The sequence below is a fragment of the Vulpes lagopus genome, chromosome 5 (assembly GCF_018345385.1).
Source record: "Vulpes lagopus strain Blue_001 chromosome 5, ASM1834538v1, whole genome shotgun sequence".
NCBI lineage: Eukaryota > Metazoa > Chordata > Mammalia > Carnivora > Canidae > Vulpes > Vulpes lagopus.
The window spans coordinates 47,504,158-47,779,076 of NC_054828.1; the positions used below are offsets into that span (position 1 = coordinate 47,504,158).

General features: G+C 37.6%; 3 protein-coding genes and 1 long non-coding RNA gene across 13 annotated transcripts; 1 reads left to right on the plus strand and 3 right to left on the minus strand.

Moving 5' to 3' along the window:
• Positions 1 to 8,243: 8,243 nt before the first annotated feature.
• Positions 8,244 to 75,574, minus strand: LOC121491200. Its single transcript, XR_005987895.1, has 3 exons — positions 74,935 to 75,574; positions 49,500 to 49,602; positions 8,244 to 8,342 (listed from the first exon to the last, which is right to left on the minus strand). It is a non-coding gene; the product is annotated as an uncharacterized LOC121491200 (long non-coding RNA).
• Positions 75,521 to 143,091, plus strand: UGP2 (UDP-glucose pyrophosphorylase 2). 4 transcript variants are annotated; one of them, XM_041755771.1, is made up of 10 exons: positions 75,521 to 75,539; positions 93,368 to 93,495; positions 94,308 to 94,415; positions 132,122 to 132,307; positions 133,521 to 133,654; positions 135,310 to 135,607; positions 136,632 to 136,829; positions 137,300 to 137,542; positions 140,362 to 140,466; positions 142,038 to 143,091. In XM_041755771.1, the coding sequence occupies exons 2-10, from the start codon at positions 93,382 to 93,384 to the stop codon at positions 142,143 to 142,145; spliced, it is 1,494 nt and encodes a 497-aa protein (XP_041611705.1). In that variant the 5' UTR covers positions 75,521 to 75,539; positions 93,368 to 93,381; the 3' UTR covers positions 142,146 to 143,091. The 4 variants fall into 4 exon arrangements, with proteins under 4 accessions (XP_041611705.1, XP_041611703.1, XP_041611702.1 ...); XM_041755769.1 differs by lacking the exon at positions 75,521 to 75,539 and adding an exon at positions 75,905 to 76,140; XM_041755768.1 differs by lacking the exon at positions 75,521 to 75,539 and adding an exon at positions 76,823 to 77,158.
• Positions 75,639 to 76,736, minus strand: LOC121491765 (translation initiation factor IF-2-like). Its single transcript, XM_041756944.1, has one exon. The coding sequence runs from the start codon at positions 76,734 to 76,736 to the stop codon at positions 75,639 to 75,641; it is 1,098 nt and encodes a 365-aa protein (XP_041612878.1).
• Positions 143,092 to 143,101: 10 nt separating the features above from the next.
• VPS54 (VPS54 subunit of GARP complex) lies at positions 143,102 to 220,021 on the minus strand. 7 transcript variants are annotated; one of them, XM_041755766.1, is made up of 24 exons: positions 219,885 to 220,021; positions 200,640 to 200,732; positions 199,196 to 199,351; positions 197,084 to 197,289; positions 192,434 to 192,512; positions 191,429 to 191,463; positions 189,323 to 189,454; positions 186,079 to 186,464; positions 178,657 to 178,783; positions 177,539 to 177,646; positions 175,340 to 175,395; positions 173,845 to 173,941; positions 170,196 to 170,536; positions 166,944 to 167,073; positions 166,128 to 166,309; positions 165,401 to 165,513; positions 161,228 to 161,291; positions 159,940 to 160,045; positions 158,971 to 159,058; positions 158,097 to 158,218; positions 157,917 to 157,997; positions 150,620 to 150,727; positions 148,468 to 148,562; positions 143,102 to 144,505 (listed from the first exon to the last, which is right to left on the minus strand). In XM_041755766.1, exons 3-24 carry the CDS (start codon positions 199,329 to 199,331, stop codon positions 144,400 to 144,402), a joined length of 2,898 nt encoding a protein of 965 aa, XP_041611700.1. In that variant the 5' UTR covers positions 199,332 to 199,351; positions 200,640 to 200,732; positions 219,885 to 220,021; the 3' UTR covers positions 143,102 to 144,399. The 7 variants fall into 7 exon arrangements, 6 of the variants coding, with proteins under 6 accessions (XP_041611700.1, XP_041611696.1, XP_041611698.1 ...); XM_041755762.1 differs by having other exon boundaries at positions 197,084 to 197,325; XM_041755764.1 differs by having other exon boundaries at positions 197,084 to 197,325; positions 200,640 to 200,676; positions 219,885 to 220,015.
• Between the last annotated feature and the right edge of the window lie 54,898 nt (positions 220,022 to 274,919).

A 274,919-nucleotide genomic window follows, 5' to 3' on the forward strand; every position in this document is an offset into this window, starting at 1 on the left:
AACAACTTAGAACTAATTCTGCCCATATTTCCACAGAGGATTATATATATATATGGGTTTTCTATGCACTGATTTAGGTCACAGACAAGATAATAATATGTATATATACATATATATATATCTTTTTTAAAGTAAGCTTGCTTGACTATACTGGTTAGAATGATAAAGGAGACTGTGTAAAAATGCTATATCTCTGAATTTTTGTATGCTGTCTTGTTACTATAACAATTTAAGGAGGATATAGCCCCCACTTTAGGGTCTGTCATCCTTTAATAATGGAGAATTACACAAATCAGATAGCAAAATGTTTGTCACTGATTACCATTACTTTGTGACATCTTGGTTTATGATAAAAATAATACAAATACACATTATATGTCTTCTAGAGAATTTAACAATTGTGTCCCTAACCATATATATCCAAGAACATTTTCTAGTGTACTTACTACTCTGCTGTGCTCACCCCAAAGTCTCTCACAGGGGGCCTATACACCATTTAGTTGCAACAGTATGGGTATAAAATATAACTGGTTATATGTGCAGTAGGAGTTGGGGGTGATATAGTGTGGACTGTTTTGTGCCTAGTTCAGCCCACAGAGGAAAAGTTTAGTTTGTCCTAACACATACATATATACATATATATACACATAGAGACAGAGTGGGGAGCGGGGGGAGAAAGAGACTAATGCCCTGTGGCCCACTCAATGCTGAGTTACCCCACCCACGCACCCATCCAGTCACTAGCCACTAGACTAATGCACTGCTGCTCTCTGGTCAGGGATGAGGAGTCCTTCTTCCCACCCACAGTGGACAAGAGACTCCCAGATACACTAGATTCCTGGGATGGGGGCAGACCAGAGGCTCCCCATCCAACACACTGGCACTTTCAGTCCAGGATGGGGATGGCACTGTCAATTTCCATATGACCCCAACCTTCCTATACCTGCACCCAGGTCCCCACAGGGCCTTGCAGCAGCAACTACTCGGTGGGGGCAGTGAAGGGGAGTCTGGATGGGGCTCTGGAAATCAGAGAATAGGATGGTCAGTAGTGGAGAACACGTTTGAGAATGTGGTGGGACGTAGGACTATGCATGAACCGAGGCTCCAGACCCCAGGCACATGCTGCACTGCCCCATCAGACTTCATTTACAAAATGCAAACTTGAATATGAAAGTATTAAGAACTTCAAGATAATGACCACAGAACATTAAACCATAAGCATGGAGCCCCTGTGAAGCTGCAACCATGAGGGTGGTCCTACTTGAGAACTTAACATGCTAGACAGATTTGAAGCTGATATCTATCTACTCTGATGTATCAACTGATAGAACTCTGTTCCAGGAGGGCTTGATTATGACTCAACTCAGAGGATTTAGACATGAAAAAGATTTATTTTTCTCCAATCTTTGCTTTCTACAGAGCTCTGTGGAATCTCCCCATCTTGCCTTCTAGAACTTCTAGGACTTTCAGATTTCATGACTATTCATTTTGGTTATTAAAATTGTCTTTTTAAAGACTTCAACCTCATTCTCAATTGAAATTTCATTTTCCCCTCTTTTCAGGGCAGAACTGACCTGGGGCCCTGATTATCAGAGAGTCTGGTTCTGAAATGTCTCTCCCTTCCCACTTCCAAAGCTAGACTTTGCAGCGTTGGGCAGGACAGGCAAGTGACCAGAAACAAACATCTCTTTCTCTCTTGGTAGATTATTGCTTCTTTCTGAATAACACTGTAGTTCTGAAGATATTTGTCAGTCACCCAAATTCTGCCTTCCTTGTGGGGTACATGTGTGAGTCCTCCTGAGGCAAAACTTGCCCACTGCAGGAATGCCTGACAGAGATAGCATGCCTCTTGCACAGACAGCCACTGCCTAGCCCCTCAGTGGTACATTACTGGGCTTCCTAGTGGGCTTTCTTATTCCTCTTCTGCCCACTGGACTTGGAGTTGGGGGTGCAGCACTTCCCCTTCTAACCAAAAGAGGATGAACTACAAGCTTGCTATTTTCATTGTAGTATCTAACTAATATATCCAAAGGGCAGGTTGGGCAGGTGAGGTAATGATCAGGGATAAATCAGTTGGTTTGGCTTTGTTTCAGGAGTCTTGGAAAAAGTGTGTTGTTGCTAGCTGTCTTATAATGTATGATATTAACCCATCTTGTTTTAGGCTGGGCCATCATTGCTAATTATTCCTGAGCAATAATACTAACCTTTTAAAAAATATGTGCATCTAACAAATAGGGTTATTAGAAGTCTTAGCCTGGTTCTTCAGGACCATTGCAAGACTGCCACTTCTTTGTGGCCAAAGTTCAGTACAGAATTAAGATACTGGAAGTTGCCTTGAGTAGGGGCATCATGGACCAAATCAAGGTAATCAGCCTCAAACCAGGCCACTAAATCCAAGTGTCTGGGAAGAGAGTAAAGGCTGGTGTAGAAATCAGAATCTTTGGAGAGAACACAGGAGTGGTAATTGAGGGGAGCAAGGAAGTTGTAGAGGAGAATGGATGAGTTTTCCACAATGTTTTCTGTGGTCCTTGGCCCACTACTGTGGGCAGAATAAATGAATTAACAGCAGGCAATTTGAAGATTGATATTAAAATGATATTTGCACACTGAGGAGGGTAAGAAAGAATGCATTCATTACCCTTTTTAGATTAAAGCCAATATATTGGGCATTTCTGGTTTAACTCAAAGCTGGTCTGCATAAGAACTACATAAAACAGTGAAAATAGCATACAACTGTGGAAAACTTAATCCATGTATCAAAAAGTACTTGTTGGGTTTCTTCAATGCGCCAGACCTATTATATATGGGGGATATAGTGGTGACTTTGACAAACAGGCTCGTGATACCTTGAAGTTCACCTTCATCTTCTGATCTAGATTTCTAATTTTTTTTTAAAGATTTTATTTCTTTGAGAAAGAGAGAGACAGAGAGAGCAAGAGCTGGGAGAGTGGCAGGCAGAGGGAGAGGGAGAAACAGATTCCCCACTGAGCAGGCTCCAGATGCAGGGCTTGATCCCATGACCCTGAGATTATGACCTGAGCTAAAGGCAGATGCTTAACTGACAGAGCCACCCAGGTGCCCCTAGATTTCTGTATTTGAAACACGGTCATCTATATAACTAATGTGATTATTAGATCACAAATTTTTGAGTAGGGAGTATACCTTATTCATCTTGGTATTCCTAGGACCTAGTAACCTGACACATAAAGGTACTCAAAAAATATTTGTTGACTGAATAAATGAATTCATTTGCAGTGAGAATAGCAAAGCTTGTGAATTCAACTAAAATATACTGATTTTAATTTATTTTTTTTCTGATTTTAATTTAATATGACTAAAACTTCATGAAACCAAAATCTACCTCATATATTCTAAAATGCAACAACAAGAAAGTACTTTAACTAATGAAGTTACATAATAAAATATCCTTATAAAGGACATATTCAGAAATTAGTCAGAAGTTATTTTTGTTGTCCTCCATTATGGTTATTCCTCTGTGCCAACAATTTGCTGCTAGAAGTTGTTTTCTAAAATGGAATCTTTAAGTAGTAGGTTAAATCCAGCTGGCTTCAAATGATACGGGTTTGGGGGAAGGAGGGCAGATGGCCACATCTCTGAGGAATTTTATGACTCCAATGATGACCGACTGAAATTCCTAGAGTCTTGTGAGAGAAATTCTATGCTCCCTGAGAATTACTGTTATTTTTTCAATTGAAGTAAAATTCACATAACATAAAATTAACCATTTTAAAGTATACAATCCAATGACATTTATATACTCACAATGCTGTGCAACCATCACCTGTATCCAGTTCCAAAACACCCCATCATTCCAAAAGGAAATCCCATACCCATTAGGCAGTGAATCTGAGAATTATTTAATCTTTGGCTCCATGTAATAAGTATTAATCCTATCTACTCTGTAATGGAGAGTAGATAACATGACATGTTAATATGACAATTATTTTCCTTTAAAAAGTATAAAAATAGTAATTTGATAATAGGGTTTCCTTGCCAGGCAGGGATGGTATGTGATACCAAGAGTAATGCCCTCCTGACCTCTGATTTGGAGCATGTGGTATGGTCTGCCCTCCAGAGGGGCCAGCAATTATATCTCCACACAGACCTCATGGCCTCTGAGAAAGCTGACCCTAGAAGACCAAAATGTCAACTGAAACTTGAAGAATATTTAAGGTTTTCAGATTTTAGTGATTTTGAATTATCAATAACCAGGCAATCAGGAAATGTGGTAAGTGGTTGAAAAAGTCCAAGTGTGGATTCAAAGTTTTTAAAAGGGCTGGAAGCTGAAAAAAAAAAAAAAAGCCACAAACACTACACTGACAGCCTCCAGGAACTGCCTCTTCACAACCCTGACTCTACTGATGGAGAATGGGTGCTGGGAAGGGACACATGTATTTAGGGGAAAGAGTCTAGAGGAAGAGCTTTGGACCAGAAACAAAGTTTGAGTCACTAAAAGGGCATGGTTTTTCTGATTCCAGTCTTATATGTGTAATTCAGATTCCTCTTCTAGCACAGATTCTCTTGGGGCTCATCTTGGGGTGGGGTCGGGTGTGGGACATGGTGAGTAAGAAGTTGAAAATGGCAGAGCTGCTTAGTTGAAAAGGAGGAGTCCTGGATTAGACTAGGGCAGCTCATTCATTCAACAAATATGTGTGGGAAGAACTAAGTGTTGGGCATTTGTTAGACAAGGAGAGCATAACAGTAACCAAGATAGATATATAGATGTAGTCCCTGTCCTCAAGAAGTTTATAGTCTAGAGCTAGATATTTAAAGTAGGACTACAGAAATATTGATTATTATAAAGGCTAAAAAGGAATAGTTCAGTAGGCAATGGCAGTACTTAATGGGGCAATCTAACCTAGTCTAGATGGGCGGAGAAGTCTTCCCTGAGGAAACAACATTTTAGCTGAAACCTAGAGTTGGGAAAGATGTGTAAACATGTTTTGTTTTGTTTTGTTTTATTTGATGTAGGAGGAGCTTCAGTGGGTGCAAGTACAGGGGCTGGAGAAAGAAGCAGCAGGACACAGCTTCTGAAGGAGCTGGCTACTTCCCCACACTTGCCTAGTGGGTGTCCTGTTAGCAAGCACAGTCAGCCCCAGATGGGACAGAGTCTCCCCCAGTTGTAAAGCTAAGGGATGTGAACTGAGCCAGGGCCTTGAGGGGCTTGGTGAAAGGATTAAGCAGGTTTCCTGTTTCTCCTCCTGCTAAATGCATTAGACCATTGATTTGGCCACATCACATGACTCAGGTTCCCATGTAACACTGTCCCAAAGATGTAAATTCAAGCTCCTTAGGAAATCCCAGGATTATTCTAGAAGCTAGATCAAGTCTCCTACTGGGAGCCAAAAACTAAGGCATGTGATGCTGGCAGGACCAGTGTACTACCTGGTTAACACTTTCAGCTCAATTCAGGAGCACATGTGTTTATAGATTTGCATTTTAAAAACACACAAACACACACACAACCCTCACAACAGTAATTCCTCAGTGGTAGGAAGGATGTGGTCATGTTTGTGCTTTCCCTAAAAGAAAAGCTTCACTAGGAATGAGCAACCTGAAGAGTCATGAATCCCTCAGTAAAATCAGGGCCAGGTCTCCTAACAGACATTTGGGTAGAATTACTATGGGTGGGGAGGGCACCTCCAGCCATTCTCTGCTCCAGGATGCCAGAAAGTTGTCCTTGCTTAGGGCAGTAAGTTCCTGGCAGCTGGTACAGTACATCCTATGTGGTAGGGAATCAGTAAATATCTTTGTAATATATGAGTGGAGGCTGAGCACAGGGCAGGCACTTATACCAGAGTAGACCGCAGCCAACCCAAAAGATTAGCATCTTCTATTCACAGAGACATGAAAACCAGCAGTAAAAGCTGTGATTCTCATCCCTGCACATCATGGGGATTAAAAAAAAAAGACCACAGACAGTTTTATTTCAGATTTGTTTTTAAAACTGCATTTATAAAGAAATTAGGCTGGAAGTAAATATGCCCAAATATTAACTTTTAGACATTAAGATTTTATTTTACTCTTTGCACTTCACTTCTGTATTCCAAGGTAGGAATGTTACTAAAAAAAAAAAAAAAGAAAGAAAAAAGCTTTACTGAGGTATAATTGGTATACAATAAACTGCATACGTTTAAGGTGTCAATATGATAAAGTTTTAACATACGAATACACCTGTGAAATCATCATCACCACAATCAAGATAATGAACATATGAATCACCCCTGAAAGTTTTCTTCTGTCCCTTTGTCCTACCCCTACCCCATCTCCAGGCAAGCACTGATCTGATAGCTATTACTATAGATTAGCTGTTGTTCTCTAGGATTTTATATAAATGGAATTATTAAATATATATTCTCTCTGGCTTTTTTCATTCGATTTAATTATTTCAAAATTCATTCATGCTGTGTGTATCAGCAGTTCATTTCTTTTTACTGGTGGGTAATATTGCAATGATATATATATATATATATATATATATATATATATATCCATTCACCTATTGATGGACATTTGGGTTGTTTCCGATTTTTAGTTATTACAAACAATGCTACCATGAACATTTATGTTCAAGTCTTTGTGGGGATGTATATTTTCATTTATCTTGGGTTAATACCTAGGACATGAGAGTATAAATACCCAGGTAGGTATATGGCTTAACGTTTTAAGAAGCTGCCTGTTTTCCAAAATGGCTGTAACATTTTACATTCTCATTAGCAATACATGAGAGTTCCAGTTGTTCCATATCCTCTCCAACATTTGGTATGGTTAGTCTTTTGTATTTTAAATATTCTAGTGGGTGTACAGGTACATCACTATGATTTTAATTAGCATTTCCTTTATGATTAACAATGCTGAGCGTGTTTCCATGTGCTCATTTGCCTACTGAATATCTTCTTTGGTAAAAATGTATTTTCATATCTTTCATCCATATTTTTATTTGTGTGTTTGTGCGTATAAATGTGTGTTCTTATTATTGAGTTTCAAGAGTTCTTTATTAATCTGGTTACAAGTCCTAATCTGATATGTGATTTGCAAATATTTTCCTTCAGTCTCTGGCTTGCTTTATCATTCTCTTCATAGTGTCTTTCAGAGAGCAAAAGTTCTTAATTTTGAGGAAGTCCTATTTACCAATTTTTCTTAGTGGATAATCCTTTTGGTGTAGCATCTAAGAATCCTTGCCTGCCCCATAGACACCATGATTTTTTTCTTACAGAAGTTTTATAGTTTTAAGTTTTATATTTAGGTCTATGATCCACTTTTTAAAGATTTTTTCATTTATTTGAGAAAGAGAGAGTGAGAGTGTGTTGTGGGGAGGGATAGAGGGAAAGAGAGAGAGAGAATCCTCAAGCAGACTCCTCACTGAGTACAGAGCCTGATGTGGGCTTGATCCCAGGACCCTGAGATCGTGGCCTGAGTCAAAATCAAGGGTCAGACACTCAAATGACTGCCACCCAGGTGGCCCATCTATGATCCTTTTTGAGTTAATTTGTTTAATATGATGAGAGACACAAAGTTCTTTGTTTTGTATATAAATGTCACATTGTTCCAGCACCATTTGTTGGAAACAAAAACCACCACATTTTCTTCAATAAAGTACCTTGTACTTTTGTTGAAAAATCAATGAACCATATATATGTATAGATTTATTCCTGGATTCTCTATTCTATTCCTTTGAATTACTTTATTATCTTGACACCAGTATCTTTAAATCTTGAAGTCATGTAGCATACTCTTTCAACTTTGTGGTGTTTTTTCATAATTGCTTTGGCTGTTCTTGATTCTTTGCAATTCCACATGAATTCTGGAATTGACTTGTCAATTTCTACAGCTTGCTGAGATTTTCATGGAGGTTGCATTGAATTTATAGATCAATTTGGCAAGAGACATCTTAAAAATATCAAGTCTTCAATCACTTGGGTGTTTTTAAAAAATACTTATGCCTGGCTACTCCTGACCAACTTAATTAGAATCTTTGGGGATGGGAGATGGGTATTGCTTCTTTCTAAGAAATTCCCTGGGTGATTTTATGTGTGGCCAGGGTGCTGAACACTAAGACCTGACACATCTCTTAGTGGAATTATGCCTGCTTAGTACTCCAAACAGAATGAGCCATGTTGTATAACACAAGGAATGACTGAGGGAACCAGTGACACTCAAAGAAAACCTTTGGGGCGCCTGGTTGGCTCAGTCAGAAGAGCAGATAATTCTTGATCCTGAGGTTGGGACTTCCTGGGAGAGGCGGTCATTGTAGTCCTGTAGACCAAATAACTTCTTGGTGGGATTCATGCATTCAACATCCATCAGGCATCTATTATGTACTAATAGAAAAGTTGTGGAAGATTTTCAGCATCAGCAGAATTCTTGAAAAAAATGGCTTAGCTAACTCTGAGTTTCTGATTCTACAAAACTTTAATTTCAATGAAATTTTCATGAAATGGCAGCATTACATGGTTGGGCCACAGATATAGACTTTGTTATAATTCATATTCAGAGTTGGGAAAAAAATGAAATAAATTGTGTAGATCGGTAACTAGTTCTGTGTGAGGGATATGAACACATAGGAGCATATAGCATTATGTGGAGGGACAGTAGAAATGGTTATAACAGGAGCAATCTCACTGGGACAAGGAAGCTTAGAACCATGAAACTTCCATAGAATGAGTCTACTGTGCTGATCACATGAGCAGCACAATGATATTGTATATAAAGTTTATATGGAGGTAAAGTAGCAGTAAAGTGTTTGACAGGTTTAAAAATAAATGCAATTAGTTTTTTTAAGGGCACATGGAATGTTAACCATGACTGACCATATTCTGAGCCATAGTCTAAAAAATTTTCAAATGATTAAAACCATCTAGAGCATAGTCTCTGATTATAATGGAATTAAGGTAGAGATCAATAATAAAAAGATAACTAGAAAGTTGCTAAGTAGAAATTAAGTAGTACTTTTCTAAATAACCAATGGGCCTAAGAAGTAACCACATACACACACACACAAAAAGGGAACTATTTTGAACTGAAATGAATATTTAAAAAAAATTTTTTTAAAGATTTTATTTATTTATTCATTAGAGACACACACACACAAACAGAGAGAGAGAGAGAGGCAGAGAACAGGCAGAGGGAGAAGCAGGCTCTGTGCAGGAAGCCTGATGTGGGACTTGATCACGCCCTGGATCAGGTCTCCAGGATCACGCCCTGAGCTGAAGGCAGCGCTAAACAGCTGAGCCACCCGGGCTGCCCGAATATTTTGTTTTGTATTATGGAAATGCAGTTTATTGAAACTGAGATTCTACTTTCATGGTACTCAGAGAAAAGAAGGCTAAAAATCATTTTACCAAGTGAGCAAATACCAACTTAAACCCAAAGGAAATGTTAGAGTGAATCATTTTGAAATTATTTGTATCCAACTACTTTTTACCGATAAAAATAGCAATTTCATTTTGGTCAGCCTAATAGAATGAAGGAAATAATAAAAAGCAAAACTTAACAAGTTACAATAAAATAGAAACAAAGTTACAATGGTGAGAATCAAAACCAAAGTTAGTTCCTTATAAGACTAGTACAGAAATTCTTAAAATATAGTCTGGGGATACTTAGATGCCCCTGAGTTCAAGGGGTCCATGAGGTCAAAATTCTTTTTTTTTTTTAAGATTTTATTTATTTATTCATGAGAGACGAGAGAGAGAGGCAGTAACACAGGTAGAGGGAGAATCAGACTCTATGCAGGGAGCCCGACGTGAGACTGGATCCTGCGTCTCCAGGATCATGCCCTGGGCCGAGGTTGGCGCTAAACCACTGTGCCACTGGGGCTGCCCAATTATTTCAATAATAATAGTAATAATGTGCTATTTTCCTTTTTTATCCTCATTCTCTCACAGGTATGAAGTTTTCCAGTGGCAACATGACAACATATTACAACAGATTGAAAGCAAAAGTAGATAAGAGAATCCAGTTGTTTTTTATTACGTATGATATTTATAGAGGATCTGAAATGTAAAACATCATTCTTATCATTCAATTTTTTGTTTTGAAAAATATTGCAATTTTCATTAAAATAGAGATATTTTTATAAAACTGTGTTATTTTGTTAAAATGTAATAACTTCTATCTTTTTATTTATATTTTTAAAGATTTTTTTATTTATTCATGATAGTCACACACAGAGAGAGAGGCAGAGACATAGGCAGAGGGAGAAGCAGGCTCCATGCAGGGAGCCCGATGTGGGATTCGATCCTGGGTCTCCAGGATCGCGCCCTGGGCCAAAGGCAGGCGCCAAACCACTGCACCACCCAGGGATCCCCAAAATGTATTAACTTTTAAAAAAATATTTTTAAATGTTCATAATTTAAATTTCTTATAGGTAATGTTGGTACATATAGCCAATATAAACAAAAGTTCTGTAAGATCCTGAATGATCTTTTTAAGATTTTATTTATTTATTTATTTATTTGAGAGAGAGAGTGTGTGTGCATGCACCTGTATGCATGTGCACAAGTGAGGGCAGAGACAGATGGGGAGGGAGAAGGAAAGAATCCCAAGCAGACTCCACATTGAGTACACAGCCTGTTTCAGGGCTTGATCTCCTAACCCAGAGATCATGACCTGAGCTGAAACCAAGAGTCAGACAGTTAACCGACTGAGCCACCCAGGTGCCCTATGGTCCTCAACAATTTTTAAAAGTGTAAAGGATCCTGCAAATCACCGAACTAAAAATTGATTTATCACTGGGGTGTTGATCAAGGGAAAAATAAAAAATAAGGCACAAATTCTAATATCAGAAATAAAAAGGAGATATAGACATTAAGAAGTAGTAAGATATTATAAAAATCTTTATGCAAATTCATTTGAGATTTTAATGAATTGACAAATTCCTAGAAAAATCAACTAAAACTAACAAAAGGAAGTAAAAATATAAAAAATTCCATATCAACTTAAACATTTAACCTCTAATTTAAAACTCTTATCACAGGCAGCTCTGGTGGCTCAGCGGTTTAGCACCGCCTTCAGCCCAGGGCCTGATCCTGGAGACCCAGGATCAAGTCCCACATGAGGCTCCCTGCATGGAGTCGGCTCCTCCCTCTGCCTGTGTCTCTGCCTCTCTCTCTCTCTCTCTGTCTCTCATGAATAAATAAATAAAATCTTTAAAAAGAAATAAAATAAAACTCTTCTCTGATATACTCAAAACCTCTAGATCCAGATGACTTTGCCAGTGAATTTTACCAAATAACTAAAGAAGAAATAATACCAATCTTAATGAACTCTTCGAGAGAATAGATTAAAAGGGGAAATGTGCCAACTTACTTAATGAGACCAACATAACCTGGTACCAAAACCTCAAAGGGACAATACAAGAAAGAAACATCACAGGCGAATCTCTTTCATGACAGATGCAAAAGTCCTCAATCAAATATTAGCAGATTTAATCTGGTCATAGATAATAGGGTAATATATCACAAAAAGCTAAGTTTATTCCAGGGGTACAATGTTGGCCTAATATTTGAAAATCAATCAATATAATTCATAACAGAATTAAGATAGAATTAAGGATATCACTTAAATGCTCAATTTGATGATACAGAAAAAGCATCGCCATTAAAAAAATCCAACAATTATTCATGATACAAAAATAAAGCCTCTTAACAAATTAGGTATATAAAGGAACTTCATTAATCTGACAAAAAATAGTTACAAAGTACCTATAGAAAACATCACACTTAATTTGAGATCTTGAAAGCTTTTCAAGAGGCAAAGATGCCCACCATCACCAATGTTATTCACTATTTTCCCAAAAAGCTTCACCAGTACAATGTCAAGAAAAATATATGATAGGTATAAGTATTGGGATGAGAGAAAAATGATAAAACTATCATTATTCACGGGCAATAACAACTGTATACACAGAGATCCAACAGAATTTTCAAAGAAAACATTAGCATTGTATTTGTATAATTTCACTCTTGTATATATATCCAATAAAAAGTGTAAATATGTGTAAAAGATACAAATGTTTATAGCAGTATTATTTACAAGTCAGAAACTGGAAACAACCCAAAATGCCCATCAACAGTACAATGGAAAAATAAGTTGAGATATATTAATACAATGGATACTATCCAGCAACAGAGAAACAGACCAATGATAGATGCCAACAACATGGCCAATCTCAAAAGCATTGTGTTGAATGAAAGAAGTTAGACATAAGAAGTGTGTATTGTATGATAATGTCTATATGACACTCAGAAACAGGTGAAACTAATTTATTGTGTTAGAAGTCAGAAGAATAATTATAATTCAGAAATCAGAAAATGTGACTATGGTATGGGGGGGGATTTCTGAGGCGTAAGTAGTGCTTTACTTTATTTCTTGATCCAAGTGGAAATGACTTAGATATGTTCATTGCATAAAAATTCATCAAGCTGAATACCTATGAATGTTGTACTTTTTTGAATATATATTATATTATGTATATGTATTATGTTTCAGCAAAATAATTAATAAAGATGTTTGTACAAGACATTGAAGAAGAGATATTTTTTTTTCCTGTTAATGCAAATGAATGAGTGTGAATAAGAAAGCTTTGAAAAATTCCAAGGCCAACACAAAAATATTTTTGAGATAAATCAAACTGTACCAAATGAGGAATCATAATAAATTATATAATTTAGCTCAATGTTATTATGGAAGAAAAAATACTTATTTTGTTTTGGCATTGGAAATTTAGATAAAAGTATGAGCATATTTAGAAGATAATAGTATAGAGAATTATAAATGTAATGAGTCACTATATATTCTAGGAACTATATAAAACATCACCGTAGAAGCCTGGGAAAAGTTGAACCTCAAATTAAGAAGACCTCCCACTCTAATAAAAGTATTCTATGGCTAAATATAAAATAAACTAGACATAATTTTAGACGAGATCAGTGAAGTCCAGGAGATGGTAGGTCAGAAGTTACGTAGAGCAAAAAATGTTATAAAAATAACTTTCAAGGGCCACAAAATTGAATAGAAAACATTTTTTTATGACATAAAATCGTTCAGAATCAATCTGAGAATCAATGGAATCAGGCCATCATCATGGAGCAAGTGTAAAATGAAGGAGTAGCTACAGAAAGCATTTTTTTCTTTCATCTTTATTAAGAATATTTTAGAAAATGTCTTACTTCTGAACTCCACTATTCTCAGTATTTCAAACTCTTCTCTCCCCCCACCTATCAAATCTCCTGAGGAAATCAGACTATTCCCATGATTTCTTTTCCCAAAATTTCAACCACCACCTACCTGTTTGATATCTTCCAATCTTTATCTCCAGCCACCCCTATTCTGAGTTCCAGATCTTTAACATTCTACTGCCTCAGATAATTCACACACAGCCCCCAAATGTCAAAAGCCAAGTTTATTACCTTTTCAAGCACATCTGATCTTCCTTTGTTCTAAATTGCAGTTAGTGGTACTATTCTCCTAGTTGGTCAGTCTGGAATAATCTTAGTCATCTTCACCTCCTTCTTCTCCCTTAACCCCCACCACAAACCATCCCTCCATCTGTTGCTTCTACCTCCGAAATAACTCCTGGATCCCCACCTCTCAGCTTCTCCTACAACTGTCTCAAAGCAGGTCCCTTTTTATTATTTCCATAGATTATTCCAATAATTTCCTATCTCCCTAGGTTCTCTATTACAAAGTCCATTTTCCACACTGCTACTGATATCATCTTATATTTATATATATACAATATATATATTTATAAAAAATATATATTTATATATATATACAATCTATCTAAATCTATCTAAAATACAAATCACATTAGCCCCATGCTTTAAAACCTCCAATGGTTTCTAGGCCCTGTTTATAAATCTCTTAATCTGACAGATGTAGATGGCTCTGTTAGGTAACAGCCTTTGCAAAGATATGCTAACCCCCACTCAACTATCTCCCTTAACGTACAGATACATACCTATGAGCAAGCAACATAGAGAATTAGGGAGCACAATCTTGGGGTCATCTTCTAAGCCCTGAAGCAATATTTATCAAAAACTTTTCTAAGAGAAACCATGAATTAGTGCCTGAAAGAAATAAAGGTCATTAATCCTTCCTTATGGTTCAGATAGTCTAAAGCATACTCTTGCACGGATTAAGATCATCAGAGAGCTAGATACCTATTCTTTGTTGAAATTGTCCCCTGAAAGTTAAGCTTCCCTGAATAGCACCTAATTGTAATGTGATCAGCCCATACCGAACTACTATGACAAATTGCCTCTTGAAACTTGCTGTTCTTGTCCAGGAAACTGTTTCTCCCTCTTTATAAGGTCCCATGGGAGAAATTCATGTCTATTCTTTGTACTAATATGCCTCTTAAACAATTGGTTTGTTTGATCTTAAACACACTGAATTGCTGGAAAAGTTAGAGGCATTGTATAGATCATTATAGCATGCATTTTCACTATCAATAGTGGCTCGAGTTTATGTCCCATCTTACTTTTATTTCTTCTACCTACTTTCAAGGTATATTATCTTGGATCATGGTAAACAATCTTAAAGTCTTTCTGCAACAAGAGGGAAATAGAAGGAAATAACTAAACAAATACATAAGCATTTAAATAAATACATACATTCATACATCTCACTACCTCTCTTGTTTTATGCAGTATTGTCATAGCTGCACACCAAAACTATCTTTGAAGTTTTATAAATACTTCATGCCTAAAGCTCCTTTCCAGACTTACTGAATGAGGATCTTGAGGGAAGAGGCCTAGGAATCAATATTAAAACATAAACACAGAACTATATAGGTTGCTCAATAAAAGAAATAACTGATCAATTGGACTTCATCAAATTAAGAACTTTTGCAAAGATACTGATAAGAGAATGAAAATATAGGTCACAGACAGAAAATATTTGCAGATCACACATCAGACAAGAGACTAGTATTAAGAATACATAAAGAACTCTCAGAACTTAAGAATATAAGTAACCCAACACAAATGTAATGTGAACATAAGATTTGAATAACCATTTCACCAAAGAGGATATACAGGTAGTAAATAAGCACATAAAAAGATATTCAACACCATAAGTCATTAGGGAAATGCTATTACAACTACAATGCAAGTTAAAACTTCTAATATTCTATTAGAATATTTAAGATTTAAAAATTGATCATACCAAGTATTAGTGAGGGTATGGAACAACTAGAACTCTCATACACTACTGGTGGGAATGTAAATGTTATAGACATTTTGGAAAACAGTTTGGCAATTTAATTTAAAAAAATTAAACCTCCATCTACTGTATTGAAAGCATATATCCATATAAAGAGTTATAGTTGAATGTACATAGCATTTTATTTGTAAAATCTCAAACTGGAAATAACCCAAATGTCAATCAACAGGTGAATGAATGAACAAATTATGTTACATCCATATTGGAATATCACTCTGCAATAAAAGAAATACACAACTGATACATACAACATAAGTGATTCTGAATATAATCATGCTGAATGAAAGAAGCCAGACAAAAAAGAATGTGTATATAAATTATTCCATTTATATAAAACTTTAATGAACACAAACTAATCTATAGTAATAGAAAACAGGTCAGGGGAAGACTAGAAATGAGGGAATAAAAAAGAGGGAAAGGGAAGAATTGCTGAGGAAACTTCTGGGGTGATAGAGATGGTCATTTTCTTGACTGTGATGATGATTTCATGGATGTACACATTTGTCAGAATTTATCAAATTATACATCCTAAGTATGTGCAATTATATGCAATTATACCTCAATAAAACTATTTTTTAAAAACATACAGTAAATATAGTACATATATAGATACTATAAACTATTCATATAGACAGATACTATATATATAGATAGATATTGAATCTATCTTTTGAGGGGTAGAGAGATTATTAAGATAGCTAACAGTAAAATTCATAAGCAGGTTCAGGACTGAGTGACAAAATACATTTACATAAATCACCAGGCTCAGGCAGGCATCCTCCCAAGTATTTGAAAGACCTATAGAAACTGTGAAAATACTAGATCTGTTTTCCAAAGTGTGTAACCCATTGTATAAATGTCTACTTTATGGTAGGATGAATTGTTATTGCATCCAACCATAAAACATTTATACTTTTGAAAACAAACAAACTTATGTTTTGGAGGAAAACTTAGGGAATAATAGGTGTCAGAATAGATGTTTATTTACATTCCCACAATGAAAGATAGGATTTAAGTGTGCTTAGGTAATTATATTCTTTAAATAGGGAATGAGGCAAAATAAAATTTCTGAGAAATAAGGCATATGTTTGTCCTGGCATATTCTGATTTTGCAGGAGCCTCAGAGACAGTATGCTGCTGTTGCGGTAGACCTCTCACCTGAGGATAAACCATAATCAATCTTGTAAGTGTGTATTTCCTTGGGGCTTGATGTTGATTAAGTACCTTGTGAGGAATTAATGGTAAATGCTTTCCATTCTTGAGTGCAAAAATGGGAGGCAACCTCACCAAAGTCTTTCAAATCACTTTCTCAGATAGACAGAAAACACTGCTGGAAAAAAAAAAAATGTTTTTAGCTTCAACTTCTAATCCATGTGTGAGTATGGGCCTTTAAAGCTTAATCCAGTTTCATGATAAACAAAATCTGTATGTCTGAATTATCCTTTCGTTAACTTTTTCCAAAATACTCCAAGAACTAGTTCTTAGAATCAAGATATTGTCCTACCTAGTCTTTGACATAGTTTCTTAAATTCACCATTTTCTTAGTCGAGTTCTAGGTTTATAAAGATAAATAACACAGAGTAGCTGCCCTTGAGTTGTTCACAATCTTTCCCTCAACTACCTACAACAGCTGTGTTCTAGACGCCAAGCAGTCTAGGAGTTTTGTATTCTTATTTCCAGCTCTGTGCCCATGCACTCAGCTTTTCAGCTATGCAGAGCTGTTTGCTTCTGTCTTGCAGAAGCCTCAAATGTGTCAAAGAGTGACTGGCAGTCAATGACCTTTCCGATAGGAGGCCTGGCCCAACACACTTCTGTTTAGTAAATGAATGCTGCATCTCTTATTTTACCCAGAGAGACACGTCCAAATGCCATAAAAAAGCTAGTGGAAAGGGTTCTCTGGTGGGTCATGGGAAACTATGGATGCCAGAGTACAATCTGGAAAGAAGAGATAGAAGGATTATTCTGTCCTTTAACAGAAGGGTACCCTGCTGGTGAGCCAGGCTGAACATTATTATCCTCAATTATAAAGAAGATATTTTCCTGTTACACGTTTTTCCTTCCAAGCACAGAACTCCCAAGGATATACTTGGCCTAATCAGAAGTAGGGGCTGAAGTATAACAAATCAAAGGCAGCTTCAGGAGGAGAATCACAGTGGTTGAATCAGCCCACAGAGTCTAATTCAAGACACCTGCTGTTTCGTTTACCAATAACAGCCTTCTCAGGACAACACATCTTTCTTTGTTTCCTAGCACTGATGGATAATGTATGCACAGCTTGTAAAACAACATTTATTATGCTAACTAACTTCAGGCGGAATGCAAGTGATAAAGAAAATAAATAGCAAGGTAGGTGTAATGGAGCCTTTTTAGGCTCTAAAAAAAAAAAAAGAGCCAAATAAAACACAACAAAAACCAAACAACATGTGGGACCTGAAATCCAGGCCGAGTTGTCATCTTACATTCCTCTCTTCACAAAGAAAATCATTTCAAAAAGAGATAGGCGCGCTACACACAGTTGGAGTTGAGCCACCATTGGAAAACTGGAGAATCAGGTCTGTTACAGAATTAGTTTGAGAAAAGTGGATTGTTTGCTGTGAGCCATTCTGTTTAATCAGTGCTATTTCCCTCTGTATTATTATTTCAGAGCTACATCCCTGAGGAGCATCACACTACCCCTCTGTTTCTTTCCTGTAGCATTTCCATATTTAATCCTAATCTAAATGCCAAGACTTTAACTGGCCCTGAAGTGCCATGCAGATATTTGCTGAGCGTAGGCATTCCATGATCAGCACATATTCAGCACCACACACGTCTGTCCGTGCAGCAGACATCACATATATCATATATGTGTACCCAGAAATGTTGGGACGGGATAGATGTGGGGTGACGGGAGAAGAAAGAGAAGGAAGGGATAGGGAATTACACTGAAGTGCCTGTAATATGCCAGGCACTCTACAAGATACTTTGTATACATTAGCCAAAGCTTAAAGCTTGCCTATCTCCTCTCCCTTCTTACCCAACCCAAGATTTTCCATTCAGTAAAGGATATGTTCCTACTGATGGCATCATGCCCCAGGTATAAACATGCCAATTTATCCCAGGCACACCCAAGGGGTGAAAGGTAGGGAGAAGGTAAGCCCAAGGTCCAAGGAAAGGGGACATTTAACTCTGCCTGGTAGCAGTAAAAACTTATTCTTTTATGTAATTCTTATTCTTTATGTCATTCACTGTTGAGAGGTAGTCCAGTGGCAGTTTGTCATTTCACTCATTCCTTTAGCAATATTGAGTGCTTGCTCTAGACACTGTAGAGTCTAGGAAAACAGACATAGTCTCTGTCTTCAAGAAACATAGCCTTCTTGGGAGGCAGACAGACATGTCAACAACAGAAACAAAATGATCTGTGGGGTGAGTGTAGTAGTAGGACCAGTTACAAGATAGAAGAGGGGAATAGAGGTGGGAGCAATCCCTCTGCTTGTGGGAACTAGGTAAGCTTCCTGGAGGCAGTGACATGTCCCTTGTGTGAGTCATTAGTTCATTATGACTGGAACCATAGTGGCAGTGAGTGAAATTGCCACTTGCCCACATCCTGTTGAGGTTACTTCGGGTAGGCCCCAGGATTCTGACCTCTGTACCCTGGCTATAGCTCTCTGGAACAAGTGCTCTCTGGCCACCACAGGAGAAGAAAAAACTCTTTCTCTACCTTCTCATGTTCGTTGGCTGTGGGTCTGCAATTTAAAGTAACAACAGACAGATTAATGGGAAGAAAAAGGAGTTTATTTATGTGTGCAATGCTCCTACAGATAGGAAAACACTGTGATGAGTAACTGAAGGGGGAGGATAAAATTTGGGGCTTATATACCATCTCAATATGTGAAGACGATGGGGAGAGAGACAGGTAGGGGAAAGCAAATGACCCTTTTTGAAAGATACATGAGTTCTCATGAGAAAATAAAACAAGAGATAAAGAGCTTGTGATAATGTTTGTCATTATAGGCATGAGTGGTCTTCCTAGCTTCTATAGGGCCATAAAACTTCATTGCAGAAAAGATGTGAGATAGGTTTTATTCACATTCTTTCTGCTGAGGCTGGATCCACCCTGAAGAAGAATTTGTAGCAAGCTTTCTTTCCCAGAAATTGCTGTTTGTAGTCAGATAAGGGAAATTCTGAGGCTTTTTTTCTACACCTGTTGAATCTCATATGTCCTCAGCTTAAAATAGTCTTTATACAAAAGTAGCCTATTTGAGGGCAGCATGCTTTGGTCCCCTTTACCACCTACCCCAAAGCAATAAATCCACAGGCATGAAGTCTGTGTGTGTGTGTGTGTGTGTTTGTGTGTGTGTGTGTGTTTGTACATGTAAAAAGAATCACTGGGAAATGCAGAGAGAATTGGATGGTTAGCCTGGAAAGCTCTTCCTTCACCTCTTCCTCATGTAAATTCATCCTTCAAACTACAGCCAAGTGTCGTTTCCCTTACACAAAGTCTGGCCTGACTTCCCTGACTAGGCCAAATCCTAGCACCAAATCCCCAGCACCATTTTACATTTGCAGTGCTGCTTTTATTTGCACAGCTTCTGTTTATTGGATTAGCACCTAACTCCCTTCTTCTCTGTCTCCACGGGGGACATGACTATCTATGTCTTTTTCCTCAGCATTGTACACCCAGCATCTGACACTGAACTGGAGACAAAATGTATGGTCAATAAATATTTGTTGAGTGAATGAACAGAAGTGAGGAAGAATTAAAGCAGAGTGGGTCGTCACCTAAGTACCCAGGGATCAGCAAGAAGGTCCCAGAAAGCACCTCTGAGGCAGCTAAAAGGGGCACTCAAAAGAAGACATAGAAATCCCAACGACAAACTTTGGCCCAAGACTTGTCTTAGATTGGCTGGCAGAGGGAATTTCTTTTGAAAATAATGAAATGTGCCTGCATTTGATAACAGAATCTGGGCATAAGAAAATATGGGTTCAAAAAAGTTCTGATCCTTTCTATAATAAGAGTCGTATAGATTAAAAAACGTAAGTGACAAATAGATGAAAGATGACTCTTCAAAGATGATTTTTTTTTAAATTCTGAACTTCTGAAAGAAAAAGAAAAAGAACAACTCCATTAAAAAAAAAAAAAATGAAGCTTCTAGAGGGAAGCCCTGGCAAAGATCTTGCTGCGATAAGAAAAGACAGTGAAGTAACGATTAACTCAAAATTTAGGCCCAATTACCCAAAACAAATGTTAGCAAACTGAAACATTTTAAGATTGCTGCATTCTTACATACTGAAAATCATAGACCATATATGCAACTGTATTATAGTACTTACATTCAAATCTCAGTGTTGAAATTGTACAAGGAACCAATGTTGTATTCAGACACAGACTTTAAAATAGGCAAAATTCCATGAATCTTGATGTTTGGAGTGGATTTCTTAGTCTCTGAGAGCCTCAGTTTCTTCATATACACTATGAACATAATTATGCTGCCTCTCAAACTTGTAAAGATTAAATGAGACAATGTATATAAAGAATCTGGCTGTGCTTAGGTTATTAGGGTTCAATAAGTGGTAATTATTGTTAAATTAATAAAACTATCTCTTTCAAACATTTAAGAATATTTCTTAGGGACGCCTGCGTGGCTCAGCAGTTGAGCATCCTGCTTTGGCTCAGGGCATGATCCTGGAGTCCTGGGATCGAGTCCCACATCGGGCTTCCTGCATGAAGCCTGCTTCTGCCTCTGTCTCTGCCTCTCTCTCTTTCTCTGTGTGTCTCTCATTAATAAATAAATAAAATCCTTAAAAATAAAAAAGAAAAGAATATTTATTTAAAAAAATCTATTTGCCACCAGATTTGCTCTTCAACTTCATTGAATTGGTTTTTTTCTCATTTGTGAAAAGAATATTTAAATATATTCTCATTCTTCTAGTCAACACTAGTGAAAATGTGTTCCTTAGGCACAGAAGAGAAAATATTTCCTTTTTCCTTTCCAGTTTCTTTTTCATATTGGAGGAATTGTTTCTTCCTTCCTCCCTTCTCCCCCCTCTGCTTCTTTTGTGCACACCTAAGCTGACTACTTAGCATGAGTTCACACTCCTTGCTTCTCCCTCTCTCTGGTGTAGGGAGCTGAGCTCATTCATTATTGAAGAAGAGTGGAATGTCATTTTTTAGTAGGTATTTTGAAAGGATACTAAATTGGCACTTATAAATTAAGAATCTATAAATATTACATTATATACATTTATTATTCCATTTTAATATTTATAAAGTTCTTAATGCATCTTTCCTGCAAATAATTTACTTTCCTAGAGTGCTATGTTTTAGGAAAGGTTTATCATATTCCTCTATTGTCCTTTTTTTTGCTTAAAATTAGGCATCTGGCAAATGCATATACTCTTCCACCTAACTGAAGCAAAAGCAAAGGAACTACTAGAATTTTAGACTCATTTCCTGTCCCTAATTTGAACCGTACAGGTTTTGATTTAGGCCATCTGGAGAAACTTGAATTGTTTATACTAAGTTTCTGTATGATTGTGTAGCAAGACAAAAACTTTTTAAAAAAAGAATACATCAAGATATGGTACCAATATACACATTTTTTTTGAAAAGGAGAATGCATGGGCATGTGCAGGGGGGGTGGGGGGGTTCGAGGGTGGGTGGTGAGGTATAGAGGGAGAGAGAGGATTTTAAGCCAGATGCCAGGCTCTGTATCATGACCCTGAGATCATGACTTGAGCTGAAATCAAGAGTTGGACACTTAACTAACTGAGCCACCCAGGCACCTCTGGAATATCTTTAACCAACATATACATTTTTATTAGTAAAAACAGAGTACACATCAGTAACACAGCCTCATGTTTTGAAAACAAGATTAATTATATTGACCTATGGGGTACCTGGGTTAAAGTCTGCCTTTGGCTCAGGTCATGATCCCAGAATCCTGGGCCTGAGCCCCATGTTGGGCTCTTTGCTCAGTGGAGAGCCTGCTTCACCCTCTCCTTCTCCCTCTGCCTGCCATTCTGCCTACTTGTGCTCATTCTCTCTCTCTTATCAAATAAATAAATAAAATCTTTTAAAAAATAATAATTATATTGACCTAGCTTTAGATAAGAGGTATGTGTTTGCCACAAATTCCTTAGTCTACATTTTTATGTTCCCATTTCATTTTGTTTCTCTAGGCAATAGTCAATTAGGAAAAAAGTAAATATTTGAATAAAAAAATTCAGTCCCATTATGGGATGTCTTTAGGAGGATGTCTCCATGCAGTTTTGAAGAAAGGACCTAAATAAGCATCTTAATGCAAACCTTCAGGAATCCTGGATAAATTTTAATGTCAAGGATTTGTTTATGATACTGCTGGTGCCCAATGTGTATGTCAATTACACCTCCTTAGATCCCCACTTACATCCTCATCTCCGTGAAAATGCTGAACTTTAGCCTGTCAGCCTCTCACTTTGTTTTTCAATATGGTAAGCAAGTCACTGACTAGTCATTTAAATAACCACAACTAAGACATGAGATTGTGTTTCATCAAGTAATACAGACTTGACATAAAGCCTTATCAGAGGAAAATAGTTCTCAAAAAAATTCAAATTGCATGCACTGCTGTAATGACACAATATGAAAAAGAATGATTCATACTCTTAAGAGAGTAAAATTGTACAAACGTGAGCACCACAAGCACAGGGAATTTTATCTTTTGGGACCTGATATATTTCAAATGCCTAGAACAGTTTCTGGAATATAATAAGTGCTCAGTAAATATGTATCGAGTGAATGAACAGTCAAGACAATATAAGTGAGGAAAGGGCATAATTTCTAGTAGATCTCTGATCCATGATTGTCCTAACCTTCTCCTATGAGTACATCTGCCTTGAATTTTTTTTTAAATTACACCAACTAGAATTTCCTGGGATCCTAAGAAAAATAAACATGGAACAGGTAAGTTTAAACTGGGGAAAAATTATGGTGCCCATGACCTTACAGAAAATGGTGCTGGGAACTGAAAAAAAAAAAAAGAATTTAGAAGGATAGAGTACTCAAGATGGGACCTAAAGGGCAAAGATGTCTTCAGGTAAGAAAAAGCAGGCATCTTAAGGCAAACATTACCAACTAGGTAATTTTGACCAGGGTAACCTGGATTCACACACCAGAAGAAAAGTGTGTTTAAGTAAGTAGATTACAAAAACAGACTGAGGAGTTCCTCTACCTACACCTATTGTTAAAACTATTGGACAAAAAAAAAAAAAAAAAAAAAAAAAAAAAAAAAAAAAAGATGAAAGATGCATTCATTGGAGAGTTTGGAGGCTTATTTAAAAATAATACCACATCTATTAATTAAGGGCACTGAAATTTTGAAAAATCAAATACGTGACTTATTTTCATTGGCTCTTCTAGATTAGACTACTTAAAAAGAAGTATTAAAACAAACATACATCAGAACAGCACTACCTAAAACTGGAGGTGAACTTGAGGTCTGACCATAATCCAACCTCTATAAATTAAAATGATAGCACATATAAATCATTGCTAACCCAAGATACTAAGGTAAAATGATTGGTAAAATTGGTTGCCAATATCATATCTCTTTCTCTTTTAACCTTAGATAGAACTCATGATATGTAGCAGTCTGTGGGTGTATGCTGCAACATTTTATAACCAGAATAATTACACAGTCCTTCAAAATACATGTGAAAACAAGTAGTATAATTTTCCAGTCCATGATGTTCCAGAAAGTCAAGTTTCATAAAAAACAAAAATAAGCGATATGTCACTGATGGGTATGATTTGCAGGTCATTACCCAGGGCTCTTTCCAGTAAGGAGTTTGATCAACAGATGTAATGGGAAACAGGAGAATTCTTCTTAGTAAATTGTCCAACTTCATATTTTTATACTTGAGAGAAACATATGTTTCAATACTTAGCAGACTGAGAAGTAGTGGGAGGCCTGTGAAAATTGTTTGCAGCCACAACGTGGAATACATCTTTAGGGCTTCTCTTACAATTCTTTTAAAGACTTCCTTTCTTCCTAATGCTAAATACAGATACAATCCTATTTTATTCACTTATACCATTATCTCTTAAAATCAGTATATTATCTAATGGGCATTTTTACTTTTACAAACAAAACTAAACTACCTCAGCTCAGTTGTTCAATTGTGCAACTGATTTTCCTAAAAAATTACTTTTTTTTGTTATTACTTTTTCTTACACCATTCTGCAAATGGATTTCAAAATGATGACTTAGATGCACACAAATGCTACCTACCTTGGCTACTCTCACGTTTTCAAATCTCCTTTCTTTTAATCCAGTCATACTGCCTTCTGCTTATGACACTGCAGACTTCAGTGTCACACACATATGTCTGAGGAGTGTGCCTATGATTCTGACCACTCAGACCTTAAACATAGATTCTCATGCAATAACCACAACAACAAATAGGGAAATAAAGACAAATGCAAAACAACAACAGTAACAACCAGCACAACACAACCAAAGCAAATAGCATGGGGCAGCGGTAGAGGAGGAGAGGGGATGTGGTGGGAAACGGAGGCCAATATGGGTGTATGACCCAGGATTTTAGCAGTTAGCCTTGGAATACTATGTCCCATTCTAGGGTTGATACAAGAACAAATCACAGAATATGGAAACCTAATTCCTTGTTTATATTACCTCTTACATCTTCTTTCCCCAGAAAAAGGTGGGCCCAGGCCAGGGGCAGAGACTAGGTCTGTTTTACAATTTTTTCTCTATTGGTAGATACAGATGTAGTGAAATGCCGGTACACCTGCACCCCAATGTTTATAGCAGCAATGTCCATAACAGACAAACTGTGGAAGGAGCCACAACGTCCTTTGACAGATGAATGGATAAAGAAGATGTGGTCTATATATACAATGGAATATTACTCAGCCATTAGAAAGGACAAATATCCACCATTTGCTTCGACATGGATGGAACTGGAGGGTATTATGCTGAATGAAGTAATCAATCGGAGAAGAACAACCCTCATATGGTTTCACTCATACAAGGAATATAAGAAATAGTGAAAGGGATTATAAGGGAAAGGAGGGGAAATGAGTCGGAAAAATTAGAGAGGGAGACAAACCACGAGAGACTCCTAACTCTGGGAAATGAATAAAGGGTAGTGGAAGGGGAGGTGGGTGGGGGTATGGGGTAACTGGGTGACAGGCACTGAGGAGGGCACTTGGTGGGATGAGCACTGGGTGTTATACTATATGTCGGCAAATCAAACTTCAATAAAAACAAAAACAAAAAACAAAAAAAAAAGAAGTAAATCCTGTGACACTAATGAAGTTTAAGCTGGGGAACTTTTGTTTTGTATGAGCCTAGAGGGTCCTAGCAATATGTTCACATGTCAAATGATACTGTAATATTTGCAAAAGTAATATATTCTAACTGCAATCACCATTGAAGTAAAAGTATCCCCATTAGAGCTTCTTACACTTTCCTGCATGGTGTAGTGTTGGAGTAACTGCAAGTAAATTTAACTAAGGGAAAGTTGAGTTGGAGATACATCTGGTTTGGGTTTGGCGGGAATGTTCATGTGATTTGTATAGTTAAGTTTTTGCTAGCTATCTCAATGTAGGAATGGCTCCCAGGAATACCCCTAAATTATCCATGACTTCAAGTGTTCAAGACCCTAAGGCAAAGTAGCCAGAGGTTGTATCATGATGTAAACAGGTCCTATAGTGGGCAGTAGAGAAGTATATAAATAGTGGAGGAGAAGCTAAATTTGAAATGTATGGAACCAGAAGTTAGCCTGGGGGAAATTCTAGTCATTAGTTGTGCATAATTACAAGTGGAAGGTTTAATTCTCATCAATATTTAACAAAATAGAAGTTCTCTTCTGTACAGGATGAACTTGACAATATCACTTATATAATTAAAAACACACTATACACTTTCTCCCATTTTAATGAAAATTGGGTAAAAAGAATTATCATCATGCCTGTGTTCATGAGGAACAAACCTATAGCAGTATTACAAATGGTAAGTGCAGATGAGTATGTAGTGTTCATGTATCTCAAAGTATTATCACATGAACACACTGATAAAAATTTAAGTTGCTTGCTGATTTAATATAAAATACTGAACCAATAAAGATAATATAAAACTTAAGATACCACCACATTGAGGACACCAATAACAATTCAGAGCATTAAGATCACCCTCTGTATGAGAGGATTTGAAATTCCTCAAGTCTGACTGCTTACATAACTTGATAGGAAACTTAACAGGGGTTTTCCCAAATTCTAAAAATTCACATGACATTACTAACAGTTTCAAATTTTATTTTTGATCAACCATGCTAGAGGTCTTTCCATTATTTCTATAGGAAAAATTTTACAAAACTATTGTTTTATGAAGAAACTACTGAAAAGTATATAAATGTAAAAATAGGGGAGAAGGATTACAGAGGTTTGTCACAAAAGTTAATAAAGATACTATATTATTTTTTTAGATATTTGTAATTTTAGTGGTATTTATCAGCTTTTAGAAGCTTAAATTTGTTATGATTTCTTTTCTCTAATTTCATACCTTTTTTTAAAAAAGATTTTATTTATTTATTCATGACAGATACAGAGAGAGAGAGAGAGAGAGAGAGAGAGAGGCAAGACACAGGCAGAGGGAGAAGCAGGCTCCATGCAGGGAGCCTGACGTGGGACTCGATCCCAGGTCTCCAGGATCACACCCTGGGCCAAAGGCAACACTAAACCGCTGGGCCACTGGGGCTACCCAATTTCATACCTTTAAAAAAAAATTTATTTATTTATTCTAGAAGAGGGAGAGGGGCAGAGGGAGAGTGAAAGAGAGAATCCTAAGCAGATTCCCTTTGAGCGCAGAGCCCAATGTGGGGCTTGATCCCATTATCTGGAGATCATGACCTGAGCTGAAACCAAGAGTTGGACACTCAACTGACTGAGCCACCCAGGCCCTTCATACCTTTTTTGATATGTAATCTAGTATTCTTTTTCTTAAAGAGGGCTCTCAGATTATATAAACTCAAGTCACACGAAAGATAGATCTGCTTCTTTCCAGTGCCTGGCTCAGAATTGGCACATTAGATGTTTTTTGAAAGAATATATGGGAATTATTGTCAACATAAAGGTGGTGACATGATACCTTGTGAAGGGAGGGCCAGCCAATACTCAGGCTCTTTAACCAGCCTTCAAAGCTAGACCAGTTTGAGAACGGTGGTGGTACCACACCTGCCAGTAGAGATCCTGAACCCAGCTAGTGAGAAGCCAAGATGGCAGAGGCAGAGAAAATTAGCCTGGAGCCTGTCATATTGTTTCACAGCCAAAAAACAATAGTTTTCCTTAAGCTTTCATTATTGATGGGCGCTGAAATTAATTAAAATAAATTCTTCCTATTCCCAAATAATATGCAAATTAAGCTTCATGTGTTTGGAAATGTATTCCTTTGAATTATGTTTCCCGTCTGAGGAAAATGGTTCCTCTTTCTTCCCTTTAAATGGAATAATGCAAATCATATGTGAGTGGGATTACAACAGGCCCCAAGATATCAATGTTTGGAAATGACTAAAATCTTTTCACACAGTCTCAAGTTAAAATACTTCACTTGAATAAAATGCATGTTGTAATCTGATATTGCTATTCACGTTCCTATTTGACAATATTCCCATTCCAAAACAGTGTTTAACCTCAAATTTTCTTGAGTGCTTCATTTCCATCAACTGCCAGAAGTCTAGGAAGCTCTATTAACCAAAGACAAAGTGAAATCTAGACACATGGTTAAGCTAACTGCTTCCCAATGGGGCTGCTTCTGAGGTACCAGCAACCTAGAACTAAACCTACCCAGAAGACCAAATGGGATTTGATGGGAGAGGTGTGGATTAGGCAGTTGTCTCTCAGGGTGCTGAGAGAAAGTGGCTCTGAGTTCTGATACTCAGATTATGAAAAAGGTGGAAGTATCCCAGAGGAAAGCAGTTTGGAAGTCCAAGAAGGCAGCATCAGGGAGTCCTGTCAGTAGCTAACAGAACTTCAGCCACCTGGCTGGTGTTCAGGGACAGATTCTAGTCCCTGGTGATAGTAGAAACTGGTAACAAAACAGGACTCTGGTTATTGAAGATATTAAGTCAGATAACAGCCACAGGGAAACAAGGCAGGAACTCAGTTAACCAAACTGATGCACAAGTGGGTCTTGGAGGGGAAGGTGGGGACTTATAATCAGAACTTGGGAAAGTAATCAGAGCTGGGCTAGCAAGAAAGATACCCTGATGCTGAATCCCATAGCATTAGGCTACAGCCCTATAAATCTCCTGTGCTCGAGGTCTGGATTGGACAGCAAGGTGAGTGAGCTCATAGTGAGGACCAAGCAGCCTTTGCAGAGGGAAGAAGAGGACTGCAAAGACTGGGGACCAGGTAACACCAGAATGATGAAAAGTAAAGGAAGGCCCTAACTCTGTACAGGGCTTTTGAAATAAGTCATCAAAAAAGAACATATATATAAAATCTAACAAGAGGATAACTTGAATCTTTTAGGCTACTTCTAATAAAAAGAAGGCCTCTTAGTAAGGGGAAGTATTTTTTACTAGGAGTAAGAAATAGAGCTTTGTTTTAAAGTACAGATTCTTTAGCTTTCCTTTACACATACTAAGGCATGAAATAAATTGTTAATACAGATTGTAATTAAGAACATTTTCTTTTTTTAAAATTCGGGAAGCATTAAGTTAGGACCAGAAAAAGCAACATTCTCTTCCTAAACTCTGATTTAGCAATTATTTGATGTACATTCCTCACTTATTAAGCTGCTTGGCATATTTTATCTCTTGACTCACTGCCTGATGTGTTGTGCCAATCGTAGATGTCACTGGGATTCATCATGTACCATCACATATCATGGCTCAATTCCTGCCTTAGTATTCCAGTCCCTTGCTGGGTTAGCCTTATACCAAGCCCCAGTCCATTCAGCTGGGCAGCTGATCCATGGATCTTGACTCTGAAAGACTGAATCCTATTCCCTATACCTTTATCTTCTGACTGGGATTCTTCTCTGAAGATATGAATGACCCTAAGTCATGGAAATGGTGCCTGCTTCTCTTGGAGTATTACTTACTGAACATCTGCCTGAATAACACGACATTGGCACCTTCCCACCTCAGGTGTTAAAGAGGAGCTCCATAATGTGTTGTGTGGAATAAAAACAAAGAAACATACAAACAAACAAAACACAAAGATTTGGAACCTGACAGCACAGGGTTGATCTCAGCCTGTTACTTAATTGTAGATAAGTCACTGAGCTTCTCTAAGCCTATTTCCTCATCTGTAAAATGAGTGATTCCTACCCACAAAACAACTGTGAAAATTAAATGAGATAAATATGTAAAACATCTACTATAGTGCCTGCATATAAAAGCTGCTTCAAAGAGGATAGCTATTGTGATTACTAGGAAATATAAGAAAAATAAAATAAAATCAACTCATCCAACAAATGTTTATTAAGTGATTAGTTGCCAAGTTTTTTTTTTTTTTAAAAGCAGGCTCCACACTCAATGTGGAGCCCAATGCAGGGCTTGTCATTAAGACCTGAGCTGAGATCAAGAATCAGATGCTTAACTGACTGAGCCACCCTAGTGCCCCAGTAGCCAAGTATTTTACTGAGCTCTGGAATGAGGTATCAAGGGGAAGATGACATGGCCTTCTAGGTTCTAGGTATTTGCATCACCAGCATCTTCGCCATAGACATATTTGCCACAAGTATTTCACTACAAACATGTTAGCTGTATCTGTCATTGACTGTAGGCAAATTTGCTTAAAAGATAAAAAAGTAATTGATTGACAGTTCAGTTTGACTGTTGTTGGTTTCATCAACTGCTTGACAATATGATTTCAGAGCTCCATTGAACAGTACTCCCATTTTTATGGGGTTAAATCTTAACCCTCATAAAGTTCTATACTGTATCAAAGTTTTGAACTCACATTTTCTATGGAACTTTGGAACTCTGTCAATGGACAGGAACTTCTGTCAATGGACAGGTGACAATATATCAGGAACAAACAATAGCATAGAAGGTTTTCAAAATTCAAGACAATGCTGAGTTACAAATATGCATCCTAGTATTTGAAAACTGTCTTAATGAAGGAAAAAAACTTAGCAAAAAAAAAAAGTGCAATGTTGCACAAGGAAACAAGGAGCCCATATATATATATATAATATATATAATATATATAATGAATAAAAAACATTATATATATACATATATATGTACATTATATATATATATATATATATATATATATATATAAAATGAATAAAAGAACTTGAAGACAATACTTAGGTGCAATCTACAAAACAAATTCAGTCATTTTTGCAGTATTGCCATGAATCTACAGTACACATTTTGAATGTATTTAAATATTTTACATTTTGCAATTAGGTCTTTTTAATTTTGTTATTCATTTTTAAAGTTTCATCATGGTCTTTTTTAAACAAATGTCCGTTATTTTTTTGTGATTTTATCTTTTATGGCAAAAGTGCCTTAGAGTTAGTTAGTTGTGCAACAAAAATGTAGCAAAATGCCTGAGGCAAAAATGCTTGCGGCAAAAATGCAGCAAAAATATCAAACACGGGTCCCTCTAGTGGGGACAGAGGATAAGTAAATAGAAATTATCAACACAATGTGTTGTGGATAGTACAATGACAGGTGTCAGCTCAGCATGTTATGGATATTCATAGGAAGGGCATCTAAACTGGAAGAGGTGATCATAAAAGAGCACCCTAAAGAAAAGAGTAGATTAAAAGAAAGGGGGATAAAAGGTGCTCCTGGCAGAAGCTTGAAAGAGTATGGTGGATTTGGGAAACTGTAAGTAGACCATGAATACGGCTGGAATACAGATAGGGAGTAGGGAAGAGTCAGAGAGGGAAATGGAAGGGTAAGTGGGGTTCTCTCCTGATTGCCTTTGTGGCTAGCATAAGGAGTTTGGGATCAAACCTTAGGGCTGGGACAGGTTTTAAGCAGAGGAACAACACGAGCATATTTAGTTTTAGAAAAAGTACTCCAAAGATTTGAATAGCACTGAAAACAAGGGTAGAACCACCATTGGAAAAGCCTATGTACCACTCAAGAAGGAAGTTCCTCTCTTCTTATTTTTGTAATGTAAATGTCATGACAAAATGATTCCAAAGGTCTTCAGGCAATGAAAAAAATTAAATAAAATGCCTTTTACTGTGAGCATCCTGAGTTTTTTTTTTAAAAAGAATTATACATTTTCAAAGATGATTAAAATGAAATTCTAAGATCCCTACACATCTATGTTCTATGTTCTTAACACTCTGTGCCCCTGGTGGTCACAGGTCTAACTGAAATGACTTTTGGGTGAGAGGGAGGGAGAAAGAGAATATTAAGCAGGCTCCACACACAGTGTGGAGCCCAACATTCAGATCGATCTCACAACCCTGAGATCATGACCTGAGCTGAAATCAAGAGTCAGACTTTTAACCAACTTGAACCACCCAGGTGCCCCTGAAAATGACTTTATAAAAGGAAATTCTATTTAATGTAAAATGCTTAGTCTCCAAGGATTAGTGTAGAACTATATTTGCGCCAAACTCTATGAGTGTTATTGACAATTTGAAATTCTTGTAAAAATACTTTGTACTTTCATAGTATATGAGTGTGTGGCATTTCCATTTCTAGGATGCTGGCAGGAAATTTAATTTTTGAAAAATGATTGTGAAAGAACTCAAGGACACAGAAGTAAGATTAAAGGCATCTGCTGAATCATACATACATTAGAAATATCTGTCAAAAATGTCAGATATTGGCTGTTGAAACTTCTTTTTCTCAAAGGGCCAAACTGGCCAGATCATATCAAAAAGGCACACTCTAACAAAAGCCCAGCTCTGAATTGCCCTGTTTTATGTTTGTACTTTGCCATTTATCTTTTATCCCTCAATATTGGTTTCCATTTGTGCAATGGACACTGAGGTTATCTCTTCAACATCCTATCTCCTGACATTGTGCATCAGCTATATGGTTTAAGGAACTGACCTGGGCAACTGAGGCAAGCCCTGATAAATCTGACTCAGTCAAGAAAATCTGATCTTTCTTGCCTATAATTAGTCTAGGAACCAATGCTTAAACCAGTCAGCATATGGCACTCTTTTACAAACAGGCTGGCTTAGGAATAGGCACATGACTGTGTATCTAGGCCAATGAGATATGCCAAGAAGATTGCTTGGAGGCTTCTGGGAAATGTTTTCTCACTCTTAAGTGAGATTCATTAGAAAAAAATGGCATTTTTGTTTTTTAAACTAAGAAGCATATAGGTCCAATTGTTGCTACCATCCTGTGACCACAGGAGATCATGTTAGTCTAGACCTAATATATTATCCTGAGTCCTTGATAACATTGTTGAACTAAGTTTCAACCAAACCTGAAACTAAGTTTAACTCTGAATTTCAAATTGTGTGAACCAATAAAGTTCCTTACAGTTTAAGCCATCACTTTGAGGTGGGTTTCTATTACTTGTACCTAAAAGCATTCTAAGTGATGTAATTTCCTACCGCTTTTGCCTATCACCTTTGCTTCTAATCTCATGTACCAACTGGCTATCTTTCTTAGCTTTAAACATGAGCACTCTTTTATCTAGTCATTTAGAATGAATATTTTGGTTGTCTAGCTAATGTCTTCCTTCTCCCAGCTTCTTCCACTAGATATTATCATGCAGGATAAATTGTATGAACCTAGTGCATCCATGACAGGAGCTAGCCTGAGGACAAAGTCAATATGCTGAAAAAGATGAAACAGAAATATGGGGGGAAAAATAAGACCTTGATAATGTCATTTAACTGCTGGAGTACATTATTTTCAGCCTTCTTATCATCTGACTAACAAATATTCTCATGTTTAAGATAATATGAGTTAAGGCATTCTGGTGTTTGAATTTGAAAACAACTGGGATGATAAAGAATTTGCTACCATAATGTGGGATGCTTTAAATAACAAACCCTAAGTTATGGAATTGGATGAGTGGAAGTGGTGGACCAGGGGACAATGATAATCCCACTATTTCAGACCGAGATAATGGTCACTCTTATTCTGTGGTAGAACAACATTTCATTGAAGTATCACTCTGTATCAGAGACTTAGACTTCGAGACTTTAGTATTAGGGGAAATGGCAGGAAGAATGAGAATATTAGTATGTGTTGGCTACTTATTATGGCTTTCACTAAAAACCTATAACAGAGAGGGAAGCTTAGGCTGAAAGCAGTAGTAAGAGATGAGCTTAGTTGTCAAAAAGTTTCTCCTAACGATGTTCTGTTAAATAATCTACATTGGACAAAGATAGCTAATTTTCTGTCAGATATTGGATTACAGATGGGACTTGTCTGCCTAAGTTCATTGTTTTCAATTTCACTCGGGTGCAGAGGTCATCAAAATGTGGACATGGGGAATAGACAGATCTCCGAGAGATGTCTGTGGCTAGAAGATTCTTCTCAGACCCAAACACTACATTTAGATGAGCCCTTTGACTATATTTACTGGTTTGTGGAAATGGCCAAAAGGAAAGAAATCAGGACTCACTACGATTTTAAAAGAATTGACTGCCAAATAAATTCTAAGCTTGGCCAATCCACAGCAATGAACACTTCTGTGATAGTTCAGTCCCTAAGGCATTCACCAGTCTCCCAAACTCACGCGAACAGGAAATGCTAAACCCTCCAATATCTGTCTCAAATGTGGCCACAAAAGACAATGAACAAGAAAGACGCTCCCAAAGGACAGAACCAAGGGCCATGGAGGGCAATGGATTTTCCTAGAAAACAAGAATCAGAGGCTACCAGATTCTGACTATCAGGATGGGCAGGCTCTCCTTTCTAATAGGATCTGATATGGGCTATGGACCAATGTCCACTGAGTGTTTTCCATTCTCTCCTTTCCAAATGACAGTTTTGAGTGTAGTCATTCTGTTCCTTGTCCATTATTGTACATTGAAAATGGAGTGGAAAACGTATGTTAAAGCCATGAATCCCTGGCTCCCAAGGAGCCATCCAGACCTGGCAGAGAGCTCTTGGCCTTGGAGCTGGATATGGTTACTGAGTGAGACTCTGGGTTATCTCCCACTGGGGAGATAACAAATGTGTCTCGTGTATGTATGGACATTTTTAAGACAGTATGAGTGGGAAGAGGGAGGTACAAAACTTGACTTATATATGATACTGTTATTGTTTATGGCACATCCATTTCCCCTTCTTATTATTGAAAGAACTTACCCTCTTCTATGTGTTCATGTGCATCAGAAGAGACTGGTCTCATGCCCACTCCCAAGACTGGTCTAGGCCAATCATGATTCCCCTATTCCTCTTGCTGGTAACTCTTTTAGACATGGGTGTGCTGAGAAATGAAACGAGAAGTTTGCCAAAAGACTTCTGGTAAAGATTTCTCTACTTTTTAAAAGAAACATAAGAAAGTCACAATCTCTGTCTGTGTGCTGTACCTTATCAGTCAGGTTATGATACATGGACCTGCTGCAGTCATCTGACGACCATGAGGAAAGCTTCATACTAAGTACAAAACTGACATACTTAGGAGAGAAATACAATGGAAAGAAACAGGATCCTCCAGACACTGAATTGAGTAGTCTCATAGCTTCTTCACCTCAGGATTTCTTGTTCTTTGTAATAATAAATATCTTTGTTGTTTAAGTCTATTTAAATTTAGAATGTCTTTGACTTGCTATTCAAAGCATCCTCACTGATATAACACCTCTGTTTCACCCTTTGAGTGCTGTTTTCACCTGATTATATTTCATAATGCAAACTTCCCTAGAGGCAGCTCATTGAAGGCAGAGGTTGGACACTAACCTAGACACTATATTCACATATACTTTTTGGAGCACAAATAATTCAGTCATGAATTATCCAGTCATGCCACACAAATATTAATTCAGACCTTAGTCTTTCAGTATCTATTATGGACTGAATTGTGTCCCCCTACCCAAATTCATGTGTTGAAGTTCTAACCCTTAGTATCTCAGAATATGATCTTATTTAGAAATAAGGTCTTCATAGAGGTAATCAAGTTAAAATGAAGCCATTGGGGTGGATCCTACTCTAATATGAAAAGTGTACTTATAAAAAAGAGGAAATTTGGACACAGATATGAATAGAAGGTAAATACTGTGAAGAGATATGGAGAAGATAGTCATCTATAAGCCAAAGAGAAAGACCTGGAGCATATCACTCCCTCACAGTCTACAAAAGGAACCAACTCTGTCAACACTTTAGTCCCAGACTTCTAGCCTCCAGAACCGTGGGACATTTCTATTATTTAAGCCATTTAGTTTATGGTACTTTATTAGAGCAGCCTTAAGCAAACTAATACAGCCAGTGTCTGTGCCATTCCATCTAGGATATAATGTATGTAAGTATTGTATGTAACTTTTGAATTACTAAATTGTATACCTGATACTAATATCACACTGTATGTTGACTAAGTGGGATTTAATAAAAACTTTAAATTATAGATATAGACATAGATATGTAGATATAGATACTTACTTAGTATCTTACTTATAGATATGTAAGATATAGTACTTACTCCCTATTCTCAACAAGCTCAATGAAGCAACTGACTGGGTAGTCACATTTAAACTAATTAAGAGAGAAGTTATTCTCAAACGCTTTCGAAGAAACTGTTTTTTTCATGAGAGACACGGAAAGACAGACAGAGGCAGAGGGAGATGCAGGCTCCCTGCGAAGAGCCTGATGGGCGACTTGATTCCAGGACTCCAGGATCACGCCCTGAGCTGAAGGCAGATGCTCAACCACTGAGCCACCCAGGCATCCCTAAAAGAAATTATTTGTAATTCAACAAGTCATATGCCAATTGCAGATCATTCTTTGTGTGCATTAAAGTAGATTTCTGTTATAAATGTTCATGGTAAGTAAATGTTATGCTCATGAGAGGAATATAACTTTATTTATTTATTTATGATAGTCACACAGAGAGAGAGAGAGAGAGAGGCAGAGACACAGGCAGAGGGAGAAGCAGGCTCCATGCACTGGAAGCCCGACGTGGGATTCGATCCCGGGTCTCCAGGATCGCGCCCTGGGCCAAAGGCAGGCGCCAAACCGCTGCGCCACCCAGGGATCCCTCATGAGAGGAATAAAGTATTACATTAATCTTAAAATATTAGACAATTAATTTGGATCAGCTTCTATAATTAATTTTAATTGGTAAGTTTTTATCTAAAAGATTTGCAATGAACAAATTTTTAACAGTTGCTGCAGACCATCAATAAAGTTCCCAGGATGTGGAGATTATCAAGGAAGAAGGATAGTTTAAAAATATTAAAAGTATGGCCTTTGTCCTCTTTTAGATAATCTAACAGCCATACTAAGAACAATGAAAAGATAATTATGCTTACAAAGTGAGGTGTAGGAAAAAGAAAATGTAGGTGATGAAAGGAAGATAGCACTAGGAAGCGGATAGCCGTGGAAGGCTTTCTCTGTAGAAAGTGACAACTTTTGTGCTGGGTTTTAAAGTAGAGCATCCATTGCTGGTCACTGTTCTATTTCTCTTCTCTCTTCAGAGCCAAGATTTAGATCTACATTCATTTTGCCAAGGAAACACCAGACTCTTCTTGCTACCAAGACTTAACAGCCAGTCCCCTCTCCCTGCCAACATGCCTTGGGCCAAACCGTGGTGAGCCATAAAATTCTTATAGTCCAATTAATTTCAGATGCCTTTTCTTTTTTTTTTTTCAGATGCCTTTTCAAAAAAAAAAAAAAAGTACAACTATTACCTAAGAAATAAGTGGTCATGGCACAAAAAGATTTAAAATTTTATTTGAAGTCTATTTATCTTGAGCTCTTCTAAATTTGTCTTAATATTATAATTTACCACCTATTTACAGGAAGCCATAGAATAATTCCTCAACAGTTGAGTTTTTTTAAGAAACAGAATTAAAAGTAAATAACATATTTGACTTTAGATGAATATGCCATTTTTGAGCTACTCATGTGAAATTTCATGTAAAAGTAAGCTTATTTGTAAAAGAGAGAGAGAGACAAAGAGAAATAAATATTTAAAATGCCATTTTAATGTTCAAATGTTTCCTTTATCCCAGAAGAAATCTCTGGTTAGGAGAATGAAGTAAAAACAAGTATCTTTATTTTGGTTTTGATTAGATTGCATCTGTCATAATTATTTATTGAATTGAAATCTAAGGTATTTTTCTTCTAAGTATAGTAGTAATACTATATTTAATATCCCTAGAATGTTACATTTCTCAGTTGAAATGACACTAACCTTAGAATGATCCACTTTGAATTTTGGTAGGTCATCAGTGTTCCCAGATCCATCTCTGATCTGAAATGTTTTAGAAGTGAGCAAATGTGTGTTTCTTACCTTTGCTTAATTAATATATCTACTAAGAATGTTTCTCATGTTAGAGTCTGCCAATACAAATAATAATTTTCTTCTTCTGGACTTTTTTCCTATTTCGTAAATCAATGGCATTTCTGAAGAGAGAGTTTGGTAAAAGTGAACAAAGTGGCCAGGAAATCTAGCCTATGAGTATATTAATTAAGAAAGCTCACCAATATCTTATTGTTGTTGAATTCAAGAACAGAAGCTGAATATAAAGGCAGGTAAACCACAGAGGGTTGGTGGTATCTTAGAAACAGACTCTTAGATTTGGAAGTGATCTCAAACATTATCAAGTTACAAATGAGATAACTGAGGCTCACTGAGACTTAGTGACTTATTCGAACCATAGAAAATTTACCCAAACTCTAACTAACTGAAACACTAGGTTGCATACTTGCACCTGTTCAGGAAGTGAAGCCTTTTCACATGGTCATGACACAAAAAACTCAAGGTTTTCTCTTTGTAGTTAGATCTTTTATAGCATTTCTAGAGACCCTGACATTTCGAAGGCCCACATCTTGAAATCTATGTATGGACTTGAACATAGGCACTTCAAAAATGGGTCAAAAAGAGGCCATGCCTGCCAATTAGCATTTGTTTTTCAAAATAATGATGTTTACCATTAATTATCAATGGAAATTTATCAGTAAGCTCCTAAATGGAACTATGGCTCATGAGATTCTGACATTTTCACCCTGACATTTATTCCTTGGAAGAGACACCAACTGGGTAGCAAAAATTCCTGTGAGTGTGACTTATCAATTTCAAACACACAAGGAAAGAAGAGTTTCTTATTTAATACTGAAAAAAATAATAAATTTGGTCATCAGATTTATTGCCTGCAATAAATTTGCACATTTATTACAAGCAATAAACATATGGAATATATGCTAAAAATAGAATGATATTTCTTTTTGGCAGAATTTGTATAGTGTAAACCAGAAAAGTATCATCTTTTCATACTATATTGTTGAGTAATATAGAACTAACATACTAAAAGTTGAAAAATTTGGCTCTTTGCTTAAGTAACTTTGAGTAGTGAGTTATATAACTTGCCAGCACTTACCATCTGCTGTAGCCCCTACCTCTTTATTTATTATGGGTGTTTGAGATGATTTTTCTGGATACTTTTTAATAGCTCTTAATATAGAAATTACTATTCAAACATTACGCTTATTTTATTATGTTTCATTATGTTTATAAAGCAGATAATATCTTAGTCAGTTTAGACTGCTGTCAAAAATGCCATAGACTGGGCTTATAAACAACAGAAATTTATTTCTCACGGTTTTGGAGGCTGAGAATTTCCAGATCAAGGCACTAGCAGATTCAGTGTCTGGTGAGATGCTGCTTCCTGATTCATAGACAGTCATCTTTTCTCTGTGTTTGCATAAAGTGCAAGTAGGGAGGGACCTCTCTACTCTCTCTTTTATGAGGGCACTAATTCCATTTATGAGAGTTCTATCTTCATGGTCTAATCCTCTCTTAAAGGCCCTACCTCCAAATATCATCACACTGGGGATTAGGTTTCAATACATGAATTTTGGCAGGACACAAACATTCAGTCTGTAGCAGACAATAAGAAAATAAGAGTAAGTTATTCCTAGCAATTCACTTTTTAATATTACTGAGGAGGTTATCACTCAGGCTTGAGCTCTCCCTTGATCTCATTCACCACATACTCAATTCAGTGTCAAGTATAGGCAAGGCACTTGCAGACATCCTTTGGGAATTTAAATTATTGAACACAAATACACATCATGTCAGTCATTAGTTTTAGGCGTGTACTTTAACATCACTGACAACTAAATGCCATGCTTTTATACTTAATTTCACATTGTTCTTTCAATCTTTTACCATCACACATTACCAGAAAATGACACATGATGAAGTGAAAAAATTGGCACTGAATTGAAATTTAATTGAAATAGCTGCCTTCAGGGGGAGTTTTCATTCACAACAGGTTTATCCTAGATGATACTGTACTTGGTATTTGATTGTGACTGACTATAAAATTTTATCTGGCTCAGTTCTCCCTTTCATACTCAGAGTAAGCTCATACCATATTTTCCCAAGCACATTAAGGAGAAGCATCTTTCTCAGTTCCTATTCCAGGCCTTTGGAGGCATAGAAATATTCTGGAGAACAAGCCAGATGCTCTCATCCCAACTCCATGTATGTGCCCTTACCCTTCTAAACGCAAGGTAGCCAGATCCCAAATTGCAAAATAATGTTAGTGAGCAGAGCTAGAGCGACTTAGCAGAATTCTTCAGAGCCATGGTGGAACAGCTCTCAGCCCCTAACCTCTTCTTCTTCAGGCCTATTTCTTTGTCATATATGATAAGAGCATATGCAGAGTATATGCCATCATGTCTCTGGTTAGAAACAGGAGCAAAAGGAAAGCTAGCCATGTCATATCAAACTGATCCAGTTTTATTCTCCCTTATAGAAGCAAAGGTATCAGGACTAACAATTCCAGTCAAGAATTAAATATATTTTTGACAAAATTGCTTTCTGCTGGGAACCTATATATTCAGTGAGTACCCCACCAAACCCCATTTAGGATCATTGAATTTCAGAACTGGGAAGCATCTTAATGACTCCAATTGGAGTTAGGAAGTTAAAGATCAAAATATCACCTTTATTATTGAGAAGCCTGCTGGGGGAATGAGGGTTAGAGTTTAAAGCCAGATGAACTTGCTAATATTTCCTGACATACCCCACTGCACCTCTGCCCCCAAACCAAACTCTGAACAGAACTTGATACTGGCTCAGTCCTGTCCAGGGCTGAAAGTTTATGTGTTTTTTTAAAATGGATTACTCAATTATAATCTGTGGATTCATGGCTGTCAGCTACTAATCAGGTGGATTTGAGGCCAGAGTGCTATTCTGGGGAAATCCTTCTGAAATAAAGGTAGAGGGAAACACATCATTTCCCTCAGCATTATGATGGGCAGAGCCATAGGAATTTTGGTGAATAGAATCCTCCATTTCATTTCAAAATAATTTGAGAACAGTCTAGTAAGAGTGTACTGTAATTATTAATACAGAATCTGGTCTACTCTTAATAATATATAAAAGAGTTTTACTAACCTCTTCCAAACATACTAGCAAAAAAAATTAATAAAATATAAAGTACTGGGAAGGCTGGGTGGCTCAGCAGTTGAGGTCTGCCTTTGGCTCAGGGTGTGATCCCAGAGTCCAGGAATCAAATTCCACATCGGGGTCCCCACATGGGGCGTGCTTCTCCCTCTGCCTATGTCTCTGCCTCTCTCTCTGTCTCTCATGAAAAAATAAATAAACTCTTAAAAAAATAAAATAAAATTTAAACCACTGTAGGGATTTTTCCTCTTAAAGTTTTATCACAAAAAATTTATCTTAATGTCATATTGTGAATAAATTTAACAACAAACTTATTTTGAAGGAAATAATGCTGGATATAGAACTCTTCTATATGAAAGAAATTTAAGCTTAAAACTAAGATGAGTTTTGCTTGCAGTTTAATTCTAAATGATAAGACTTTTAAAATAAAAACTTAAATCTCAGAAAATGACATTACACTGGATTGGTGAAGTTCACAAATATATAAAAGCCATCTCTCTGAAAGCAATCAAACCAACAAAGGCAGTCAGTAATAGGTTCATATATTAGGTGTCTAATTATTTATTGAATTATTACAAAGAGTGATTATACAAAACCTGAGGAATTGGCTTTTTATCTCTGAACATTAAGACCTTTAACTCATTCAGGGCTCATCATTTTAATAAAATATATGAGGTCACAATCTGTGAACTTACATGTTATGGTCTTTAGTAGAAATGCTATTTATAACAGGAATTTACTGAAATGAAGCTGGCAGGATATTGAAAAAATCATTTGAGTTGCTCAAATTATTAAAAATAGAGTATTTTACCTACAATTTTTAAAAATTTAATTCCATCATAAGAAATATTTTTCTTTAAATGAAATTTTTCGTCTACCATATACTTTAGACTTTGATGAGACTCCACTCTACAACATTTGACTAATAAATCTAGTAAATAGAATAGGTGTTTTTAAAAAATGATATGTAAAATAGCACCAAAAGACCAGGAGATACTGCAAATACAAAATTACTTTTATAATTTATTGAGCATCTTAATTTGAGCTTCTCTACTACCTTGATGTGTTCTCTTCTATTCTCTTCCGGATAATCTTATCCACTTTCATGTTTTCAAATACCATCTTATATGTTAAGATGGTACATGGGTACTATGACTACAATAGAAAGTGAGATAGGGAAAGCTTCAGAGAGGAAATAATGATGGAGTAGATGTCTAGGGGAAGAAATGACAGAAGAGAAACAAGTAGGCTGACACTGCAGGGAGAAAGAACAGTGTGAGTCAAGTTCCTGAGTGTGAATCAGCTTGCCAAATAGTTAGTTCCCTTAAACACTGGCCCTAGCTCACAGTAAGTAGGAAATGGCCAGAAACCAGGGGAGAGCCAGATCAGGGAGGGTCTGATTTGTCTACTTGGGAATCCAAATGTATTCCATAGTTCTTATTCCTATGTGCAGCAATAAAGAGACATGAAAGGCCTTTTTAAGCAAAGGAAAAACAGGATCAGATTTGGATTTAACAGGGAAGAAAGAAGTTTCTATTTTAATCCCTCCTGCCTTCTAAATAATATGAATTAAATTTGTTCTGTCGAGCCCCTGAAGAGATTTGGTTGTACACATTTGTAAGTGGAAAGCTAGAGAACTAGGTGAACTGCTAGAGGGAGAACAAATTCCTTAAAACAACTTTAAGGAAATAGAACAAAAGTGAGAGAAGCCAGGAAAATATCCAAAGGCAGTGTCTCCATAGGTTCTGTAAAGTACTAACTCACAAATACTATGAGTGGTTGGCTTTCTGTCTGTTTGTTTTGGTAGAAACTCGGCTTCACTTTCAAGATCATTCCCAGAGATAATACTCACTAAACAGATCTTGAGGAGAGGAAACCATGAGAATGTTTTGACAAACAGACTATAAGGTAACTCCCCATGATCTTTGCTTCTTGGTGTTCACATCTCTGGTGTTTACAACCCTTGAGTATGGGCAGAACCTGTAACTTGCTTATAATGAATGGAATATAGCAAAGGTGGTGGGCTGTCATTCCCATGACCACATTGGTCTATCTTGTTTAATAAACTCTCTCCAGGGACTTTCCTTGCTGGTTTAATGAAGTCAGCAGACATGTTGGGAAAGTTCACATGGTGAGGGACCTCTAGGAGCTGAGGGCAACCTCCAGTCAATAGCCAGAAAAAAAGTGGGGTTCTGAGTCATACAACTGCAAACAAATGAATTTTACCAACAACTTGAGTAAGCTTGGAAGCAGAGTCTGTCCCATTCAAGCCTCCTGTTGACACTTTATAGTCTTGTGAGACCCTAAGCAGAGGACCCAGCTAACCTGTGCCAGGCTTCTGACTGTGAAATTATAAATGCATATGTTAAGTCCATAAAATTTGTGCTGATTTGTTAAACAACAATAGAAAACTAATACAAATATCACAATTCCCCAACCTGTCTCCCATTTCACCAAATTTATAGATATATAATAGTCTGAGCTCTGAGTTATAAAAATTTTAGGGAAATCCACTTTCTAAAGCTGCAAAAAGGATGGATTAAAGGAGTAGGAGAACACAGGCAAGATGTAAGGGTAATAGCCCAAGTGAGAAATGGTGAGAGCCAGAGCCAAATTATGAAAAATAGGAGAAGAAATGTAATGAGTCCATCTAGAACATGATAAATTCAAGATGTCTATAGAACTTCCAAGTGATGATATCTAGTTGCTTTGGTACTAACTTTGAGAGATACTAGTTTTTATCTAGCAAAACACATTTTCCTGGACATAACCCTTCAAAAGTTGACAATAACCTGCCTTTTCAGCCCTCACCATGTATTCTACACTTTATGGAGCAACTAGATGCTCCCCAAACAGGACACACATATTCACATTTCTTTATCTTTGTTCATGTTATTCCCTTTGAGTGAAATGTACTTCCCAATTATGTTTATTTATGAAAATCCAACTCACCTTTCAAAATCCAATGAAAATGTCAATAAGCTTTGTTTGAATGGATGCTTTCTCAAAGGCAGGGCTCTTTGTTTTGTTTGCAGTTATATCTTAAACTATACTATAGTTTACTATATTATACTATAGAATAGTATCTGGCACCTAGTAGGCACACAATAAATATTTCTTGAGTAAATGGATGAATATCTTAGAATTAGCCGTTCTTAATTGTCTCCCCATCACAGAGCAAGTATTAGTATATTCCACATGCTTAACAAATGTTTACTGATAAGTAGTACAACTAAAAACCTCTTCTAATGTTTCTGAGAAAATAAAGAAAAGAAAATGTAAACTGCAATCACGGGGATCCCTGGATGGCTCAGTGGTTTAGCGCCTGCCTTTGGCCGGAGCGACCTGGGATCAAGTCCTACATCAGGCTCCCTGCACGAAGCCTGCTTCTTCCTCTGCCTGTGTCTCTGCCTCTCTCTCTCTGTGTCTCTCATGGATAAATAAATAAAATCTTTAAAAAATAAATAAACTGCGATCACTTGTCAATTCATTCAACAAATGGTCAACAAATGGTTACTGCACACATAATATATACAAGAGACTATATCAGCAATATAGTATTACTCTAAAGTCATTCTCAACCCCTTCTCCCTTGCCTCCTTCTAATTACAGAAGTGGAAGTAGATGCTGGTTCTCCCAGGGTCTTTTACAGCTAAAGATAGTCATGTGACACTGTTATGGTCATTAAAATGCAAGGGGAAAAATAATTGAATAAGTGATTGAGAAAGAGGCATCTTTCTCGGCAAAAAAAAAGAGTCCAGTCGAAAGTTCTGTTCGTGGGGTGCCTGGTTGGCTCAGTCAGTTAAGCTGCTGACTCTTGGCTTAGGTTCAAGTCATCATCTCAGGGTTCTGGGCTTAAGCCCCTTGAAGAGCTTTGCACTTAGCAGAGTCTGTTTGGGGATTCTCTCTCCCTCTTTCTCTGCCCCTCGCCCTGCTCACACATTCTCTCCCTATATATAAAATAAATAGATCTTTAACAATAAAAAGGAAGCTCTGTGCAGTAGCGTGGGGTGCCTGGTTGGCTCAGTCAGTTAAGCTGCTGACTCTTGGCTTAGGTTCAAGTCATCATCTCAGGGTTCTGGGCTTGAGCCCCTTGAAGAGCTTTGCACTCAGCAGAGTCTGTTTGGGGATTCTCTCTCCCTCTTTCTCTGCCCCTCGCCCTGCTCACACATTCTCTCCCTATATATAAAATAAATAGATCTTTAACAATAAAAAGGAAGCTCTGTGCAGTAGCGTGTCCTGCTTTCTGCCTTTGAAAATGGTTATGGTGCTTAGAGGTATTGCATCCAACTTGTGGACTACAAAGAAAAGGCAAAGAAAAGGCAAAGAAAACACAGAGATACTAACCTAAGCGCTTATATTAAACTGCTAAACCAATGCCAGCAAGCACCTAATTCTGGATTTCCTCTTATGTTAGGCAAATAAACCCTCTTGCTTAAGATCTATTAGTCTGTTATTCTGTTGCTTATAGCTCAAAATATTCCCAAATTAATAGAGAAGGTTAAAAAATCTGGATAATAATAATATAATCTGGCAAATAATGCTACACGTGAAAAGTTTAAAATGCCTAGTTGATTTTGAAATTGTAGTGTTGAAAGTAACACTTATGTATCTTTTAAAAATATACAACATAAGTGACACCATCTAGCATTTGGCTATGTTGTCATAGTCCTTACTGTCTCTCAGGATGTAAACCTTATCCTGTGGATAGTTGTGTCAAAAATGAAGAAATTACAATTTCAATAGAGTAGTTTGTCAACTCTGAATTCAGAGGTAGGCCTATTAAAATTAAAAGGATAGGATCTAGTTTAAAAATGGAAAATTAGTACTAGTGAAATTTTCAAATTTATCCACCCAAAAGTTTCCAAAAATTATATTCCAAAATAATGAGACTGTCTCTGCCCTTTTCAGAAAAGTTAAGCAAGACTTTTGATTTATAGACATTGCAAAACACAGGTGGTAATAAAAGAGCACATTGCATAATTGTATTCCTATAAAAACTCCAAGCCATTTTGTAGGATCATTTTTACACTGCTTTTCTAATAAGTACAATGAGAACTCTGTTTTTCTCTGTTACACTTGCCAAGTGTCCTCAGAGCCTGAGCAGTGTTTTAAATTGCTTTTATAAATGAATAGTGTAGCCAATCACCAGTTCCTAGAATTGCTGAATAAATGAAGCAAATATTCAATAAAAAACTACCAGTGTAATGAATAATAATCCTGGAGACTTTTCAATAGATTAAAAAATGAATCATTTATTAAAACTATTTCTAAGAAATTTCATTAACAGGAAGTGTTCTGCATTAGCAGAATTACTCTACTATGAAGAGTAGTTATCAACATCTTCCTTCTTACTTTTTATTCACAGGCACTATTTACTCAGGAAACACTTACAAGGTTAAGGAAGCATTGAGCTGGGTCTGGAGTTGCATGATACACAGATGAAGGAGACAGAGTCCCTCCCCTCCAAAACAGCTTTTGCTGTAGAGTAGCGGCAGCCACATAGGCTAAAATCCTCTCAACCATGTCCCAGTAGTTCTGTTAAGGTTGGGCCTATTAGAATCTAAGGGTGGAAGAGTAGCTTAAATGGATGACTTTGTTCACTTACTTAGGAGCTGCTTTTAATCCCATACTAATAGAAGTGTCCCTGTTAACCATGCCCATAATGAGACGAATATACCAAGTTTAGCGTGGGTGACAGCTGTAAGCACCTATGCAAATTATCATGACCAAACAAAAGAACCGACACAATTGCATAAAGCTGTCTTTGGTTTTGTTTTTTACTCAAATAACATATTGCTGTTGTTTTAAGAGATCAAGTCAATGTTTCCTGATGTGAAACTTGTTTGTTACTTGATAGTGTCTTGAGAAACAAAAATGAGGATACTCATTAGAATTCTGTATCTTATCTCTTGGCAGTATTGGATTTTCATTCATACAACATTTTATTTTTTTATTTTTTTAAAAGATTTTATTTATTTATTCATGAGAGACAGACAGAGAGAGAGAGAGAGAGAGGCAGAGACACAGGCAAAGGGAGAAGCAGGCTCCATGCAGGGACCCCGAAGTGGGACTCAATCCCAGGACTCCAGGATCACGCCCTGGGCGGAAGGCAGGTGCCAAACCACTGAGCCACCCAGGGATCCCCCATACAACATTTTAAAGTCAGTTGTAAGCAGGTTGAACAATTCTTACAGAAATTCCTGCCAGAATTAATGTTATTATGGGTGATTATCACTAAAAAAGAAAACTAATCACATCTTATAGTAAGATAATTAGAACCAGAATTCAAAAACTGAAGCTGAAAACACCCACAAAAAGCCTTATACAAAAATATTCATAGCAGCTTTTTTTGGTAATAGCCAAAAACAAAAACAAAAATAAAACAAAACAAAACAAAACAAAAACAACAACAAAAAAAAAACAAAAAACCCAGCCCAAAACAAAACAAAAAACAAACAAAAAGAAAAGAAAGAAAAAGAATTCAAATGTCCATTATTAGCTCACTGGGTAAATAAAACTGTGATACATGGTGGTGGGTTCAATAGTGGCTCCCAAAAAGATATGTCCACTTGGAACCTGGGAATGTGACTTTATTTGGGAAAAAAGGATCTTTGCAGATAAAATTCAGGCTCTTAAGATGGGATCATCCTTGATTAATGTGGATACTAAATCCAATGACACTGTCCATCTAAAAAGACATAAAAGAAGAAAGACATAGAGATACAGAGGGAAAGGCCATATGAAGACAGAGGCAAAGGTAAGGTGTAGCCATATGCTGAGGGCCACAAGGAACCCCCAGAAGCTGGAGGAATCCAAGAAGGATTAGCCCCTAGAGTCTTCAGAGGGAGGATGGCCCTACCAACACCTTGATTTTAGACTTATGACCTCCAGAGCTGTGAGAGAATAAATCTTTGTGGTTCTAAGCTATGAAGTTTGTGGTAATTTCTTAGGACAGTTCCAAGAACCTAATAAGTATAATCATACAATGGAATACTGCTCAGCTATAAAGAAGAATTAACTACCAATCCCCTCAGCAACATGGATGACTCTTACAAAGTAGTTGGGTGAAAGATGCCATATAGTCAGACAGAAAGACACAGTATATTCATTTTCATGAAGTTCAAGAATAGGCAAACTTAATCTATGGGAATAAAAACCAGAGGAATAGTAGACTTCTTGGGGTCAGGGTGGGAGCTGACTCAAAGAGGCATGAAGGCACTTTCTGGGTGAAGGGAAATGTTCTACATCTTGATTGGGATAGTGATTACATAGGTGAATAAAACTCATCAAAAAGTACCCTTATGAGCTGCTACATTTTATTCAACATAAATTAGATCTTAATAAAAAAAATACTGAGAAAAAAACACACAACAAACAGCAATGAGGACTGAAATTATGCACCGAGTCAGGGGTTGGCAAACTATAGCCTATGGGCCAAACCTGACCTACTGCCAATAAAATTTTATTGGAGCACAGCCAGGCCCAATCATTGACATATTATCTAGGGCTGCTTTCATCCTACAAAGTCAGAGTTGAGTAGTGGTGACAGAGACCGTATGGCCTGCAAAGCTGAACATATTTACTGTCTAGCCCTTTAGAGCAAGTTTGCCAACCCCTGCACTAAAATTCTAGTCTATAACTATGCCTGTAACTATGGAGGCCCTTTCTTGTTTAACATTCTTGTATAACTCTCTTTATACTCAATGGCATAAATTAGCAGTGTTTGCTAAGTAAGATGCTTGAAATGTCTTCACCCTAGGCACCTAGGTGAGACTGTGAGCTCAATCTTAGGATTCTTGGTACATCAGTTCATTTTTCTTTCACTTGCTGTTTTTCAGCACAATAGTTCAGTACTACCCTCTCTAAAGTCATGGCATATTACCCGTATATGTGTTAACTTAATGGCCTCACCTGTGAGGCATGCTAAGAACTGAAGGAGTCCAGAAATGTCACTCCAAAATATGCCACTCTGGCATATTGATATTTTTAATTAAAGGCACTTGAAAAACAGCAAATATGAGAAAAACCTTCTTTTTCTTGAAAGTGGGAGATGAAATTCGTATATGAAAGATGCCCTCCCTATACCACAAAGAACATAATATTATCAAGGACAAGAAGTTAAGACCAAGAGAATGCTATACACACATTGTGAAAATAATTCTTCTCTTCTGTTAGCCTCCACATATAGTCTTTTTCCCATAATTGCCTCTCTTTATTCAACCTAATATAAAAGTGAGTAGGTTTTGCCACTTGTTTGGATTTTCTCTCCTTATGAAGGCTCCCATATCATGTAAAACTTGTATTAAATAAATCTGTATGCTTTTCTCCGGCTGATCTGTCTTATGTCAATTTAATTCTCAGGCCCAGTCAAAAAGAACCCTAAAATGGTGAAGGTAGAAGTTTGCCTCACTTAAAGAACTTGACAGTTTATTACAGAGAAATGAAAGACAAAATTGGCAATGGATGGGGCCAGGGCTGAGAGGACTTAGCCAGCAGATGTAGTGATCCCAAGCAGCTATGGCTCAGTGCTTGAGAAAGGCCTAGCTAACTTGTTTGGATTCTTGCAAACATAATCATCAAAAGGGTCTAATCCAAAGGTCTAGGGACTCTAGGGTAAAATTTTATGAGCTTAGAAAGTAAAAACTATCAGCCAGATAGGGCTTTTCATTGCATTTAGAATAAAAACCTAAATCCTTAAAATGGTCTCCAAGGCCCTGAGTAATATGTCATTGCCTACCTCTCAGCCTTTATTCTTCCTTCCTTCTACAACTTCTTTTAACAGTAGGAACATGATCAATGTTGACTTTCAGAAGATTTCTCTGGCAGCAGTAGAGGAGAGCCTGAAAATGAAGAGAACAGTTAGGAACTACAAGGATGGCTTAAGCAATAAAGAATCATTTCATGAATGTCTGAATTAGGAGAGTGACAGTGGGAATGAAGAAATGATGGATTCTGGCATAAATAAAACATTTTATTATTCACTCAATGAAACTCTATATAGCAATGAAAAAAAACCTCCTTTAAATTAGGTGTTAGAGTTCAAAAAAACCTCCTTCAAATTAGAGTTCATTATATGCATTCTAATTTCTGGTATGTTACCAATGGATAGGAGTTCCTCAGAACCTTCATAGGTCAGGTGGCTGGAGTTTCCCGTAGGTAGAAAATATTAAGCTGTCTGCTCTCCTAGCTCCATGGTTCTCTTGAGCATATATCCTAATCTCCTAGAGAGCTTATTAAAACACATCTTCCTGAGTTCCACCCCTAGAGTTTCTGATTTATAGGCCTCTAGTGAAAATTTGCATTTCTAATGAGTTCTAACAAGTTCCTAGGTGATGGCATTGCTATAGGTCTAAGAACAACATTTTGAGAACCACTTTCTAGCCCAAATCAGACAAACTGGCAAAGTGAGACCCCACTGAAATGGTTGGAGAGAGCTTCTTTGTGTCTGGCTATCCAAGCACAGGAGAGAAGCACTCTTTTCTAAGGTACTTAGAAGAAGAGTGGACTCCATCTACCCATGCAGGCCCCTTTTTCTCAAAGGGATTTGGCTTTCCCAAGTTATAGGCCACATAGTATCTTCTCCTAAAGGTGGCCCCAGAAACACAGATAATCAACAAGGGCCTCTGATGGCTGCTTTTAATTACTGAGTTGCTCCAGTAGGAATTAGGGGGAAAAAAGAAGGAAAGGGGTTGGGGGGGTCAGGAACATGTGTTTGAGCCATTTTCTTTCCAGAAACTCCTGTGAGAATTTAAAGAGATAAAAAAGCAATAGTGCCTGAGACAGTAACAGCACTCAATAGATGTTAGTTAGCTGTTATTGTTGTGACTTCAACTTTTTTGAGGTAGGTGTTTGCAAAGATGGCTTTGTCATAACAGAGCATGTGGGAAAAGCCAGTTTATCGGAGAGGTGATTAGCTTAGTTAGGCACATTTTAATATCTGCATTTTCATATTTAGAAATTTTAATGACATGGCTCTAAGGTGAAAATTGAGGAATTTTATAAAACAGACCTAACAGTTATATAAAAAATAGAGAAGACAGCAGAAAGACTCTGGAGCTTCCTTAGGGAAATGGAGTTGTGACCCCATTTGAGGCCTCACTAGCTAGAGGGTATACCCTAATGTTAGCAGCTGGCTGGCTCATGGAGACGAGTTTTTGAGGGCAGGCAGCAAACACATGTTAAGCTTGTGATGTGATTTGGCAGAAAGTCTTGACAAACTTCTCTCAGTCTTTAAACACATGGTTCCAAAGTTTCTAAACAAAGTGCAGTGTGAACTTTGACTTTGTGTCCTCTGGTGTGGGGAGGGAGGGGCAGATTTTGCAATGCCTTATTAAATATGTCAGGGTTTTGCCTGCTGCAAAAAAACATGTACTCTCTTCAGGCAAGTTACTTTTTGGTACATGCCTATACTTTAATATTTGTATCTCAACCATCCATTCCAAAGTATTTCTATGCTTCATATAGTTTCAAATTACCCTGAGACATTTACATGAGTTCTATGAATTATACACACCTTAAAGTAAAAAAAAAAAAAAAAGAAATCGCAAAACCCATATAAATTTAACTAAATTTATTACAAATTATAGGAATATATTTATTTGAAAAACTTCAGGGACTATTTTGTCGTTTGTTTTTTTAAGGTCAAATTATGAACCTGTAACTTTAGAAAATCTACATAGTTAATGTTCTTAACAGTGAAAATGCAATTGTTAGACCCATTCCATATGATTCAGTTAAATGCAATTCAACATTCATTTGCTGTGTGACTGGTAGGTTCAGGGGACATTTAGGAGAATAAATAATGAAGTCCTTTTCCTTAAGGAGTTCATAGTCTTTTAGTCATGTGTTTCTTCGTTTCTTTGTCACTCTTTCCCACTAATTATGATTGTCTTGTCCCTAGAGGAAGAAGTGACTGCCAGGCAGTCTGAACATGTTGTCACTGAGGAAGTGAACTTTGGTTGGCTTTTGAAAGATATTAAGAATTGTGGTGGGGAGGTGAGGAGAGGAGGGCAGGACATTCTAAACAGAAGTAACAAAACAAGTGCAAAAAACACTGACTTAAAAAATAATTTGTTGAGATTGACAAGCAGCTCTATAGGGCTATAGCACCTGTGTTCATTTCAAGAGGGGTGCAAATGAGGGTAAAAAAGTTAGGTGGGGCCAGATGGTAAAAGGTTCTTTTTTGTGCTCTAAGGAGTTTTGATTTTATGTAGGTGGCTGGAAGCCATGGAAGCTTTGTAAGCAGCAAAGCTAACAAGATTCGATTTGTGTTTTGGCAACAACTTTAGGGGCAACATTATAGACAGTGGACCATAGTGAAGTACCTCAACAAAGTCATGTTAGGATTTGGTTACAAAAGCCCTCAGGAGGCAGAACTCTGTTTATTGTGTTACCAAGTGTTTAATTTGGCAGGAGCCTTAAATTGTTTTTATTAGTTTTAAAAACATTTATTTATTTTTAGAGATAGAGAGGGAGCATGTGAGCTGGGGGTAGGGGTAGGCAGAAGGAGAGAGAGTCTTAAGCAGACTCCTCATTGAGCCTGGAGCCCAATGCAGGGCCCGATCTCATCATCCTGAGATCATGACCTGAACTGAAATCAAGAGTTGGACTTGTGCCCAAGCCACATATCTGGCTCCATGCTCAGCATGGAGTCTGCTTTAGACTGTCTCTCGCTCTCCCTTAGCCCCTCCTCTACTCTGTGCTCTCTCATGTTCTCTCTCTCGAATAAATAAATAAATCTTTAAATTCCAGTTAGTTAATATACAACATAATATTGGTTTCAGATGTAGAATTTAGTGATTCATCACTTACATACAACACTCAATGCTCATCACAAGTGCCCTCCTTAATGTCCGTCTCCCATTTAACCCATCCCTCTGCCCACCTCCCCTCCAGCAACCCTCAGTCTGTTCTTCATAGTTAAGAGTCTGGTTTCTGGTTTGCATCTCTTTTTTTTCCCTCTACATACATCTGTTTCATTTCTTGAATTCCACATATGGTGAAATCATTCAATATTTGTCTTTCTCTAACTGACTTACTTCGCTTAGCGTAATACACTCTAGTTTCACATTGTTGCAAATGGCAAGATTTCATTCTTTTTGGTGGGTGAGTAATATTCCATTGTGTGTAAGTATGTATGTGTATATATATATACACACACACACATATACACACATACATATATATACACATATTCCTACACACACACACACATACATACACACACACACATCTTCTTTATTCATTCTTCAGTCAATGGGCCTTTGGGCTCTTTCCATAACTTGGCTATTATTGATAATGCTGCTATAAACATCAAGGTGCATATATCCCTTAGAATCAGTATTTTTGTATACTTTAGGTAAATACCTAGCAGTGCAATTGCTGGTTTGTAGCGTGGTTCTATTTTTAACTTTCTGAGGTGCCTCCATACCATTTTCTAGAGTTGTTATACCAGTTTACATCCCCACCAACAGTGTAAGAGTGTTCCCCTTTCTTCACATCCTCACCAACACTTGTTTCCTGTGTTGTTAATTTTAGCCATTCTGATTGGTGTGATATTTCATTGTAGTTTTGATTTGTATTTCCCTAATGGTGAGAGATGTCAACTATCTTTCCATGTGTCTGTTAGACATCTGTATGTCTTCATTGGAAAAATGTCTCTTCATATCTTCTGTCCATTTTTTAACAGGGTTATTTGTTTTTTGGGGTTTTGAGTTTTATAAGTTCTTTATATATTTTGGATACTAACCCTTTATCAGATATGTCATTTGCAAATATTTTCTTGCCTTTTAGTTTTGTTGATTGTTTCCTTCACTGTGTGGAAGCTTTTCATCTTGATGAAATCTCAGTGGTTTATTTTTGTTTTTATTTCCCTTGCCTCAGGAGACATATCTAGCAAGAAGTTTCTGTGGCTGATATCAAAGAAGTTACTGTCTGTGTTCTCTAAGATTTTGATGGTTTTCCTATTCCATGTTTAGGTCTTTCATCGATTTTGAATTTATTTTCGTGTATGGTGTAAGAAAGTAGTCTGGGGCGCTTTGGTGGGTCAGTTAGTTAAATGTCTGACTCTTGATTTTGGCTGAGGTCATGATCACAGGGTCATGAGATTGAGCCCCACGTCAGGCTCTGTGCTCAGCAGGGAGTGTTTGTGAGATTTCTCGCTCCCTCCCTCTCTCCCTCTGCCCCTCCCCATGCTACTGCACTGCCTCTCCCTACTACATATATTTTTTTCATAGTCCAATTTCATTCTTTTGCATGTTGTTGTCTACTTTTTCCCAACACCATTTTTTTCATTGAATATTCTTTCCTGCTTTGTTGAAGGTTAGTTGACCAATAGTTGTGGGTTTATTTCTAGATTTTCTATTCTGTTCCATTGATCTATGTGTCTGTTTTTGTGTGAATACCATACTATCTTGATCACTAGAGCTTTGCAATAGAACTTGAAGTCTGGAATTATGGTGTCTCTAGCTTTGCTTTCCTTTTTCAAGATTGTTTTGGCTATTTGGGGTCTTTTGTGGTTACATACAAATTTTAAGATTGTTTGTTCTAGCTTTGTGAAAAATGCTGTTGTTATTTTGATAGGGACTGCATTAAATGTGTAGACTGCTTTGGGTAGTATGGACATTTTAACAATATTTGTTCTTCTAATCCTATGAGCATGGAACATGTTTCAATTTCTTGTGCCATATTCAAATTCTTTCATCAGTGTTTTATAGTTTTCAGAGTACATGTCTTTTACCTCTTTGTTTCCTAGGTACTTTATGGGTTTTGATACAATTGTACATGGGATCAATTCCTTGGAGAAATCAAATATTAATTGAAAGTAGCTCTTATTTCATATAGGTTCTCAAAATGAGTCATAGAAGAAAGTACTCAGTCAGATCAGCTTTTATTATATTAATTTACCTCATGGAGGGGGCACCAGAGTGGCTCAGTGGTTGAGCATCTGCCTTTGGCTCAGGGTATGGTCCCGGGGGTCCCAGGATCTAGTCCTGCATCGGGCTCCCCACAGGGAGTCTGCCTCTCCCTCTGCCTATGTCTCTGCCCCTCTTTCTGTTTCTCATGAATAAATAAATAAATAAAATCTTAAAAAAATAACGTGCCTTATGGAATGTATAAAAAAAAACCACCAAGAAACCCTACTAAATTTAATTAAATCTTTTAAAAGATAGCATAAAATATACTCATCAGAAATTCTGATACCAATTTTTTTTGTCTTAAACATGGAAGCAAATTACAAACAAACCTCACTTAAAATGAATTGGTTTTATTTTCCCCTATTTTTTTTTAGGTAAAATTGGTATTTGCTTCAGGTATACATTATAATTTGATTTCTATACACCATACAAATGATATTTGATCATCACCATAAGTCCAATTACCAGGCATCACCATACAATAGAGCTCTTTCAGCCATTTCACCTACCCCCCAAACATCCTTCCCCTTTTATAACTACCTGCATCTGTGAATTTGTCTTTTAAGTGGAGACTATGCTCAAAGTGGGGATTGAACTTATAACCTTGAGATCAAGAGTCATATGCTCTACCAACTGAACCAGCCAGGGACCTATTTTGTTTTTCATGTGCTGCATATAAGTGAAATGATATAGTACTTGTCTTTCTTTGTCTGACTTATTTCATTTAGCATAAAACTGTTAGGATCCATCTATGTTGTTGCAAATGGCAAGATTTCCTTCTCTTTTATGGCTAAGTAGCATTCTGTTGTATGTGTGTGTGTGTGTGTATATATATATATGTAAATATGTATGTATGTGTACATATATGTACATATGTGTATTGCCATCTTTTTTATTCATTCATCCATCAATGGACACTTAAGTTGTTTCTGTACATTGGTTATTGTAAATAATGCTGCAATGAACATATGGTGCACGCAACTTTTAGAATTAGTGTTTTTGTATTTTTTTTTTTAATAAATACCAGAAGTGGAATAGCTGAACTATATGGTAGTTCTTTTTTTTTTTTATGGTAGTTCTATTTTCAATATTTTGAGGAATCTCCATACTATTTTTCTGGAATAACTGCACCAATCTACATTCCCACCAACCGTGTACAAAGGTTCTCTTCTTCACATCTTCTCTAACACTTATTTCTTATCTTTTTGATAATAGCCATTCTGACAGTTATGAAGTAATAACTTATCCTGGTTTTGATTTGCATTTCCCTGATAATTAGTGATGTTAAGTATCTTTTCATGTGCTTCTTGGTCATTTGTACATCTTCTTTGGAAAAATCTCTATTCAGATCCTCTGCCTATTTTTTACTCAGGTTGTTTGTTTTATGTTTTTGTGAGTTCTTTATATATGTGGATATTAACCCCTTACTGGTTATATGATTTGTAAATATTTTCTTCCAATAAGTGTCTTGCCTTTTTGTTTTGTTGATGGTTTCCTTTGTTGTGCAGATACTTTTTAGTTTCATGTAGTCCTATTATTTGTTTGCTTGTTTCCCTTGCCTTTGGAGTTGGATCCAATTAAAAAAAAAAATTGTTAAGATAGTATTAAGGAGCTTACTGCCTATATTTGCTTCTAGAAATTATATGGCTTCAGGTTGTACATTCAAGTCTTTAATCTCTCTTTAGTTAATTTTTGTGTATGGTGTAAGATAGTAATCTAGTTTCAGTCTTTTGCATATGACTATCCAATTTTCCCAAAACCACTTATTGAAGAGATTGTCCTTTCCCCATTGTATAGTCTTGGCTTCAATTTCTCCCTTTAGATCTATTAATATTTGTTTATATTGGTGCTCCTTTGTTGGGTGCATAAATATTTACAAATGCTATATCCTCTTGTTAGATTAATCCCTTTATCACTATGTAATGCCCTTCCTTGTCTTTTATTACAGTCTTTGTTTTAAAGTCTATTTTATCACTATAGTGATAAAGTCTATTTTATCACTATAGTGATAAAGTCTATTTTATCACTATTATATCACAATAGCAACTTTCTTTTTGCTTTTATTTGCATAGAATCTCTTTTTTCCATCCCTTCACTTTCAGTCTGGGATGTCCTTAGATTTGAAATGAGCCTCTTCTAAACAACTTATAGATGGGTCTTGTTCTGTTGTTGTTTTGTTTATTTATGATAGTCACACAGAGAGAGAGAAAGAGGCAGAGACATAGGCAGAGGGAGAAGCAGGCTCCATGCACCGCGATCCCGACGTGGGATTCGATCCCGGGTCTCCAGGATCGTGCCCCGGGCCAAAGGCTGGCGCCAAACAGCTGCGCCACCCAGGGATCCCTGTTGTTGTTGTTGTTGTTTTTTTACCCATTAAGGCACTCTATGTCTTTTGATTGGAGAAATTAGTCCATTTACATTTCAAATAATTATTGTCAGGCATGTACTGACTGCTATTTTGTTGACTGTTTTCTGGATGTTTTTGTTATTCCTCTCTGTTCTTTCTTTTCTCTTATTCTTGTCCCTTGGAGTTAATTGATTTTCTTTAGTGTTAAGTTTCAATTCCTCTCTCATTGTCTTTTATGTGTGCACTATAGATTTTTGCTTTGTAGTTACCCTTAGGGTCACATAACAGTCTCCCTATAAAATAGTCTTTTTTTTTTTTAAGATTTTATTTATTTATTCATGAGAGATACAGAGAGAGAGGGAGAGACATAGGCAGAGGGAGAAGCAGGCTCCATGCAGGGAACCTGATGTGGGACTTGATCCTGGGTCTCCAGGATCACACCCTCGGCTGAAGGCAGCGCTAAACCACTGAGACACCCGGGCTGCCCAAAATAGTCTATCTTAATATAGTAGCCTCTCTGTATAATAGTTTCTACATTTTTACTCCCCCACCAGATGTGTTTATTTTGTTTTTTATGTCATATTTACATCTTTTTTTGCAACCCTTAACTATTACAGTTAATTTTGCTACTTTTGTCTTTTAACTTCCATATTAGCATTATTAGTGGTTAATCCACTACCTTTATTATATACATTTGCTTGTGCCAGCAAGATTTGTACTTTTATGTATTTTCTTGCTATTTGTTAGTGCCTTTTGTTTTTTCATCTTAAAGAAGGTCCTTTAGTATTTCCTATAAGGCCAGTTTAGTGGAGATGAACAACTGTTGTTTTGTTTGCCTGAGAAACTCTTTATCTCTCTTTCAATTCTGAATGATAACCTTGCCAGGAAAAGTATTCCTGGTTGGAAAATTTTTCCTTTCAACCCATGAGTATATCATGCTAACTCCTTCTAGCCTGCAAAGTTGCTGCTGAAAAGTCATACCCCATAGTCTTATGGGGTTTCCCTTGTATATTACAAGTTGTTTTTCTCTTGATACTTTTAATATTCTAACTTTTGGCATTTTAATTATAATGTGTCTTGGTATAGATCTGTTTGTGTTCATCTTATTTTGAAACTCTGTGCTTCCTAGAGCTGGATGTCTGTTTTCTTCCTCAGGTTAAGGAGGTTTTCAGTCATTATTTTTTCAAATAAGCTTTCTATTCCCGCCCCCCCCCCTTCCTGCTAAACCCCTGTAATGCAAATGTTATTCTGCTTGATGTTGTCCCACAAGTCCCTCAAGCTATCTTCACTTTAAAAAATTATTTTCTCTTCTAATCAGCTGCTTTGATTAGGTGATTTCCACTGCCCTGTCTTTAAGGTCACTGATCTGTTTTTCTACTTTGTCTAGTCTGCTTTGAGTTCCTTTAGTGTATTTTTTAGTTTAGCTATTGTATTCTTCAGCTCTGTAACGACTATACTTTGTTTTCTATCTCTTTGATGACATTCTATGTTCATCCATTCTTCTCCCAAGTTCAGTGAGCATCTTTATTAATATTACTTTGAACTCATTATCAGGTAGATTACTTATCTCTGTTTCATTAAGGTCTTTTGTCATGTTCTCTTGTTTGGGACATATTCTTCTGTCTTCTCATTTTGCTTCACTCTGTGATTGTTCTCTGTATTAGATGAAACAGCTACTGTCTTGAAAGAGTGGCCTTACTTTGGAGGTGAACTTTATCACTCAACCTTGCCCTAGCTTTTGGTTGATCTTTGTAACTGTCTAAATAGCTTAATTTGCTCTTGATAGGTTCCAGTTGCTAAGGGTGTGCCAATACCTATCAGTGCTCCAAAGGGAGAGGTCTCAGAAAGTTCCTAGTTTCAGGCTAACTGTAAGCCAGATCTCTAGGCAACAGTTTTTAAGGTATATAAGCATGTATAGTCTTGTGGTTCCACAATTGTAAAACTTGCTGAGTTCCAGACCAGATCTAAAGGAGTCCCCTGGGTTGCAAAAGATATGGCTTTCAATGTGTAGAAAAGATCCTTTATGGAAGGTATTAGCAAATTGGCAAAGCCAAAGGACAGCAATAATATGGTGTCTCTCTGCCCATGCTTCCTGGGTGAATTTCTGTAGCTTCTGGATGTGTGACAAACCTGAAGACCACTCCTCAGGCTGAAGCTCTTTGGAACAAAAAAATAGGCCTTTGTCACATGAAGACTGGAGACGTATTTCAGTCTTTTCATGCAGTGCCCTGGGAATAGTAGCCTGCCAAGGACTATCTCTAATTTTTCAGATCTGTGGAGTCCAAAACTGTGATCTCCTCTCCCCCAGGGCCAGGCACTGTAGGGGCATCTCTTTATGTGTCTGCCCACTGTAGCAGGGCAGGCCATGGCTGTAGCACATGGGAATGAGGTGCTTGAACTGCCAGGCCAGGATATGGCATAATAGGCCATGGCTGTGGCTGTGGCGGCAGGAGCTTCCATTAGACCTTGCAAGCTAGAGAAAAAGTGTGAAAATGGCACAGTACTGGCACCAACAAAGTAGAAGAAGGCAAAAATGGCACCCATGAATACTTCAGTCTCTGGAGAAAGTCCCAACAGGTTCTGCCTCTCTAGCAGATGCTTTAAGATTAACAAATGAGTCTCTTTTGCATACAGTCTAGGAATCTTTCAAACTGTTGCTTTTGTATGGGTCCCAGGGTGAGTGGGGCTATGGGCAAACCCTTTAAGAGCAGATTTTCCATTTCTGATAGCCCTCTGGTTCTCCTGGAAGTGAGCCCTATTGGTTTTCAAGACCAGATGCTTTAGGGACCTTCTTTCTGGTACAGTTCCTAAGGGTTGGGAATGTTGGGCACAAATCCCTCGCTCCTCAGGGACAAGCTCTGTATTAAGAGATCCCTCCCAACTATGGGTCTCTGCACCTAGATTGGAGAGTTTCTTGCAAGACTGCTTCTCTGCCTCTCTTACTTATCTTGGTGTGTCCTTTTTATCCTTTTTGTGGAGGTGCTTTTCACCTTGCTTCCAGGTCCTTATCACAGGGAATTGTTCCACACAGAGCCAAAGATTTATTCATTGTCTTTATGGGAGGAGGTGAGTTCAGGATCCTTCTATGCTGCCATCTTGAATCTCCTTCTATTTTCCCGCACACTTTTATTTTGTAAAGTTTCAAATCTATTTTACTGTATGCAAACTACACCTCAATTTTTAAAATTTCATTAAAGAAAAGTATTAAAAAGTTTCACTCTCAGAAAAACTTTTCCAAACTATATAAAAGTCTGGCATAATGAAACTAGAAACTCTCCCTTTCCAGAACCAATTAAAAGTAAGTTATAGACTACTTAGACATGTCACTTATCCCCCTAAACACATCAGCAAAACTTAAGAGGTATTTTGATAACCAAATTTTGTTATACTCAATCGACTCTTTCAAAAGCCACCATGGATCAAAGAAACATATACATGTGAAATGTAGAATGGGTAAGTTGAAATGAAATCTTCATTATATGTGATCAAAAATGAAGGTGAAAGAGCACAGCAAATTAGTGGGGGAGAAAAAAGAATTATCCAATAAAATAAAATCTTAAAATTAAAAATTAAATCTTAATTTTACATGACATAACAAAAAGAGTCTAAACAGACTAATTAAGAACTATAGGTTAAAAAAAATCTTATTATTAAAAGAGAAAATAGGGGCATCCAGGTGGTTCAGTTGGTTAAGCATCTGACTCTTGACTTTAGCTCAGGTCATGACCTTAGGGTCATGAAATAGAGCCCCATATCAAACTCTGCAGTCAGCATGGAGCCTCCTTGAGATTCTCTCTCTCTCTCTCCCTCTGCCCCTCCACCTCCTTCTCTCTAAAATAAATAAATAAATCTAAAAAAACAAAAAAGAGAAAATAATCATTTATGTAATTATTTGCTTTTATATTTACAGTTTGCTTGATCTTGAATAAAACAAAGACTTGGCATAGTTTTTCTATGATTACCTTACTCCATTGTACATGTTATCATCCTTAATATTTTAGCTGCATCTTATTTTTGTATTCTCTCCTTTATCAAGGTGTAGATTAATTTTTTCTTTTTTCTTGCCACTGTGTCTCCTGAACTTCCCATGAATGTTACCAACTCAAAATTTTTACATGTCCTAGAATTGCAGCTTGGAAAGCAATTCCTTCAGATATATTTTTGGCTTCCTTCCTCAACTGGCCCAAGTCTTTGATCAAATTATTTCCTGGTGTCAGCTTCAAATTTTCTATCTCCTGCCCTCCTTTATTTTTTTTCATATAATTTATTACTACACATTTTATTAAATATTTATTTGTTCATCATCTTCCTCCTTTCCCCAAGAATATATATTAGGAAGGGCAGAAACTCAGTTTTATTCACTGATATGTCCCTAGTAGCTAGAACAGTACCTAGAACAGTAGGTACTTAAGTATTTGTTGATTTAATGAATTAGTGGCCTCTCCTACATGTCTTCTTCTTTCCTTTTTTATGCAGATGAGTTCTTTTCTGTGTATCTATGCAGATGGGCCAAATATGGCTGCCCCCAGAATGACACTCTTATTCTCCCAAGTGACCAACAAAAAAAATTATCAGTATTTCTGAGTTCCAACTCCAAATTCCTAGGAGAGAAAAATCTCACTGGTACAGGTTGGGTCAGTAGTCTTTCTTTGGTCCAGTTAGGTATATACAGTTAGGTGACAGGTCAAAATGTGCACAAGGCCACAGAGGTCTTACCTCAGTGGAATAGAAGCTTTTAGAAAAGGGAGGGTCTGGGTAAGCAAGTACTCAAATATAGTCTTATATTTGCTGTAAGGGCAAACCGAGGAAAATTGAAAGCCACCATAGAAATGCAAGCAATTATAGTGTTCATTGTCAGATAAAACACTATTATATAGAATCAATAAAGTAATATGTTAATTTAAAATCATCTTTAGCATTGGCTTATAGTGTAACAATATTTTAGCATTTCGATTTTTCTTGCTTTATCTTTTTACTTAATTCATTGCCTAGACTTCTAATACCTTAAATTCTTGCCCCTGCCCCAGCCTTCCCTCCCTTGAGCCTTAAGTAATCTTCAAAACTTATTGTTAACTTTTCCTTTCTTAAGTAATGGAAGATTGCCTATCTTTTTGTTTCTCAAAATATTGCCTAATATTTGCTTTCATTAGGAAATAAACCACTTTATGTTACAGAAGCTTATGAGTTTGTATTTTTTATGTATTAAAAAAGAAAAAAATCCTCCAAAAGATACATATTTTAAATTATTATGGTAAAAGTAATACATGTATGAGTTTAAAAAAATTCAAACAGATGAGTAGAAAAAGGAAAGATAAAAATGTAGCCCAACGATTGTCCACAGCCTAGTTCTGCTTCCTAGAGCACTTTGTTGACCAGGACACAAGTAGGAAATACATTTTACACACACACACACACACAAAGTTGAGAAAAGTTTCATCAATTTTATTACACTTACTAGTGCAATGCAACTTAATATTTCCTTTTTTCTTATTTTTTTAATGTAGATTGTAACCCACTAAATTCATTCCCACAATTTGAAAAAAAAAAAGTACCCTAAAGGTAGCTATATCAAACTGTTTAGTATTTCTGATAGTTATCTCCATAATTGAAAACAATATGTACATACTGCCACTTTTTTTGGGTCAACTCCTGACATTTTTTTAATTGACTCCACACTGAAAATGAACAATGAGAATTTAGGTCAATTATATTGCTCTTCATTTTTCTTCCCTTGGTCTTATCTTTGAAACTTTTATTATATTACATTAAGTTCTACTTGTTACTTTTTTATTTTAAAGAACACACTCAAACCTTTAATTTATGATCCACTCTTCTGAAAGTGTCCCTTGACTACTCTATTATGTAAGATTAATATATTTTGCATTCTTTCACTTCCCTCCACTTAACCAACTTCCATTAGCTTCTATCACTTTTTACATTGTCATTATTTATATTTACTGTTATAATAATCAAGTCTTCCATATTTTATCTTTAAATTTAATTTGAAAAATGAAGGGTTTCTTTTTCAGCATTACAATTTTTAAAATCCTATTCACTGCCGAATCAAGTAGTATGAATAAACTCATGAAAAGGGAATCATAAACCATGCTACTAAATGTTCTAGGTGTAATGTCAAATGGATTCTCTTTGTTATACGTCCACTGATTACTCATAATAATGTCACATTTTAGTTTGTTTCATCTTTGGGCCATGGCTTACACAATATTTTGCCTTTACTAAAAATTCCAGTTGTCTTTCTTTGGTGTTGATGGAGAAGCATATGTCACCCTATCATTATGATTACTAATGTTTTTATCATGCTATTTCATAAATTAATATACTTTTTTTCTTAAAGATACTCTTCTAGATCCTTCTTTCTACTATTTCTGATCCTTCTTTCTACTACTTTGTGTTCTACTATTATCGATTATGTTGAAGCCCTAAATATTTGTGGTTCCTAAAATATCCTACTACTAAGTTTCCACATTTCTGTCTTGAGTTCTCTTTTCATTTTGCTGGAACATTTCCTTAGGCATTTTTTCCCCCTGAAAAGGCACAGGAGGCCAAAAAAAAAAAAAAAAAAAGAAGATATTCCTAATTTGTCCTCATCCTTGAATATTTTGTTCATAGAATTGTAGGTTCAGAGATATTTTCTCTCAGAACTTTGAAAGTATTGCTTTATTGTCTTCTAAAAATCAATGTTGCTGAGAAGATAAATGGCAAACTTCAATCTACTTCAAATTCCCCATCATTCTACCGCTCTTGTAATGGTAACTGGCAATCTACTCAGCTGACTCTTTTCTGTCCTTAGTTTAACCGAACCCTATTACTCACTTTTCTGAAACTCACTTCTCTGGGTTTTATACCACACACCTATCCTAGTTTTCTTGAATAATTGGCTCCGCTTGCTCATTCTTCTTCACATGTTTTTTCCTTTCTCTATATAACCTCTAAATGCCAGAGTTCTTTTACCCTCTGTCTATTCCCTATGTATTTTCCCTACATAATCTTATCCATTCTTAGGGCTTTAAAAACTATTTGCTGACAATTCCTAAATTTATATCAGTAGGCTAGAATTCCTTTCTAAGCTCCAGATTCACATCTTTAAATATCTACTTAACATCTCTCTTGTGTGTCTCCTAGGCATTTCAAACTTAACATGACCAAAATGGTTCTCTAAATCTGGATCTCCCTCAGCCTTTACCAACTCAATAAATGGCCCTGTGATAAACTGTCCTCTACACTCTTCCCTTTTGTTCACTCCTCATGACTCCTTCCTCCTCAACAAATCCATCACCAATTCCTGTTCTTTCCACCTTCAGACTATATCTCTATACGCTTTTTAAAAAGTAAATTAGATCATGTCAATTCTCTGTCTTAAATGACTGGAATTGCTTTTCATAGCATTTAGGGTAAGTCCAAAGCCTTTACAGCCAGCTCTACGTGACTGGTTTCTTCCTATTTCTCCAAAATTATTTCTTGTCTCTTGCTATGTTCTACTCACTTATTTCCTCACTCCATCTTCCTGTCATCTCTTAGAATACACAACGCTCCTTCTATCTCAGAGCCTCTGTACTTGCTGTGCTATCTAGCATACATTCTCTATAGGTCTTTATATGGCTGAATTTTTCATCTTTCAGATTTTAGCTTAAATGCTCAGGGCTTCCATGTTAACCTACACAAAAAGGTAACCTTCTGGAGGGTTAATGGTGTCAATTGGAATTTAGCCTCCATTGGTAGAAGTCTAAATGCTACCTTTCAGAAAGGCTTTCCTTGACCACATTACCATATTAACGTTCCCTGTTATTCTGGATCACAGCATTCTATTTCATTCATAGCTTTTCATTCAATCTGTAATTATTTAATAATTATTAATAAGTATTATTTTATTTATTGGTTTATAGCCTGCCAGCCCCACTTAGTAAACTTTTCTGTTAGGTTCACTATTATAAACCTGCAGCCTACTAGTTCCTGGTTCATGGTAGTGTTCAATGAATATTTTTTGAACGAATAAATGAATGAAACTATGCTCTGAAACTTCATAAAAGAATGTGAAAAATAAAATGGTTTCAGTTTAGTTTTTCCTGACCTGGGCACATTTCATCTGAAAAGTCATTTCTCTTCACGTTTTCTTTTACCATTTATTTATTATTTCTACCCCTTGAATTTTTCTGTTCTATTTCATGGAACTTCTCTGATATATCATAGGACTCGAGTGGGACTTATCCCTTTGCCCTAGAGTTGATGATATGTCAAACTGAGTACCAAGAGGTGTTAAGTATCTCATTTTAAAGAGAAAGCCTCAATAATTAGAGCTTTGCTACTCCCAACCAGTACCCAAATCCCTCTTCCCCATTTATCCTGTGTCTATGACTAGATGATTGAGGAAGGATAGAGAAAAAAGAAATTGTCAGCATTTTTGTGGGCAAGAGTGCAGCATCTTTTCCAAGGGGAGCAGGGGAGTCTATTTCCTTCCTCCTAAACTAAGTGAGGTATGATGACTGAAAATCACTTCTCACAAGAAGGGAAGATCAATGTCAACCTCAAATGTTGGCTACCTTTGAAGGAGAGGGAAGAGTGAAAATACAGACATACTTCCCTCTCCACTGCAGGTTCCTGGAGTCACAAGTAAAAGCTGAGCTAGAGAGAATGGGGAGATAAGATTTAAGTGGGATATTAAATTGAAATTTCAAACTGAACTATGGGTGTCTTGAAAGCCAAAAGTAATCAGTGTTGTCAAGAGGCAGGAAAGGGCAATTTGACAGGTCATGACTGAAGAAAGTGTTTGATATACCATATCATAATTTCTCTCTCATATTTTCTATTGTTTTGTCTCTTTGTTCCAGGAATTCCTTGAACTTTACCTTTCATCCCTTCTATCAAATGGTTTAATTTTAGCAATTACATTTTTAATTCCCAAGCATTATCTCTTGTACTCTGATTATTGCTTTTCTATAGCTTGTTCTTATTTTATGTTTATAGTGTCCTTAATTCTCTGAACTAGTCTTCATGTCCTTCATATTTAAACTTTCTGTTTTATCATTGTCCTTCTCTTTGGTGCAATTGATTTTCCTCAAATATCTAATAATTCTTGATTTTCCGTATTCATGAATGAGGGACTAGGTTGATGAACATTGGTGCTGGAATGTGGGTTTTCTTTGTTGTTAGGTAGATATATACTTTAAACATGACTTTTATTTTTATTACACAAGTACTTGTTCATTGCAGAATAGTGTATAAAAATAATTTTAAAAAGAAAGGTTACCCATGATCTTACCACCCAGAGGTAACCATTAACATCCTGGTGTATTTTTATCCAGTCTTAGATAACAAGCAAGCAAGCAAACTTTTTTTAAACAAAGGTTCGTAAAAACATATATTTTTTAGCTTGTTTTCCCCCACTTAGGATATAAGGAATATATTTCCATGATAATATATATATTACCAAATGTATTTATAATTTATTCACTGGTTAGTGACATTTGAGTTGTATCTTCATTTTTACTATTAAAACAATGCAAGAAATATCCTTGGAAACTTGGAAGTATCCAATATATCTTTAAAGCAGTATTTTTTAAATTATGTTAAAAATGTATTTTAAAATCAAAACCTATCTTTTTCCACTTAAAGACTTTCAAGATCTCTGAAAAGCAGATCTCTTAAGTTTAATGGTACTGATTTTTCTCTTTCTTTTTTTGAAGAAATGGAAAGAGAGATAAGGGGGAGGAGGAGGGAGATAGAGAAAATCTTAAGCAGCTCCACACCCAGTGCAGAGCCTGACATGGTGCTTGACCTCATAATTCTGAGATCATGACCTGAGCCAAAATCAAAAGTTGGACAACTTAACCTACTGAGCCATGCAGGTGCCCTATAGGGATACTGATTTAATCAGAAAGTGATCAGAAGAAATTTCTTCCTCAGAAAGGTTTGGGGAATAGAGTTTCAAAGTGAGAAATGAGTGGGCTGAAAAATACAGTCCCAATGTGCAAAGATTAAGAGCAGTTCTGGGGGTAAACAAAGAATAAATGAATATGGTTTGATTCTTCTTTGACGCCACATTAATGAGTTATCAGTCATCTATGCTGTGTAATAATAAATAGTATTGGATTTGACTCAGTTGGGCGACTGATTCTTCTATGGTCTTCTCTGAATCACTTGTGGCTGGTTTGACTCATTAGGCAGTCTGACTACAGCTGGAGAGCCTAAGATGGGCTCCAACATGTCTGGCAGTTAGTCCTGGTTGGTCTAGGGAGTCTCAACTAGAAAAGCTCTACTTTAGGTGGCTTGCCATTTTCCAGTCGGCTAGAAATGGCTTTGTCATATGGTAGTCTCAGGGCAACACACCAATGGGGAGATTAGAAGTTGAAAAGCTTCTTGGGGCTAAGGTTAAATGTCACACGCTATCACTTCTGCTTCATTCTATTGGTCAAAGTAAGTCACTAGGCCAACTGAGACTCAAGATGTGTTGGGAAGAAAAGTCTGCACCTCTTAATGGGAGAAGTGACAAAATCACCTTGCAAAGGAGTGGGACACAGGGATGGAAGGAACTGTGGCCATCTTTGTTAACACTATCACAACAGAATTTGTTTTGAAATGCTCTCTTTAGTGTTCTAAAGGTAAATTTATAAGTTGACCATTTGCCATCCAAAATATTGATACCTAAAGAAATGAGGAACAACCAATATATACCTATATAGCACTCTACAGCTTTTAAATTATTTCATAAATATCTCATTTGAAGTTCATTCAACAAATTTCTTTTGAGTGCCAACCACTGTGATATGCTCTGGGGATATAAGATAGATAAAGTTCCTTGCATCTACGTAGGGAAAATATAAATATGTAATAACAGGAATAATAACTTGACATTATGTCACGGCAATACAGGAAATCATTAATTGAAATCATCATCATCACTCATACTCTGTGCCAACAGTCAGTGAGATGATATTTATGATAACTCTGTAAGAGGCAAGACAGGTTATTAGGTGTTATTCTCATTTCGGTGAGGAAACTAAGTCTTACAGGGTTAATCAAGTAATTTATCCAAGTTTTTTGGGTTCTAAGTGGCAGAACTGAAAAAAAAAAAAAAACAACAGGCTATTTTCCAGTCTTTTTTTTTTTTTTTTCCAGTATACTCTTCTGCCTCCTTAAGAAACCAATATGAGTTCCTGAAACGGAAAAAATACCAATAAATTAAAACAAACACCTTTTATTTTGTATGGATTCTTCACAAAGGACCTCAGTGTTTACAGCTTTAGGGATTGATCGTGTAATGTGTAACACACCTAATCTAGTGCACCTACCTAAACAACAGGCAATTCTGTTTACTTCCTAAATCTCTTTGGATCCTAGACTGTTATCATTTGGTTGCACTAGGTTGAGAAAAAGCCATTTTAAAAATAATACCTGAAGGGGTGCTTTCAAATGACTAAAGACAACAGAAGATTAGACGAGAATGACTAAACCGAATTACCACTGCATAATGAACTATACCATATCCAGTGCACTAAGCAGTGAACTTAATCAGGAATATATACATCTCGGCCTCAAATTCTTTTTGGAATAAGAAAGGATGTAAGTGATTGATAAATATATGGACATATGTAATAAATACCAACACACACACACACACACAAAGATTTCAGTAATTACCAGTGTGATTTTAGCATTGTTTTATTCCTTCTCATTAGGAAACTGGTAAAACCCTCAAGCTAACATGGCTTAAACAAAGTTTTGGTATATTTGGATCCTTATTTTTCTTTAATTATCCTGGTACTCCATCTGTGGCTTTATCTGGTCTCCATCTCCTGCTTATCTGTGTTATGTATCAAACAGTTTAAAGTCTCTGAATCTATCTGTGATGCTCCAAATCCAGATAGTAGTGTTCAATAAGTTTATTTCTATTATTCCAATAATCTCAGTTTTTGTTACCATATAGATCCGTGCAAAGCCAAGACTTCAGTATGTTTGCAAACCTCTAATGTTTTCTTTGTTAAACACTGGTTGAAAGTCACTGATAATTGAGAACGGTCTGTCTCTCCCAGCACTGTTCTGTGCTCCAAATTCTCATTTTCTTGGTGTGCTGCACAGCAGTGGTGGGAGGGGTAATATAAACCAGAATTTTCTAATTCAATGCTTTGAATGGCTTATAGCTGTGAAGCATGATGTTGAGCCTTTAAGGCCTGGCACAGGCAGTTGGAACCCCCCAGGGCTGGTTGCCTCCAGCTGCTAGCAGCCTTTATCAGAGGGTGGTCCAAGAAGAACAGAGTCTCTACAGGTGGAGTGGATGATGAAAAACATTCAGTAGTTCCACAGGCCACTCATCCAAGGTGAATAGCAGTATGCTCAGCAGTTGGCTGCTGAAGCAGATGTCCAGATGGCAGAGTACCTCCTTGGCTGTGTTTAGCACAGCACAGCAAGCATGTAGCTCCTGGATGGTGCAACTTTGGTGGCTCTGAAACTCTGACTTCACAGACATCAGATACTGCTGATTGTTTGCAGCTGATATGCTCTTTCAGCGGCATCCAAACTAGTTTTGGTCTTACTGATCCAACAATGTGTGTGTGTTACAAATCAAAGCTTCATCATTATTTGAAAATAATTTGCTAGGAAAAAGTGCAGCTGAACCAAAAATCCACTTGCCTTATCACATCAAATTTCATTATTGTGTTTATCAGTAAAAAGAACTGTTAGACTCCTTGAATATAATTTCAACCACTATACTTTTTTTTATGGTTTCTAAAGAAATGGTTAAAAAATTTTGCTTAACTCTATGCATCAACATTTCTCATGAATAGTGACTGTGTTAGTTTCCTCTGGTTGCTAAAACAAATGACCACAAACTGAGTGGTTTATAACAATATATGTTTATTCTCTTACAGTTCTGGAAGCCTGAAGTCTGAAATGGGTTGTTTCTCTGGAATCAAGGTGTCAGCAGGGGCACATTACATCTACAGACTCTAGAGGAAAATCATTTGCTCGTCTTTTTCATCTTCTGTAGGCTGTTTCCATTGCTTTGCTCATGGCCTTGAATCATGTTGCCTTTTCTCCCCCTGCCTCCATTATCACATCACCTTTTTTCTTGTCTGTTTTCAAATCTCCTTCTACCTATGCTTTATTATTTTTTATATAACCTCTACTTCCAACGTGGGGCTTCCTCATGACCCCAAGATCAAGAGTCACAAGCTCTACTAACTGAGTCAGCCAGGGGCCCCTTTCTGCCTCATTTTATAAAGACACTAGTGAATACATTTAGGGCCTAACCAAGTAATCAAAGGATAATCTCTCCATCTGAAAATCCTGAAAGTCCCTGTTACCATAGTCACAGGTACAAGGGGTTAAGAACTGGTTATCTTTGAGGACCACTCTTCAGTCTACCATAGTGACTATCAAGAGATTTGAAGAGAATATAATTTGAAAGCCTTGATCAAAAACTATGTGTAGCTTTTTCAAGCATAAAGCCTGACTCAAAAGTTATGTTCACTTTTGAGTTCACAGGTAAGTTCAAATTTCTCATTCAAAAATTTGAAAACATTTTATCTCAGAGTTTTATACAAGTTCAGTAGCTAATAATTCCCCTATTACTTTGCTTTGCACTTACTTTTATTTTCATACTTTTATTATTTAAAAAGCAATTAACCTATCACCAAGTCCAATATGATGCCCACAAACTCCCTCTAGGTTATCTCAGGATGTCATACAAATATTATCATTTTCTCTCTGTGCTGTGGATGAGGAAGAGGTTAGGAAATAATAGCTCTGCAAAGTTTAGGAAGCTAATACAAAGGAGAAAACAAAGCGAAGGTTTTAAATAAGTGAAGTCTATAACTCTTATAAAAGAAGTCAAACATATACTGCCTAAAATCCAGGAACCAAAAAAATGGCAATATAAGCATTTAGAAATAGGTGTATATAACTGTCAGAAGAAAAATGGTTGCCTCTGGCGTGCACAGACGGAGTGAAGAGAGGTAGGGCAACAGAGTACTGCTATTCATTATGGACATTCTGGCACTGGTTAGATAAATATATTTTTAAAGAGGCACATCCTTACTGGAATGCTTTTTTAAAAGTTCAACTAAAAATGGTACCAGCACTTAACATTAATTTTTTCTGTGGTCTTTTCTCTAAATGACATTCCTCCTTCTTTCCACTCTAGAGAGGGGAAAACATTGTTACTTTTAATTCCCTAATCCTATTTCCCATTTAATGACGTATAGTCACCCAATTATTTAGGTCTCATCCAAAGAACAGTCCTGAGGATTTTCTCTTTAATACTACGAGTGGTGGGTGTGAAATGCTTAAAATAAATTCCCCAAGACTAAGTTAGGGAACAGAAGTTCTTTATCCTTTCCTTTCCAGTGGTGGCACTGGCAGGAAATTTAATAAGCTAGACCAGGGACAGAGATGTTTGGAAAACCATCAAAAGACATTCGATGGAAGGCACAACAGGGAATCTTTAATATGGTTGAAAGAGGATGAAAAAATAGGATTAAACGGAATACTTTTCTATTTCACCGCTCTTCTGTATGAGGATTTCAAAGTCAATAAGTAGCCTCATCATCTATACATATATCACTACAGCAAAGCAGAATGTTTATTTTGTCTTATGATTTAGAAGCAATATATTATTACTTAGCGAGTCTTTTTATATTTCTGAATTATGATTACATGATGATCTATGTTTATTAAAAATCCTGAGAGAATATAGGGTTTTTTTTTAATGGTTATCTACTCATTAAAGAAATGACTCCTTTGCATCTATCATAAAGGGGGTGCTGGAGATGCAGTTTGGCACATGAGAGAGATACAACCATTTCATGGGCATCACCATTTCTCACCGACACTCTCCTCTGGGCAACATGCAGAACAGGAGAAGCAGGAGACAACACAGTAAGGACGTGCCCTCTATGCAACTCTCAAAGGAGAATCTAGAGGGGAATTATTGATAAATGTGAACAAGATAATACATGTTGTAGTTAAACCACATTCTTCTGAGCCTGATGACTTTCAAAACTACTTAGAAGATTTATCAACTCTTATCAACTTAGATAATTATCTGTAATGGAAGACAGCCTTATTTTTTAAAGCATCTTAAGTTATTTGAAATAACTGCTACTGTTATGATATAAAAGTTAAATAATCTGCAAATGTAATTTAAAAATCATAGTATGAATAAATGGAAGGATATGTCATAATTTAAATTCACAACTTGTTTCAACAAACTTCCTGATTCATTAACAACAGCATGTTGGCAACAGGAAAGAATGAAATCTTTCTCTTCCTCAAGTAATTGGAAACACCATTCATTTTTTTAGTCTACTCATTCATTAGCAGTTTGTCTCATCGATATTATTTGATACCTTCTTCCAGTTAACCCTGTTTGGTTACCTTTTGACTCAAAATGAAATGCCCTATTGTTAGATCTAGTCGGTACGTGGTAATTTCTGACTAACAGTGGCCCCTTTTCCCTTCTTCATGTGGGTGGCCTAGGATTTAGATAGGTACAGATAGAAGCCAATATTGAATCTGGGCAACAGTCTAGTATATAATTGCTGCCTGGTTTCTTGGCTAAACACTCGGGGCAGTACAGAGAAATTTTTATGTCTCTGACATGTTCTCCCAAACTGCCTTGCTTTATTTTCTTGTGTGTAGGGTATGGAAGTAGGATAGACAAGAAAAAAATAATAGACCACACACATGGCTGGTCTGTACAGTTATTTCATACTTTAGCAATTTCAAAACCACCTCTTATTGGATAATGCTCATGTTGGGAGTTAGCAAAACTTACTGTAAAGCCATCAGGACATTGCATTTACTGCTATTATACTTTGGCCCAAGTTCACATTCTAGGTAGAAATAACTATAACTTAGAAATTCTTTACCTCTAAATAGAAGTTAAATTTTAGAATCTTATGGTGGCACTAAACTGGCTATTCAGTATACACTCATTGACTGAATGCTTGGTATGGACCAGATACTGTGCCGAGCATTAAATCTAAAAAGGCATCTCATTTCAACTTACTCCTGCACACACAGTCCTTCCCAGGCCCCCATCTTTATCCTCCTTTAGAATACCCCCAAGTTTCTGCAAAGGTTTAACCTGCAAATCTATCTATCCATATTACAGATTTCTAATGACAGATGTATCAACATCATGCACTTTGAAGGTAAACTCCACAGTAGTATGTCCTTTAAAAAAGGATTAAATACACATCCCAGAGAAAGTGATTTTTTTTCAGGCATTAAGATGTATAAGTATACAGAGAAGTAGGAAATTGCCTTTTAAGCAGACTTGCAAGTGCTCCATTGCCATGACCTTTCTCCCCTATCCTCACCTGATCTGTCAAGTGAGGTCGTTTCTAGTGGCTCTGAGGGAGTGGGAGGCTCTTTTACAGAACGTTTGGAGGTTCAAAACTTAAGTTTAAATCACTGTATAAAGAAATTCCATTTTACAGGGCACTATTTGAAAGTAATACTTGGGAAAAGAGCTTCTAGGGTGCTACTTCTCCAAGAACCAGTCTATGGGCAATTATGGACATAACCGTTGAAGACAGGCAGTTACTTTACCATTTGGAGATTTTTTGAGGCAGCAAATGTACAATATCCCTTGGCACTATATCTCAATATCTAATCATTCATAAATCAAGATATCATTCCTAGGTATTACCAAATCTTCTTGCTGTAATGAAAACGCACTTTCTCTCCTTAACCTTCTGTAAAGTTGGAAAATAACTGATCCTCCCACTGACAAAAAAATAAAAACCTTATATAAATGAAAGACTCTTCGTTGCCCTTTATCTTTTGCAGGCTAAGCAAACCTACAGGCCCAAATGTTTTGGTGGCATCTTATTTTGGTGTTACCACTGATTGATAAATCCTAATTGGTGCCTATAATTTCTCTACCTCACACAACAGAGGCGGAGATTCTGATTAAGATTGTGTCTCCGGGATCCCTGGGTGGCGCAGCGGTTTAGCACCTGCCTTTGGCCCAGGGCGTGATCCTGGAGACCTGGGATCGAATCCCACGTCGGGCTCCTGGTGCATGGAGCCTGCTTCTCCCTCTGCCTATGTCTCTGCCTCTCTCTCTCTGTGACTATCATAAATAAATAAAAGATTTTTAAAAAGATTGTGTCTCTAAGTGCTCTTATTAAGATGTAGGTACCTGGGTTTTATTTTTTATTATTTTTAAAAAATATTTTTTAAGATTGTATTTATTTATTCATGAGACACACACACACACACACACACACACACACACACACACAGAGAGAGAGAGAGAGAGAGAGAGAGAGGCAGAGACACAGGCAGAGGGAGAAGCAGGCTCCATGCGGGGAGCCCAACGTGGGACACTCCCTGGGCTGAAGGCGGCGCTAAACCGCTGAGCCACCTGGGCTGCCCTTATTTTTTAAGATTTTATTTATTCATGAGGGAGAGACAGAGAGACAGAGAGAGAGACACACACACACACACAGGCAAAGGGAGAAGCAGGGTCCCTGCGGGGGGAGCCTGATGCGGGACTCGATCCCACAACCGGGGATCATGACCTGAGCCGAAGGCTCCGACCAAAGCCTTCCAAATGGAGGGGGAGGGGAGGTGTTTGGGAGAAAGTGGGGGCTTGGGATGTCAGATGTTCCACCACTGCAACCCAGGTGCCCCGATATCGGGTTTTTTTTGGATATTTCCTTGGTTTTATTTGGGGAAATTGGTTTTCTAGCCGAGAGGTCAACCCTTTTGTATTTCACATAAGAAACCTATCAGCAAGATACCTTGTGTTGCTCTGTAGCATGACCCATCACCGGCCTCGTCTGTGTCACTTCTCAAAGGACACTTCCATATGAATATGTGGCACTAAAGAACATGAAGGTTTTGTTTAGGGATGAATCATCATTAGAAGATTCACACTTTACCTTGGTTGATTAGTGTGGTCCAAAGCCTCAAACTCCTAGATTTACTTGGTTTATCGGAGGCCCCTAAGGGAGCGCTGACAATTGATCTGTCCTGACGCAGGCTGACGGGGTCGTGGGGTCTGAGACACACCCTCTGAGTCCTACAGGTGTGGGCCACACCAGGTGTGCCTTAGCGGGCGCTGGGCGGGGCCCCTCTGGCCGCCACACCACCGCCACACGTTCTCTCAACATCTTCCTTCCTTGTGGACTTCGAGAATATCAGAGGTGAGCATCTCTGGGGTCACGGCCATTTCCACTTGAGTCAGGAAAGGAAATCTGCCTATGGCAGCAGAAGTCCCGGCGGGAGTAGGTAGTGTGTGTGTGGGGGGGCGGGGGGCTCCGGTGGCGGAGCCTCCATCCGGCACTTTTCCGAGTCCCTAAGTCCCTCCTTCTGTCAGCGGGCCCCACACATCCCCCTGCTTACTCCTTCACGCACCTGCACCCTCCTCAGGACACAGGGAGCGAGGACGGCAGGAATCTACAGTGAAGGGCCTGGGCTCGCTCAGGTGGCTGCCCCGGGGCGTTCCGGCTCCAGCCGCCGTTTAGATACCGATCTTCAATCCCAGGTAAACCGGGACATTTCTGAAGGACTGTTTAAAAAAAAAAATTTGTTTTTTTTTTTTAAAGCCCACTCGTGCTGAAGTATCTGCAGGAGGCGGGGGATTCTACCCGGTGAGACACCCCCTGCCCCGCCGCCGCACGTGCGGCCCCCTCAGACGCCTCCCGGGGTCCGGCTCAGCGCGCCCACCTCCGCGGGGCTCCCTCGCGGACGCCCCGCCCCCTGCCACCTCCGCGCGTCTCATTGGCCAGGCCTTGCGTCCACCTCGGCTCCTGATTGGCGGTTGCTCCTGCCTGTAGGAGCCGCGGGGACATTTCCGCATTGAAGCGGGGGGGGGCCCTCCCTCCGCTCCCAAATGGAGGGGGAGGGGAGGTGTTTGGGAGAAAGTGGGGGCTTGGGGTGTCAGAAGTCCGCAGCCAGGTGGGCGCAAGGGGGCCGGCGGCTGGGCGGCGACCGCTGGCGAGGAGTTCAAGTTGTGCGTGTGTGTGTGTGAGGGGAGGGGGGAGAGAAAAGGGTGCCTCAGAGGTGACATTCTCTCAGCCTGCGAGCCTTCCTCCCGGGGCGCCATAAACGCCCCCCAGTTTCTCAGCTGCTGAAAGAAGCTGAAGGTGGGTCTCGCGGCGGCGGTGTGGAGAGGGGCGGGGAAGGGCTTCCCACGACCCCTCGGGCGGGTGTGTTTCCCTCCCGGAGCTGCGTTAAGCTCCGCTCCGCGACCGGCTCTGTGGCCCGGGAGGCCGAATTTGGGGTGCGGGGCCCTCCCGCGCTCCTGCCCCCCCTCCCCTCGCGGGCGGCCCCCGCGCGTTTGCAGCGGGGAGGGGGGAGGGGGCCTTCCCCCCTCCCCCTCTCCCGGAGGACGCGCCGGGGCCGGTGTCGCCGCTCTCCGCTGCAAGGGGGCGACCTGGAGGCCCCGGGCCGCCGGCGGGCGCGCGGGATCTCGCCGCCTCCGGGTCCCGGGGCGTCCGCGGGCTGCTAACAAATGGTGGCGTCGCCCCCTCTTCGCGGCCTCCCCCCGCCTCCCCGGACCCTGCTCGGGCGCCCGCAGCTGTCGCCCGGGGTTTCCCGGGGACCTGGCCGGAGGCTGGACGGCCGCGAGGGGGAGGGGACGGGGGGTGCGGCCGGGCGGGCGTTTGCCGCCGTCCTGCCCAGGAGGGCGTGGGGACGGGGGGGGGCGGCGAAATCGCCGTCGTAGATCCTCCTCTTTCATTGATGAAATTTAAGTTCGTGTGGTGATTTTTTTTTTTTTTTTAAACCTTTTCCGGGAGTCTCCAGCTGGCCCTGGTGTGTGTCAGGAGCGCGGTGTAGACAGGAGTTCCAGGCAGGCTCAGTCACACGAAGTTCCTGTCTTTTCTGAAGTGGAGGAGGTTTTCCTGGTGTTTGTTTGGTTTGGGCTTTTCTTTTTCTTTTCTTTTTTTTTTTTTTTTTTTGAGGTAATTTTAATCGCTTTGAATAAATAACTCTCCCTTAAGTGACTGGCCGTAGGAAGGGGAGAAAGAGCACGGCGGTGAGTTAAAGCCGGGGAGGAAGAGAGACCTGCCCCATAGCGTGGCTCCTCTAGAAATTAACACACATATACATACTTCATCAGAGTCTTTTACTAGATCCCTAAAATGTCGAGATATGTGCAAGGTAAGACACCCTTCTTTTTTTTTTTTTGTCTCCCGGGTTGCTTCCGTCGGGGGGTGGTGGTGGTGGTGGTGGTGGTGGTTTGGAAGTGGAAATGGTCCTTTGAGATCCTGTCAGCGAAACCCTTTTCCTCAAATTGACATTTGAGCTGCTGTGAGCTGCTCGGGTTGGCATTTCGGGTACGGAGAGTTCATCCCCCCTGGGCCCTACCCGGATTCAATTCTGCGTCCCCGAAATCAGGTTAGTGGCACTCGGGCTCGCTAGGATAGTGGCGGTACATGACGATAAAACAGGCTTTTTTGGCTGCTGATCGACCGGTCTTCTCTTTTTCCTGGTGGAAGTCAAGGTAACCGACCGGGAAGGGGAGCTGGGAGGGTTGCGGGGAAGGTTAGGTGGGTTTTGCCAGGACTGTTGGGGGAGCTTTAGTGTTCTCTGCTTCTCCTCCCGCCTGTATGTGAGTGTGGACGTGGTTGGAGTCTCAGATTCAGTTCTTGCGAAACCCGGAGTCGCTTGGAGGAGCTGGAGGTCATTTTCAGTAAGAGAAACGACTTTGCTGCATTGCTGCTTATTTCCCCTTTTTGAAAATCTGGGGAGATTCTTCAGGTTGCTTTGAATCTTGAAAATTGCCCTCTAGATTTTACACGTGTAATTAAAAAGGTTCGCGAATGCCTCTGAACGGAGTTAAGCATTCACACTGCTTCTCTCTCTCTCTCTCTCTCTCTGTGTGTGTGTGTGTGTGTCTGTGTGTGTAGATTGTAAACAGTGGGATTGGTGCTGCCTTAAACCTGCCACTCACTAGTTTTTAGCATAGGATTTGCCTAGTGCTATTGCAAGTAATAAACCCTTTTCTTTCAGACCCCAGACTGTTAAAAGCTTCAGCTATCTTGCCCAACACACAGCTAAGAGCTAGTGAAAGTTCACAACCACTTAATGTGACTCTCAACAGATGTATTTTTAAAAAAATTGTCAGTTATGGCCATTTTTAACCCTAGAAATAAAAATGCCCTAGGAAGTTTTATATCCCTTTTTTCTTTTTTTTTTAAATCTATTTATTCATAAGAGAGAGAGAGGCAGAGACACAGGCAGAGGGAGAAGCAGGCTCCATGCAGGGAGCCCGACGTGGGACTCGATCCTGGGACTCCAGGATCACACCCCAGCCAAAGGCAGGCGCTAAACCACTGAACCACCCAAGCATCCCTTTATATCCCTTTCTTAACCCTTCTTTGAGTTTTGTATAATAAAGAGTATTTTCACTGCCTGTCTTATTATGGAAACAGATGGGACAACTTACGCCTGCATTTAGCACTGAGCTCAGAAATGTCACTTGTCATTAGACTTTCAAATTCATGTTATAAGTTATATGCGGTGAGAGAGGCTTTTTATATTCCGATTGAACAACTGTCTTAAGAATGGAAAAGTAGAGGTAACTGTTAATTTGCCGGTTTTGTAACAGCAACAGCAAAATTACCAGAAAGCTGTTTTTGTTGTTGTTGTTGTTTTTTTTTTTTTTTGCAAGAATATGCTAGGGAAAAGTGGGCAAGTCACTTTTTAAAAGTTAAGGCGATTACACTTGAGGTATTCCTTACAGTTACGTGTTAGAATAGCTTGCAGAGGTGGTGTGTGTTGACTGATTTCACAGCCTTTGCTGTTAATGACTCTCTTCAGGAGATTCAAAGTAAGTAAGTGGCAATAGCTAAGAATTGCTATGTGTATTTCTTTCCCTTGCCATCTGCTTTTTAAGAAAATAAGCTTTTTATCTTGGAAAACTTTTAGATTTATAGAAAAGTTCCACATTTGTCAAAACTAAGAAATTATAGGTACAGAACTATTAACTAAACTTCAGAGTTCTTCAGGCCACTGTTCCATGATTCAATCCAATACTGCATTTAGTTGCCATCCACTTTTGCTTTATTTTTTTTTCCACTTTTGCTTTAAATGGTAGTTTTCCTTTTAAGTTATTTTGCACAAAAGGGCAATACCATCGCCTCCAAATTTAACATGATTGTGTTCCTGTTTATCGTTTAAATTTTGTATCGCAGGTGTAAACCCTCTATACATTTAATTAACGCCTGCTATTACAAATGATAAACCTAATTGGCTAATGATTCAGGTGTCTCTACTGATCACTTTTCAAGTGTAAGGTTTGGGATTTTTGTCTTGGAATTTTTTTGTACCAGATCAAATTGTTTAATCTTTGCTCTATCACTTATCGATATTTCCACTCAGTGACAGTTAGCTCGTGCCATAGGAGAAAGTTTGAACCAATATTAGGCCTCTGTTTTCACATGTTGTCTCATGTAAGCTTCACAAGAGCCCGTAAGAAGTAGATTTTTATCATGACCTTACAGCTGAGGAAATTTAAGTATCTTGTCCAAAGGTCACAGCTAAGTAAGCATTGAAAGTCAGATATAAATGTGTCGAAAACCCTTGTCGTTTCTAATACTTTTTGTTGCTTCTTACATTAAAAACTTACCCAAATGGCTTGTTTCTCCAACTGGACTGTCCATTCCCTGTGGACAAAGATAATAATATATCCCTGGGGAAATACAATGTCTTGAACTGGTGGAGGTTCCAGAAGAATTTGTCATGGATGCCAAATGAGAAACTCAGCATTTTCCATGTATTTAGTAGGTTAGCCTACATTTTTATTTTAAGTTGTAGTTTTTTTTTTTTATAACACCACTTAGATTATATAAATGTTATGAAAGATAGAAGGGTTTGGATTTAGGTTTGAATCCTGCCGACAGGTGATCTTAGATACATAACTTTTCTGAACCTCAGTTTCTACTTACATAAATATTGGGTATTAATACGTTGCTATGGGGTTATTGGGAAGCTGAAATGAGATGAATTAAATGAATGTCCTAGTCCCAGATGGCCAGTGAATTTTGCTTTTCCTTCTTAAAATGATATTAGTCATACGGATAACGTTGCCACCATAAGTATAACCACATGTCATCAACAGAAGTAAATAGAAACGAGGCAGGTATGACAGTTCTTTATTTTCCTATTCTAAGTTTGGTGTTTAGACTTCCAGCACTTGGGAGTTGATACGTTAAAAAAAAAGTGCAGGGGTTGGAGGGGGGAAGCTTGCAAGGTGATATGAATACAAAATCGGTGACAGTGTTTGTTTCCGTCCAGTTCAGCAAAACAATTTTTGAATGCTTACAATGTGCAGTACACTGTATTGAGATTTCATGGGTATCCCTTACAGTAGGCACTTGAAATTCAGAACATCTAGGTATTATACCTGTGTGTTATATGCGCATGTTTTTGAATTCCTGAACAAGACTTGGGGTTGCTATTCTTGGCTTGAATCTTCCCCAAGAACTAGGCAATGTACTTTGTAGGAAAACTGGGCATCTCTGTTCTCAAACCCTGGGACCAATAAGTCATTAAATAGAAATGTTCGGTTAATAAAAATGCTTAGTGTTGATAGGCAAGAACACTCTCAGTATATATTCCTTGGCCAAAAGAAGGTTCAACATTCTTTGGGCATCTGCCAAGTCTGTGTTCCTCAGGCACTTAAATATCTTTATTACAGGAAGACTCTTCTTTCCTGGATCTAGGACATAATTCCCTAGGTGTCATTCTGCCCTTAGGTCACCTTCTGCCTGCACTTGTGAAATTACTTCCTATTTGCTAGTATTCTCCACTCCAGGGGTTGTCGCAGGGCCCTCAATTATTCTAAATAAATGTGAATATTAGCTGAGTGAGAAGGAATTCCCTGTTACAGTTGGAGGTGCTAGGGGTCTTCAGCTGATGTGAGTTTTTTGCCAGGTTTGTCAGTCGGGGTTTTGCTTTTAAAAAGTTTTAAGAGCTATGGGATAATATATTTCCACATGATTTGAAGTTTATAAATGGTGCAGGAACTATTGTCATCTAGCCAGCTAAGACCATGTTATATACTTTTACCATATATTAGAGAAGTTTTTAAAAAAATTGTTCTTGATAAGCCGTTATCTATCTAAATTATATAAAAATGTCCACTAATATTCTTAAATTGAGGTACTTTCTTATATTTCAGCGGAAGCCATTTGAGTATCTCTGTGTCACTTAAAAAATATTTGAGGCCCATCGACTTTCCCATTTGTTGGAATTCTCTTTTTTTGGCTTTTTTTGGGGGATTCCTGCTTGGTGGATGGCAGCTATCCAGAGGAGGATTAGCTGAGCTAATTTTAACTGGAGGGGTCTCAGATGAATATAGGAATGAGATGCATTCTGGGGCCTGGCTGTGGAGGTTGGGCCTTGGCCTGCTTCTTCCCAAATCCTCAAACTAAATTTAGCTTATTGCTGATTATTGAGATGACTAGGATGCTTTTAGCCCAGGGGGATTGTGACAGATTTTAGACAGTAGTAGAGGGGGCAAAGTAATGACTGAGGCACACTCTTCGTTTTTTAAAGAGATGGCTTAGAATTCATTATGTTGCTAGAGGGAGGGGGACTTAGTTAAATTAGAATCACAGTTATAAATAGAAAATTAAAAGAAACTCAAGATAGTTGAGTTGATGAAAACTTTGTTTTCCATCATGAACTTTGTAATCTCTATGGTTAAATTGCCTTTGTTCTTTATTACTGGGTCTTCTAGTAAGATGGATGATTTTCATTTGTGAAAGCCTCCTGAAAAAAGAAATTGATAAGGAACATTGGAGAAATAAGAAATCTTAACTGTTACATTTCTTGGAAGTGCCATTTTAATATTCTGAAGATAAATTGAAAAATAACTTTACGAGGAAATTAAAATGTTAATTTTGGACAATAGGTGTTTTCTTGTGATGTTGCTTCACAGAGACTTTTCCCTGTATATGTGTGTTATTTTTTTCTTCATAGAAAATTATAATTTTAAAATAATGAGGTACTTAATTTGTGTGAGGAACATTAGTTGGCCTAATGATGAAAATGCCCTAGGTAAGAGAATAATATACTGTGGTTTTCTATTTCCACCAAATTGTATTTGGTACTTTTATGTGTAAATGCGGGTATTAGGAATTCTCAGAAAGTCAGATATATACATTATTGAAAAGTTAATATAAACAAATATTTGAAAATGAAACTAGCTCTGGATTATCTGTAAAAAAATGAACAATTAAGAGTGGACTGTACTAACTTTCCATAATGTGATTTCTCTTGATAACCAGAATTTATGCCAGTGGAGAAAATCCCAGGATTATTAATAGAATAAATTAGGGGGAGATCCTTTGAGGGTTTGCAATTTAGTGAATGAGAAAGTATGATTCACTTACCACCATTCTGATTGCTTGGAATCTCTTGAGAAGCTTGACTTTTCTAAAGATTGGTGTCCTTTTGACACAGCCTATGTCATCTTTTCTAAACTATCATATTTTGAACTTGGTGTAATAGTGTTTGCATTGTGGACATCTTTGTCTTGGGTGATTTAATGGGTTGTTCGACATTTAATTGAAACCATATCTCTTAGGCCTCTAAAATTCTTCTACCAGGCATGCATCTTTCTATTAATAGCTTATTAAATTCTTTGAAAGTTGGCTTGCTAAGCCATTAAAAGAAAATTAAACTTTATGTGTTTGATTGGGTTTAAGTGTGAGAAAGGGGATAATACTCTATTTGAAAGCTATTTCCCAGTTATTGGTGATGCAGACATCTCCTTTAGTTTGTTGCAAAGTAATTGTTGAGGGCTCAATTTCTGCCTCTGCCAATAGTCCCATTGTTTATTTTTTTTCAGCCATTGCCAAATGAAATCGATTGTGCCCCCAAACCATTTTGACAATTAAGGATTGTTTTTGAGAACCATGGAGAAATTGGCTATGTTGTTGTAGTTAACTTCCACAAACAACAAAATGTTTTGTTTTCCAAAACATTTCTAGATATTTGTTATTTTTTCCTATGCAAATCAAGAGAATTCTGTTTCTCTGTGATTTTACTTGTATCTTTGAAAAAAATTTTCATTGTATTCATGTACATGAAATAGTCCTATTATGTTTAGTCTACTTTTTATTTATTTATTATTTTTTTTTTTTAGTCTACTTTTTAAATATTAGTCACCAAAGTGTAAAAAATACCGTTCTAGGGGATATTCCCTTTAATAGTAACTTCATTGCTCTTTGATCACAAAGGCTTGCAGACAAGGTGTTTGTAGTTTGCTTTCCTCTGGTTGCTGCCCTGGCAAAGGCTGATGTGATGTTTCATTTATGTTTAAACCCTGCTTAGAATTTTAAAACTTTCAAAGAGTTCAGGAAAATGGAATAACACAATTCTATGCACTCTTTTAGGTTCACTTATGCCAGTGATAAAATGCTTAGCCTTGGTAATGAAATATTTAGAGAGTGCAGAAAAACTTTCTTCGATTTTTCATTGCCCAGAAAACAAACAGTATAGAGGGAAAAGGTGGAGAGCATAAAATGATGCTTACTCCAGGGGCACCTGGGTGACTCAGTGGTTGAGCGTCTGCTCAGTTCGTGATCCTGGGATCAAGTCCTGCATCAGGCTCCAGCAGGGAACCTGCTTCTCCGTCTGCCTATGTCTCTGCCTCTTTCTTAGCCTCTCATGAATAAATAAATAAAATCTTTTTTAAAAAAAGGATGCTTATTTTGGTATTTAGTTTTAGTCTCACCTAATAACCTCACATTATAGACATAGTTGGATTTTGCATCTTGTCATTCAGGCATACTCCTGGAGGTGACAAACCATGTAAAAGTACTGGAACCAAGAAAGGGGAGACCTTCCTCAGAAAGGAGAAGCAGGGCACCAGGATTTGGATTCCAGCTTGGCACTGCTACTGTGTCCTTAGGCACGTCAGCGTCTCTGGGGCCCTGTTTCATCTCAAAGATAAGAGAATAGGACTCACTGACCTTAAAGCTTTTCCAAGCTTAGAAGTTTTATCTAAATGTACATATATCAAATTACAGGGAAGCCTGCCAAATAATTTTTTGTGCTTGATGATGAGTTTATGTTGTATCTCTTTTCCTTCCTCTTTCAACAAATGAGTGTTCTAGGCCCCTTGGCATACCTTCTTGTATCTGTTATTAATGCTAGGTAATATTAACCAGTTGACACATCTCTTCTGAAAATTCTGTTTTCTAGAAGTGATATTTTCTTTTTTTTTCTTAAGACTTTAAGAGCTGCTCTATTGTATGAGAGCAAAGTTAATATTATTACTGATAAATCTGATTTATGTGTAAATTCTAACAGTTAAAACCAATTTTTAAAGTAAGCAATGCATGATCAGCAAAAATCTTGATTAGCAAGTAGCTCTGCATATTCAGTGCTGGAATAGTTCTCAGAAAACTGGTATCTTTTACCTTTATCAGAAAACATTTATTACGCATTCAAATGTATGTACACTGAATCATTTGAAAATCTATGTAAATATAGGGGTGCCTAGGTGGCTCAGTGGCTGACTCTTGGTTTCGGCTCAGGTCATGATCTCAGGGTCATGAGATCCAAGCCCTGCTTCCAGATCCACTCTCAGTAGGGAGTCTGCTTGTGATTATCTCTCCTCCTGCAACTCCCTTTCCTTCTGCCTGCCCCATTCATAATTTCTCTCTTTAAAAACAAATAAATAAATCTTTAAAAAAAAACTATGTAAATGTAAATAATCCTACTATAGTTTTAGTCTAAACTCAATATTAACTTTAATACTAAAAGATTATATAAAATCAACTATTGATTTTTCTTATGATTGAATGACATGGACTATATTCTTCCTAAATTAAGCTAAATCTAAATATATATTTTATATATATTTTATTTAATTTCTAAAGTTAGTGAAAACATTATGTTGGTGCTTATATAAGATAATAAAAATTGGAAAGAAATTTAGAGGTCATTTTCTCTAGATTGGCTATCAGTTTGGAATTTCTTTGGCAACATGCTGATAATCGACTGATAAATCAATGTCTTAATCCTTGGGGCCTTCAACTGCTCAAGACACAGTCCATATTTTGCTTAGCCCTACTTCTCCATGACTTAAATCCTGGCTATTATCAGGCCCCACCTCCATTAGACTAGATTCGACCTTCTTAATGTATTTCTATCACATATCAGTATCTTAATAGCCTCTTACTAATTATTTAATAAACATTACTTGAATATTTACTATGTTTCAAGCTCTGTATTGGGAATATAGTCCAAACTAGACATGATCTATTCCAACAGAAATTATAACTTGTTGGAAAAGATAGACATTGAAGAAACAATAAAAAGCATGATATTATAAAGGAGAATTAGAAGAATTTACCATGTGAGCATGTAGTGGGCAACCATACTTAGTTTTGAAAGATTTTTAGAGGAGACTACATTTGAACTGAGTTCTGACAAATGATATATATTAGTGGCTCCTTAAGCCACAATATGAAAATATAAGTCTTGATCTCTTATTTACACATTATCAGGTGCCTGCACTATGTCAGGTGCTGAGGTAGGTGTTGGAAAAACATTTTTCAAGGCTAACATCCTCAAAGTGTCGCAGACAGACATCTAAGCAAAGAAGTAAACTTTAGGGGGTGTTTGATATAGTAAAAAGGCAGGAGTGATTAAAACCTTCACATTAAAGGAATTGTAATAGAAAGGAAGGCCTCTTTGCATATTCAGAAGCTACCACCTAGAACACACAACATCACCCCCAAAATAGCAGAAGCGACTCAAGTTGCAGAGTTTGAGCTTTTGGGGGCTGAGGTATTTCCTGGAGGCTAGGATGATTCTCATGATTTGGGAATTCATGCTGGGCCACTGATTTCTAATTTTTTCCTTCTCATTTCTTCCTACCCTGCTCTAAATATGTTAAATGACACTTGAGATGTATGTTTTGGGACAATCTTATAATAATTAGAATGCTTTTAATTTCATGGAACAGAAATGTACAAATACTGTTGGCTTGAAAAATGAGAAGATTCACATGAATCTTGAAGTAGGATGTTCCAGAGTTGGCTCATTGAGTATAAAGACTACATCAGTCTTTTCTTCCTTCTCTTCTGCTTTCTTAAGCCTATCGTGCTCATTCTTAAGTTAGCTTACCATAAGGTCACTAAATGGCAGAAGAAACTGCAGGTGAGGGGTAGGCACATATGTCTGGGGGTGGAGCAGGTACTATTTCTTTCCATGAGGAGCACCTTTCTCCTAAGGCCTTTGGCAGACTATACCCTTGTGGCTCACTGGCCAGAATCCTATTATTTCATGCTTAATCCAATCTCTGGGAAGGCTTTAGACCAGTCTGGGCCAGGCTCCATCTCTGAAGCACATGGCCTTAGGGCAGACAGTAGGTGACAATAACACTGTGTAGGGGGAGGAAGGATGTGCATGGCTGTTACAAATGGATTTAGTGGAATATAATTTAGATCAGAGCTACTCAAAGCAATACAGGTAGCATGCACTTAGTAGAAATGCATATTCTCCCCACCCCAGACCCACCCCCAGAGTCAGAATCCTGGGAGCCTGCCCAGGAATCTATGTTTTAACAAGCCCTCTAGGTGATTGGTATGCACATTCAAGTTTTAGAAGCACTACTGAAATATCACAAATGAACTAAGAAATTGCAACCTTTAGGCAATCTGCTATGGTGCTTTCGTTAACTTTGGCTATTCAAAAAGTTATTTCAACTTGGCTTTTTAAGACAGATCTAAGGAATTCATATTTATTTTTCATCAAATACAAATCGCATCAATAAAGAAAAGAAATGATATGATAGGGGTTGCAGCCTTAGGGAGACCAATCAGTTCTGCTTGGTACCATCAGATTAGAGTGACACATGGGCAGCAGACTGGTTAGAAAGCTGTCCTTATGACCAGGAGAGTGAAAATGAGAGGGAAATTAAGGTAGCAGCGGTAGGAATGAGAAGCAATGAATGGAATTGTGGCAATTAAAGTATATAGTATTGGATTAGATGTTAGGGGGGAAAGAGCAGAGAGCCAACTGTGCTGAGGTGTTTGCAGGTCACCTGCCACTGACCAAGAGAATGTTCATATCATGGAGAGCAGGACAGTGAATTTAGATGACTTGGACATGTTGAGTTTGAGGTACCCAGCCTGAGGATCTAGGTGGAAAAAAGTCTAGACTGTAGGGAATGTGAGACTGGAGCTCAGGAAAAGAGATCAGGATGTGAGGCCCATATTTGAGAATTATCAGTAATGAGATCGGTAAGGGAATAATTAAGGGGAAAAGTAGTCTGAGGACAGAATTGTAGGAAACTCAGGGAGTGGAAGAAAGAGCCAGTTATTCGATATTGAGGCCGGTCACAGAGGTAGCAAAAGGTATGGAGTAATATTGGATAATAGAATTCAAAGAAGAAAAGCTTTTCTAGGAGGAGTATTCACAAATAAGTTTAAGGACCACAATGAGAGCCAAAAAGAGGATGGTTAGCTTTAAGTGGTCATAAATCTACTCTATATATGTCCTCAACTTTATCCATGGTTATTTCCAGTTATCAATACATTTTAAGGGTTTTAAACTTACTGTTTAAGTTAAGTCCACCCTTATCTGCCATTTCACTTACCTGCAGTCAGCTGAGGTCTAGATGCAGATGATCCTCCTCCTGACGTATCGTCCCAAGGTCAATACAGGTATACCCCAGAGATATTTCAGGTTTGGTTCTGGACCACAGCAGTAAAACAAATATTGGAATAAAGGGAGAATCAAATGAGGGGTTTTGTTGTTATTTCCCAGTACATTTAAAAGTTATGTTTAGGGGTACCTGGCTGGCCCAGTGGTTGAGTGTCTGCCTTCGGCTCAGGGTGTGATCATGGGGTCCTGGGATCGAGTCCCATATCAGGCTTCTTGTAGGGATCCTGCTCCTCCCTCTGCCTGTGTCTCTGCCCCTCTCTCTGTCTCTCATGAATAAATAAATAAAAATATTTTAAAAAGTTATGTTTATCCTATGCTGTAGTCTATTAAGTGTGCAATAGTATTGCTAAAAAAAGTGTACATATCTTAATTAAAAATATTTTGCAGCTAAACAATGCTAATCATCACCTACACTTTCAGTGCGTCCTAATCACTGGTCACAGATCCCCATAACATAGATAAAAATAGTGAAAAAATTTGAAATATTGTGAAATTACCAAAATGTCATCCAGAGACACAAAAGTGAGCAAATGCCGTTGGAAAAATGGTGCTGATAGACTTGCTCAATTCAGGGTTACCACAGACCTTCAGTTAAAAAAAGCTATCTTCAAAGTGCAATAAAACAAGGTATACCTGCGGTAGCCTAATGCTATACCACAATGCCTACCTATATCATTCATTTCATCTCATCATGTAAGCATTTTATCTTCTCACATCACAAGCCAGACTACAGTACAATATTTTGAGACCACATTCATGTAACTTCTATTCTCGTACATTACAATTATCCTATTGTTAATCTCTTAGCATGCCTAATTTATAAATTAAACGTTATCATAACTCTGTATGTACAGGGAAACACATGCTATATATAGGGGTCTGGTACTACCTGTGATTTCAGGCCACCCAGTGGGAGTCTTGGAATACATCCCCTGCAAATGAGTTGAGAACTCTACCATATTTACATCACAAATCATTTCCTGGTTGAAGATTAAGCGAGCTCTCCAGTTCTGACTTTGGGTTCCTCTCTTGTGGGTTTCCAAGGAAGGTTGGGACTGATAGATCTAATGAGTGGTAGTGGATGGGGAGGTGACCTGAGGAGAGCTTCTAACCTCTCTGTTGCTCATGTATTCCTTCTGTAGTCTTTCCCTGGCCTGTGCTTTGTCCTTTAGAATGTGAAGTTGTTTTGTTTGTGCCGATGTCAGGGAAGGGTATTATATATGTATAAGAGATATATAATCTATACCTCTTAGTTGATGAAATGAAACACCTGAATTAAAACAACCACTTGTTAGATTGAGTGTCTCCTACTTGATTCTGTTGCTTTTGTTGTTTTCTTTTTCTTCTTCTCCTCCTCCTCCTCCTCCTTCTTCTTCTTCTCCTCCTTCTCCTTCTCTCCTTCTCCTTCTCTCCTTCTCCTTCTCTCCTTCTCCTTCTCCTCCTTCTCCTTCTCCTCCTTCTCCTTCTCCTTCTCTCCTTCTCCTTCTCTCCTTCTCTCCTTCTCCTTCTCTCCTTCTCCTTCTCTCCTTCTCCTTCTCCTCCTTCTCCTTCTCCTTCTCTCCTTCTCCTTCTTCTTCCCTCCTCCTCCTCCTCTCTCCTCTCTCCTTCTTTCTCCTTCTCCTTCTTTCTCCTTCTCCTTCTTCTTCTTTTTTTGGCTCCCAGTTAGATAGGGGAAAGTCCATGATGTTGAAATTTTAGTTCTTGTGAGCAAGGAAGAATTAGGAAATAAAGATGGCAGGAAAAAAAAAAAAACTTCTTAAAAAAAAAAAGTTACTGCTTGTTCTATCCCAAATTGACTATTAAGTCAACCAGGACAATTCTAGTGACCCCATGTGGAGGGGAGTTTCCTATCTGTTCCATTGGGTGTAAGAAGACATTCTGATAGAAATACTTTTGGAGTGTTATTTTTGATTTTGTGCCAAGGATTAAAGAGAGTCAGACTAGGAGGAAAAAATGAGCAGGGTATTTCCACCCCACTGTCGTGGGATGGGACTCAGAATAAATTGGCTCTGCTTCTGAGCTCCAGCATTAGCTGGTTCTATGACCTTGGATAACTCATTTAACTATTTCAGCCTCAGTTTCTTCATCTGTAAAATGTTGAGGGTAGATAAAATGCTCCTTTTCATCTCTAAAAATATTTTGAGTTAAGACCAAGGTATTGATTTTTTTAATTTCATAGCTGTTTTTTTTTTTCATTTTCCTTTTTATTTTTTTTTTTGAGAGTGAGCGAGTGTGCACACAAGCAGGTGTTGGGGGAGGCAGGCAGAATGAGAGGTAGAGAGAGAATCTTAGGCAGGCTCCATGCCCCCACACAGAGCCCAATGCAGGGCTTGATCTCACAAGCCTGAGATCATGACCTGAACTGAAACCAAGAGTTGGTTGCTTAACTGACTGAGCTACCCAGGCACCCCAGTAATGAAATGTTTGATTCCTAATCCACTCTTTGTCAAAGTTGAGCAGTTCCCTATTGCTAGGAAGTGAGAAGGGATAAAACATTTTGGGAGGTTAGGAATCTTGTATTATTCAGGAGATTCTTTAATTGACCTTCCATTAGAAACACAACTGTCATTGCCAGAAATGTAACCTGAGAATCTTAAGTCCAACAAAACTTTTAAAATCCGTACTTCTTTTCCTACCAGAAATTCCAGACCTTTCTTAGAAAACTCAGGAATGGATAAGGAGGTCACTGCTAAGGGAAATGATTTTTAGCTCTGTGCCTCCCAGTCTGTGTCAGGTGTTTAGGATAGACTTTCTTCTTGATTAAGCATAAGTCCTTATTCTTGCATATTCTTTAATCCTTAAAAGCCCTTCTTTATTGTTTAGTCCCTAAGAAAACAAAACTTCAGAGTAGCACTGCCCAGAGGAAAGGGAAGGAAAAAGCAGTGGAATAGGGTGGAAGAGGTGATAGGCTCTTTATTTTTTTCTGTGTGTGTGTGTGATAGGCTCTTTATAACGTTCTTTGTTGTATTAGCTGTTTGTATTTGTAGTGGCTAGAAGGAATACAAATTGTTCTTTGTTTGCATTTGGTGCTATATCAGAGAAATGGGAGGAATAAAGGTTAGGGATATTTGTTACAACTTGAGTTTGAATCTGTGTCTGGGTTTTTTTGTTTTTTGTTTTTGTTTTTTGTTTTATTCCAAGGGTTGAACTCCCTGCAGCTGGCATAATATCACATGTAGTGTTAAATGTGTCTTTCAGCCAGCCTTCTTAGGTTGGCTCTGTAGGGAGGATTGTGACATGGTTTCTATGTGTTTTGACCTTAAATCATGTAGATTGATAGGCAGTTGTTCTGCAGAGGGACTCTTTAAGCTTGATGGGGTGTTTGTTCAATTATTATTTTTTTTTAACGTTTTCATGTAGACAAATCTCAAGAAGCCACTATAGTTATTTTTAAACCTTGCAGTTACATTTGTTGTTACCTCATTTTGGCATTTGTCCAGAATATAAGTTAAATTTCCATTGCTAATTTTTAGGAATGTGACTGAGAATGCTGGCTTTCAGGATCTAACTTCAGCAACAAAGCAGCAAGTCTGTAGATGTCTATGATCCCAACAAAAACTTTAAAAAAAAAAATCATTATAAAGTTCTTCATCTATTTTAATCCATGTGTGACACAGAATCAAAGAATTCATGTGTTCCTTGATTTAGAGGTTTTATATTTAGTGGATTTTTCTTCCAAATTATTTCTTAAATATTAATATGGGCGTTGGCTTAAAGATTGGGGGAGAGATATCCCAGGTATACCTGGGGCAGGAGGTTTGGGGTAGGGGGATTTTAAACTGTGACATATTTTAGGATACAATTAAGTCAGCCAAGGGATGAACTTGTATAGTTAATGTCATGTTGACTCTAGTTTAAAATGTTCTGCAGGAGTTTTTAGTTACCTATCATAGTTATGCAAACATGCTCATCCATTGTCATGAATTTTTACATAGGATAATCAAGTTGCCTCTTACTAGTGGAAACATACATTTAGGTTATTTATGGAACACACAGGTGTGTTTCTTAGCTCAAAGAAGTTATTTATGGACCACTGTTTGGGTCACTTAAAATTTTTACTGGAGTCTATAAACTTAGTTGTGTTGTGGTTTATGCCTATAAAAAGAGCACCATTAAAAAATGGCTATTTTAGGATTAGATTATGTGCTCTCACCAAATTTTTTCTTTTTTTTTTCCTCTTGGGTTTAAACATGACAGAAAACAGATTTAAAAAGGTTTTTGAAGAGCTTGAAGGTTAAATAGCTTATTTGTTAACACTTTTAGGTATTTGGGAGAAGGAGAAGCTGTCTACATTAAATAAATTGCTTTAAGAGTTACATAATTTAATTTCTGCTCTCAAAAGTATCCTAAAAACATAATAATGTTGGCTTTAATTCTGTTTAAATGTTTTCTTCTGTCCAGATAACAAAATAATTTATGGTGAGGATGCCTGGTGGCTCAGTTGATTAATAAGCATGGGACTCGATTTTGGCCCAGGTCATGATCTCAAGGTCCTGGGATTGAGCCCCAGGTTGGGCAGCATGCTCAGTTTAGAATCTTCTTGAGATTCTCCCTTCTTCTTCCCCTCCTCTTTTCCTCTCCCCTTAGTCTTGCCTCTGAAATACATAAATCTTTAAAAAAAATATTTATGGTGTGTAGGAGGTAGTATTTTTAGTTTTATTGAAATATTCTACTAAATCAACATTTGTAGGACTGATTAGTTGTCAAAAACATGTTTGAACATAAACTTCAAAACTACGTTTATAAAATGACTTAGTTACTGAAGAAAAAGGGTAAGGTGAACAATATAGTCTGATTATCCCTTATTTAGATAGGTAATTACTATCTAGATGGCTAAAGCATGTAAAAGAACCTGTGTTGGCATTTTTCTCCCAAGGTAGGTAGACCTGGGATGTTTTCTTTTTCTCTACTTTTCTGTTTTTGTTTTCATCTCTCAGGCATTTCTGTCACCATTAGTGAGTCACCTTTATTGAGATCCATCTGTCACAGAGATGTCCAGCTATGCCAAAAGCCCTGATAGTCTTGTCTGACACAGATAAACACTGAAAAGTCTTGGCTGAAATTGAGGACAAGAAGCAGGGAAGCAGCCCCTGCATCTTTTTAAGTGAAAATTTTGACCATAGAGGTGCCTGGGAGTTGCCAGTTTTTCTTTAGTAAGGGATGTGAAACTGGAGTGGCTTCCCTTCTAAAATGGAAAGAATTCCTTAATTTTTTCATGTGGCCTGGAGGGGAAGGGATTTTTTGCTTCTGTGAAGTTGCTAAACCCCTTCGGTTCTCTTATCGGGCAGCAGTTCCATAAGGGAAATTTCCGTAAAATATACCCTTATTCCAGTTCTGATTTTTCTCCAGCTTTGATGGCTAAGAGGGAAACATTAGTAGAGATAGAACTATACACACAAATGAAGATTAATCCTTTTAGTCCCACCTGCCCCTTCTTCCCAAAAGTCTTTATTAGTGTTTTAGATATACTAGTAGGAATGCATATAGGTGTACCAAATTTGAGGCCATATGATTATATAGTCCTAATTAGTTGACACTACCGAAATCCTTCAAGTGGATGATAGCACCATAGGATTGAGCCCTTCTCATTTGCTGGCACACTAGAAATAAATCATTTATAGCTTACCAGCTGTTTGAATGGCTGTCTGATTTTTCTGTTGGTGGTTTTATGTTTTTAAGATCTTAGCAAAGCCATGTCTCAAGATGGTGCTTCTCAGTTTCAAGAAGTCATTCGACAAGAGCTAGAATTATCTGTGAAGAAGGAACTAGAAAAAATACTTACCACAGCACCATCACATGAGTTTGAGGTAAGGATTTTACAATGTTTTTTGCTTCCATCCACCTGCATACTGAGTTGCTATTGCTGCTGTTGATCATCCAGCCTGAAATACAAAATATAAGAGCAATAAAAACATTAGGATTACTTAACACTTAAGGATTTTCAACATTTGCCCATTGTTAAGCCATTGTCCTTTCTTTTTTTAATTCTAGGAAGTTTCTAAAGTATAAAAGAATCAGAACAAAATTTTATTTGTCCTGTGTTCTAATATCATTGGGTAGAAAAACTTAGAATTGTGAGAAGTTTATCAACCATATATCCTGCTGCATGCGTTTTTCCAGAGAGCCAATTCTAATAGAACCATGCTACTTTGTCAGCTATAATAGCAGTTTCCCAGCATAGACAGGTATTTTTACTTTTTATATTTATAAACCAATAGATCATCCTTTTCATTTTCAAATTTTAGTTTGTACTTAATGTTTTGAGTTTAGTTGTGTTTTATTCCTTTTTCCTTAGGTAAAGATTAATTTTCACTTAAAAGAGGTAGAGAAAGATAATGACAAATAAATATAGAGAACCTATTGAAATTCTCATGGACCAAATAGTGTTCAGGTTACATGATATTGGTGGGAGATTTGGAAGATTATTTGCTTGCATTCCTTTAAGTGTGGTTCTTAGCTTCTCTTCCTCTTTTAAGTGGGGGGGTATAAAAAGTCTCTGCTGTACTTCATGTTCTCATAGTATAAGAATTTCATTGAAAGGTGTTTTAAATGTATAATATGTATATTTATTAAATAGTAGGCATTTTGCTAGTTGTAACAAGAACTTCTATTTTCATAGCACACTAAAAAAGACCTTGATGGATTTCGGAAGCTATTTCATAGATTTTTGCAAGAAAAGGGGCCTTCTGTGGATTGGGGAAAAATACAGAGACCTCCAGAAGATTCGGTAAGTTTTAGATAAATTGTAGGAAAATTTAAGGTAATTCAAGGCCTGGGTTTAAATTTGGGGGTGAGGTACTGTGGAGATATTATAAGAACCATCATTTTAGACATAGACAGGAATTGCTTTGCATTCTCTTCCCTCATGCCAAAACTACAGAGATAGCCTACTGCTTTCCTTCCTGTTTGTTAGTCCTATCTTTTCAGTCCTGCAGGGGATTTATGAAAGTTTAATCTCCCTGTAACACTACCTCATAACTTAACATCACTGAATATGAGGCAATTCTTTTGCAAAGTACCAAACACACAGTAAGAGCTTCATTTATGTTCCTTCTCTCTCCCAAACCATCTGATTTCTCACAGCCTATAGTGTCTTGTACAGATGCTATGTCATCTACTTAAAGCTCTCCTCATGCTTTCAACCCATCTTTATAGCCCTGTTTCCCCTGCCTGCATTTCACAGGTTGTATTTTCCTGCTTCTAGACTTTTGTATGTCATTTCCTTGGAATACTTTGGTCTGTTTACCTATCAAAATCCTGCTCATTCCAAATGCCTCCATCTCTGTCTTCAACCCCTGGCATAGATCTGCTTTGAAGAAGTGTAATGCAGTAGTATTATAGGCACAAATCCTAGTTTTACTACTTATGAGCTTTATGTAAAATGAGAATAATACCAAGTGACTTAGGTATTTTACAGGGTTGCCATGAGGCTTTATTAAGAAACATATGTGGAAACATGTTAAACCATGAAGCATTTTTCAGGTACTAGTGGTAGTACATGTGGCACTTAGCTGGCTTGAGTAGTAGTTGATTGTATGTGTGTATTTTCTTCATGCTAGACCTTGAAGTCAGGGGACCATGCGTCCTGAGCAAATGTTTGTTGAGTAGATGATCTAAATGCATTTATTGTCTAGAGAAAAGTTTTGTAAAGTATTGACTTTTCTTTCTCGTTTGACGTCTGCTGCTTTGTAGCACTTTTCATTGCAGGTAGAAGAGACTTGGTAGAGTGGAGCAATTGTGTGCAGATAGTTTATATCTTAAATGTCTATAATCTTTTTTTAGAATTTATTTTATTTATATATTTGAGAGGGAGAAAGAGCAGGAAAGAGAGAGCAGGAGCAGAGGGAGATGCAGACTCCCTGCCAAGCTGGGAGCCTGATATGGGGCTGGATCCTGGGACTCAGTGACCATGACTTGAGCCAAAGGCAGACACTTAACTGAGCCACTCGGGCACCCCTTAAATGTCTACAATCTTAGGTAATCCAATACTGGCTTTAAAACAATGCTGTTGAAAGCAGAGGTTTGGTAAAGTACTGCCTGAAGGCTGCTCCACTGACCGTTTGTAAAGTTTTATTGGAACATAACCATGCATTCATTTATATACCATTTATTGTGGCTTAAGCTAATGGAGACTCTCGTATTTTTTTCCTGGGAAAATCTTACAGTTCCTGGTTAGGAGTGCTTTTATTTCCAGTATGTGGAAAATGCTTTTCAGTTCTTAAACTTGTTAAAAATTCTGAATTATATGCTCAGTGTAATAAATAAATAAATAAATAAATAAATAAATCCCACCTAACAAAGGAGTCTCTCATTTTTGATATTGAAATTAAAAATCTACTTGCATATATTGCTTGCCAATTACTCTGTGTGTGTGTGTGTGTGTGTGTGTGTGTGTGTATGCGTGTCTGTGTTTAAGGTCTTCTGTTTTGGACTTTGATTCCTTGGCTTTAGTGAATGAATTATGATTTATTTTTCTGGTTTTAGTGTAGAATTAATAATATTTTCTCCTGAAAAACAAAAAAGAATAGAAGTCTTTAGGATAGTTAGTTTTTAAAAAAGGGGCTATTTGTAAATTCAGTCAGATTTTTAAAAATGTCTGGGAATAGGCCTAAAGTTATAAGAAAAATTTAGGCAAGTGTATTTCTCTCCTTTTAAGTAACTATGATTTTTGCCTAGAAATGTATTCCTAACTGAAATAACTTAATTTTTCTAATTAATGATAGACCTGGGTGTAAAGGTGTAATTCTTGCTTGCATACTTGGACTTTGTTTTTTTCCTATATAAATTTAACCATTTGATGATAGAGCCTACCTTGAAAGAAAGAACACAGATTTGTTACTTTCAGTTTAAGGTTCAAGATTCTGCTTTGCCAGTGAGAAATCTACCTATCTGTTTTTATTTTGTTTTTATTTTACTTATTTATTTGAGAGAGAGAAGAAAGAGCAGTGGCAGAGGCAGAGGTTTCTTTATTTTGAGAGAGGACTGTGATGTAAAGAAGGGTTTCTTGAAATAGGCATTGCAGGGTACAGAAAGAAGGGAGGGAGGGAGGGACCAGAACCACCTAGGGATTTTTCCAGTTCAGTACTACCATCCCCAACAAGGTTCTCACAGACACTTTCGAGAGGCTGTGTGCCTGTAGTGATAATTACTGAGAGTAATGCAGAGTTGATAAGGAAAAAGAATTAAGTAAATAGAATTCTGGCTTAATTTGATTTGTGAAGTCTTCTCTCTGTTTATAAAAGTATAAGTCTTCATTAAAAATTTTGAAACCTAGGTTTTAAGCATCTTTAAAAAAATACTTATAATCCCATATGCCCTTAATGTTGAAGGTTTCAGAGTACAGAGGCAAAAGATAAATTTGCTCTTTTATGTCTTGAGCTTCTTGAGGCCACAGATGTTACTCTGTATGTTAACAACTTTTGCAAATAGTTCTGAGATTATAGATCATGAGACAATGTTGTTCACCTTGCTTCCCTACATTTTTCTAGCTCCCTTTTTCCTTATCCCCTTCCCTGCAGATTTTCTCTTTTGTCATAGAGATTATACACAAATCAGTTTTCCTCTCAAAACACAACTTTCCTTAGTACACACAGGTTTTTGATTTTTAAATGCAGGCGATACTTTAGCCTTCTAACCAAAAAAGTATTGTGGGAGAATAATTATTTAGAGTAATATTTCTCACGTCAGCCTTGCATCAAAGCTGTGTTCATAAACATTGTCATTATAGGGTATCTCTGTTTTTTTTTTTTAAATTTTTATTTATTTATGATAGTCACACAGAGAGAGAGAGGCAGAGACACAGGCAGAGGGAGAAGCAGGCTCCATGCACCAGGAGCCCGATGTGGGATTCGATCCCGGGTCTCCAGGATCGCGCCCTGGGCCAAAGGCAGGCGCCAAACCGCTGCGCCACCCAGGGATCCCGGGTATCTCTGTTTTTGTATAGGAGTTGGCCAACTACCAGTTGGCCATCTTGTTTTATGAAGTTTTATTGGAACACAGCCTATAGCTACTGTCATGTGACAGTGTGGAGTCGAAGAGTGAGAATTGAGGCCATGTGGTCTATACAACCTAACAGAATTCTGTCCTGGGCCTTCATGGAAAATTTTTGCTGACCCCGTTTTAATATACTTATTTATTGAAGTTCTTCAGTAGTTTTCTTTATTTCTTTGGCCTCCAGGAAACTGACATGAAGTCCCCTTTTCAGTTCAGATGATTAATTTTAAGATAAAAATATTTTTAAAAATCTTATTAGACTGAAGGATATTCTTATAAGTAGGCATTGAAATTTTATGTTGTCATTTTACTTTAAATTTTTCTTATTTTTTCTTTTAAAAAAATTTAAATGCAATTAACATATAGTGTATTATTAGTTTCAGAGGTAGAGTTCAGTGACTCCTCAGTCTCCCAAGTGCTCATTACATCATGCACATTTTACTCACTCTTGCCTACTATGTTAAATACTTCATTTTAGTTCTGGTCAGTAAGCATGTACATGTATTTTTTTTTTAAATCAAAACAACTTTTTGTTGAAGTGTAGTTGACACATAATGTTACATTACTTTCAGGTGTACAATATAGTGATTCTTGACATTTTTATACATTTTGCAATGCTCACCTGCAAGTGTAGCTACATTCTGTCTCCATGCAGAACTACTATAATACCATTGCCTGTATTCAATGTGGTGTACCTTTATTTCTGTAACTTACTCATTGTATAACTGGAAGCCTGTATCTCCCGCTCTGCTCCCCTTTGGCAACCATGAGTTTGTTCTGCACATACACGTTCTTCTGAAATGCCTATTGAGTACAGGGGCACCTCACTGGCTCAGTTAGTAGAGCATCTGACTCTTGATCCCAGGGTCATGAGTTTGATCCCCACACTAGGCATGAAGCCTAATTTAAAAAAAATAAGGAGTCCATATTTTATTGAATTATGGCTAAGAAAAAAGAACCCAATTTATGGAGTTATGGTATAGATAATGCTCTGCCTTTGTTTTCTGAATATTAACTATATAAATGTTATAATCAAAGTATATCTTGACATTCAGCTATATAAATAAGAGAAAGTCTTATAAAAATGTATTAAGGTGTTTTGGATTAGAGCAAGGAAGGACCAATTGGCATATACAGTTTCATTTGACCATTTTATTGTTTTCTAGAGAGTCTGTGAATATCTCATTCCTGACCAAGCTTAATGTTTGAGTTTATATGTTGGATGTAGAAGCATGGGAACTAGATAAAGAAACAAGAAGTTTTTTTTTAATTTAGATAGGAAGACAAGGTCCCTGGTTGACTTGATTGTCATTGTTCTTGTTTTAAAGTCCCCAAAAGGGCGGGGATTTATTTGTGAATGGGGAAGAGTTATATGGGCTCAGCTCTTTTTTTTTCTTTTTAATGCAGAGAATTGGCATATAGAATATCATATAATGTGACTTTAGCTTCAACAGATTTTTTTGTTGTGCTCCATAAAATAGAGATCTTTTCTTAGTCTATCAGTAAAAACATTAAAATGTGTATGTTTAAATGATAAGGCATCCAGGAAAGTTAGTATATGTGTGCAGAGTAAAAATACATAATGGTTTTTTTTTGGAAGATGAATCATATTGTGCAGCTAATGTTTGCACATCTTTTTTGAAAGACTTACTGGAGATAGTTTGGCTAAAGATTTGACATGATATGACACAAGACGGTTTGCTTTGAGTATCCTATGTCAAGTGAAAGTTTTCCAACTGTAGTCAGCAAGTGATATAGCCATTAGAGACTTGTTTTATGTGTTTACAAAGAAAAATAAGATCTTGAATGTCAAAGTACTCCACAAAAAGGAAATAGTGATATTTAAGGAAATGGTCCTAAGAATATGGCTGGATACCAAAGAATCTATCTTTTCCTTGATAAAAAAAAAAGTTTTAAACTGGTAATATATAGAACTATTAATCTAAACAAACATTTTTATACTAATTTAGCAAGTACTGCTAAAGCACTAATTCCCTACCTTTTGATTCTAGGATGAAATCAACAGTATTTAACTCCCCCCACCCCCACCCCCACCCGGGGCTACCTTCCTTCACATACCTTCATATAATAGGGGCTCTTTATTTCTGGAAGGAAACGTGACTAAGAAGGCTAATCTTGGGCCTCTAACTCTTAATTTCATTTTGGTTACTTATTTATTTCATTACAGAACTAGTAATGATAAATATGTGGCCATTTTATTTTTTATTTTTTTATTTAAAAAAAAATTTTTTTTTTTAAATTTTTATTTATGATAGTCACAGAGAGAGAGAGAGAGAGAGGCAGAGACACAGGCAGAGGGAGAAGCAGGCTCCATGCACCGGGAGCCCGACGTGGGATTCGATCCCGGGTCTCCAGGATCATGCCCTGGGCCAAAGGCAGGCGCCAAACCGCTGCGCCACCCAGGGATTCCCTGTGGCCATTTTAAAATCGATTCCATGATTGGCATTGAGAGACTCCAGGTAATTGTGTTGGACCAGGGTCTTTAACCACTGCCCTTGTGTCCAGAGCAGAGGACATTCCAGTCCCACAGTATTGAGTTTCTTGGGAAAATCATAACATAAGTATAGATGGTAGTACTGCCCTGGGAACATGCCATTACCCCCTGTTCAACCCGTACCTACAGAGATTCTTTTTGGACCTTGGTTCGTGTTTTTTAAGGCCTAATGCAGATAATTTTATTTATTACCGTCTCCAAGATTATCTTTTATGTAGACATTTTATATAATCAGATGAGAAGAATATATCTGTGAGGTTCTCCTATTTTAAACTTTCAACTCTGGTACAACTGTAAGGGAATTTACATTTATTTACTATATGATAGCCCTGAACCTACAAGACTAGTTCTGGGAGAGTTTTTATATTAAACAAGATGGATGGACCAAGCCTACCTACAATCCTTTCTGCCCTGTAATTCCTTGGGGATATTTTACAGTTCAAACCCATGTTGACCTTTGAACAACATTAGTTTAAACTCTATGGGTCCAGTTATGCATGAGGTTTTTTTTTTTGTTTGTTTGTTTGTTTTTTTACAATACTGTAAATATATTTTCTTTTCCCTATGATTTTTTTTCTCTAGCTTATTTTCTTATAAGAATAAAATATATAATACATATACAAAATAAGTGTTAATCTACTGCTTATATTATTGGTAAGGCTTCCAGTTAAGAGTTAGGTTATTAGTGGGTAAGTTTTGGGGGAGTTAAAAGTTAATACACAGATTTTTGACTGCATGGGGTGTTGGTACTCCAACCTCTCATATTGTTTAAAGGTTAACTGCAATTCATTTTCCTTATTTTAAATGAGATGTGGATAGCAGACTCTGCTTGTCCCACTGTGTAGTCAAGATGAAACTGGAATGTTTACCAGGCATCTCACCCTGGGAAGTCTTTGCAAGGATTGTAGACCCTTCATAGATATTTTGAAATTATAGGTAAAACTGCATAAATACATATTTTTTTTAGGATAGATTTCCTGGCTTCCCTCAGATTCTCAGAGGTTCATGACTTATAAAGGTTAAGAATTTCTCTCTCTCTCCCCCGCCCCATCTTTATTTTTATTTATTTATTTTTTAAGATTTTATTTATTCATGAGAGACTGAGAGAGAGGCAGAGACATAGGCAGAGGGAAAAGCAGGCTTCACACAGGGAGCCTGACGTGGGACTCGATCCCCGGGGTCTCCAGGATCAGGCCCTGGATTGAAGGCGGCACTAAACTACTGAACCACACGGGCTGTCCGCTCTCTCTTTAATGCAGAACTATCTTGAATCTCATTGAAGAAACTCTTAGTGGCCTCTGCCAGTCACTAGCTGAGGCTACAAAAATAAGTCTTCTTTTCTCTTCAGCAGTTTGGCCTCGAGTTTGTGGAGGAAACGGCTAACTACAGAATAGTGTGATAAAGCAATCCATTGGATGCTGTGGAAGCATCTAACTTGCTTGAAGGCTCAGGAAAGACATCCTGGTGTTAAGGTGGTCTCCTGGGTAACCTCAGGGTAGGACTTCTCTGAGGATGGGAGGAAAATTAGGAAAAAAAAGCTTTGAGAAAAATAGGAGTGTCATAATAATAGGCTTATAGCATGTAGCTAGTCTTCTGGTTGTGGAGCATATGGGGGCTATGTCTGATGTCTGCTTCTCCAAGTCTAGAGCCAGATGCCAAGTCTCTGTATCTGCCTCTTTAATTGTGGCTCCTGTTTATTGGCTGAGGTTCTCAGCCACTGGATTCTGCTGGAGAGATGTCAGAAACTTCAATTTCCATTTAAGAGAGACATTAATAGTGAAAGATTGAAACACAATTTAAAAAAGATGCTTCACTATATACCTCAAACAATTTGCTTATATATTTCAGCATTGTAAAACATAAACCCCCAAATAGTTTAAAATTAGATGCTTATTCTTGTTTTTGTGTTTTATTGCAATTTTGATAAACCTTATAAGATTAATCAGCATTTTAGCTGGGGTTTTTTTTTTTTTTGAATAGCTTTTCTTTTTGAGGGTTTATTGAGGTGTGATTTACAGATAATAAACTGTACTCTTTTTAGTGGTGTGAGTTTTGGCAAATGCATACAGTCATGTAACTACCATCAAAATAAAAAATTAGAACTTTTCCATCATTCCCAACAGTTCCTTTTTGCCACTTTAAAATATACTATTTCTTAAACCCTTGCAGGATTCCAGTCCACTCTACCTTTTTTCTTGAAAGCACAACTGAGCAAATATATATCTTTCTAAATTATTGCCTTTTCTTTCATTCATACTTCTCACAAGGAAGCAGTCAGCCTAGTTCCACCTTCAGTGGGTTTTTCTCTTAGCCTTTATCCACTACTCATACCTGTACCTTAATCTTCTATAGAGATTTCTTTTTATAGCCTCTGGCCTTTCCCCTTTCCTCACCTTCATTCTTTCAGAGCTGCTCCAACAATGTGAATCACATATTTAAACTAACAGCGTACTCAACACTGCTTTTATCATTGGCTATTTAGTATCACAGAGTTTAAAGCTAGTATAGGGCATACACAGGATGATGATAAGAGGCTTCAGTTTTATTTTTTAGAAAATTTGGAGTTATCATGGTTACTTTGAAGCATTTTTGTCCACAGACTGTAACAGGAGGATTGGGTTTTAAGAAATGTACAAGTTGGATTTTAGTGAAGAGCAATCCTAGTCACATAAGCAGGTTGGGATGGATTTTGAACCTCTTATTATCTCTTCTATTTGGATGTGGGCCAAATGCCCTACAAGGTTAACTACTACTTTCATGACTTCAACTGATTTCTATAAAAGGGTTATGAATATAGACCTGTTTGTAGCATTTGAATTTTTCTTTTACTATCTGCATATATCACTTTTTCCCCCAAGTTTTTATTTAGATTCCAGTTTGTTAACCTACAGGATAATATTAGTTTCAGGCGTAGAATTTAGTGGTTCACTTACATACAATGCCCAGTGCTGATCATAACAAGTGCTATCCTTAATATCTATCACCCACTTAACCCATCCCCCTCCACATTCCTACTTCCCCTCCAGCAACCTGCAGTTTGTTCTTTTTAGTTAATAATATGTTTTCTGGTCTGCCTCTCTCTTGTACCTCCCCACCCTCATGTTCATCTGTTTTGTTTATTAAATTCCACATATGAGTGAAATCACGTGGTTGTGTTTCTCTTACTGACTTATTACACTTAGCATAATACTCCCTAGCTCCATCCACGTTGTTACAAATGGCAAGATTTCATTCTTCTTGTTGGCTGAGTAGTATTCTCTGTGTGTGTGTGTGTGTGTGTGTGTGTGTGTGTGTGTGTGTATATCCTGTGTTAATTTTAGCCATCCTGACTGGTGTGAGTTTTAATTTGTATTTCCCTATTGGTGAGTGATGGTGACCATATTTCTTTGTGTCTGTTAGCCATCTGTATGTCCTTGGAAAAATGTCTATTCATATCTTCCTATTTTTTAACTGGGTTGTTTTTTGGGTGTTGAGTTCTGTAAGTTCTTTATATATTTTGGGTACTAACCTTTATCAGATGTCATTTGCAAATATCTTCTCCCATTTAAAGGTTACCTTTTAGTTTTGTTGTTTCCTTCCCTGTACAGAAGCTTTTTATCTTGATAAATAACCAGTAATTTATTTTTGCTTTTGTTTCCCTTGCCTTGGGAGACCTATCTAGCCAGAAGTTGCTACGGCTCATGTCAGAGGTTATGTACTCGTCTAGAATTTTGATGCTTTCCTATCTCATATTAGGTCTTTCATCATTTTAAATTTATTTTTGTGTATGGTATAAGAAAGTAGTCCAACTTCATTCTTTTGCATGTTGTCCAATCTTCTCAACGCTATTTGTTGAAGAGATGGTCTTTTTTTCCATTGGATATTATTTCCTGCTTTGTCCAAGATTAGTTGATCATATAATTGTGGGTTCATTTCTGGGTTTTCTGTTCTGTTCTGTTGATCTATATGTCTTCTTTTGCCAGTACCATACTATCTTGATGATTACAACTTTGTAATATAGCTTGAAGTCTGGAATTGTGACACTGCCAGCTTTGCTTTTGTTTTTTCAAGATTGCTTTGGCTATTTGGGGTCTTTTCTGGTTTCATACAAATTTTAGGAGTATTTGTTCTAGCTCTGTGAAAAATGCTGTTGATATTTTGATAGGGATTGCATTAAACGTGTAGATTGCTTTGGGTAGTATGGACATTGAACAATATTTGTTCTTCCTTTTGCATGGTAAATGTTTTTTCCTCCCTTCACTTTAAATCTGCAACTGTCTTTAGGTCTAAAATGAATCTCTTGTAGGCAACATATAGATGGATCTTGTTTTTTTATCCATTCTGACATGTTTTTTTGTCTTTTGATTGGAGCGTTTACTCCATTTGTACCCAGAGTAAATTTTGATATATATTTGTTGATATTTTATTACTTGTTCTGTCATTGTTTCTGGAGATTTTTTTTCTGTTCCTTTCTAGTCTTAGTCACTTTTGGTCTTTCCTTCCCACTCAGAGTCCCCTTTAACGTTTCTTGCAGTGCTGGTTTAGTGGTCACAAACTTTTAGTTTTTGTTTGTCTAGGAAACTCTTTATCTCTCCTATTCTGAACAAACACCCTTACAAGATAGAGTATTCTTGGCTGCAGATTTTTCCCATTCAGCACATTGAATATATCTCTTCTGGCTTGCCATGTTTCTGTGGAGAGTTCTGCTGCTAATCTCATGTGTCTTCCCTTGTAAGTTATGGACTTCCTTTGTCTTACTGCTTTTAGGATTTTTTTCTTTATCAATATATTTTACAAATTTAACTACAATATGTCTTGGTGTTAGCCTGCTTTTTGTTAATTTTGATGGGGGTTCTCTATGCCTCCTGGATTTAGGTATTTGTTTCTTTCCCCAGGTTAGGTAAGTTTTCAGCTATAATTTCCTCAAATAAACCTTCTCTCTCTTCTTCTTCTGGGACTCTATGATACAGACGTTACTACATTTGATGGAATCACTGAGTTCCCTAAGTCTGCTCTCATGATCTATCATTCTTTCCTTTATTCAGCTATATTTTTCCATAATTCTATCTACTATATCACTTACTCATTCCTCTGCTTCTTCCATCCTTGTGGTCATTATATCCAGTCAGTCTCAAATCTCAGATACTGCTTTTTTCATTTTTGCCTGATATTTTTTAGCTCTTTTAAAAATTTTTTTAAAAAGGTTTTATTTATTTATTCATGAGAGACAGAGAGGCAGAGATAGAGGCAGAGGGAGAAGTGGGGGAGCCTCATATGGAACTTGATCTCAGGACCCTGGGATCAGGCCCTGAACCAACCACTGAGCCACCCAGGCATCCCATGTTTTTTGTATCTCTTTTATCTCTATGGTAGGGGTTTCCCTGATAACCTCCATGCTTTTCTTAAGCCCAAAGAGTATCTTTATGATTTTCTCTTTATGGCTGTGACCTTTTCTTGTTCTTACTTTTGGGGTAAATTCCTCCATCGTGGCATTTTGTCTAGGTCTCTGTCATCTTCTGTGTTAGATATCTTGTTATGTTTCCTGCTTCTGTGAGTAATAGCTTTATGAAGAAGAGGTCATATAGTTTCCAGGGCCTGGTGCTTCACAAAGTCTCTGTATGTGCTGTGTGTACTCTGCTGTTGTAGTTTGGTTGCTCTGTCCCTTGGGTCAGTCATCTGCAGAGGCTCTTCTTGCCTGAAGTGGACAGTGTTTGGACCTTGGCCAGAATGTGGCAAGTTTTTACTATGTGTGCTTTAAACTGCTTGTTAAATGAGACCTGGTACTATTTCCACTAGAACCGAAGTTTTGCAGAACTGTAGGGAGTAGAAGTGGTGCGTGTGGGGGTTTGTGCTGGTTTTCTGAGGGAAGGGGCCCACTGCACTGGTCCTTAGGCACACCTGTCTGAAAAAAGCAGTACCAGCAGAGCACAGGGGCCTGGGACCTACTGTAAGCAGGTTAGGCATCCAGTGTTGGTGCTGTGCTGTTTACTGGAATTGGTTTATGCTGAGGGGCAGGAGAAGAAAATGGAGAGGGAGAGGGAAGTCTGTGTTTGTTGCTCTTAGGGAAACCCTCCCAGAAGAGCGAATAATTAAATAATTATTATCCCCTCTTGCATAACAGGTGTTTTTCAGATTGCTGTTTTTTTTTTACTGTGTATGTCTCTGGGTTGCTTGTCTGCCTAGAGCAATGCAATATACTTTGAGTTCTATTGCAGCCAAGCCTGTGGACTTCTAAAACTTCACTCTTTAGGGTTCTGGTGTGGTGGGGACCTGCACTGGTCTCTTGGGTGAGGGTCTTGCTGCGCTGGGACCAATGCACTTTTGACCTAGAAGGGTAATTATACCAGAGTGCGGGGGGCGTGGGATTTGTGGCAACGCAGGCTAGACAGCCATTGTTTGGCTTAGCCACCCTCAGCAGTTGTCTCTGTGCCTATGCTGAGGGTCAAAGGAGTGAAATGGTATCTGTGGGCTCTTTTATTTTTTTGTGATAGTCACCGAGAGAGAGAGAGACAGAGACGCAGAGACACAGGCAGAGGGAGAAGCAGGCTCCATGCACCGGGAGCCAGACGCAGGATTCAGTCCCAGGTCTCCAGGATCGCGCCCTGGGCCAAAGGCAGGTGCTAAACTGCTGCACCACCCAGGGATCCCCATCTGTGGGCTCTTTTGTCCCCAGAGAGGCAATGGCACCTCTCACAGATGCACTCCAAGAAGAGGGAGCAATCTTTCCACCAAATGTCCTAAGTGATCCTCAGATTATGCAGTCTGCCCCCAGGTTGCTTGCCTGCCTTCTCTCCAGGAGTAGGGCAGTGCCCTTAGGTTGCTATTCCAGCCAAGCCCATGAACCTCCAGAACTCCACTCTCTGAGCCCCACTGGTTGCAAAACTGAAGAAAATGAGAAAGTCAGCTCCTTTTGTTTTTCCCAACCACTGGCTTAGGGGGAAATGTTTCCTTGTGCATTCCCCTGTGCACTCCTACTCCTCTCTTGCTTTCTCTGACCAGGGCTCCCTCCCCTCTGCAGCACCAGCACTAGAGATCTGATTGTTCCCTAGACTACATCTCTGCACTTCCTACCTTCCTTGATGTGGCCTTCTCTCTCTCTATTTGTGCAGCTTGTTCTACAGTTCTCAGGTTGATTTTCTTGGGTACCCAGAATGATTTGATAGTTACCTAGCTGTGTTTGAGTGACTAGGAGAGCCTAGGGTCCTCCATCCTTCTTAGCTCCCCCTGTCTGTATATATTAGTTTTGCCCTTTGCAGTTAAAAAATACCCCAAAGTCTTAGAACTTCCTAGAATTGTTATAAGAAATTGTAGATTACAGTCAGTTGTAGTTGGCACCTTCTCTTCATAGTTAACTCCTACTTTGTGGAATCACTTGCTATCTGTAACTATCATTTTTTGTTTGATTCTTGTTACTGTCATCTGAGTTTTCTGCTAATTATTTTATTGTCATCTCTTTACTGGGTTTAAAGTACACAGTTGTAATGAGAGTATTACCATTTTACATCTTTTCAGAATTGTGGAAGTTGCTACAGTTTTTAATGGGAGGTCAGTAGGTATGGGACTTTGAGAGGCAGATATCAGAACTTAAAAATAATGCTATAAGTAGATACACATATGAGAATTGAATAAGTGAGAAGTGATTTATATTATGTGTTTTTAAATAACGTTTTAGGGCAGCCCCAGTGGCCCAGTGGTTTAGTGCTACCTTCAGCCCAGGGTGTGATCCTGGAGACCTGGGATCGAGTCTCATGTCAGTCTCCCTGCATGGAGCCTGCTTCTCATCTGCTTATGTCTCTGCCCCCCCCTCCCCCCGTGTCTCTCATGAATAAATAGATAAAATATTTTAAAAAATAACTTTTTAATTTTAGAATAGTTTGATTTATAGAAAAGTTGCAAAGAAACACTGTTTTTAACTAGAAACATTATAAAGCTATCCAAGCTGGGTTTTGTTGCCTATATCCTATTTTTAAACTTCCTGCTGAGTCAAAAGAAGTACAAAATAATTGCTGCAAGTGCTGATGGAGTTTTTGTTCCAAGTTGAAAACGGAAAATAAATAAAAGATAGCTGAGAAGAAACATGGAAATGCCAGAAGTGAACCTATGACTAGACTAAATATGGAGAATGGTGGTGGAAGTATACCATTAAGCAAAGATTTATGTTTATAGATAGGTGTGTTTAAGACAAGTGTCTTCATTTCACATAGTCCTAAAGCCTTCAGTAGACTGGAAAGTTTTCTGTTTTTTTAAAAGAGCATGAAACAAATACCAAGCCAAAAGTTTTTGTTTTTTAATGAATCAAAGCTTTAAGTACTTTTCATTTTTAAAAAATTCATAAAAATCTATATATGCAAAGCTCTGTATAGCTCAAATTTATCATCAAATTTATCATCAGTGTTGGGGTGATTTTATGTTGCATGTTGTGCTGAATCCTATATATTTGTGATCTCATTTAATATTCACAAAAGACCTGGAAGACAGGCCACTATTGTGCTCGTTTTCCGAAAAAGGAAACAGAAGTTCAGACTTAGTAATTTGCCTAAGAGGAAGAACCCTGATGTGAACCAGGTAGTCCAACAACCTGGTTCATTGGTATCTGTTAGTAACAGTAATGGAGTTCTTCAGGAAATATAGAATCTCTAGAGCACAGAATGTCTTTATCTTTAGAATATAGAATGTGGTGTTCTTTATGTGCTTATCAGCAATATAATAGCAATATTAAAATAATAACAATAGAAATACAGCAGTAATGGCAAACATTTATTCATTAATGTGCCAAGCATTGTTCTCAGTTCTTTGCATGATCCTCACAACTCTGGGAGCTTACAGTGTTAACTTTGTTTCACAGTGGAAAACTCTGAGAGTAAGAGGGATTGAGTTGTCCACACAACTTTGCTTAGCTAATAAACGAGTGGCAGAACCAGAATTTAGGTCCAGATCTGTCTGAGCTCAGACCCTTAACCACCACGGTGTTACAGAATAATCATCAGTTGCCATCAGTCAAAGTTATGAAGGTCTTTAAAGCATGGCTTTCCCATCATTTTTCCATACCTTGAGAAGAACTGTTGAGTAGGCTCCACTACTTCCCTTAGAGCTAAAATACCTTCACTTCTCTTTGAGGTTCTTCCGGCAACACATTTAACAAATACTTACTGAAGAGCTACTGTGTAGTGGGCATTGGTCCAGGGGCTGGGATACAAGTAAACAAGATAAACAAGGGCCTAATACTCATTGCATGTCATTCTAGTGGGAGAGAGAAAACAAAATGCATACATAAATGAGGTAATTTAAAGATTAACTTCCTATTGCTGCTTCCCTGGCCCAGGCTTACTCTTAGCAGTCACATCTCCCTGGCTGAAGTCTTTGTCTGGCTTACCTATAGGCACTACATGAAGCTATTAAAGTCTCCTTTATTCATATCTTTTATTATGCAAATTTATCAAATGTGCTATTTTAACAATGAGAAATGAAAAAATAATCACTTCTTTTAAAGAGCACAGTGCTGCCCTTCTTCTCCTGTACAGTGATATACATTAGGAAGTTAAGAGGATAAATAGAAATAGGTTGTTTAGCTGGGAGGGAGGCACTTCTGCTTCAGGTTCTGCCCAGCTGGCTTGAGGACTAACTACACAAGCCTTCAGTAGCAAATTAGTTTAGAATTTTTGGTTTAGTAGGGAAGATGTTTACACAAAGATATGTTTATGGTACAATGGGATAATAGCTGAGGGTAATTCTGAAGGCACTTCACTAACCAGCTTCCACCTAACCAACTAGAGAAATTAACTGATGTTCTCCATTTTCTTTGAATACTTGGGTGTACTCTGTATTGTAAGTTCTTTTCTCACTAGTGAAATAGCTTGTTCACTAAAAGTTAATTTATTTATTCCCGAACCTGTTCATACTAGTTGTAATTATTGTAATGGCATAATGTAATTAAATTTTTTGTAAACTAATGGAATGGGTTTAAGATAGTTATTAATGAAAATTGAGTTGAATGCTTTGGGGAGAAGCAATTGTTAAATTAGGTGTGGGCAAGACAAGTATGAAAGATTAAGAAAATTGCATAAATCTAGGATGATCTTCTGTATGCAGATTGTTTTACAAATGACTATGTCTTTGGTCCACTTAAAGAACTGAAACTGGAAATCAACACATGGTATACTTTTGGTGTGCTTTACATAAGATATACCTCTAGTCAACATATCTATACCGTATCTAAGGAAAAGACCTTTGTGAATGAATGAACAAAAAGTTGATATAGTTTATATATTTAAAACATTTTCATGATTCTATATTTGGACTTATTTATTAAATTAAAATTTTAAACCTCTCCAAAATGTTTTAAATAAATGGGTTTCTGGTATTTGTACCAAGTGTAGAAGGAAAAGGAGCAGCTGGGAAGTTGGGAAGTTCGGGGTGAAGAGGTGATGTTAGAACTGAGGCTTGGGGATCCCTGGGTGGCGCAGCGGTTTGGCGCCTGCCTTTGGCCCAGGGCGCGATCCTGGAGACCCGGGATCGAGTCCCACATCGGGCTCCCGGCGCATGGAGCCTGCTTCTCCCTCTGCCTGTGTCTCTGCCTCTCTCTCTTTCTCTCTGTATGACTATCATAAATAAATAAAATTAAAAAAAAAAAAAAAAAAAAAAAAAAAGAACTGAGGCTTGAGGGACACCTGGGTGGCTCAGCAGTTGAATGTCTGCCTTTGGCTTAGGGCGTGATCCTGGAGTCTTGGGATTGAGTCCCACATCAGGCTCCCTGCATGGAGCCTGCTTCTCCCTCTGCCTGTGTCTCTTTCTCTCTCTCTCTCTCTCTCTCTCTCTCGCATGAATAAATAAATAAAATCTTAAAAAAAAAAAAAAAAAAAGGAACTGAGGCTTGAGGTATAAGTGTTTGCCCAAAAAGTCAGGTGGATATTTCAGGTTTAAGAGAATAAAATGTGCAAAGGCCCAAAGAGACAAAAGAGTGGAAGGTGCTCTAAGAACTACAGTTTCTTTAGTACTGCTGGCAAATAAGAATGGAAATGAGTGAGAGATGAAAGTAGACAAGGTAGATTTACCTTGTATACAGATTATGTCAGCAGTTCATTGTCAGGAGGGATCAATTTGGCTGAACGAAGAAGATGATACAGAAGATGGGAGATAACAGGAGATGGGAGGTCCTTAGCCTAATAGCAGGCAGTTGGAATCAGTTTTTAGGAGGCAAGTGAGAGTGAGTTTTTAGGTGGCTGTTCTTTAAGTTCTTGTATCCTAAATTCCTATATTACATAGTGAATTCAGACTACTTAAAGTTCTCGGTCATCATTACAGAAATGGCTCTCTTTAATTTTGTTTTTGTTTTTAGCTACTTTTTATTAGGGCTAACTGACCTTCTCTCAGTTTAGTTTCTATACGTTGATATGTATTGAGCAAACTTGTATAGTTTAAAATATCTCATGATCTTGGGCTAGAATATTCTCAATCATATGCTTAGTCAGTAGGTATTTGAGCAGTTACCTTATGCTCCGTATCAATCACTAATATATTCCATTACAAAACCAACTACACAAGTGTACTGAATTTATTCTCTTTCAGTGTATTAATACTTTTTTCTCCCCAGTTCAGCAGTAATGTCAGTGAAGTCAAGAATACAGGCTCATGAGCTTTAAATGCCAGATTCATTATTTGTAGCCACATAACATTGGACAGATTATTTAACTGCATTTAAGCCTTAATTTCCTTCCTCATATGAAGTAGACATAATAAAAGTATGATTTTAGTAAGGATTATTGAGAATGTATGCAAACCATTTACTATATGCCAGGCCCTCTGATTCCATAAATGTTTATTATTGCTGTATATTCAACAAATATTTATTAAGTAATTTGTTGGTGTCAGGTGCTATCTTGGATACAGTACAAACAACAGAACTGTATTAAGATGATGGACAGAATCCTTTTTAAAAATTCTGTAGCTTTCTTCTTTAACCTTTAGGATTTCAGGAGGTCTGTACTCTGTCAAGCCAGTGAGAATAAACAGCGTAATGTCCTCCATAATGAAGATGATTAGCTGCACCATTCTGTTAGATGAGTTTTATTGAAGATCCACATAGTGAAAGCCCTAGGGTGTATGTGGAATTGTATTTAACCAGAAACTCCATCCATGACTTTTTATCTACTAAACTCAAGATACATGTGAGGGGTTGGCCTCATCTCAGAGGACTATCATAGCTATTAAAAGAATCAGGTGCCCATTCTCGTACTATGTGGAACTGTAGGTACCTAAAGGGGTGTGTGTTAACTGTGGGGTATAAAGTTTAATGAGCTGGGGAAACTTTACAGAATGTTGCTGGCATTGGATTCTCAAAGCTTAGGTGACAAAGTAGGATGGGTGGCTGATAACCATTTAGGATTTGTTTTTTGATCATATATCATGAAGCAAGGCTTTTTCAAACACTTTGGAAATCAGATGTTTTTTCTTTGTTTTTTGATGGTGGGAAATAATGACTCAAACTCATCACTTTGAAGGAAATATATTAGTAGGAAGAGTTGACAGGAACCTGAGGTTGGGAAGTTTGTACAGTTGTTTCAGTTTGTGTTCTTTTTGGAGATTCTCTTATATTTGTACATATAGGTTGATGGTAATTTTCTCTAGTATAAAAATCCTGGGGGAATTAAGATGCCAGAGGAATAGGGAACCCTAATTTCATCTGGTCCCTGGAATTCAGCTAGATATCAAATCATTCCGAACTCCCGTGAAATCAACCAGAGATCTGAGAAAAGAATTCCTGCAATTCTACGAATAGAAAAGCAACCATTTTTGCAAGGTAGGAGGTGCAGAGACATGAATCTGAGATGATATATGGGAAGATAAACCACAGGGGGCGGGAGTCTTTTTAAGCCAGGTACTGGAAAGTGTTAGAAGTAGTGGAGCACAAAATCAGTGTTTAGAAGTCTGCCTGAAAGATGCTCAGGAAGCAGGGCGGAATCCCAGGTGGGACAGTGTGGTCTCCGGATCCCTGGAGTCACAGAAAGAACAGGGATGCCTGAGTGTGACAGACTTTACCAACCATTGGAGCAGGGAAACTGGCTGAAAACAGTAAATTCTGTTCAGTGTTGCCATAAGCCTTAAGCCACTGCACGGCCACGTGACGGCTCTCTGAGCAGAGGCCCAGCAAGTGACTGAACCGCAAGGAGACCCCAGGAGGAGCTTTGTGGGTGAGTACCTTAGGAGTCTAAAGTTTAAAGACTTGAAATGGGTTCAAGTGCCTCAGATAAAAATGCCCAGTCACAGGCTGGGTGAACACAGAGCTCAGAAGGAAACCAGGGAGACAAGAGCAATTGACTCCTTTTTTGTGAGAGTGCACTGAAGAGTGGGGACACATGTTTTCAGCTCAGGGAGTAGAGATCAGGGCACTGCCATTTTCATCCTCCAAATTGGTGCTGAAAGCCTTCAGGGAACAAAAGACACACACAGCTATCCAGAGCCCCTTACACTGAACCATAGTGTAAGGGGGCAAAGGCCGTGTAATTCCACGCAGGCTTAGACACCTGAGAATCAGCACAACAGGCCTCTCCCCCAGGAGACCAGCAGGAAAATCTGGCAAATACCAAGTTTACCAATCATAAAGAACTGCAAACTCCAGTTTTGGGGGGAAAACAGTATATAGCATTTGTAGTTTTTTCTTCTTTAATCTTTCAGTTTAAAATATTTTTTCCTTTCCAGCTGTTTTATCAATTATTTTCGTAAGTCTTTTAATTTTCATTTTTACATTTATGTTTTTATATATATATTTTTTAAAATTTTGGCTTCCTTTCATTGTATTCAACTTTGTGTGTATGTGTGTGTGTGTGTATATATATATTTAATTTATATGTATATAAATAAATTTTTCTTGCTTTCCTATTTTGGGATCTAGTTTCTTCTAACAAACAGACCAAAATATACCAAGATCTAGTTTATTGTTCTGTTCACCTTCTGTTTGATTTTATTTTCTCTCTCTTTTTTTTTTTTTTTTTTTTTTTTTTGGTGGGAGAGGGAGTTTCTGTTCTCTTCTGATTTGTTTAGTGTATATTTTTCTGGTGGTGTTGCTATTTTTGTATTTTCTCTCTTCTTCATCTAGTCTTTTCTTGACATAATGACAAGACAGAAGAACTCACCCTAAAAGAACAAGCGGCAGTACTTCCAGGGATTTAATCAATATGGATATAAGTAAGATGTCAGAACTAGAATTCAAAACAGGGATTATAAAGATACTATCTGGGCTTTAAAAAAGCATAGAAGACAGTAGATAATCGCTTACTGGAGAAATAAAATCTAATCAGGTTGAAATAAAAAAGGCAATTACTGAGATGCAATAAAAAATGGAGGCTCTTACTGCTAGGATAAATGAGGCAGAAGAGAGTAGAAGACAAAATGATGGAGATTAAAGCTGAGAAAAAGAAAGAAATACTCCTGGATCATGACAGGAGGAGTCACTTAAATCAATTAATAACAAAATTAAAGAAACACAATAATGATACAATAATAGTAGGGGACTTTAACACCACACTCACACAATGGACAGATTATCTAAGCAGAAGATCAACAAGGAAACAAGGGCTTTGAATGACATACTGGACCAGATGGACCAAAATGTATTCAAAGCATTTCATCCTAAAGCAACAGAATACACATTGTCCTTGAATACACATGTAACATTCTTCAGAATAGATCATATAGAGGGTCACAAATCGGATCTCAACTGGTACCAAAAGATTGAGATTATTCCCTCTATATTTCAGACCATAATGCTTTAAAACTTGAACCTCAGTCACAAGAGAAAATTTAGAAGGAACACAAATACATGGAGGTTAAAAAGCATCCTCTTAAAAAATGAAGTCAATGAGGAAATTAACAATGAAAAAAATTCATGGAAACAAAGGAAAATGAGAACACAACTCTTCAAAACCTTTGTGATGCAGCAAAGGTGGTCCTAAGAGGGAAGTATATAGCAATACAAGCCTTTGTCAAGAAACAAGAAAAGTCTCAAATACATGACTTAACCCTTCACCTACAGGAGCTGGAGAAAGAACAGTAAATAAAGCCTAAACCTAGCAGAAGAGGATTAATAAAGATCAGAGCAGAAGTCAATGAAATAGAAACAAGCACAGTAGAACAGATCAATGAACCTGGGAGCTGGTTCTTTGAAAGAATTTATAAGATGGATAAACCCCTAGCCAGTCTTATGAAAAATAAAAGAGAAAGGACTCAAACAAAATCATAAATGAAATCAGAGAGATCACAGTCAACACTGAAGAAATACAATTATAAGAACATATTATGAGCAACTATATGCCAACAAATTAGGCAATCTGGAAGAAATGGATACATTCCTAGAAACATATAAACTAACAAAACTGAAATAGGAAGAAATGGGAAATTGAACAGACCCATAACCAACAAAGAAATTGAATCAGTCATCAAAAATCTCCCAACAAACAAGAGTCCAGGACCAGATGGCCTTCCAGGGGAATTCTACCAAACATTTAAAGAATTAATACCGCGGGATCCCTGGGTGGCTCAGTGGTTTGGTGCCTGCCTTTGGCCCAGGGCACGATCCTGGGGTCCCAGGAACAAGTCCCACGTTGGGCTCCCGGCGTGGAACCTGCTTCTCCCTCCTCCTGTGTCTCTGCCTCTCTCTCTCTCTCTCTCTCTCTCTCTCTCTCTCTCTCTCCCTCCCATAAATAAATAAACAAAATCTTAAAAAAAAAGAATTAATACCTATTCTTCTGAGGCTGTTTTAGAAAATAGAAATGGAAGGAAAACTTCTAAACTCTGTGAGGTCAGCATTACCTTGATCCAAAACCAGACAAAGACTTCACAAAAAAGAATTACAGACCAATATCCCTGATGAACATGGATGCAAAAATTTTCACCAAGATACTAGCCAATAAGATCCAGTAGTACATTAAGGGGATTGTTCACCATCCCCAAGTGGGATTTATCCTTGGGCTGCAAGGGTGGTTCAACATCTGCAAATCTACCAGTGTGATACAACACATTAATAAAAGGGTAAAAACCATATGATCCTCTCAATAAATGCAGAAAATGCATTTGACAAAATACAACATCCTTTCTTGATTAAAAGTCTCCATAGTGTAGGGGTAGAGGGAACATATCTCAATATCATAAAAGCCATGTACAAAAAGCCCACAGCAAATATCATTATCAACTTTCAAAAGCTTTCAGCTTTCCTGCTAAGGTCAGGAACAGAACAGGGATGTCCACTCTCACCACTGTTGTTTAACATAGTACTAGAAGTCCTAGCCTAGCAATCAGACAACGAAAAGAAATAAAAGGCATCTGAATTGGCAACGAAGTCAAATTCTGACTCTTCATATATGATGTGATGTGGAAAACCCAAAAGATTCCTCCCAAAAATTGCTAGAACACATATAGGAATTCAGCAAAGTGAGAGGATATAAAATCAATGCACAGAAAAAAGTTGCATTTCTAGACATTAACAATTAGAAGAAAGAGAAAATCCATTTATGTTTGCACCCAAAACCATAAGATACTTAAATAAACCTAACCAAAGAAAGGATCTGAAAACTATAGAACAATTATAAAAGAAATTGAGAGAAGATACAGAGAAATGGAAAAACGTCCCATGCCTGTTTGGAGGATTGGAAGAATATTGTTAAAATGTCTGTGCTACCCAGAGCAATGTATACATTCAGCACAATCCTTATCAAATATCATCAATATTTTTCACAGAGTTGGAAAAAATAATTCTGACATTTCTATGGAACCAGAAAATACCCAAAATAGCCAAAGGTAAGTTGATATCACATTATGGTGGTGGCGGCATCACAATTCCAACAACAAATGTTGGTGAGAAAGTGAAGAAAGGGGAGCCCTCTTACACTGCTGGTGACAATGCAAGCTGGTGCAGCCACTCTGGAAAACTGTGGAGGTTCCTCAAAAAGTTAAAATTAAAAATAGAGCTTACCCTATGACCCATCAATTGTCACTAGTAGGTATCTACCCAAAGGATACAAACACAGTGATCCAAAGGGGCACCTGCACCCCCGTGTTGATAGCAGCCATGTCCATAATAACCAAACTATGGAAAGAGCCCAGATGTCCATCTACAGATGAATTAATAAAGATGTGGTGTGTAAAAAAAAAAAAAAGAAAAAGATGTGGTGTGTACAAACACACACACAGGAATATTACTCAGCCATCAAAAAATGAAATCTTACCGTTTACAATGACATGGATGGAACTAGAGGCCTTAAGCTAAATAAGTCAATCAAAGAAAGACATATGACTTCACTCATATGTGGAATTTGAGAAACAGGAGCATAGGGGGAAGGAAGGGAACAATAAAATAAGATGAAATCAGAGAGGGAGACAAACCATAAGAGACTCTTCACCTGCTAGAGGGGAGGTGGGTGGGATGATGGGCTAAAGGGGTGATGGGCATTAAGGAAGGCTCATGATGTGATGAGCACTGGGCATTGTTATATGTACTGATGAATCAGTAAACTCTACCTCTGAAACTAATAATACACGATATGTTAATGAATTGAACTTAAATTTAAAAATCCTGTGATGAATATATTTATACATAAATCTTTGCATCTCTGATTTATTTTGAAGAATAATGAGAATTGGCATTTTTTCAGAGGATATGAACTTTCTAAGGTTTCTTGTTAGATATTTCAAATTGCTTTTCAGAAGAGTATACAAGTTTACCCCCTTCTATTAATTTATTGGCTCAACGGCATTTTTTTGAGTGCCAGTTAAATAGTAGAGGACCATATCAACAAAGCCCTACCCTCATCTCATTTCTAGATTACAATCTAGTGGTGGAGTGGACAATACAGGATGTATAAGGTCATTTCCAATAGTGATGTGTGACATGAAGAAAAATAAAGATGAGACAGGATACAGAGAATAAGCAGTAGAGATGCTATTTTAGATAGGGTAGGTGGAGATGGGAAAGGCCTCTCTGAATATTGAGTAAAGATCTAGACCTATTTTATTGCCAGTTTCACTGCAGTTATTAAAACATTGAAATATTATTGCTGTAAAGAATATTTGCTGGTGAAGATGAAAAATATCTTTAAAGTTTTATTTTTTTTTTGATTATTAGGTTGGATTTTTCCATTGGCTATTTGTATTATTGCTTAAAATATTTAATAAGAACTATCCTTTTCCTTATAGTAATTCCTATGATTCTTATCTTTATATAACAAAAAGGCATGGTATTTAAGTTTGGGCAACATGAGACTTAGGGTGAAAATAAGTGACTTTTATGATTGTCGCTCCTGGTAATAGTTCTTGCTGAGATTTTTACTAGGGCTAACATTAGTCCCTGAGGTAGCAGATTGTGTTGAAGGATACTGAGCATAAGTTACAGGCTTGATGCTGATGAGAGTAACTGTTTAGAGAACAATGCTGGTGCCAAGATTCCTGACTTGGTCTTTGAAAGGATGTGTTTGCTTATCCCCTCTTAAAATTTTTGCCTTTGGACATGAGGATTCAGCTTATTCCCTCTACAATTGGAAAAATTGTCCTCATTTTTTCCTGTCCACAGTTTTATTTACTTTAGAATAATTAAAAATAATTTTGAAAAACCCCAAAGATGTGGGAACTAATGACATTATTAATAGCTAGCTTAATTTGATAGTTTTCCTTGTGTTTTTATAATTTATAAGCAGAAGAAGACAAAATAATTTTCTTAGGAAATGTACTTTTCCAGGCTGTTTATTATGTGATTGTTTTATTTGCTTACTTATCACAGAGGGATTGTTTTATAATTACTAATATGGCCTATAAACATTATTTATGCAAAGTCTTAGATTTTCTTTATCAAAATTATATATGATGTATGCTGATCCAGTACTTCTTCCTTGAATTAAAATAATGGGTGTTTGTAATCTGGTTTCTGTTTAGTGGTTAAACCACTTTTGATTTAAACTTAGCATTAAAAAGAAAAAAATTCCAAGAACAGATTTCACTTATTAATGTTAATCTCTATTTGTTCCATTCATTTACTCACTTACTCACAGATATGTGAGTTCCACCAAGAAGCCTGACAGGTGAAGGTGACAAATACGGTGCAGGGGGGCATCACCCGGTATTTTCTTTCCTTGTGGAGTTTACAGTCGTGGAACACTTAGGGAGTGTGAGGAGACAATATGGAGACAGTGTAATAATTGCTATTAACAGAAGCAGGTAGTACTTGAAGTTAGGAGTTGTGTCCGATCCACTCCTGGGGGTATGAGGGCCATAAAAGGCTTCTAAAGGAAGTGATATTTTTGCTCTGTGGTCCTTAGACACCTTGGTGGGGTATATATGTGTGCCCACACACATAACACTCACAAAAAGCACTTAAAAGTTTCGTAATGCTTTTAGTTATGAAATACACATAAAATGTACCATTTATCTTGATTATTTTTTTAATCTTTTTTTATTTTGATCATTTCTAAGTGTATGCATTAGTGGTAGTAAATATATTCATATGGTTGTGCAACCAATCTCCACAACTTTTTCATCCTGAAAAATTGAAATTCTGTACCCATTAAACAGTACCACCCGTTCTCCTCCCCCCCGCCCAACTTGTGCCAACCACCATTTTGTTTTCTGTCTCTATAAATTTAACTACTCTAACCACTTTATATAAGTGGTAAGAGATATTTTTAATCTTAGGTTTTCTTTCTGTTCTTTTGAAAATTGCCTGAGTTCTGCTACCAATGACATGTCCTTGCTTTTGCTTTGCTGGACAAATAGGAGATAAAAAACCTGGGTGATTGTTATACGATAGTGTTCTTGCCAGTGGAAGCACAGAGCCAGTGTAGCGTAAAGGAGATCCTACCTCTACGGCCAACCTGAGAAGGTGTTGGGTAGTATGGAACCATTTTAGGAGAAGCAAAGTTTTAAAAGGCAGAAATATTATCAAAACTTGTATTTTTCTCACCTCAGAAGATTGTTTTAAACTGGGGTTTGGCAGGCCCTTTCTGTAAAAGACTCAATAGTAAATATTTTAGACTTTGTTGGCATGCATTCTCTGTCATGGTTACTCAGCTCAGCAACAGTAGCACGAAAGCAGCCATAGAAATGTAAACTAATGAGAGTGGCTGTGTTCCAATAACAATTTATGAGACAGGTGGCAGACTCGATTGTCCCAAAGACTATAGTTTCTTTTTTTTAAGATTTTATTTATTCATGAGAGAAAGAGAGGTAGAGACACAGACAGAGAGAGAAGCAGGCTCCATGCAGGGAGCCTGATGTGGGACTCGATCCTGGGTCTCCAGGATCAGGCCCTGGGCTGAAGGCAGCACTAAACCGTTGAGCCACCCGGGGCTGCCCCCAAAGACTATAGTTTTTGAACCCTGTTGTAAAGACTCGGGCTTAAACATAACTGGAGAGAGAGACTTTGGGTAAAGCCCGTACCTGGGAGATCATTAAGCTGATTTGTGAGTTGGAGCAGAAAGAGAAATTCAGTACCATATTTTATCAAATTTGTGCCATTGGGTATAAGGTGCACCTTTTGGGTACCGCTAAGAAAGAAAAATAGGGCAACCAATTGGTTTTAAGATCCCATTGAGTATATGCTACATCCTCATCTCAGAAATGTTAATACATGGAGTGGGAGTAGAAAGAGTGTCTGAGTCAATGGTGCATTGATAATTCTAGCCAGCGTTGATGCTCTTACTGTGGGCTATACATTTTGCTTGGCACTTCACATGCATTATCTCATTTATCCTCATAAAAAATCAATGAAGTAGATGAAAAAGGCTTAGAGCAGCTAAATTACTGGCCATAATAAACAGTCGAGTCTAAGATTCAGACCCAAGCAGCCTGGCATTAAAGCCTGTGCTCTCAGCCACTGTGTACTGTACTGCCTCATTCAGTTCTGCAGTAGTCTTTATCAGATGGTACCATTCATGCTGGAATTGTTATAGTTCATTATAATGATTTGAATCAGGTCATGGAGGAAACAGCAGGTCCATCATGTCCTTGCAATTTCAGACATTTCTCAGTTCAGCAAACAACTGGTTTTCATCCATTATGTGTCCTGCTGGTGCCCTGAGAGAACTAGTATGAATTCTTTCTGAAAATGTTTTTAAAATGATAAAATTCTCAAGAAGCCAAGCAAAATTTGTGTCGGAAGAGAAGTCTTGGTGCACAGATAGCATCTGTGATGCCAACCAGCACTTCTAGCGTACTGCTGCCGAGGAGAGTGAGCACCACATACCACTGTAACTCTTCTGCCTCTGTGAGCTTTGTATTGAAGATGCTGTGATCCTGCATGAGTGATGCAGGCTTCACCAAAGAGGACCTTATTGACTTTTGAAGACAAAGGAAATATCATGAGCCACCGAGTTCTCAGATTCTTGGAGAATTTAGGTGTTTCTATTACAAGCCTACATTCAGCTGACAGAGCACGCTGTGAGAAGTTGCCTTGTAGAGAGCTGAGGTTTTCAGTACTTGTGATCATAAAAAAGAAATGTCAGAATAGAATGGCAATTAAAGATGGATCCATGTAATCTTCTCATACCTTATCACAGTGTCAGCTTCTTATTCAAGCCAAACAGAAGCCTTCTCGTTGAAATTCAGTTTGGAGAGAGTTAAAGTTTATTTTTGCTTTATTTGTGTTAAACTTTCATCGTGAAATACAGCATCTATAAGGATTATTTTTATACTGGGCAAATGAAATTCCACAGGAGTGAGGTAAATTATATACAAAAAGTTTTGTTTTTTAGTGGGCGGGAGGGGGTGGTATTTGCACTTGTCTAAGAATCCATGCCTGATAGCTCATAAGGCCTGAGAATTGCTGGTCTGAACTGAAATGTGGAGGATAAAGGAAAGGCGACTGGTGAAGTGAAGTTGCATGAGGGGGGACAATGCAGAGGCCTACAAACAAGAGATACGGCATGTTAACTCACTGCTCCATGTTCCTGGAGCACAGCGTGTCAGGGAGAACAGGAGAGGGAAAAGTGCAAGGCACAGAGGTCCACATCATCAAGCATCTCACAAACCATGTCTTCCAGTTAGAATTAGATTCAGCTACATTTAATAGTGAAACTCAGAATAAGAAATCTAGAGAGAGGCAATTCAGAGCTAGTATGGCAGCATGGTGCTCATCAGGAACCTGGGCTTCCCAGTCTTGCCACTCTTGCCATCTTTAGCATATCTCCTCATGGTCCCAGATGGCTGCTTGAATGAACTCTAGTCAGCATGTCTCCCTTCCAAACAGGAGGAAGGAGGAAGAAGGGCACGGCCCCCTGCACTTTCATAGAAACTTCCTGGAAATCTTTCACTTCCACTTAATCACAACTTTGGCACAAATAGTTGCAAGGAAGATTGGGAAATGCGATCTTTTATTGGGGATGGTGGTGTGCCCAGCTGAAAATCAGGCTTCTAAAGTGGAAGGGGAAAAGTGATGTTGGAGTAGGCAGCTAATAATCTCTGCCATGCCATGTCATATTTTGTGAATGCTGTAATTAGGAGAGAAGTATGTTCAAATGTTCTTTTCTAAAAGATTGCCACCTGCAAGGTGAAGGAGGATTGGAGATCATAGAGCCCACCACTGCAATGACACAGGTGAGAGGTGAGTGGCATGCTGCCTGGAAGCAGGGACAGTTTCAAGAGGCTCACAGGTCTTGGTCGCTGATCGGATGTGAACAGTCTGGTTTAGCAGCTGAGTTTGTCTTGGTGCCAGAGAGACAGCAGTGAATGAATGAAGCCATGGGATTGGAGCAGATTGCCTGGGGAAAGGAGATCCACCTAGAATGGGTTTGAAAAAGGCAGAAAGAGGAGGAAAATAGAATGTAGTGTTTTAGGAGTCAAGAAGAGAGCATTTCAAGGTAGAAGGGGTGGGCAGTTACATCAGATGCCACTTAGTGCACAAAAGAATTGATGTCACTGATCGGATTTCACAATTAAGAGGATGTGGATGACCTTGTTAAGAGCAGTTCACTGAACCATGGAGAAGACCAGATTGCAGTGGGTGAGTGACAGGTAAGGAAACAGAGGTGAGTGCAGCACCTTTTCCAGGAAGTCCTGCCTCTAAGAAGAGGGAGAAGAAAGGGATGTGGGTGTAGAAAAGTGTGAGCGAGTAAATGCACTGCTGTTTTCTTTCTTGGTTTTTAGATGGCAGGTGTTGAATATGTTTATGTTAATGGAAAGGAATAGAGAGGGAGAAGCTGCCAGAGACCGGCTGATGGTCAACATAGATTCTTGAGATGGGCCCTGGCAGAGAGCTTGCCTTAGGGTGGAGGACAGCCTCCTGTAATCAGAAGCGAGGAGGGAAGAAGCAAAGATGGGGGTGCAGGTTCTGAGCATCTGGTGGCAGGAAGTTGAGGTTGTTCCCATCTATGCTGGGTTTTATTCGCCCTATGATATAGGGTTTGAACTCCTCTTGGTGGCTGAGAGGCTGTTGGTGAGTTTGCTGGTGGACCATGTGATAATGTACACGATGTGTCCGTTTTTCCTTAGTGAAAAAAAAAACCCTGTGGTTTAGCTATGTCATTAATGTGTGGGAGCTTTCAGATGACCTGGATCTTAGTCATTATCTTTAGAAATGTGAAACGAAGAGACAATATGTGAAAGTGCCTTAGCACTGAACTTGGCACACAGACACCATGCAGGAAGGGTTTGTGAATAAGCTTATGTTCTTAGACTATTTCCTGTACATATGGAGCATCATTCCAAACTTGCTTTACTATTTACATGGTTCATTTTCTTTCAGGCAAATGTACTTTTGTTGAAAAAAAAAAAAGATCTTTCAGAGTGCAATAATCATACCCTTGTGAACCATAACAGGGCAGGTACTGTTAGCTTGTTTTGGATATTTGGCACTGCCTCCAGGAATAGCACAAATATGCTACCAAGAACTGGATTATACTATTGGTAATGGGAACAGTGTGTCCATGACTGTGTGATGAATTCAGCTTTTCTTCTAACTGGAAACTAAGTTGTGAACAGACTTGGCAAGCATCAGATCATGGTAGACTGTTTTTAAAAGATCTTTAAAAAATATTTCAGTTTCTGCAGAAAACTAGATTGACATCCTATAGGGAAGAATTTCGTTTAAGTCACGCTCTTCAGTACATTGCCAACTACTTTCTTTTGTTCACTGCCCAGAGGAGATTAGGTATTTGACCAATTCTTTTCTCCCAGGAGGAGGGAGCATGAGTGGCCCAGCCTTCTGTGTGTGTCTTGCAGGGAGCCTTATGGGGTTTGCTCCACCTCACCTGTGGTGGTTGCCCTACTGTGTATTTAGTTGCAGTAGAGGTCTTCTTGCAACTCTAAACTCTCTTCATGTTTGGGAGAAAGAGAAATGAGAGGAGCAGGATTGAGAGCATAAAAATCGCTCTCTTGATTGATTAAAGTGCTCAAGTCAGAGTAACATCGAGGCCGTGTCTGGCAGTGCGTGGTACTCTCTGTTGTCTCCAAACACCATCCATCTTTGCATGAGTAGATGTCTTTGTGCATTCTCCTGGGGCAGCCGAGAAGAGGAAAGTGAGGGGCTGGTCTAAAAATGTCTCTGTGACTTAGGTGTATCCGATGTAACTTCAGCTGTTGCCAAGCAACTTTCTAACACAGATCCCCTTGGTTTGTGGAACTAAACAGAGCTCTGTGGGATTGCTTGCTGAGGTCCCTGGTGAGGGTGTGGACAGCACCACCAACAGAAAGAACTTGTGTTGGCATAAAGGTGATTTATGTGATGGAGAGCTCTGCTTACTGCCTAATTTAACCTGTAATAAACTTTAGATAGTGTCCTGGCTTCTTGGAATCTAATGGTTGTACCTTTGCACATGTGTGTGTGTTTGTTTCTGTGAGGGTGGGGTGGATATAAATCACGAAACATAAGTGAAAGAAGTCCAATGAAGGTTTCCAGCAGTAACACTTAAGCTAACCATTCTGGACATCTCTTCCCTCGTCACAACTGTTACTTCAGACCTTGTGACTCTTCTTCCCTTTCCCTTCATAGTTCTGCTCCATCCTCTTAACAGTCAAGTTCCTCCGTGAAGCCTGTTTTTAATTAGCTGCTTTAAAGATGAGATAGAGCAAGATGAGGGGTGTTACTGAAAGCACCTCACGAAGAACCATGGTTCCTTGACATTTATAGAGGTACCGTGACTCCTTGCCCACTCATCGTGGGGTGGAGGGTTCTAAATGTGGCATTTCACAGAGAATTCTGGCCACTTAACTGGATGGTAAACAAGTCTTTCTGCTTGTGAGTTGCCTGGGCTTGTGCCCAAAAGTCTTTATTAACTCGATTTTGGAACTCGATGTAATGTAGGAATCAGCTCATTTTATTTCATACCAAATCTTTGAAAAGTAATTCAGAATTACATTTAAAATTTAAACTCAAGTTCTTAAGATACCAAGCTTGGGGAGATTTGAATTAAAAGTATAGTTGATACATCTTTGTCTGAAAATAAAATGGCTTAGTATTAAAATCACTGTGAGGCCTGACACTTCTATCACTATCCTAGAGAGGTTTTGGGATACAAGAAAAAATGTATTCAGCCTCAAAATATTCAGTCATTAAAGAATTATCTTCTTAAAGTATTCTAATAAAATGCATGTTTTTAAGTTTTTTGTGAACAAAATGAACTTTTTCTGTAAATACTTTTCATGAACTTCATATTCTTTATGGTGTGTGGATGAAAGACGATTTATCTTGAATATATATGATTTTCGAGGTTTTTTTTCTCCTGGTGAAACTTTAGGCATAAGATGACATTTGGTTTTTACTTCATCTTCACAGAAAGTGGAAAATTCCTGTTAGTGTTTTTTCTTAAAGACTCATGATCGAAAGGGAAATAAATAGCTAAAAATTAAACATGGGTCCTAAAACTCACTGTAATGCTACGCCTATTAGTATACCATGCATTTCTTTAAAGGTTAGAATTAAGTTATAATTCAGTTTACATTATTCACTTGATATTGCTGTGTAAATCTGTATAAACGTGTTGATTCAAAAAGGAAATTCTCTTCTTCCTAAAGATATCCTACATATTTAATTTTTATATTTACTGTCAGTTACCCAATTTAAATTTAACTGAATATTTGTAGACATTGTTGTACACAAAACAAACAGCTTATAAAATGTAGCATTTTTTACTCTTATAGTAATCATTTATATTAGACTGGAACAACATTCACATTACATGAAATTTGAGGTTAACCCCAAGTTACATCTAGAATGTTTACCTCAAGTTGAAACGGATTATCCAAATATTGACATTAATCCTAATGGCATGCCTTGTTTGAATTGCTGATGTTGCTAAGATGATAAGATATGGGAAGGGTTGGCATTCAGCCTTTGAGAGGGTTAAGCTAAAGCTGAATACAGATTATTCGGTCAAATTCTGAGACTGAAGTTGAACATCATTGTATCTTAGTAAAAAGCTCTCAACTATGCGTTGTTGTATAAATGGGATGTTGATTACTGAAGACCAGGAAAACTAGGGTTTAGCTTATCTTTTTATGTGTTTAGTCGAATGTCTTGTGATGTCAGTGTTAATAAAGTGGAAAAAAGATTACATTGAACAAAAAAATCCTGGCAGAGTTATATTAAAGTGAAAAACGTAATTCTCATTCCTTGGTTGATTTTTTTTTTTTATAGACCATCCAGAACTGCACATGCCGCAAGCCAATGTGTGTTGATTTACAGTAATATTAAACAAAATGAAAAGTTTAGCTCCTTAGTTTGCATTAGCCACATTTCGAGTACTTAGCAGCCACATGTGGCCAGCACAAATAAGACATTTCCATAATTGCAGAAAGTTCTGTTGGACAGCACTAGGTCTAGTGAGTGACTGAAAAAAATGCCATCCTCTTGATGTTTTGACTACATAATAATGAAGGAATCTTTTTATATTTCCGTAGGTTTTCCCTTGAAATGATAAGGCTAAGATAGGCTGCTTATCCCTTAGAGAAACTAGGAAATTTAGAACACAGGTGTTGAATTATGTCTGAAACCCAAGTCCTGCTGTTCTGCATTGTTTTCACATGTATCTGAAGAGCAGCATTTTCTTAAATTTATACTTTTAGACCTGTGGTTTTGCTTGTAGTAGTCTTTTCATCCTTTAGCTTTTTTAATTCAAAGTTAGGATGTACTGTTTGATAAATTTAAGTAAAAAGAATCCGTTTTCTGATTACTGAACTGAGACTTCAGAACTTGTATCCTATTCCACTTTTAATATCTGCAGATGGAACACATAACTTTTATAAGACTCAATTTGTCATAGATCTGTCAACCTGTATTCCAGTCCTTCATACCAGGTCCCCTCTTCCCAGATATGTTGCATACACACAAATAAACTTTAAATATGGACCTTTTCTTGGAAAAGCTGCATTAATTTGGAATATTCTCAAACATGTAAGTTGCATTTTAAAAGGCATACTGAAAAAAAAAAGGCATACTGAATGATTCTTAAGGCCATTATGCAAAGTGAAATAAGTCATTCACAAACAGGCACTGTATAATTCCACTTGTATGAGGTACCTAGAGAGTAGTCAGACTCAGAGGCAGAAGATTAGAAGCATGGTTGCTGGGAGCTGGGTGGAGGGGGGAATGGGGACATGTTTTTTAAAGAATATAGTTCTAGTGTTGCAAAATGAAAATAATTCTGGAGATTGGCTGCCCAACAACATGAATACACATAATACTTGAACTGTAGACTTAAAAATGGTTAGGATGCCAAATTTTATGCTACTACAATTAAAAAAAAAATAGTGTCTGTCACAAAGCCAGTTCTCCCAACTTGGTGGTTTTGAGAATGTCTTGTCTATTCTTTGGCCTTTGCATTTTTCATACACACTTTAAGTTGACTTGTCAGCTTCCACATAGAAAACTGTTAAGATTTTGATTAGGATTGCATTGATCAGTTTGGGAAGAAATAACATCTTTACATTAGTAAGCCATCTAGTTTATAAACATGATAAATACATCCCTAAATTTATTTGTCTTTCAATTTTTCTCAAAAACATTTTATAAAGTATTCAGTGTAGAATGCTTGCATATCTTTTTTTAGATTTGTTCCTAGAAATTTGTTATTTTTGACAGTGTAGTAAAAGGTAACTTTTTAAACAGTTGTTTCTAATTCTTTATATTTGTAGAAATGGCTCATCTTTTTAAACCATCTTTAAACGTTTCTAAGCATACAATTCATTCGTGTTAAGTACATTCACAGAACTCTTTGGTCTTACACAATGAAAACTGTTCCCATTAAACAATTCACCATGCCTCCCTGCCCCAATCCTTGGTAATTACCCTTCTACTCTCTATCCGTAGGGTCTGACTGTTCTAGGTACCAATTATAAGTTGAATCATACAAGTATTTGCATTTTTTTTAAGACTGATTTATTTTGGGATCCCTGGGTGGCGCAACGATTTGGCGCCTGCCTTTGGCCCAGGGCGCGATCCTGGAGACCTGGGATTGAATCCCACATCGGGCTCCCGGTGCATGGAGCCTGCTTCTCCCTCTGCCTGTGTCTCTGCCTCTCTCTCTTTCTCTCTCTGTGACTATCAAAAATAAATAAATAAATTAATTAAATAAAATAAAAAGACTTATTTTACTGTAACAATATTCTCAAGGTTCGTTCATGTTGTAGTATGTCAGAATTTCTTCCCCTTTTTAAGGCTGAATAATTTTCTATTGTATGTATATGCCACATTTTGTTTTATCCATTCATCTGTTGATGGATGTTTGAGTTACTTCACTTTTTGGCTATTTTGAATAAATGCTGCTATGAAGGCGAGTAAACAAATATCTCTTTGAGAACTTGCTTTCAGTTCTTTGAGGTATGTATCCAGAGGTGAACTTGGTAGATCTTGTGGTATTCTATTTAAAACTTTTCTAGGAATCGCCATACTTTATTATTTTTACTTTTATTTTTTATTTTTTAAATATTTTATTTATGTATAAATATTAATAATATGTATAATATATATGTATACATATGTATATGTATATATGTATAATATAGATGTATAATATATAATATAATATAAATATGTATAAATATTAAATATTTTGTTTATGTATATATTATGTATATCAGCCACCCAAGGGTCCCCTATACTTTCTTTAATTGCACATCATTTTACATTCCCACCAGCAGAGCCTAGGGATTCTAAAAGTAGTTGTTAGGTTTTTAAAATAGGTTTTAAAAAATAAAAAAATTTATTTAAAAAAATAAAATAGGTTGTTAGGTTTTAAAATATTGACCATGTATCTTCAGTGTTGCTATGCTCACATTATTCTAATAATGTGTAGGGTCTTTGGACTTTCCATATATAAAACCATCTGTGAATAATGACAGTTTTGTTTCTTTTAATGGTATCTAAATTGAATACTAGATGGCAGTGAGAAGTGAATGTATTATAGCTTCATGCACTAATGTGAATTATTCTTAGGTAAAACATTGAATTAAAGAAGCCAAAGTTTAGAGACAAAATTAAGTAAAATATTATCATTATGGGTACATACATAGGGGGTAAAACTAGACAGTAAGAGTCAAGGTGGTGGTTACCACTAGGGGTGGAAGAGGAATGTAGCCAGGGATCGACTCAAGGAGGTTTCTAAGTTACAGCAGTATTCTTTTATTTAGGTTATTCTTTCAACTGTATATATTTTATAAACTTATATGTGTGATGTTTCATAATGAAAATCTTTAAGGTGAAATTGGAAAATGTAGGCCTGTCTCACCATATGTAGAAGAAAAATTCTGTATTGTTTTTTTAAAAGTATATTAAAGGAAGCATTAAATACGTAAAAATATTTCTAAATTAATAATTTTACCTACAATGAATGCATGAACCTCAGGAGTTTCAGTTAAATTGATTTCCACACCTTGAGCCATCTGTAAATATCAGATTCTTTTTTGGAAGTCAAAAGTAACTGCTAAATAGAAATTCTTGGCTTTTAAAAGATAATTGGAAAATAATTGGCTTGGTTCCATTTGCTAACACTTTTGAGTAAATGTAATGTGCCCGAGAAATTCTCCCAATCTAATAATAGGCTGTTTGAAGCCATTATATCACAGTGGCATTCCTTTTAGTGACTGGTTGATTTCAACAGCTCTGCTGATGAAAGGATTATAAGCTGCCATGTTATATTAGGGTGACAAGCTCCAGCTCTTTTATCTCCTCTTACTTTTCTAGTAGTATAACATTTAAATTGGGACTTTTTCTCCCAAACAATATTACCAGTTTCTTTGACATGCTGAAGAAACGATGTTCATGGCAATGGAGTCAAAACATCCTTCAAGGAATGCCAGCTGGGCCACGGGCACTTTGTATGCTGGGTATCCAAGTTGTTGTCATCCATGAATTGTCCTCACCTGGACCAAGTGCTGCCAGGGAAGCAACTAGTATAATCTTTGTTCTTTCCTGCCCCCCCCCCTTTTTTCCCTTGGTGGTTAGCATCCCAGTATTTACGCAGCAGGCAGTGATGGCCATGGTGCCCACAAGTCTGTCACCAGCCCTTTCAAGCTTGAAGGACTCCTGTAGACTGCTTAGTGGCACTTACCAGGAAGATTGGCAATCCTACCATATTAGGAAATAATTCAGAGTGAGTGATAACTAGGGGTGGTAGTCAGTGGAGAGTCTTAGAGAAGGGTGTTTCTTATTTCTCAGCATTTACACAAAGCAGAAAGTGCATTCATTTGCAGTTAGCAATTAACAGAGTGTCTTGCAGGGTAGAGGAAATGAGTCCCAGACTAGTTTGTGTGGAAAGAACTGCTTAGAGCAAAAACTGTGTGGGCAGCAGTAGACCTACATACGACACGTATGTGTGTTTGACCAATTATAAAGGGATTTTTGCCTCCACAACCTAATCGTTGGATTGTGAGCCCATCAACTCCTTTCCTAATTACAGACTTCATCCACCACCCATCCACACAGCCCCTACAGGTAGAAAAAAAAAAAAAAACCTCATAGTGAGTATTGACTATATGGATGTATTTCTTCAATCCCCTCAGTTGCTGTCTGTCGTACATTGTGATGAAGGGTACATTTGATGATGTCTTGCATTAAAGAAGGATAATGCAAAAAAGAGTCCCATAGAAGGTTAGAGAATATACTGTGATCTTTTCAAAAGCTTTCATTCTTGCTATAAGATCTTTAGACTTGCTTGTGCTTCTGCTCTGAACAAAAGAATTTGGGCTACCACTATGTGGCTGTTCCTGTTCTAGGAGGAAGAAGTTGCAGAGTAATGCTCTGTGCTCCCAGAAATAGACAAGGGTGCAGGGAAGAGGGGGTTCTCTCCAACCCAGGTCTTGCCTTTCCTACCCCAGCAGGGTATTTAGTAGAGTATTGAGAACACAATTTTCCAGTATGATCTTCCATTCAGTGATGCCTGACAGATTCATAAGGAATTATATCCTTGTTACATACCTAGAAGTATGACCACAACCCCATGCTTCCTTCTTCCCCTGAAGGGCAGACTTACTGGTGAATGGAAGAGAAAGCAAAGAACATTTTGATTTTGGGTTTTGCCTCCTTTGGGAGAAGGAATAACTTATGATCATATATGTACTTCACCAGAACTGAAGTAGATCCGTACTACACCAGAAATATTTACAGATTTGATGAGTTTTGTAATACCCCATTTACTATATTGGTGCAACTTGGGAATTCTAAGTTTTTAAAGGTAGTCCAAGTAACTTAGATGTTATCACCAGCCAGACGAGTGTTTGTAGACTGTAATTTTTCCCTTCTGGACTCCATTGTAATGGAAGTGAACCAGTAAACTACTTTGTGCTAGAGAAGTTGCCAGTAAGTAAGTACTTGATTTTGTATCGGAAGGACTTGTGACACTAAAGGAAATGCAGTTAAAACTTCCCGTGGAGAAAAGCAAAGCTCTTTAAGGACACACGAAAATAATTGAGATTGATTGGATTTTAATTCTCTCATAAAGCTATTTGAATTGTGTAACTTTTTTTTTTTTTTTTAATTTCAGATTCAACCCTATGAAAAGATAAAGGCCAGGGGCTTACCTGATAATATATCTTCTGTGCTGAACAAGCTGGTGGTGGTGAAACTCAACGGTGGTTTGGGAACCAGCATGGGCTGCAAAGGCCCCAAAAGTCTGATCGGTGTGAGGAATGAGAATACCTTTTTGGATCTGACCGTTCAGCAAATTGAAGTGAGTGACATTCAGCCTTTTCCATGAACCACTAAAATCAGTTTTAGGTCATTAGAAATATTACCGTATAAAATAACAGATGTGGATTTGAGCTAGTCAAGAAGCTTGCTATCCTTAGTTTCCTTATTAGTATATAAAAAGGTTTGGTGTTCCCAAGGGCAGATCTTTAAGGTGAGTACAATAAAAGCTTTTGGTCTTTAAATAGCATTTGTGGTTGTTGAAATCTCTGGATCTTTTTGGATTCTCCTTTGATCTCCCTCTCCTCTCCTGCCTTTCTTTCTAGTGGCGCAGCCTTCATCATAGCTGGGGTGATCTGGCTTTATTAACCCCTTCTGGGAGGGGGGCGGAGAATTTCCGTATCTGGTTGGCGGCCACAGATGCTAAGAACCGTCCTTGGTTGCTCTCTTAGGGATAGTCATTAGTTGTGGACCACAAGTTCGCCAGGGCCAGTCTTGTTCATCTCTTTATTTCTAGTGTCCAGTACGGTGCTGGCTAACCACACCAGTAACACTAGCAGCGGCAGCAGCAGCGACTGACATTTATCTAGCATGTACTGCACACTGAGTATTATTCTGAGCTTTTTTCATGAACTGAGTCCTTTGTTCCTTTCAACAACTCTGTAAGATAAGTACTCTTTTACTGTCATCCCCATTTTACAGGCGAGGAAATCAAGGCACAGAGAGAGGTTGATTTACTTGCCCAAGATTCCCTGTGTAAACACAGGATTGTCTGACTTCTGAGAACCTGTTTTCTTCACAGTTCTTGGCATTAATCCTGAGACTAGGAAACCAGGTCTTTGTAACATCTGTACTTTCATCCCCACTGTGCTCTGGGCACAGGGTAAATGCTTAGCCTCTGCCTGTCCAGGAAGGCCACAAGGCCCTGGCGGGCGCTCCAGAGACAGACTGTGTGTGGAGGCCGGGGGGCTGGTGGGTAGGGGGGTTCTTGGCTCTGCTGTTGACCTGCCGCTGCTCTGGGCCTTAGTTTAGCCATCCGTATATGCAGACAATAGTTTCTGTCTCATAGGGTTGTGATTTAATGACTAAGTACATGGTAAACTGCTTAGCAAAGTGTCTGGCTTATGCTAAATATTTATATTTGGCTACATGTAGGTGATGGTTTTGGATACTTTGTGATGAACTATTACCAGTTTTATAATTTTAAGTGAAAGAAAAGTAGGTCTGGGTAATCTGATTGTTATTTTCCTCCCTAGCATTTGAACAAAACCTACAATACAGATGTTCCTCTTGTTCTAATGAACTCTTTTAACACGGATGAAGATACAAAAAAAATACTACAGAAGTACAATCATTGTCGTGTGAAAATCTACACTTTTAATCAAAGCAGGTACAATAAGTTAAAAAAAAAAAAGTCTGGAGGGTGTTCCTCCTGGGAAACAAAGACTTCTTTGTCTTGTTTTAAACAGAGTAGCCTCAAGATGTGCATGTACCAAAACCTCAGGTTTGCAAATGTTCAGTGTCTTTCAAGGCTGCACACTTGTTCATAGATGGGTGATTGTTATAATCACTCTGTGATTCTGTAACTTCCAGCTCCTAAGGGAGAGTCTGCTTGTTCCACGTCCAGAATACTTAAGGATGGCCTAGGTCTCTGCTCTTTGGGGGCATATTTGGGCTCCACGTGGGTCTGAAAATTTTTATATGTTCTACAGTATTGATAACCTTCTTTCATATGGGAAGAAGTTTATTCAACATCCTGAATAGGCTTGGGGGATATTTAATAAATCCTGGAAAAAAATCTTCTTCTTTGAGGAAAGAAAAGTAAGTACAGGCATACTTTGTTTGATTGCACTTTAGTTGCACCTTTTAGATACTGCATTTTTTTTTTTTACAAGTTGAAGATTTGTGGCAACCCTGCAGTGAGCAAGTAAGTCTACTGGTATTGGTGCCACTTTTCCAATAGCATTTGCTCACTTTCTGTCTGTGTCACACATTTTGGTATTCTCACAATATTTCAAACTTGTCCTTTATTATTGTATTTGTTATGGGGATCTGTGATCAGTGATTATGCTTTGCTGGAAGCCCAGATGATGGTTAGCATTTTTAGCAATGAAGTACTTTTTAAAATCAAGGCATGTACATTTTTTTAGACACAACGCTACTCCACACTTGATAGACTACAGTATAGTGTAAGCAGAACTTTTAGATGCCCTGGGAAACCTAAACATTCATTCGACTCACTTTATTGCGGTGGTTGGAATAGAACCTGCATGTCTCCAGGTGGCCTGTAGAAAGGAATTCAAATGACAGATTCTGATAAAGCCCATGCACCTGGGGAAGGAAGTCTTCCATCAAAGACTGAATATGGGTCTATATGAACTTGTACAGAACAGATGTTTCTAAAAGTTGTATTGTTGTTTTAAACTATTTTTTCATGGACACTTTGTAAGTTGCAGGTGCTCTGCCTCCATCTTGTGGTCCCTGGTCTGTTACGGAGCTCGCTCCTCTGTTTCCTTCGCTCCCCACCGCCAGCCCTGGCACATGTTCTCGCTAGTGGTCGGGAGCAGGTGTCCCTGAGCACTGATCTGCTGTTGATTTTCTGGGAAAGAAAGAGCACCCCACCCCCGCCCGAATATATCTGTTTGTAGAAATGGGCATATTTTTCCAAATAGATCTAGACGGAAAAGAACAATTCCACGACCAAAGAACAGACCCATGACCAAATAAGTTTGAGAAATTTACTTAATGTAGCTCTCGTCTTGTAGAGCCATAAAAATCTCTGTATATCCTAAAAATACGAGGTGTCCTCCCATCTGTATAGCGATGGAAATCTTTTTTTTGCAGCAAATAGAATGATCTAGGAGACTGTTGGACAACACAGATAAGAGATTTTCTTAAATGGATTTGCCTCTGATTAAACTGTTGATAGACTGAAGAGGAAGGAAGTTTTATTTAACTTTAAATTCATTGTTTTACTTGAAGGTCTGGATTGCTTTACAGAATTGGTACTGAAAAAGACTTTGTTTTTGTTTGTTTTTTTCAAAGGTACCCAAGGATTAATAAAGAATCTTTACTGCCTGTAGCAAAGGATGTCTCATACTCAGGGGAAAATACAGAAGCTTGGTACCCTCCAGGTCATGGTGATATTTATGCCAGTTTCTACAACTCTGGTTTGCTCGACACCCTTATAGGAGAAGGCAAAGAGTATATTTTTGTGTCAAACATAGATAATCTGGGTGCCACTGTGGATCTTTATATTCTTAATCATCTAATGAACCCACCCAATGGAAAACCCTGTGAATTTGTCATGGAAGTCACAAATAAAACACGTGCAGATGTAAAGGTAAATATTGAGTGGAAGCAGTTTGGGGATTCACATCTTCACACTGCATAGGTTCTGTAGTTCAGAATTTTTTTTTTTTTTATTGGAAAGTTTCAGTGGTAAAACATATTCATCCACTTAATAACATCATATAAGACAGAGTGAGATAGTATTCTGTAGAGTACCCTAAGTTCCACCTGACATAACTGTATAAATTGAGATTGAACAGTATTGTTGAATAATCTATATGGGTGATTTTAACTGAAAATAGTTCCATGTATATTTACAAGATAAGTGAAAACACTTTCAGTGTTTGCTCAAACCTTTAATATTCTTCTAGTCTGGTGCTTATGTGCATTTATTTAATTTTTCCTTTAGAGAAAATTTATTATTTCTGTTTCTACCTATGCATTTCTATATATATGTTTTATCACTCTAATATCTCTGCAGTTGCAAAAAAAAAAATTCTTAACTTTGTTTAGTGGTCATGAAATGGTACAGGTTTTACTACTTGGCCCCAAGGAGTAGGAGAACGGGTGGTGTGAGAATACTAACATGGTCATTCCCTAGACTGGGTTCTATGCCTCTTGCAAACGAGTGAATGTTCCTCTCCCCGCACTGCTGAGGCCTCATGACTCAGAGGTCACTTCTCCCTCCCTTTTCTTCACTTATCATAGAGCCAATCAGAGCAGGGTCTGAGGTAGTAGGACTAGTGGGTTAGTAATGGATGGTGGTTTGGGAACTGGAGGGAATGGCTCTTCCCCTAGACCTTCAAAAAGTGAGGCAGACCCTGATGTACTCTCAGGGTTTTTATTATGGACAAGAGGGCAGGCATACAGTATAGGATGACAACCTGAATATTTCCTTTGGTTCTACCATTATATGTCTATTGCTGTGTGTCCCTGATGGAATCCATGCCAAAACTTTTTATTTCTGGGGGATTTTATCAATGTCTTTTCTCTACCAGTCCATAGACTGGCAGTGTGGCACGGCTGGGATTGGGAGAGATGTGGAGGTACTCAAACACTCCTCTCTGCCTTTCTAGGGTGGGACGCTCACCCAGTATGAAGGCAAGTTGAGACTCGTGGAAATTGCTCAAGTGCCAAAAGCTCATGTGGATGAGTTCAAGTCTGTATCAAAATTCAAAATATTCAACACAAACAACCTCTGGATCTCTCTTGCAGCAGTTAAGAGACTGCAGGAGCAAAATGCTATTGATATGGAAATCATCGTGAATCCCAAGGTAAGCCTGAGGTGCAGCTCTTGTCTCCCTGGTTCCTGAGATCACAGTAGGTAGGCTGCGCACAGATCCCACTACCCACTCTCTGGCCCATCTATTCACTGGTTCCTCCTTTGCACCTTGTAAGTCACTCCAGCTCCTGGCCCTGTGTTTCAGGGTCCACACCCATCTCTAGTGTGCTAAGCCTTGGCACTCATTGCTCTGACACTTCAAGGCCTTTTGGCCTCAGGCATCTTGCATGAGTTTTGTGCAAACCTTCGGTTCTATATCGTAAAATGGAAACGTTACTAAACAGGAGTTATGATGCTGAACAAAAGACCATGTACGTCTAAGCACCTGGCATGTGCTAGGTACTTGCTTAAATGTCACTTGTCAGGATCCTGTCTCCTTCCCAAACATTAACTAGCCCACAAGGAACTAAGTTGTTAAAACCTCTTTCTCTTCTCCCCCTGGCCCCTTTTCTTTCTTAACAGACTTTGGATGGAGGCCTGAACGTCATTCAGTTAGAAACTGCAGTAGGGGCTGCCATTAAAAGTTTTGAGAACTCGCTCGGTATTAATGTTCCTCGGAGCCGTTTTCTACCTGTCAAAACCACATCAGATCTCTTGCTTGTGATGTCAAACCTCTATAGCCTTAATGCAGGATCTTTGACGATGAGTGAAAAGCGGGAATTTCCTACAGTACCCTTGGTTAAATTAGGCAGTTCTTTTACCAAGGTATGTAGTTAGAGATATGGTACACATGTGGATTTGTGGTTCCTAAATGTCTAAGTATAAAAATGACTGGAATGATATGAATTGGGGTCTAATTACAGTCCTGCCTGCTGACCTGTTACATTCCTCTGTCTTTGATTTTGATCTCTTAAAGGGAATCAACCAACCATAGAGGATAAAGACGTAACTCACTTTTGAAATTTGGTTGCTAAAGAGTAGGAAAAAATGTTTAATTTGGGGACATTTTACTTTATGTCTCTTGTAAAACCATTTACTGCTTTCAGCAGTGGGAGAATGTAAATTCTGGTTTAACAAACACTGAGCCCCTACCATGTGCTGGGCAGTGTTCTAGGTGCTGGATAGTTAGCATTAAGTAAAATGGACTAAAATCCTTGCCTTCATGAATATTCTAGTGGGGTAAGAATGATAATAAGCAAATGTATAGTATGGCACATGGTAGAAAATGCTATGGAGAAAGAGCGGGAGTAGGGAATGTGTGGGTGGTGTGGCAGGGTACAATTTTACACTGGGTGGCCAGAGATGGTCTCACAGAGAAATTGCGTGTACCATGCGGGCATCTGGGATGAAGAGCATTCCAGGCAGGGGGAGTGGCAAGTATAGGAGGACCTGACCCTAGCATGCGAAGTGGAATTCAGAACACTGCATCACATGAAATACTGTGAGGTTAATGGAGGGGGACCCAGTGAGCCTGTGTAGCTGGTGTGGAGTCCTGCGAGGCCCTCCCAGCATATTTCTGGTCCTGGTTGAAGTTTCGTGCCACCTGGTGTGGAAGCAGGTTCTGCTTCATATGTTCGCTGGGGAAGATTCTGGGTCCTGTGGCTGCTGCAATTTCCAGGATAACATCAGGCATCTTAGGACTCTCCCTGTTTTGGTGCTGAGCTGGGAAAATCCTGGTGGAACAAAGACCCACCGTCTTCCTGCAGCCCGAGAGGGTACCACCAGCCATTTTTCTACCTCACCTCACCCCTCCCTTCGCTTCCTAGCCTCCACAGTACCCTGCAGGACATCAGGACTTTAGCTGCCCTATTTTGAGAACAGGGGCTGAGTGGGTGCTGGCAAGTTGCTCTGGGGAAGAATGTGTGTTAGAGACTTTACAGAGCATAATATGGCAGGTGCAGAGTAAGCAAGGGAGACATGGAGGGGTCAGAGAGGGGAACAGTCCCAATGTGTAGAACCTTGCAACTGGATATTGGGAATGTGGGTGGCTTTACCCCCCTCTGGTGGATGAGAAACCATCAGAGTTGTGAGCTAAGGGGTGAAGTGACCGATCTGGCGAGCGAGGGTAGAATCAGAGCGGAATCCTGGCAAGAGGAAATGGTGGCTTTGACCACGGTGATGGCAGTGGAAATACCGAAAAAACAACCTTGAGATATTGTGAAAGTTATACCTACAGGATTTGCTGTTGGACTAGATGGGAGTGTAAGAGAGAGAAAGATGATTCCAGGGCTTTTAGCCTATGCAACTGCTGAAAGCATGGAATCTCCTGCCATTTATGGAGATGGGGGATGTAGGTTTAGGTCTAGAGGGGAGCAGGATGGGGAGTTAAGTTTTGGAGATACTGTATTGGTTAGACCTTCAAATTTATTTTCTTTCTGGATCAGAGGAGAGATGTGGAAGAGACAGGTAAATTGGAGAGTCCTCTGTGTATAGCTGGTATTTAAAGCCGTGAGATAGGGGTCACCTAGGGAAGAGGTGTCCAAGAACTGAGCCCTAAGGTAGTCTGAGTTAGAGGATGGGGATGAGGTGGAGGAAACAGCAAAGCTTGCTGAGGAGCTGGGTAGAAAACCATAAATGTGTGTGTCCTGAAAGCCCCAAATTAAGAAAATGTCTCAAGAAAGACAGAGTGATCATCTGTGTCAAGTGCTGCTGCTAATTCAAGAGGATTGGTTCAAGAGCAATGAGAATTCACCAGTAGAATTATCAGTACAGAGGTTCCAGAGCCTGACGGGAAAGGATTTAACAGAGAATAAGAGAAATTAGAGATACAAACGTGAACAACTAACTCAAGAATTTTGCCCTTAAAGAAAAGCAGAACAAAACAATTGGCAGCCATAGATAGAAAAGGATATAAGATTTGAAAGATTTTTGTTTGCTTTTTAAAGATGGAAGAATTTTGGGGATGTTTATGCACGGACTGGAACTGATGCAGTCAGAGGGAGAAGGAATCACTGGCCAACATCTCTGGGCCCTAAGGAGGCCTGGCCTTCAGCTGGAGGAACTGTCCAAGCCCAGTACTGGGTACTAGGAAGGGACAGAGTAGCAGGCTGGGGGCAAGTGGGTTATGGGAGGAACCGGTGGAACTTTTCAGATTGCTTCTAATTTTCTTAGCAAAATAGGGAACAAGGCCTCTAAGACGATTTCTAGTGCCTACAAATCTAAGGAAATAAGAGGCAAAAGATCTGCATCATTTGTAATGATAACCTGTGCTGTTGCTGTGCATGAGATACTCCACTTCTTCTGAATCCTGCCTATCGCATAAAGCCCAGCTCGTCTACCTTGCTTCAGTGACGAGCTCTAACTAACCTCCAGATTATTTGAACTACTCATTGGGCTTTTAGCATGTTGGTTATCTTCTTACTGATACCCAGTCTGCTCAGTGGTGTATAAATTGCTTGATTGTAGGGACGGACCATGCTGCACAGGATCTAGTATATAGCAAGTGCTTAATAAAAGGCTCTTCCCCTGGAGGGCCTGAGCTCGGCCATACACAGAATGTTTTCACAGTTTAGTTAAACTAGTTTGTTAATTTAATCCCGGTGTTTTTGTGTTAACCCATTTTTGAAACAATTTGCTTCTTTCAGGTTCAGGATTATCTGAGAAGGTTTGAAAGTATACCAGATATGCTTGAATTGGATCACCTCACAGTTTCAGGAGATGTGACATTTGGCAAGAATGTTTCACTAAAGGTGTGTTGTTCTGATGAAAATTACAGTTCTTACAGCTTTACAAAACAGGTTTCATGTTCTATTCCTAAATTTACCTTTATTTTAAAGAATACCTCTTAGACTATACTAGGTGTTTAGAAGACATAAATACATTGTTAAAATGAAATAGCTACCACAGTATTTAGTATTAGTACTGTCTTCCATAGATATACAACATAGTTAAAATACAATCACAATTGTTGTATATAGGAACTCTGGAATATAGCATTCGAATGGAAAGCAAACACTAGTAAATAATGTAACTAGTGCCAATTTACTGAAATGACAGTCTTTAAAATAGAATCACTGTTAAAATAACATTAGCTCACCAACGATGACTGTTTGAATCTGAATGAAAGCAGAAAAAAATGACAACTTCACTTATACTGAATATCATCTATTCCCATTAATCAGTTGTCATCAGTATAAAGAGATTCATTCGTATACCGTAGTACTTGGGTACTTTGCAGAGTAACGTCTAACCTAAGAAACAGGAAGGACTATAGGTATAAATATTAAAGCTCAGAGCCAAAGATACAACAGCTTTTTCCTATTAAAAAAAAAAATCCCATACCTAGATTACATGTGTTCTTCCTTTAGTGAACCTCCTTAAATGAAGATCTTGGAAAAACAAAAAGGTGTGTGTGTGTGTGTGTGTGTGTGTGTGTGTGTACACACAGTTGACTCTTGAAAAACATGAGAGTTAAAAAAAAAAGAAAGAAAGAAAGAAAAACATGAGAGTTTGGGGGGGGTGACCCCCATGTAGTCAAAAATCCATGTATAACTTTTGAGTCTCCCAAAATGTAACTATTAATAGCCTCTTGTTGACTGGAAGTCTTATGATAACAGTTGATTAACACATAGTTCGCAGGCCGTACATATTATATACAGTAGTCGTACAATAGAGGAAGCTAGAGAAAAGTTTAAGAAAATCATTCATGGTACCGTATTCACTGAAAAAAATGTAAGTGGACCCAGACAGTTCTAACATGCTGTTCAGGGTCAGCTGTACAGACCTCTACATACGTGTATATACACACCTGGACGTAGACAGAACGTTATTGCTGATGTGTGTATACACACGCGTGCACACACGTACGTGGAACTTCACTGCTGATACTGCCTCATCTAAACAGACTTAAGACATGAAGAATATTACAGTAAACTGTTTTTAAAAACAAAAACCCAAACCTCTACGTAAATATAAACCAAGCACCTCGGTATCTTTATGTGAAGGCGGATGATGCTGGTGACCTTGCAGACAGATCTTTGAAGGCCCGTCATGCTGTGGCACAGGGTCCACTTCTCACTGCGGGTAGGACCGCCTCGGATCCAGAGGTGGCGTTATCTAGAACTACTGCCAGGATTCTTAGAGGGACACCGTATACAGTTTTCCTTAACATGTTACTTTTCTTGTTTAATGTTGCTTATAAATACAACTGCTCCGTTGTAAATGGAGTTCTACATAAATTTGGTAATTTTAAGAAAATCCGTTGGATTTCAGCTGCAGTTTTAAGTATACTTTCTTCTGTTTTGTCTTCCTCGTCATGTAGGGAACAGTTATCATCATTGCAAATCATGGTGACCGAATTGACATCCCACCTGGAGCAGTATTAGAGAACAAGATTGTATCGGGGAACCTCCGTATCTTGGACCACTGAGAGGAAAAATACTGTATACACTTCATACTAATTATGGGCTAAACAGTTTCTTACAATGAAATGTTCTCTAGGATTCTAAAGTTGGCAGGTACTTTACTGTGTTACTGTACCCTGCGGTGTTAATTTTTAAAGTAGAGGTTTTTTGCAATATGCTTTTAGTCGAAGAAAAGCACAGATGGAAGCAATATTTTTTCTTCTCTGAAGAGGACCCTGAAAGTTAGTTCATCGTAAAGTGCAATACTGTTTAATCTTAAAACTGGGGCAGCTCTGCTGGAACATCTTTTAACAGAGGCCTCAGTGATGGTCACTTTGAATTGCTTGTGATTTCAGAAATAAAGCTGTGAGGCAATCCATGTGCACACGTACACTTTCAATGCTAACTCTATGAAATGGCCAAAAAAAAAAAAAAAAAAGGTTTACTCTTGAGAAACAGTTACTGGATCAGTTGGAAGGTCTGCTCTTGAAATATTTAAGTACTCACTGGCCAGTTACCTAACACATCTAGTTTTTGCATTTCTAAGAATCTCCACCACATCATTCTTTCCATAGGAATGAAACCTGAAGGTATTTAGTCCCTTTCCTCTGGTCCTCAAGCTGGGATGCCTGCCATGCTTTCCACAGACTCTCCCGTTTATTAAAACAAAGGGATGTTTCTTTTCCCAGCTGCAGGGATGGGGTGGGTAGAGGTAGGGTACTTCTTTTACATCCTTGTTCTCTGGTGTGGTGGGTGGAGGTATAACTTTATAAAAAGTCCCCTTTCCTTGAAACTTTCTTCTTGCGATTGAAAATATTCATAGATAACCTTTCAAGTCCGCTCTGCTGGTAGTTTAATTTGTGGCTTTTCTCTAAGGAGTAATTATATTTTCTAATTCTTCCATACTTGTTTTTGAGTAGGCTGCTTGTAACTTAAAGTTTACTGTATACTATTAAAAAAAAAGTTGCCTTATAAAGTCTGGTAATTTTTTACAGCTTTATTTTAGACAGTTGAAGAACCAGTGACATACCTTAGTAATGATAAAACAGGCTTTCCTTTTAGGAAATGAAGGAGCACAAAATAAGACTGTTATCTCATTGTACATAATCCCCACAAGTTTAGGCACTCTGACAGGGTTAGGCAAGATTCCCGGGATGAGGTGAGGCACAGGCACTTTCATTTGTAGAGTGCTGCTGATTCTAATTTTGAAGGTAGGTATTATAAAATCTTTAAATAAGTTACTTATCACCTTATATTTCTGGCCCCAACACAGCAGCCTATATTTTAAAAGTTCTATTTCTCCCTGGTCTTTGTTCATATACACGTCGAAAGTAACTTAAAAACAAGAACCCGATGGGGCCATACTTCGCATGTTATCTAAATGTTAAAATGAGAACTCATAAATAGGCAGAGTATATATGAAAATGTATTCTTACCATCTGCTAGAAATAAAAAGGCAAAAACACCCCCACAAACCAACCCTTCATAGATACTTTTATAAAAATACAGTTATTAAACTGCAGCCTTTCATATACCACTTCTGAAAAGTATTTAAATTAGTAGTTGAATAAATAAATGCCAATATCTTATTCTTTAATTATTACTGTGATCAGACTTTCAAGTATTTAGACTATTCTGGAAGGCTTTACCCAGCTGACATAAAGTGGTGGTAGAAAGATTAAATATGCGACACACAAGGCCTGAAACCTGACATTGGTCACTAAAACAAAAACTGAATTCCTAAATCCAAGCAATCAAAAGATGTTTATTTTTTATAGAAAGATCTGTAAAAAAATAATTTTTCAAACAGCTTTACTTTCATAGAGAAAACTTTCTACAGAGGTTGACTAAGATTTTAATATTTTAAATTGTACCATCATTAAATAAGGTGGGACACCGTATGAATTTCATTGCACTGGAAGAAATGCAAAGCATTTTTTAATATAAAGTATACAGAGCATTCTAGTCAACTACAGCTGTGTTACAGCTATGTGTTCTTTTGGATTTGGTCCAAAGAAACCTGAGTCTGTTTCCAGAGAGAATGAAAAATGTTATAGACACCTGATCAGTTACTCCTCACTGAAGGAAGCATAAAAATGGCATTCCTTGTAGACCCCACTGAATCCCAGTTTCCCAACACTGATAATTTCCTTTTCCCCTTCCCCTGTCCCAGTTCACTTTGGGTTCGAGGTCCAGTTCTTGAATCACAGGCATCCATATTTTCTTCATAAACATACACATCCCATGGTCAGATGAGCTACCCCGTTTTCCAGTATGTCATCACCTCTTCTGTTCCCAGATCTCGGACATATTTAGGTCCAAATCTTTAAGACCTTTTAAGGCTTGAAGATTTCCAGTGTAAAAAGCTACATCTGCTGTGACCAACCTAAACATTGGAGACAAAACTATTTTTAATCTCATACTTTCTACCACATAATTAAAGAAGTAATGCTCATAGAGTCAGTCTTATCCTAGCTGCTAGACTATTATTTAAAATTCTGATTTCCTAGGGACCAAATGTCAATATTATTTCTTAGCAGGATTCCTGCTATCATATAGAGTGCTCTATTTCAACAGTAAATATCTTGAAGGACTAAACCAGTGCAGGCTGGACTTGGTTTCATAATTCTGCCCAATAAAACATCATAAAATAACAATACGTTAAGATGTTTCTTTGATCAGTTGTAGCAGACTATACAGTTGACCCTTGAACATCACGGGTTTGAACTGCACAGGTCTACTTATGCAGATTTTTTTCAACATGGTACAGCATGAAATGTACTTTTATGATTTTCAAAAACTTTTCTCCAGCTTTATTAAAAGAACATAGTATATAACATAAAAATGTGTTAACTGTTGATGTTAACGATAAGGCTTCTGGCCAACAGTGTGTATTATTAGGTTCTTGGGAGTCAAAAATTACATGCAGGTTTTCCTAACCCCCGCATTATTCAAGGATCAACTGTACACGTATATGACCAATGAAATCAGGTAAAAGAAAGACAAGGCTTCCTGAGTGACATCCAAAGAAGTTCATGCTGGGACTCCTGTGTATGTATTACAAGATATCAAACTTGATACTGACAATACAGCAACACTAGATGAGAAAACAAAGTCACACCTTTGTGTACTGAACTGTCCCATCCACGGCTATACTTGAGAGGACATTCCAGGAAAGAACACTCAGATAAACAGGTATCACAGCTCCAAGCATGTAAAATAGGGACCGGTCTGAGTAGATGTATGTGTTGGTACATATGGGCCGTGGAGGAACGAAGAGACTTCAATTTAATAGTTTGTAAAAGGAGCGGAAATCTCGCCTCAGTACTTTAATGAACACCTACGTCATGGACTGCGGGACCCTCTGCGGCAAAGGGATCAGAAGCACCCTTAGCGCCGGTACCACGGCCCAGTTTATAAATGCCTTCAGCCGTGTGCACTGGATGCTTCACCTCTTATCACATGGCAGAGTTTACTAAGGACCACATTTTTCATTTAAAACTCATCTAATCTGAGTACTTTAAAAAGATTCGAAATTACACTTGTGATAGATAATATGGTCAGTTAAACACACTGAAACTGACAGCAACAGCTCAAAAAAGAACAAAGCTTTTATATGGCAAGGTCCTCACATTAAAAACTAAGCGTAAAATTAGCATAAATCTTCATTTAAACATATTTCTAGAGTTCTATCAAAGTTGAAAATTGTTTGACATAAAAGCAGAAATTTGCAACATTCATAACAAAGGGTTAGTTTGACTAGTGCGTACACAAAAATCTAAGATCAAGAAAAATAATACCCACGAGAAAAATGGGCAAAGAAAGTGAACAGGAAAAGTCAGAGAACATGTGAATGACTAATAAACATATGAAAAGAGGACAAACATTAGAAAATGCAAATCAAAACAAGATACTGCTTGGCAACGAAGGACTTAAAATCTAACAGCAAATGTTGGCAACACAGAGGCCACTTTGGAGAATATTCTGGCAATACCTAGTAGGGTGAAAATGTACATATGCTCTGATCAACTTGGATATGACCCATAAAGAAATGGTCACACCAGTAGACATGTTTATAGATCTTCACGCGGCATAGTTGTAATGGAAAAAAATAGTAAACTAGAAATGTCTCATTTGGGGCAATGGCTACCTTCAATATGGTAGATTCCTGTGGGAGAATAAAAAGCAGTAAAAAATGGACAATTCCTACCTATCAAATAGATAAACCAGTAATAATGCTGAATAGAAAAAAGGAGCATATGTACAATATACCACATAAGTAAATTAAGTTTATTAAACAGTGCTACCTACTTTTTTTAAGGTATAGAGATAATGCAAAGGACTTAAGGAATACAGACCAAACTTATTGGAAATATTAACTAAGGGTTGGGAGAAAAAGAATGGGACCGGAGAGAGGGATGCTTCAGTTTCATTTGGAATGTCGTTCTTTTTTTCCTTAAATATTTGAGAGTGAGTGAGAGAGAGAGCATGTGCCGGGGAGAGGGACAAGGGAGGGAGGGGAGCAGACTCCCCACTGAGCTGGGAGCACAATGCAGGGCTCCATCCCAGGACCCCTGGGATTGTGACCTGAGCCCAAGACAGATGTTTAACCAACCAAGCCACCCAGGCTCCCCTTGTTTTCTTTTTTAACGTAAACATTTTTTTCCAGTGAAAATGAAAACTGTTAATGATCAATTCTAAGCAGCAATACAACTATTATTATTCTATGTCTGTATTTTAAAAATGCCTTAAAATACATTTTAAAAATCTCATAAAAAAAACTTGGTTTAGGGAGAAAGAGGGATAGGGAGTAACTGCTTAATGGGTAGAAGATTTCCTCTTGGCTTTTGTTTTTTTTGACTGTTGAACCTATTTTATCATGTGACTGGAAAAACGAACTAGAATTCACTTGTGAATGCACGAACTGCTACTGCATTGTTAAAGGTAAAATGGTTAATTTTATGTCAATTTCACCTTAAAAAAAAAAAAGCCACGCTTTTTAGAGCCATTTCAAGAACAAAAATTCCTTTTAAATAGATAGTTTCCCATGCCTTTGGCTAGAGTCTAGAGGTTAATTTTCAGGGAATTCCATCTGTAAAGGGATCACTCAGAGGCATAAATTGCCTTATAGAGAATTAGTGTCTTTAAAAGTATGTGACAGTGAAGATCTCTAAGGTGGTATGACCCCCAAATAGCTGTATTAACAAAGAAAATAATAGGTAATGAGTTAGCTTGGATGCTTCAGAACTATTGGTCAGAAAAACCAACCAACCAACACAGATTTAGCTATGGGAATAAAAGTAGAAGGTTATAATGAAGTGGGACTTAAAAATATTAGTTTTTAAAAAAGTTTCTGAGAGGTTATCTGGTGTTCATAAAATGTCCTTGAACTTTTTCTGTGGTCTTGAAATTTTTGAAAGTAACAATTCTTAAAAAAAAAAAAAAGAGAAGAACCAGGTAATAATCAAGGGAGAGAATCAGATTTTTACATAAAAAAAATTCAGCATGACCATCAGACTCAACTGAAGTTTTCAAGTATTTCTTGAAAAATCAATTCAATATATTTGTTTTGTTGGACAGGGCCAATTTCTGACTCCAAAATACGATTTTTCATTTGTTCCTATAAACTTGAAATTTAAGCCTGAAACTTAACAGGGAATAAAGTATTTGATTCCTTGAATATCCACAGAACGGATAACACTAAAGAAATCATATTAAGGTGTAGCTTCATGATCAGTGCTTTTGCATTTTGTCCCCATTATCTTTATCTATGTTGCTCTTCACAAAAATCTTGCAATAGTATTTTACCACCATCCCTATTTTCAAATCTAGGAAAATGAAAGTACAGAGAGAGTAAGCAATTTACCTAAAGTCACATAGCTATTAAGTAGCAGCACTTTACCCATTTTGGATTCTGAATTGTTTTCTCTTATATAACTACACTATTTCACCGATAATACATGTAATTTGTCCAAAAGCTTACAATAAAATGGACATACATACACTTACACTTTATTTTTCTGTGACCCAATGAAAGAGTTAAAGCAAATTTTATCCTTCTCATTTTATAATTACGGCAGAAGTTAAGTGGACCTTCTCGCTATCACATAGCTACAAAGTAGGACTTTGAGTCCTGTCTGCATACGGGGAAACTACTGGGTAACATAGAAGGTGCAACTGACCCCCACTGCCTCAAAACAGACATGGAAGTTAAGTAACTGACCATTTCTAAAACGCGTTAATCTATACAGACAGATACAGATACCCTCTCCGGAAAGAAAGAAAAGGAAGAAAGTTGCTGATTTCACCACTGTGGGGGCACATAGTAAAAATATGTCACAAACATACCCATTTTGAGGTCCTCCATCATTTATCACATTTAAATGAGATAACTGCTTTTTCAAGTGGAGTTTATAACTTGCATTAATTCTTAAAAATAACATCTGGAAAAGAAATAAAATGGTTTCTTAAAACTCTACTGAAATAGAAGACACAAGCATCTGAGTTACCAGTATCAAATCAATATTATGTGGAGAAAGTATTTTTTAAAAAATCTTTGCTTTGGCATACACTTGTAAGAAGCTCCTCTTAGGTATTTAGTTGCTATTTTAGTATAATTTTTCCTCCATTTTTGGAGAAAAGCTCATTTTCCCCTTATCAGCAGAACTTCTTTTAGAGACGTAACTTATCACTGCCTCTAGGATATATAAGGGGGACTGATCAAGACAGGTAAAAGAAATGGAGAATTCTGTAATATATTAAATAGGAATGTGATAGAAAAAGTTACAATGGTAGAGGCAAAGATACTTTCATCCTTCCAAACTGGTAAAATTACTTGAAAGTATTTTATTGCTCCTGCATCCACATTTTTGTTGCAATGACCCAAAACTTCTGTGGGAAATAGAGTTACTCTCTGGAAACGATTTTGTGGAGTAACATATATCTTCTGTGGGGGAAAATATATATAAAGTCATCTATGGAAGTTTTGTGGAATTACTGGTATTCAAGTGACAATACTGACATAAAATCTAATTCTTACTCAGCTTTGACAAGAGCTCCCTTTAAATTATGATGCAGGGATCCCTGGGTGGCGCAGCGGTTTGGCGCCTGCCTTTGGCCCAGGGCGCGATCCTGGAGACCCGGGATCGAATCCCATATCAGGCTCCTGGTGCATGGAGCCTGCTTCTCCCTCCGCCTGTGTCTCTGCCTCTCTCTCTCTCTGTGACTATCATAAATAAGTAAAAATTAAAAAAAAATTAAAAAAAAATAAATTATGATGCAGATAAAAAAACACATGGAATACATGGATGCCCAGCTCCCTGACCTGGCCATAAGAACTCAAGATGACAAATCCAGAAGGTCAGAATCAGAGGTGGGAGATCTTACACTTGGAATGAGAAGGATGGCTTGACTAGGAAGAAATGAGGAAGAAAAAAGAGACCCAAATGGGTGCTCCATATGTTATGGCTCCTTCTCAGTCCTCAGTAAGCCCTCAAAGGAGTTGGATGATATTTAATCATGAGTTTGGAATGATTAATGAAAATCTAGGGAAGCATGAAGAGAAACAGTAATAGCTACTATAGGATGGAAGTCTGAGGTGGTATGGGAAAGGAGACCCAGCAGAAGAAAGAGTAGACAAGAGACACTAAGAAAGTTACTTTTCACTCCCAAAAATACCATTTCCATGTACTCAACCAATTAGAGGTAAACTCCAATAACAAATTTATCTGAATAGCAAAAATCCCAGTGAAAAGTCATTAGTCATACAACTAGGCTTGTAGTCTAACACTGTATCATTCTACAGCTAGGCTTGGATGAGATAACCTGGCATAGAGGGAACACGCTAAGGTGGGTAAAGATGATTGGAAAAAAAAAAAGAAATACTGGAAACTTCTAAGTACCAGGAGAAGGGAACCAAGCAAAGAATTCTGTGTAACCCTTTTATAGGGAAGATTGTAGGGACAAAGGATGGATACTTCAGAGGTGAGAAGTGCCAGAGGCTACCCATTTTGCTATTTTCCTTTATGCCTATTACAGATCACTTGTGCTGATCTAACAACTATTAATGAGGTATACTGATTGAGTTACTCTATGTGTCTTATTAATTCCATCACTAATTCCTCCACTATCCCATTTGGATTATAATAACATCAGCATATTTGACTGTTGATAAATGCCAATTCTAATTTTCAAACTAATAATACAATGAATGATGGAAGTAGAATCTGAGATCTCTGATAGTCAATGGACAAATGAAAAGTCTGCTTTTTATAATTGCTGACATAGAGCAGAACAATATTGCCCTGGCCTGTTGGAGCTAGGGGCACTATGAAATCAGAAATTTTCATCCATGTTCCACAGGTCAATGTAACAGCTGAAAAAACTAATAATCATATTGGAATATGAAGTAGGCTTAACTGCACCAAAAGTATGTAAAAACACTCCAATTCTGCATGCATATGTTATATATAAAAAAGCAGTTTTAGGAATTACTACTCACTTGTGTTTGTTCTTCTGGAAGAAGATCAAATATAGCTTCATGCATTTTTGCCATTTGCTTACAAATATTCCTGAAACAGGCAGAAGGAACGGGAGCTTTCACCTCATACTGGCAGGGAAAAATAATGAGAATTATGTTCATATCCTCTGGATTGTTTAATGTTCCCACTGTTCCCTCAGACGTAGGTTTTCAGCCCTTACATGCCTAACTCTGATATTGCTGAAGCTTACACTTCAACTATGATCTGTGCTACTCATGCAAATCTCAAGAACTTTTCATTAAATATCCTAATCTACTTTGAGAAAGCCGGCATAATTTAGTGGCTAAGAACATAGGCTACTTCCCTTAAGATTGACTACTTCAGTTCAAATCCCAGCTCTTCAAATTCTTAGCTATGTGACAATGGGCAAGTTAAAGTTACTTCATTCTCTATCTCAAAGGGCTTGCTGTGAGGACTTAAAAAGATGGCTCATAAGGATACACAACAGTGCTAGCTACAAAAAATGTTAGCTACCAATCTGGCTCAATATACAATGATGAATCTTTAGGCCCTCCAAATGAACAGATTATTTTTAAACATAATTTTCAGAATGTGTCAACATGATCAGATCTGAAATCAATAGGACTCTGGTAGGATTAAAATTTTTTCTTTTGTAGGTAGGCCAATATACAGTAATCATATTTAGCCTCACTATGGTAAAGAAAGACTTTTCAGCAATGATCTATACTGAAAATTTAAACAGGTAAATTCATTTTACTATCCTTACATTTGGAACAATACACCAATATCATCCATATAACCATCTCTGGCCCACAGTTTATAATTCACAAATTATATACTATTTTAATTTACAAGACTTATCTGGGCTAAATAATTTACCTTTTTTAAAGATTTTATTTATTTATTCATGAGAGATACAGAAAGAGAGAGAGGCAGAGACACAGGCAGAGGGAGAAACAGGCTCCCTCCCATGTAGGGAGCCCGACATGGGACTCGATCCTGGGACTCCAGGATCACACCCTGAGCCGAAGGCAGGCGCCAGACTGCTGAGCCACCCAGGGATCCCTGGGCTAAATAATTTAATGTACTAATCTTACAGAGTTTATTAAAATGATGAGTTCCAATATAATGCTCTTAGAACCATGTAGAAGTCACCATGTGAGTGCACCAAAATAAGAAAAATTGTGATCACCTAGCGTTTTACCTTGCCTCAGCCTGAAATATATAAAATACCCCCTTATCTTTTTTTATTAATAACACTTTTAAGATATAATTCACACACCACAAAATTCACCCTTTTAAAGTGTACAATTAACTGGTTTTTAGTAAACTCATACAACCACCACTATTAATTTCTGAACTTTTTCATCACCCCAAAAGAAACCCATAACCATCAGCAGTTACTCCCTATCTCCCACCCTCCCCGGCTCCTGGCAACTACTAATTTCCATAAATGTAATCATACAATATGTGGCTTTTTGTGACTGGCTTCTTTCACTTAGCATAATGCTTTCAACAGTCTTCCAAGTTGCTAACACACATCAATACTTCGTCCTTCAAGGGGCAGCATGATATTCTACTGTATGAATATACCATAATTTATCTCATCATCAGCTGATGGACATTTGGGTTCTTTCCACTTTCTGGCTATTATGAATAATAATGCTATGGACATTCATGTACTGGTTTCTGTGTGAACAAATGTTTTTTAATTCTCTGGGGTGTATACTTAGAAGTGGAATTACTGGGTCATATGGTAACTTTAATCTTTGAGAAAATGCCAAAATTTTTTCCAAGGTAGCTATATCATTTTACAGTCCTATTCAGCAGTATATGAGGGCTCCAATTTCTCCACATCCTCCACCAATATTTGTTATTGTCTATCTTTTTTATTTAGACATCCTAGTGGGTATGAAGTAGTTATTTCACTGTGGTAATGTCCCCATATCTAACTACCATCCTGTACTGGTTGAACAGTATCCCCCCCAAATTCATGTTCACTTAGAATCTTGTAAGGTCATACTGGTTAGAGTGGGCCCTAAATCCACTGACTGGTGTCTTTATAAAAGAAAGGAGAAGGAAATTTAGACACAGACACACAGAAGGAAAATGGCCACACGAAGACAGAGGCAGAAATCAGAATGATGCATCTACAAGCCAGAGAATGCCAACAATTGATGGCAAGCACCAGAAGCTAGAAAGACTCTCTGCTACGGCCTTTAGAGGGAGCATGGCTGACAACACTTTGATTTAGGACTTCTTGCCTCCAGAACCATGAGAGAATACATTTCTGTGGTTTTAAAGCCGCTCAGTCTTTGGTAATTTGTAATAGCAGCTCCAGGTAACTAGTACACCCCCTAAAAACTTCCTTCACCCCTGCCTCCCCTAGAGATACTATCCTTTCCATCTTACCTTCACCATCATATTTCCCCAGTCACCAAAACTTGATACTGTACTTCTTTATTCTCAACCCTTAAAATTTGGTTCTTGCCACTACCCAAAGCACTTTCCTCCACTATTAACAACAATCTTCTGAAATGTCTTTCTGCAAAAATCACTGAAGACATCTTAACTTCCAAATTTAGTAATTTCCCTAGGCATTCTTCTTCCTCATTGCTCTGCAGTATTGAAACACTTGAAACACACCTCACACTTGAAACATGGTCCTTGGTCCTCATGGAATGAAATGCTTTCCTGATTCCTCCCCTCCTGACCTTCCTCGTCTTATGTCTCCTAAGCGCAAAGCTTCCTCAATTTTACTCCTCCTTATTGTCCCCTCTTTCTCTCTTATCAATCTCAACCTAACAACTTCTAATATATCTCTAGTCCTGAACCATTTTACTAAGTCACATATTTCCTAAATGTTCCATACCATCCCTGAGTTTACCATGGGCTTTCCCAAACCCGCTCCTCTTTCAATTACTATTGCTGGTATTACAATCCTCCTGCTCACACAGACTGGAAATCTCCCACTCAGTTTTTATTCCTCAGTGGCTAAGTGCCATCAAATGTATTTTCAGATTATTTTGCACATTCCTACTTCAGGTCAGAGTTTCTCAACCTCTACACTACTGACATTTTGGATTACCTTGTTTTTTGTTGTTTGGGCTATCCTGTGTATTATATATAGGATGTTCAGTAGCATTCTTGACCTCTCTTCTCTAGCTACCAGTATCATCCCACTCCCCAAACTATGACAACCAAAAATGTTTCCAACACTTCTGAAAGTCCTCAGAGGACAAAGCTATCTCAGTTAAGAAACACTGCCCTAGGTAAGGTCTTCAAGATTCTCACCTGAAAAAAATGTAGTCACATTTTAATGAGTCCAAATATAAGGTCAACAAACATTTAATAAAACTGACTAGTACACAGTAAGCTCTGGATACATATTTTCTTAGATGTGTGTATATATGAACATGTGTGTGTGTATGTAGGTGTATGAGTGTGTGTATGTGTGTGTGAATGTGTATGACTGAATGAATGCATCAGATACTATGCCGGCTAGTGTACAAGGATGAATCAGAGACAGAGATCTCTGGGGAGCTGACAGCCTAAAAGCTGATTGGCAGTCCAGAAAGTGGATCCCGCATGCCACAAGAACCCGGGTGAAGGAAATATAGGCAACAGCATAGATGGCTTCCAGAGCAGCACACCTGAGCTGCTGAGTCTTCAAATGAAAAAAATTAAGTGAAAGCATTCCAAACAAAGGACATGCCGTATCACCTCAAATCCACTGTACATGCTATCTGATAAATCCTTCTAAAGTGCAATTCTAATCATGTGATTTGTTAATTTAAAAACTTTTGGGTTCTACTTCCACAGAGATAGCATACAGAAACTGTCTCACTTTGGCAGAGCATAGGGAGAAGAGGTGACTACCTCAGACAGAAAACTAACATTTTCACAAATTCCCAATGGCCATATATGGACTAGCATATGTTTACAGTAAGTGAGAACTCTGGCCACAGCGCAGTCTGCACTCACTCACAAATTCTTCTCCACAGGTCTCCAGGTACTCACAAGCAACACTGAGGTCAGAACTGGAGACCACAGAGTCACTCTCAGTAGTAACACAGGCAAGCAAGAGGTAACTGGCTGCCACTAGAGAAAAGGAACAAGTGCTGCCCACTTTCCTGCACCCTCCTCTTATACAAAGCAAAAGCCTAAAGTCATGGAGAAAGGGCACCAAATTCTTTTATCCCCAGGGCTGTGAGGATAAAAACAAAAAAATACTTCTAAGCCCAGGATCAAAAACTAATCAAAGCAGAGGTTGGCTACCACTGGAAGAGGGGTGGGAACACTGAGAAGGCTTTACTTCCAAGTCTGATTCCAAGACTTATAATAATGCTATGGTAGTTACAACATTAAGACAAGGTATTGCTATAAGACAGACTTACAGATCAATGGAATGGAATAGAAAATCTGAAAACAGACCCACACAAAAACAGCCAATTGATTTTCAACAAAGATGCCAATGGAGAAAGGACAGTCTTTTCAACAAAAGGTGTCAGAACTATCCAGAAAAAAGAATATATAAAAATCAACTAGAAATGGATCACAGATATATACATAAAACCTGAAACAATAAACCTTTCAGAAGAAAACACTGAGAACTATCTTTGTGACTTAGGTTATACAAAAATTCTTTAGTATAGGACATAAGAACCATGAACAATAAAAGAAAAAACTGGTAAATGAATTCATCAAAATTTAAAAACTGTTCTTAAGACACTGTTAAGAAAATGAAAAGATAAGTGACAGACTGGGAGAAAACACTTAGGAAATACATGTTTGATAAAGGACTTATATCTAGAATATATAGAGAACTCTTAAAACTCAATAACCCAATCTTTGAAAGTTAACTAAAAGTTTAAACACTCTACCAAAGACATGGTTGGAAACGAATACATGAAAAGGTACTCAACATCTAAGTTATTATGTAAACTAAAACCACAATGAGATACTATTCCATACAGATACATTAAAAAACAAACAGACATACAATAGAAAGCACTGGTGAAGGTGAAGAGCATCTAAACTCTCATATATCACAAGGAGGGGGAAAAATGGTATAGTCCCTTTGGGAAAAAAAATTGGCAGTTTTAATGAAGTGTCATAAAGTTTTACATTTCTATCCAACCATCAATCTATTCAAAGGTATTACACAAAGAAATGGAACATGTGCCCACACAAAGATGTGCACGTGAATGTTTATAGCAGCATTATTCATAAAAGCCAAAGACCAGAGAGAACCCAAAGGACTATCCACTGATAAATGGATGACTAAACAGTGATACATCCATAAAGTGGATACTACTCTGTAATAAAAAGGAACAAACCACTAACACATACTATGAATTTCAAAAGCATTATGCTAAATGAAAGGAGCCTGGGACAACAAGCTACATTCTAATTCCATTTAAAGGACATTCTGGAAAAAACAAACTACATAGATGAAAATCAGATCAGTTGTCAAAGTTTTGTGATGTGGGGAGAGAACTGACTACAGAAGTGCTCCAGAGAATGTTTAACAGTGATGCAGCTGTTGCGTATCTTGATTGTGGTAGTTCTACCAACACATAGGTTAAAGTTAGCCAACTGTATACTTAGAAAGAGTGAATTTTATGGAAGGCAAGTTATAGCCCTACAAGCCTGACTTAAATTGTTTAGCTTTCCACTGGAAGTCAAAACTCTTCATTTGCCTTTCCACCATACCTCCCATTCCTTGGTTCATTCACCCTAATACATTAGCTAAGTGGAATAACTTGCCTTTGTTATTAACAAAATCAGCAAAAGCATTAGCAGCCAACATTTACTGGAAACTTGCTATAGTCAGACATAGGATAAAAAAAAAGGCACTCCATATAAATATTATCTCATTAATCATCACTATAACCTTATAAGGCTCTATTATTTTCCCCATTTAAAGACAGAAACTGAGGCTTGAGGAGATTAATTTGCCCAAGGTGCTTCAGTGGCTATTCTGGGACAAACACTGAATGTGAACTTAGGTCTATTGGACTCCAAAACCCTTCCTCATGATTCCTACCCGCTATTACCTCAGAGCATCTCATTAGCTCAACTTTATTTGCCCTGATCATGCCTTTGTTTGTTTAAAAGCAAAACTTATGTACATGCCTCATCCATGAGGCTTTCCCAGATCTCCCGCCTCAGCTGGTAATCAGCTCTTCAAAAAGCATTAAAAGCTCTAATAGCACAAAATCAATTCTGTACTTATGGCTCTTGACATACTCTACCCTCCTGTTACAATTATCGATATGCTTCTCTTATTAGCTATTTTACTATTTGAGGGACAACACTGAAGATTTCTTCACCCTATGTGTCCCACGTACCTCACACAGTTCAACTTCCTGAATGAAAAAAGGAATGAATGAATGAATAAATTATGGCTGGGACATTAGTTTAGCCAGTAGTACAATTAGATGTTAATGTTTCATTCTATCTAAGCAATGGTACCATTACTTATTAGCTTTTTAGAATCAGCCTCTATTACTGCATTATCCTTCTTTCCCTATATTAAATTTTCAGGTAAGAAAACAAAAAGCTACAATTAAGAGGCTAACCCAAACCAAATACTGTCTGTTATCTCGGGATGAATTAAAAACAGAGCTAAACTCCCGGGTAACCCATGAAAACCACCAGGATAGGGAGTGGCAAAGAGAGACTTGCTAATACTGGGAGAATGTAATAGGTCAAGGTAACAGGAGAAGTAGGAAGTTGAAGTAGGAAGATAGTAGTGAAGAGTGAAGGGTAAGGCAAAGTGACTAGGCCTGATTAAGTGGCATTTTCTAAAGATACCTTCCAGGATGGGGACTCACTGGAAACCACTGCTTCTTTTAATGACCCATTTGGAATGGGAAACAAACAAGAAACAGATACTGAAATTGATGATCTATGAGGGAAATAACAGAGCACCTTAGACTCTGGCACTTCAGGCTGGAAAATAAGAACACACCTTATGACAAATTATTTCTCTATTCTCATCTTTGTTCTCTCAATTCTGTCTCTGAAAGACTTTCAGACTAAAACCTAGTTTGAAGAAGGTACATATTTGTCAATGCAGCTAATATAAAAACTTCTATATACGGTTTCTATCATTCGTAAAATAATCTCCTCCTTCCCCGTTCCAACCCCTTAGGAGATGATTATCCATTATTCAGGCAATCTGAACATTTTATTGAGTTTTTCTAAACCCTAAATAATTTGATTGTTTAGACAACTGTGAAAAGGCATGGTACCTTTAATCAATGCCTAATAATTTCCATAAATCATTACCTTAGATAATAGCTTGTCAAATAAGCTATCCATTATCGCTACAAGCTTAGCTGATATTTCAGCTATGTGGTCATGGTAGTCCTGTAACGAGAAAGAACATTATATTTTAAAGTCCCTGTGTCACATCTAAAAAATACTTAACAATTATGAAATTCCAGTAGAAAATAGAAGGAAAAGTACCTTAGTGATATGATCAAAATGCCTAAGCATGCTATATTGCTTAGGCTGCAGCCGAGCTTCAAAATGAGCCCGGATCACAGGAATGTAGTGCACAATTAACTGCAAACAACGTGAAGAAAGAGCTGAAGATCCCAGTAGTGAATATATCAGGGAGAAACAAAACAAGATATTAGTGGAGTTTAATTAAATATCAAATTAAAGTAAAAATGTCAATTATTTTTATATACTTTATTTCATAAATGAAGAACACACTGGCAGAAAGCAGCAACATTATTTCGCTTTGTTTAACAAAATGATTTGTGGGGCGCCTGGATAGCTTAGTCAGTTGGGCAATCTGACTCTCGGTTTCAGCTCCCGTCATAATCCTATGGTCGTGGGACAGAGCCCCATATTGGGCTCCATGCTCAGTGTGGAGTCTGCTTCAGATACTTTCTCTTTCCCCCATGCCCCTCCCCACTCACATGCTCTCTATCACTCAAATAAATAAAAATCTTTTTAAAAAATGATATGGAACTGAATGATGTAGTAAATATGCTGCTTTCCCCAATGAACTCAAGTTGTTAGTATTACAGACATGAGGAAGCTAATGGGACAGCTGATTCTCTTCTGACATCCAGATACCTTTCACCTCAAAGCACCTCATATGTATTATATCTTAACATTTTCTATAGTGATGCAACTTCCAAATAGTGGAAATTCCTCATAACATTTCCCTAGAAGTTAATTTTTCAGTAATACACAGAAAAGTGAAGTAGCATTTACTACTTTTAGAGCCTTTAATTAGTCATAAAACATCAGGTATAATAAAAACACAATGAGTATGGTGACCTCATTGTAAAATCTCAGCATGTGAAATAAAAGCAAGAATCCATACCCAAATTTTTTGTCGTTATTGTTTTTAGTCCAACAACTTGCAGTGCACCAGCTCCAAGAACTAACTGGCAACTTCTTGAATTGAAGTACTAACAAAGGAAGGAGAAAAAAAAAAGCCCAACAATTTATTAAAAACTGTTCTATATATGCTGGCGTTGTGTTTACAGTTCTAAAAATACATTCCTCTTTTCTCTCATTCAAGGACCAAATGAATTTTCTAGTAGAAGCAATTAGGATCTATTTATGTAATGACAAAAAAAAGGGGGAGGGGTGTTCCTAAATGATATTTATTGTCTGGTAGGAAAAAAGTGGAATTCTAAAAAACAATTGCATTCATAAACTAGTTCAGTTTCACTAAAACAGCACACTATATGTTAAGTCATTCTTATTGGAGAGTCTTATTTTTCAAAAGGGTAACAAAATCTTTCTGGACTAAAATATGACAACTCAATTTGGGGGCAGAATTAATTGATTAGACATTTAAAAAAAGCCTTTTCTTTATGCTAGCAGTTAAAAATATCTGTTAAAATGAAATGGCTGAATAAGATTATCACCACATTTTCATTTTATATCAATGGTTCTGAAAGAATGATTTAAGAAAAATCTCTAACCTTAGTGAGATGAATTTTGTAAAGTTCAGTGAATTCCTTCCATGCACATTTGAAACCAGTCCAGGTTTTTTGACCTAAGTGGCCTCAGTCATGTTCAGCACCTAACGAACAAATCATCTCCTGTCTCCAATGTCATTAACAACTCTATGGGTATAATGAGGAATCACTAAAAGTGAAGTGAGAAGGAAGCAGACGGCCTTCTTCCAGTAACATGTTGTGATGCAACCACAATCAAATGTCACAAAATTAATGTCTTAAAGATAACTTAACCCTGAAACGTCTTAGTTTGAAGGTTAGTCATACTCTAATGAGTTACTTCTTCCAACTATTTTTCCATCACAGAGTGAAATCATACACACCTTCAATAAATCTGACAGACGTGTAAGCATGTCAGTAGTAACAGATGGGATATTGTCCACACACTGGCAATATTCAAGGATAATTCTTATCAAGAGCAATACAGTTCTGTAAGAAAAGAAAGATGACCCAATAAGCACTCAAAACAAGAAAGTTAAAATGATTCAACACATAAAAGTCAATACTGATCTTGATAACTATGAAATTATGTGTTTTACCTATAAATGCAGCAGAGTAGGGACTAAGGTGAGGCAAAATAGATTCCTAGGGTGCAAAATTAAGGGCACTCATTTTCAGGGTCATGCAATTACAGGTAGAATGAGTACCTTAAGTTTTATGCATTGGCACATCACTCTCTGTGTGGCATTCCTAATAAGTAAGTCTCTTCAATAAGACATCCTGGGGTATCCTGGGGCATGGAGCCTGCTTGGGATTCTCTATCTCCCTCTCCCTTTGCCCACCTCCCTCAAAAAAAATATATGAGAGAGCAAGTATCCCATTCCTTGGCATTTCAGAAACACTGACAAAAAGCCTACCCAGTGTTGCTGGTTATATAGTAGGTGCTCAATCATGAACTGCTGAATTAACAATGGGAACCTAGTCTTGATTTTCTTGGTGAGATGAAAGAGAAACTGTGGCTTCAAAGAACAATGGTATCTCCTAAACAGTTACTGGTAAGTCACAAAAGGTTTTCCTAACATGAGAAAGTTACCTGAACATGTCATAAACTGAAAAGGGACACTACTGGGAGGTTAAATAAGATTGAGGTTAAGGTGAATAGAGCCATTATGGGACCTCCAAGTTCAATGAGATGCTCAGAAATGAGTGATCCACGTAAAATAGTTTTATAAAAGTCTGAAGAAAAAAAAAAGTCTGAAGAAAAAAAGGTCTGAAGGATATTAGAAAGTAATGATTCAAGAAAGTGCCTAGCCCTTATCACAGCTAAATTGTCAGACCATGTATTACTCTCCACGCATATTTCTAGTGTCTGCTCTACTGGGCAGGGGTCCACTGTTTATCTTTTTTAATATTCTCTTAGAAGATAAAGTATTCTCCCCTTAGCTAGGGAGCCAAATTTTTGGGGGAGTGGTCTTTTTGTCTGAAGAGCCAGAGGGGTACCACTTCCATCAAGCAAGAATAACAAGATAAAGGATAGTTTAGGAGAGAAGTCATAATTGTTTTTAAGATTTGAAATCGTTAATCTAAAATTTCCAATTCACATCAAGGGGAATTAGAAGACTTATGTTTTAAAATAACTGACTTAATAATAAAGAAAAATGTGTCACTCACCCAACGACAGCATACTGTTGTCCCTCAACAATGAGAACTTCAGCTGGTTTCCTTTCTTCTGTAGCTAGAGAGTTAAGCAAATAACCATGAGAGACATAGGAACAAGATGAAAGAAATTACTAGAGGAAAAAATTTAAACTAGGAAAAAACTACAAAAGATTTTAGGGCCCAATTTAGGGCCTAGTAGGGCCTAAAACTATCTTATTTCTGAAAACAAATGTTGACTTCTTGAGAAGCAATTTGGCACAATAAAATATATTAAGTTTGGAATCAGAGAAATTTGGATTTGAGTTCCAGTACTGCTGGTTACTGGATGCATGACCTGTGTCAATTAGCTAACTTCTTTGAGTCTCAACATCTGTGTCCATTAAACATGGATAACAGTATTTATCATTCTATTGTTAACAACAGAATTCAGGACTACAAACCGCCTATCCTAGGTCTGGCACATGGTAGGTGATCAGTAAGTGGTAAGGAAAAAAATATTAGTTTGAAAAGGCAGAACTAGAACTTCAACTGGTTATCTTTATTATAATTCTTAGAATACAAGCTAATTCCTATATTCAATGGAAAGAGTATATCTTTAATTTATATATAATATATATTCAATTTTCAATTTTACTACAGAAATTACTGTATTTTCAGCATGTGGTTTTTCTTATTATAAAACAAAATTCAGCATGTTGAGGTAAAAAGAACAGGAGACTGGATTACTGTCCTGAATCAGCCAAATCAATTAGATTATCATGAGCGAGTCATCATGCTTCCCTCAGCTTCAAGTCCCTTTGACTTGGCATTAAATATCTACCTTCCTTATTTCTTTAAAGGAAAGAAATTCAGTGATACAATTTCTAACTACAATTCATTCTGTATGTCGGATTAAATTTTTGAGGACAGGGATAGTGTCTTAATCAATTCTCCACATTGCAGAGAATCGGCAGAGCACAATAATGTAGAGAAAGGGTCCTAAAGTCAGTCTGCCTGAATTTGGAGCCCAGCTCTACCATTTCCTAGCTCTGTAACCTTAGGCAAATTGCCTAATCCCTTTGTGCCTCAGTTTCCATATTTGTCAAATGGGAATATAACAGTATCAAGTTCATGGATCTATAAATGAGATAACAATGTAAAGTATTTAGAACAAACTGTGTAGCATCAAGTAAGCATTCAATTAAATATTAATTGCTATCCATTAAATTGCATTTCCCCATGCCTAACCAAGCAGCTAGTAACTCATTAATGGATGGTGGATGAATGAATAATAACCAAGGATCCTTTAACTGGTAAAAACTAGTAAAATGTTAATGGACTTCTAATAGCATGTACTTTCTTCTTGCTCAGAGGGGGAGAAAAAACTGGGACAGAAGTAAGGTATATAAAAGAAACCTCTTATTGTCAATATCCTCCAAAGAGAAAGTAAAAATAAACAGTTCACTTTGAAACACACACACAGGGATCCCTGGGTGGCGCAACGGTTTGGCGCCTGCCTTTGGCCCAGGGCACGATCCCGGAGACCTGGGATCGAATCCCACGTCGGGCTCCCGGTGCATGGAGCCTGCTTCTCCCTCTGCCTGTGTCTCTGCCTCTCTCTCTCTCTGTGACTATCGTAAATAAATAAAAAATTTAAAAAAAAAAAAAAAAAGAAACACACACACACACACACACAAACCCCACAGTTAACTTAATCACTCTCTCATTTTAATTAAAAAATTATTATGTTTGCATGAGAGTGAATTGTAACACTTTGAGATATTCAGGGAGAGAAAACATGTCATAGTCATCTAGCACAGCACCTCACAAAGTGAGAAGTCATCAAATACAGCCTGAAAGAGTAAATGAGAGATAAATCTTATAATTTTATACTTGTGATATAAAATAATCAGTATTTTATTTTTTCCTTCAATCTTTGCCACTTGAATACTTTTGCTTTGCTATCATGTGATCAGTTAAAAGACTGTGACCACAATCCAACACTGTCACCTACTAAACAATAATCATGAGGCAAAGAAATCTACTTAATTCATTCAATTCTTCCCTCTGTCCTGTATGAATTACTCTACTTTACACCTGTTCTTAATCCCACCTCTCGTCACAGGGTTAGAAGAGATAGCCTTTCACCTCAACCCTAGATTTAATTCCAGGAGCCCTGCCTCACACTCAGTACATGCCACTCTTCTGTTTATTCTTCTTCCTCTTTCTGTTAAACATAAAAATATAATTCAGTTTCTCTCAATTCCCTGAGTAGATTAAAGTAATTACCTAATTATTCTCTTAGGTCTCTAATGCTACTTCACCACTCACTTTCCCTTCACAACCAAACTTGTCAAAAAAGGAGGCTAGATTTGTTTGCCAGTCCTCACCTTCCAAGTTACTCAGTACTCAACTACCAACTGACTCTGTCACTCTACTGAATTATTAAAACTGCAAATGATCTCCTACATGTCAAACTAGTGGTCACTATTTGTCTTTCACTCAGTCTTTCTCTTGTAGTACAGGCGCATTTTGTGCAAATGTTGATATACACAATTTAAAAATATTTCTATGTGGGATCCCTGGGTGGCGCAGCGGTTTGGCGCCTGCCTTTGGCCCAGGGCGCGATCCTGGAGACCCGGGATCGAATCCCACGTCAGGCTCCTGGTGCATGGAGCCTGCTCCTCCCTCTGCCTGTGTCTCTGCCTCTCTCTCTCTCTCTCTGTGTGACTATCATAAATAAATAAATAAATATTAAAAAAAAATATTTCTATGTAAAAATATTAAACTTTTATTAAGTGCATCTACATACTCCATTGAAAATATCTGATAATTGACTGGTTGCCTCAGTCAGAGCATGCACCTCTTGATCATGAATTCAAGTCCCATGGATGGGCATGGGGTCTACTTAAAATCAAAAAATTTAATTTATATTTTTTATTTTTTAGAATACAAAACTTTTTTTTAAGATTTTATTTATTTATTCATGAGAGACACAGAGAGAGAGGGGGCGGGGGGGCAGAGACATAGGCAGAAGGAGAAGCAGACTCCACGCAGGGAGCCCGATGTGGGACTTGATCCCAGGACTCCAAGATCATGCCCTGGGCCAAAGGCAGACGCTCAACCACTGAGCCACCCACGCGTCCCAAATACAAAACTTTCAAAAAACTATTGGACAATCTTATAATTTCAAATCTGGTATTACAGGGTAAATTGTACATAAGCTTACATTATTATTACCTGACAACTCCACTTTAATTGGCATACAAAAGTATCTTTCAGTCATTATATTTCTTTCATATGAAACCCAACAGTCATTTGATACCAATGACAATTCTTTTCTTGAAACTAATTTTTTATTTCTTTATTCTTCTGGATTTCCTCCCATCTCTCTGGCCCTTCCTTCTGAGTCTCCTTCATAGTTTTCTTTTTCTACAGTTCTTTACATTTTGGTTTTCTCTATTATATCACTACTGCATTACTTATGGTTGCTAATTCACATTTTTTTCCATTAGGTTTAGCCCTTTTAAAGGAGTATTATAGGGCAGCCCCGGTGGTGCAGTGGTTTAGTGCCGCCTGCAGCCCGGGGTGTGATCCTGGAGGCCTGGGATTGAGTCCCACATCAGGTTCCCTGCATGGAGCCTGCTTCTTCCTCTGCCTGTGTCTCTGCCTCTCTCTCTCTCTCTGAATAAACAAATAAATAAATAATATTTAAAAAAAAATAAAATAAAGGAGGATTATAACTGTTATCTCTGTCTTAATATTTGACACATAGTAGAAGCTTACTAGTGTTCATGTCTTTAAACATGGTACAGTGAGCATAGCCATTAAATTATATAAAGCTGGTTTCAAATCTCAGCTCATCATTTGTACAAAATTCCTTAATCCCTGGAAGCCTTAAACCTCCTCATTGTTAAACAAGGTTAACAATAACATTTTCATCATAAGTTGTTGTGCTCATAAACTGGAATAATGCATGTAAAAGCACTTGGCCCAGTGTCTGGCATATAGTTAACATTCAATACATATCTGAAATTATTATTACAAATTGCCACAGATAACAATTCCAGTCAATTACTTACTAAGCTAGCATTATTAGTTCTAGGCTTTTCAAGAAGCACTGTCAATTCAAGAAATGTTAAGCATTCCTATAAAATGAATAAACAGTATAAAATCAGAAAAGAGTGTGTGAAAGAATACACATACCCCCTAACTTTTTTTCAGGTAAAGCAATCTTTCCACCTGATATAGAATCAACAAGATCCTGAAATTCTGCAGGAACATCAGCTTGCTTCCAGCGCTCATTGTCTAAGAGGAGGCTATTCAAAAGAGGAAAAAAAGAAGATAAACTTTAACAATATTTCAATACCATCTTCTTTGATTGAAAAGAAAAGAAAAAGCTGAGTACATATGACTTTTTATTGTCATATCTTTTAGTAATAATAAAGACACTACATGTATCTTAGTTAAATTCAAGTAGACCTCATATTTACATTTTACACAGTAATGGCCATTAGCTGTTAATAGTACTAAGATTTCTAAAATAAATGTTACCTTAATAAATTGAAATAATTCATAATTTCATAATCATTCAATATGAGTACTTTCAGAAAATATTTCTTTTTATATTTCTTAGTCTAACCAAAAAGAATCGTGAAACATAATTAAGTTCCCACTGAGTAGGAAAAGTCAATCTATTGAGGATTTTTCTGATTAGTACTTTAATGAAAATAAACATTCTTTTTTTTTTTTTGAAAATAAACATTCTAATTCCACTTTGAAAAGCCAAGAAATATGATTTTAATTCCACAATCTGCCTTTAATGAAAAAGAAAAAAGTTTTTCAGGGATCTGGTTAGCCAATCAATTAAATATAAATCATGTTTTGTAAAGAAAAGGGAAAAAACTGAACAGAATGAACACGGTAATGATACCTGAGCTTAGTTTTTCTCTCTTCATGAAATCTGTTTACAAATTTATTAGCTTGGCTCTGAAGTGCTCCAAGTAATGACATACTTTTTCTTCCACAGATCTGTTCAGTATCTAAAATGAATGTTTCCATTAATCTAGAAAGTGTTATGAATTCCGTGGAATTTAGCTTCTCAAGAAAACCATCCTAAATTTTAAAGATAACACAAAAATCATGACAGAGAGTTAGGTATAACACCAAATAAGAATAAGCTATAAAACCAATTTAGTTTAACATATGTTAATTTATATTATTTTAATAATATATATTAATGCATAAACATTACCTTAAAATCATTTTTAATGAAGTTTCTCAATACTTCAGTTCCAGAAATTGAACATAAAAAGCTTAAAATGCCTAAATTTTACACTGATCTCTTTATAATATAGTAGCTCAAATAAATTCAAGTCATGCTATAAAATGTTCACAATATTGGATTTCAACCATTTTCATTAATATAGTGGCTATACACACATATATGTAATATGTACATATATAAAATAGCATATTAACTTCAAATTAATTAAGGCATTAAATTTAAAAATTAGTCTTTCAATCATCTTTTTTTAAAGAATAATAAATTTTCTTATTTCTTTTATTTGAATTATTTTACATTTCAACATCTTCCTAATAGGCCACACCAGTATCATTAACCTTATTAAATATTAAAAATATAATATGCATTATAGGCAACATAGGGACACAAGCAAGGATATGATGCTAGATCTTCAAAATAATTATACTTTGCATAAAATATCTAAAACTTCATCAAAGAACTAACCTTTGCTCTTGACATGAGAAATTTAACAGCTCGATCATGGCATATATCTGAGGCACTATACAATAATTCCTGGATATTATTTGCCAGTTTTTCTAGCTCTAAATCAGTTAATTTCATGTCTTCATTGACCCTGAAAATGACGAAAGAGATTAAGTCACGGAAAATTGTGAGTATATTGTTCTCGATGGGTAGCATACCAATAAAAACCAAAGAGTTGTAAATTCACATCTGATAAAAAATTCTGTGATATATCAAATGCTTTTTGTGTGTGTGGTGAAACATCACTTAAACAAGCTCAGATAATACAAATATTTTACCCTAATATTATACAAAAATAATTTTCTCCATCTATGCATGGGTGCCCAGGATGACACACTGGAAGGAGGAAGGAGAGATGTTAGTTCATGACAAACAGGCACTCTTTTTTTTTTATACCTAGAATTATGAATGATTGTTAATATTCAGTTCAACTGAACTAATAGTTCCTGAACATTTATTGTGTTTAAGTGCTAGGTACATGAGGGGACACAATAGGTGGCTGTCCTTAAGGAACAGTTCTGTGGGAGCTGGTATCAAAATAGCACTGGACTCTTTATGTGGAAGTCATAAATATGAGTTCAGAAAGATAAACATATGGGAAAACAGAAAAAAGACTCATATTACTATACACAAAAATAAATTCCAGATGGATTGTACATCTAAATGTGATGAGGGTGGCAACAAAGCTTCTAGAAGATAACATAAGAGAATATGATCAGGGCCTTAGGATAGTTTGGAAAGATTTCTTAAATAAGACAAAGAAGGGCAGTCCGGGTGGCTCAGCAGTTTAGCGCCGCCTTCAGCCCAGGGCATGATCCTGGAGACCCGGGATGGAGTCCACGTCAAGTCAGGCTCCCTGCATGGAGCCTGCTTCTCCCTCTGCCTGTGTCTTTGCCTCTTTCTCTCTCTGTGTGTGTTTCTTGTGAATAAATAAATAAAATCTTTAAAAAAAAAAAAAATAAGACAAAGAAAAAAAAAAGCAAAAACCACAAAGGAAAAGAGTGAATCACAGGATTACATTAAAACTACTGATGAACTTTTGTTCATCAAAGACCCCAATAAGACTAGAAGATTCTTATAATCTGGACAACCAACAAAATGATTGTGTTGAGACTACATAAAAAACTCCCATAAATCAATAGGTAAAAGAGAAACCAATAGGGAAGTGGGCAAAGAACTTGAATTGGTTCTTCACAGAAGAGGACATCCAAACAGCCAATGAATATATGAAAAACGATCTCTTACCAATCATCAGAAAAATAAAAATTAAGACTAATATACCTGCAACATATCCGCCAGAATGGCAAACATGTGAAAGACTGACAGTATCAAGACTAAATGAAGATGTGTAGTGACAGGAACTCTTTCACATTGCTGATGGGATTGCAAATTGACCATTCACATACCTTATTCATAGAATATTCAACAGAAATGCTTATAACATGTGCACCAAAGACACTTAGAAGAATGTTCACAACAATCAAAATGGAAATAACTCAAATTTAATTTATGGTAGGATAAATACATTGTGGTATAGTCAGAAAGTAAAATATTCTGCACACAAATTAAAATAAATTACTGTTATCTGCAAAAACTTAGAAGAACATCACAAACATAATAATGCTGAGTGAAAGAGATTTGAGATAAAAGAATATGATTTCATTTATGGTTCCATTTATATAAAGTTTAAAGGCAAGAAAAAAGAACCATTTTTCATGGATTCCTTTGGTAAAGAGTAAAAACGTAGTCACAAGAGGGGTTTCTAGAGAGCTGGTGATGTTCCATTTCTTAACTTGGATGATGATTACACCAGTGTACACTTTGTGGTATTTGAGGTGAAAACGGATAACTGATGTATTGGCCTATATGTGCATTATGCTCCAATTAAAAAGTTAAAACAAAAAAGGCAGGTACCAGCTCTTTCTCCTCTCCATCCTATTGTTAGGAATACAGATTTGATTATAAAAGCTGAAGCTGCCTCTTTAGAAACAGATGGAAGCTACAAAACGAGGATGGCAGAGCTGCCTTCGTGATTGTGGATCTCTTACCTCTGAACTGTTGTATCAAAGAAACTAATTCTATGCTACAGAGGTTTTTACACCTCTTGTAATAGTTTCAGACTGCACCCTAACCAATAAATGTGAAATATTAGCCTGAACAGAGAAAAAATATTTGTATTAATATGTAGTTCAGGGTTTTCTTTTTGGTGGGGATAGGAGTATGATAGCTGACTTTATGCTATAACTGTAACCTTTATAAGCTCCTGGGACATAAGCTGACTTCTATAAAAATGAAAAAAAGTACATACCAAATTCTTGTTATTCTTAATAACTAAATCCAAACTGTGTTCTTGGAACTGAAAGATTTTATTAGCTTTGTTTTTCTTTGCTCTATACAAAAGATTATTGGTACAACAGGTGAATTTTAAATTTGGTTAGATGGTAATAATGTATCAATGTTTTCTTGATTCTAATTGGCATATGGTAGTTATTTAAGAAAGTATTCTTCTATTTTAGGAAATATACACTGAAGAATATGGAGATAATGGGACATCATGTCTGCAATCTTTTGCCAAATGATTCAGAAGAAAGTATTAACATGAGAGACAAGAAGAGAAGGGAGCAAGAAAGAGGAAGGGAGAGAGAAGGCAATGCAGTAAACTGTTAAGAAATGAGAAATCAAGGTAAAGGATATATGACTTCTTTTGTACAACTCCAGCAACTTTTCTGTAAATTTGAAATTATTTCAAAATAAGTTTTAAAAAGTCATGTTTGAAAAGATGGTGTGATCCACTTGCAAATTCACATCTTTGACAAAAAAATGGTCAATCGAACAGATCTTCACTATACACAAAATACAAAGGTATCATAGTAGAAGAAAGAAAAATAAACAAGGTAATGCTTATCTGATTTCCAAGACAAGTTCCACCACTAGTAACTTTAAATAAGTGGACTAAACTCTCTGAAATAAGGCATTTAATTAAATGGTTCCTTTCCAGCCTTAAAATTCTGCAGTTCTCAATTACTTCCAGTGCTCACCTCTTTACATTCCATACATTTTCAAAAAGATATCTGTTTCATAAAGTTAATTTATTTTTGTTAAATTAAATTCCAATACTGAAGTTCATATGGTTCTTTCAATAACCTGTCTTGTGGAAACCATTAATAAGATGACTCAAAGTCATGTAAAGTTCGCAGCAGTCACTATACTCACATAATATCCACACCTCCTGGCGTAGCAGATGATGATGTCTGCTCTTTGCTGGATGAAGAATCAGTAGTACATTCTGGTTCGGATACCGAATCACTGCTGCAGGGCTCACTATTTGGAGATGCATTTCTTTGAGAGGTAGTATCAATTGCTATAGGTGTTAATTCACTCTCATTGAATGCATCACTTATAAACATGCCTTCATGGATTAAATAAGCAACCTCTGTGTCCAGTGAATTGTCTTTTGTAACATTCTTCTGTTGTGAAATCTCCTCCAATTCTCTGGTCCTTCGGTTTTTGTCGAGAACTGAGAGAACAACACTGTGAATGATATTTAACGTTGCCTATAAGAAAACAGGATACATTTTTAAAGGATTTAAAATAACACATATCTAAAGTTCCCAAAAGTGCATTCTGCATATTTACTTTTGAATATCTTATAAATGAGCACCAATGTTATGCATATTAGAATTTCTACCAATTTTTTATCACACAGTAAAGGTAACTGTGAAAAACAAGAGAAAGCTTAGTAATAGAATTCTGTATTTTAAGTGATTTTGTAAGTTGAAATTTCCCTAAAATATATTGCATACATATTAAATAGTTTAAATAGCTTACACTAAACAAAACAGAACTTGCCTATCATATATCTGGTATAGAGTTAAATAGCCAGAATATATAAAGAACTCTTACAACTTAACAAAAAAATCTGATTAAAAAATAGGCAAAAAAAAAAAATATTTCTCCAAAGAAGACATGCAAATGGCAGATTAGCACATAAAAAGATGTTTAACAGCACTAATCATTAGAAAAATGCAAATTAGGGATTCCTGGTGGCTCACTGGCTGAGCTCTGCCTTTGGCTTGGTGCATGACCCTGGGGTCCTGGGATATAGTCCTGCAGCAGGTTTCCTACAGAAAGCCTGCTTCTCCCTCTGCCTATGTCTCTACCTCTCTCTTGGTGTATCTCACAAATAAATAAATGCATTCTTTAACAGTAAAGAAGATGCAAATCAAAACTAAAATGAGAGACCACCTCACACCCATTAGGGTGATATTATAAAAAAAAAAAAAACAGGTGTTAGAATATGGAGATATTGGAACCATTGTATACTGGTAGATTAAATAACAACTTCAAATAGTTTGTTCTTGTAATATAGTAAACACTTATAAACAATCTTTTCTTTCTCTCTCTTTTTTAAAGATTTATTTATTTGAGAAGAGAGGGAGAGAGTGTATGGGGGAAGGGTGGAGAGAGTGTATGGGGGAAGGAAGGGGGGGAGAGAGAGAGAGAGAGAGAGAGAAAATCCCAAGCAGACTCCACAGTGAGCATGGAGCCTGATGCAGGGCTCAATCCCACAACCCCAAGATCATGACCTGAGCCAAAACCAAAAGTCAGACACTCAACCAACTGTGCCACTCAGGTGCCCGCAAAACCACCTTTCCTGATCACAAAAGTTATATATCCCTTTGTGGAAAATTTAAGAAAAATAAACAAAAAAAGAATGATAAATTTAAATTATACTGTCAAAAGATAACTACCAAAAAGACAAACTCTTTGTTACACAAAGATAAAAAGATAAATCTTTTTAAAATAGCTGAGCTCATACTATGTAAATAGGTCTATATTTTGCCTTTTTACTTAATGTTATAATATACACATTTTTTTTTACAACATTGAAAATCCTCAGCTGCATGATAGTCCATAGTAATGAATATATCAAGCACAATTTACCATTCCTCTACTGTTAGACATCTGGGTTCTTTCCAATTTGTAATTATTTAAAAATTCTCAATTAAAAATGAACAGCCTGCAATTAACACTACTTTTCATTGAAATCATACCCTTACAGAATCACAAACTTTTTTCAAAGAAAAAAGTACCATATTTATAGATTATATATCATCTTCAGAGATGTTTTACAGAAGTATTAGCTTATGGGGTCTAAATGTGAAAATGAGAAATGACAACTATCACAAATCACTGTTCCCATACTCTACATATATCAATAAAAATTCGGCTTAATTTAACTGATACAAAACCTAAAAGTGAAATAGCTATTTAAAAAATTACTGGCAAAAGATACGAAGCAATAGAAGTACCATCTATAAACGAATGGGATAAAGCAGATGTAGCGCACACGTGCGCACACACACGGATATTAGTCAACCATAAAAGATTGAAATCTTGCCATTTGCAACAACATGGATGAATCTAGAGGGCAAAATGCTAAGTGAAGTCAGTCAGAGAAAGGCAAATATCATATGATTTCACTCATATATGAAATATAAAAAACAAAACAAAGAACAAAAGAGACAAAAAACCAGACTCTCAAATATAGAGAACTGGTGGTTGCCAGAGGGAAGGTGGGTAGGGGGTGGGTGAAAAAGGTGAGGGGGATTAAGGGTACACTTATCATGGTGAACACTGAGTAATGTATAGAATTGTTGAATCATTATAATGTACACCTGGAACTAATATAATACTGCATGTTAATCATATTTAAATTTAAAAATTACTGGCAAAATGTTAGCCAATTCTATAATTTGCAGTGTAAGAGTTCTATACATCACAGACATGCAATAACAGAAGAGTATGTGATACAGTCATGGTGGGGATATAAGAAAAAGTGAACACATGGCCTAGTGTTTGAGCAATCCACAGATACAGTTTTGTTCTCTATCACTCTCAATAGGTGGGGTCCACATTTTGGCAGAAGTCTAAATTAACTGAATCACATTTTCAAAAAACTTTCCCACTCAGATATACATGACTTAACATCACTCCAATATTGATAAGGAAAAGTCATGTCACAGATAAGTACCAAAGTCCCCCAGACCATTTAACAGGATACTTAAAAGATGATAGGGAAAAAAAAAAAAAGAGATAGGGATGTTAACTAACACATGTAACACAATACTGCCATCTGATAATCCAAAGAATGTTAAATTTCACAAACAGCCTGTTACATTCAGTAATTCCTAATGACCGTCTTATTAAAACACAGCTATGTCATGTTGGTAATTCTAACCAAAACGTATTAGTCTATGACATCCTTTCTTCTGAAAAATGCTGTGTTGCATGTGTTCTTTTCCTTATACTGAGTGGCTTAAAATTAAGTGATTTGACTACTGAGAATAATTAAATGTAATGTATAATCCTCGACTGGCTTTCAGATTAAAAAGGGAAATAAAAACCTAAAATGAAGGACATAAGTAAAGCAATTTAAATTTGAACTATATGTTAAAAAAATACCATTATAGCAACATTAACTATTTCTAGAAAAAATAAGTGATTTGGAACAGATTTTTGAGTGTTTTATAATATTGTACCTCTAGATAATCCAGAGAGATGCAAGAATCACAAAATCACAAGAGGAAATATTACTGTATAATATTTAATGCAAAGCAAGCATTATATTTTTTAATATAAAACAAATCATTAAAAATTAGAGTATCAAAGTACTCTGAAGCACTTCAAATCTTACTTGAAACCAAGCTTCTTTAAAAAAATTACAAAAACAAAAACAAAAAAAAAAATTACAAAAACAAATTGTGTTTTTCTAATTTTTTTCTGTATGTATGTTATACATCTAGAAAGTAGACTTACTTTTAGGGATATTCTGGACAAACTGATAATCACATAGGCTTACCTTAACTCTTTGTAGGAAAATTGTAAACTTAGAGAAAATATCCTTTAGCAAATCAAACCACTGAGGAAAATTCAACATTCTCATCTGATCTGCAAGCCTAAGGGAAAAAAAAAATCCAACAAAAACAATGACTGTCTTTGGGCAGCTAGAATTTATTTTTTATTTTTATTTTTAAGATTTTATTCATTTATTCATGAGAGACAGAGAGAGAGAGAGACAGAGAGAGAGAGAGGCAGAGACACAGCAGAGGGACAACCAGGCTCGAGGCAAGGAGCCTGAGGCGGGACTCAATCCCGGGACTCCAGGATCACGCCCTGGGATGAAAGCAGGCACCAAACCGCTGAGCCACCCAAGGATCCCCTAGAATTTATTCTCAAAAGATGATTCTATACTTAAGACATAGGAATTTATCTATTTAAGTTGAGAAAATTTCATAGGGAAGAAAATTATAAATAACTGACTCTCCATGTCCATAGGGCTTTTAACAGAATCTAAATAACTTAATTTTTCCAACTACTAGTGATACCAGCATTGTTACAGTTGCTTCAACTAATTTGAAACAGAGTTTTCGCTAGATAACAATGTGGAAATTAAAACTCCTTAATTCTTTTCTTTGAGTTTGGCCTGGAGAAGTTTCACAATTATCCATATTGCTATTTATACCTTGGCCCAGTTAATAAAGTTTAGGGATCTATATGAAATAGAAATTCATAGAATCTATCACTTATCTTCTCAAAATGAACGAATAGGAATTTCAGGGGTGAAAACAAAAAATTACAGTTAGGCAATTCAAAATCACATACTCAAATTTCTCAAAGCCAATTAGAAGCTAGGCTTTAATTACAGAGCTAAATAATTTAAACTTAATACTGCTATTCCTCTAAAATGGATTATCTTCAATTTCCCTCCTCCATATCTACATTGTCCTTTCCATCCTCTTTCTACCCTGAGAGGCTGACCTGCTGGGCTTGGCCAATGAGGAGCCCTAAAAAAAGACTGGAAAGAGCAAAGGTACTGGTAACTCCATTTCCCTCCCTGAGAGGCTATCTTTTTTTTTTTTTTTTTTTATTTACGAGAGTCACAGAGAGAGAGAGAGAGGCAGAGACACAGGCAGAGGGAGAAGCAGGCTCCATGCACCGGGAGCCCGATGTGGGATTCGATCCCAGGTCTCCAGGATCGCGCCCTGAGCCAAAGGCAGGCGCCAAACCGCTGCGCCACCCAGGGATCCCCCTGAGAGGCTATCTTAAGATGATTGCCTCACACTGATAATCACTTCAACTATTACTCTTTTTTTTCTTCAACTAAGTGTCCTCCTTCTGAATCCTACTAATTTTTCTCATCCCTTATCCCTTAAAGGTCCTGCGCTGTCACTTGTGATTTTCCTACACTCTACCCAAACCTGAGTAAATAATTCCTTAACTAAATCCTCCTTAAATTATTCTAATGTGTCATCTTTTCCCTGACTGATAACCCCCAACCTAATATTTATACTTACTTCATAACAATATCTGTGTCAATTTCTTCTATTTGTGATACTTTATTAATCACACACTGTAAAATTTAAGAAAAAAAATTTGATTAATGTCTTTAAAATTTTAAGTACTAAATGGTTCATTTGTATATTAAAAATGACCTCAATGACTATGAAGATAAGATCATTTTACTAGATTTCTCTTATGGCTTTTACATATACCTCAAGGTGTATAAAAAACTGCAGGATTATACCCTTAGCCTATTGAATAATTATTCCAGGGTATGCTTGAACTGTATTAATTTAAATCCCCTACTATTTAAAACTATTCAAAAAACATACATCAAACAAACAACACCCAGAACTATAATTCTTAGGAACAAGGTAAAAACCCCATATAAACCCCATATAAAAATTTCAAAAGAAATTCATTTGGGGGGTTATGTTTTCTTGCAATATACTCAACAGTTTTTTTTAAAAGATGCTTAGCCCTCAGGAGAATCCTGGGAATTATGACATAGGAGTTTTTTAAAAAATTGTTTAGAAGTATAACCTACATACAGAAAATTAGACAAATTATGTTCACAGCTCAATAATTTTTTACTCTTGTGTAATGAGAACTCATGAAATTGAACACTGCCAGTAAGCTCCTCTTGCTCCCCTCCTAGTCACTACTTCCTCCCAAAAGATAATATTACTTTGATTTCTAATACCACAGATTAATTCTATGTTTGAATTTTACAAAGGTGTAATCATACAATGTATACCCCTTTATATCTATTTTCTTTGGCTACGTTATGTATGTGATAATCATCCATGCTGCTTCATGTGATTTATTCATTCTCATTAGTACTCAATTGTATAACTATACCACAATTCTACTGATCTTTTCTGATGACAGAATTTGGGTTTTTCAAAAAAACAAAAGAATCTGGGCTTTTTGAGTTTTTTATTACCAATAGTAACACCATGCATGATATTTGGTGCTGTCTTTGGTGAACTTATGTATGCACTTCTGTTAGGTAAATACCTAGAAGCAAAATTGCTGAGTCTTTTTTTTTTTAAGATTTAATTTATTCATTCATGGAGGGGAGGGGCAGAGACACAGGCAGAGGGAGGAGCAGGCTCCATGCAAGGAGCCCTATGCGGGACTTGATCCCAGGTCTCCAGGATCACGCCCTGGATGTGAAGGCAAGCATTAAACTGCTGAGCCACCCAGGGATCCCAAGAATGGTTTAGTCTTAATATATGTGTATAGTTAGTGCTAGTAGCTATTGTCAACAATTTTTGAAAGTGGTTATAACAATTTTAAAATACAGTGTTTCAGTCAATGTTTGAAAGAGGTAAAAGATGGGGTGATTATAATTTCTTTTTTGCTTATTTTATTTACATTAAAAACTCAGAAACAAACATTCAACCTAATGACAATGATCAGTTATGCCTAATAGATATATTTAAAATTGCTTTTTCATATTTAGAAAAACTGAAGTTTAATTAATGATATTCATCTGAGTAAAAAGGCAAAACAAAGATGAGGAAAGACTGAAAAAACACAGATTTTAGTTTACAATTATCATTTGAGAGATGAGGATAAGAGGAAATAAATCTTTACCTACTGCTGGTAGGGTGTATTTGGTAAAATCTTTTTAGAAAGCAATTCAGCTTTATCAAATAATTTAAAAATACTTTCCACTCTGACCAATAATTCAATTTCTAGGAATTAGCTGTAAGAAAACAGTCATAACTAAGGAAAAACAAACAAAACTTTATACCAAAGATGTGTGTCACAGTGTTCTATAACACCAAACTGAAAACCACTTAAATATTCAACATGGAGGAAGGCATAATATAATGATGGAGTTTTATACAACCATCAAAAATGATGTTTCTGAAGGCTGAAATGAAAAAACGCTTATGTTATGATTCTAACTGAACTATACATATATATATATATATATATATATATATATATACACAATTCAAAACCATATATACAGTATGACAGCAACAATGAAAAACATCAGTAACAATTTACACTTAGAAATATTCTTAAAGTGATAATCTTTTGGCTGGTAAGACTTTTTTCTTCTATTCCATATTTTGAGTTTTTAAATGAGAAAATGTTACTATTGTAACTGCCTATATTATCACTAGGATCATGTAAAAATAAACTTATTTAAAAGATTCTAGACCAAAATATATCAAATAAAAATGTATAATTACCTGTTTAATGATATTCTTTGCTGTAATAATCATTTCTTCACTATAGATTTCTAAAAAATTAAGTTTTCTTTGTTTTAAAAGTCCAAATACAAGAGATACAAGCCTTTCCTATTAAAATAAAAGTACAAAATTTCACAATTTAAATATGAAATAATCTCACTCAGAAGTAGAACTATTTAACATCAAGGGTTTTATTATTTAATCTTCAGATCCCTATCCTGCAAATGGTATTTTCTAGAAGCCTAAAAAAACAAAACAAACAAAAAAAAACCCTAAAACCCTTCCATAGCAATCTTGTCATCAGATTATTGGAGTCACTGTTTTAATACAGGTCAATCTTAATTCACTGTAGTGGATCAAATGAAGCTGGTTTGGGGGCAAAACAATATAAGCACATTTTGGCCTAGGTTCATTAAGTAGCTAGAAAATATCCTTCTCAAACCCCGATGATGTATAAATACTCCATGAGCCCCGTACTTTTTAGTTAGTGGTCAAGAAGACTGAAATGACCTGGACTATTTGTGGGGGATTAACTACTAACAAATATAAACATCTCTTTAGTTAGGCTGCTATCAGGGCTTCTGGATTCTTTACTAGTTCTTGGCAGTAAGCAGCACTGAAAAGTTAGCAGATAACAGAAGCATGGATTTGATGTATTTGCACATGCATATGTATAAAACATGATTATAAGGGGTTCAGTGACTATATATGACTGATAAGTTACTATATAATAATGATCACTTTTATAAAAGACATACACCAATACATGGATACATATGGATATGTTATTTCATCCTATAACTAGATTTTAAACTTTGTTTGTAAGCTATATATGACCTCATTTTAAATCCAATTTTTAATTAAGCTATAAAATTACTTTATTCTCTAACTTCACAGGATAATGAACAATTATGGTGCTTGCTAAAGTCATACAGTTAGTAGAGGACTTCATAGAAGTCTGACTGAGCTTGAAATTTAAGATAATTTTGCTGACTATAATCTGAGAAGAATGTGCTCTAAACTAAGACTGTTAGGAATTAACACTAAGCAACATCAATTTCATCCACAGTTCAAAACATATACCTCAAAAAAATAACAAAACAAAACAAAACACATACCTCTTCTAAAATTTGACAATCGTCTTCCAGTGGTCTGTTTAAGTCACTGTGAGAATAAGTAGAAAATTCTGCAATCATCATTTTATCTATCAGTTTTTCTAATTCACAAAGTTGTGATCCCAAATGCCTACAAAGGAAGAGGAAAACATAACATTTACTCATTAAAAACCCAATTCATTCCACAATCAAGAAAACTGGTAGGCAAAACTTTTCTAGCTGACAGCATTTGTGCAATAATGTGATACTTGAGTAAAATGGAGTCTTTTAACTTAACAAAAAAAATAACTGTGATACTTTCATATCATCTCCCAAATTCTTTTTTTCTTTACATGCTTAGCCTCCACACACTTATATTATAGGAAACATGATTCTAGAAATTTCATGACTGCTTTTTTGCTGTTTCTCACAGACAAACTATTCAGGTATTCTAAATCCTTTCCTAATTGACCATTTACTGAATAGCAATGTCAGCAGCTCCCCAGCCATTCACATATTCCATAAATACAAGTGCCTACTATGGCCCTGCTGGGGTGGATTTAAATACCTGAAGGACTATAGGGACAGATTGACTCAATTCAATCTGTTATGAACAGTCTGAGTTACTGGGCAATTCCCCTCAGGTCATTACCCTGAAAAGTCATTAGGACACAAGACTGGAAATATAAAAATACTAAGCAACAGTCTATCCTTGGAACTTTTTCTCATAAAATATAAGGTTCCTTTTTAATCTCTCTAATATTTACAGATCCTACATAAGCTTGGAGTAAGAAGGACTCTAATCAGATGGTCAAAGCTGTGAGGGTGGTAAAGGCAAATACTACTAATGGGATTTGGAAGCTTTTCCCTAGAGAAAGCATGCAGTATCCAAAGGACAAGAATGATCCCATTAAAAAAAAAAAAAAAAAAAAAAAAGAATGATCCCATTAAGTCCCTGTTCAGGGGGGCTCTTAGGATCACTATCTTCATATACTAAGGGATCTTTACCATACAGTCTAATAGCTTCATAAAAACAATGGGTAATACAGTCAGTACAAAGTATTTAAAAAATTAAGTGAAATAGGCCAATGAGAAATTTGTTTATACATAATAAAAAATTTTTAAAGCTCTATTCTTTGGTGCATTTTCAAAACATGTATATTTAAATGTCTAAATTTAAAATTCATCTTAAATTATTATTGAATAGAAAACATTTAAAAACATATATACTCCAACCAGAGACCATATTTTTAGAAATTAGCTTAAAACATGTGACCTAAAAATAAATAAATAAATAAATAAATAAATAAATAAATAAATAAATAAATAAAATAAAACATGTGGCCTTTAAATCCCTTGTTCTTTATGTAAACAACATTTGGTAAGAAATGATAAATTTGAAAACATCTGATGTGAAATAATGTATAAATTTGCAATATGAAAATTTTACAATATGAAATTATATTTCTTACAGCTAATTAGAAGACTAAGAAGATTCTCATAAATGGCACCAACATTTCACAATAATCTAATTTTGAACATATTCACTAGTACAAACTTGTATTGGCAGTGTCTAGCAAAAGTATACAGGTAATTAACCTTTGACCTAGGAATTTCACTTCTCACTATCTGTCTCAAAGATACACTCATAAAAATACAAAAGAACATACATTCATTGCAGCACTGTTTGAAACTACAAAGGAATAGAAACCACCCAAATGTTGACCTATGGGGGTTAGTTGACTGTATCATAACAGACACTAATGTACTGTTAAAAGAATTGAGGACTACCAATTAACATATATTGCTACAGAGCAGTGTCTCAATCTTTTTTTTTTTTCATTGTTGCCCCAAGAATCCTTTTTAGACATTTTTATTCCTAATCACCCGGCATGTACACTTAATATCACAGATATGCTGTATATCTGTTTATGTACCTTGGCCCTTTGGAGGGCCACAAGCCATTATTAATATCCAATTTTTTTTCACCCTTAAAAGAACCAATTCTTGCTCCCTTAGGATGATATCCCCTCATTGAGAAGGCACACTGTAAAGTGATCTCCAGGGTATACTGTAAGGTGACAATAGCAAGGTAATGCAAAGTAATACAGTATACTAATGCTTATCTAAGATGAGGGACAGATAGAGAGATGGCTGGATGGATGACGGATAAATATAAATTAAAACTTCTAAAAATGGTGACTTATAGGGTAGGTAGGAAGGAAGGAACCAGAGAGAAGTTAAATTTCTTTGAACATCCTTTTTGTTTCAGAGATCTGACTTTGGAACCATGTAACTACTCATAGACATGTTATAGCACAACATTGCATTTAAAAATTTCAACCCTGAGGGCGCCTGGGTGGCTCAGTCCATTAAGCATCTGCCTTTGGCTCAGGTCATGATCCCAGGGTCCTGGGATGGAGCCCCACATTGGGCTCCCTGCTCAGCAGAGAGCCTGCTTCTCTCTCTGACCCTCCCTTCACTCATGGTAGTGCTCTATCTTAAATAAATAAAATCTTTTAAAAAAATTAATTTAACTGCACAACAAGTTAGCAGCAAATGTATACAAAGAGGAATTATTTCAAGTGACTTTAAAATATAGAAATGTATCTATTTATATATACAGTATATCTTAAGTGAACTTAAGGAGGCTCCTACAAAAGACATAACAATCTGAACGTTGACAAAAACAAAAACAGCAAAAAACTTAAATACTTCAAGTATATGTAAATTCACATGTTTATAAAAATATATTTTTAAAAAAATCATCAGTTACCTTTGGAAGATGCTAGATTTTCAATTCATCATTTTTAAAACTGCTAAGTAAGAAAAAGGCATCTAGAATTTATCCTGCCTCTCCTTGTAAGAACTGTCCTTCAGTGTTACCAAATTTCTATGGAGAAATACCACTTTACAGAAATATTCCAATTAATAAATGAATAAGGAAGTATAGAACTAGAATATTATTATTATTTGTAACCCATAATGAGATGATAAATCTAAGCAGTGATCATCAAATGGCTGCTAATATCATAAAAGGAGAGACAACCAAATAATATGCCTTTTTTTTTTTTTTTTTTGGATTTGGAATCTGATCTTTTACTTAAATATAAATGCCTTACTGAAATGTTACTATATCTTTTTTTTTTTCCTAGATAAAATAAGTGTTTGTATTTTATTAGTTTCAAGGGTAGAATTTAGTGATTCATCAGTTGCATACAATACACTGTGCTTATTACATCAAGTGCCCTCTTTAATGCCCATCACCAATTATCCCTTTCCCCCATCTGCCTTCCCCAGAAATATGTCTCTTGGCTAAAATTAAAATATACACCACTACCTATTAGGTGTTCCTGCTAAAAAGTAAACCTTCACTCTAATCAAGCATTTGAAGTCTAACTACCAATTTACAGAAAATATAGGCAAAGGATTAAAAAAAAACACCAATGACTGTAAGACATAATAGAATGTTGTAAAATTTCATTAGAGCATATAAACAAAATGTTCTGGGAGTTCAGAATTCACAAAAACAGTTTATACAGAAAATAATATCATGGTCAAAAAATATAGAAAGAATGAGAAAAAAGAAAACATGCATAAGCATTTTTTTTACTGCCACTATTCTATTAGCTTCATATTTATTATACAGAAGAATTATTCACAAATAAGGACATTCACATTCCTCTTAGAGATTACCAATTGTAGCAAATAGACTACAGGAAGATTTGAGAATTAAAGTTCCCTTTAAAAACATTAGAAAGAACATTGGAGCTAAAAGCAAAACTTGGACAAAGAGCTCTCAAATGGAAACATTGTTACCAAATTAATCCCACAGAGTCCCTCCATTGCTACTAACAAAAAGATTTTTCTTTTTTTTTTTAAGATTTTGTTTATTTATTCATGAGACTCACAGAGAGAGAGAGGCAGAGACAGGCAGAGGGAGAAGCAGGCTCCATGCAGGGAGCCCGATGTGGGATTCAATCCCGGGACCCCAGGATCACGCCCCATTCTGCAGGTGGTGCTAAACCATTGAGCCACCTGGGCTGCCCGACAAAAAGATTTCCTATTTTAAGACCCTATGCTTTTCTAAGATTTGCCTCCACAAAAATGACTAAAATTTGGTTTCTAGTATAAAAGAAAAAGAAAAATGTGTGAAATTCAAGCACAATGTCTTTTAACTCCTCCTGGGAAGGCATAATCATTTTAATAAACTAAGAACACAGTTTACGTCACTAATGCTTTTAAGAAGATAAGAGACAGAAAATACACATTATCTTAATTGATCAAAAATATAAAGGGTTCGAAACTAATTCTTATGCTTCCAAATAAAACTATGGGCCTTAAAAATATCTGTGAAGCTACAAAATAAGAAACTAATGTTAATACTTAATAGTGTTAAAGTCAAGAAAGTAAATCATCGACATAAGATATGACAGTAATTAAAACAAAACTGGGTTATTTCAACTGTAAGTATTCTTGATTAGAAAAACATTTTCTGGGATCCCTGGGTGGCACAGCAGTTTAGCGCCTGCCTTTGGCCCAGGGCGCGATCCTGGAGACCCGGGATCGAATCCCACGTCGGGCTCCCGGTGCATGGAGCCTGCTTCTCCCTCTGCCTGTGTCTCTGCCTTTCTCTCTCTCTCTCTGTGACTATCATAAAAAAAAAAAAAAAAAAAAAATTTAAAAAAGAAAAACATTTTCTTTTAGAATACTTTCATCTTTGGAAATTATTTACATATGAAGATGTTTATCAAAGTCAGAGACTCAACATAAGTTCTGATACCAAACTTTTATATAGTTATAACCAACTGGAACTGACATTTGATAAGCAACTTTATGGAACTGTTTCATGTGAAGAATAAACACTCTTTATACACGTGTAGGTTCTAAAAAAATAATAATATAGAAAGATACTTGAGTAAAATGTAGACAATGAAAATATTTGAAAGTCTTTTTAAAAATCATATATACTTTATGAAAACTTTGTCCCTTAAGGTACAAACAAAAAAAGTAAGATTGAAAGTAAAGGCAAACTCTTCCTTGGGCTCAAAATAAATAAAAGATTATAAAATTTTCATCCTGTCTTCCAATAAGTCATAATGTACTGGCAATAATAATCAACAGGGTTCTTAAATATTTTCCAGACAGCTTTGGATAACTATACTTTTCATCAGTATTATTGGACATAAACTCAAGAGTCAAGGAACATTAAGTAGAATGAAATATGATCTTGGGGATAAAAATTATAAGAGTTTAGAATTTGTTTTTAGCAGGCAGGCAGCATTCAATATTTGATTTATTTCTCAGCGCTGTCCTACTCAGAGGATAAAAGTACTCTATAGAATCAGCTTCAAATATTTACCAACATTCATGGTATTATACAGTGAAAGATACAACATCTGTCATTACAGAAGTCAATTTTTCTAAAGTAGAGATAAAATTAGTGCTATTTACTTTAAAAATATAGTCCAGGGTGCCTGGGTGGCTCAGTCAGTTAAGCACTGGACTCTTTTTTAGTTTATGTCATCATCTAATAAGGGTCATCAGACTGAGCCCCACGTAGGGCCCTGCATTCAGCGCAGAGTCTATTTGTCCTTCTCCCTCCCGTCTCTCTCCTTGCTCTGTCTCAAATAAGTAAATAAAATCTTAAAAAATAAAAATAGGGACACCAGGGTGGCTCAACTGACTAAGAGTCTGACTTCGGCTCAGGTCATGATTACAGGTCCTGAGATTGAACCCAGCATAGGGATCCCTGCTTAGTGGGGAGTCCACTTCTCCCTCTCCCTCTGCTCCACTCCCCCCTCCACCCCACTTGTGCTCTCTCTCAAATAAATGAATAAAATATTTTTAAAAAATAAAAAAATAAAAATATATTCTATTCAGACATTCAGAAACAGAAATATTTAAAATTTCAGAGTGAAAGGGAAACTAAAAATCATTTTGTCCATGCTAGGAAATCCAAAGTAGGCTTCAAAGAACTATGATCCACCCAAAAATGATTGTAAAATTATAGGTACCGGTATGTCTTTATGGAAAGAAGATCTAATTAGCAGTGTTCAATAGATTCTCAAAGAGGTTTGTGACTCAGACATTTTCTTTAGACATTCAAGTCTAGATTAGGTTCCTTCCCTAAGGTTAGAGCTCCATGACAATCCGTACATTCATCATCATACAGTATTGCACAGCATGATGACTACCCAGTAATTTCTGTCTCCTTTATTCTGCCAAATAAATTGTAGAAACAGAGCAGAGAGCATCTCTGCTTTGTTCATGGCAATATTCTCAGCAATCTGCTTGGTGTCTCACATGTAAAGGTGATCAATAACCATGTCTTGAAGGAATGAATCAATCATTTATGTCATTAAATTTGGGCCACCTTTCAAAAAATGTGTTCTAGGTAAATATTCCAATACCCATCCCTAGTCAATAAGAACTTATAATTCAGTTACATTTCTCCTGAAGCTAACTTTTCCAGAATATATTAAATATATATTAAGTTACAGAATACATCTTCCATACAAACTTTTTAATAGTCACTTAATAGAGTAAGGTTTGGATAGATCTCCCAGCAAATAGGGGCTTCTACAAGTACATTGCAAGCCTGCTTAACTGAATGAAACTCTGATGGTCTATACCTGGTTTATCCATAAATTAAATATTTTGACATGATCTCACATAAAATAGTTAAAACCCTAATGTTAAAAACATTTTCAAAATAAGAACTTGAGAAAAATTAGGTATTTTCCATTACCTTATAGAATTTTTTGCAATGTGATAAACAGACTGCAAATCAGAAATGAATTTTAATAATTACCACATAATTATATATAAATGTAATAATTGCATTATTAAATATTAAACTTAAAATCTATTCAAGAACTTTTAAAATGAACTTAATTTTATTTTTTTTTTAAAGATTTTATTTATTCATGAGAGACACAGAGAGAGAGAGAGGCAGAGACATAGGCAGAGGGAAAGCAGATTCCCTGTGGAGAGCCGATTCGGAACTCAATTCCAGGACCCCAGGATCACGTCCTGAGCCAAAGGCAAATGCTCAACCACTGAGCCATCCAGGTGCCCAAAATGAACTTAATTTTAGATATACTGGTATTCCTTCCTGCACCTTGATCTACTAACTTGACACAAAATTATTTCAACATTTTCAAAATGTTATTTTCAAAGTTGTGACCGGCCTTTCATAGGTACCATCTACGAGAAAATTTAATTTTGTTTCTCCATCCAAATGTTTATGTAAATATTGTTTATTACAGTTTTTGTTGTGCTATGACTAAAATATCACAATGATAACATTACTAAACGGATCAATCCGGAAGAAAAAATATTCATGTAACTTTCATCCATACATACTTCCCCAGCTAACATTACACACTAAAATTTATCCTTTACAAACTTCTAACATTATTTCTAAAAGCTTAAAGGACATACCGGAAGCTGTGAATGCCCTGAAGTTCCTGCTGTAGAACCTCTTGTGTTGTTGCTATTAAGTCCAATGCTCCAACAAATTCAGAAGTGGATAACAACACCTGTACTGTAGGCTGAGTCTGGTGTACAGTGGCCATTAACTTGAGTTTATTGTACACTTTCACACAATTGTTTCTGGTAAGTGCCAGTCTTAAAATGTGTAGTGATCCTTCACACATTACTTTATCAATCTGTGCAATCTTATCTCGAAGCATCTTTACAGCCTGGGAAGTTTTCTTGAGGTAGTCCTGCAATTCGTGTTGAGAGGTCATTGCATGAAAAAATGCTTCGGAACGTAGAGAGATCTGGTGAGCAATGTTTACTTCCACAATATCCAGATAATGGCTCAGCTTAAGAAGGAAGAAAAAAAAATATCATGTGGAGTATTCTAAGATTATCTTCTTTGACTATCCAAATACTTCCTGAAAATGATATAAGATTCCTACATGTATTTTAAATGCCATTATATGAACTACTGGATTATAAGGTTCTTGACATCAGGCATAATAAAATGGAAAGGAGATGAAAGGTAACATGACACAGCATTCATCTTAGCTTCAGTTTTTGAGTCAGACACACCTGGGTTCAAATTTTAGTTTTGCCACTTACTAACCAGATGACTTTATTCAAATTACTTAGTATGTCTTAGCCTCAGTTTCCTCATCTATAAAATAAGAATACTTATACCTGTATTCTAAGACTGTTAAAACTAGAAAATTACATATATAAAATACCAGTGCCTGGTACATAGAAGGAGGTCAATAAATGGTTAACTATAATAAACTTTTAGTCAGATGCATGCTGTGTGATGGTGTAGTGGTTAAGGAGATCATTCTATCTCAGACTTCTAAAATAGATCACCATCTTAGATGACTGTGGGGTACTTTTTCTTTCTTGAAAGTAGTTGGTTTGGAGGGCAGTAATAGCAGGAGCAGAGAAAGAAGGTAAATCTGCTTCTTGCACTCTTTTGTCTCATATTTATTAATCTTTGGGTTGCTAAAAAGCAATATGGGGACAAAGCTACTTGAGTACATTACAAGCTAAAGTGGACTCAATTTTCAGAATAGGAAATGGAGAATGAGTAATTCCTCCAGGATACTGCTACTCAGGACGCAGTTTATACAACTGCTGCCAGTTTGTGAACTATTTAACCGGTTCCTGATAAAAGGAATTTGCTGGAAAGTAAATCAACTACATCAAGCCCAATAGTGATTTTTCATAGAAAGACTTTCTGTTTTTCCATAGAAAGACTTTCTTTAAAAAAAAAAAAAAAAAAGATTTTATTTATTTATTCATGATAGACATAGAGAGAGAGAGAGGTAGAGACACAGGCAGAGGGAAAAGCAGGCTCCATGCCGGGAGCTCGACACGGGACTCGATCCCAGGACTACCAGGATTGCGCCCTGGGCCAAAGGCAGGCACCAAACCACTGAGCCACCCAGGGATCCCCCGAAAGACTTTCTTCATAAAGGAAGCAGTGCAATGATTTACATTCTAGTACAAACTCCTTAATTCATCATAGACCAGGACTTTGGGTAGCACTTCAATAGAATATAAATTATCTAATCCTCTTTGTAGCATTCCCTCTCTTTAAACCTAGTAAGATAAAAACAGCTATTTATCAATCATAAAGTGAATCTGAAAGTGTTCTCTTGGAATCCTTTCTTCCATTCCTTTTCTAAGAAGAGAGTAGAATGAAAAGGAGCCAGGATAGAAATATAACAAATCTGATACTGTAACTTACCAAAATATAAAATTCCATTACTTTAAACATTTAGCATGAGACAACTGTTTAATTTGAATTTCAAAGATTTCTGCAAGTTATCAATATTCCATTGATCTATTCCTTTCAATGGCATATTTTCATAATTCATTTTCTATTAAAGTTCTATAAAGGGAACAACTTTCAGTCTTCCTAAAATAATTCAGCAAGTATTAGTATGTAGGATGAGATTTTATTGGCTTTTGTTGTTTTTCTCTCTTAAGGTATTACTTTAACAGGGAACATATTAGAATGTGAAAAAGCAATGTGGGAGTGAGCCTGTGCCCATAAACCCATAGTTTTCATCAGATTTATGAATCTGTTCTTACTCAAGGAAAATCCTTATAGGTAAAAATGCTGCCAAAGGAAAAATGACTTCACTTTTATTTTCAACTGTGAAAAAAGGAGTACTCATGATCTTTTCCCTACATTTCTTCTCCTCAAACTAATTTTTTCTTTAGTTACTAGACCACATCTATTGAATAATCTTCCGAAGACAAGTTTTCAGACTGCCAAGAGATGTCACTAGCCTTAAACAAAATGCTTTCTTCTTAGTTTAAGAACCAGTTTTAGAATAGCTCTAAACTGCTGAGAAAGAACAGGAATCAAAAGATCTTTACTTCCTATTCAAGTTTTATTTATTTATTTATTTTTTTTAAATTTTTATTTATTTATGATAGTCACAGAGAGAGAGAGAGAGGCAGAGACACAGGCAGAGGGAGAAGCAGGCTCCATGCACCGGGAGCCTGACGTGGGATTCGATCCCGGGTCTCCAGGATCGCGCCCTGGGCCAAAGGCAGGCGCCAAACCGCTGCGCCACCCAGGGATCCCCCTATTCAAGTTTTAAAAGATTCTTGATAGGAGTTAAGCTATATTTAAAACTGTACATTTTAAGTGACTTTCAAGATGTTGACTTCTCACTTACAGAATATTGTAAAATTTAAAAAACTTCTAATAACATGCAAAATATTAGGCTTTGCAAAGCTAAAAATATACTATTGTATTTTTAATACAATACTGTATTTTGTAACTATCATATTTTTCTTCAAAATAATCATTCTTACAATGTGGGGAAAAGGAAAAATGGTAACTCAGCAAAAGTTGACTTTCTATACTTCAAGTCATAAAGAATACAAAATTAGCCAATATATTATTTGGGATAAATGTAAGCAATTAAATGTTATCTAAATATATCTTTTAAGCTGAAATTCTATCAACTATTTCACATAAGAAGCACTGCAACAATTATCTTTTCCTTTTTCACCAGCACAACTTGTTTTCCATTGAATCAAAATGCTTTCACTTTATCAGTTAAGATATGAAGGCAATAATAGTAACAATGAAATTAAAAGCAATAGCCCTTACTAAATAACTAAATCAGAACTCACATAAAAGGTACTACTTAACTAAAAGTTTTCTACATGGAAAAAGTATAAAAGAAATTACCTTTTCTTGTAGCAACTTTGAGGAAGCTGCATCACGATTTCCTTTTCCACCAGCAGTATTAAAATGAGACCATGGTAAAACTGAATTAAAAGTTAAGGAATCGTCCAAGGCAAAATCTGGTTTCATAAAAATCTATTAAAAAATGTATTTTTCTCAATTAGATAAACATTTTTTATATCCATTAACTCTTCAAACATCATAAGACCATTAAATAATGATTAACTTGGATCTGAAGCATAAACAGCAAAAGCAAGTGATGATAGGTTGATTTACACAAACAAAAATCTGTATAAAAAAAAGTATAGCGTTTCACCACACTAAAAATACTCATGAAAAGATAGAAAAATGTTTTTTGTCTTTACCAATGGAGGTGATCATTCCATCACTATGTAACCAAATTCACTAATGCGGTCCAACTAGGCACACACCCAAGGGAGATATCCTACTTATCCCAAAATTTGTTATTTCCCACTGAGAGTTTTTTTTAAATGTCAAATATCAAACTCTATTTATATTTCTATTTTTTCCTGCTTAAAATGCTTTCAAAATTAGTTTTATAGATAGACATATATTAAATTTTAAAACCAAATTCAATTTTATGAAAAGGTCATTGTTTTTCCTTTACATACTGTAACTATTTAGGCACTAAGTCCTACCCATTATACTTTCTAAATAATACTTGAATCCTCTCTCTCCTCTATGTCTAGAGTATTTCATCAATGCAGCCCTTCATTATCTCTGGATTACAGTAAATAGCTATCTACTGGTGTCCTCCTTCAATCGATCCCCTATACTAGTGTCAGATATACTTTTAAAATGCAAGTATAACTGAATTAACTTCTGTTTAAATCTCTCAATGGATTCCTATGACCTAAGGACCAAACTCTTCAGAATGGCATCAAAGGCCCTTCATTTTTTTTGAACTTCCTCACCAATTTGTATTTTGCCACTTCCACTATTACAAGTTACATTCTAGCAATACTCAACTTCCATACCCTCTTATGCTTAATTATCTTTGTACATACTTTCGGTCTAGAATATCTTTCCTGACTATTTTCCTAGAAAATACAAATATCAAAAGAAAGGGCAATCAATTAGGGCAAACATTATCTCTGTATGCTTACCCCATTTCTGAACACATCAACCACCCCATCTCTGAACACAAGTACATATGCCACATATATTTATATATCTCATATTTCACAAAAATTATTTATTGACTATATATGTATCACTCCCTGGAGACTAGATTTATAGCTAATTAATCTTTGTATCTCCAGTACCTAGCATAAGGCCTAAACATGGTTTGACTTACTTAATTTCTATGCTATATTTTATTATATGTACTGATCCATTTTACCTATGGAAATTCAGCAAGATGGCCAATTATCTTCAGTTGGGAAGAAATGTATTCATGCAAATTTGCCATTTAAGTAAGGTGAAAGATTAGATATGGGGAGTTGAGGGAAAGTCTTCCAGGCTAAAGGAAAAGTACAAGTAAAGAAGAGCCCCAGCAAAATAGTTTAACTGAAGTAAAAAAATGTATAAAGATCAATAAGCAAAAGTTGAGTTTGACTATGATGGAAATCAATAATCAAGGGCCTTAAATGACACTTTGAATTTTATTTTGTGGGAATCAAAGTACTTTAAAAATGTCTACCCTCTCCTTTGTGTTTCTGTTGTCTGTGTCTTCTCACCTTAAAGAGTGGTTATCACAGACCTCTTTGAGAATCTGATTAATGCCATGAATCTGATTAATTAACTCTATGGGGGGAGCGGCAGGGGCAAAGAGAAAACACCTATGACACATCTCTATAAAATTTTTCATACAAAGGAAATATCTCTTAATAATTTGAAGGGGTAGTAACATCAACAAAATTCTTTTTCAGAATGGAGACTTAAACATATTTGTAGATTTAGGTAATAAAGAAATTGATGACGGTAAAAGAAAGAAGAAAAGTGATGCACAAAGTGCCAGAACAGACAAAGTGGTTAGTGTCAGAAGGTCAAATGAAAGCTTCTAATAAGGCAAAATTAAAGATATATAAGATTATTAAAAAATTAAAGATATTAAAAGCAGTATTCTCATTTATTAAGCTCTGTTACCTTAGGTACTTGCTCCAGATCTGTCCTGGATTTATCTATGAAAAAAAAAGAGAGAAAATATTATTCTTTAAACTTGTTTTCATTTTATTCCATAAAATATATTTTGACCAGATTCTATACTATGTCACAATTATGTAATCACTTAAATTCCCTCAACAAATGTCAAGCCTAGTATTAAAGCACTGAAAAAATTCCTATGTTTCAAGTAATTTTAATCAATTGTATGGTAGCAAGGAAACGAAATACATTTCAAGTCTTTTTTAAATGGACACAGAAAGCTTGGTGCTATCTTAAGTTTGGTGAAATTAAGTTTGGCATATGGTTTTTAAAAATGAATTACAAAAAAAAAAATAAAATAAAATAAAATAAAAATGAATTCTAATTTTAATTAGAATATAGGAATATTCTAATAAAGGAATACAGCTTTTACTGTTCAAAATACCATCCCACCCAGTATGATCAAAGATTTTGATACCATATTAGGATATTAGTACCCTATTAATTTTCTTCTTAGACATCTTAGTTTGTATCATCTACAAAACTGCAAATGAACCTACTTTACCTTTATTTCACCAACTCAATCTCAGAGGAAGTACCCTCCTTTCCAAAACTAACCTTCCTGGGTTGGACTCCAGGCCCTCCTGCCTCTTCTGTGAGCTCACTTCATCAATCACCCTGTCTCTTTCTGTATCTTCAATCTCTTCCCTTCTAATAACTCTTTCTCTTTGCATATATTCATGCTCAGTTCTCTCCCATTAAAACAAATAGGAAGGAACGGAGGGAGGGAGGGAAGGATTGATCAATTAAACCCAGCGGCTAGGCCTGGACTAGCCGGATGCAAGGGAGGCCCTCCAGTACAAAACTTAAGGAAGCATTCACTCTTAGTTATGCAAATGCCTCTCCTGCATCGAAGTTTCCAAATTAAGATTTTGTTTGATATTTATGCTATGTTACAAACATCACATATTTATCTACATATTATCTACAAATAGCATATATTCATACCATGAGTATGTAAGAGAGTCCTGTCAAAGGTATCTTTAGGAGGACAAATATTCTTGCATCTCTCATGAATCTTCTCTCTCTATAAAAAAAAAATAACAAAATCAATGCTATGTAGCAATATGAATATTCAAAGAATCAAAATGTTTCATAAAAGAATATGCCAAATTAGTCCTACATTTTTTTAATTCTTTTTTATTTTATTTATTTATGATAGGCACACAGTGAGAGAGAAAGAAGCAGAGACATAGGCAGAGGGAGAAGCAGGCTCCAAGCACCAGGAGCCCGACGTGGGATTCGATCCCGGGTCTCCAGGACCATGCCCTGGGCCAAAGGCAGGCGCCAAACCTCTGCACCACCCAGGGATCCCCTAGTTCTACATTTTTAATGTGAAATCACTAGCCTCCTGAAATTAAACACAAATAACAAGTATGTTTAATAAACCAATATGAACTCTATGAATACATACATGCTTACACTCATCCCATTTTATATAATTATAATAAAATCTCTATAAATTTGGAATGAAGTGGGAATGCAAATGAAAAATCCTTATTTATATAACAGAAATCAACTGAAAATATTTTTTTAAAACAAGCAAGAAAATGTGAAAATCTATATAAGACAGAAAGGCTATTGGTTGATACTTTAAGAGAGAGAGAGAGAGAGAGGAGAGAAAAAGAAAGAAACCCTACTCTAATTTCAGATTAGATGATCACTAACAATTCTATCTTTTCAGAGATACCATAAATAGGACACATGGGAAAGTGGGGCATGGAAAGGAAAAAATACTGAGCTAGTAGTGTTCTGAGTTCTGAAGGCAACTGTGGCAGAACCTACAGGACTGTCTTCCAATGTGGCTCTACCATTTTGCAGTCATTGTGGGTCAATTACCCACGATGAATATAAGTTCCTATCAGTCCATATTCTTGCCAGCATTTGGTCACTGTTTTGAATTTTTGCAATTCTAATAGAATGCTATAGCAGTATCTCATTGTTGTTTTAATTTGCAATTCCCTAATGACATACAATGTTAAACTTTTCATACGCTCATTTGCCATCTTTATGTCTTCTTTCATGAGATGCCTGTTCAGATCTTTTGCACATTTTTTTATTATGACAAAATACACACAATATAAAACTTACCACTTAAAACTATTAGTGATGTTGACTACTTTTCCACATACTTATTGGTCATCTGTACATCTTCTTTGGAAAAATGTTCATTCAAGTTCTTTTCCCATTTTTTTAGTTGAGTTATTTCTTATTGTTGATTAAAAGTCAACAAACTCTTAAAAGGAGTTATTTGTATATTTTTGGATACCTATCCTTTATCATACATGTGTTTTGCAAATATTTTCTCCCAGTGTCTAGCCTATATACATTCTTTTACGGTGTCTTTCAAAGAGTGGAAGGTTTTAATTTTAACAAAGTCTAACTTGTCAATTTTGTGTTTCATGGATTGTGCTTTTGATGCCACTATCTAAAAAATCATCACCAGATTCAAAGTTATGTATCTTCTCCTATGTGAGCTTCTAGTTTTACAGTTTTACATTTAGATCTACAATCTATTTTCTGCTTATTTCTGTGAAAGGTATGGGTAATCTATGTCTAGATTTTTTTTCTTTTTTCCCTGCAGGTGGATATCTAGTTGTTCCAGTACCATTTACTCAAAAGACTACTGAATGACCTTTGAACCTGTGTCAAAAATCAGTTGACTGTATTTGTGTGGGTCTATTTTTGAGCTCTCTACTTTGTTTATCTACAAAACAAGCTGTTAGAATTTTAACTGGGATGCATTGAATCTATAGCTATAGAGCAAGCTGGGAAGAACAGACATGTTGACAATATTGAGTCTTCATATCTATATACATGGACTCTCTCTCCATTTATTTAGTTCTTCATTGATTCATTTCATCAGTTTTGTAGTTATCCTCATATAGGTCTTGCAAATATTTTGTTAAGATTTATACCAAAGTATTTCATTTTCTTTGGTGCTGATATAAATGGCACTGTGTTAATTTCAAATTCTAACTGGACATCACTAGCACACAATAAAGCAATTCACTTTTGTAATATAAACCTTATATCCTGCAATCTTGTTATAACTGCTTATTAGTTCCAGAAGTTTCTTTTCTGATTCTTTGGGATTTTCTACATAGACAATCATGGTATCTGTGAACAGACAATTTTATTTCCTCCTTCCCAGTGTATATATTTTTCATTTCCTTTTCTTATCTCATTGCATAGTTAGAATCTCCAGAGTGATGTTCAAAAGGAGCAGCGAGAAGGAACATCCTTACTTTGTTCCTGATCTTGGTGGGAAAGCATCTAGTTTCTCACAATTAGTTGTAGGGTTTTTACAGATGTTCTTTATCAAGTTGAAGCTTCCCTATATTCCTAGTTTGCTAAGGGTTTTTATCATGAATGGGTACTGAGTTTTTTCAATGTTTTCTCCACATCTATTGATATGAACATATGATTTTTCTTCTTTAGCCTATTAATGTATGGATTACACAAAGTGCTTTTTGAATATTGGATCAGCCTTGCATATCTGGAATAAATCTCACTTAGTTATGGTATAAAATTCATTTCACACATTATTGGGTTTGATTTTCCAATATTTTGTTAAGGATTTCTGCATCCATGTTCATAAGGTATAGTAGTCTATAGACTTTTTTTTAATAATATCTTTGTCTAATGTCAATGTTAGGTTAATGCTGCCTAAGAATAAGTTAGAAAGTATCCCCTTTGCTTCTACTTTCTGGAACAGGTAATTAAGAACTGGTAAAACTTTTTGCTTAAATGGTTGGTATAATTCGACAGTGAACCCATCTGGCCCTGGTGTTTTCTATTTTGAAAGGTTATTATTGATTATTATTATTGATTCAATTTCTTTAGTAAGTATAGTCTTATTCGGAGTGTCTATTTCTCACGTGTAAGTTCTGGAAGTTTGTGTCTTCCAAGGAATTGATCTATTTCATCTACGTTATGGAATTTGTAAGCATAGAGCTGTTCATAATATTCTTTTATTATCTTTTTAATGTCCATGAGATCATTAGCGGTGTGTCCTCATTCATTTCGAATATAGAAATTTAGGTCTTCTTTTTTCCTTAAATGACCTGGCTAGACAGCTACCAATTTATTGATCTTCTCAAAAAACCAGCTTTCAGTTTGGATTTTCTCTACTAATTTCTTGTTTTCAGTTTTACTGATTTCTGGTATAATTTTTATTATTTATTTTCTTCTGTTTTTGTGATTTTGTGTGTTTATTTTCTTCTTTTGTTTTCTTCTGTTTTGTTTAGTATAGTTAACACAATATTACATTAGTACACAGGTACATATGTACATAGGTACCTAACATAGTGATTCACCTTCTACTTACTTTGGATTTAACATGTTCTTCTTCTGGTCTTCTGCGGCGAAAGCTTAGATTATTAATTTTAGATTTTTTTCTTTCCTAATATATGCATAATGCTACTAAACTTCCCTCTAAGCAATACTTTCACTAACCCAGACATTTTGATAAGTTTCTATCAACATTTCCTTAAGCTCACTGATTCTTTCCTCTGTCATTTCAAGTCTATTGATGAATAAAAAAAAAAAAAAAGATTTTATTTATCTTTTCTTGAGAAACACAGAGAAGCAGAGGCATAGGAGTAGGGAGAAGCAGACTCCCTGCAGGGAGCCTGATGCAAGACTCAATCCCAGGAACCCAGGATCAAGACCAAAGGCAGATGCTCAACAACTGAGCCACCCAGGTGCTCCAAAACTTTGCAAACTTAAATAAAGTCTGAGACATGCAGTCCTTTCCGTTGTATTCCCTTATTATTATACAGGTGCCCTATTGATATGGTGGTAAAATGTGGGAGGAGGCCAAAGCACTCTACAGACCTAGGATTAGGTAGCTTTTCTTTAGTGAGTTTGTGCCCCTGGGCTATGGTCTTTGAAAAGCTTTTAAATTGCTGATTTTCAGTTTGTTCAGATTTTTTTCTTGTGAGAATGGGAGTAGAAGCTTCCAAGTTTCCTACATGCTGAACCAGAAGTATTTTTAATGTTTTAGGAAACCACTAAACTGTTTTCCAAAAGGGTTATACCACTTTAAATTCCCACCAATGGTATATAAAAGTTCTAGTTATTCTACCAGGACTGATAATAGGGTGAGGCAAGCCTGGAATACAATACTTAAAGAGGTACCTACTCTTAAATGAATAACAAGCCTTCTTAAACTAAGCACTTTTTCAGTTCTTACTTAGAACTGAGTTTAAAGCAACATATTAAGACTCTCTGCTAGACCTAGCATGTTCTGTTCAATTTTCTGTGGTAAATGAGAGACACAGAAACAGTTCTACTCTGCTCATTTCTTAAACCTCACAAATCTGTTTTTTATTGGCCTAACTGAACAATTTTCTCCTTGGTAGGTAAGGTGGATTTTATGATGAATCTTAGCACCATTAGAAAAGTGTATTTTGAAAAATCACTACAGTAAGAGAAATATATGTACATATATCTAAGTAAAGAATTAAATACAACCCAGGACAATAGAATGTATATAGATAGAAAATAATACTGTAAGCTCATCAAAGATTACTGGCCAAAAATCTACAATTAATCAAACTAAAGATCTTTCTTTTCCTTTTGATTAGGTATTACCTGAGAGATTTCCTGTTGATACACTGTAAAATGTTCCTTGCTGATCTGTGGGAGGTAGAATGAAGGTATGACTTCAGTGTCCACAAAGTCCAATCCCCATGTTTTTGTGAAGAAGTCAGATTCTCTTTTTGCTAATCTAGGATCATTTAATGCTGCTGGGAGGTTTACTTTGGAATGATATACAGTCCATCTATGTTGATCTGTAACTAGAGATGGGGCAACACATAAACTATTTGAATCACCTGCAAAAAGTAAACAAGAGAACTCTGTGAACTAAGTTCTACATTTGAAAGTACATCCTAGAAAAAGAAAAATGCTTAGTTCCTACTCTACAAATAGAAATTCTTCTGCAACAAACATTTTAATGAAAATCAGTCTGATTAATAACCTTCAGCTTTCACCAAGGGAAGAAAAGCATGTATAAAATGAAGAATATGCAAAATTTGAGTTGTCATTGCAGGGTGGGGTGAATGGTAAAATCTTTCATTAATTTCTTTCCTTAATGTACAATTTCTCTTTCCTTTTTCAATTTCCTCTTCTATCTTTCTATTGTATATCTTGCATCCTTTACTACTCCAGATTTTTCACAAATACACCTTTCTTCTATTGTAGTATGGCAGACACACTGGACTCTAATACCCTTTGTTTGGCTTATAAATAGATGACAGAAATGCTGCTGTGGCATTAACCATAGAGGAAAGAAATATTATAGTTGATCCTTGTTATTCATGATAGTTTTGTTCTATAATGTAACAATTAGCAAATACTGAACAATTGCTCCTAGGGGAAATACAGGGTTAGGTACCTTCAAGCCTCTGGTCACAAAATTCTCATCAACTGATCAATAAGCAATCTTATTTTGTGTGTGTTTCTGTTTAAAGACACCTTATTGAAAATAAAAAATAAAATAAAAATAAAAAAATAAAAAATAAAGACACCTTATTTAATATATATTGTTCATTCATTAACACTGAACTCACGACTCACACTGAATGAATTTTCTTCATAAGGCACATACATTGCAGTCTTCTTGTACTTAGAAACACTAGAAAGCCCTTCAGCACTACGTTTGAGAACCATTTTAAACAGCAAAATCACCAACAAAAATCTCAAAAGTGCACAAAATGTGGCATTAATAGACCACAGAAGGGACACTTGTTTATAGCATGAGTGCTAAAACAAGAAGGCAGAGTGCTGTCTTGTTCAATATTAGCTAGGGACATGTGCATCAGGCAATTCAAGTTTTTCATTTCTCTGTGTATGACTGCAAATGACCACAAAAGTACCACAAGTATTGATTTTGGAGTTATAAATAAGTTTTAGGGAGTAGGCAAATTTCCGAACATGGAATTCAAATAATGAAACTCCACTATACTACGACTAACTAAAAAACTTTAAATCTGAAGCTTCATTTTCAAAACTTTTTTTTAATCAATTTACGCAAGTAACTTCTATGGAAATGCATGAAGAGAACTATATTCCAATTTCCCAAAAAGCTTACTTCGAAATTATTGACCTCTTTAGTTTTAAAACTATAAAATTTACTCTTTTAAATACTACTGACCCTTGAACAATGCGAGGGTTAGAGCACAGATCACCCCCTCCATGTAAGTCAAAAATCCACATATAACTTTAACTCTCCCCAAACTTTACTAATAGCCTATTGTTGACTGAAAGCCCTACCAATAACATAAACAATTAACACATATTCTGTATGTTATATATATTATATACTGTATTCTTACAAGAAAGTAAGCTCAAGGAAAGAAAATGTTATGAAGAAAACCATAAAGAAGAGAAAATAGTTATAGTACTCTACTGTATTACAAAAAAAAAAAAAAGACCTGCATATAAGTGGACCCATGCAATTCAAACCTGTGTTGTTCAAGGAGGGTCAACTGGAACCATCAGATTCTATATAGATCTATATATAGAACGATATATATATTCTATATATCTATCTATATATAGATTCTATATAGAATCTGACTACTCTCTAAAAATAATACAGATCCTCAGTTTAAAAGAAAGAAAGAGAGAGAGAGAGAGAGAGAGAGAGAGAGAGAAAGAAAGAAAGAAAGAAAGAAAGAAAGAAAGAAAGAAAGGCATTACCTGTGGGTTCCTTGGGACATACGTCTGGCAGTGACTGCACAGGTCGAATGTGTTTTGTTGGATCTACCTCTTTTTTAAAGAAAACATCACTGCTGCTTCCTTGAGGCACTGGTGAAGAACTGTGGCTTGAAGCCATTGCATAAAATCACCACTCAACTGAAAACAAGTAACAAGTAATCATCAAGACACTTAACATAATCAAAGTTCATCTATAAGTATGATGCATGCCTCAAATTTTCTTTAAAAAAGACCCCTTATCTAAAATCCCTCAAGCTGTAAGTACACAATTTAAATACTATTAACTGTAAGAGTCACTCCTAATAGTTTACTAAGAAAGTTGTTTGTCCTTGTTTGAAAACTATTCTCCTCAAAGTGAAATATCCTTAGTCTTTTATCCCAAGTACAAAATAGATACTACAGCTGTAACTAATACATATATTAAAGATGAAAACACCCATTCATTCAACAAATATACAGTAATTATGCATTATAGCAAAATGGATAAGTGAATGAGTTTTTGAAGTCTGACTGCCTGGGTTCTTTCACTTAATAGCAGAATAATCTTAAGGAAATTTATTTAACCTTTGTGTCTCCGACCTCATCTGTAAAAATGGAGATGAAAAGAGATCCCATTTCATAAACATTTTGTAAGATTACAAGGAATGGATATATGTAAAGCATTTAAAACAATGCTCATCTCCACTAAGTGTTATACTATATGTGGGCAAATTGAATTTAAGTAAAATATTTAAATTAAAAAATCATCTACAATAAAAAATAAAACAATGCTCATATCAAAGTTAGTGTTCACAAAAGCTAATTATCATAATTATCACTATGTGGACTGTCACTATATTAAATGATTATAAAAGAAGTGTAATTCTTCATGGTGCCTACAATTACATTAAGTAATCAAAACAATCAAAACACTTAGGAAAACACAAGTTAACCTATGTCTACATTTTTTCGTAAGTCCTAAAAGAATTTGTGGGGCAAGCCAACATAATATAAGCTACAGTGCCAGGTAGAACTTTACAAATGAAGCAGTACATAACCTGGATACTGAAGAACATGTATTATTTTATTATTGGAGGGTAGATAATCTTATATTGCAGGGTATTATCTATCAAATAGCACGTATTCAGTAAACATTTTTCAATGAAGAAATAAATAAGCATAATCAGAAGTTTATAGCTGAAAGGGAACTTAGAGATCACCTTGTCTAAGTGTAAGGCCCTGAAAGACTAGGTAGCTTACAAATACATGTATTTCAACAAATTAAAAAAAAAAGAAAAAGAAAAGAAAAGAAAGGCCTAGTAAGGAAATCTTGTGAATAGAATAAGAATATGAAATAAAGAGCAGAGACATAAGGCTAATAAGAATGATGACAAAAAAGTTCATCTAATCTAACTTCCTTCTAGTTTATCAGAAAGCTAAAACTTACATTTCCCAGACTTCTTTGAATATCTGTCACAGTCCTCCTAATGCAAAGGAAACACATCCAATTACACCACTCACTGAGACCATAAGAAACAAGCTGTTAAGAAAATGCACAAAGATAAATAACTTCCCTCAAGGTCCCTGACCAGAAAGCAAACACTACCATAAAAAAAAGGTTAAGGGACATGGAATAATCCTAAAATGATGTGGAAACTGACATGGTTAGAGTAAAATGTTTGCATTGGTAAGTACTGACAAATCATATTTTATTTACACACACACACACACACACACACACAGAGTATGGTTAGACAAATTAGTCAGAGAGCCTTGGCTTGCAAGGCATCACTGACCTGTAGAAGTTACACCCATTCACATTAAGTACATGACTGTTTTTGTATAAAAGCATCATATATTTGAAAGAGAAAAAATAAAGGATAGGAAATATTGTATAATACATAATCCTGTATATTAAATGTTCAGTAGGACAATTCTAAATTTAACATTAAATCTAACCTTTTAATTTCATCAAACAAAATGGCTAAACTAAAAACATTTTGACATGTTAAAGAGGGTAGCTACAAATATCTGGAAAACGTATTTATGCTGAATGCCCATTGTTTGATGTCAGATAAGTTAAATATTTATTCCAACAATAGCACACTACAATTTCAATTTATTCTATTTACCATCATGTCATTTTAACAGCAAGGAAAAATCCTAAGTGCCATCTCAGCCAGAAATACTTGAGGAGATGGGGACTTGTACAAAAACATTTCTAGACTCCTATAAATTACTTCAGTATCTGGGCGAGGGTGGGGGCAGGGGAGGGACACCTTATTTACTCATTAAAAATTTTGAATTGGGGGGATCCCTGGGTGGCGCAGCATTTGGCGCCTGCCTTTGGCCCAGGGCGCGATCCTGGAGACCTGGGATCGAATCCCACGTCAGGCTCCCGATGCATGGAGCCTGCTTCTCCCTCCGCCTGTGTCTCTGCCTCTCTCTCTCTCTCTCTCTGTGACTATCATAAAAAAAAAAAAAAAAAAAAAAAAAAATTTTGAATTGGGAAACATGCAGATTTTCTGTTTTTTTCCTACACCTCTCCTAATTCTTAGGAAAAGAGGGAAAATCTCTAGCTATAAAGAGATTATGTAAAATTAGGGGACTGTCTACATAGGTGAGTCCCAATTTTAAACCATTTGACTCTTCATTTCCTTCAACTATCCTGAGTTAAGATTTCCCCACAGTAAGAACTAAAATTTGTATTAATGACCACATAAATATGGTAGATACTTGGTATGTGCAATCATTGTTAAAAAAACATCATGGGTTTATTCATAAGGCATGGATGCATAACAAATACAGCAAATCCCCATGGCCTCTAAACTAATTTCAGCAAAAAAAAAAAAAAAAAAATCTTTCCTTGAAAGGCTAAAGAACAAAAATAATAAGGCATCCTAGTAAGAAAGTTTCTCTAAGAATAGTCTATCCAGGAAAAAAAAATAGCAAAAATAAAAACAAAAAACACAGAATACAGGGAAAAGGAAAGCTCTAAGAACCAAATGCAGGTAACCTATGATTTCCAATACCTTCACTTGTAACAACTAGAAACAAATTTGGCATGTAATCAGTCGTCCCATAATAAGAATCTATAAATCACTCTACCATTCTTCATCTGATCATCTTTTCATAATTTTAACAATACCATACTCAACTGTTATCTTGAATCCTTCTTTGGTTTCTCACATTTAGTCACCGTTTATGTATTTCTATTTTTTGCAATAATCATACTGAAATTTTGGTCTTTATATAGGTCTTCTCTATTAGACCAGGAACTTCTTGATGTTTCCATTTTCCTATGTATTCTATGTGCCTAAAGCAGTTCCTGGCGCACAAATAGTATATAATGAATACTTTAAAGATGAATGAAATGGGTGGTGTGTAGAACAGATCAGAAGAGAAATGTTAGACAGTTTCTCATAATCCTTTAGTGAATAGATAAGAGCATGGGTATGAGATGATAAGTAGAATACTTATGAAATCTTTTGTAAAACTAAAATGGTGTAAAGTGAAGAAACGGTTACCATTAATTTACACGGAAAAATGTTTGTTTTAGGCTGTTCCCTGAACGTAGAATACCCTACGTTCAAGGAACAAGTGAAAAGTATACCTATCCCCACAAAGAAACCATGGTTCATTGAAGAAATACCTGAGTCCAGACCTGGAGCAAAGAAAGAACATGTTGATCCTTGGGAACTCTTGTGTCAGAAAGCAAGTAAATGCTCAAAGACAGACCAGAAGAATTGTCAAAAGAACAAAGGACCAAGGTAAAGAGGCTCCCACTGGCCACATGGGGGAAAATCTGAGCAAAAAAAAAGAAAAGAAAGCTACCTGAGCATAATCTACTGGATAAATAAAAAATAATGAATACAGAGTGATACTTAGGGGAAACAAAGAGATGAGGAAAAGGAACTGGAGTGGGATTAAAGAAAGGAAAGTTCTTCTTTGCAGAAGAAAGCCAGTAATAAATGTAGAAAGAATAATTGAATGAGAAAATCATGATTTTGTAATCCCAATGTAAAAAAAAATTGAGGCAAAGATCATCAACATATGCTAAAATTATTAGGTGAAAAGTTGTTCAGAAACAGAAAACTCACCTAGTGCCAAAGTGTTACCCCCCACAGATTACTTAGCAATGCAAAGGGCGAATGAATCTTTTTTTTTTTTTTTAAGATTTTATTTATTTATTCATGAGAGACAGAGAGAGATAGAGAGAGAGGCAGAGAAACAGGCAGAGAGAGAAGCAGTCTCCATGCAGGGACCCTGATGTGGGACTCGATCCCAGGACTTGATCCCGGGACTCCAAGATCACCCCCTAGGCCGAAGGCAGGAGCTCAACCGCTAAGCCACTCAGGGATCCCCAGGAATGAATCTTTAGTATCTGGCTGTCACTACCTTAACTAAGTCATCAAACTTGGCATCATTAATAACAGTAAAACAACTTAATATTAAGTGATTCATGAAATTATAAACGTGATCACCTATGAAGCATTTCTCACTAAAAATGCTTAACCCAATCTAATTAAGCCTCTTAACCAGGGGTTAAGCTTTTCTGCCCTGAGGATTCCTTGGCAATCTGGTGAAGTCTACAGAACCCTTCCCAGAATAATGTCTGTAATGTATAAAATACATTGGATTACAATGGACAACTATACTGAGATAAATTTTTTTAAATATATAGTAATTTTTTGCTTCTCAATTAATGCAAACCTATCTTAATGTCTAAGCAATAAATGAAATATTTCAAGGTACCTGTAACAAATTAATGCAACATGAAAATAGTTGAAATTTCTACCAATGACAAAGTTACAGGTAGTACTAATACCCCTGTGAAGGATTACCTACACTCATAATTAAAGGAAATGCTAAAATCCAGTTAAAGCACGGTATCTCAACCATGGCATCATTAAGACTTTGAGCTGAATAATTCTTTGTTATTGAGTGTTGTCCCCCTATACATTGTAGGATCTTTAGATGTATCCCTGGCCTCTATCCACTTGATGCCGATAGCACCCTCTCCTCCTTCTCCACACAAAGTTATGACAACCAAATATGTATTCAGACAAAGTCAAACATCCTGGGGTGGGGGAAAAGAGGGGAGAGGATAAAATCACCCCAGCTGAGAGCCACCAGTTAAAATAAAGATAATCATCAGATAAATTAACATATGGACTGATTGAAGGTACTAGTATCAATTCTTAAAATAAGTATTAATAAAGGTTCATTTCTTGTTTTCCTTAGATAAAAGAAATGAATAATCCTTAAGCTGGGTGAAACCTTACACAGGACTTTGGACTTGATCCACAAGACTGGTAAATCATTATAAACTTTAATCCATCACTCTAGGAGATTATCAGTATGGAGGGCCAAGAACAGAATCTAAGAGGATTTAAACATTTCTTAAGAAAGAAATGAGAGATATAGGGGCACCTGGATGGCTTGGTTGGTTAAGCATCTGACTCTTAATTTTGGATTACATCATGATCTCAGGGTTGTGAGATTGATCCCCAAGTAGGGCTCTGTGCTCAGCAGACTCTGCCTTTCTCCCTCTCTCTCTGCCCTCCCTACCACGCGTGTGTGCACACATGCATGCTCTCTTCCATAAATAAATAAATAAATCCTGAAACAGCAGAGCACCTGGGTAGTTCAGTCGGTTAGGCGTCAAACTCTTTGATTTCAGCTAGGGTTGTGGTCTCAGGGTTGTGAGATCAAGCCCCAAGTTAGGCTCCACACATGAGCTCTCCCTTTGCCTCTGCCCCCCGCCCTCGCGCGCTCTTTGTTTTTTGTTTCTCTCTCTCTCTCTCTCTCTCAAAATAAATAAGATCTTAAAAAAAATTGTAGGAAAAGTTTGTGATAAAGAAGAAACATCCAAGAAAGTGAGAGAAAAATCAATTCAGAATTCACAAATAAAAGGGAAAAAAAAAAAACATCGTTTAGATTTGGCAATTAGGCAGTGACCAGTCACATCAGAAACAACGTCAAGTCCAACAGTGGGTGTGGAGGCCAGACTGCAGATGTTGGAGTAGAACCCACAATTATATGGTCAACTAATCCTCGACAAAGTAGAAAAGAATATCCAATGGAAAAAAGGCATTCTCTTCAACACATGGTGTTGGAAAAAAATTGGACAGCAACATGCAGAAAGAAGAAACTGGACCAGTTTCTTACATCATATACAAAAAAAATTCAAAATGAAAGACCTAAATGTGAGACAGGAATCCACCAAAATCCTAGAGTACACAGGCAGCAACCTTTTGGACCTCAGTCACAGCAACCTCTTACTAGATGTTTTTAAAGGCAAGGGAAGGCCAGCCTGGATGGCCCAGTGGTTTAGCACTGCCTTCAGTCCGGGGCGTGATCCTGGGGACCTGGGATTGAGTCCCACATTGGGCTCCCTGCATGGAGCCTGCTTCTCCCTCTTCCTGTGTCTCTGCCTCTCTCTCTCTCTCTCTCTCTCTCTGTGTGTCTCATGAATAAATAAATAAAATCTTTAAAGGCAAGGGAAGCAAAATGAATTATTGGGACTTCATCAAGATAGAAGGCTTCAACAGCAAAGGAAACAATCAACAAAACTAAAAGGTAACCCATGGAATGGGAGAAGATATTTGCAAGTGACATATGAGATGAAGGCCTAGTATCTAAAATCTATAAAAAACTTATCAAATTCAACACCCCCCAAAAAGGAGTCCAGTTAAGCAAAGGGCAGAAGACATGAATAGATATTTTCCCAAAGAAGACATACAAATAGCTAACAAACACATGAAAAAATGCTTAATATCACTATCAGGGAAATACAAATCAAAACAAGGAGATACCACTTCACACCAGTCAGAATGACTAAAATTAACCACTCAGGAAACAACAGATGTTGGCAAGGGTAAGGAGAAAGGGGAACCCTCTTACACTGTTAGTGAGAATGCAAACTGATACAGCCACTCTAGAAAACAGCATGGAGGTTCCTCAAAAAGTTAAAAATAGAACTACCCTACAACCCAGCAATGGCACTACTAGGTGTTTATCCAAAGGATACAATCACAGTTATTCAAAGGGGTATATGCACCCTAATGTTTATGGCAGCAATGTCCACTATAGTCAAAACATGGGAAGAGCCCAAATGTCCATCAACTGATGAACAGATAAAGATGTCTCACTCACACACACACTAGGATATTACTCAGCCATCAAAAAGAATGAAATCTTGCCATGCCATCTGCAATGACATGGATGGAACCAGAAGGTATTATGTTAAGCAAAATAAGTCAGAGAAAGACAAATACCCTATGATTTCACTCATATGTAGAATTTAAGAAACAAAAGAGACGAACGAACATAGGGGAAGGGAAGGATAATGAAAATAAGACAAAGAGGGAGGCAAACCATAAGAGACTTTTAGATATAGGGACAAACTGAGGATTGGTGGAGAGGAAGTGGGGTAACTGGGTGATGGGCATTAAGGAGGGCACTTGATGTAATGAGCACTGGGTGTTATATGCAACGGATGAATCACTAAATTCTACCCCTGAAACTAACATTACACTATATGTGAATTAATTTGAATTTAAATCAAATCCTGAAAGGAAAAAAAAAAGCTGAAGTGGAATTGGTAGGGAGATTAAGAAACAAAGGCTATACTTTCAAGAGACTCAATTATGAGATTACACAACAGAACAAAATAGTAAAATAATAATAGCAAAATCCCATTTGATATAAAAACTACATAGCTCTCTCTAGATACACATAATATATGAAAAGGTATACAACAAAACATTATCTGCTTAGTGGCATAACAAGCCTCTCCTGACCACTGTATCTAAGCACATCCTCTCCCTTCCCTTCCACTGGTCCTCACTAGCATGATACTTTGTGATCTTTGTAGTATTTGTTTAAATTATAACCAATTATTTACCTGTTAATCTTCTGTCTCCCTCACTATACTGAAAACCTATACTTGCTTCATTCACCTTCCTATACCACATTTAGCAAAGTCTAAGCAATTGGTAAAATGCATGAAACTTCAATGAATAGGGATGCCTGGGTGGCTCAGTTAGTCAAGCATCTGCATTCAACTCAGGTCATAAACCAGGGGTCCCTGGATCAAGTCCAGCACTGGGCTCCCTGCTCAGCAGGGAGTCCGCTTCTTCCTCTCCCCTTGCTCCTCCTTCTGCTCCTGCTTTTTCTCTCTCTCTCAATTAATTAAATTAATTAAACTTTTTTTAAAAAGTTCAAGAAGCAGGCTCCATGCAAGGAGCCCGATGTGGGACTCAATCCTGGGACTTCAGGATCACGCCCTGGGCTGAAGGCAGGCACTAAACCGCTGAGCCACCCAGGGATCCCCGGGCACATATAATTTACTATCAACAAAGTAGCCCAAGAATAGAACAGTCGTTCTCAAAGCCATACTCATAAAAGGAGAGAAAAAAGAATACTGGAAAATGATGTTGAAACTAGAAAATAGGTGGCCTAGAAGAGAAGCAAGTTTGATGACAAACTTGTCATCATACTATGTGAGAGAGAAAGGATGAGGGAGGGAAGGCAGAGGCAGATGATTTAGAAAACATCTGAATAAAGGTCAAAGTTGAATCCATGGGAGCAGATAAAAATTGTAATCTCTGAATTGGAGGGGACTTTTTAAAAAAAGATTTATTTATTTGAGAGAGACAGAGAGACAGAAATAGCAACAGAGAGCATAGGCAGGGAGCAGAGGGAGAAGCAGACTCCCCACTGAGCAGGGAGCCCAACACAGGGTTCGATCCTAGGACCCTGGGATCATGATGTGAGCAGAAGGCAGATGCTTAACCAACTGAGCCATCCAGGTGCCCCAGGGAGGGACTTTAAAAGAACATCTGGCTCAACTTTCTACCTAATTAATGAGTCCTTTCTACAAGGGGCCTTTTTTGGTCTCCATTTGAAAACCTTTAATAGTGGAGAACGGACTTCTTCGAAAGCAGATTATTACTGTACAACTATAATTGCTTTAGGAAAAAAAATTCTCGGGATCCCTGGGTGGCGCAGCGGTTTGGCGCCTGCCTTTGGCCCAGGGCACGATCCTGGAGACCCGGGATCGAATCCCACATCGGGCTCCCGGTGCATGGAGCCTGCTTCTCCCTCCGCCTGTGTCTCTGCCTCTCTCTCTCTCTCTCTGTGACTATCATAAATAAATAAAAGTTAAAAAAAATTATAAAAAAAAAAAAAGGAAAAAAAATTCTCTCCTGTAGTGTACAGAATCCAGCCTCCCTGAATTTTCAATCGCTTTTCCCAGTTCAATTGCATTGCAGGAATAAAAGAGAATACTTCTAGTCATAGGAAAGTAATACACAAAGGGAAAGTGCAGAAAGTGTGGGGGGGGGGGGTAGCGGCTAATAAGAGCTCAGAGAAAGGGGTAGGGCAAATACATCTACAGGGAATGGAAGAAAGAAGTCAGAAATACCCATCCTTACAGAAGCAAGGGAGAAGTGTCCAGGAGGAAAGTGTGAACAGTAGTGTCAACAAGATCCATAGAGAGAAGTCAAGGAGGTTACTGATTTAGAACAGTATTAGGACAGTGGTTAGGACAGAAGCTGTACCTCAAAAGGTTAATTAAGTGATGAAGTAATAAAGGCAACAAGATCAACATCTCTTTGGTGGTGAAAGAAGTGACTAAGATTTGAGCAAGAATTTTTTTAGCCAAAGGAGACCTGAGTATATCTGTAGGCAAACAGCAAGAAACCAACTGAAGGGATAAGAAAAGGTACTGGAGAGAGAAAATGGAGAGAGAAAGAAGAGTTAGATATACAAAGAAGAGTTAGATATATGGATTAGGGGTATGGCAGTGAAGGCAGAGAGAGAATAATGACACCTAGGGACTGTGAGGCACCTTACACTATGCCCTACCTCGAGAAAGACAGGACTCTGTCAGGCAACAGTGAGAAAATGAGCAAGGCGGTAACAGAAAAAGTGCACTCCATCCCACTTCTCTAATTCCCTTATAGGGGGCAGGGAGTGGAATCAGTTGAGACTCGGGTACACTCCCACCCAAGTTCTAAAGTCCTAAGGTTAAGAGTGAAAACATTGGGGATCCCTGGGTGGCGCAGCGGTTTGGCGCCTGCCTTTGGCCCAGGGCACGATCCTGGAGACCCGGGATCGAATCCCACGTTGGGCTCCCGGTGCATGGAGCCTGATTCTCCCTCTGCCTGTGTCTTTGCCTCTCTCTCTCTCTCTCTCTCTCTCTCTCTCTCTCAATCTGTGACTATCATAAATAAATAAAAATTTTTAAAAAAAGAGTGAAAACATGTTATCAGTGAAAGAAGGAAAGATGGCAAGGGAGAGGGAAGCAACAGAAAGGAGAATTACATTATTACTACTATTTGACTAAACACTATACATTTCATAATTGCTTGTTTTCATTCTGATTATTTTGTTGGTCTAACAATCTAAAAAAAACATGTCTGAATGAATCAGTGATCTGCATTATGTGGATGAAGAAACAGGTTCAGACTATTTGGTTTCAGACTATTTAGCTAATTAATTGTGAAGATGGGATTTGCACTCAGATCTTCTGATTCTAAATTCCATGCCTGTCTCTACACCATATTGCCTCTCCAAAAAACCAAAATCTAAATTATTTCACTATATTGCCTCTCATCCATTTCAGACATCCAGTACTTTCCTCTCTTCTTTCTCTCCTCTTCAGATCCAATAACAATTATTTACACTAACAAATATTTACGTCCATCTTATACGAAAAATAAATGGTAGCAACAATCATCTAACTGTGATAAGATTTTTTTAAGACTTGACTTTAACTTTTTTAAATTTATTTAAGTAATCTCTACACCCAACGTGGGGCTCAAACTCACAACCCTGAGATCAAGTAAGAATTGATTTTTTTTTTTAGGACAGTTTTAGGTTCAAAGAATTTTATAAGACCTGGATGGCTAGAAAACTGCTCCTTAAGGAAAAAGATAAATTTTCATCAGTATAACCTACTATTATTTTTCTTAGCAAAGGGATAACTCCTGAGCTGCAACTTGGCTACTGTGAGCCATCATTTTAATACTTTCAACAGGAAATATGTTCTGAATTTTAAGTAATTAATGAACTTTTTAAAAGATTTTATTTATTTATATGAAAGAGAGCATGCACAAAGCAGGGGGAGAGGCAGAGAGAAAGAGAGGGAGAAGCAGATTCCCTCCCTACCTCCTACAGGGCCTGTGGCAGGTAGTGGGGTAAGTATGAACACCAATATGGGTGAGGCTTAATCCCAAGACCCAGAGATCATGACCCCAGCCTAAGTCAGAAACTTAGCCAACTGAGCCACCCAGATACCCCCAAGTAATTAAATAACTCATTAGTGAGCTTTTATAACATATGTATTTATAATTTGAGAAGATATAAAGTGGGAAATTTTTTTACATTTTTTTACACATATTGCCATTTTACATAATAGCAATATGGTGTAGAGACAGAGCTCTAGCTCTGTCACATTTTGTGATACAATTGTGGGTTTGAGTTTAGTAAAAAAGAAAAAAAGTCAATACTAAATTCTTTTTTTTTTTTTTTAAAGCAAACGAACAAATAATGGCAAACTGATATACTGATACATGCAAGGGAAAAAGCCATACTGTAATATCCTACCAAAGATCAATTTGACAGAAATCAGTCGAGACTATTTTTTAAATCAGTAATTTAAGATACCTCAAATACCTCACATTCTAAGAAGCACTTTTCAAAATACTTTTGGAATTTTAAGAGCCAACTTCTGGTAAATGTTATAGATAGGCTTCCTTGATACAACCTACACACAAATAGCAATATACTTCTACACCATTCAAGATTCATCACCTGACAAAATCTAGTTTAATTATAATTTTTTTAAGTACTTAAAAACTTTTAAATTATTTATCACAAAGATCTCAATAATAAAGCTAAAATTTAAACATAAACATCTGGGCTTTCAAGAAATACCCACAAATTAAGGTTGCCACATAAATAAGTACTTGTCTACTTATTTTGGGTATTAAAGGAGCACAGAAGAAGCTAGAGTGAACCCAGAAAATAAAAACAAAGTCAAAACCAGAACGTAAGAACACAGTTGTACTATTTGCCTTTTCTTTACATTCTCTTTTGACATTATAAGGCCCAGGGTCCTGTAGGAAATTGAATACATGTGCTTCCTGACATTGCTCATTTACTTTCAATTTAGTGACAAGAAGGAACAATGAGAAAGAATCATGACTAGAAAGATAGAAAGAATACTATTTATAATATTAAATTTAAATATTTTTAAATGGCAATAATTGAATGATAAAACCAAACTGTGATAAAAAAAATTTTTTTTCAATGGAAACCAAATATAACTTAGATGCTTTATCTTACTCCTTTTGGGACCATTGATACGACTATATTATTAGTGAAATTTTTGTCAAAAATCAATCAGATTAGAATGTTAGTATTCTGAAAAAAAAAAAGAATGTTAGTATTCTGTTCTTGGTGTCATATTCAAAGATTAGCAAATAAACCCTATATCATTCAAAGTTACTGGTAATATATATGTCTTAAATACGTAAACCATTAGACATATCAAAAATGCCTACACAAGAAGAGTAAATTTAAAATAAAATCTGTATAACTTACCCTACCTTAAAAATATGTGCTAGAAGAAATTATATTTTAATCTATTCCTAAGAACAAAAGTGACAGTTGGATTTATTCCCTGTCAATTACTTCAAGAGTCTCCCTTGCATGTTCAATTCTGTCCTCCCTCATCCAATTTCAATCTATCTTTGCTTCGTTCCTGGCTGCAGAACACCAGAGAAAATTTATATAGAACATCAGATTATAAATGTATAAATTCTAACCTCAGATAAGGCCCTACTCAGCAGTCTTTTCACTGATTTATCCTCAAACACTGCTCTTTCCCCATCCCCACAGTATTTATAACCTCCATCACTCTGCTCATGTCCCCTAGTTTACCCTCATCAATCCCACACTCAAAAAGTAACTGTGTTTTTACCTCACAACAAAAGAAAAAGAGTCCTCAGATAGAACTTCTTCCCTCCATATCCAATTGTACCTAATCCTCACAACTCTTAACTTCTGGGGTACAATACAGGTGTCTACGCTTGTCCAGAGTTAAGCCCCTAATCAGCAGTTCCTAATCTCATTTCTTCCCACTTCATCTGAGACCCTATTCTATTAATTATTCCCTGACTCTCCTATCTTCAATCTCATCAGCCCACCAAAAAAAAGTACAAGTGCTAAATAAAGTCCTTTCTCTTTATTTCCTCAGGCTACTACTTCTTGCCTCCCCTTCACTGGCAAATCTCTATTCGTTCTTTGATCTATCTCCTTAGCAACCTACCTTCCAACTTCACCACTCACTTGGCTCTGGAAAAGGTGAGGAATGACCTGATTTCCAAATTTAATTGCCTATTCTCAGTCTTTATCTAATCTGACCTCACTGCCCTCAAAAGCCAATAAAAGTAGACAGCTAAAATAGAAAAATCACCTTGTAATCCTCCAGTGCAATGACTGATTCAAGCAAGGACCATTAATGGATGGTAAAAGCACTGGTCTAAAAGGCTATTAGGAAAAGGATATTTACATGGCCACGAATTATCACCCTATCAATTATTTATTAATTAAATAGTAGAGAGATCTATCAGTTCCCACCCTTACCAAGTGATCAAAGCTGGAATCACCAAGAAGGTGACAGCCTGCCATTATGTGCCTCCTGATGTGATAAAGTGGTAGGAATACACTTTATCTACATGATATTTTTGCCAGAAATATCTAACCAGAATCTAACCATGAAGAAACAGACTAATTCAGAATATGGAATATACTCGAGCACAAATGCCTTCACTTTTCAAAGGATAAACCAAAGAAGAGAAGGAGGCACTGGGCCTCAGTCCAGATGGGGTAGACTAAAGAGGCATACCAGTTGGATGCAATGCATGAACCCTGACTGAATATTGCATTAGCAGAGAGAAAAAAAAGCCATAAAAATTTTGGGGGGACAAATGGAGAAATTTAGGTATGGACTGTATGTTTAATAATGTTATTGAGTAACTGTTGATATTTTTAGGTGTCATAATAATACTGTGATTGTGTAAGAGAAAGTCCCTATAATTGGGAAATGTATGCTTAAGTATTTAGGCGTAAAGCATCAAAAATCTACAGCCTGCTTTTAGATTTGGCAAAGGGAAATGTGTATGGGAGGGGGAGGTTTATATATGTAAACTCACTCCACTATTAGGTGCTCACTCCACTATTCTTTTGATTTTTCTGTAGGTTAAAATTTTTTCTATAAAAATAATGAATCAATGAAGGCTTACCAAGAACTAACAATAATTAGAAATGAGCCAAACAAATGGGGAGGAAGTGTGTGACAAGAATACTCCAGGAATAGAGAATATATGTGCAAAGTCTTGGAGGGGAAAAAAGAGCCTTCTGCCAGAAACCAGAAGTAATTCAGTATGTCTGAGAAAATTAGGGGTGCCTGAGTGGCTCAGTCAATTAAGCATCTGACTCTTGATTTTCGCACAGGTCATAATCTCAGGGTTGTGAGATTGAGCCCCACGTCAGGCTCCTGGCTCAGCGTGGAAGCTGCTTGAGACTCTCTCTCTCTCTGCTCTCCCCCTCATGCACATATACTTGCTCTGTCTTAAATAAAATCTTTTTTTTAAATGAGAAAATTATATATTTGGGGGAAGAGGGGAGTTGGGGAGAGTCACAGGCTAGAGAGGTAAATTGGGAAAAGAACTTAAATGAAAAAAAAAAAAAAAAGAACTTAAATGAATTTATAAATCTATTAAAAGAATAGGGAATGCGAATTTCATCCTAAAGTCACAGAAATAATTTATGATGAGAAGATATAATCAGATTTGCCCTTTAGAAAAATCACTGATTATAGCAAAGAGAATGAAATGGAGAAGACCAAGACTAGAAGAGTCCAGATAGGAAACTTGCGGTAATCTCAGTGGGAGAAGATAGTAGCTTGAACTCAGATAACGGTAGGAGAGATAGAGAAAACCGAAGAGATTCCAGATCTTTCTCCAGTTCTAACCTCTTTTCAGTGTCCTAGAACCATATTTATAACTGCCTACTGGGCATCTTCACCTACAAGTCTCAAAGATGAAAACTGAATATATCCAAAACTTAAATTCATTATTTACTATCTTCATCTGACTCCACTTGCCAAAAGTTTACTCCTTCTCTAGCTCAGTTAATGGCAACATAATCTGTTTCCTAAATTAGAGACCCTAGAGCCAACCTGACTCCCTGATCTCTACATTCTTTAATTTCTATACCAATGTGGACTGTCCTATGGATTCTATCTCCAAAATTAATCACACACCCATCCCGTGCTCTCCATTCCAATTGTCAGTAATCTAGTTCAGGATTTTATTTGCAGATTAAACTGCTATGAGAATCTCCTACCAAAAGTCATTCATTGGTCCTAACCTCACTCAACTTTAGAATCATCTTTCTAAAATTCAGATCTGATTAGGCCCCTCTCCTTAAGTATTCTTTGATACACATCTATCAAGTCCAAAAACTTTTTACAACCTGGTTCTAATCTACCCCTCAGTCTAGCCAAACTGAAACAACATCATCAACAACAAGACATTAACTTTCTTGACATATTTATATGATTTCAAAGTTTTACTTTATTCACTCCATATCATAAAATGTGATGCATACCACAATATTCATACCCAAACACCAACTTCCTGTGAGTCAAAAAGCCAACTATTTGATTATAAAATTCTCCAAATCAGTAACACTTTTTGCCATGAAAATTCCCTTCTTAAATCCAATTTGTTTACAATAAAAACAAAAAAAAAACCACATAATGTTTTCTTAATACTGTCTCCAACTATTCTAACCTAATGCTACCCTAGAAAAATCTCATTCAATAGCTCCAGTTCTGTTTCTTCAAGTCTTAATTTTGCATGACTGTAAAGCTGACCAGTTAAAAAAATTGTAAGAGATTACATTTTTCCCCATTCATTTCATGTTTTTTATAATGTTTTAAAATAGTTAATTCAACTCTAAACACTAGAGCGCATCTACGGACTACTGGACATATAGAAAAATCAAAGCATCTCGTTTTGTGCAAAAAGATGTTGAAAAATAACAGAAAAAGAAACAAATCTAGAAAGAGATTAAGATCCTACAGTGAATAGACTTTAAAACTCTATTCAGTTAAAGCCTCATATCTGAAGAGCAATTACTAGGGGCAGAGTACCCCCTAATTATAAAACAAGACATAAAGAATTATTCCCAACTAGGGAATTAATCCAGATAACTAGAGCTTACTCTTGAAAAGGCTAAAACTTTTTGTACAAATATGTCACTTCTGAAAATTTTAATTCTGAAATGAATTATATATTTTTCATAACTTTTCAAATAGCATATTTTAAAAACGGGTAACCCTTTCTCCTTAACTTATATTCGCCTGTATTATACCGTATTTACAGTGATACTTTCAGGTGCTACTGAAAGAAGTCAATTTGCTCTTATAGGGAAGAATTTGAAATTTTGGTGATAATACTAGTTCTTTTACTAGTTTGTTACCAATATATTTTTAGAATTTCTCTCTTCTTTCTAGAGATACTATCTGCAGGCACTGTTCTCTGCCTTGCTGTCTGTATTCCTAACTTTGGTACCCTCTATATCCTATTCTAATTTGATTCTTCTGAAACAAGTAACTTTTTAAAATTTAGGTATAATTGACAAATAACATATTATATTAGTTCCAGGTGTAGGAACTAATTCTTACATGGTGTTTTATAGTTGACGTAGCACCTAAACACACCTTACCTTATTTAATTTTCACAATCACATTATAATACAGGAATTATCACTATTCCTATTGCATAGATGAGAGTCTAATCAAGGCTCAGAAAGACTGAGAAAAATAAATTTATCTAAGTAATAAGGCAGGTAAGTAGCAAAATTGACCCCCAACTGTCAGTCTTTTTTTCTTTCATCACTAAACTAACTAAGCTTGTTAAAAACAAATTAAATGAAAAATAAAACCAAACTAAATGAGTCAAAATTGGGGCCTACAAGAATGAGAAAAAAAGTTGCAATTCATATATGATCTCCGAATCTTTTTGGACATTCACAATGTACATTAGTAATTCATAAAAAATTAGTTTACTACTTCTCTCTTTTGGCAGTTGAAGCTACCAGAAAAACAAAACCAAAAACCTTCTATATAAAAAAAATACTACTATATCTATTGCAATTTCAAAAACCTTTGCACCAGTTAACTCACAATTCAAAACACAATAATAGTTCAAATCTGCAGTAAGAGAAGGCTTTTGCATTTTCAGGGAAAAAAATTTTTTCTTCAGAATTTGAGATACCTAAACAGACTAAAGAATATCTGCATTGTGCATAATTAGATTGCTTTCTACTTCTCCCTTAATGGCCTTCCACTTTATTCCACTTCAAAGAGAGAGTCGTTGGAGGACTTAAAGGGTTAATCTAATGTACTAAACAGTACTCAGTGAGACCTATTTTCCCACCTGGTGGGAGATGAGAACACTAGTTCAGGCACTTACTGGAATAATGCAAACCACAGGTTTAAAGCAATACTACCACCCTACCACCATTTGGGTGGATACTTCTTTGTTGAATGGGGAGGGTGGGATGACATAGGATATATCTGGTGCATTGTGAAGTTTGGCAACATTCCTGCCTAGATGACAATGGCACCCCACCTTCAGTTGTGACATCGAAAAAAGAAAAACGTTTCTAGACACTGCCAAATGTCTCTTGGAGGGCAAATTCGCCCTGTATGAGAACCATTAGTTTGGATGTTAGGGACGTGGGTCTTTGGAAAAGGAGGCCTACAACCAACCTTGTTAATCTTAGTTTTTTTTTAATTAATTTTGTTTTTAAAATTTGAATTTTTAAAAACAGAACAGTAACAGTACAAGGAGACACCTAAATAATATACAGTATATGCCATCCTTCTTTAAGTTAAAGCATTTTTAGAGAATTTTATTAAGATGGATTTCATCTATGTGGATACATTAGTCTCCTCACAATCCTCCATCCCCAAATGGGGAAATGTCCAGTTCTTCTCCAACGCTGCTAGTAAAATGTCAAACATATGCACACATAAGAGAACCTAACAATTCTAACTAGCAAATCCCCATGTCTTGCCTTACTTGGCCACACTGTGGGTCTTAAGCCACAATCCTAGAGATTCAGGCTTCCACTCCAGATTTCTTCATATGGTTCCTGCCATCTATTCGTGAAGCAAGCAGGAAGTAAGCTGATGACCTTTAAGGTTTTTTTCTTATCCTGATATCCTAATATTCAATGGCAAAAATAGTCCAACTTCTACTTGACTCCCAGCTAATCAGACTACCTCTTGAGATCACTGAAATCATTCATGCTAACTTTTTTCTTTCTCCATACTTTATGCTGAATATAACCAAGTAATCAGTTGTTTAGAACATGGATTATTAACACCAGTGATCAGCTGCTTATTCTGACTCAAAATATTTTAAACATGTAAGTTGATTTTAAAAGAAACGCCTCGGGATCCCTGGGTGGCGCGGCGGTTTAGCGCCTGCCTTTGGCCGGGGACGCGATCCTGGAGACCGGGATCGAATCCCGCGTCGGGCTCCCGGTGCATGGAGCCTGCTTCTCCCTCTGCCTGTGTCTCTGCCTCTCTCTCTCTCTGTGACTATCATAAATAAAAAAATATAAAAAAATAAAAAATAAAAAAAAATAAAAGAAACACCTCAAAAAGCTATGAGCTGATATCATCATGAATAAATCACAATAAGCAAATATTAAGATGGAAAATACATTAGTGGTTGCTAGGACAGAGGTCAGGTGGGGAGATGAAGGGAGTACTGTTAATGAATAGGTTTCTTTTTCCGGGTAAAATTAGGTTAGGATGATGGTTTCTCAACTCTGTGAATATCCTATAAATCATTTAATTTTACATTTTAAGTGAGTGTGCTTCAAAGTTGTTTGTAAAAAGCTAAAGCAGGAAAAAATTGCATTCAACTTCCATTGATAGGAAAAGGAATGTGATTAAGAACAAATTCTGCAAACTTTGCCGTTTCATGAGTTATGTAAGATCTGATTATAATTCTGACATAAAAACTGGATAAATTTTAACTTTTCCAGAGAGCATACAAAAATTTAATCATCTTTTCCCAGTAAACTTAGGACAATCGAAAAACAACAAAGAACACTGCAGAAAGCCAAATGCTAGAGGAACAAGACCTCTACAACAACAAAATACAGGAGTATAGTCAACAAAACATGGAAAGTCTTTATAGTTCTGTGATGCATTCTTTACAAAGAAAACCCTTACAACATTTTTCACTCCCTTTGTAAAAAACGATCCCCAGACTGTATAATGTATGTCCTGGGAAAGAATTCTGAAGTTATCAGCATAATTTAAAAACAGCCTAGTAAAACTGCAAACTGCAAACATCTAACCCCCCAGATCACAACTATCAATCACTCAAAACCTGCATCTATTGGTCATTTTTACCAAAACCTATCATCAGCAATGATGACCACTAGGAACCACCAAGTAATACCCATTTCTAGGAAATAAGGCTCTGAGATACAGTCAAATCCCATCATTCGTCTGTTCCACCACAACTGCTTAGAAATCAAGGCTCCCTAAGTACTTTTTCCAATCAGAACTCTCCACCAGACTTATAAAAGTCCACCTGAACGTCTATCAAAGTCTGCAGTTCAAGTTACCACCAAAACGCGTTTCTCAGCACGCTGTATCAGGATATCATCTGCCTTGTAAGCATTTACTATCAAGACTGCCCTGGGGTTTGAGAAATCAAACACAGAGGCGATTAAAAACAACACGAAACAAAACAAAAAAAAGGGGGGGGGGGGGGACCAAACAATTTATTTCTTCGAAAGTAAGGAGAGCCTCACTCAACAAAGGCCTAAATAAACAAATAAATAAAGCTGGTTAAAAGTGAATTGAAACAAAACTTGCAACCCCGGGGCCCGTCAAAATTCTAAAAATAACCACCCTGCGCGCTACACACGGGCCGAGCAAGTGGTTTATTATAATAATGGGCCCCGAAAGTTCTCCCGTCCACGTCGGGAGCAGGCAGGGGAGGAGGCCTGCTTTTTGTACCGATGCCCAGATGGAAAGAAGCAGAACTGAAGAAAATCAATTACTGAACAAATGATGGCGAGCTGATGGCCAAACTGCAAAAACACCGAGTTATGGGGGGGGGCGGGGGAGGGAGGTGGATAGGGGGAGGGGGTTCGCCTTGCTTTTCTTCCTTAGAAAAACGATTTAAAAAAAAAAATTTTTTTTTTACATGTAAATTATTCCAGCAGCCTCCAAAGGGGGGGTTAAGTAAGGGCCCGGCTGGAACAAGAAAGGGAAAGTTTGGGGGCGGCATCCAAGGAGGGCGGCGGAAGTTCCAAAGCCCGGGGAGAGGGGCGGGGGGCTGGGGGTCGCGGCGATGTCGGCCGCCGAGCGACCTGAGGTGGGGAGCGCCAGAGCGGCGGCGAGGAGGAGGAGGAGGAGGAGGAAGGGGGGCGAGGGCGGAATGGAAGCTCCGGCGCCCGTCAGTTGTGACCGAAACTCTTTCCGCCGCGGGCCGGGGGACGAGGGGGTGGGGTCTCGGGCCGTCCCCCCGCGGGAGCCGGGGCGGGGGGCGCCGCGCGGGGGGCCGCCACCTACCTGCCGGGCCCGGGCAGCCGCCCCAGAGCGCGGCCTAGCGCATCGCCGCCGCCTCCAGCCCTCCGCTCGCGCCGAGGCTGCTCCGCGGCCGCCGCCGCCCGGAGCCCCGCCGGGCCCGAGCCCGAGCCCGGCCTCCCGCCCCCGCCCCGCGCCGCGCCGGCGGGCCCGTCAGCGGGGAGCACAGGGCCGCGCCCCCGAGCGCTGCTCCGTCGCGGGTGAGAGGCGGCCGCGGCGGCTCCCTCACGTCTCTCCCGGGTGTCCTGTCAGCCAGCAGTTTCCCCCGGGTCCGCAGCGCCGCCTCCGCCGCTGCCGCCACCGCCTCTCCCACATCCCCGGCCTCCGGAGGAGCCGCCGCCGCGCCGCGACCACCGCCCCCGGCGCGCCCGCCGCCTGCTCCGCCGCTCGCCCGCGGCCCGCGGCCCCCTCGGCCCGGCCGGGTCCCGGACAGCGCGCCGGAGGCCGCCGGAGGCCGCCGCAGCCCCCGGCCCACAATCCACCGCGCAGGCGCCTCCGCCGGGGCGGGAGGGCCGCGGCCCGGGCCGGGGCGGGGGGGGCGCGGGGGCGGCCGCGGGGCTCCCGGGAGCGGGAAGCGCCCGGCGCCGGCCCGCGGAGCCCTCCACGCGGACACGGACGCCCGCGCCCGGCCCCGCGCCGCCCCGCGGCCCTCCCCCCCGCCCGCCTTTCCGCGGGAGCAGCCCCGGGGCCGGCCGCCCCCCCAGCCCGGCCGACTCCCGCCGCCCCGAACGCCTCCCAGGACCTCGTCCAGCAGATACTTTCCCCAACCTCCCTCCTCGCCTTTCAAGGCCAACGCTGTTTATAGAGTTTCCCAAATAAAGGCCCTTGGAAGGTCAAAGGTCACCCTCTCCCCCCAACCCCCCCCCCCCACCCGGACTCGGAAAACCGTGCACTGTGCCCTCCCCCGCCCGCCGGGCCCTTCTGTAAGTTTCGCCCTGGTCGCAGGCCTCCCCGCGCAGCCACCCATCGTCACCCTACGCGGGCACCCAGACCGGTTACTTCTGCTCTGGGACTGGGATCCCGAGATACCTTCTGGCTGTGATTGTGAACGGTGATACCGCTCAGCCTGGCGTCCGAGGCCTTGCAATTCGAACCCAGCAAAAGAGCAACCTGCACGGGAGGACATGTCTCAGAATATATATATATGTGTGTGTGTGTATATATATATATATATGTTTTTTTTTTTTTAGAAGAGAAAAAGGGGGCCTCAACCATGGGTGGCTTCTGTCTTCGTTTCAGGAGGACTTCTGAACATTTTGCAACTACTCCTTGCCTTAAAATAGCTGCCAAAGTTGCAGGCCTTTGTTTTGTTTTGTTGTTCTCTTGTTGTTGGTTTTTTTTGTTTGTTTGTTTGTTTGTTTGTTTTTTAGTTGCAGGTGTTTATCAGCCAACCCGTTTTATCAAAAGTGAAAATGTAGCGCTTAACAACTGGGGATTTAAAAAAAAAAAAAAAAAAGGTTGGTGCAAATTTCACTTCCAAGAAGTCACTTTGAAAACTGCAAACACAACTTTGTGAAGTATTTTACCCACCAAGGAGCTAAAGCTGGGGGAAGGGAGGGCATAGGCGAAGAATGTGACAGAAATAGCTGGGAGGAAATTCTTATGTTTTCCTGAATTCAACTCATTCTCTACAATTTTGTAATGAGAGGAAAATATCAACCCCCTCCCATATGAAATAAATTTAACTATAAACTAATAAACAAATCCTTCTAAATCCCTGATCTCCTATAAAACCAGATGAGTTTTTATTATGAAAATATTAAGGAAAGCCTCTCCAAATTTCAACCGAGGCCAGAGAAAAAAATGATTTCAGTTTAAGTCTAGAATCAATTTTTAGATTATACTGAGAAATGGATTTAGCAATTGCCCATATTTTGAATCTGTATCAGGAAGTCAACAATATGAAAGTTGCCAAAGTCTGCAGTTTGGCCTTTTAAAAGCGTATTTGTGTTTATACCTCACCTTGTTTCAAAAAAAGATTCCAGGTTGTTCTAGTTGGCACATGAATTAAATAATTATCGTGAGGTATCTCCCAGACAAGACAGACTGGTTTGCTTTCCTCATTATCCATCTGTAGATAGCATGTCATAGGAAGAAAATACACAGTGAGTATTTTGCTTAATTCTTTCAGGTATATAACAAGGTATTTACTTTTAGTTTGCCACAGAACAATTCATAATCGTGAATGTAAACAAAGAAGTAAATGCTAATGTTAAAGTTTGTCAAAACAAAACAAAACAAAATCCTGTTAATTGGACAAGTAATTTAAAGTTAGATGAAGGGGATCCCTGGGTGGCTCAGTAGTTTAGCGCCTGCCTTGGGCCCAGGGTGTGATCCTGGAGTCCTGGGATCCAGTCCCGGGATTGAGTCCCACATCGGAGTCTGCTTCCTTCTCTCTATCTCTCTCTCTGTCTCTCATGAATAAATAAAATCTTTTAAAAAATAAAATAAAGTTAGATGAATTTCCATTTAATTAATATGTTCATCTGTCACCTCTTGAATTGCTTCACTAGAAATGATTTATTTCATTGAGTCAATCATTAGAAAAGCCAAACCACAAATAAATGTGTAGAGATGCATTATTAGTATTCATTTCCAGAAAACACAGATGACAGAAAATTAAGATAAACTGATAGAAATCATGATTGCCCTCAAGAGCAAATATGAAAAGGTTTTTAGCTTTCCTATTACTAACACTATATTTGGCATAGTATTTATAAAACCTATTAAGAATTATGAATGGTTATGGTCATTAGGGTGACATATTCTCATTAGAGGAAGAATGGGCAAATTTTCTAATGCTGTAACACCTCTAAAAGGTCTGTGCTTATATTTACTGTATGTTCAGTGCATATGTGTGGGTGGCAGTAGTGAGGTTAACGTGTCTATTCGATCAGTAAACACCATTTTTAATGACTCGTTCGACAGAAACTATACATTCACATGACAATATATAAATACAGAAGGGAAAGGGGCCACTGGTAGAAGGAACAATCAGAAAAATCATTTTGTAGCTTAGTTAGACATAAGCACTAGCTTTTCTTTTTTCCCACAATAACACACCTTAAATCTATCAAGTAGAAACCCACTCAAGTCCTCTAAACCTACTCTATAGTTAATTATGTATAATTATATCATGTGTTTAGCATAAATTATCCTTGATAAGCAAAATATACATACATTCATGAACTGAAAGTATGCTGATAGTCTTATCACAGTTTCATTTTTTGGTCCAGTGCCCTGAATTATCTTATCCATCATATTTAAGCTATTTTAAAATGTTACAATGTTATAAAATCACACTTGATAACAATAGTATTGGAACCTGAAACTATGTTTTACTATGTCTATAGTAGTCCCTATGTCTAAGGACTATCTTAATGTAGGAAACTTTCTAAGTTACACTGAGTATGATGTAAGACATTAAAACTCTATGTGGATCTAAGCGCCACTAGATATTTTACATTTCATGTGGTAATAATACACTCAATAATTTTGGGGAGTAATATAAAAGTTTTTGACATACCATCATCTGTATCTCCTAAATCCATTGCTTGATTACACTGAAAACAATTATTTAACTCTGTTACATTTCTCTTTGACTCTGATACTCCAAATTTCTGATTGATTGTCATAATAATATCAACTACCATTTACTGAGAATTTACTGAGCTCCAAGCATAGGGAAAACCAAGGCAGCATGGTGTGTTGGTTTTCTATTGCTGTGTTAAAATTAGCAAAACGTAGCATTTTAAAATAACACATATTTATTATGTTACATTTTCTGTGAATCAGGAGTCTACACAGAGTGTAGCTTGGCCTTCTACTCAGGATCTCATATGTCTTCAATCAAAGGATGTCAGTCTGTGTTTTCATCTGGAGGCTTGACTGGGGAGCAGTCTGCTTCCAAAGTCATTCAGGTTGGTAACGAAATTCCTTTTCTTGCAGTTTTAGGACTGAGAGCCCTGGCTTCTTGCTGGTTCTAGGCTGCCTTCAGCTCCTAGAGTCCACCTGCAGTCCATTTTCATGTAGATTTTCTCAATATGTCTGCTTCAAAGGAGAGAAGAGCGTCTCTAAACACTCTAAAGTGAGTAGGCTAGCAAGAAAGAGTGATAGCCTATCACCTTTGCCATATTCTATTGTTTAGAAGCAAGTCACAAGGTTGGCCCACACTTGAGGAGAGGAGATTACACAAAGATGTAAACACCAAGAGGTAGAAATCATGGTGGCTACCCTAGAATCTGTCTGCTACCCACAGTGATTAACTCCACAGGCTTTGGAATTTAGCTAACCATGGATCAGCTCACCTTTGACACTTGAGCTATGCGATTTTGATCTCATTTTCTAGTCCTTTATTTCTTCATCTGACAAGTAAGAGTAATGACCTCGTCACATTTCATTTCTATCCTTTGATTGAAGACATTTTTCCCCATGTAAAATGAGGATAACAATAGAGTTATCATAAGGATTAAATAAGCATTTTAATATGTTAACCGATAACATGAAAAGCTCAATAAGCACCGTTACTTTCCTTTTTCCTTCTCTCCTTTTTATTTTGATCTTGGTCTAACAGAAGTCCCATTCACATTTCTACTTTGAACTGTTACATCTTTAGCTTATGTCTTGTGCATGTGTGTGTGCATGTGTATACCTGTATCTAGGGCCATGCAAAACCAACTCTAGTATCAATGCCTTTAAAAACAGGACTGTATTGCAAGTGTTATCTCCAACTTGAACTGAGCAAAATTTTTAATGATAAATCCATGACAGTACAAAGGTAACTATTAGACGTAGAATCTTTGAGAGTTTAGAGACATCAGCAAGAGAAGAGTATGTGAAACTAGTAATTCCTAATTCATACCTGAAGCCTTTTTTATACTTCTACCTGGAACAGGAGTTAACCACACAGCATATCTAGTCCATGAGTCATGAGTCATGTTACTATTGGAAAATAGTGAAAAAGTTGTTGAGCAGATTAGAGGGGCATAGCAATCAGAAATACGGGCATATCCTGATAAACATGAAATTATTTCCAAATTGGACCATTTCCCTAGAGGAGAATTGTGTGTGTATATATATATATATATATATATATATATACACACGCACATATATATGTGTGTCCATATATATACAATTATATATATATATATGGTTACCATTATATAATCAGTTATATATAGTTACCTAGAGTTTTATATTATATATAAATGTATATATACCATTTTATTAGTCCCAATATCATATTTTTTCTTATGTTACTTTATATAGTATTTGGTTCTTCTATTGTCTCATTGGGTTCTTTTATCTATAGAGGCCTTGTCTAATAAACCAAATTATAAATATTTCCAGAAAAGGATTTTCTGTTGTTGCTGCTTTTGTACTTTAAAAACTATCCCTGCAAGGGGTGCCTGGGTGGGTTAATCAGTTGAGGGTCTGACTCTTGATTTCAGCTCAGGTCACAATTTCAGGGTTGTAAGATCAAGCCCCACCTGGGGCTATGTGTTGAGCATGGAACCTGCTTAAGATTCTCTCTTTCCCTCTCCCTTGCCCCTCTCCCCCTCAAAACAAAACAAAACAAGCCAAATCTATCCCTGCAGAATCTGGGACAATATACTACATACTTTCAGCAAATGTTTGTTGAATTAAAAAACAAATGTGAATTACTTCCCCTTAGTAAATGATATTTGGTAAAATGAATCTGAATAATTCATTAAATTAATGTATGACCTTAAAATCATACTTAACTCATAGCCCATATCTACTATGTCAGCAAATCCTATTAGTTATACCTTCAAAACATATCTCAAACTAAACATTTCTTCCCACTCACATTGTATCTACCCTGGACCAAGCCATCTTGCCTACAGGGCCCCTACACTCTAGATCACTCCTTACAGGAAAGACCATTCAGAGACTGTGGAGTGAATAATACTTCTTAGAGTTCTGCAGTGTTTAGTACAATGATCCTACCTGCCTGAATTATTGCAAAAGGCTCCTAGCCTTTGTCCCTCACCAGTCTACTCTTTCTTTTTTTTTTTTTTTAAGACTTCTATTTATTTATGCATGAGAGACATAGAGAGAGACAGAAACACAGGCAGAGGGAGAAGCAGGCTCCATGCCGGGAGCCCGATGCGGGACTCGATCCCGGGACTCCAGGATCACTCCCTGGGCCAAAGGCAGGCGCCAAACCGCTGAGCCACCCAGGGATCCCCCCCTATTCTTAACATAATAGTCAACTTGATACTTTAATACGTGGGTCAGATCATGTCACCCTCCTGCTTAAAACTCTCCAGTGGTCCTGTCTCATTCATAGTAAAATGACAAAGTCCTTACAAGGTCCTAGATGATGTCATCCCAATCTTTCCTCTCTGACTTTATCTTCTCCTGCTCTCTCCATTTCTTACTCTCCTCTAGTCTTATTGGGCTCCTCCTGGGACATGCCAGGCAGGCTACAGCCTCAGAGCATTGACACTTACTCTTCCCTCTGCCTGGAATTATTTTCCCCCAGATGTCCAAATGGATAACTCTCTCACCATTTTCAGGTCTTTATTCAAATTTTGCCTTCTCTTTTTTATTTTTTTAAAAGATTTTATTTATTTATTCATGAGAGACACAGAGAGACAGGCAGAGACACACAGAGGAGAAGCAGGCTCCATGCAGGAAGCCTGATGTGGGACTCGATCCTGGGACTCCAGGATCATGCCCTGGGCCGAAGGCAGGTGCCAAACTGCTGAGCCACCCCAGGATCCCCCAAATTTTACCTTCTCAAGGAGACATACCATGACACCCATATTTCTCATTGCAACACCATGCCCAATATGCTTTTTTTTTTTAAGATTTTATTTATTTATTCATGAGAAACACAGAGAGAGAGAGAGAGAGAGAGAGAGAGAGAGAGAGAAGCAGAGACACAGGCAGAGGGAGAAGCAGGCTCCATGCAGGGAGCCCGACGTGGGACTCCATCCCGGGTCTCCAGGATCACACCCTGGGCGGAAGGTGGCGCTAAACCGCTGAGCCACCAGGGCTGCCCCAAATATGCTTTTTTCTACTCATTTTTCTACTTAGTCTTTATTATCATCTAATCCCCTCCCTTCATTTTATTTGTTTTCTCTTTCCCCCACAGGAATGTAAGCTTCATCAGAGTAGAGAGTTTTGTCTGTTTTGTTGACCACTTTATCCCCCAACACCTGAACAATGCCTGGTACAAGGTAAGAGCTCAATAGATACTTGTTGACATAATGAATGGAAGATCTGGATAGACTAGTGCTCAGAAACATAAACCACTCTTTCTATACACTAAGCAGAATCAATACCTGATTAGTCTTATGTCTTGAACATAAGTTTCCACTGATATGTTATAGGGCTCAAGATTTTTGTAAATCACATTAATCTGTTAGATTTATGATAAAGATGAGCTTGTTTTATAATTGGAATATTTTAAGTAGGGGCACCTGGTTGGCTCAGTGGTTGAGCATCTGCCTTTGGCTCAGGGCATGATCCTGGGGTCCTGGGATCGAGTCCCACATCGGGCTCCATGCAGTGAGCCTGCCTCACCCTCTGCCTGTCTCTGCCTCTGTGTCTCTCATGAATAAATAAATAAAAATCTAAAAAAAAAAATTTAAAGGAATATCTTAAGTAATGACTGATATTATTTTTAAAATATGCAGTTCTACACTGAAGTAGAACTATAAGGACAGATGGTTAAGCATTTATTAGGGAAAAATATTCATTTAAAACTTCTCTAGGAAAAGGAGAAATTTCATCTGGGAAAATTATGAGCAATTTAGAAGCCATATATATTTCCCAAGAAATAGAAGTCATAGTTGGCCTCTCAAGGGGTTTCCTCAAGAACCACCTTCTACCTTGAGTTGTTTAGTGTCTCAACACCAGCCATCACAGAAACGACCTCTTAAGCACAGGAATACAAATTCTTACACCACTATTATCTTTATATTTATTTAATTTGAGAGAACCTGTGCATGTGCACATGTGCAATGAGCAGGGGAGGGGCAGAGAGAGAGAGAGAGAGAGAGACAGAGAATCACAAGCAGGCTCCAAACTCAGCACAGAGTGTGACACAGGGCTCAGTCCCATGACCCTGAGATCAGAATCTGAGCTAAAACCAATAGTTGGACATTTAACTGAGCCAACCAGGTGCCCTTACTTTTTAATATTCTTAAGTATAAGGGGACAAGTCAAATATTTTACAACCAAAATAAACAGAGAGAGGGAAAAAAACTGGGTCTCCTGAAACCAGGACAATTTCACAATATAATCCAAAGTAAAAATCAATATAGGGGGCACCTGAGTGGCTCAGTTGGTTAAGTACCTGACACTTGGTCAGACTCACATTTGACTCAGACTCACATTTGGTTCATGTCATGATCTCATGGGTCATAAGATCGTGCCCCATGTCACGCTTCTCACTCAGCAGAGAGTCTGCTTGAGATTCTCTCTTCCTCTCCTTCTGTCCCTCCCCCACTCACACTCTTTCCCTATCTCTCAAATAAATAAATCTTTAAAAGAAATAGATCAACATAACAATGGATTGCAATTACATAATGGACTTTCCTTAGATACCAAAATATATTAGAATAGCCATTTAATTCTAATGCCATTGTCTGGTCTTTTTGGTTCCCAGTCTACCAGGAAGTAAAATATATGTTTTCTCAGATTATTCTCTTCTATGAATTGTTAAGTTGTTAGTTAACTTAACAATTGTTAAGTTAATTGTTAAGTTCTCAATCAGAATCTGATTTCAATCTAGACATCTTATTTCCAAAAATCTAACTTTAATTCAGAAAAGATTTTTCCCTTCCATGCTTTTAAGGTTCTATATAAAACAAAAATAATAAACTTGAAGAAAGAAAACATAATTGAAGTAAAAGATTTTTGGAACAGAAGAGGCCTCTCATTGGCAATAAAATGGAGGTCCAAATGGCTGAAACAGATAATGGTTTAGAGGTGGCAACTGATTTCAAATCAGAAGCCAGGTTTTAAAGTCTTCCGGTCCCATTTTATTTTATTTTATTTTATTTTATTTACTCAACCACTGAGCCACCCAGGTGCCCCTCCTCCCCAGTCCCATGGTACTTTGTCCCATAGTATTCCTTGGGAATGCTACAGCAATGAATTACCATAAAATTGAAAAATTATATTAACTGGAATTGTTTATTATTTGAATCCAAAATATATCATGTTCCCTCTCTCTTCCAAAGAAAAGCTAAGGCTTACTCTAAAATATGAAATATGAAGGTTCTCATTACTCATTTAAAAAAAACATCTTGGACAAAAGATTATGCTTGGTAATAAGCATTTAACAACCTCAGAGATAAACAATGTAGATTAATTTATTATGTTAAGTACTCATTATTAGTTCACAAATCCAAGAGACAGTTCCCATATTCAGTTGCAAGAATGCAGTATTTTAGACAATGTATAGCTTATTTTTGTGTATTCTTCCTTTATAAATATGCAAGAGCCTATTTCCATTCTTCTAAGTTTATCCTAACTTTACTTTGTAGTTCAGTATACTTAGCAAAAGAAATGGTAAAGTGAGCAAAAAGGACACATTTACAAAACATAAGTATTTTTGTGTCTATTACAAAGTGAAAGTCAGACTACAGACAGTTTTTTTCCCCATAGATCCCTACAACAAGCATATATCAAATCAGTGAGCAAACAAAAAGCTTGTACAAATGTCTTTGTCTTTATGATTACACTGGCTTACTGATCCATGCCAATGAGTGCTGCTTTAATTCCAGGTGGTCAGCATATCTCTCTGGTTAATGGCATCCAGAGGGAAATTGCTTTCCTCTCTGGTTGACTCTTTACTGCCTGCCTGGGCTGCCTGCATGCCTCAATATGTTAGAGGTTATCTCAGTTACTCATTACTTGCCCCTGATGATGTTAATTTGTGTCAAAATCATAATTCCTTTTAATTATGTGCCCAATATTCTGATTCTGATTCTAAATCTCTTCCTATAATGAAGAGGTAGGAAAAATGTTTCTATATCAATATTCTCTAACCCCCTGCACTCATCCATATTCTCTAGTAGACACCCAGACATTCCATTCACATTCAATGAATATTTATCAAGACGTTTCTGGGTCCTAGATGCTAGCCTTAAGCAAGACTGATTCAGTTCATGCTCTCATAGCACTGACTTTCTGGGTTGGAGCGGAGAGGGAGTATACGAGAGAGACATTAAGCAAACAATTATATGAATTTCTCAATAAGAGTTGGAATATGTGTCAAGGAAAGGTAAAAGAAGCTATAAGATAAGAGCCTGTAAAAGTGAGTGTAATTTAATATTAGGTGAACAGAGAATTCTTGCCCAAGGAAGCAGGGTTTCGGGTGAAAAATGAATAGGAATTGGACACAGAAGAGGAATAGTGGTCATGAAGAGTTCCAGGCAGTAGAAACAGCCAGCAGAAAGACGGCATGAAAGAGCTAGGTAACAGAGAAAAAAACAATATGGCTGGCATGCAATGAGACAAAAGTAGAACAAAGCCAGATCATAGAGGGAGTCATAGGTCATGTTGAAGTTCAAGTTTTATTGCAAGCTATGTCAGGGCTTTGAGTAAGGAGATGACTCAAGCATGGTTTTAAAAGATGAGTTTGACTACTCTGTGGAGAATGAGTTTCTGGAGGTAACCAAGAGAAAGTGGCATGAACAGCTAGAGGGTATGTCTATTGGACTGAATGTGTTCCTGTGCCCGCAATTCATATGTAGAAGCCTCAAACTCCAATGTGATGGTATTTGGAGGCAGGACCTTTAGGCAGTAATTAGGTTTGGATAAGATCATGAGCATGAAGCCTCCATGACGGGATTAGTGTTCTTATAAAAAGGAGAGAGAGAGGTTACTCTTTCTCTACCATGTGAGGACGTAGCAAAAAGGTGGCCATCTGGAGGTGAGGAAGAAGGCTTTCACTAGGAACTGAATCTGCTGGTGGCTTGATCCTGGACTTCTCAAATTCCATAACTGTAAGAAATTACTGTCTGTTTTTTGAGCTACGCAGTCTATGGACTATGGTATAGCAGCCCGAACTAAGATAGTGTCCAAATGGCCCAGGTGTTGGGTTAAGGTGGTAGTGCTAAAGATAAAGAACAGTACAGTTTGAGAGGTATCCTAGGAGACACAACTTAAAGTATTCAGTGACTGGTTGGACATAGGCACTAAGAAATAGGTAGATGTCTGGGATGATTCCTACTTGGGCTCCTGACATGAGCAACTAGGAGGATGGTGGAACCACTTAATGAGGTAGGAAACATTGGAGGTTAAAAAAGTTTGGCACCATAAGTTCAGTAATTGATGTGTCCAACTAGGGATGTCTAGGTTATAGCTACCTGGAAATATCAAGGTACCATGTACCTGGAGATATATGGATGGGCTGGAATTCAGAAGGGAGGCCTGAAGGTATAAATTCAAAGGTTGTCAACATGAAGTTAATAATTGAAGGGATGGAAGTGTATGAGATCTCTGAGTGTATAGAGAGGAGAAGAAAAGAGAAAGGAAAAGAAGATAAGGAAAGGCAAAAGGGCTTGCAACTGGCCACAGAGCCACACAACAAGCATGTATCAGCATATATCAAATCAATGAGCAAGCAAAACATTTGTGTAAATACCCTTGTGTTTATGATTAAACTAGGTCACTGATGTGTATCAGTGAGCGCTGCCTTGATTCCAGGTGGTCATATATATTTCTCTGGTCAACAGACTAAGTTCTGGGACGAGGAAAAGCAACCAGGGGAGACTAGAAAAAGGAGCCAGAGAGCAAGAAATCCAGGAGACCATAGGGTCACAGAAACAAAGGAAGTAAAAAATGTTTAAAGTTAGGAGTAGTCAACTATGGCAAATAGGATGTGTGCTGTCAATTAGATTTAGCAGCATGAAGGTCACTACTGATCCTAGTAAAGTAAGTTTGGTAGATGGTAGAATTAGAAGCAGATTGTGATGAGTTAAGGACTGTTATATGGAGAAAAACAAAAGATGAACCCAACTGTTGCTAGAAGCTTAGTTGTTAGAGAGAGAGAGAGAGAGAGAGAGAGATGAAATGGTAGATAGAAACAGATGTGAGGGAGGATTGTCCTAATATGGTAGATACATGAACATGTTTGAATTTCCATAAGTGTTCTTCAAAAAAAAAAATTAACTCCTCTGAGCATAATTGTTTTTCTCCCAAGTATTTATTTGCTCATGTTATTCTGTGGATTAAGAGATCTAATATAATTTAAATTTCAGTTTTAAAAAGAATCTGGCTCGTGGGGAGGGGGGAGAGAATAATTTATTGCTATGTATTGCCATCATGTTATTTAAAAAAAATCCATGGTTAGGGGTGCCTGAGTAGCTCAGTGGTTGAGCGTCTGCCTTTGGCTCAGGGCGTGATCCTAGAGTCCCAGGATCGAGCCCCACATCGAGCTCTTGGAAGAAGGCCTGCTTCTCTTTCTGCCTATGTCTCTGCCTTTCTCTGTGTGTCTCTCATGAATAAATAAATAAAATCTTAAAAAAAAAAAGTCCATCGTTAAGGATGACTTAAGACATGGTGAGATTTAGAAGCTCAAATGCTCAAGCAAGAAGCAATCCCCAAACTCCCCCCTCCACAGCCACCAATTTTGCTATCATCCATTTATTCATGTAAAAATATTTATTGAAAATCTACTATGTCTCATAATCTATCTTAAGCACTGGAAATACGATGATACAGGGCAGCCTGGGTGGCTCAGCAGTTTAGTGCTGTCTTCAGGCGTGATCCTGGAGACCTGGGATCGAGTCCCACGTCTGGCTCCCTGCATGGAGCCTGCTTCTCCCTCTGCCTATGTCTCTGCCTCTCTCTCTCTCTGTCTCATGAATAAATAAATAAAATCTTTAAAAGAAAAAGGAAATACAATGATACAAATTATGAGCAAGCCCATTTTCACTACTTCTTTTTAGCATTGTACTGGAGGTTCTAACCAGTGTAAAAAGTTAAAAAAAAAAATACATTTTAACCATATAAAAATTGGGAAGAAATAAAATTTACTATATTTAGGGAATATAACTGTGTATCCAGGAACTCTCAATGAATCTATAGATATATGAGTAGAATTAATTAACCAGTAAGGCTGCTGAGTACAAAATGTGGTAGGCAGAATTTTAAGTTGTCCCCCAAGCTTCTAGCTCCCGCAGAGTACATGCCCTATATAATCCTCTCCCTTTAAGTGTGGGTGGACCTGTGAAAATGATGAGACCTCACTTGCATAATTAAGTTATGGTATATGTCAAAGGTGAAGGAACTTTGCAGATATAATTAAGAGCATTTGAACCTGAGTTAATTAAAAGCGAGATCATCCTGGTGGCCCTACATAATCAGGTAAGTTCTTTTAAAAGAGAATTTAAAGGTCAAAGATGTCCTAAGTCAGAGATATTTGGAGCAAAAGAAATGGTCTCCTGCTTTAAAGAAACAAAATGCCATATTTCAGAGAGAGCTATGTGGCAGGAAATTCCAGTGGCTCCTCAAAGTGGGGGATGATAGCTAGTATGAAAGAGGAACCTCAGTCCTACAGCTACAAGGAACTGAATTACAATAATAATCAGTGAGCTTGGAAGAGGACCACCCACCTGAAATGAGGTCATGAAGGCACCGTGATTTTAGCCTAATGAGACTCTCAGCAGAATATCTAGCTAACTAGAATCTGGTATCTAGACTGTCTCATTGAAACTGTGAGATAATGAATTTGTTTTCTAAAATGTTTTAAAGTTTATGATAGTTTCTTATGCAGCAACAGAAAACCAATATATTAAGTCACAATACACAAATTCAATAGTTTTTCTATGGATAAGTAACAAAATTAAAAGAGCAATGTTACCTACCACTCATAATTGCACAAATTCCTCCATCCAGAAGGAAATGGAGTCATTTAACTGAAACATATAAAAAAAATAAGGATTGAGGAAGACGTGGTTCTCCAGAAAAAGAAACAAAACAAAACTGGGGCCGCATTACAGAAGAGGAAATAAATGTGGGCTGAAAACTCAGCAAATGTCCACTAAGGTCTCCTGCAAGTGAAAACCCAGATTTGTTACTTTGTGTTAGGTCAACTTCCTTTTAATCTCTTTCATTTGAACACACATGCTTCAGGGATTTGGCCTGTTTCTTCCACTGCTAATGCAATTGCAAACGGACTCTTTTTCCCTTTTGTCAGCTTAGAAATATGGTACGCTCTCTCACCACATCTCTGTTTCTCTGGCTTGGAAATAAGCCCAAAAGATGTATTCCTTTGAATCAATGCTTTTGTATGTTTGGGGTAAACACCCTACGTTTATAGCAACATTACTTATAGTCAAATTATGGAAGTCAAATTATGGAAGCATCCCAAATGTCCATTGATAGATGAATGGAAAAAAAAGATGTGGTTAAGGTACCTGGGTGGTGCAATCAGTTGAGCATGTGACTCTTGCTCTCAGCTCAGGTCTTGATCTCAGGGTGGTGAGTTCAAGTCCCATGTTGTGCTCCGCACTGGGCATGGAGTCTACTTAAAAAACAATAAACAGAAAAAGAAGATGTGATATATATGTATATACAATGGAATATTATCCCGCCATAAAAATGAATGAAATCCTGCCATTGGCAACAGTATGGATGGAGCTACAGAGTATAATGTTAAGTGAAATTAGTCAGAGAAAGACAAATATTATTTCAGTCATATGTGATATTTAAGAAACAAAAAAAAATGAGTAAAGGGAAAAAAAGAGACAGCTACATCAAGAAACAGACTTTTAACTATAGAGAACAAACTGATGGTAACCAGAAGAGGCCGGCGGGGAGGGTGAAATAGATGATGAAAATTAAGGAGTGTGCTTGGAATGAGCACAGGTTATGAATGGAATTGTTGAATCATCACTATTTTGTACACCTGAAACTAATATAATACTATGTATTAATTATATTGGGAGTAAAATAATGAAGAAAATAAGACCCAAACAACCAAACAAAAAAATAACAGCAAAAATCCATTTAGAGTTTTAAATGTTTCTGCTAGAAGCTACAAAGTAATATCAAGATTGATAAAAATAATTGAACCTTGGAAAATGAGTTGTATTTCAATCCACCTCTAAGAGGTTCCTTTCAGGTGCCTCAGGGGCTGCCTCCCTGGTAAGCTTTCTTTACTATCGTCTTCTCTGGTCTGAATTACTCAGCTCCTCTGATTTTGTTCCCTTACACTGTATTGTAATTTTATGTTTACTTACCTGTCTTTCCCATTGCCTCATGAGTTTCTTAAGGACAGGGCTTTGGCCATTATCTCTGTACCTCTGTATCACGAGTACAAAGCTCATTGTCTGGGACATACACGGTGGAGGGTCAATAAATGTTTTCTAAATTAGTCTTTCATATTTCAATTGCATTTAATCCTGATAACAGCCTTGTGAGATAGAGATCACTAACCCTCTGCTTGGAGAGGTAGGGTAAGTGACTTGCTCAAGATCACACAAAATAGATGGAATCAGGATTTGAGCTTGAATCTCTCTAACACCAAAGGTTGTTTGTGCTCTTGGTCAATGACTTGGTTGAAAATTGTTCTTTTATTTGGAATAAGGTTCAAACTGTAGTTTGCAAAAGTTTTCCCTTATCGGATCCTACCTGCCTTTCTAAGCCTTTCTATCATTGACCTTCATGCATCTTTCCTCAATACCCTTAAACAGACTTGGATTTCCCTCCGTCTACGCAAATCTTATTCCTTCTTCAAGAACAGCTCAGATGTCATCATCTCATTTACTAAATGTTCCCTTATTAGTTAGCCAGAAGTGACACCTTCCTCTTCCTCTCAACTGTCATTTATTTCCTGAACCATGGATATGACATTTATGACATACTAGCTCCTGTTCCAACTATTAGTGAACCTCTTAGTTTCCATATTAGACTCCTACACCATGACTTGTCTTCTCCTCAGCCCCTAGAATAGTGACGTCCATGTGGTAAACTTAAAAAAAAATTGCTTATTGACTTAATGCTGGTAGAGGTGCCTTTTTGATATGCTACCCATTTTCCTTGCTGTCTAGGGGTTATGACTGTGCAAATCATTGTTAAATCTGCCCTCATATCCCATATCCTCCTCATATCCCCTAGCCTCAAAGGAATCTCAAAGGGATCTTATGCATTCAGAACCACCAGCTATTAAGTTGGCAAACTGAAGGACAGAAGAGGCTTTTGATAGCTATTAAAAATATAGTTTCACAAATATTTTGAAGATATGGCTCGTAAACAATATTTAGTTTAGAAGGACTAGTGACTAAGAAAAGAAAAATAAGGAAATTTATTTTGGGTGTTTCTAAGGCTGATGTAATTTGGTCTGCTAATAGTAAAATTTCAAATTAACCAGACCCAATTAACTGGCATTAACTGCCTTTTCCATTCACACACGCATAGGCAGAGAGAGAGAGAGAGAGAGAGAGAAAAAGAGAGAGAGAGAAAGGATTTGTCCTTTGTAGGAAGAGACAAATGACACCACCAAATGACAACAGTAACAATATGTTGTCTAGGGTGCATTCAAAACAGCAACTAGCAGCATGTGTCTTCCTCTCAACAACAGGATAGTTTCCAGAAATGAAGCAATTCAAAATTCTGAATCGTACAATAAGATACAAGGGTTTCACCAGAAAATTCACTTACCCAGCACCTGTGCTTTTCCACAAATTATGTATAGTTAAGCAGTGTTACATCATAAGACTATAGTGAGCTACCTAGGAGCTTGTAAGTATAATATTCCTTAAAACATAACAACTTTACAAATTTGTTTAAGGAAAGAATTATAACAACTAAACTAACTAGCGGTGTCAAAAAGAGACCAGAAGCCTCAAGGTGCAACTGGAGCAAAAGACCCTGGTATGCCTTGTTTTCTGCTAAATTGCAAGCTTCTTCAGCTATCAAATTTCAAGTTTCACTGCATCAACGGACTCAACTGTGATTATTCAGCCTGCAAAAGTGAAACGAATATAAAGGGACATGATTGAAGTACTGAAAATTGCAATTACAGATGGCCCATGAAAATTAGTCTGTTCATCCTTTTAATCTGGTTGAATGATACAGGAATGAGAGAATTTAAAAAGAAGTTTAATATTAATGGAAATACCAGAGAATTAAATGATTTCATGCGGCACTTTTAAAGAGGTACTATTCACAGTGGCAAAGGAGGGAGTGGAGAAAAAGGTTGAAATAAGATGAATTCTTTTTTTAAACTGAGTAATCACACATATTAACACTGAATGACAACCTCAACAAAATCAAGTTTCCAGTGATTAGAGCACAAGAACTTGCAGGCTAACACTGGAGATCCTGCTGGAAAAACACATTCATATCTATCATAACAGTAACCTCTAAAGTAAGATTGGCAGCAAATTAGTGTGGTGAGCAAAGCAGGCAATATGACAAATCCATTCAAATGATGATGATAAGATAGCTGGTGTGTTCGTGGCTATTTCCCATAATTATGAAAAAACCCAAACGCTCTGAGTTTCTTTTTGTTTTGTTTTTCTTTTTTTTTGGCCTACCTTCCCGGAGCCCTTTCCAACCCTCCCTACCCCCAAGTCTACATATCCAAATTCCAGAAGTGATCTCTGACCTCGCTACTGAGAAAAAGCAACCGTCTACTCTTCATCCTTCTTCCACACCTCAAGCCACACAGGTCATTTTTCGCTTTGTAATAGAGGTATGAATTGTGTGGTTTGTTTTCCCTACTAGACCTTAAAAGCATAAGGTTCATGATTTGTCTCTGCATTTTCTACATTATCATTTCTTTCTTACATATAGTAAGCAAACAACAAATATTTGTAAATATTATAAACATGTGTTTCATGAACGAGATAGTAGGAATGGAGTTGCATTGATGTAGCTTTGTCTTATCCAGATTCTCTTTGACCAACGTCTCATCTTTTCAAAGGCTAAAGATGCAATTCTTATAACTTCATGGGCTAAGCATTGCCAGTGTTCAGATAGCACACAATGGATATATTCCAAAATCTTCACATGAATTGATTTTCTGAATTTAATTATATTTTATTGCCAGAGGAATCTTGCTGTTTAGAGGAACCATGTATAGGATTCTTTTGAAATACTTACCTCCTCCTAATTTAAGTATTTTGTTATGATTTTAACACAAAAGGATAATTTAACATTTTTTAAATAGTTCTCTACACAAAATGATAGTCACTCTTTTGGTGCATAGCATTATAAATTTTGACAAATGCATAGTCACATAATCAAGAGACAGAACAGTGCCATCATTCAGAAAATTATCTCATGTTGTCTCTTTGTTAGCCCATCCCCTCACCCAAAATCCTTGGCAACCACCCATCTGTTCTCTGTTTTAATAGTTTTGTCTTTTCCAGAACGTCACATAAATGGAATCAGATAATATATAGCCTTTCGAGTCTGGCATCTTTCGCTTAGCATAATGCATTTGAGATTCATCCATATTGTTGATGTATCAGTAGTTCATTTCTTTTAATTCCTGAGTTGTCTTCCAAGGTAGAGAGGTATCACAGTTGAAGGATATTTGAGTTGTTTCCAGGCTTGGGCTATTACGAATAAATCTTTTATAAATACTCGCGAAGAGGTTTTTGTGCGAATATGTACTTTCATTTCTCTTGGATAGATATCTAGGAGTGGGATTATTTGGTCATATGGTAAATGTATAACTTCATAAAAACTGCCAAACTGTTTTCCAAAGTTGCTGCATTTGCATCCCCATCTACAATATATGAGAATTGCTCTGCATCCTAACCAGCACTAGGTATTATAGGCTGTGTTTTTATTTTTTTTAAAGATTTTATTTATTTTAAAGTAAACTCTACACTCAACACGGGTGTTGTTGTTGTTGTTGTTGTTTCCTTCATTAGGTACCAGTTTACGCCAATTTGTTATTTATTTATTTTCTAAGGATTTATTGATATTCCTTGCCTGTTGCCATCCCCTCACTTTTCTCACCTTTGCCTTCATATTATATGAACCTTTTAAAATCCTTTACTGTCAACTTAATAAGGTTTCGGGGGGAGGGCAAACTTATGTGGTGAATATATAATGTGTAAAGTAATAACCACAAATTGGGAGGAAGTGAAGGGTCCTAGGAGCTGAAGTCTAACAGGTCGGTGGAAACCTCTCATGCGGGCATTAGCATATTCCTGCCTGCTGGCCAAATCTGGCCCCTGACCTGTTTTTGTATGACCCATGAGCTAAGCCTGGGCTGTACATTTTTAAAGGGTTGTAAAACAAAAACAAAACAAAACAAAACAAAGAGCCTGTGATAGAGACAGGGGACAACACAGGACTCAAACTCAGGACTCCGATATCAAGAGTCCCGTACTCTACTGACTGAGCCAGCCAGGCATCTCCAGCAGCTTTGTTTTTAAAAGCCATTCTAGTGAGTGTGTAGTGGTATCTTATTGTGGTTTTAATTTGTGTTTCCCTAATGACCAGAGAGGTTGTGCATCTTTGCAGTTATTCATTTGTATCTGTGTATCTTCTTTGGTGAAGTATCTGTTGACATTTTTTGTTCATTAAAAAAAAATTCAGCTTCTTATGTTTTGCTTTTACTAAATAATCTTGAAAGTTACATATTACTTTTGTAGAAAAAAGGAAGAAAATTAAAATCACCCATGAATCCACATTAACAGATAATGATTTTCAAATTTTGGTACATGTATTGCCAGACTGTTTTTTTTATGCAGGTATACATGTTACAGACACGTAACCTGAATTTCTTGGTTGCAACAGCCTACATATACAAACTAGGTCAGTACGTAGTGATAACTCAAATGTTACTCACTTCCTTTTCTACACTTTGATCACAAAATGTTTAAGACAAGGGAATGGAGAATTCTTCGATGGAGAAACTAACCTCAGAAAATATTTTTATACTCTGGGATTTTATAAATAGCCAATAAAAAGTCCAAGTGTATCAAATGATCACCGTAAGAGAAGTCCCCATTTGACATGTTCCCTTTCACCCCAGGAAGGGCTTTCAATTTGCTTTCTTTTTTTTTTTTTTTTTTTTTTAAAGCAAGGGGCTTCTTTTTTTTTTTTTCAATTTTTATTCATTCATGACAGTCACACACACAGACAGAGAGAGAGAGGGGCAGAGACACAGGCAGAGGGAGAAGCAGGCTCCATGCAGCACCGGGAGCCCGACGTGGGACTCGATCCCGGGTCTCCAGGATCGCGCCCTGGGCCAAAGGCAGGCGCCAAACCACTGCGCCACCCAGGGATCCCTCAATTTGCTTTCTTAGTTGATTTTTCTTACAAAAAGAACAGAGACCCAAGAATCACCAGACAATTAAGAAAACGAAACAATATCAAAGGTAACAAACAAACGAAAAAGGAACTCGAAACAAACATGATGCTGGATGCAGGGAAAAAAAAAAACATCTTTCTAAAAAAGCATTTGAAAATTAAAAGATATAGGGCACCTGCCTGGCTCAGTGGTAGAGTGTGCAACTTTTGATCTCAGGGCCTTGAGTACAAGCTCCACATTGGGCATAGAGATTACTTAAAAAACAAAAAAAAAAAAAAAAAAAAGGAAAAGAAAAAAGAAAATTAAAAACATAATCACTGAAATAAAAAAAATCCAAAAAAGATCAGGCGAACATTGACAATACCTTCCAGAACTTCAAACAAAAAGACTAAGAGAAGGAAAATAGGGAGGAAAGGCAGCAAACTTAACAAATATCAAACAGAAATTCCATTTCAGCTAGAGTTCCATAGACTATAGTATAAGAATGAAGAAGAAAAAAATTACAAATTCTAAGAAAAATTATCTGATCTGAAGAGCATGAATCTCCAGCCCAATGAATGAAAAAAGGCCTATAACCAGGACAGGAGTATGAACAGAGCACTGAGAACAAAGATCATAAGAACTTCCAAAGAGGAGAAAACTTACTGCATCAAAATGAGGGGGAAACAGGGCAGCCTGGGGGCTCAGCGGTTTAGCACCACCTTCAGCCCAGGACGTGATCCTGGGGTCCTGGAATCGAGTCCCACGTCAGGCTCCCTGCATGGGGCCTGCTTCTCCCTCTGCCTGTGTCTCTCTCTGTCTGTGTCTCTAATAAATAAATAAAATCTTTTTTAAAAAATGAGGGGGAAACAAACACACACAACCTTAAAAAATAAAGAGAAGGGGAAACAATAATGTTAGGCTTCTCAATAACATCACTTAATTCTAGAATGCAGTGGAATATTACCTTCAACATTCTGAAGTGAAAATGTGTTTCACTAAGAATTTTATATCCAACCATCAATATAGTATGAAGGTAGAATAAAGGCATTTTCAGAGATTCAAGGTCTCAAAACTTTACGTCTTATGCATCCTTTCTGGGGAAATTACTATTTTCAAAATAAGAGAGGCAATGGAGAAAGAAGACAAAGAGCCCAGGAAATGGCAGAGCTACGCTAGAGGATGAAAGGAAGTCCTAGAGTAACAACCATGCCTCAAAGCCTAGGGTGCAGCCAGTGCTGATTAGATCAGGAGACAGAGGCCCAGATGGTGACTTTACCTGAGGTGAGCATAGCATAACCTATAGACGGGTCATATCACTCTGCTGTATACCTGATATAACACTGTGTGTCAACTATACTTCAAGATAGAAAAAAAAAAAAAAGGACAGGGATTTTTTTTTTTTTGAGAAAAAAATAGAACTGATAAATCGTTTCATGGTTTTTCATTTGTAGGTTTGAAAAAATATATTGCTAACCGTTTGACATTTGAAAGTCTTTATATTCATAATTATGTAAATATTGACTAGCAAATTAATCAAAAACATTTTTGCTTTGTGATGTTTTCACCAGAAAGTCTTGCTATGTGACATTTAAAGATTATGGTAGAACTAAAATGGGAAGAGGTGGGGAAAGGGGAAATGGAGGTGGTAGTTGAGTGAAAGAGCGAAATCCTCAACTACCATAACAGGATGTCAATAGACTATGTTTTTGGATGATAGATCAAAAAATAGCTGAACGACAAAGACCTAAATGAGAGACCTGAAATCATAAAAATTCTAGGAGAGAACACAGGCAATAATTTCTCTGACACTGGCCGTACTGACATTTTTCTAGATACGTCTCCTAAGGCGAGGGAAGCAAAAGCAAAAATAAACTAGTGAGACCACATCAAAATAAAATGCTTTTGCACAGCAAAGGAAACCATCTATAAAACAAAAAGGAAAGGAAAAAAAAGGAAAAAAAAGAAAAAAAGGAAAAAAAAAGGAAAAAAAGGAAAAAAAAAGGAAAAAAAGGAAAAAAAAAAAGGAAAAAAAATAAATAAATAAAACAAAAAGGCCACCTTCTGAATGGGAGAAGATATTTGTGAGTGATATATCTTATACGGGGTTAATGTCTAAAATACATAAAAAACTTCTATATCCCAACACCAAAAAAAACAAACAATCCAATAAAGAGGAGACAGACGACCTGAACAGACATTTTTCCAAAGAAGACATACAGATGGCCAACAGACACGTGAAAAGATGCTCAACAGCACTAGTTGTTAGGGAAACGCAAGGAAATGCAAAAACCACAAGAGGGATATTACCTTACACCTGTCAGAATAGCTAAAATTAAAAACACAAGAAACAACAGGTGTTGGTGAGCATGTGGAGAAAAAAGAACCCCCGGGCACTATTGGTGGGAATGTAAATTGGTACAGTCTTGTGGAAAAGAGTATGGAGTTTCCTGAAAAAAATTAAACATAGAAATACCATACAATCCAATAATACCATTCCTTTGGTATTTACCCAAAGGAAATAAAAACACTAATTTGGAAAGATATATGCACCCCTATGTTTACTGTGGCCATATTTACGGTAGCCAAGATATGGAAGCAACCTAAGTGTCCATTGAATAAATGGATAGATAAGGAAAATGTGATATTTTATATATATATAATATATATTTATATATACCCTCACACACAATGGAACATTATGTAGCCTTTAAAAGGATGAGATTGTGCCATTTGGGACAACCTGGTATGGCCCTACAGGGTCTTATGCTAAGTGAACTAGGTCATACTGAGAAAGACAAATACCATGTGATTTCATTCACAAATGGAATCTAAAAAGAACAAAGGAATAAACAAAAGCAGAATCAGACCTACAAATACAGAGAACAAACTGGCAGTTACTTGAGGAGAAGGGTGGAGGGGGATGGGCAAAATGGGGGAAGGGAAGTGGGAGACACAAGCTTCCAGTTATAATCTCTGGAATGAACAAGCCACAGAAATAAAAGGCTCAATATAGGGAATATAGTCAATGATATTGTAATAGTTTGTATGGTGACAGATGGTAGCTACACTTGTGGTGAGTGCAGCATAATGTGTAAACTTGTTGGATCACTATGCTATACACCTGAAGCTAACTAACTTAGGTATTGACAATTGACATTGTATGTCAATTATACTCAGAAAAAGGAAAAGGGGAAGAAATAGCTGAATGAACAAACTAAACACAAAGAGGTAAATAATAGATAAAATAGCTAGATGTTGAAAGTGGTGGCCTCTCAAGAGCAGTATAGGTAGGAGATGGAGGAGAGGCTGCAGTGTCCTTATAGGTCTTTTAAAATAATTTATTTTTTTTAGTACCATGTACATATATGACTTTGATGGAGAACAATTAAATAAAGAATATTTGTATACATTCTTGAGGTAGAATTGGAGTTGGTGGCTCAAAAGGCCTGACACTTTTTAGTGCTACGTACTGTAAAATTGTCTTCCAGAAGTTGTAATCACTTATACAGACACCAGCCTATACGACAAGTATGCATCTCTTTATGTGTTTGCCAAACCAAGTTATTTTTTAAAACATCTTTGCCAGTTGGGTAGGAGAAAAAGAAAGTCTGGCCATTACTTGAAATACATTTTCTTTAAGTGGGTGCTACTTACAATTGAGGCTAAATGGCATTTTCTCAGTTTGCCTTCTGGTGAGTTCCTGGAATTATTATGTAATGAAATTATTAATGTCTACATGAGCTTCTATCTTAACATCTGGACTCTAGATCCACAGGGGCTACAAAAACTACCTTTGTTGTAAAAATCTCAGAAAAAATAACATATCCCAAACTGGGTTATTTCTCTGCCCAAACAAGTGCCTCCCCCAACTCCCTATTTCTGTTAATGTCCTTAGTAATTTTAGAGCCTTTTTTTCATATTTATTTATTTTTTTTAAAATATTTTATTTATTTATTCATGAAAGACACACAGAGAGAGAAGCAGGCTCCATGCAGAAAGCCCGATGTGGGACCCGATCCTGAGACTCCAGGATGACACCCTGGGCGGAAGGCAGACGCTCAACCGCTGAGCCCCACAGGTGTTCTGCCTTTTCTTCATATTTAATCAGTCATATAATTAATCAACTTTGACTCTACATACACTCTTGTACCTGTTGCCTCCTTTCCATGCCCAATCTTTTTAAAAATGTTTTTTTCTTACATTTTTATTTTAATTCCAGTTAGCTAACATACAGTGTTATATCCGTTTCAGGTGTACAATAGAGTGATTCAATACTTCCATACATCACCCAGGGGGCACCATGGCAAGTACACACCCACTCTTAAATATTGCTTTTGCTTCCAGGAGAATTTTGATAGCTATTTCCCAATTACCCTTCTAAAGTATTTTAGATAAACTTAGATTTCCACCAATAGTGGAAAGGAACAATCATGTCCTCAAATGGTCAACATTTGGTACTAACAAACCCTTTGATTTTTATCAATCCAATAGGTGAAAAATAGATGATACCTCATTGTTATTTTGATTTGTATTATTTATGTATGTGGCTATAACATGATTTCTGCTTACACCTCCGTTATTAGCATTAGGTCACATAGATGGGCTCAGTGCCAGGGGATGAGCAAAGCCAGCATTTTACTTTATAGCTTTTATGATGGAAAGAAGGTGCTGGAATGGATGTGGAAGCTTCAGGGTTTTTTTTTTTTTTTCATTTATGGCTTTTGGGTTTTGTGTTGTTCTCTTCATGAAGATTAAAATTTCATTCATGATTTTAAAAAACTTTTTAGTATAAAAGCATTCAAGTACACAAACGTAGGGAGGATGCAATAAAGGACTTTCATGCATCCATCCTACAGTTTATTTTATTTTATTTTTTTTTAAATTTACTTATGATAGTCACAGAGAGAGAGAGAGAGAGAGAGGCAGAGACACAGGCAGAGGGAGAAGCAGGCTCCATGCACCGGGAGCCCAATGTGGGATTCGATCCCGGGTCTCCAGGATCGCGCCCTGGGCCAAAGGCAGGCGCCAAACCGCTGCGCCACCCAGGGATCCCCATCCTACAGTTTAACATTATTAAATTTTACATTTTGTTTCATCTACCCATACCTAATTATTTTTCTGAAGCTTTCCTAAAAAAAAAAAAAAAACAATTCAGGTATCATGGGATTTTAATCATAATACTTGGTTTCTCTAACAAGTAAAGATTTTTTATTAATGTTATTAATGTTTATTAATCAATATTATTGATTTTTTTCTATTGAGGTGTATCACATCAACTAATTTTCACAAAATAAAAACACATAATTATATCTCATGTCAAGAAAGAGAGCCTTACCAATACTCCAGAAGCCCCTTTTTGTCTTTTCCAGACAGCTATAGGTGAAGAAAAGGTTTTCCTCAACCCTCTTAGGGTCTCTGGCTGGGTCTGAAAATTAAACTTCCAAAGACAGATTAACAGGAGAAAAGCATACACATTTATTTAATATAAGTTTTACAGAAGAACCTTCGTCAGGAAACAAGGACCACCCAAAAAACCAGAGCTGTGTATTTTTATGCTAGGTTGGATGGATAGTGGACTGTTACAGAGGATCGATTAAAGTGTACGAGGTAATTACAGCAAACTGGGGGAACTTGGCAAGGCCTGTCTGTTAGGATACTTCTTGGTGTCTCTTTATCCTCCAAGAGAAGGATGAGTCTACCTCTCGCATGACTTTTATGACCTGTTTCAGAGGAGAAGGGGGAGTGACGAAGTGAAGAGGAGGAGTCAGAATTACCTTCCTGCTCAGTCTTTTCTCAAACTCTTTCAGCTTAAGATATTCAATATGCCAAGATGCCATCTTTTGGGGTAGTGTGTCCTAAACCCTACCACTACCCCGCTGCCATAGTTAACCACCAAATGAAGTAAACATACTTCATTTCACGTTGCCTGCTTTTGAACTTAAATACAGAGAATTACATTATGAACTTTAAGTATGTAAATGGTGTATTGTTTGGTGTCTGGCTTACTTCACTCATCATCATGCTTCTAAGATTCAACCGTGGAGCATATAGCAGCAGTTAGTTCTTAGCACTACAGAGTATTTCACTGAGCTTTAGGATTTCTGAAGAAAGTGCAGGGCTCAAGGATGTAGCCCTGTAAACCATCAGTTTTTATTCTTTTCTCATCCTTTCTCCTACCAAAGACTTGCCAGGACTGTGAAGAATGGATAAAGGTACATAGAACTGGAAGGATCGAGGAAATAATAAGCCTTTTAACAACAGAGATTTTATGTAGGGCACTATGAGCTGACTTGCAAAACTAGTGCTGTTGAATGGTGAAGAACAAATGCTCTTATAATCAGAGAGAGGTGCCAATTCCTTCTGGGCACCATTCATATGGATGAGTTTGCTTTGTTGCCCTCCAGTTTTGGAATGTCTACTGGTTTTCCCTCCTCTTTGCACTCCTGACACAGGGATAGGAAGGCAGGTAGGGTTGTGTATAGATTCCCTTGTATAGAGGAAGCGGTTGTTCAGTGTCCTTGGAAAAGCCCAAATGCTGATGTGTTACAGCAGGTGGCAGCCTTTCCCCAGGAGAGGGAAGACGGGAAGACCCAGGCTTACCTAATGAAGATCAGTTTTGGTTTTTATAGCTTCTGTTTGATTAAAGGTCAGGTGATTTATCTAGAACCTGAAGCTAAGCTTGGCCTCATAACAGAGAAGAGAAGCAGGGACCCTGGAAGCTGGAAAAGGAGTTGTGAGCTCACCTCTGGGTGAGCCAGTGGCTCTGAATTACTCAGTGGCTGCCCTCAGGGAGCCTACTCAAGGTCTGACTCAACACTGGTGATGGGTGAAGGGTGTCAGTCTGAGCCTCAGAAAGCAGGGCAGTGGCGAATTGACCAGAAGACACAGAATCTGAGCCGATCAAGAATTACCCTGCTGTGTACTGGGAGGGTGGGCAGTTGTCCTCAGAAATACCTACCCCCTTTTCATTCTAGATCTGTAAAGCAGAAATTCATTCATTCATTTAATTTATTTTAAAGCAAGCTCTATGCTCAATGTGGGGTTTGATAAATCAGCCTTTTATTTATTTATTTTTAAAGTTTACTTATTTATTCATGAGAGACAGAGATAGAGAGAGGCAGAGACACAGGTAGAGGGAGAAGCAGGCTCCATGCAGGGAGCCCGATGCGGGCTCGATCCTGGGACCCCGGGACCATAACCTGAGCTGAGGGCAGACGTTTAACCACTGACCCACCCAGGTGCCCTAAATCAGCCTTTTAAACTAAACTGCCAAGTATTTTTTTTTTAAAGATTATGAAGTTCTTCTCATGCAAGTTTACAAAATGCTTATGGAAGGGTGCCTGAGTGGCTCAATCAGTTGGGTGTTGGACTCTTGGTTTGGGCATGGGTTGTGGTCTGGGGGGTGATGGGACTGGCCTGCCTCGGGCTCTGAGCTTGGCAGGGAGTCTGCTTCTCTCCCTCTCCCACCGCCCACGCACTTGCTCTAAAATAAATAAATAAATCTTTAAAATAAAAACAGAAACCCCAAAGTGCTTATAGAAAGCCAGGGTGGAGAAGCTTGGCATTGGGTAATGTATCCAGTTTGTTTTCACTTTATTAATGGTGGGACTGTAATTTATCATTTATCGAGAACATAGTACTTAAGAAAATGACGTCATTCAAAACTTAATGGGAATGAGGAGACATCCACTAGGGTCCCTACAGATGGATTTGCTTCAGGCAACTGAAGTGATCAGGCAAGAGTAGGAACAGACAGAAATCATGGGACTAGCTGTGACTATTTAATTAAAATTAAGCAAAATTGAAACTAAAAATTCAGCCCCCTACACTTGACTCAGATGTGAAGTGGTTGCACTGGCCACATCTCCGGAGCTCAGTAGCTACATTTGGCTAAAGGCTGTCATATTGGACGGCACAGACTATGGACCATTTCTATGATCACAGAAAGTCCTACCAAACAGCACTAAATGGGAGTCAAAAAGCAGGGAGTGGTGCCAAAGGAAAATGTGGGTGGTTAAAAACAAACCCTCCCTGTAATACTAAGTGGCATAATAATGATTCCAAAGTGTGGCAGGAGTTTCTAAACAGAGTATTTCATATAATCCCCATGGCAATCCACAGCCCCAACAATAATGCTACCGACAGTTGTAGAAACCTTACAGCAGGCCAAGCACTAAGAACTCCGGTGTAAGCTCGCTGCTCTTTCCAGAAGCTGGTGAGGCTGGTACGGTCGTCGCTGTTTAAGAGATGAAGAGACTGTGGCAAAGGGCTTCATGACTTCTCCTGACTTCTCCACTGTTGCCTGGCTCGGAAGGAAGAGCTGGGATCCAAACTCAAGTTTTTCAGGGTTGTGATAATTAGAATGAAGGTGTGGAAAGTGCCTAACACACTCCATGTGTGAGCACACTTTGCCTCTAAGCCACGTTCTCCTCAGGCAGGCCCAGCTCTTGGAGTCTGTCACATAATTGTCTTTCTGGCTAAAGAAGGCGCCTTGCCAGTTCTGATAGAGAAACAATGATCCCCTGTTAGCCAGGATATGAGCCACTTCCTGCCCTCTAGAGCAGAAGCTGCCTCTGCACAAAGGAAGCTGGTTTCTCGGAAGCTCACCTTTGAAAATTTTGAAGTAAAATATTCTCGTTTAAGACAAAAACGAATCTTAGGACCATATAATAGGAAAATACTATTTTCTGTAAGTGATGAGGTTATGAGAAATCGCCTCTTTTTGGTCAGCTGTATTTTGCAACATTTCTACGTGAATATGTGTGATAAGATTTGAAAAGTCCCAAAGCCAAATATTGGCTTTTAAAAGTTCCAAGTCAGATACCGTATCATAAAATTTGTTAATTAACAATATTTTAGGCTATTTTTTTAAGTACTCTCTACACCCAACGTGGGGCTTGAGCTTACAACCCTAAGAGCAATAGTCCGCTGCTCCGCTGACTCAGCCAGCCTAGGCACCCCATTAGGCTCTTGATAATATAACAAATACTTTAATACTAAAAGCCAATAGAAATCTTTTAGTTGGATGCTAAATACTTTGATCAATAGCAGGGGAAGTGTGGAAATTAATTATAAGGTTGGAAAGGGCAGGAAACAATGAACAGGTACTCACAGCTGCTCTGCAGATGGGACTAGCTGTTTTGCATCCCGTGGCCCTGTAGATAGCTGCCTTATGTCCTCCAGGTCAAGACGAAGCAATAGTCAGGCCAACAAAACAGGGATAGTCTATAAATCACCCTATCGTTTTTATCATTCATTGGCACCAAATGATCTCTAAAAGGGAATACGGTTGGTAAGAAGGAAGAATGAGAAGGGGGAGCTTTCCAAGCTATGGCATCGATGGTCTCCTTCTCAGGTGGGAGTCCTTATGTCAAAACATTGTTACTGAGCATGTTGTGGGGGAGGGAAAAAAAAGACCCCGAGGTCCTTAATTGCTAAGGTTCTTTTTTTCTGTAAAGTTCTAAGACTTTGTGGCCTTACTTTAGTAGTATATCTACACATACTAGTCATATTCTTTCACGTGTACATACATTTTAAGGTTTCCTTTAATTAAATTTGGCGTCCTGCCGAAGGCTATCTTGATATACTTCTAGTTAAGCTCGCAGGTGGGTCCACGTGTAGTGACAGCCAAATGAAATGGTAGGGGAAAAAAATGTTTCACATAACTAAGTATCCTGATGGAATACATCTTATAGAATTATCCCCTCTAATGGCAAAAAAAAAAAAAAGGAGCTTTTAAGTACAAATGATAACTCTGAGGCAGGATCAAGTGATAGTGTGGGCACCACAGAACCAGGAATTCACCCTCCTTCCCTCACTTCCCCACCTCGCAGGCTCCCATTGGATTGGAAAGCTGATCCTCCTTAACTGGAGAGTGTCATTTAAGTTAGGTGGCTACAGCTTTAAAGCCAACCCAACCCCTCCCCCCCAAAAAAAGAAACAAAAACCACTCCCCAAGAAACCAAAAGACATGTGAATTTACAGCAACCAACTGTCTAGGAAGGCAGTTGAAAATGAGAAAGAATGAACTGAAAAAGGGGCAGATTCATTCTGCAGGTGGTGTATGCGGTCCCTTCTCCGAAACACAAATACTCCGACTCGTTTGCTCTCGTTCCCTTCAAGAAGATGGACTTGGCAGGTTTAAGAAAGAAAAGCCCTGGAATCAAACCAGCCTCCTTTGTGTTTCCTGTTTGATTGAAAGCATTTTGAAGCAAACAGAATCTTGAGATCAATTTACTTAAAAAATTTTTAGAGCTACCCATATGTGTATGTGCATCTTCTAGCGCCTGCAGATGCCGAACAATCCCCCTTTGCCAACTAAATTGCCTTTGCAGATGCCTTCGAGCTTCCTGCTTCTTTCCTCTCTTCTCTTTTTCAGAGGTAAATAATATCTCAATTCTTTTTTGCTGGATGGAAAGAACCAAGCTAAGGTCACGGACGGGTCTGATACTGCAATATGTTCATTATGGGTTTTGCACTGCACTTCTAGTTTCATAAATAAGTCTGCATTTAGGCTTTGGTTTATAGAATTCAGTTTACAGGTGTATCCTCTACGCTACTCTCAGCCTCTGGCTTTTCATGGATGCACGCTTTGCTCAAATGTCCCGAGACCTGGAAAGACGCGCTAGATGGATGAGCTACTCACACAGCCGTTTACCTGGATTGCCTAGAGAAGCAAAGATCACATCTCATTTGGGGAATGAAAAACTTCAAGAAATATAGGATTTAGAGTCTCCTGTTTTTTTCTTTTGGGCTTTAAGAGCAAAGACTTGAGTTAATCACCCTCAGTAGCTCACGGTACACAATCATCCACATGAGGCCTTTTCTTGTTTTACGTTATTTTCTTTGTTCTATTTCATATTTTCATTTCCCCACTTCATCTCCAGCATCAGCAGCCACTCTAATGTATTTAATATGTGCTTGGAAATGCATGTATCCCCGAGTTACATTTCATAATGTTGTCTTATGAATGTATGTGTTTTCAGTCTGTATTATTCAACGGTTCTTGTTCTGCTTATTGCTTTAAGATGGGGCACAGAGAGAGAGGCAGAGAATCTTAAGCAGGCTCCACGCCCAGCCCAGAGCCTGACGTGGGACTCAATCTCACTACCCTAGCTAGGATCATGCCCTGACCCAAATTCAAGAGTTGGACACTGAACCGACTGAGCCACCCAGGTGCCCATTTATTGCTTTTTTTTTTTTTTTTACACAATGCTGTTTTTAAGTACTTTCCATGTTCCTTTATGTGCATTTTGAGCTACTGCATGAGTTTCCATATTATGTATCTAATACTTTTAACATATCCATTCCTCCAGTGATAGATACCCAGACTGCCTCCGACACCCTTGTGCCTCAGACAAGCCTGTGCTAGACACCTTCACACACGTCTCCTTATGAACCTGGGTGAAGGGGGGTTTCTGAGTCACCCACAGCATGTGCACATACAATACTCACATCTAATGACAGTCATGCCAGCAGCACAGGAAGGGCCTTATTTCCCCACATCTTTGCCAAGACCACCAAGTCATTGCCCAACTCTCTAATTTCTACAAATCTATTGGGTTTGAGGGCAGTGAGTCTTAATATGCGGTTCTCTGTTTACACATAACATTGACTTCTCTTCCACCTTTCCTGGTCGTTTGCCTTTCCACTCCCGAGAACTGGCTACTCACATGCTCTGTCAATGTTTTGACAAAATACTTTGCTTGACCAAACTACTCAGTCTCCTGAAACCATCTCCTGGGCCCATATGTGTACTTCCTTGCAAAATCCAGTTTTAGCAAGAACTCTCCCATTGCTGACATGTGATCATCCTGGACATCTGAGCAGGTCCCTCATCCTCCACCGCCCTCAGGTGATGTCCCCCTGGCCTGCCCTCAGCAAGAATCCTTTTTCTTTTTTTAATAAAATAATTTTTTATTGGTGTTCAATTTACCAACATACAGAATAACACCCAGTGCTCATCCCGTCAAGTGTCCCCTTCAGTGCCCATCACCCACTCACCCCCACCCCCTGCCCACCTCCCCTTCCACCACCCCTAGTTCATTTCCCAGAGTTAGGAGTCTTTATGTTCTGTCTCCCTTTCTGATATTTCCCACACATTTCTTCTCCCTTCCCTTATATTCCCTTTCACTATTATTTATATTCCCCAAATGAATGAGAACATACACTGTTTGTCCTTCTCCGATTGACTTACTTCACTCAGCATAATACCCTCCAGTTCCATCCACGTTGAAGCAAATGGTGGGTATTTGTCGTTTCTAATGGCTGAGGAATATTCCATTGTATACATAAACCACATCTTCTTTATCCATTCATCTTTCGATGGACACCGAGGCTCCTTCCACAGTTTGGCTATTGTGGACATTGCCTCAGCAAGAATCCTGTGAGGTGGGGATTAGCCAGCCGTTCCCTTCCCTTCCCTTACCCTGATGTTTCCTCTTAGTAGTTTCATCTGTTGACCCCCACCCCTCCTGCCCCTTGGCTACCGACTCCCACCTGGCCTGCTGCATTCCCGGTTGAGCCCCATTCTGCCTACTGCAGAACCCACTGTGGCCGTCCTGAATAGAGTCTCCTCACTGTTTTTTCCCAAGTGTCATTGAGAGTTTTTTTCCAACAGTTTCTACTGGGTACTTGGATTTGTTGGCACTCCTTATACATGCTAGGCTCTTAAAAACGTTTTTATTTAAATTCCAGTTGGTGAGCAGACAAGTGTAATATTAGTGTACAATCAGGTGTACAATAGTGATTCAAACTTCCATCCAACACCCCGTGCTCATCACACGTGCCCTCCTGAATCCCCATCACCTGTCTCACCCTTCCCCCCCACCTCCCCTCTGCTAACGATCTCTAGCGTTGAGTCTGTTTTTTGGTTTCTCTCTCTTTTTCCCTTTACTCATTTATTTTGTTTCTTAAATTCCACATGAGTGAAATCATATATATGCTAGGTTTTAATTCTTTGTTGATTTGAAATATCTTCTAAATATTTTCCATTTGTCCTCTGCCTAAGCTTGTCTACAATAGCCTTCGCTGAACAGAAGTCCTTAATTTTGGTTTGGTCAAATCTTCCAACCTTTTGGGTTATGGCTTGTGCTTTTTGGGTCTGATTGACTGAGTTCTTCCCATCCCAAAGTCTCAAATATATTCTACATGTTCTTCTATCAGTGTTATCATTTTATAGCTTTTTAAGGGGTCACAAGGTACTAAAGGATGTGTGGTCATTATTAGAGAGTACCCCTAACTTTGGGCCACCTGGTAGGAGCTTACCAAAGAAAGGAAAGATTCTAAGTCCATCTCAAGTCCTCCTTCTCTGGTGGTTAACTGAACCACTGTTCTGGTGCAGGCTGGTGGCCATAGTGGCTAGAGAGCCCTTTCTGCTCTGGGCACCAGCGAGTCAGCTGCATGCCCTCCCCCTCCCTTGTCCTGGCCACCATCACCTCATGCCTGGACTTCTGTCCTAGCTTCCTGACACTGGCCTCCTCGCTTGTACGCTGGGCTTCTTCCTTTCTATTCACAGCCCTCTCGTCAGAGTAGCAGAGCTCAGAGCAGTGCTGGCACATGGCAAGTATCCGGTGAGTGGTGGCTATTATTACTCTTACCACCATCATCATTGTTACAGACTTTGGCGCCTAATAAAATAGAAGCAAGAAATGCACCCAGCAATAGTAGTACGTGTTATACTATAGTTAAATGCGATCCAGAAAAATCTGTGTTGCTTCAACCGTAGTTTTTACCAATCTTTTTGCTTCACTAAGTTTAGACTAACAGTCCGTCTTTGGTCACTCAGCATCTATTACAGTCGCAAGATCATCACCCTGAACATATATTCCTACTGTACAAGATGTGAGAAGCTGGAGATTCATCTCTGCAGGTTCTAGAAAATGTCTTGAATCTTTTTTTTAATTATTTTTTTTGAATCTTTTTTTTTTTAATTCAGCCTCTGATTTGCCTTTTTTTCATAGAAGTCAAGTGCACTGTATCAAAGTCCAGTTAGATGACAGAAACCATACAATAATTTGAACAGGGAAAGTTTAATATTATATTAACTGAAAATGGGATTAACTACTATGAAGTAAAGAAGATTCTAAAGAATACATGAATAAGCGAGTATGGGGAGCCATACTTGCTTTTTTTTCATTATTGTTCCCCTAAGGAGATTTTTCTAGATCTTTTTTATTTCCCCTTGGTGCCTCCCTTCCATTAAATTTTAATACTGCAGATTCACTGTGTATCTGTTTATGTTCTGTGGTCCTTTGAAGGGCCACATACACCAGCACAATACCTGAAATTATTTCACACCCACCCCCAGAACCATGTTTTACCCCCTACCTCTGGAGGATGCCTGTTCGAGGGCTAGGGCTGCATACCCAAGGAAGGGGCACATTTGGAAAAGCCATTTCTCCCCCACAAGCCTGAGATGCAGACCTCATTGGGGAGGGTGTAGCGAAGTGCTGGAAGTCAGGTAGGGAAACAAGAAATCACCTACTGGGGTGCCTGTGAGACCTGCGGGGATGCTGAGCAGAGCTGGAAGGAGAAGGAAAACCACATCAGAACAAGGAAGAAAAGCACTTGCCTCCTGCCGTGGTTCTCCAGTGCTCTTTACCGACAGACCCTCATGCCAGCTACAAAGGAGAAATGTCTACAGGTTTGGCTGCAGCATCACAAAGCAGAGCAGTGAAGATAGGTTTGGAGCTGAGAAGAAATAGTTCACTCAAATATGTCAAAAGAATTCCTTTTTTTTTTTTTTTTAGATTTTATTTATTTATTCATGAGAGACAGAGAGAGGCAGAGACACAGGCAGAGGAAGAAGTAGGCTCCCTGCGGGGAACCTGATGTGGGATTCGATCCTGGGACCTGGGATCATGCCCTGAGCCACAGGCAGACGCTCAACCACTGAGCCACCCAGGTGCCCCAAGAAATTCTTCTTTATTTTTTTTTTATTTTTTTATTTTTTATTTTTATTTTTTTAAAATTTTAAAGGCTTTACTTATTTTTTTTTTAATTTTTATTTATTTATGATAGTCACAGAGAGAGAGAGAGAGAGAGAGAGAGGCAGAGACATAGGCAGAGGGAGAAGCAGGCTCCATGCACTGGGAGCCCGATGTGGGATTCGATCCCGGGTCTCCAGGATCGCGCCCTGGGCCAAAGGCAAGCGCCAAACCACTGCGCCACCCAGGGATCCCGAAATTCTTCTTTAAAAAAAAAAAAACTTTTATTTATTAAGTCATACCCTACTTCAACGTGGGGCTCGAACTCACAACCCCAGATCAAGAGTCAGATGTGCTACTGACTGAGCCAGCCAGGTGTCCCCAAAAGAAATTCTTTTAAATTAAGGGTTCTAATTAAGTTCTAGCTAATCGGTGTTTTATGATGCCAGGGTTTTACCACGTTGTAGTATATACACGTAAAAAAAAAAAAACACCCAGGAATTTGTAAAAATGCAGGGTCTATCACAGCAAAGCAGTTTATTAATATTACACGTTGTCATTTATGTGTGAATGTACGTCTTTGACCCACAATCAGTGGTATTTACAATTCGAGTTATTTTCTTGGGAATGGAAGTGATTGTCTGATTTGTTTACGTTCTTTCTCCAAGCAATTCAGCCACAGAATGTTGACCAGCTGACACCAGTCTTGTCTTTTCGACAATAACATTTCTCAGGGTAATTCAGTGGACATTTTGATTTAAATCTGTTGTGAGGTTGGCAAATGCATCAATTCATCGGAGCCTGATTATTCTTAGGGGAACAGATGATTTGTTTCTGAATCACAAAGCTAAGGTCTAAACCTCAGAGCAGAGGTTACAAATCATTGTAACAAAGAAGCCTGGCTTAGCCAGCTGGACTTCCCTACTCACCATATACTGCACCACCTAAGGGTAATGTCTGCAGCCAAAAGACAGCAAAGAGAGCTAATCAATGTCTCTAACCTTGTTTGAAATCTGCCCCAGACTAACTGCCTATAAGCCTCTAGCTGCATATCCTATAGATGTCTTACGTCATACTTGTAGTTTGCATTTGGCTGGGTATGCGAATCAAGCTCTCTAGCTAGAATGCAGTTTCATTACCTATAAAGTGAAAAAGTTGGTAAAGATTATGTGAGTAGTATGTTGAATAAGCACAAATTTCTGACCTAAACCAAAATGCAACCTTCTTTATTCTTGTCCCCACTGTGACTTAACATATATATATATATATAAAGTCAGATGGTGGTCGAGGGAGGGAGCAAAGCCATTTTTCTCTGCTCTGGGATGAAAATTCTGGGAGGCCCTTAAATTTTTCCACTGCTCTGATGTCATGGACTGTTATAAACACAGTCTCCACGCAGAAGTTAGATAAGTCTGAGATATTAAACCACCAAATCCGATTTTAAGGACGCATCTTTTCTTCTCCTCCAGCCCACGGCAGCTTCACTCTGAAAGCTTGCAGTGGGAAAGGGGAAGGGTGTTGGATGGCTCTTCCTCAGAACCTCTTATCAAGAGAATGGAAGCATCATTAAGCTAGATATTTCCTATTTGCTCCTGAGACCCACTCTCTACCATTGCCTATCTTCCTCTTTGTCCAGGGAGGCTGGCCCTATATAAATGTGTTCCCTTTCCCTTTAGCTCCCAGTTGAGTTTTGCCGAGGTGGGGGAGCCCTGACGGAAGACCAGAGGAAGGGACAAGAGGGAGGTCAAGGCATTTATCTGTTGGCTTTTTCCCAATGGGTTTGCCTCCTATTTGGCTGCATCAAGGTCATTGTTCCTCTTCCTGTGGTCTGCTCCAAACAGCTCTCTCTTTCCAAGCCTTGAAAATCACCCCTTTAGGGCCAAAGGGCACCAACCACTCTGCAGCTTCTAACTCCTACTCTTAGACTATCCTGTGGGTTTCCATTATACCCCAGCAGCCCTTTGTAAATTGTCTCTTTGAAAAGAAACTCTCCTCAAATTATCCTAATTTAAGTGTGCCATCTGTTTCCTGTTGAGACCCTAACTGGAAAAAAAAAAATCCATCAAAATTCATATTGCATAGCAACACTTAAAGTCTTAAAAAATCCATTTTCCCAGATTAACTCACTTCACAAAACTCACTCTCAAATCATTTGCCCCATGATATTATCATCCAAAGTAGTTTAACAACTACTGTGCTGTACAAGGTCCATTCTATGTTCAGAAGAGCCAGAGTTGGTGCTTCTAGTCTTCTCCAATGCATCTCTGCCTTTCTCTCTCAGGCTCTCTTATTGGGAATCTCTCCCAGTGAAGGGAACATGGCTCTAATTAGTTCCAGTATCTTCAAGGATCAGTCTACCCTATTTCCAGGAATATATGTATTTTAAAAGAGAACTCCAGGATAAAAAGAGAGGCTCTAAAGGTAGACATTTCAGACTTTGACACTAGGGTAGGAGAAGGATTTTGACCTCATCTATCCTGACATGAGGAGGCCTTTCTTCTATCTTTGTTCTAACACATATCACCTAGAGCAGAACTTTAAAGTCCCTGCTTCAGGTTCTCTGCAGCTGTTCAAGACTTTCCAGTGTATCAGTTTTTCAAAATGCATAGCCTCTATCAAGGAGAGCCTAGTTTTTCAGTTTTGAAAGTATAAGAGATACCTAAAGATTGTTGGTAATCGTTTCATAGTGTACCTGAGAAATCATTCATGTTGCCTCTTTTTGTACATCTTGCCTCTGATCAGCCCTGCCTCTTCAGCCATACTTAAAATGAAAGAAATCAAGTAAACAACTTCCAGCAATCAGAGACCCTAAAATAGCAGGCAGCCCGCAGCAGGTTAGGCACACACCAGCACACATGTAATCACTCAAATCTCTTACCTGGCAAACAAGGCCAACAATTTATACTTTGATCTGACTTGATTATTTGAAAAAAACTGCTTTTCTGTGACATAAATATAGATGCCAGTTCTGTCTTGCAATCACTTTTCTTACTAGAAAGCCACATTAATCTTATGATTCCCTTACAAAGAAATCAGTAGAATCAGATGATTTCTTATAAATGGTAAGCTAATAAAAAAGGTATCCACTAGGGCTTGTGGAGTTAAAAAATATATATTGTCTCTTTTCTTTTCCCCTCTGATTGAAATTAGCTGGTTTCAGTCCATAAATATTTACTATGTGCCAGGCACTGTTGACTGCAAAAAATGAGGGTGCTGAAGAAGGCAAACCAAGTCCTTGCCTGTGGTGTTGCATTCCAAGTGAGGAGAGGGAGATAGGTAATAAACATGTAAATAAACAAACACAATTTCAAGAACTAAGTGCTATGAAAAGATAAAATAGGGTAAACAGGGCAGAGGGAGCCTGAGGTGTGATGTGGTTACTTGGTGACATCCGAGTGGAGACCTGAGGGCTGAGAAGGGGGCAGCAGTGTGGCCACCTAGGGAGGAGCTCTGCTAGCAAAGAAAGAGTAAGTGCAAAGCATCTGTAGTAGAAATGAATCTGGTGTGGGGCGTCTGGGTGGCTCAGTCAGTTAAGGTCATGCTCTCAGGGTCCTGGGATAGAGCCCTACACCATATCTCTATTCCTGGATTCTGTTGCGATGGTTGGTTGATTGGACCCATGTGTCACATGCCTAAGCTCCCAACTAATGGTTTTGATTGGGCTCCCTACCAAAACGGGGAGTCTGCTTCTCCGTCTCCCTTTGCCCCCTTGTGCCTCCCACTCGTGCTCTCTTTGTCTCTCTCAATTAAATAAATATGGTCTTAAAAAAAAAAAAGAACTGAACCTGGTGTAGTTGAGGGCAGGAAGATGGGCAGTGCGGCTGGAGCAGAGTGAGAGGGACAGCTTAGAAGGGGATGAGGAGATGAGACTGAAGAAGGAGGCAGAGCCAGAGCCAGGCCAAAGGCTGATGGGAAGCTATTGGAGGGTTGAAAGCAGGGAAGCTGGGAAGTGATATAATCTACTTTATATTTAAAAAAAAAAAAAAGTCTGCTGCTTCGTGGAGAATGGGTTGCAGGAGGTTAAACATAGAAGTGGGGAGCCGATGGCAGGGAGGAGATATTTGCAGGCATTGGTGGCTTGGCCTAGGGTTTCAGCAGAGAGGACATGCTGGCGCATACAGTGCTTCTGTGAAAATTAGGAAATCTCCCCTTCCCTTTAGTGGCTCCCAATACCAGGTGGATTAACTGTGGGGTCTGGAGAAGAGAGGAAGCCAGATGACTAAGGTTTGCACCTGCATAATTGGGTGGACTGTGGTAGAATCACTAGTTCAGTTTTGGTCACATTCACTTAAAGCACCAGGAAGTGGGTGCACCCATTTCACAACATGCAAGCTTAGTAGCAACTGCCACACTGACGTTGGAAAAGTCAAGTAGTTTGGCTGTGGAGGGAAGTTACCACTTCTATCAGCACCGGAAACCTTATGCTGACGTAATGGAAATAGCATTTGTGAGGTACGCAACCAATTTATGTTGCCTTCCCAGTCAGCCCTTGTCCCCATGGTGCCCCCACCCAACTGAGTCAATGGCATGCATTGAGTCACAGAGAGAAAAAAAACAGTCAAGAGTGGGTTAAGTCACCATTTCGCTTTGTGTTACAAAAATAGGATTTTTAAAAAATCCACGGCAAGACAATAGTTTGAAATCAAGTGCTTTTGACTAGCAAAAGCCAAACTGTGTTGAAAGGAAAAAAGAAATGTAATTGTATATACCAGGGAGGCAGAGCTTGGAGGACTGGCCCTGAACAGATCGTAGATCATGCCAGGAAGAACACAGGACATGATGTCAGAGTCATTTCCCCACGAGAGGGAAAGAAAGATAAAGTTGAAGCAGGAGGCAGGAAGTTGGAAGATTCAGAGGGTATAAGCACAGGGTTGCCGGGGGTGAGCGGTGAGGGAGTCCTGAGCTGAAGGGTGTCTACCCTGCTTTCCATTTGGAACCAAGCCAACTACACGGAAGTGGGAGTGCTCTGGTCAGGCAACAAGAGGCCTTGTGATGGTGCTTCCAGTTCACAGGGGCCTGGTGTGTTTTTCTTAGGAGAGAAGGGAGAAGGCGAACAGGATGAATGGGCTGGCGGAGGCCGGCTTTGGGCTAAGAAGGTACGAGAGTCTTTACCCCTGAGGGCCGTGGCAAGGGCTGTGGCTGTCAGTAGATGGGATCAACGTAGGCCCACAGCCTGGAGAGAAGAATCTTCTCACTGAAGGAAGCCGCCAAGGCCTGGGTGTCGGCAGACAGACGTTCCCTGTGCCCAACCTGCAGCTTCCCTTCTACCTGGGATGAAGGACAAACCCTGAGGAAGGATTGAGTGCTTTCCCAAGGCGGCCTGTTTCAAACCTAAAGACACTGAGCTATCCTTAGTCAGCAACAATCCAGTGCTTTCCCCTACACCAGGAATGGGGGCTTTTTAGCAAGAAGTCATTATAGACAGTGAAGTGTTGGTATATCTCATCTTAATGCATACATTTCAAGATTGCTCCATTCGGATTAGGATTACTGAGTGAAGAGAGCTCAGCTTGATGCACCTCAGCCCATCATGGGGAGAGGGGGAGAAAGGAAAGAAGAGGGCAAAGGGTAGACTCTCAACATTGGTTGCCTCCAGTGAAGGGAACTGGGGACAGAAGAGTGAGAAAGACATATTTTTTTACTGTATACTTTTTGTACCTTTTGCATTTGTACCAGGCATTGACTTTTCTTTTTAAAAATTTTTATTTATGAGAGAGAGAGAGATGCAGAGACATAGGCAGAGGAAGAAGCAGGCTCCCTACTGGGAGCCCGATGCAGGACTTGATCCCAGGACTCCAGGATCACAACCTGAGCCAAAAGCAGATGCTCAGCCACTGAGCCACCCAGGTGTCCCCAGGATTAACTTTCAAAAAATAAATTAAAATGGGAAAAAGAAAAGTTTCTGAAAACAGAAAAAATGCAGGGGCACCTGGCTGGCTCCGTAGGTAGAGCATTGACAACCCTAACAGTTTGAGCTCCATGTTGGGTATAGAGATTACTAAAAAATAAAAATAAAAATAAACAGCAAAAAAAAAAAAAAACAGATGCATGGAATCTGATAGTGAATGCTTGACAATTAAGTGTTTTTCCTCTGGCCAGGAACCTTCTCTGTGCACCGTGTGGTTATTCCTCTCATGTGCACTGAAGTTGGTTTTGTAGGCTGTCCATCTTGCCTCTCCAGCTTGCCTTTGCCACCTGTGCTTCGTATCTCAAACACATACCGTATGCGCCCAGGTGGTAGGCCATCCTTTCTAAAGGGGAAAACAATCCTACTGACCCAGTCTTGCCTGCCATCCTGGATTGAAGCATGGAAAGGATTGATGAGGGGTATTTGTCTCCACACTGGACATTTCTATTCCTTTAGCATCAAACAGCAGTGTGGAAGTAGTGGAGCGAATTCGGGCACTGGGGTCAAACTCACCAGAACTGAGCCCCGCCAGCTTTGGTTTCTTGGGTGAGTCTTGCGTTTCTTCTTCCACACAGTGGACTTGATACAAACCTCCGTGGCCTACCCTCACACAATGCTACAACCATTCTGATTATTCCCAACCTCCAGGCCAACAGCATGGAGAGTAATTTTTTTAAAATCTTGCATCTGCCCAGATTCTGCATACCCTTTCTTCCCATTTTTCTTGGTTTCTGCCTAAATCATAAGCCCTTCCATTCATCTGTCATATCTGTTACTCTCATCTATATCCTACCCTGTACTTTTACTCCCTTGACCCAACCTGCCTCTGCTTTCCTCTCATTGCAAGTAACAGTCAGCTGAAGTCTAACTGGTTTAGACCCTAAGGGTGTTTAGCGGCTCAACTAACTGAAGATTCAGCGGTGGCCAGGCTCTTGGGGTTGGTTGCAGTTCAGTTACTACGTTTCTGTCTTTCTACTGAACCACCCTTAGGATCGGCTTCATTCTGAGACCAGGCTGCCCTACTGGCTATAGGCTGGATGTCAGCAGCAATTGAGCCCACATGCCTCCCCATTATGTCTGGAGGGACTGAAAGGGAGTGAGTCTCTAAGCATCAAACAAAAATCCTGACCTTCCATTAATTGGACAGCGTGAAGCAATCGTGGTGAGTAGGAGATTGCCCTGTGCTAAACTCACTCGGCTCTAGATTAAGCTGTCCACCTCCGAGCCAGTCACAGTGGCAAGGGAGCCAGGATTACCATGATTAATTTAGGCCAGTGGTTCTCAACTGTGAGCAGAAATGCCTCCTTAGGAACATTTGGGAAGGTTATGATGAGGGGTGCCACTGACTTCTATCCCCCTTCTGTTGTACCTACCTTGATAAACCCTATTAATATCTCCTATGGTCTGGGTTCAGGGCTTTAAAATGTTAACTGGGCACAGGGTCACCGATAATAAAGTCTATTTGTCAGTGTCCCTTGCAACTAGATGTTCCATGTTCTATGGCCAATGAGTGTAAATATTAGTGGCACAGGGGCTTCTCCTGAGCCTTCCTTCTTCTTGCTGACTGGAGCGCAAGCCAAAACGATGGCGTTGGAGAAATTGCTGGATCGGGACATGGAAGTCAAATCCTGAGGATAGTAAAACTAGGAGCTAGAAAGACTCTTGATTCTTGCTTGACACCTTGGTGCTCTAGTCTAGCCTTATTAGTCTACCTGGGTTTTTATGTAAGAGCAATTGACATCTTTCATGTTTACTGTTATTTGGGCTTTTCCATCACTTGTAACCAAACAGAACTAATATAACAAAGTTGGATCATTCTAACTTCCCCACACCAATCCCGGGGGCTCTACGTGCTGGTGGTCAAATTATATGACTACACAGATCACTGCCAATACCTAGTACCTTCTCCAACCTCACCTGGGCCCTCAGTGCTGCTTAGCTGTGTGTCCAATTCTCTCCAGTAGCCACTTCAAACCTCCTTCATTCTCTTCAGACTTTTCCTCCTTCTCCTATTTCCCTCTCAGCAGCTGACCTCTCCTTATTACAGAGGGAAAATACAAAAAAACCATTAGATGGGAACTTGTCCCCTCCATCACTCACCTCCAAGATTACTCATACCTGCACTCTTTTTTTTTTTTTTCCTTTCCTCCAATTACAATGAGATTAGTTTTTGAAAGCTAATTCCTCCTCTGTGCTAGGGATCCAGTCTCTTCCATCGTACTCAGGGACTACCTTACTACTATCCAGTATCTTCCTCCCTTATCTCACCGGCTCCTTCCTTTCAGTTTCAAGCATCCTCAAATAGTTCTCATCTACAAAACCAACACAGAAAAACTTCCCTTCAACCTTGCATCCCTGTCCAGTTTTCTCTTCTTTCCTGTTCCCCCTCCTCACTCTTCCCTCTTTACTCCCTTCACTTCTCTTCCTTCCCATCTCCCCCATCGACAGTCAAACTCCTTGACTTTTCCAGGTCTCCACTTCTTCATCCCTCAGGATCTTCTCAAACCAGAGCATGGTTTCTGTTTCCACCAAATATGGCAAATATGCTGTTGCCAAGATCACCAACACTTTTCCTGTAGCCAAATCAATGGCTATTTCTCAGTCTTCAGCTTATTTTGCACCTCAGTAATGTGACTCTATAGACCACCCCTTCTTAATGCATTTTCTTCTCTTGGCTTCCATATCATTTCTCTCTTCTGGTTTTGTTTTGTTTTTTTTTGTTTTTCAATGACATCTCTTTCTCAGCCTTTGTTATTTTTTTCCCCTTCTTTTACTTTATCACTTAAGTGTTAATCTTTCTGTCTGTCTAGATCATGGCTTCTTGGGAAGTTTCATTCCCTTATAGGACCTCAGGCTGGTGATCCCAAATTGTTATTTCTGTCTCCAAGGTGGACCTCATTTTGGGGCTTCAGAGTCATAAATTCAACAATCAACAGAGCAGCATCACTGATATGATACCTTATGGTGATCTTGAACTACATTCATCCCTCACCCTCAGACCTGCTATTCTGTTATTCCAATATGGTAAATGAACAACCATCTGTCTAATTGCCCAAGATGGTCATGGGTCCTCTTTAATCAATCATAAAGTCTTGCCAAGTTTACTCCTCAATATGTTAAATGTTTCATATCCATCCACTTATCTCCATTCTCACTGCTACTTCCCTCATGTGGTTCCCCATTGTCTCTCACTTGGGCTATTCTAAAACTTGCTCTGCTTCCAATCTTGCATACCCATTCTCCACAGTATAGCGGAGTGATTTTTCAAAAGTACAGCTCTGGTCTCAGCATTCCCTGATTCCCTATGGCCGTTAGGATAAAGCTCAATGCCTTGGCTTTCTTACAAAAGCTGTTGGATAGGTCTCCAGCCTGTATCTTTGGCCTCTTCTCCTGCTATTTCCCTCCTTTTATTCTCCACTTAGCCACATTCAACTTCAGTTCCTAAATACATGCTCTTTTCTATTGGTGCTGAGCCTCTGAACAGGCTGAGCTGTTCCCTCTGCGGGGAATCCTATTCCCACTGCCCTCACCTGCCATTCTCCCTCATCCTTGGCTGCCTCCTCCTTCTTTCAGGTCTGTGATTGTTATCACTTTCATCTAGAGAGCCTTCTCTAACCTCTCTAGGAGGTTCCATACACCTCCTATGTGCTCTCTGCCAACCACAAAGACTGAGATCTTTATTTCTGTCATAGCACTTATACATCATATTCTGTTTATTCATCCACTTCCTTTCACTAGATTTTCAGCATTGTGAGGGTAAGGACCATGTCTATTTTACTCATCTTTACATCCCCAGTGTTCCTCACTTACTGGATGCTCAATATATTTTTAGTGAATACATGAACCCAAAGTAGGTATTCAGTATTCAATATCTGTGTCCCTTTCTCAGTGACTAAACTCATCTGACTAGTTGGCAATTAAGAGATCTTCAATGAAACAATTCTCATGGAGAGTGAAAAGACAGAATCATTCTCTTTAGATGTTTTTATTTAATGTTTTTTTTTTAAATTACTAAGTTTAACAAAGCTCTGTAAATTGTGATGCTCATTCAGAGACAAAAGATCAAATTAAAATCAACTCTTGCTTTCCAATTAAGCTGTCAACAGGCTTCCTTCTTTGAGGTTTCCCCAGGAGTTCCACAGGACAAGGAGAGAAAATGTATATCTAACTGTCAGCAAAGACTCTTATTACTTTCCTATTCCACTCAGGAATGGAGTTCTTCTCTCCTATTTTGTGATCTCAAGGTTGCTAGAAAATTAAAAATAGCCTTCATCACTCATGAAGGGTGAAGGGTCCATTTCTGCTCAAATATTCAATGAATATTTAACTGAATGCTGACTCTATGTCGGTTACCCTCTTGTCACAATCTCAAGTTTTATGAAAGATCAGACTTTGGCCTTCTGCAAGTATTTTATTCTCTTGAAGATCTCCCTTCACTCTAATATGAAAGGCCTCCTGGCCTTCAAGAAGCAGAATGAAATCAGAGAAATAGTTTCAGTCACAGTCATCCAAGTCCAAATCACATTACAGGCTTAAGACACCAAAAAGAATTTTGCTCTGAGCTGTTTTTCTAACCATATTGATCATGATGCATTGCACTACTCACATGCTTGGATCCAGTCATTCCAGATGGTCCCTAACTCATACTGGTTTGACTTAACAGTTTTTTGACTTTATGATAGTTCAAAAGTGATACACATGCAAGAGAAAATGTACTTTGAATTTTAAATTTGGATCTTTTTCCAGGCTAGCGATGGGCAGTTTGGTGTTCTCTCGGGACACTGGGCAGCAGCATTGAGCCACAGTTCCCTGTCATCCATGCAATTAGGAGGGTAAACAACCAAAACACTTACAACCACGCTGTACCCATACAATTATTCCATACTTTCAGTAAAGTATTCAGTAATTTATAAGGGTAAGATATCCAAGACTTTATTATAAAATAGGTTTTGTTAGATGATTTCATCCAACTATAGGCCTATGTAAGTGTTCTGAGCACATTTAAGGTGGGTGAGGCTAAGCTACTGATGTTCAGTAGTATTCAATACATTTTCAACTTAAGACATTTTCAACTTCTGATGGGTTTATTGGAATGCAACCCCATTGAAAGCCGAGGAAGATCTGTATCTATCAGTCCCTGATATATGTTTGCTGGTCATAAAATAGTTTTTCTCCATGAGAAAATAATTGGTTCAGAAAGGACCAGAAATTTAAGAGTTATTAATAAATCAATTCCACTATCTCCAACTTCACTTAGAGAACTGACCTCCTATAATTCTCCAAAAAATATGGTATCACCTTGTTAGCACCTTTATAAGTTGAGTTTGCTTAGATACAACACTAGAAAACAAAAAGCAAATGCTGGCATTTCAGAAATGCTGTTAGCTGGAAATAAAGCATGCAAACAGAAGCAAATGAAAGAGGGCCTTTAAAGTCACTGTGTGTTTGCCAGCCAGGAAGATGATGTCATTGCATAAGATTCCATTTTGTATAATTATACCTAGTTTTCCAAATAAAGACTTCTATCACCTTTCCACAGAAAGAGAAACTGTAAAAAAGCAAAGTCACAAATAGATTTTCGGGGAATGTTCTCATTTGTTTGTGTGTAAATCTTCCCTAGTGAATGCTGGGTCCTGTGATTACAGGTGTACTTACAAATCAAACCAAGGATATTTCAGAATCCAGAGCGTTGACTGGTAACTCAAAGGATCAGCCATTATGAGCAACAATAATGGCATAAATCAAATTTATGTAATATTCTCAGTAAAAATTTAAACTACTACATGTTATACCAATTCTTTCATTCATGTCTCTCCCATTCTGTAGTATATTTCATGGGTGAGCAGGCTTAATTCATCATAATGAAGAAATACACAAAAAAGTTAAGATCAATTATCTATTCAAATTCCCATCACAACCAAACATTTCTGCAGATCAAAAGATATTCAAACTGGTGTCACAGATCAACATATAACTAAACTAAACTGTCCCTATGAGCCAAGACAGGCTCATAGGGACAGTTCCTTAGAGTCTGTTAAGAGGTTTCAAATGTTGCATCACCGCACTGAACTGTGTCCCTTCAAACTAGACCCTTTCAAAGTGCTTTAGCTAAGAAAAATTTGGAATATCCTTTCCACTAGCCATTGAATGATTTAAAAAATACCTAAACTGAAGATGATTTCATCATTTCTTTAAGATTCTCTGGTTTTGTTATATTTCAAAGAGACTACTGAGCTCTTCAACTGAAGTTTTATTAGTCTGGGACCATCTGCTCTGACAAGTCTAATTCCACACCAAGAACCAGCACCAAGGTCCTAAGGGACTAAGATGAGGTAAAATGGGCATGAATTCATTGATGCCAGAGTTGGATTATCATGTTCCCATAGGTTAGCAGGTAATGAGATTCTTAACCACAATAGAGCCAAGGATCTAAACATAAAAGTATGTTACAAAATTACAGGAAATGCTGGCTTCAGGATAACTGGATCCTCTCTAAAGGGGGACTCCTTATCTCAGTATTTTCAAACTCCCCTCACTCAGTCTCTAGTTTATTTACAGCGAATAACTGCTCATTGTTACCTACTCTGATAAAAGAACATCTAAAGACTGGTGTCTGGGGCCAGACTGGATTAAGGCTTGGACGCATGCCTTGTCTGAAGAGTTCCTTGTGTTTATGAAATTCCACCCAGACATTTTCAATGGTCCTTTTGTATTTAAAGAGGAATTAAAACACTTTGGTAAATAAATATAGCATATTTGAAGTCAGTAGTAATAATGAAACCATAAAAGCACCTTTAAACAAACTCTTGGTTGTAAACTCTCAACCCTTTAAACTCCTATAGCAAAATGCCAAAGTGGTAAACAGTCTTTTAGTGCTTCTCTGCAAAAGGCCACATCTCAAGAGTAAGTTTCTTTGACTTTCATTTCATCGCATCACAGGTATCACTTCATAGTTATAGTGATTGCCTCTGCAACTAAATACCAATTTTGCATAGTACATCTCATTCAGGAACTCCTGCCATAATTGAGTTCTTTGAATAAAATCAATCAAAAAATAATTAACATTTGCATTCCTGCAGTGGGACTGATATAGAAATTACACTAACAAACTTGTTAGGATTTACACACTCAAATGAACACTATTTCTTTCAAAAAAGTCATCTTGAGGAGTTATACTCGTTCCAAAATTGGAAGCAGCTGTTTGGTGGGTGTGGGTGTGAGACAGAGGGGCAGAGAGCTCCAAGAAACTGCCAATCTCTTGATGTTATGATTCCTTCCTATAATTTCCGCACCTGGACATGTGGATAATTACTATGGCTTCTCATGGAGGGGGATGCACAATAAATTCTCAAATCACCGACCCTATCCCTAATCCCTATTTACACTCAGTTTTGGAAGTAATTACTTCAGGGATCCTAAGACCATAGTGGGAAATTCCTCCCGTTACTGCTCCTCACCTGCCCCTGAGCCCATCCCTGCTGTGAGTTCTTACATACTGCAGATCTCTGATAGCCATTTTGTGGGAAATTCCTTATTTTGTCCTTGTCCAGCTAGCCCAATTCAACTACTGTCTCTTTACCTAGGGATCTGTCCCTCATGATTCAAGCTTTGGACAACTTTATGGGCACGTAGGATTCAGGTTATTCAATTATATCACGAATTAAAAAAGATTTCGAGTTGCTTGGCAATATAGTAATTTTAACATTTCAAGGAGACATTACAATCACTATTTCAAATAACTCATTTTCCAAAGATCACTTGACAAAGTAGGTAATTCAAAGTGAGCAACATCTGAATGTGTTCCATTCCCACAGAGGTGTGATGTGCAAAACAATTGTGCTAACTTCACAATAAACAGAAAAAGTGACAGAGCCCTGTCTTTGAGTGAGCGCCCCCCCACCACTCCCCCCTTAGCTGAATGATTCACCCAGAGTACCAAAGGGCTGAAACTACAGCACAAGGCTTAAATTCTCACTTCCTACTCTTGTCTTTGATTTTCAAACTAGGCATACTTTTAGTTGAAAGAATTCTGAAGCAGGTCATCCCCTACAATTGGGAGTGATTGTTTATAACACCATGACAGTTGATGTTTGACTCCATTGGCACTTTTTATTTTAAAATAGAAACTATTAAAGTGCAACATAGTTATCTCTGCTTCAACAAACAAAACTTGGGAATTTAACTGAATCTTGATGACTCAAGTCCCTGAATTAGGTGGACAGGGAAAGAGGTTCCAGTACCAGATGTATCAGTTAGTAGCCACTTTGCCTAAGGCCTTGGTTTCTCAACTGTAATGTGACTGCAACGATCCTTTCTAGTTTCATATTCTGTATTTTTACTCATAGTTACACAGTAATATGATATACGGAACTTCAGGAAATTCCAAAGTGAACAGATCTTAATTTTCCCTTTCAATCTTGGATTGCTTTTTGTGCCTTTCCTACCAAAGATAGGCTCTCAAGTCTGCGTGACATACTTTTGGGCTGTAATCAATATTCCTTCTCTTTTCTCCAGGAGAATTCTTTTTGTTCTCTTCTGGCATCATCCATGGGTTTCGTCTTGTTGCCGGATCACCTACTTATTGTCATTCTTTGCAATGTCTCCACGTTTGTTTTCCATTTTTATCTTTTCAGCCAAGAAAAACTGTTTTTTGATCAAATGGCTTCTGTAACCTTCATTCTTTTTGACTTTTTGTTAATGCTCTTAGAGACTGTTTTGATAGCCTAATGGTTCAGATTTCTAATAGTTTCCTACAATTATGTAAGAAATAATTTTTCAGCATTTACCATGTGCTAGGCACCATGACAGCTTAACTAGGGAAAGAATTCCTTCAGTAGGTTCTATCATTAAAGCAGAGAATGAGCAGATAGGATACCAAAAGCACAGGCAACAAAAGCAAAAATGAGTAAGTGGGACTATATCAAACTGAAAAGTTTTTGCATAGCAAAGGAAACAACAGAATGAAAAGGCAACCTGTGGAATGGGAGACTTTATTTGCAAACCATATCTGATAAGGGCTTAATTTCCAAAATACAGAAGACACTCATATGACTCAATAGTAATAATGATAATAATAATAATAATAATAATAAAAATAAAAACCCCCCACAAAACAAAACCTAATAAGTCGACTAAAAAATGGGCTAAGGACTTGAATAGCTATTTCTCTTAAGAAGATATACAAATGGCCAACAGGTATATAAAAAATGTTCAATGTCACTAATCATCAGGGAAATCCAAATCAAAACACAGTGAGATGTCATTTCACATCTGTCAGGTTGGCTATTTTCAAAAAACTAAAGACAATAAAGTGTTGGCAAGGATGTAGAGACATTGGAACCCTTGCACACTGTTCGTAGGAATGCAAAATGGTGCAGCCACTATGGAAAATAAAAAATAAAAAAGAATTCCTCAAGGAATTAAAAATGTAACTACCATTTGATCCAGCAATCCCATTTCTGGGTAGTTACCCAAAAGAACTGAAATCAGGATTTTGAAGAGATATTAGCACTCCCATGTTCATTGAGGCATTATTCACAAGAGCCACAATGTGTAAACAACATCAAAGTCCAACAGGTGAATTGGTAAAGAAAACATGGTATTAAAACTCTGGAATACAATTCAGCCTTAAAAAAGGAAAATTTTTGCAATATGCAACATGGATGAATGAACCTTAAGGATATTATGTCAGTGAAATAAGCCAGTCACATAAAGACAATACTTCACCAATATGAAGGAACGGCACTATTTCCTGGATGTGCATTTCTCTGGTTGCAGGACTAGAAATGATTATGTTTCTCCATCATTGAGTTTGCTACCTTCTAAGAAGCTGCCTGGATCTTATAGCTGATCCCGCTCCCCTTATTGAATAACCTGCTAAACACCTTTGTGCTAAATTGATTTGTGACTCACGTTTAGCAAATTTGTAGGTCTTCATTAAATCCATTCATGTACTCACACCACTTCTGGTTCTTACTTTGTTATAATACCAAACCTTTTTTTCATTGCTTTCTTTTTAAAAACTTTGCTACTGATGTTTTAATCTTATTTATAATTTTGGTTAGCTACCTTAAATCATTTTTTAAAAACTATGAAAGAAATAGACTTCAAATCCCACTCAACAAAAAAGGGGCCGGGAGCAAATATGGTGGCTGCATACACAGAAATAGAGCAAGACTTCCAAGGTTCAAATTCTACCTCCTGTACTCATGAGCCATGTGAACCTTGGGCAAGTTACTAGATAATACTGTACCTAGTTTGTCATTAAATGTAGACAAGAATTCCTACCTCACAGAGCTGTTTTTGGCTTTAAATAATATACTTAAAATTGTGCATTTAGAACAGTGCCTGTTCTAAATACTCAAATGTTAGCTGTGAGGAATTTATTTTATGCTGTGGCTTAACTATCACATACATAGCTGAGTTTACAATCTAATGTCAACCTAAACAGACAAGCATTCCCATCATATTGTCTAACAGAATGTTTAAATGGATGTGATGCTTTACAATTACTAGGAAGAATCTGATCTTATTTACTCCATTTTCTGCTGACAATATTATCAAATACAGGCATATTTCTTTAAGGGAGGCTGGATACTGAAATCTGGACTTACAGGTTCAAGAACTCTGTGTTTTCTGTAAACATCTGAATATTCAAAAGATTTTTTATTATACATTTTATTTATTTATTCATGAGAAACACAGGGGTGGGGGAGAGAGAGGCAGAGACACAAACAGAGGGAGAAGCAGGCTCCATGCAGGGAGCCCAATGTGGGACTTGATCCCGGGACTCCAGGATCACACCCTGGGCCGAAGGCAGGTGCCAAACTGCTGAGCCACCCAGGGATCCCCAAGAATATTAAAAAGATTTTTTTCAAAAGATTTTTAAAAACAAAACACAACTTGTGCTTTGCCACTGCCAGAAAGAATTTGAAGCAGCAAAATATTAAGATTCAAATACTTTTTTTTTTAAAGGAAGAGCTACACAAAAAGATGTACATGAAGAGGAAGAAAAACTGTATCAGAAATTATTGGCTAAAGGAAGTTACTATAGTTGAAAACAGAACCACATTTCCTCAAAGGGCAGCCAAAGCAAAGAGAGAAATATGAGAGGTGTCCCAACTCTATTTAATGAAAGGAAATTTGCCATTAATTAGGAGAAACACTTTTTGTTTCTAAGCTAACATAGCATGTATGGAGAACTTTGTTCATGGTGGTTAAGAACTTTGAAAGCAGATTTTAAAAAAGGCAGCGACAGTTCACCTTTGGCAAATACCTTGTCTAATAGGGGAGTCTCAAACTGATGTCCAAGGTTTTCCTGATTCTACAAGCAGTACGCCCCTCCTCCCCGCTTTTCTTCTCATAATCTCCATTCTAAACAGCAATTCTATTTTTCCAGTTGTCCAGGCTAATTGGGCAAAGTCATTCCTAATTCCTCTCCTTTCATACCCTATATCTGATCTGCCAGCAAATATTGTCAGCTTTGCCTTCAAATATACCTAGATTCTGGTCACTTTTCAAACCTGCTCCACTGCCACCACTTTGATCTATGCCACCATCATTTCTTTCCAGAGTTACTGCTATGGTCTAACTGGTCTCCTTATTATCACTTCAGTCTGTTTGCATCAACTAAAACCTAAGTTGGATCATGTCACTTTCCTACTCAAAATCCTCCCTATAGCCCCCATCTCACTCAGGATAAAAGCCAAGCCTCAGGAGGCAGTCCATGGTCTAGTTTCATCCCTTTACCTCTTTGGCCATACCTATTACTCCTCCCTCTTATACTACATAGCTACGCTTCCATTCTATTACGGAAATATTCCAAGCACACTTTTACTTTAAGATTCTTGCAATTGCTATTCCCTTTGCCTAAATGTTCTCCTCCTAAGTGCAGCTTTCCCTTGCCCTCCCCCCTTTAATATCACGAACATTCCACACACATCACCCATGGCATTTTGTATCTCCTTTATTTGTCCCTTCAGCACTGTTCACTACCCATCAAGCTGTATCTTTTATTTTCTTACTCATTTCTATCTTCCCCACTAAAACATAAGCCTCAAGAAGGCAGGGATTCTTTTTCCTGTTAAATAACCCAAAGTGGTTTGGTGCAGAGCAGGTATTGAAATATCTGTTGAAAGAATGCATAGATAAAATTTGAGAGCATGGTCTTAAAGTATACATATTTATGAAAGTGGAAGTGGGAGACAGAATAATATAGTTCAGTAAGCAGTATTTTGGTGATCTCATTTGCTACACGCTACAGGGTTAATGCTTGGATCATAAACACAAAAGAATGGATCATAGATCTTTTAGCCAGTGTCCCTAAAGTGGTCATTTGCTACACGCTACAGGGTTAATGCTTGGATCATAAACACAAAAGAATGGATCATAGATCTTTTAGCCAGTGTCCCTAAAGTGGGATGGCACAAGATGATCCATTAGGATGAGGGGCCAAAGTGTTTAAATTTATAAGGTAAATATAATTCTAAGAAACAATGGATGGATTTTCACTAGTGCCCTCACTCACTCAGTCTACGTGTCAGAAGATCATGCATCACACATGGTTCTTGAGGTATCCTGAGGGAAGAGTAGAGTATTCATGTTAGATGTAATTATATATTTATTTACATTATTACACATTCCTATCCTATTTTATATGTACCAGAATATTTTTTAAATGATGGAAGTAAGCAATTACAGCTTCAAGATGATAGCCTGGAAAAGGATTTCTCCTTCTGGATATTTACCCTGTCTCACTTCATGACCCTAACATGTTAGATGAAGGAAAATTCCCTAATATAAATTAAGGAACATTTAGATAAGTAAGATCACTTTGATAAAAGAGTTAAGCCATAAATATTATCTTTCTTTTGAGTATATTTGGGAGACCTAAATAGAACTTTTTCTCCTTGACCAGAATACTGATATCCCCTTAATACCACTGAGTAACTAAGCGTTCTATTAGGTATTAGCAAAATGACAGAACCAATATTCAAAATGCTTGGATAAAAAAACACCTCATCACTTAAATTACCTGAGTTTTCAAAACTTAAATTTTGACAGAAAATGAACCAGACTTTTCACAGTTGGGAGGAGGGAATTCAGGCACTTTGGGAAGAACATGATCTTTTATGGTCACCGAAGCACTGTTTAGAGAGTCTAGTATTCAACTTGCAAAAAGCCAAATCTCTAGTAGGACTTAACTAAAGCTTTAATTATTCAACCACTGAACAAAGTTCCTTATTAATAAGTAAGAGATGCTTTCCCAAGAGAACCAGAGATTTAAAGTGTTACATTAAATACAAATTCTTCATCTATTTCAAGTGAGTATTTGTGAAGTGGGGGGGTAAATTTGTCCCCAAGTTTTCATTTCTGGTTTCCCATTCTCAGTTATGCAAAAACGAACTCACAGAGACAAATTCAAGTAACTATTTTGAAAAGTATTTACTTAGTTTGAATAAATTAATTGCAAATAAAAATTAGCTACAATATATAGCCTGAATAGAAATGACTAGAACAAGTACAACACAGGACTTGATTTCCTTGCATTAGTCACAAAGCATGTGACTATCTAGAAAACTTCAAAATCAATTATATTTCTTTGAAAAGGGGGTAACAGCAGTTACTGATACATCACAACTAGTAAACTTATAATACAGGTTTCCTGACATGCATTTCCTGAGTGAACCCAAATGATCATTTTAAAAACAAGGAAATTTTGACAAGTTGAATTAAAGTAAAATAGTTCATGGCTTCTAAACAACAGATTTTTTTTTTTTAAACCAAAAGAAAATTCAGAACAGCATAGTAATAGTTACGATAAATTAAAGCTATACTACCACATATGAAAATTTGCTAGAGGCAATTATAACACAACTTTTGAACTAAAGGAAAACAAATCAAAAGATTAAAAAAAAAAAGACACAGGCAGAGGG

Coding starts and splice junctions, on each gene's coding strand:
- LOC121491765 (XM_041756944.1), bottom strand. CDS start 76,736: ATGAAAGAGGAGGATCTACGACGGCGATTTCGCCGCCCCCCCCCGTCC.
- VPS54 (XM_041755762.1), bottom strand. CDS start 199,331: ATGGCTTCAAGCCACAGTTCTTCACCAGTGCCTCAAGGAAGCAGCAGT. Junction 178,784..186,078: donor CAGGGCATTCACAGCTTCCG/GTATGTCCTTTA, acceptor CTTCCTTTGTAG/GCATTTGGGATCACAACTTT. Junction 160,046..161,227: donor CAACAGTATGCTGTCGTTGG/GTGAGTGACACA, acceptor CTTTTCTTACAG/AACTGTATTGCTCTTGATAA.
- UGP2 (XM_041755768.1), top strand. Junction 132,308..133,520: donor TGACCGTTCAGCAAATTGAA/GTGAGTGACATT, acceptor TTTCCTCCCTAG/CATTTGAACAAAACCTACAA. Junction 137,543..140,361: donor TAGGCAGTTCTTTTACCAAG/GTATGTAGTTAG, acceptor TGCTTCTTTCAG/GTTCAGGATTATCTGAGAAG.